Here is a 250,000-nt window from a genome sequence, read left to right on the forward strand (position 1 = left end):
GATTAAGCACCCCCTCCTTCTCATCTTGGCCTGCCTGCAGCCCGGGTGCCCCTGGAGAAATGCAAGGTCCCTAACCCCAAAACATGAGTTTACTATAGATTTACAAACTCACCCATGTTTTATTATTTTTTAATAGAAATTTTTTTCTAAGTGAATCAGTTATACATGCATATGGTAAAATTTTTTTGTTTTAAATTGAAAGAGAATAAACGGTATATTGTAAAGACTCCTCATCCCTGATCCTGCTTCTCTTCCTAGAGGCTGCCACTTGGGTGTTCAAGATTCCAGACCTCCACCATAAATAGTAGCATTGGTCTTGTCTTTTTCCTTAATTATGAATCTTGGAGATCTACAGAGAGAACCACCTCATACTTTTTTAAAGGCTATGTGGTTCACTACATGTTTGTGAGGTATTCATTTAACCAGTCCTCTCTTGATGGACTTTTGGATTGTCTCCAATCTTTTATTAATACAGACGCTTCAGTGAACACTTTGTTCATCATCTTTGTACACATGCAAGTAAATTCCTAAAGGCAGGATTGCTGAGTCAAAGGGTATGTGCATTTTTAAACTCTTAGTAGCCTCTGCTGTCTTTATTCCTCTAAAACGCTGCACAGCATTTTTTTTATATGGAAGTACCATGGTTCAATTAATCAGTCCCTCCCTCACTCTCTATAACCCTTTTCCTTGCTTTCTTTTTAAATGTACACTTCCTTTTAGGAAATAATTAACAATAACATTTCATGACTTCTGATACACTTGAATACAGTTCAGTAGAGTTTCTGTGTGTGTGGCGGGGGCATGGCTATTTCAGCCTCTTTCGGGTTTTGGGTGGATGTTGAAGTCCTTATGATTAGGCTTTTTCCTCTTTTGCTTCTCAACTTTTGAGACTTTAAGGAAAAGCACTAAGCATAATGCCTGGTACATACTGGACATTCAGTATTTGTGAGCTTTTGTAAATTATGAACAAGGTTGCAGTGAATTACCTATGCATGTACATCTTGATGTACACATGTACTAAATTTCTTGAGGCAGAATTGCTGTTGAAAGGCGTGTGCATTTAAATGTGGTAATTACTGCCAAATTCACCTCCAAAGAGGTGGTACCAATTTCCACATCGGTTTGCCCACACACTTGCCAACACTGCCTTAGGAAAGTCTTAGGAGGTAGAATGATGCTTGGAGACTGCTTCAAACCCTCACCTGGCAGACAGGGAAGCTGAAGGTCAGGAAGGGGGATGCCCAAGGTCACATGAGCTGTGGCATGACTCCGTCCCCATTTCTGACGTTTCTGGTCCTCTCAGGGAACGGGGCTGGAAGGTGGGGTGGGCAGTGTCCAGGGCAGAACGTGTGAGAACACTGGGTGGGGTCCTTGAGGTGAGGAAGATGAGAAGATGGGGTGAAGGGGAAGTGGGGTGCATACAGACCTGCTGCTCGTCCACACCTCTGCCTGGGAGAATGCATGCAGTGTGTTTTATTCCATGAAGAAACTTCTGACTCTTCACTACTTCTCCCTGCCCTCCCCAATCCTTCCCCTTGGAAACGGCCTCAGATTCTGAAAGGTGATTTCCTTACTTCTGAGCCTGCCTGCGTGGGAGGAAGCTGAGGACGTGAGGGTACTGATTGAAAGAGCAGGTTGAGACCCGGGAGCTGTGTGCAAAAAGAATGGCAAATTATATAAGGGAAAGTGGAAGGGGTGGTGGAGGCAGCCATTCATCAGTGCTTTTTAACCCTTTCCTGCTGAAAGAGCAGGCAGCCCTGGATGTTGGGATACGGCTGCAGCAAGAGACATTTTCATAAATGGTTTGTGCTGAAAGCTTTGAAGGAAAGAAGGCACTGTTCCCTCCTCGCCCTTTATAGACAGGCTTTGTGCTCTGGGTAAAACTGTCGGAAAAGGTAGAACAGCTCCTAATCTAGGAGATGATTCCTGTGGGAAATCAGGCTGCTTTTCAAGCGTAATTTGAAAAGCCGTTGCCTCCAAACTTCAGTGGTGGCGGGCTGGGCGGGGGTGGGGAAGCAGAGAGAGAATGCCATTTATAAAGCAATCAACGCTTTGACAGAGTCCACCATTACTCAGAATTATTTTCGGAAATCTGGCCTCTGTTCCTCACTCTGGAGGAAAGGCAATATGGGCACTTTGCCTCCAATCAAGCCCAATGCCGAGGACGACATGGGTAAGTGACACAAAGGGACAGCGGGGCCCTGCATTGTTCATCATGAGCCGGGGCTGCGGAAAATCACTCCTAGGGCTCCTCAACGCCCTGGAACGAGCCGAGCCAGAGGAAGCCTCATCAGATGGTGCATTCATCTCACCTCTTTCTTTTAAACTTTAAAGTACATATTTATGTGCCTCAAGTTGGCCATGAACCACAGCATGTCAAACAGTTTGGGGTTGATGGAAGAGGTACATTTTCTCGTCCTGGGACTTTCAGAAACACAATTTCATCGCCAGTCTCTCTTTCTTCCAATCTCTCCTGTATGCTGCCACTAGATGAATATTCTTAAAACACTGCTTTCAGTACATTCCTCACCTGTTCAAGAACCTTCTCAGGACACTTCTTGGTGCCTTAGGCTGAGATCCCCAGACTGGCATTTAAGGCTCTCCATAAATGTGGCCTCTGCTTCCACAACCTCCTGACACCCTCCGAGGCTGCCGGGCCACAAATTTGGGGTGGTGAAGGCCTATCATGCCCATTTCCCTCTTTGCAACCAAATGCAGTGCTTCCTTTTGGGGAAAACCCCAACTTTCTCTCCATGTGGTTTAGGAGAGCTGACCTTACCCCCTGCCTCTGTGAAAATGCTGTAGATCAGGGGTAGGCAAACCAAGGTCTGTGGGCAAAATCGACCCTGGTCTATTTTTGTAAGGCCATCCGGCTAGGAATGATTTTTCCATTTTTAAAAGCTGGTAAAAAAAAAAATTCAAAGAAAATGCCACAAAGACCCCATGGCCTGCAAAGCCTAAACTATTTACTATCTGCCCCTTTACAGAAAAAGTGTCATGACCCTACTGTAGGTGCACAATGACTGGTTTAGGGTGGGGCAAAGGACCAGCTGGGCGGGTAAGAGACAATCCTGGGACTTTGACTGGAAGGCTAAGAAGGAGGTACAGATTCCTCTAGGTTTGCTAAACTGGAAGAATGTCAGCCTGGAACTACTGTGGCCATCTTTGACATTTCATAGAGATAAGCTGCTGGAAGATGAAACCAACAATGGGGAAAGCCTAATTAAAAGGTGGAAACAGGCCATGGGATCTGGAGGTGGCTGGGCCTTTTGGTTATAGGAGCCAATACATTCCCTTTTGCTTAAGCTGGGTCTCCTGACCCTTACAACTGAAGGAGTTATGATGAACACAGATACTGGCAGGTCTTCTGGTATGCCTTTGGGCATGGGATTTTCCCTGTCTGGAATGCCTGTTATCCTCTCTGCCTGCCCAAAGTCAATTGTCCTACCAAGATCTCACTTCCTCCTAGAAGCCTTCCTTCTTTGATTCCCTCTCTACTGCGGTCCCTTGGGTGGTTTATTCTGAGATCTAAGCAACTACTTCCTCTGCTATACCTGTCTGGAGGAGTTTGCATCCTTAACAGAGGGGAGGGAATGCACCCGGCCAGATGCTCTATAAATACTACAGCATTTATTCCTCCTAACCTAAGAGGCAGAGACAGCAACTCCACCTTAGAGATGGGAAAATGAAGCTCAAAAGCAAAGTGACTTGCCCAGGGTCACATGGTTGTAAAGAAGTAAAGTCAGAAATCAACCTCAGCTGTGATGAACTACAAATCACCCATGTTCTCTCCACAATATGGTGCGAGGACCACGCCTGACCCTGACCCTTCTCCAGCCACTTCCAGATACAGCTCTACACTTTCCTGAATCCTCTAGGAGCCTTTCACTGCCTGCAGATCAAAACTCAAACATCTCAACCCAAATCTAAGGCCTTTCAGTGTGTGCTCATTAATCCTACCTACCCATAACTCCAGCCAAATTATACTGGAAATGCTGGTGCTCCTGAATGAAGAAACCTTCATTGTACCAGCAAGTTTTAACAGAAGGAAGTGATCACTTTGTGAAGCCTATGTTAACAAGCATTAGATTGAATCAGCTGGACACATTCAAAATTAAAGTTGCCTGAATATAATAACTGGAAAGGCACTCTAATTTGCTTTAAAAAAAAAAAAAGTCAAGTGCAACAATCTGCCTGCAGGAATCCGAAAGCAATACAGGATGTTTTAACCCTTTGAGGAAGAGGCTGGCTTTCTGGAATACTATGGTGAATCCTTCCATATGGAGTCTCTCCTGAGCACTTTGCCAGAGTCCATGTTTTATGACAGGATGGGATGTGTATGTACCTCCCCCTGCCTCTCCGCACCTGACACTCTGGGCTGGCAGGTACTTTAATTTCAGTGAGAGCTACGTAATGCTTGACAAGTCACCCCACTTCTCTGACCTATTTTCTCATTTGCCAGGACATAGATTAATTAGCCTATCACTTTGTGTCCCCAGTGGTATTAGGAACAATGCTGCAGAACCTTTTACAATCCCTCTGAATAGAAGGCTTTCTGCCCCCCTTTCCCAAATAAGCTTAGACTCATCCCAGAACTTTAAAACTGGAAGAGAGTAAGTGATTATTTCTTCCAAGAGCTAACTGTAGCTAGAAGTCTGTGAGTCAGCCACTCAGGCCCAGCAGGAGAGGAAGAGACGGTGCCTGACTGCAGTCTTTCAGGGATGCAGTGCCCTCCTGCGGAGGAGCAGGAGCATGTTTCTGGGGAGTGGGGCCTCTGATTCTATCAGATTCCTAGATAAACCCAAGAACCCCAAAAGAGGAAGAGCTCTCCCTCTGGCCCAATTCATCTCCACTTTACAGGCTGGAGCAGACTGCGGTCCCAAGGGAGAAGGGCCCCCCTGAGGACTGACCGGCAGAGCCAGACAAGGCAGGCCTGATGCCACCCAGACCTGAGCTGCATACCCCACTGCCTCTGCAGAACAGATCATAAAAGGTGTTGGGTGAGGCCTCTCTGGTACTGGTTGTGGACCCTCGCTCCAACACATTCCCATGCCAACAACCTTCTGGGATTTTTCAGGCTTGGGGATTATCTATGTCATTGGAAGAGGTATCTAGATGGTGCTTCACCATGCACATGGGGAGGAAGCAATCGCCAACTCTGGATCCCACAGCTTGTGTGTGTGTGTGTGTGCGTGCGTGCATGGGGAGGTGGTAGTGACTGTATCTAAATTTACATAATATCAAGTAGAAAAATATCAAGTTATTTATCCTGCCTTTTCTATACAAATTGTACCTCCAGGTTACCACATGGTTGATGAAGGGAAGATTCCCTTTTCAGAAGTACTCTAGCTGGGATGGTGGAATCTGCAGTCCCTAATGAATGAACAGATCCATGTGACTATGATCAATGACTGTAACATTACAAGAACAGGTCAGACATGATATATGTCATGATGGAAGTAAATAATACCACCTATAGAAGAGAACTGTCAAAAATCAGAAACAAAATAAAACAAACAAACAAACAAAAAAAACCAAACCTAATCAAGACGTCTGCTCTGCCTCCCAGTTTACAACAAATGCAGGAGCCCATGAGATGACCCCACAGGGATGCAATCAGCAAATCCAGACTGTGGGGCATGCTGTAGGATAAATGGCCTCATTTCTTTAACAAAAGACTTGCAAGGTAAAAAAAGAAGAGAAAGAGGGGGAAACTATAAATTAAAAGAGATTTATTACGGGGCATCCCAACAATAGCAATGTATCAGTGTAAGTCTCTTATTTGGATCCTGATTCGAACACACTAGGGAAATTTAAACACAACGAATATCTGACAATATTAAAAGATCACTTAATTTCTTTAGGTTGTGATATGGATATTGTGGTGTACATTTAAAATAAAAGAAAGTTTGGATATGATATTTGGGATTTGGTTCAAAAGAATCCAGGGAGTGGGTGGGGGGTAGGGGTATAAGTGGGCAGGGGTACAGACGGGGCAAGACTGGCTCTGTGATGACAACTGGTGAAGCTGGGTCATGGGTACATGGGGCTTCATTATACTAGTATCCATAACAAAACATTTTAAAAATTAATCTCTCACTTAGAAAGTATACCACACAGAATCACCCAATTTAAATAAACTCCAAAGTGAGCTCTTTATCATTCTTTTCATCTAAGAAGTGCCTTTATTTCATTTTCTTCGAAAGAACTGGCTAGGTACAAATTGGCTCCACCCCATGATTTGGGGAGAGGGAGGTGTACGTTGGGGAGATTGATCTGAGTGTTTGGGATGGCGAGGCAGGTTTCTGTTGGTTCTTAGAGCCTGATACTTAAACATGGTCCTCAGGAACTCAGAGGACATGGATGCCATGCAGCACAGGGTCTGCCCCGAATGTCCTTAAGCTCTTCGGTGTGTGAGTGTGCACGCCTGGTGTGGGACGGTGGGGGCCTGTCAGGCAGCTGCATGGTGTGCTGGGGCCATGGAGATGGTAAGCTAAGGAGTTAAACCCTTAGAGCTGCCAGACAATGTCATTTGAAAACACAAGGTATGACATATAAATAACAATCAGCTACTTTTCCTTCAATCCAATTTCAAGCAGTTGTGTGATCGATCAATTTATAAATTGATTGCTGTCTAAGCCACCTTCACGGTCTTCTCTGCTGCTGCTGCCACCCCCTTGGGCAGGGGTTGGGGTGAATGCAAGCCCCAAGGGGCCAGCAGGGGAGGAGGGAGGCGCGGGTCACTGCAGCTCCTGGAGCAGGCGTAGCACGTTGGCCGTGTAGGGGTTCTGCTGCCCGGCCGCCCCCCTCAGCCGCACAGGGTGGAGGCAGGGGTGGGGAGGCGTGAGCTGCTCAGGGCAGTAGAGATCGTTCAGGAAGAACCAGGTGGAGTCCGGGTCCACCTTCATCAAGTGGAGGAAAACGCTATGGAGAGAGGGAAGGGAATGAGCAGAGGGCCCGAGGGCAGGGACGGGAGGGAGCAGTGCAGGTGTTTTATCCAAGAAGCTATTTACTGAGTTATTTGAGCAGAAACTGATGATAATATCAAATCACTTCAGACAGCAGAACAAACCCACTAAAGTTCACAAGACAGGGGCATTAGGATGGTTCCAAAGCCTAAAAGAAATAGAGGTAAGCAGTTTCATATCCATTGACAGAGAGAAAGAAAGCAATTAGTCTTAGAACAATATTAACAACAAACAAACTCTTGGCAAAGAAACAGGCTGAGTTCTGGGGTGTAAAGGAGGACTTTCCAAAAAGAAATAAAATGACAGGGCTCACACTTCCTTACAGGCACCACTTGGCTCACAGGCCCAGTAGGGTGGGGGCACAGGAAAGAGGGTGGGGCTGGATCAACCCCAGAGTGAAGCCCCTCAACTTCTAGCTCACTGCTAAACTCTGCAATTTCAACCCTTTCCGGCCACCGTGAGCCATGGACTCTTGGAAATCTGGACACATGTTCGTGGTTCTCTTGGCAAGGAGCCCACTTACCCACAGGGATCAGGTCCAACAGAACTTGCTGCCCTTTGCAGGCTGACAAAAGACTCCTTTATTCTCCTGGGGCAGTACTGATGTCCTCCACATGATGCTGGCAGAGCTAAAGGGCCCGGGCCTCTGTACCCCAAGTCCCATCAAAGGTGTAGTGCTTTATCTTGGACTGAACTTTGGGGTCACTACCTTTGCCTCTTACCTACTCAAATCCAATTTCTGAATGATCAGTCATGTGCCCATGTATTGGACAGTCTAAGTGTAAACTGTACACAGCTGGCCAGCAGGCCCACCACAACGTTCAGAGTTCAGCTTCTCAATTCCAGGAAGGGGGAGACACCCTGCCCCAGCCAGAAGTCCCCCTGTCATCCATCCTTCCCACCTCAGCTCATGCATCACCTCCTCAGGTAAGGCTGGCCTTCCTGGACATTTTTCTAGGTAGGCTGCTCCTCATTTTTCTTTCAGGCACTGTCTCTATTGACTGGCCCCCTTCCCCAGAATACTGGCCCCTTCCCCAGAATACAAGCTCCCTGTTCACTGCTGTATCCTGGGCACCCTGGTGTGTGCAGGACACAGGGTAAGTAATTGATAAATACCTGTTGATCAAAAAGGCTCCCATTTTTAACAAGACCTTGTAAGTGACTTATCATATTACCCGCTAATGACTTAAGATGACATCCCTTTCTGGAATATTCACATTATATAAATGCATCGAAAGAGGTCAACTGTTCACCACCAAGGGAGGAATAAGGAACATTACAAACAGGGCTGATGTTATCACAGGTGTCACTAGCTGTGGGAAATTATTCAACTTTGCTGGGTCTCAGGCTCATTTCTAAAATTTGGGGTGTATCCCTCAGTCAGGGTTTGACTGAGATTTAAATAAGAAAACCCAGATCAAGGCCCACATAGTGTCTAGCACATGTGATTCTTATCTACCAATTAACAGTGGACAGTGTACCTATCTCATGGATTGAATTTTATTCTTGACAGCTATCCCCAGCAATCTCTCTATACTGCTGGGCATTAAGTAGGAACTTAAATGCTTCCTAAATGAAACTGAATTTTGGCTTTTAATTTTGTTAATTTGAAAACCTATGCCCTCAGGGGTCTTGTGTCTTAGCTCTGGTGAAGCCAATTTGTTTTCTTCCTTGTGTTTAATAAACACACGTTAAGGCGACAAAGGAAACAGGTGGGGACACTGTGACAATCTTTCTGGATGTTTCGTGCCTAAACAATTTAAGGTTTCTTTGCTTAGGATAATCTTCTGTTTATAACCTCAGCAGTGGTTTCTGGAGAAGTGATTAGAATATTCTAATTCATCGTTTCCACTTCACTGCAGAAAGGAGATGGGGCCTGCGTGGGAGACAATTTTTGTTTAAAAACAAAAATATCTTTGATAATTAGAGTGGCAAGGGAAATTATGAAAAAAAAAAAGCATCAAAAATGGGAAGCAGATTTCTATTTACACATGATACAGCTGACAGTTTTCCCTGGTGCCAAAGACTGTTAGAATGCAAATAGTTTCACTTGATTTTTTCCCCCCATCGAGTACTGGAACAATTTTTCAAGCTATAGCAAGGCAGACTTCCAGCTTCAAGGAATATTTTTATCTGGGTAACACCCAGCAAAGTGGTGTCACGGCCCAGTTCAGTCAGCTTGCCTCTGATTTACACGGCATGAAAACATGGCATGAAAACACGGCACTGTTCGTTTTCTGAGCCCTTTTTAACATGCTAAATGCGGATGTTGTACTCGTTGGCAGGAAAGGAAAGAAGCTACTTTCTTTGCCCAGTGAGATCTCTAAATAAAATGCTAACAGGGAACAAAGGAAAAGTCAGTGCGAAGTTCAACTTCTTTTATTAAGCAGGAGCCTGACTCTTAGAAGAATTACTTTGAGTGACATTCTGAACTCTTAAAGGCGTGGACTCCCCAGAATGGCAGGAAGCAGGGCAAGTGCCTTCTCCTGTCTGAGGTTTAGAGCAAATTATTTTGCCTCCATGAACCTGTTTCCTCTTGCTCCAGAGGAAGATGATCACTCCTGCCCCACCCTTCTCAGGTTTATTTGAGACTCTAAGGAGACAAGGGACAGGAAAAACACTTTGAAGTGGATAATGAAAACACTGTTCCTTCCAGAAAGAGTGTGTGCATGTTTAAGGAATAATTATCACCGCCAACCCCAGCAGCACTGCCACACCATGGAAAACTCCCAAACACTCTGAAAAGGGCAAAACATACATTTGTCTTTTGTCTTACTCATAATTTCCTCCATATTGACCTGAAGCAGGGGGTGGGCTTCCCAACTCTCAGCCAATGGGGTTCTGATTTTATCCATTATTTTCAGGAATAAATGAATGTAATATATATATATATTTTTTGCCGTCTGCATGCCTGAGGCAGGGAGCAAATGCCATGCCATGCAACCAGATGGCTGGCAGTCATAGCCACGTTCTGCTTGGTGAGAGCTCTGAAACCCGCTAACTCCAAATGCCGACAAATTCTGAACTGAGCCTTCATACACTTGAAGCACCTGGGAGCTGAGCCTGAGACCCAGGAGGTGTTGTCTTCTCAGACAGCAGGCTTTTCTCCAAATTCCAGGACCACTTGGTCCTGGGGCCAACCATGAGATAGGAAGAAGGACCCTGAGAGGGTGAAGAGACAAAAGCTGAAAGCTGAAGTCCTTGAAAGTCCATTTTACATAATCGAAAGCCAGAAGACAAAGAGAGGACCTCCGCTTTGAAGTGATTGGGGTAACTGCCTGGAAAATGTTCCCAATACATCCCGAGACACGACAGAGATGGCTGTTGAACATGCCAAATGGCCTGCTCTATCTTTTTCTCAAACCCAAAGAGAAACAATTTTTAAAAAATATATGTACACCATTTAACTCCTGAACAAAAATGTCTTTCTTCTTCCCCAGGCCCAAATCAGTGGCTCCAGGGAGCACAGTTATCAAGAGATTATCCAGTCCCCAGAGTATCGGGAGGCACTCAGCTGTGCCTCCGAGTGGCCTGAGGCGAGTGATTATCTCTCAATAACCTCTAGGGCCGTGTAGCTTAAATGATAACTTGACTTTAAAAAATTTAGAACTCAAGGCAGTTTCTAAGCAACCTCTGTTTCCATGGCAAAGAAGCCTGGTGTTTATACTGATTTTTCACTTAAAATGCAGTTTTATTGAATTTCACTTCATGCAGGCGGCCATTTCCCTGCACTTCAGCCCTATCTGCAATTGATGGGTATCAGTAAGTACCTAATATACCCCAGACGCCAAACCAACAGAAGCGGCTCATTCCTTTGCAATCAATATTGGGGTGCTCTGAGTGACCAATCTGGGTGGGAGGTGGCTTGGGTCCTACCTCCTTGTGGTTTACCAAACATTTACTAACCCCTGTTCCAGCCCAGGCACTGAGGAAGGTGCGCTGGGATGCAAAGATGGATGGACGTGGGTTCTGGCCTTGGGCTTCCTGTCTACTGGGGAGAACAGTCCATCGTGGTGAGTGCCATGCTAGAAGTCCCGTGCAGGTGGAGCCGCGGAAGCCTTCCTGAGGTTACATGGCAAGTTGTGTCTCTGCTGGAGGGTGGTGGATCGGATCAACTCTAAGGTCCCTTCCAGTTCCAACAGTCCACAGCAGTCTTCAAGTGTGGATAACGGATCATAAACAACCCTTGCCAGCACCCCAAAATGTGGCAAAACCAAAAAGAGACCTCTGCTATAAAGGCAAATATACAGAGTATGTCCTCATCATCTCTGTGTAGACAGCATCCACTCAAAGGGAGCTCCAGAAAACTGCCAGCCAATCAAGGCCCAGCAAAGCTAAACAAACTGTAACTGAAATTCAGGGCTTCCAGCTCTCTTGGGTGACAGGCTATTCTTTCTCTGTCAATTACTTGCTTGAGGGATCCGCTGCTTCTTGTCTCTTTCCGGATTTATAAAATGCTCTCATGAGCTGTCTGAGTAAATGCCAGCAGTAAAGAACTTGTGGCTTTGTGATCTATTTATTTATTTTGGGATTCTAAGGAAGTTATTTGGGGCTGTCTCCTTAAGAAGATGATACAAGTTACCTCTATATGGGCATGATTAAATGCAACTGGAAAATAAACTCACTTGTTGGAAAGCAGGCATGTACACAAAGTGATTTTAAGCTTCCCTGTTGTTCCCTCTTTGGCATTCATTTCTTCTCTGGCCATCTCTTCTCCTGTTACTCTGTACATGCCAATGTTACAAATGAGGCTGTGTGCCTCCTTTTAAACAAATGGATGCTCAGGGTGTCAACGTGTCCTAGCCAGCAAGCAGTGGGGCTATGTTTCTATATGCGGTAATTTACTCTAATGGGTCTCGGTTCATTGGTTAACCAGTATTTCAATCCTGTCCTTTCTTGCTATTAAGTTTAGTGACCTTCCCATGCATGGAGGTCGTTTTTTTTTTGTTTCTAAATGTTGGAAATGGAGGATTATGACTTGAAGCAACAATTTACTCTCCAAATAAATACTACCAATTACCTTTGCAGCTATACACACTCGTTAGGTTTAACTGTATTTACCTGTTCAAAACCATTCATCTTTCGATCTAACTCCAACCTGCCTACTCACACACAGACCAGTATTAAAAATACTGAAATGCAATGAGGACAGGATTTAAAACCATAAGCACCAGTAGATGCATACGATGCTAATCATGCCCCTGAAGTACCACAAGACAAAGTATCATAAATGCAGTGGGATGACTCCATTGCTTTGTGCATATTTAAAAAGATATGGCACAGAGAGGCCCAATCTGTTACAGACAATTCAAAAATAAACCAGAACCTAGAGGAATTTAAATCCCACTGGGGTGGAATTCAAAAGCAGTCCCTTCCATCTGGCCAGCTCTCCCGCCTCCAGACTCCCCACCCTCACAGGTCTAGATACCTGAATGATGCTGCCAGGCGGATTTCCAAGGGGCCACTCTGTGCAGGAGCCCACAAGCAGCAGACTCGGGCCTATGCCCTAGCTAGCTGTACGCTCAGGCCACCTGCAATGTTTCCTGACCCTCTCAGGAATGTATGTAGCCATGGAAATAAAGACATCATACCAGCCCATCCATTTTGTCCCCTTCCCCGACTATTCTCCTGTAACCTGTGTTTTGGCTATAAGCTACCAGCCTCCACCAATGGGTGCTGGAAGAAACAGATCTAGGAAACATACTTCTTATATTTAATGCAAGGATTTGGGGGATATTAGTCATAAAACTACCCAGTGTCCTTCTTAGGTGACCTGCGAATAAATTAGGGCTCAGTACCAAGAAAAATCATGCCTCCTCTAAAAAGGTTTCTTTCCTTTTTTAAAAAAACAAACAAACAAACAAACAAACAAAACACTTATGAATACTGAAAGTTGTATAACAGAATGCATTCCTCTCTTTGCTCTGCTAGGAAGCCCAGAGCCACAGGTAAGGCTCACCTCAGGCAAGGGTGAAGAGTTCTAAGTCTGCATTTTATATATCAATCTTAACAATGGCTTCATCTAGATTGTGCTATTATTATTTCCTTTTCTTTAATTTCTTCACTTATTTTTTTTTTACCTTGTCACATACACTTTATAAAATGCCCTAAGTCTTTTGGTTTTTTTGGGGGGTGGGGGGGTGGGGATAAAGAGGAAGTTTAAATAATAACTACTATTTACTGAATTTTTACTCAGTGCAGGTATTCTGTGCTAAAGAATTAATACATATGAATTTACTGAATCCTTGCAATTATTTATTAGGTGGGTAATAAGATGAGGTATTACCAGATGAGGTAGCTGAGACTTAGTGGGGTTAATTAAGGCTCCCCTGCTATTGAGCAGCAATAGGAGGCCAGGTCTAACATACTCATCTTTGAAATCTTTTAACTCTCAACCAATATTTGGTTCATAACAGACACCCAATAAAAACATCCGTAATAACACAAGAGAGGCTGTTTCCCTGGTTACTTTACTTGGACAGACCACAGTCCCTGTAAAGTGATGAAATTGCTGCCCTGGGGTACGCTGGGGCTTTTGATCACTGCAGCCCACTTGGGGGTGGGTGGTCCAGCTCCCTGACTCGATCTGCCATCAAGAGCATCCTGGTTCTCAACCCAATGCCTGCACATATATGCACCAACATATCTCACACTTTGCTTTTCCACTGGGTGATAAAACGGTTGACCCTGGCAGATTATCAATCATATGACAAGAATGAGGAGAGAAAAAGGACTGGTAGCTCTGATTCAAGTAGCAAAGAGGTCCCTGCCTTCAGATCTGAAACCCAGCAGCTTACTTAGCTTGTAATCTGCATAGCAGATGTCTCTTATCTTTGACACCATGAAATCATGCCTATATGTGCACAGTGAACAGCTTCAGATCTGAGTGTATTTTTAGAACAATGGGCCTTGAAAAGAAAAGCAGCAATGCCTGTCAAAGCATGGATAATAGGAAAGCTAACTACTTGGGCCTGGATTTGTCAATTATTAATCAAATGTCAAAAGGAAAAAAAATATTAGGAGTGACCTCATTTCCATGCCAGGTGCAATCCAAGGGGGAAACAGCTTTGTAGCCCAAACGCAAACAAACTGCCCACACCATTTAAGGGATGAGCCACTAATTTCAAGCTCAGCTGAACTAACAGATCACCTCTGTGGCTCCTGATCCATTCAAATATAATAGGCCCATGTGTGGGTAAAAGAGAGGAGTTAGGGGCTCTGACAGGGATGAAATGAATGAGCCTGTGCCAGTCCGTGTTCATTCAGTGTTTGAAGGCACCGGCTTGTTCTTTGATGGGGCTAGGATCCTACTGCTAGAGAGAGAGCAGGGAAGTCAGTCAGTAAATGAACCTTCAAGCCTGGTCCCGAGTTCTCATGATAAAGGGAAAAGGGGGGAGGTGGCACAATTAATGTGGAAAAGAACCTTCTGAGGTGAACATCCTTGCTCAGATTTCAGTAGAGAAGATGAAGCAGGCTTATAACAGGAAATACTGAACTAAAATGAAGTGTGTAATGTGTGTATGTGTGTAATGTATATCATATACAAAATACACCATATATTTGGTAAATATATATATATATATATATCCCACATAGGTGTGTACACATATGTAAATATGCCTCTAGGATATAAGCAAATGAGGGCAGAGACCTCCTCTGTCATATTTCCCTTCTATTTTCAGAGTCTAGAACAGTGCCTGGTACATAGAAAGTGCTCAACTGATCTTAGGATGAATGAACATCGAGTGGACACCCTAATGCAATCCATCTGCACAATGGCCCTGTAAGGAAGGTATCATCAGTTGACAACTTCCTCAGTTGACAGAGGAAGAAAATGAGGTGAGAGGAAATGAAGTTCATTTGCTCAAGGTCACAGACCTAGTAAGATTTGAATCCAGGTTTGTTCAACTCCAAGATGGGTGCCTTTTACCCTCATACCCAATGGCTAAACAGGAGAAGCTGGGAGGACAGACATCAGGGATTACAGCAATGATAGCATCTAGTACCTGCACAACCAGAAGGCACACCAGCTGGTCACTACCTGCTAGTACCCTGCATTTCCACCCAGGCTCTGGGGTTGGCAGGTGGGGCCAGGAAAGAGGGTGGAGACCAAGCAGCCTAAAAGCATTGCTCCTCTATCATGAGATCTGTTGGGCATGGACTTCATCTTTTTAAAATAGGAATTGTTCAGTCTTGTTTTCTTTTAGTCCCAGAGTGGAAAGGCTCACTGGATAATCTGAGACTTCACTGCAAAAGATGGGGAGCCTCAGAGGCTGCTAGAAGATCAACCCAAGGAGTGTGGCTTTAACTGAGTTGAGTTTAATCAGGCTGAGTGCATGTACCAGCTTGAAAGAAAAAGAAAACTGGGAAATGTGCTCTCATCTCTAATCTTTTCATGTCTGGAGGAAGAATCTCCATGGCCAGAAAGGCAAAGAACGGTGGAGGCCCACTGCATGCTGGGAGGTGTCCCGGAGACTTCCAAGGCCACCTGGGATTTAAGTCAGTTAAGGTCTGCCTCTGCAATCAGCTGGGATGGAGGACTTGGCTGATCTGACCACTGATTTTGTAACCCAGTGCTTACCCTCAGGGGTACTGCCTTATTTCCAGCTCACGGTATGCTGACCATACCCCAAATATGATTTTCTGATTTGTTATCCATTGAAGTTATTTGACTAGATGTACTGTGGGGGAGCTGATATTTTTCTTGCATAGCCAGTTAACAGTGACACCTGGTGGTAACATACAGCAAGGTTATACCCTGCCCCCACCCCCACCCCTCCCCCCAAGTTGCAAGATTTATGCCCCCTCCTTACAAGGCACATTAGCTAGATAAAAGCATTGAACTGGAACGGCATCTCCATTCTTAGCATTTATAGCCTCGGTTATATCAACCGCCCCCTGATCAATTTCCATTTCTAGAGTTTACAGCTTGGATGTAAAGAGCCTGCCACAAAGGCTATATTTAATGTGACAAATTAAAAAAGCAAACACAGGCTTGGCCATTCTTTGGAGCCAGGAAACGCAAACAGGAAGGACAAACCCAACTCTAAAGGATGCAAGGCATGGAATCTTCAAGGAGCTGCCGAATTTGCTCCATTCCAACAGGATGAAGGCTGCCTTCAGAAGCCCAAACCCACCTGCCAGACAGGCCCTGAGAGGGCTCCGCTGGCCTCAGCCCACCCGGCCTCCTGGGTGTTCTCACCAAACCTCCCTCAGACGGAGGGGTCACTTCCCAAACAAGCTGGTCATCTGCCCAGTGATGGGCAGTCACTGCCTCTGAAGGATTGAGTTCACCTCCAGTCAGCTCTGGCTTTTACTTGGTTCTAACAAATACTGAGCTGAGCCTTGATTTTTGTAACCCCCTGGTTACAGGGCTCCCTGTTGGGCCCTTGTCTGGCCTAGAGAGACGGCTTGGACATTTTCAGAAGCAGACATTTTTAAGAAGTTAGAAGACTGGCTTTACTTCTGGAATGGAAGTGGGGTGTGAAGGAAAGAGAAGGATTAAAGAGCAGCAACTGGATGGATGGTGGGGCCATTTGTTGAGAGGGGGCCTCCATCTCATTCAGGGGACCTCATCCATCAGCACTTGTAGGTATGACTATTTCAAAGCTAATCTCCCACCATCTCCCTCTCTTTACACGGTAATGAGATTCATGATGAGACCAGGTTTCCCACTGTCTCAGATTTCTTCTCCCATTTAGAGAGCTTATTAATTTCTGAATCAAGAAGCCAAATCAACTCCTGATCAAGCACAACACTGATTTTTTTTCCTGACTTCAAAATAAGTTTGCAAATGATGTGTATGTGAAGCAATCAACCTTGCCCTCCACCACCTCCCACCGCCACCCTGCCGTCCCCCAGCCCTTCAGAATGGAGGTCATCTGATTCAGCCCCGAATGGAATGTGGTGACACAAACAAAGCCGCAGCAGTCAAGGGTCTGGCTGCATTTTCCTCCTCAGAGGGGCACCTTGAATACCAGCTCAAGAATAGGAGAGGCTCAATTCCAGGTTTAACTGCTTTTCAAAAAGAGAATTAGAAATGAAAGATAATGCATTGTGACTATTACCGAATATTACCATGTTTGATGGGTCTACACTTGAAGGGTGGGTGTGGGGTGGGGACAGAAAAATAGAATGGGACGAGGAGTGTGAAAATCAGAGCTTTGCAACACTTGGTTGTAACAGACACCCGAAAGAATTCACTTCAAGATAAATGTAGTAAGTTCCTGGGTTGCTCTTTAACTTGTAGTACAACTATCTTCAGGGGCCCCACCCAGGGGAGGGCAAGTTTCACCATAAGGAATAAGAATGCCCAGGGACAAGAAGCTCCTTGGGATGCTGCAGAAACCATGACTAATTCTGGGCTTAGGGGATGTGACAGGGGGTGGTGGTGGGGGATGGGACAAAAAGAAAAAAGCAAATGGAAAATCAAAAGCAAAAATTGCAAAGGACAATAAGTTAAAAAAGATATTCCCATCACAATGAGGTTTATAAAGGAGTGAGTCGGTTTTCCTCCTTTCAGTCAGAGCAGGCTTTCATCCCTTAGGTCATAGCTGACTATGCAAGGATGCCTATGGACGGTCTCTAGAAGCCTAAGAAGGGGGAGGAACGGAATGTGGAGCTGCAGGGCCCAGAGCAGGGTGCAGTGCTTCTGCGCCAGTCCAGGAGATGACCAGCTCAAAGGAAAGCTGGTATCAGGGGGCCAGAGTGCATTCTGGGTCCCAAGTCTGGGGAATGCAGCTGGGCACAGAGTTTCAGCTTATTAGAAAGACCCCTGAGGACTTAAGGAACTGGACACAGCTTCTTCCATTAGAGGGTGCATTTATTCTCTAATAAGTATGGTCAAAATTCTTAGAAATTAGAATCATGTAAATTCAGCACCAGAAAAGGCCTTTGAAACCATTAGTTAAGTGGTTTTTAACATTCTTTGGGTCACAGACTCCTATTAGAATTGGATGAATGTTGTGGCCCCTCTGTCTAGAAAAAATACATGTATGCATCTACTTGCACACATGTCCCATTGTGCATACAATTTGTGAGGGTTCACAGCTCTTGTGGCCCAAATAAGAATGCCTAGGGAATCAGGTATGCCAGACAAGTAACCCAATGCTTTTGCTTTGCACATGAGGGAGCTGAGTTCTAGAAAGGTGGCAGGGTCACCTGGTCACCAGATGAGCAGGGCCTAGAACTGGATTGCCCTCCGAGGAGGAAAGAGCTTTGTCTCCTCCAGTACACGGTCTCTCTGCTTTTTGCCCCTTTGGAATTGTTGCTGACATCACAGCAGAGGAAAAGGTTACTTGCAAAGAGAAATGAGTCTAGTAAAAATACCATCTCTAGAGTTGGCACAGTTAAAGAAATCATCTTAACCTGGCAGGAAGAGAGAGAAAGAGAAAAGAGAGTGGAGATGCTTCAACTCTGCTTGCCATTAGCAAATCATCTATAATTTAGAACAAACGCAAAGAGATGAGGGTGATCAAGCAGACTTACCTCCTGGCAGCCTCTTGTAATTTCACGGGCTGTTTGGCACTGAGGTAAATCAAGCAGGCATCAGCCACTTTATTCAGGTCACCCTCACCTGCAGAGAGGAAAAACAAAACAAGCAGTGCCCTCAGACTGCATTTGGGACAAGCTGTAACCAACTGCTCTCTGGTGAAACTGGAACAGCCAGGCAAGATGCCCTGGGCTCTTTACCCGTTTCTAAGTCAAAAAGCACATCAAGATAAATGGATAGATGAGGACAAAATAAGACTGAAGGATGTGCATGTGAAGGGAGATGAGCCGAGTGCTACAGCAGGGGTGAGACAAAGTGCAGACTTGTGTGTGTTCACTGGTACCTACCTAGGTCCAAGCTCTCACAGAGGGGGCCCAGGCCCTGCAAGACGGCCAGCTGCAACTTGAAGGCCAGCGTGTGGGAGTAAATGGGTCCAGCCTTGGCACTGATGGGAGCCTGGGTAACTAAGGAGCCAGCCAGCTTTGGCAGGATATCTTTGCAGAACCGGCTTCTCAGAAAATCACCACACTTGCCTCCCAGAGTACGCAAAACCTGTGGAAACAGACCCCAGCTTGGTGACTGAATAAGAGAGCTAAAGAATGTTTGGTAATTCAATTTCATCTAGGGCTCTGCTTGAAAAAAATAGAATTACTGCTGTTAATTCCTTGCCCATGGTTTGTGATTCTGACAGTTATGAATTTGGAGGTCTCCGCTCCCAAGGCATGGCTGCTTCTATCCATAAATACAGATTACACGGAGAATAACTCAAAGGAATCTTGGGTTGGATAAATAATATGATTAATACCTTTATTTTCCTCCCCCTTTTTGTTAAAAAAAAAAGAGAGGAGAGCTTAAAGCAGCTCACATAGATCATCTCTTGAATCTTCCTAATATCCCTTGAGAAAAGAACTGTGCTTTTAACTCTAGCTAGGCAAACAGACACAAACACTGCTCAAGTTCGGGCATCAGGAGGTCAGTGACTGGGCCGAGGTCTCTTGGCTGAGTCAGGGCAGGGTTCCCAGCGGCTGGAGCCAGCTCTGCCTTCTTTCTGTTCAGCTGCACAATTTCTTATGTATATCAGCCTCATCCCATCTTTCATAGCAGGCAGTTTTCTTTGCGTGTCTCTTGTTTTAAACTTTCTCTAGCAGAACATATTGAAATGCTTTGCCCTACTGCACAGGACTGAGTATACAGGATAATAGGAATTTCTTTAAAAATTGGTAAGCAAAGCATAACCAGCACACAGAGTGTTTGCTGACTTTGCAGAGGATGAGGTGCTTATTTCAGGCCCCTCAGCTGGACGGCACAAGGTGGCACAGACCTCTGCTTTCATCAGTATGTCTGGGAGTGGAAAAAACAGCCTCAGTTTACAGCACACAGACCTTTATATTTTTTCATTTTCTACCCTTGCTGTCATTTCAGATAACTTATTAATTTGCATAAAGGAAAACAGCCATCCCCTCCCTCTATATATACATAAGCACAGATATACGCGTATACGTATCATTTTGCATATTTTGCTTGGGGAAAATAGTAACAATTTTATTCAAGCTTTAAAAACATAAGCTTGTATTTTGATCCACCATACGTTGAAGAAACTTACAGAAAACCAAAATATTTTTGCTAACTGTATTGGTCACATTCCTGGCTTCATTTTATGTCCTTACACATCTTTTCCCTTTTTCCCCTACTCTGATTTATGTTAACTTGCCATGGTAAATGTATCTCTGTAGGTGGCCTTAAGTGCTTTTAAGAACAAGGAAGGATATAAACAAATGAACTAAGATATTTGTGCTAATACAAGCCAAACTAAGTCAGGGATATTAAAACCTTACATATATACACAAGGCTTTTAACTTTTCAAAGCATTTCACCAAATGGCCTCATTTTATCCATGGGAAAGGTAGGATAGGTGTTCCTAAGCCCGACCTGAAAAGGGGCTGCCATGGGCTTTGCCCAAAGTCACCTGGCTGAGCAAAGCACACCCACTGCTAGAACACAGGCCCCTTCACCTTAACTCTTGTGCGGTACAAAGATGGACATGGCAGTGAACTCACAGATCTGGGTTCTATCTCTTACTAGCTGTGTGACCTTGAGAAAATTCCTTAGCTTCTTTCCATTTGTTTTTCACTCTACCAAACATGGAGATGATAATTTCTACTTTGCCAGGTTGTTATACACTGTGCTGAGCACACTGCTTGGCACATAGTAGGTGCTCAATATTGGTGTCCTTTTTCTTCTGCTGGTTTTTACTCTGCCTTAAATTCAAAAGGAAACTAACTTATTTTCTTCTTTGTGCTTTCCTTATTTTTTCTACTCTCTATAAGGCATATGACATTACAATCAGATGAAAAGAGAACCAGCCCCCAAAGATATTGGAGAGTCCCGTGCTTACTACCCCCACCCTCAGGAGTGACAGGGGAGAGTGGCGGTACAGTACCTTGAAGGCTCTGAGCACTGCCAGGGGGTCATCATTTGTGAGTCTATGGACAAGCGAGGGCCAGGCCCGATGAGCCAAGGGAAGGAGCTGGTTCTTATGGGACTGCAGAACAACCACACACAAATCCAGCACATCTAAGACCTGAAAGAAAAGAGGACATGATTTTAACAGATGGTAAAGGGCTGGAAACCAGACACTTGTGGTCATGTTATCATTTTAAAAGAATAAAAGTTTAGAAACTCATTAATTAAATTAAGTATTTACTGAGGCCTGCTTACAATCCAAGCTCTGCTAGGTACTGGGGACACACACAGGAACAAAATACACAAGTTCCCTGGCCTTCGAGGGGTTTATAATCAACTAGGGGTAGAATTTAATTAGGTGTCAATTAAATAAAGTGACAATGTCAACTGTGACAAGTCCTAGGAGGGAAAGTAAAGGGTAAAATGTAAAGAAACTAAGGGGAGGGATCTCAACGATGTAGACTGCGGGGAGGGCTTCCCTGAGGAAGCAAGACGTACAGGATGAGTAGAAGCTAGTCACATGAAGAGTGAAAAAGTGTTCCAACTGGAAACAGTAATGAGGAAGAACAAGAGGTGGGCCAGAGCTTGCAGCACAACAGAAGTTAAAGCAGGGCAGTGTGGAGCAATGCAGGGGAGGGGTAGATGGGGCTGGAGTGAGCGGCTGGGGCTGGACCACGAAGGTATCACATTAAGGAATTTTTCACTTCATACTAAGAGCAGTGGAGAGCCACTGAAGTGTTTCAAACAGGCAAATGACAATAAGATTCATGTTTTAAAAAGGTCATTCTGGCTACTGAGTTGAAAGGGGAGTGGAAGGGGGCAGGAGAAGTGAGGGGGTTCTTTAGGAGACCACAGCACACCACATGAGGGAGGAACGTGACACCGGCACGTGATGTGGCAGAGAGAGAGAAAAGCCAAAGGACTCAAGACCTATTCTGGAGATGAAATGGCCTGATTACTGAAGGAATGGATATGGGGAAGGGGAAGAGAAGTACCAAGAATAGCTGTGTGGGTTCAGTTGTAGCAGCTGAATAGATGTCAGGGCCACTTAATGAGATGGGGAGCAATGGAGGAGGAGCAAATCTAGAGGCTGAGTGACAGCGAGTTCTGTTACTTCTAAATGGAGAGGTCAAGTAGGCAGCTGAGATATAGGTCAATCTTAGAAGAAAGGTTTAGGATAGACTAGATGAAAACTGGACTTTTTACCTTCCCTGACTTTATGTTTTCTAATCTCTCATATCTCAAAGCTCACTGAAGACAGACAGCCCGCGTCAGTGTCCTAGGCAGTGGTCACCACGACGACAGTGCAGGTTTCCCTCCCACATAGACGGGCTAGCCTTTTCCAAGCAGGTCAGGGTGCATGTTTGAGTCAGAAAGACTGACTGAAGCCTTCCAGCTTTAATCAGTAAACCCTTACTGGATGCTTGCAATGTGCTGGTCCACGCCAAGAATGGAACAGAAAGAACAAAAGGGGCCTTGCCTTTGAGGGGTGAGCAGCTAGGCAGGGATTAAGAGAGAGCTGAGTAGTACAGAGGGGAACAGACTATTATTGAATGGTGGTCTAGTGAAATGGCTTTGGTGTCAAATAGCTTTGAATTTGAGTTCTGCCACTAATAAGAGCAAGTTACCATAATTCATTAATTCAAATATGCACAATTTCCCCCTGTGCCTGGAATGTTCTTCTCCCTACCTTTGCCTATTTGCAAGGCTGCCTCCTCCTCAATCTTTAAGTATCAGCTTAAATGTTCCTACCTCAGAGAGGCCTTCTCTGATGACACAGTCCAAATCACAGTACAAGCTCTATATCTTATTCAACAGGGTTGAGTACAGAGTAGGTCCCCAATATATGTTTGCTACCTGGGTGAATTACTATTTACTGTCACTGAACCTGTTTACTGCCCTCCCAGCACTAACTTGTATGTGTGTTTGCGTATTGTCTCTTTCCCCACAGGAGGCAGGAAGCTCTGTGAAGACAGAGATCACATCTGCTTGACTCCCTTTTATACAGCCTTGGCCTGATCAGTAGTAGTCCTAATTAAACATTTACTGAATGAGTGAATGAGTGCCTGTGCCATACCCCATGCTAACTATTTTATATTTATAATCAACAACTTTGTGAGGTAGGCACCATTATCTCCATTTTACAGATGAAGAAGCTGAGGATCAAAAAGTTGAATTAAATACTCAAGGTCAAACAGCTACTAAGAGGCAGAGCAGGATTTGAACTGAGTTATATTGGTCTGACTCCCAAGTCGATGCTCTTAATAATTACAATATGTATATAGCTGCTACACAACCTCCATAAAGAGGAAGACACTTGAGCATGACCTTGGAAGATATCAGGAGTTTGCTAAACATATGAACCAGAGACCTATAATAAAGCTGGGGCATATAACAGGCACTCAAAATAGGCTGAAAGAAATAATGAATGAATGCTAAGAGTATCTCTGGGAAGACAAAACAAAAATTCCATAAGAGACAGACTGAGATTTGAGACCATCTATGCATCAGGGTTTCCTAGCCCACTGCCCCTGAGCAAGGCAATGTATTTGCCTGGGGAATAGTGCTTGACTAAGGCTGGTGTGGTCCTCAGTCCTGCCTGGGGGTAGAGAGGAGTGGGCCTGGGCCAGGCTGTGTTGTTTCCCTGTGGGTATAAGATCTCCCAGGCAATTCTGACCCCCTCCTGTTATTGGAGTCACTACTGTATTTTTAAGTCCTGGCGGACAGGGGTGCTATTGGGAAACTGCCAGGAAATGAAGGTGTATGATTAAGAAAAGTGTTGATGTTTCTCCTAGGATGAAAATGGAAACAAACAGAGATAAGAGCAAGTGTTGGGCTTCGAAGAATGACCTCTTTAAAGTACTAAAGACTGCATCCTACATTAAGTCAGCTCAGAAAATGATATCGTTTCTAGAGAATATGACTTTCTTTCCCCTGGAGATTCAATGAATCCCCAACATTTTGTGCTTTTAAAACTCAGCGGATTCAGTCCCTTTTGGTTTCTGAGCAGACACAGACAGATATGACTGTCATCCCACAGATCAATTCCTCTTGATGCCTCCTCTTGGCCACAACACAAGGACCAGGAGATAAGGGAAGCTACTTCCTCATCCGTGTAGTCATGCTGACCAGAACAAATCCTTAGTCCTGCTGCTCTGGATTGCGGAGGAGGGTTACACACTGACCTTCAAACGGATTTTCAGATTTTTATCTGACAACAAGTGGATGCAGCGCTCCATCACATCCTTGGCTATTTGGATCTGCACTGGCAGTGGAGGCTCCACATCAGGATGGGTGTCGTTTTCGTCCACTTCAGGAGGAAGTGACTGCTCTTCTGAAAAAGAACAGAACTGGGGACAGTTTTATGAGAGAGAGATGACCCAATCCAGCTTAATCTCCCAACCTCAGACTCAAGATCAGGACCTGTAACTAGGAACAGATCCTAAGGAAAACATCTGCAATTTGGGTCAACTTGTATGAGTCAAAATGTTCACCACAGCCTTCAATGTTGGAGCTAAAAGCCCTCCATCTCCACTCAAGGGGGAATGTTTATGTAAACCAGGGACCATCCATACAATGGCAAGTTAAGAACTCCCTAAAATTTGTGTTTACCAAGAGTTTTAATGACAAGGTAAGATGCTTTGATCAGACAACATTGTGTTAAAAGAGAGAAGCAGGATACACATTGCATACACAGCCTGAGCACTATTGTGCACATCTCTACATGGAAAGAAGTACAATAAAATATTAACGGGTGACAGGGTCATGAACTAATAGGTGGTTTTCACTTTTCTCTATATCTTTCGTCTTTTCTACATTTCCATTAATAAATATTTAGAATAAAAGCATTAAGAGACCAGGGTTCTAATTTGGCTTGAGGCTGGGGAGTTACTTGTCTTCCCCACCAGCCTGTAAAATCTTTGGATGGCCAGGATTAAGTCTTACTTATCCTGCATGATAAAAAACAATAGGAAGCATGGTGCAACGCACAGGGCATGGGGTTTGGTCATAGGAAGCTGGTTCAGATCTTGCCTCCACAACCTACCAGCAACTTCTTCATCCTACATTCCCTCATTTGAACAATGGGGTTAAAGCATGTATACCTCATATGCTTGCTGAGAAGGTTAAATGAGATGCAGGGCACCAGCTATTATCATTCTTTCACTGCCTAGAGCACTGCATTGCATGAGATAGGTGAAAATTTGTAAATTAAAACAGCAAAAACACCTGAGCGTTGCATGAAACCTAGGCTAAGATACCACCTCTGAAACATTTTCTTCTCTTCACTTAGTCTGTCTCCCCCTCCCAATGGCCCCATTGCTAGGTGTGCTTATTTCCATTGGGCTGAGCACTGCTCTTTTAACTCTTTCCCATTTATGTTTCCTCTGCTGGAAAACAAAAACTTACAGTAGAAGCCACACCTGTCTCTAACAGATGCTGCAAAAATAAATGAAAATGCTTTTGTGAATGCTTGGATTTCTTGGAGAAAGGGGCCTCAGATATACAAGATGCTTTTATTTGTGGGTAAAACAAAAAACTCATATCAAACAAACATCAAGCCAAACATTCTTTATAACGCTAAGTGTGTGGTATGTACTTGACAATAATTTTAAGAATAATAGGGCTGTGCTCTTCTTCCCAGAGGATTTGTTGTTTGAAATTCACCTATTGCAGAATGTTATTTGAGGGAGGTGGAGTTTTCTGTTACTGGAAGAAAGGTTTGATTCATTCAGTCTGCTCCTAGTGAGCATCAACTAGAACCAAAAGCTCCTAATCATGAAAGAATGGATTCACTGCCAATGCTCGGATTTCAAAGATGAAGGGCAAATTCCGACTACGGGGGATCAAGCCACCTCTTCTTCTTCAGGGTTTTGGGCGAGGGTTGTAGTTCACAAGAAGAAGGATTGGGTTGGCTCAAGAAACAAACCTGAGAAGAAAAAGCCTGATAGATTTCTGATCAGAAAACTGTCCTTGGGGAGAGCAATGACTTAATCCTGTATAAAGCATTATTTGGGTCCTGTGATGCTTCCCTGTTGTTTAGGAGGAATTTGTTGCCGTTAGTTGCATCAAGCTATTATTTCCTGTTATCCTGGAAGTATTAGCTTCAGTTCACCCAAGATTGCCAAAAAAGAAAAAGGAAAAAAGAAATTTGCTCTATTCCAATTTAACAAACTAATTTGGGACTCAGTTCCATTTAGGACAGTCCTGAGACCACCAAGCTCATTATGACTTGGCATTTTATGTTTGCAGAGGAGATTCTAATAATTTATTAATCCTTCTGTGATCCGAAGCTCCAGATTGAGCTTGTGAATAAAACAACAGGCCAGAGCTTTAACTAGCCTGAACTCCCTTCTCCTTTATCATATAAATTGGTAAGAAAAACATTGAAATCTCCTCCTCCCACTAATAAATAAATGGACAAAGCATATGAATACACAATGGGCCTAAGAAAAAATTATTAGGAAAGAAGCATTTAGAAAGACATTCAACCTTGCCAGTAATCAAAGAAATGCAAAGTAAAGTAACAAGAACCTATTAACTGGTAATAGCCAGTGTTGGTGAGGTTGTGGTGAAACCAGTATTAATCCAGCATTGCTGGTGGGAAGGTATAAATTGATAAAACCTCTCTGGAAGCCAATTTGGCAAACATTAAGTAACAATCATATTTTTGACCCAGAAATCCAACTTTTGGGAATTCATAAAGAGATACGGAAAAAGGAGGAAAAGGACTTGTGTACAGACTCATCCACTGCAGCATTGTTTATTAGCAAGAAAAGCTAGAAGCAAACTAAACTTCCCAGAGGAGAAGCAATTAAAATATTACTTGTGAAAACTTTATAGCAAAATGGAGAGTTGCTTATGCTATAACTAAATGCAAAAAGAGTATACTACATTTAAAAGAAGGCTGCAACCACACAAAATAAGTTTGTAACAAAAAGAATGGAAAGGTACACAAAAATAAGGATTGCTATGCTAGCAAGGTGAGATTATGAGTGACTTTTCTTGTTTCCAAACTTTTTGTAATGTTGTTTCATTGTTTTTATAATAATCTATTTGAAAAAAAAAACTAACCCAAAATAAATGTTACCTTCTTCATTATCAAAATCCATGACATTTCCATCTGCCACATTCTTTTCTTTGAGATAGTTCAGCAAGAACTGTTCAATGTCTTCAGCTGTGGTGGAATTCTGAAGTTCTTTCTCAAGAGTTGTTGGTCTTTGGGTCAGAAGACTTCCCTCCTTCCCTAAAGTCTGTTCTTGGAGTTGCCCGAGATTGCTTGTGTCTGGGAACCACTGGGCTATAAATAAAGGGTTATAAAGCTTATATAATGACCAACTATTTCATTAACAATAGGCATTAATACTTTAAAAGCAGAATAAGCTTTTGCCATGGCCTGTGGGGCCCCTGCATGATCCTGTCCATACTTGCCTCTCCCATCTCATCTTCTACCACTCCCAGTTGCCCATTCACTGACCATCTTCCAGTTCTTCCAATGTGCCAGAAAACATGTACAAGCAACACAATTCTGAGTCCAGGATGCACTACTCATTAGCAGAAGACAGGTTCTACAGAGCTTGAGAATGGACAGAGTCTGGCATGTGTATTTCTAACATAAAATGTTATCCTGCCATTAGAACTTGTGCATGTAGTGTTTCCTCTGTCTGGAACACTCCCCACCCCAACCCCTGCCATTCCTGGTTAATTCCAACTCAATTTTCATGTCTCAGTACAAATATAATGTGCCCAGTAAAGCCATTCCTTGACTCCCCAATATAATTTAGGTCCCCCATATATTCTTTTAGTTGCACTGTATTCTTTTCCCTTGCATCAACTCATCACCACGTGTCACTCATTTTTGTGTATCCTGTTTAGTGTCTGAATCTCCCATGAGATTCTGTGCACCATGAGCTAGCAGCCTTTGATTGCCAATAGAAATCCAGTATGTCCAGCATAGTCAATGCTCAAAATTTATGCTGAGTGAACAAATACACTAGAAGCAAGAACATGTACAAGTGACAAAATTCAGACTACAGGACACACTAGAGAACAGGCTCTGCAGAGCCTTGAGAATGGACATAGTCTTGCATATGTATCTGACAAAAAATGTTTCAAAAGACTGGCCATTTTCTCTCCAATGCCTTCCTTCTTCAGTGATGCTCCAAAAGTTCTGATTCTGTGTTCACCGAATAATTCTTAAATGTTACTGGGTCCAGTGGTTTTCCAACTGTACAATGAGGAGCCTTAGGGCTCTGCAGAAAAGTCTCAGGGGTCACAAAAGGGGAGGGCATCAAGGAGACCACAGGCTAAAGGGATGAGTTCCAAGGTCTCTATCCCTTCTTCAAACAAAGCAGCTCTAATTTCAACTGTTTTGTATATTGGGGTTTCCCCTGAGGCGTCACTTGAAAAAAAAAGGCTCTACTACTTAAAAGAATGAAACAACAAAAATCCCATAACCTGAAAATCGCTGTTCTGGTCCAGCACCTTCATTTTGCAGACAGCTGGGAAAAAGTGTCTGATAATCTTTAGCACCTGCTAATCTGCTTTTCATCAAGGAGATCTGCACAAAGGCAGATGAGAGATGCCAGAGCTAGGTCACTGGGAGTGGCAGCAAGCAAATGCCTGAGATGAGAACCTTCAATCCAGTATCTGGAGTTTCCTAACTGTAGGGATCAATTACTTACATTTCTTTGATACCCCATCCCCAGAAGTAAATCAGGCCCTTAGTGTACTCCAAAGGATTGCACTCCCAAACAGAGCCAGCATGCCACAATTACACTGCTAAGAGCAGACACACTGCAAGGCTTATTTCTACATTCAAGGCTAGTGCCAGATATTAAAAAGTCTTTGCTCACAAACAGCTTTTAAACATATGAAAAGAAGCTCAACCTCACTTTTAATGGAAATTAAAATTATAACAAGGTGCTATTTTTTTCCTATTGGATTAGCAAAGATCAAAAAGCTTGGCAATCTTGTGTGGGTGAGGGTGTGGCCAAATTGGACTCTGTTACATTGCTGACGTGTTTAAATTGGCACAACCTGTTTGGAGAGCAATTTGATACTCTCTATCAAAAACTGAACCGTAATACCCTTTAAACCAGCATTTTTACTTTTAGGAATTACGCCACTGATCTACTTAAGACGAGTTCAAGATGACCTACAAAGATAATCATTGCAGCCTTTTTTTGTGGTGGTGGAAGATTGGAAACAACTGAATGTCCACTGAGAAATGACTGGTTACATAAATTATTGTATAGCCACACAGTGGGATAAATATACAGCCATAAAAAAGGACACAACAATCCTGTGTCCAGATATGGAGCAATCTCCAAATTCCAATGTGAGTTCACAGACGATATTATTTTCAAAGCTACCCTGTATTCTTCTTGTTATCAATAATCAGCCAATCAGTAGTTGGTGCTAAGTGTTAATTTAACCGATGGCTCTTACCCTGAGGTACCTGATGTTTTTCAGTCAATGCATAGTGAACCACTGGGCTAGCGTTAACTCAGTTTCCTAAAACATCTATTGGGCTCTTTTATGACCTTTCGGAAGTTCTACGAGACCACATGTCTACTCCCATCTTAAAAGAGTGGTCATCAGTTAAACAATTCGATGATGAACAGAAGTACTAGAATAAAGTATGAATTTGATTCCGGCTTGATCATGTCAACTCTGCCTTGGTTCTGTTCATTATTCACAATGCCAAGTGTACTCTGGGTCATTTCAGAAAAGTTCTATTTTTCTTTCTTCCAACTCACTTAAAAAAAAAAAACATGACTAAAGACATCAGCAATCTGAGGCAACTCAATTTTCAAGGCCTAAATTAAGATTTCTCCCAAGAGAGTATATTTAATTGGACTTTTCTTAAGATATTTTTAAAATCTCAAATTTAAATATAGAACAGTCCCCCAAAACAGTAAAGGCAGAATATGGGGTCTATTTGGACCATGGAAGTCAGTCATAGTCTAAGATGTATATGCAGTCTGCTGTTCTTAGGAGTATGTCCTGTTCACTGCTGACTCCCAAGCAACCAGCCCAGTACCCAGGCCTCCCAGTGCTTGCAAAATGAAATCTAAACTCCTTCCCTCGATCTATAAGGCCCTGCAGGATTTGTCCTTGCCCATCTTTTATCTCTCATGTGCCATTCTTTCTACACTGGCCTCCTTTCCGTTTTCCAAAGACCCTAAGCCTTTCTTCCCTCCAGGTCTTGCACCTGCCGTTCCCTTTGCTTGAATGTTCTTAAAAGCCAAAAAAGAATGGGACAGCCCCATGCGTACTGACGGGTCCTTCTCATCTTTTAGGTCTCAGTTTGCGTCACTTCCTCAGAGAGGCCCTCCCTGACTACTTATCTTAAAGTAGCCTGTCCCTGTTACTCTTCCATCAACTGTCTATGTCCTTCAGTGCTTATCAGGATCTGAAATGAACTAGTTTCATGATTTTTTACTAGTTTATCATCTCTTTCCCAGGAAAGATTTGTGACAGTTCATCCATAGTGTTCACTGCTGTATCCTCATTAGTTAGCACAGTGCACTGCATGTGAATGTTCATGAATGAATGAATGAATTCTGGAAATGGCATCAGCTATGGGGGTACAGGAAATCCCAGTCATCTAGGGCATTATTTTTTTATTTAAAGCTTGACTTTTCAGTTGAGGATTTCTTTTTCTTCTAGCCCAAAATTTCGCCATTTCAATGGGAGCTAACACTTCTAATAGATACCCAACAGGATCAAAGACAGGAGGAGAAAATCAAGCCAACTCACACAATTAAAAGGTTAAAGGAAGTTTTCAGAACCGCTCTGTCCAGTATGGTAGCCACTAGCCACAAGTGCTTATTTAAATTAAATAAAATTAAAATCCACTTCCTCAGTCACATGTGCTGCATGACCACATTGGAAAGCACAGATATAGAACACTTCTATCGCTGCAGAAACTTCCATTGGACAGTACTATTCTAGGCTATCCATGGACTGAATAATCTATGTTATTCCTGTTCTTCATTAGCACAGATATCGCTAACTCGAAGTACTGCCAGAAGCAGTTTGGTATATTGAAAAGAACTTTGCTGTGAGACCAATTTGTCAAAATCCTGACTTTACCCCTCATTAATTGTGTGACCATGGGTATGAAGGCTCTCACTGAGTCTTACTTTTTCTTATCAGTAAAATAAGAATAAGGTTTATATTTAGTCTGCAGGGTTTTTATCCTTGGCACAGAGCAGGAGCTCAATAAATGGTAGAGATTATTAAAAGTATAAAGAAAAATAGACAAACAATAGTAGCCTCCATAACATGTAGGACTGGGATAGACAACTATTCAAATAATGTCCTCCAGAACATAATCATGAACAATGAAAAACATAAGTTTAGGCAACCTAGGATATTAGTCTTGTCCCCAAATCAGCATTAAAGAGGGCTCCTGATGTACCTAATGCTGCCAGCAGGGCGTGCAGAACACTGACAAAGGAAGCAGCTCTCTTATCATAAAATTGGTCCAGGGTGGCCAGGACATCCTGAACCACATCTGCCACCAAAGGAAGCAGGCTAGCATCTGAGTTCCGCAGCATGACTTCTAAGACTTTTGGGGTGTGAGGATGCAAAGCCAGATGACGCAGATTTAAAGAGATCCCATTCACCAAATAGTCTGAATTTTGATTGATCAGGTGCTGCAGGGAGTCGTAGCCACAAGCATGGCAAATGTCCATCATGGTGCTGGTAGCTGTCTGACGGATGAGCAGGGTTTGGTCTCCTGCCTTCTCCAGCACAGGATAGAGGGCTGACATCAAGAGCAAACAAAAGTCTTTTCCTAGTGCATATGCAAAGTGGCCAATCCCTTCCAACTGGATGCATATTTGCCAGATGTTGCTGTTCATGGAGCAAACAGTGGGACTTGGCTTTGAGAAGGCTGGAAAAGATGTAACTTGGCAGGTGTGTGCACCAGACGTGATGGCCTGGAGGCCTGACTGCTTCATCGTCAGCTCCCCTCCCATTTCCTCAGCCTCCACACAGGTAACCAAATACCAGTTTTCTTGGTTCGTGTATTCTTCAAGTATAGATGTCACGATCTCTCTCAGTTCCTCTGGGCTTGTTTTAATATGTTTTTCATGAATATCCTCCACCTCTAGCCCAGCAGCCCCTACAATTAGTTCATTAAGGATCATGGCAGCTTGTTTTCGATAAACCACAGATTCACGGTACAGTTCCATAAAGTGATCCACAAGCAAATAGAGGTTCCCATAAAAACCAAGAAGCTGACAAATCTGCCTTAAGAGCAGAAAGACCCTCTCGTCAGTGAAGAAGCGGAAATATCTCCTTTGGATCTGATTCCACGGCTGTGTGGCCAAGGTCTTTGGAGAAGCACTCAGATCATCAGAGTTCCAACACCGCTCTTCAACAATTTTGATATCAGCCATGTCTAATTCTAGAACTTGGATGAGTGCTTTGGAAATGCGCTGGAGGTGGGCCACGGAGTTGAGGACAAAGTTTACTTTGGGACCCAAGAGTTTCAGATAACCAAGTAACAAGGAAAGAGTAGAGAGTTTGCCCTGATCATCTTGGGAGTTCATTAGGCGGGGAAGAGATGTGGCAAGGGAATGCAGGTTTTCTGACAAGATATCAGCAAAGGCTCCGTTGCCCACCACTACTCTCTGTTGTGCAAAATGTCTCAGAACTTTACTGCATTGGGCTTGGACTTCAGGGCTCTCATCGTTTATTAGACCCACCAAAGCCTTCAGAAGGGGACCCGCAGATTCAACCAGTGACTGATTGCACTTCAAAAGCAGGACTTCCACAAGTTCTACCAGTTCCAACCTCACCTTCCAGTGTGGGTGAACGGAAACACACTCAATTATCTTTTTAATAAGGATAGTCAGCTTGCCACCAGTATTTTTTACCCAATCTGCTTCTCTGTGAACCATCAGTTCTGCTACTCTGTGCTCAACTGCAGGCTTTGTTTGGACCTTTGAAATTCTTTTGAGCTGTTCATCAGCCAGAATGAAGCCCACTGTCTTGTAAAAGATCCTTAGGGAAGATACCACAACGTTGTGACCTTGTTTAAAGTCTCCTGTGATAACCCTGGTAAGTGCAGTTGAGATTCCAGGTAAAAAAGAAGCAAATAAATCCCCCAGCTGCTTTTGCTCATGCTCATCCAAGGACCTTGGATGGTCTTGACAATCACACTGCAAGAGTAGAATCTGCAAACATTTTAAGGCAGCGATTTTAATTTGCTTTGATTTCTCCTGTTCTGCTAGGCCTAACAGTAAAGATACAGCAAATCCTAAACGAGGCAGGATGGAGGGCTCATAAAACGTCAGAATGATGTCCCCATAAGCCGAGTGCATTAACGTACTGAGTCCTTGGATCACAGCCAATTTCAACTCCTCTGACACAGCTGCGAGTTTTTGGGAATTGGGTGAATACAGACAAGCAGAGAGTTCCGAAAAGAGTTCCTGGAGAAGTTCCCGTTCCTTCACACATGTTGAGGAGAGGACGAATGTGAGGCACTCCACCACACTCTGGATCAAGCGTTCTCTTTTGGGGCCTGGGGTCTTCAGGGTGAATCGCAGAGGGAAGAGGATGTACTGCTGAAGTTCCTGAAGGGCAGCGTCACTCACGGCTCGTAACTGTGCCTGCAGATACTCCACATTCTCCACGGTCTGCGTCTTCGTGAGCTGAACACAGACTGGACGCAAAACACCAAAGGCCTCTTCAGGAGTATCAAAAACTGCCATTGTGCACGAGCCTTCCTCTCACCAAGGAAACATCCTGCAGGCTGAAGGAAGGAAACTTTTCAGTAAAGAAGGTCAAACTTGAAGCAAATACAAAGTGAACCTGCTGACAGTCACTGTGCAAGGTACCAAGGTGAGCAATGGAACTGAAAAGTCTAGTGGGAAAGACAGGGGTAGAGTTACAATACAGTCTGTTAAGGGTTAGTTAGGATAGGCCTGTGCTTACAGTCTAGGTGAGTGTGGAAGAGCTACTAAGTAATAACCCTGAGAAAGCCAGGATGGGTTTCAAAGGGAGAAGATACTTCAGCTGAGACTTGAGGAAGGAATGAAGAATCTGGGCTATTTGAAGGAGTTTGGATTTTCACATGTGGAAGTGATTGGGAGCCACTGAAGTTTTTTCCTTTTTTTAAATTGAGGTATAACTCATATAGAATAAAATGTATTAGTTTTAATGTTCAGCTCAGTGAATTTTTAATGTATGTATAGACCCAAGTAACCACTACTCAAATCAAGATACAGAATATTTTCAGGATTTTAGAAGGCTCCCACATGTCCTCTCACAATCAATTTCTATTTCTCCTGCCCACTGGTAACCACTATTCTGACTTTTATCAGTTCAGATTAGTTTTGCCTTTCTTGCCATTACAGGGTTTTAAGCAGGGGTTGCTATGATTAGCTTTATGCATTGTAAAGATCTCCTGGCAGCCAGTAATATGGGAGGTTAGATTAGAGCTGGGTGAGACTGAGAGCAAAGAAAAATGAAAGGAGTGCCGAGAGAAATGGAAAAACCAGGAGCGCACACTGTCATAGAAATCATGGGAGAAGAGTTTCAAGCAGAATGGAAAGATAGACGGCAGGCAGGCAGGTAGTGAAAGGAGATAGGTTTATAGGTAAGCAAAGGAGCTGGGCAACTTAACACCTGAGAATCTCTTTTTTTCCTCTGTGAGGAGAAAAGCAAAGTCATGGGCCAACACTGAACCAGAAGGCGAGTAAACACGGGCTTCAGAAGAGTAATAGAAGTCTCAAATAGTCCCTTTGGGGAAGCAGAGCACTCTGGGAAGACATAAAAGTGTGGCCCAAGGGTACTGAGGAATGAGCTGATGCTGGAGATCATAAATGTGTACAACTGTAAATGTTGGCATTGCAAGGAGACTTAGAGATCACCTAATCTGGTGGTGGTTTTCTCCTTTCTCCTTTCTCCTTTTTTTTTTTTTTTTTTTTGGCTCTACCTGTTGGGATTTCTGAAAAGACAGATGACAAGAAAGTGTCCCTAATGCTTCCCTCTGCCCCCAATCCAGTGAGCTCTCCTGAACCAGGTGACTGCAGGGCTAGCAGACAAGTGGTACCTGGTGGGTGTGACAAGACCTGCTCAACCTAGAGAAACAGCTGGTGCCAGACTTTTCCCTGGGTCAGGAAAGGCTCCAGGGCAACAATTGGGACTCTGATACTCTGGAGAGAGTTTGGCCCATTGACCTCCATGGACCCCTTGAAGAAGACGATTGCTGGTCTGCCTGAGGGTTTTTGGGCAGAAGCCAGAGAAGAGATGAAGTGCAAGTCTTCTCTAGCCCAGGTTAGGAAAACACTAGGTATGGTTGTTGAATACTGACTTCCAGGAGCTCCGGCCCAGACACTGATGACCCAGAGGCTACAGCCAGCCCTGCCTGAGACTGGGTAGCTGGATCAAAGAGTAGAAAAGGAAAATAACTGCTTAATGGGACCTGGCAGCTAGGGGTAGGAAAAGCAAACAGAGCACTCCTTGAGTTGGTAAATCTTAGGTTAACAGAAGCCTTAAAGGAGACAGACAAGAATTCAAATAACAATAAAAAAACCAATTATGGAAATTAAGTTACAACACAGAGGCTATTTCTTAGAACTAAAAACATGATTTTCAACACCAAATAAGCTCAATTGATAAAACAAACAAAAAAAGAGATGGTTAATTGCTGAGACCCAATTAGTGGCCTGGGAGATCAAGTAAAGCTATCTTAAAACTCTGAGCAGGATCATAAAGAAATGGGAATTCTGAGACTTGGAGGACAGATCTAGGAGAACCAACATGTAAGTAACTGGGAATTCTGGAACGAGCCAAAGGAACAGATGGAGAAGCTAAAACAAATAATAGTAAAACATTTCCCCTAGCTGCAGAAAGATTTATCTGGGGACTGAAAAGATTTAAGGATACATACCTAGTCACAGTCTAGCAAAATTCCTGAACTCTATGATAATGAGAAAAATCGTACACACTTTCAGGAACAAACAACAAATAATTTATAAAAGGAAAAGAAACTGGCACTGGACTTCTCATTTGCAACAATGGATGCTAGGAGAACAGTGGAATAGCATCTACTGATTGCAACTAAAGGACTGTGGTCTCCAAATCCTATTCACAGCTAAGATACTCACGTCAGGGTGAAAGAACAACAGGCAAAGATTCAGGGAAGGTATCACCCATATACCCTACCAGAGGAAGAGACCTGAGAAAGAACTCTGTTCAAACAATAAACAAATCAAGAACAGAGACCTAAGCAGGGAAAGATGGATTAAAAAGAAAACACTGGTGAGTAATGTTTTTCTTTTAGCTGTGGAAAACTTTCTTCAAAAAAAAATTTAAGTGGAAACCCAATATATAAAACAGCTAAAGTCAGAGCACCTCTGTTTAAAGCTAGGGTGTGGTCATGCTGCATCTCTCTTACCCACCTTATGAGTTTCAAGAAGATAATTTGGGGGCCCCCAGGGTGGTGAGCTCTCAAAGTATGTTCTTGGATTATACAGTAAAACTTGTAATAGAGCTAATGAAGTGGGCACACAGTGTATGTCCAAAACTAAATTCACTGGCTCTTCCTACTGAATGTTCTTTGTTATTTATGGCATCGCTGTCCACCCAGTCCTCATACAAACCAGAAAACTTGGAATCTGATTTCTTTCACCTCTCTCTTCAGCCCATCATTCCCTGTTTCATCAATTCTGCCCCTTCAACATCTTTCAAATCTGTTGATCATCATCATCTCTTGAATGCTAGGCTGACTGTAACAGTTTCCTCCCTGTACCCTCGGCTTCAAAGCGTGCCCTTCTTGAATCCACATTTGATACTGACACTTAAGTAATCTTTCAAAAACAAAAATATAGTCAGTCCTTTCCATGCTTAAAATCCATCAATTGCTGTCCATAGCCTGCCTAAAGGGTAAACACCTTTTTTTGCCTTGCCATTTAAGACTTTTCACCATCAGCCCCCTGCCTATTTCTTCAGCATCTCTCACTGCTCCATTCTTTGAACTCTAAACTGCAACCATATAAAATTACAGTTTTCGAATTACAATGCAATTTTCCAAACAGGTGCTGCTATTTCACATTCACCTCATTTGTCCTACCACTTTTCACATCTCTATTACAGTATTTAGCTCACTGTATTATTTGTGTATATGTTTGTCTTACCTACTTTAGACCAGGAGCTTCTTTGAGGGCAGGGACAATTCTATACCCAGATCATGGAAGAACATCTGGCACATGGCAAGCACTCAAAACCATTTGTACAAATTCTCTTTCAAGTAGGATGTAGTAGGTGGGGCAGGCCAATAATCCTGCTGACAAATAGAAAAAGCCAAATGAATCACAAAACTCATTTCTTAAAGCATCAAATAGTTGTGGAAGTAACAAGGACGAGATGGACTACTATTCTAGAGAGGGGAGAATATTTAGAGATGAGCCAACAACCAATAGCTATTCTGCTGGGGTTTTTGGTTTTCTTTTTTGCCCTTGGTACATTTTCTGCTCCTGGACACGAGCTCAGGGTTAGGGTGTTGCCCAGGCTAAGGGCTGCCACTGGGGAATGAGAAACCACAATGCTTTTAGTGGTCATGTGGGGCTGGCGAGACAAACCGCAGTCTTGGGCGACCTGAAAATACATGGCTCTGGAAAAAGGGTGCTGCTGGAGTGCAAAGAGATCAGCAGGGATTTTGGAGTTCTTCAAAGATGAGGTAATAAAACTGGAGATTTGAGGTGCCTTAAACACTTGACTGGTCTCCTATTAAAGATATTTACCAAAGTTTGAAGCTATGTGAAGTGGTAGCTCAGAGCTAGAATGAAAACCTCTGAAGGGCAGAACTGAATCTCTCACAGTCTCTCAAGGTTAAGAAGACAAACATGTTAGGCTCTCAACTGAATGTCCTGGAGGACCACACCCTAACAAGGGTGAACCAGAGTAAGACTGAGCCTTACCAGGACTACAACTCAGCTCAATCCCTGACTGAATTGAACTGTTCAGCTCCCGCTCCATCTACCTGATAGAGGAAAGGCAGGACACTCTTTGGTGGAAGAAAATATTATATGGAACAACTATGATTCTTTTATTTAATGTCTGGTAAATAACAAAATGTTTTCTAGACATAGGAAGAAACAAAACCCATATAACTGACAATCAAGAGGAAAAACAGACAACAGAAGCAGACCCACAGATGACCCACATATAGGAATTAGCAGACAATGACTATAAAATAGCCAAGATTAATACAGTCAGGAAATGGAAGACAAGATGGATGAAGTACATGAAAGGATGAAGAATTTCATCACAGGAGTAAACCACAGTGTATACACAATAACCAAATGGAATTCAAGAGCTGAAAATTTCAGCATCTATAATGAAGAACTCAATGGAAGGTATTAATAGCAAATTGGACTTAACAGAAGACAAGATTAGTGAACTGGAAGATAGGGCAATACAAGACACTCAAACTCAAGCAAGCAAAGAAAATAGGACGGTAAACACAGACAAGAGCATAAGAGATGTGGAATATACTGAAACGTCTAACGTGAATAAATAAGTCCTAGAAGGTCAGGAGAGAGAGAAAATAGGGCAGAAGCAATAGTCAGACAATGACTGAGAATTATCCAAAAGAAATAAAAGACGTCAACACATAGATTCAAGAAATCAACAAACCCCAAGCATGACAAATACAGGCATACCTCATTTTATCCATTTTGCTTTACTGCCCTTTGCAAATATAGCATTTTTTACAAATTGAAGATTGTAGCAACCCTGCATCTAGCAAGTCTATTGGGGACAGTTTTCCAACAGCATCTGTTCATTTTGTGTCTCTAGGTCTCATTTTAATGAAGGTATATACACTTTTTTAGAAATAAGAATATTGCACATTTAAAAGACAATAGTATAGTGTAAACATAACTTTCATGTGTGCCGGGAAACAAAAAAAACTCACGATTTGCTTTATTGCAAGATTTGCTTTATTGTGGTGGTCTGGAACTGAACCCACAGTATCTCTGAGGTATGCCTCTACAAAGAAAAGCACACATAGACACATCATAGCATAACTGCTGAAAACCACAATAAAAGAGAAAAATCTTAAAAACAGGAGAGCAATAAGACTGGCAGCTCACTTCTCAACAGAAATGACGAAATCCAGAAAACACCAGAATGATATCTTTTAAGTGCTAAAAGAAAGTAACTACCAACCTTGAGTTTTATATGCAACAAAAATATATTTTAAAAATGAAGGCAAAATAAAGATGTTTTGAAACAAACAAAAACAGAGAATTTGTTGCTATCAGGCCTACACTAAAAAAAAAACTAAAGGGAAAAAACAAACCCAGACAAAAGCATAGAAATGTAGGAAAGAATGAAATACACTGGAATAGATCAATATAAAAAATATTAACTATACAAAACAATAATTGTTATGCCCTTTGTAGTCGAACTACATATAAAACGAAAATGTAAGACCACAATAATGCACAAAAGGCAAGGATGGAGGTAAAAGGAATTAAGATGCTACAGTATCAAAAGGTGGTAGAATAATTTGTATTATATTGTAACATGTCAAGATGCCTGTTGAGGGGTGTTTTGGGTCACAAGAATTGTTTAAAAATGGAGAGTGGCAATGACTGTACAACTAAGTGAAAATAATGTGAGATGCTGATTGTTTATCTTGGACAGAACACATGCTATGTGAAATTAGGAACCCCCTACTTAATAAGTCAAGCCCTCAATCTTGAGTCTTGCTCTTGTGAAACTTAACAGCTGTAAAGGGGAGGCTAAGCCCACCTATAATTATGCCTAAGAATAACCTCCAGAGTGGAGGGGCAAGATGGCGGCATAGAGAAGAGTGGAAGCTAAGTAGCCCCCCTGGAACAACTACAAAAAACCAGAAACAACTAGTAAATAATCCAGAATAACTGCAGGGCGACAAACGAGGCCATCCACTCATCATACACCAACCTGAATTGGGAGGAATGCCCGAGAACACAGCATAAAATCTGTAAGTAAAACCTGCGGAACCAAGTCGTGGGACCCCCTCCCCCATAGCCCGAGCTGCAAAGCCTCGTGGTGCCAGAGAGAAGCTCTCTCCCAGCAAGCAAATATAGCTCAGCTGAGCTCCAACTGGGGTTTTAAGTAGCGAGTGTGAACTGCTCACTACAGGTATGCATCCCCAAAAAACAGACAGAGGCTTTGGGTGACGACAGACCTGGGAGAGCCAGAGGGTCGCCTTGGACTGGGTCTGAAGGGGACTATCTGTTTCTTTTTTGGCTCAGTGGAGAAAGCCCCAGTCATTTTCCGTTTTCAGGGCTGTGAAGTGGAGAAGGGTGGAGACAGCACAAGCAGAGAGAGAGACCATTGAAATGCTAATGACCTCCACCTGGGAGCTCTGTCTTCTCTAGGAGGAAAGGGGTGGGGCCCTTTCCATTCAGAACCAGACCCCAGAGCCTGGGGGAACACGGCCATACCGCCTCACACCAGTCAAGAATTATAGGCTAACAGGCGTCACCTGCTGGGCAGAAAAGCACAGTGACCCGAGGCATCAAAGGGTGGAGCAATTTTCTAAGACACATCCACAGGGAAACCAGATACTGAATATTTCTTCCCTTTGGGACCTGAGCCTGTTCTGGTCTGCGAAAACCTGATTTGGATAACCAAGGAAACCATGCCTAGACAACAGAAAATTACAACCTACACTAAGAAAAACAAAGTTATGGCCCAGTCAAAGGAACAAACGTACCCTTCAACTGAGATACAGGAATTTAAACAACTAATGCTAAATCAAATCAAAAAGTTTAGAGAAGATATTGCAAAAGAGATAGAGGCTGTAAAGGAAGCACTGGGCATGTATATGGCAGAAATCAAAAGTTCAAAAAAACAACTAGTAGAATCTATGGAAATGAAAGGCACAACACAAGAGATGAAAGACACAATGGAAACATACAACAGCAGATCTCAAGAGGCAGAAGAAGACACTCAGGAACTGGAGAACAAAACACCTGAAAGCCTACATGCAAAGGAGCAGATGGAGAAAAGAATGAAAAAATATGAGCAACGTCTCCGGGAACTCAAAGATGAAACAAAGTACAATAATGTACATATCATTGGTGTCCCAGAAGGAGAAGAGAAGGGAAAGGGGGCAGAAGCAATAATAGAGGAAATAATTAATGAAAATTTCCCATCTCTTATGAAAGACATAAAATTACAGATCCAAGAAGCGCAGTGTACTCCAAACAGAAGAGATATGAATAGGCCTACGCCAAGACACTTAATAATCAGATTATCAAATGTCAAAGACAAAGAGAGAATCCTGAAAGCAGCAAGAGAAAAGCGATCCATTACATAGAAAGGAAGCTTAAAAGACTATGTGCGGATCTCTCAACAGAAACCATGGAGGCAAGAAGGAAGTGGTGTGATATATTCAAGATACTGAAAGAGAAAAACCACCAACCAAGAATCCTGTATCCAGCAAAGCTGTCCTTCGAATATGAGGGAGAGCTCAAAATATTTTCTGACAAACAGACAATGAGAGACTTTGTGAACAAGACACCTGCCCTACAGGAAATACTAAAGGGAGCACTACAGGGTGATAGAAGACAGGAGTGCGTGGTTTGGAACACAATTTGGGGAGATGGTAGCACAACAATGTAAGTCCACTGAACAAAGGTAACTATGAATACGGTTGAGAGAGGAAGGTGGGGAGCATGTGAGACACCACAAGAAAGGAGGAAAGATAAAGACTGGGACTGTGTAACTTGGTGAAATCTGGAGTATTCAACAATTGTGATAAAATGTACAAATATGTTCTTTTACGAGGGAGAACAAGCAAATGTCTATCTTGCAAGGTGTTAAAAATGGGGAGGCACTGGGGGAGGGATGCAATCAGCATAAACTAGAGACTGTAACTAATAGAATCATTGTATTATGCTTCCTTTAATGTAACAAAGGTGATATACCAAGGTGAATGCAGATAAGAGGGGGGGATAGGGGAGGCATGTTAGACACTTGACATTGGTGGTATTGTCTGATTCTTTATTCTACTTTGATTTAAGGTTATTTTTCCTTTTGCTGCTTCCTAGCTGTGTTTTTTTTTTCCCTCTTTCTTTTGCCTCTCTACCTTCTTTGACTCTCCCTCCTGCCTTGTGGAAGAAATGTAGATGCTCTTATATAGATAATGGTGAAGGTGGTGAACACATAAATGTATGACCATGCAGAAAACCATCGATTATTTACCTGGGATGGAATGTATGGTGAGTGAACAAAACCATATTAAAAAAAATGGGTTGATGACAAAACCTCGAGGGCAATATACTGAGTGAAATAAGCCAGACACATTAGGACAATTATTGCAGGATCTCACTGATAGGAACTAATTATAATATGTAAACTCATAGACATGAAATATAAGGTACCAAGATATAGGACGAGGCTTAAGAATGGGGAGTGGTTGCTTAGTATGAGCAGAATGTTCAATTAGGATGAACTTAAATGTTTGGAGATGAACAGGGGTGTTGGTAGCAAGATGTGAGAATAACTAACAGCGCCGAATGGTGTGTGAATGAGGTGGAAAGGGGAAGCTCAGAGTCATATATGTTACCAGAAGGAAAGCTGGAGGTCAAAAGATGGGAATGTATAAAACTGAATCCTATGGCAGGCAATGTCCATGATCAACTGTACAAATACTAGAAATCACTTCCATGAACCAGAACAAATGTATGACAATACAATTAGAAGTTAATAATAGAGGGGCATATAGGGAAGAACTATATACCTATTACAAACTATATACTACAGTTAGTAGTATTTCAACATTTTTTCATAAACAGTAACAAATGTACTATATCAATACTACGAGTCAACAATTGAGGGGGGTTGGTTAGGGATAGGGGAGGATTAGAGTTTCCTTTTCTTTTCTTTTTTTTTTTTTTTTTTTCATCTTTCACTTTATTTCTTGTCTGGAGTAATGAAAAGTTTCTAAAAATTGAACAAAAATTAAGTGTGATGGATGCACAGCTGTATGTACCCAGGGGCAAGTGATTGTACACTTTGGATCTTTGGATAATTGTATGGTATCTGAACAATCTCAATAAAAATGACAAAAAAAAAAAAAAAAAAAAAAAGAATAACCTCCAGAGAACCTCTTTTGTTGCTTAGATGTGGCCTTTCTCTCTCTAAGCCCAACTCTACAAATAAATTCATCACCCTCCACCCTGATGTGGGACACAGATCCCAAGAATGAGCCTGACCCTGGCATCAAGGGATTGAGAATGCCTTTTTGACCAAAACGGGGAAAAGAAAGGCAACAAAATAAGGTTTCAGTGGCTAAGAGATTTCAAATAGAGTTGAAAGGCTGTCCTGGAGGTTACTCTTATGCAAGTTTCAGCTGGATATCCCAAATGGCCACAATATGACAAGCCCAAATCAACAGTAGTCCCCAAAACCCTAAAGAATATCCCGGTCCCTATCTGAGACTCCATAAAAGTTTCACTCACAAGTTTATTTTTCAGAAACTGAAATCCTCCAGAGTGTTCCTATGCCAGATAAGTCCCAAAACTCAGAGGCAACAGCATCTTCAAGAACAACAATCAGATGCGTCCCCTTTTCCCCATAATTTCGACACCCGTTTTCAACATGAACAAGCCTAGACACCCCTGAAGATTGGGAAAGTGATTAAATGAGAGGAAGGGGTAGCAACAGACAAGATAGAATTTAACAAAGGATTACAAACACTGAATCTTTTTATAATTCTTTTTCGCTTAGTTGCTAGGGTATTAGAATAGCCAGAAGGAAAGAACTGAAATGGTGGAATTGTAACCCATAACATTCTTTGAAATTTTTTCTATAGCTACTTGTTAAATTGTACTATGAAAGTTATCACCTTTCTATATATATATATATATATATATATATGTTATATTTCACAATAAGGAAATAAACTATGGTACTGTAACCCGTAACATTCTTTGAAATTTGCTAACTACTTGCTAATTGCACTTTGAAAGTTATCACTTTTATGTATATATGTTATATTCCACAATAAAGAAAATGGAAAAAAAAAAAAAAAGAATGCCTGTTGAAAATCTATAGGGAAAGCTCTAAAAGAATTATAAAAGAATATATACCTAACTAGTTAGTAAACCAGTACAAATGGGATAAATATTCTTGATTAACCCAAAAGATGGTAAAACAGGAGAAAAAATAAGCAAAGCAATCAGGTCAAAAAGAAAACAAATAATAAGCTGGCAGACAGAAGTGTTACTATAACTGTGAAGCCCCACTATAACTACTGACATTTGGACTGGGTAATTATATGTTGTGGGAGCCGTCCTATGCATTGTAGTATATTTTGCAGCATCCCTACCCTCTACCTGCTAGACACCAGTAGCACTCCCCCAGCTGTGACAATCAAAAATGTCTCCAAATATTGCCAAATGTCCCGTAGGGGTGGGGGGAGGGGACAAAACTTCCCTTGAATGAGAACCACTGGTATAGATTCAACATAATCCCAATCAGAATCCCAGCAGGACTTTTGTGGAAATCAACAAACTGATTCTAAAATTTATATGGGAATGCAAAGGATCTAAACAGCCAAAACAATTTTGAAGAAAAATGAAATTGGAGAACTTAAACTATTGGACATCAAGATTTACTGTGCAACAATTAAAGATAGTATAAATTGACATAAAGACAAACAAATTAACAGAACAGAATGTAGTCCACACATAGAACAGAGAATCCAGAAACAGACCCACACATCTGATAAAGGTGACACTGCAATGAAATAAAGGTAAGGATGGTCTTTTCAATTAAAGGTGCTAAGTCACTTGGTTATTCATATGAAAAAAAAATACATATCTTGATTCCATCTCACACCAAAAATCAATTCCAGATGAGCTGCAGATTTAAATGTGAAATGTAAAACAATAAAGCTTTCCAGAAACCACTCAATACACACCCACAGTAGGTGGATAAATAAATTGTGGGAAAATCCCTCAGTGGAAGAATTTACAGATGAAGATTTACCACAATCAAAGATATTCAAAAGAATGGGCTACAGGCTCAAAAACATATTAACCAGCTTTCTGTAAGGAAGACAGTATAACACATTGCTACTTTGACATGACTATAAAAAGCAATCATATAGCTTTATGGGATGGCCATGAAATCACATTTGTGTGACAACACGTCAATTACAGAAGGAATTGTTTATAGAGATTTAGAGCCTTAAAAGTCCTAGATTCTACTCCTATAAAATGCAACTCTGATTACTTAAAGTAGCACTGCAAAGGTTGATGTTTATACAACTGACAGCAACAGGGGAATTCTGAACCAGAAAGTGATACTGGGATGAAGCATTCAGAACAAGCTGCTAGCCTGGGTGAGTAGAGAAAACCACTCTGAGTTCAACTGTGGCAGATAGTGACCGAATAAACATGAGTAAACATAAGCATGAGTAAACAGTTCTTGACTGCTGATGGCCATCTAAACCTTTCCTGGTTCAGTGTACTCCCACTGTGGACTGGAGAGGTGGGGGAAGAGATCTGAAATTGGAGAGCATGAGTGAGCTCAGCCACCCTGGCAATACCTCTCCCCACCCCCAATCTCACTCTGCTCCTCACAGGGATGAGCTATTTAAGATCCCTGGTCCATGACTCATAGATAGTAAAGACAAACGGGACAATCTATACATGATAAGGTGTGTTACACTTTATAAACACTTAAAGCATAAGATGGTAGATCACAAGGTACTTAGTGTATCACACAATAAAGAAGTGAGAAAGGGAAAAAGGTGCATAAAGAATCTGAAAAAGAATGAACACCAACAGGGAAGCACTCATGGAAGGAGAAGGATGTGTGTTGGGGAGAGGGAACTACACATTTGGGGCTGAGTGGGAAGGCTACTCAAGGTAAAGACTGGTCATAAGCAAAGGCCAGAAGGAAGAAAAGTCATAGCACCTGTTACAGGCAGAGACAAGACAGATGACATCACGGCAAGTGAGCTAGCTGTTCTGACCAGGCCTTACACAGGGGTGATATTCTGATGAGACCACTTGCTCGGAGCCTTTGCACTTGTTGTTCTCCCACATATGCTCATGGCTAGTTCCACCACCTCTTTCAGGCCTTTGCTCAAACATGAATTCTCAGTGAAGCCTTCTCTGATCACTCCTATTTAAAACGGTAACCCATCCTCACTCCTCCCCACCCTGGCACTCCCTATTACTTTTCCCTGACTTTTTTTTTTTCTTTAATGATTAATTTTTTATTCAAAAAACAAACTCCAGAGGACAGAGGGAGAGGCCTGCTCCTGTGGAGGCAATAACAAGCCAGACCAAGACCCATTAAGCCAACGAAGGCCTGAAAGTCTCCAGATAGGGGAATGGGAAATGTGGGTAAGTTAGGGGAATGGAGGGGAGGGAAATGGATGCTATTGGCTGGCTCAAGGTACAGGAAAAGAAGTAAAAAGAAGAAAACAATGGAGGAGAAAAAGAAGTATTAAACTTCTTACAAACCTCTCAGCAGGTCAAGGGGAAAAGGGCAGTAAGAAGCCTCCGGATTTCTTTCAAGGGACACCTACTGTGCTAATTGGTCCAGAGGGCAAAATGGATGCAAGTGCCAGACACCAGGACCACCAGGCTGATGGGGTTCCCAGCCTCAGGACAGCAGACCTTCCAACAAGACCCCGGGAAGCATACTGGAGAGGTTGCAACTGTGGGGGCTCAAAGATTGGCAGCAGGGCCTGCTCTGGGGAGATACTTAAAGGGCAAGTGACCTCTGATTGTGCCCAAGTAAGAGAAAAGGAGAGAGAAGCAAGACATGTCATGGGCTTAAGAACTTTCCTAGGGGCTCATGTTTATTGGATTTGGCCCACAATCTTGCTCATGGGCAAGCAAGCAGCGCTGTCCTGTGGGTAGGAAAACTAGCATCCTACTCCTCTCTCAGCAGTCTGGGTCAATTCACCATCCCAAACTCCTCCCACCCCCACCAGTAGTCCAAAGAAGGTAAAATGGCCTGGGGACCCAGTGTGCTGCTCTCTCAACAGTCTGCTGAGTCTCAGAGTTGGAGGGTGGGGAGGATGTCAAGTTCTGCCTGTTTAGTTCCACAAGCAAAAAACAGGCAGGTAGTGGGGAGCAAAGATGCTGGCAGCCCTGCATCTTGCTACGTCTTTATAGCCGTGTCTCTGGATTTGTAGGCCACTCCTTGACTCTTTAGCTCTCGTACAATTCCTTGGGGCAGGCAACCCGTGACTGACACAGCATACACACCTGGCTTAAAGTTACTGACTCACTGCCACTTGGAGACTCAGCTGTCCTCTGGACTCATCATTACAATGATTCCATCAAAGGAAGAGCTGGTGCAGTCATATACCATCTCTGGGTTACCCTTCCTCTGTAGGTATGCATCACAATTGTCACAGCCATCATATTCAAACTGATCTATGGTCTTGACCAGCGAACACAGCAAACAAGCCCGCAGATGCCGCAGGTCCTTTGGCACCGTCTCCAAGGCCATCTTCTCTGAGAGGAAGAACAACAGAGAGAGTCCCACCTTTCCCTAACTTTTAAATTTTCCTCCATAACACTTAGTACCATCCATCAAACAGATAACTACCTATTTATTCATTTACTGTCTCCCTCAGTCAGACTACAAGCTATATGAAGGCAGGGATTTTTTAGTGGTTATATTGCTTTTGGCACAAAGCAGTATTCAATAAATACTCCATAATTCAATGATTCAGCCCAAGGTTTGATTCTCTCATTGACAAGCTTTCATATTAACTATGTTTGAACTGGATTCTGGATAAAAACTGTTACACACTTCTTCCCTTGGGATGGGTTATTCCTACAGAAAGTTGACTCACCTATTATGGGAGGATCTTGCTAGATTCAATCTCATGGAACAATCATAATTCTAGATTTTGGCTACACTCCCGCCCTCTTTTAGGTTATATTTCCACAACAGGGAGAGAAAAAGCCTGAGAACAGGAATCTGACAATCTGGGCTCTAGTCCTGGCTGGCTGTGGGACTTCCATGAAGTTTAGTTTCTTCAACATAAAATAAACTTGTCCTAAACTTCTGACTCTGAATAATCAACAGAAGGATAGGAAGACTGGATTTAGTTTTCAGAGAAAGGTGTTTAGACATAAGAATTGCCAGTACAAGTTCTAGAATAGAAGGAAGAGAATTAGTATTTGTTAGAAAAACCAACCATATGCCAGGCAATGTGCTAGGTATTTTATGTACATAAATTCCTCTTCTGCAGCCAAGTGCCCCAAGGCTCAAAGAGGTTAAATGACACCCAAGGTCACAGAGCAAGCAGGTGTCAGACATGGATGGGATTCATCTCAAGCCTGTCTGACTTCAAATGTTGTATGTACTCTTTCCACTAAATTAGAGGTTCCCAATATGACTATTTATCAAAATCAAGGAAGAACAATTTAAATAAAGATCCCCCCCTCCCCCGGCCAAGAGATCTACTGAATTAGAGTCCATATTTGTGGGGAGGTATGCTTGAGAATCTATGATTTTATCAGTTCCCAAGGTCAATCTTATGACCAGCCAGGTTTGGGAATCCTGTACTATATACACTCCACCTATATGCTCCTTTTCAAAAAACAGGAGTCATGTGATAAAAAAGGTACTTGTTCAATAATCCACCTGGCAGTAGTGTTCAGAGTGAGCTGGAGGACTACTGTCTTGGGTTAAATTATCAGTTTATTTGTCTCTTTCTCCAACCAAATTGGTATTTTTTACTGCTGCAGCTTTACTTGTCGTTTCCCAGCATCTGGAACAGTGTCAGCTAAATAGTTCCCACTCACTAAAAGTCTGTTTAATAAACAAGTAAAAGAAGCCGGATAAACATTAAACCTTCAGCATACCCTGAAGTTTGTTGCTTCTTACTCATCCTTCCTTCTCCTACGAAATGTTTCCGTTGCATATACTATGAGCCACACACCTGCTAAACTCTTGAAGAAGAGGAGAGATAAAAAGTTAACCAGAGGATCTAGCCCTAAAATGGGGAGGGCATTGAAATAAAGTAAGTACACATAATAGAATGTGGATGGGGGAAATCAAGGAGGCCTTCCATAATCTTTCCAATCTCGTGAGAATTAAGTTACTTGAGACTCACTTTGTACTTTGTTTATAGTTCTCCTCTATAGATCTTGTGTCTTGTATTATCTGTCCCCTTTACTAGACCAGAAATTTTTTTGGAGGAAGTATATTCTAGAACAGTGATTCTTAACCAAGGGTGCATATTAGAATACATGGCTAAGGCCCCCCAAAACAATATCCTGGCATTGGAAATTGGGATAAGCTCTCCAGGTGATTTAGCTATTTATGCATTTAAAAATAAGTAAAAAGCCCCCATGCTGATAAAGATGGCAGAGTGAGATGATTCCGGGCTCTGTCTCCCACAGGAGCTTTGAAAAACAAACAAGAACTGGCAGAAAAATCTTTCAGGGCCCCGGAAAACAAGTAAAGGACTGCAGTACCTGGCTGAATGCCAAATAAGAAAAACATCTCTTCAAGATGGTAGGATCTCTTGGCACCCTGGCCAGCACCACCCCTACCCCTTACCAGCTTGGCATGGAGCTAGCCCACACTCCCAATACGGATCCCTGGTCCCAGTTCCAGAAGTAGCAGAGTAACCCATGTACACACACTGGAAGCCTGTATGTCTGGCCCAATCTGTCCTGTGGCAGCCTGAAGGATCTGCCAGCTCAGAACTTGCCCTGCATGTAGAAGGCAGCTCAGAAAACTTGCCTAAGGAAGCTGTGGGAGAGCAGTCAAGTCATGCTGCCTGGGGCAAGAGATTGCTGGCTGTAGGACATACAGTGCAGTGCCTGGGACCCAGAGAAACGGGGGCTTCAGAATTGTGTAAATGGGGGAATTCCTAGGGCCATACACGCATTCCAAAGACAAGATGCATGAGCAGAAAGGATGAGGGAGGCCCCTACACTTTGGTCTGAAGCTATTCTCATACAACCCATTGTATGGATAAGCCATGAAGGAGATCACTTGCACAGATCAATCTGCAAAGACTGGGAAAGATGTTTTTTTGTTTTTTGTTTTTTTTTTTCCTTCTTTTTCTTTCTTTCTTTTTTTTTTTTTTTGATAGCTCTTAGCATTCAAGGAAAACTCAGTCTTAGCACTAACTGGATACAATCATAAGGAACAGATGCCACACAGAGTCTACATTTCAGCAATAACACATTAAATTATCAAAATGTTCAGATTTTAACAAAAGATTACAAAACTTACAAAGAAACAAGAAGCAATGGCCCAGGCAAAGGAGAAGATTAAAGCCTCAGAAACCATCAATGAGGAGGACTAGACCTGGGATATACCAGACAAGAGACTTTCAAAAAATGGTTCCAAATATGCTCAAAGAGCTAAAGGAAAATATGGACAAGGGAAATCAGGAAAACGATAGATGAACATAAGTAGAATGTCAACAGAGAGATGAAACTATGAAAAGGAATCAAATAGAGCTGAAGACCAAAGTAACAGAAATTAAAAATTCTCTAGAGGGGTTCAATAGCAGATTAGAGCTGGCAGAAAAAAAAATCAGTGAATTTGAAGATTAGATAACTGAAATCATTCAGTCTAGGGATCAGAAAGAATGAAGACAATTGAACAGAGCCTAGGAGACCTGTGTGACATCATCAGGCATACCAATAATACACACTGAGGGAGTCCCAGAAGGAGAAACAAGAGAGAAAAGGGCAGAGAAAACATTCAAATAAATAATGGCTGAAAACTTCCCAAATTGAATGAGAATCATGGATATGCACATCCCAGATGCTCAGTGAACTCCAAAGAGCAAAAACCCAAATAGACCCACCCTGCAGCATATTATAATCAGACTGTCAAAGGCCAATGATAAAGAGAGAATTCTGAAAGCCACAACAGAGAAGCAACATGTCATGTACAAAGGAGCCTCAATGGGATCAAATGCCCATTTTTTTATCAGACTCCATGGATGCAAGTACACAGTGGAATGATATATTTAAAGTACTGAAAGCCAAAAATTGCCACCCCAAAATTCTATATCCAGCAAAACTGTCTTTCAAAAATGAGGGAGATTTTAAGACATTCCCAGATAAACAAAATTGGAGGGAATTCTTCACAGCTAGACCAGCCTTACAAGAGATGCTAAACAGAGTTTTGCACATTGAAAGGAAAGGATAATAGACCATAGATTGAAGCTGCACAAAGAAATAAAGAAATCTCCAGTGAGGGTAACAATATGGGTAAATATAAATGCCAATACTATTTTATTTCTGGTTTGTAACTCCACTTTTTACTTCCTTCAGGATCTAAAAAGTAATGCGTAAAAGGTAATTATAAATCAGTGGTTTGGGACTCATAATTTATAAACATGTAATTTATAACAAGAACTACATAAAGGTTCAGGGAAGGAGAAGTTTAGGAACATAGTTTGGGTATACTAGTGAAGTTAAGGTGCTATCACAGCAAATGAGATTGTTATAGATTGAGGATGTTAAATTTAAGCCCCATGGTAACTACAAAGAAAATACCAGAGAATTTGCATGCTCACAGAAACAGTAAGTACAGGTTGCCAGGAGCAGGGGATGGGGAAATGGAGAGTTACTGCATAATGGGTATAGGGTTTCTGTTTGGAGAGATGAGAAAATTTTAGTAATGGAAGGTGGTGGGGGTATTGCAGTACTGTGAATTTGATTAATCCTATTGAATGGTATGCTTGGGAGTACTTGAGATGTTCTATTAATTAAAAAAGAAGAAAGGAAGAAAGAGCAATGAAAAAGACAATGGCAATTAAATACAATACATGATTTGGATGGGATCTAGCAAGGGAAGAGAGAGAAAATGCTCAAAGGGACATTATTGGGACATATAAAAAATCGGAATATAGTTATATGCTTTCTATATATGTTAAATTGCTTGAACTTGATAACTGTATTTAAGGTGATTATTTAAGTGAATATACTTGTTCTTAGGAAATGTACATGGTGGTATTAAGTGTTCAAGGAGCCTGATGTATATAACCTACATTCAAGTGTTCAGAAAAATGGACTGATAGACAAACAGGTAAATAAACAGAAAGAATGATATGGCAAATGTGACCATCCCCTGTTCCTCCCTTTAAGTATAACCAAAAACCCTGAACATTACATATAAAACAAACAATAAGAAGACTCTACAAGGTGGAGAGAAGAATGTAGGCAGTAGGGATCCAAAGACCTGAGGTACAATGTGGTAGCAAGTTTGCTAAGTTTTCTTTGTCTCACATATCCCAGATTCCAAACTGAAGAAGCTTGCAACCCAGATTAAAAAGCCCCAACAAAAGCTTACTCTCTCTAGCATCAGGGAAAAGACGGCCTAGTTAGACAAAAACTTTTGGACAGTAAGAGCTCTACTCAAGCCAAATATCACAGAAAAAAACTGTGGCCCCATTCCAAACTGCACCAGCAAAGGTTGAGTGGAGAGCCTAGATTTCCACCCTCCCAAAGCTGTAATGAGGTGCTCCAACACCCCTGCCAGGGTGGTGCCAGAGAAGGCCAAGTAGAGAGCAGGGACTTTCACTCCCACCAGGAGGCAAGCCCCAGTTTCCACCACCACAGTGTTAGTGGAGACCACCTGGTCAGCCAGAACTTCTGCCTCTGTCCAGCAGTAACAAGGAACACCCTCCACTGAGTGTCAACAGAGGCCAAGTGGGCAACCTGGACTTGTATCTCCACCTGGTAGTAATGAGGTGTCACCCTCTCCTTCCCCTGCAGCAAGAGTGTCAGAGAAAGCCAGCTAAAACAGAAAACTTAAATAAGATCCAGAATCTCAGAACATAATACAAAAATGTCCAAGTTGCAATCAAAAACTACTTATCACACCAAGAATCAGGAAGATCTTAAACACAATGAAAAAGACAACCAATAGACATCAACACTGAGATCACAGATATGTCAGAATTATTAAAGCAGCTGTGATAAAAAATGTTTCAGAGCAGAACATGCTTGAAACAAATGAAAATATAGAAAAGCTCGGCAAAGAAACAAAGGATATAGGGGAGAACCAAAAGAAATTTTAGATCTGAAAAATATAGTAACTGAACTTAAAAGCTCAGGGGTGGGCTCAACAGCACAACGGAGGATATAATCTGAGCAGGAAGAAAGATTACTAAAAATTGCCCATTCTGAACAACAGAGAGAAAATACACTGGGAAAAAAAAAAAAGATCTTCAAGGATCCGTGGGACTATAACAGAAGCTCTAACAGTTCCGGAAGAAGAGGAGAAAGAGAGCTGTGCCACCAAAAAAATACTCATATTGGCTGAAAATTTCCCAAAATTGGCAAGAGATATAAACCTTTAGATTCAAGAAGCTGAATGAACCCCAAAGAAATGTACACCAAGACACATCATAACTAAATTTCTGAAAACTAAAGGCAAAGAAAAAATCTTGAAAGGAGCCAGAGAAAAATGACTCCTTACTGTTAAGTGGGAAAACAAATAGAATCACAATGGATTTCGCATAAGAAACCATAAAGGGCAGAAGGAAGTGGCAAAATACTTTTCAAAGGTGCTTAAAGCAAAAATAGAACTGTCAACCTAGACTCCTATATTCAGCAAAAATATCCATTAGGAATGAAAGAGAAATCAAGATATTACCAGATGAAGAAAACTAAGAGAACTTGTTGCCAACAGACCCACATTAAAGGAGTGACTAAAGGAAATTCTCTAAATAGAAAGGAAACAATAGAAGAAGGAATCTTGGAACATCTGGAAGGAAGAAAGAACATGGTAAGTAAAAATATGTGTAAATACAATAGGCTTTTCTCATCCTCTTGAGTTTTCTAAATTGTGTTTGACAGTCGAAGCAAAAGCTGTAACACTGTCTGATGTCATTCTAAATGGATGTAGGGAAAATATTTAAGACAATTACAAATGGCGGAGGGTAAAGGGACATAGGGAGAGGTTAAGTTTTTCATACTTCACTTAAACTGGTTAAGAGTAATTATTTACATATAATGTAATACTCAGAACAACAACTAAAAAAAGCTATACAAAAAGCTATACTGGAAAAACATTATAGATTGTCAAAATGAAATCCTGAAAAATGTTCAAGTAACCCACAGGAAGTCAGGAAAAAGAAAACAGAAAAATGAAAAGAGAGAACAAACAGAACGTAAAAAATAAAATGGCAAACTTAAGTCCTAACATATTAATAATTACATTAAACATAGTCTACACACACCAACTAAAAGACAGATTGGCAGGGTAGATGACCCAACAATACACTATCTATAAGAAACTCACTTCAAACATAATAATATAGGAAGGTTGAAAGTAAAAGGATGGAAAAAGATATATTATGCAAACATTACTTGAAGGAAAGCAGGAGTGGCTACAGTAATATCAGATAAAGTAGACTTTAGAGCAAAGAAAATTACCAAAGACAGAGAGGGACATTATACAATGATAAAAGGGTCAATCCACCAAAATCACATAATCTTAAATGTGTAGGCATCAAACAACAAAGCTGCAATATACGTGAGGCAGAAATTAATAGAACTGAAAGGAGAAATAGACAAATCCACAATTATAGTTGGACACTTCAAGACCTGTTTCCCAACAATTAATAGAACTAACCAGAAAATCAGCAAGGGCATAGAAGAACTCAACACAATACCACCACAAACCAACCATATCTAACTGACATTTATAGAACACTCCACTCTGCAACAGCAGAATACACATTCCTTTTAAGTTCCCATGGAACATATACCAAGATAGACATCCTGGGCCATAAAACAAACCACACATTTAAAAGAACTGAAATGATACAGAGTAAGTTCCCTGGCCATAATGGAATCACAGTACAATTCAATAACTGAAAGATAACAGGAAAATCTCCAAACACCTGGAAACTAAACAGCACACTTCTAAAGAATCCATGTCAAAGAGAAAGTCTCAAGTGAAATTAAAAAAAAAAAAAAAAAAAAAAACAATGAACAGAATGAAAATGAAAATACAACATTGACATTTATGGGGACACAGTTAAAGCACGGCTGAGGGGGAAATTTATAGTACTAAATGCATACATTAGAAAAGAGGGAGAGTCCCAAATCAATAATCCAAACTCTACCTTAAGAACCTAGAAAAAGAACAGCAAAATCAACTCAAAGCAAGCAGAAAGAAGGAAATAAAGATATGAGCAGAAATCGATGAATTGAAAACAGAAAGCATTAAAGAAAATCAATGAAACAAAGCAAGTTCTTTGAAAGAATAGTGACAAACTTCTAACAAGAAAGACAAAGAAAAAAGAGAGAAGATACCAATTACCAAGATCAGAAATGAAACAGAACTTGTAGCTATCAAAAGGATAGTAAAGGAATACTACAAATAACTCTATACACATAAATTTGATAACTTAAGACGAAATGGGTGAACTCCTTGAACACCACAAACTATCACAGCCCACACAATATGAAACAGATCATGTGAACAGCCCTATAACTATTAAGGAAACTGAATTCGTAATCTAAAAACTTCAAAAATAGAAATCTCCAGGCTCAGATGCTTTCACTGAAGAATTCTACCAGACATTTAAAGAATTAAAACCAATTCTACACAAACCCTTTCAGAAAATAGAAGAGGGGGAAACTTCCCAATTCATTTTACAAAGCTACTACTACCCTGATACCAAAACCAGACATAGACAACATGAAAATAAAAAAAATTACTGATGAATAGCCCTCATGAATATAGTCGCAAAAATCCTAAACAAAATATTAGGAAATGTAATTCCATATTATATATATAAAGAATTACACAACATGACAAAGTGGGGTTTATTCCAGGGATGCAAGACTGGCTCAAATTTTGAAAATTGATCAATGCAATGAATATGAATAGACTAACGAAGAAAAATCACATGATCACATCAGCCTCATCTTTCAGATCTCTAAATGTTGAAGTACAGGAGGATTCAGTCACTGGGCCTCTACTTTTTTTTTTTTTTTTTTTTTCATTTTTATTGAGATTGTTCAGATACCATACAATTATCCAAAGATCCAAAGTATACAATCACTTGCCCCTGGGTACCCTCACACAGCTGTGCATCCATCACCACACTTAATTTTTGTTCAATTTTTAGAAACTTTTCATTACTCCAGACAAGAAATAAAGCGAAAGATGAAAAAAGAAAAAAAGAAAAGGAAACTCTAAACCTCCCCATCCCTAACCAACCCCCCTCAATTGTTGACTCCTAGTATTGATACAGTACGTTTGTTACTGTTTATGAAAAAATGTTGAAATACTACTAACTGTAGTACATAGTTTGTAATAGGTATATAGTTCTTCCCTATATGCCCCTCTATTATTAACTTCTAATTGTATTGTCATACCTTTGTTCTGGTTCATGAAGTGATTTCTAGTATTTGTACAGTTGATCATGGACATTGCCCACCATAGGATTCAGTTTTATACATTTCCATCTTTTGACCTCCAACTTTCCTTCTGGTGACATATATGACTCTGAGCTTTCCCTTTCCACCTCAATCACACACCATTCGGCGCTGTTAGTTATTCTCACATCTTGCTACCAACACCCCTGTTCATTTCCAAACATTTAAGTTCATCCTAATTGAACATTCTGCTCATACTAAGCAAGAGCATCTACATTTCTTCCACAAGGCAGGAGGGAGAGTCAAAGAAGGTAGAGAGGCAAAAGAAAGAGGAAACAAACAAAAAAAAATGACAGCTAGGAAGCAGCAAAAGGAAAAATAACCTTAAATCAAAGTAGAATAAAGAATCAGACAATACCACCAATGTCAAGTGTCTAACATGCCTCCCCTATTCCCCCCTCTTATCTGCATTCACCTTGATATATCACCTTTGTTACATTAAAGGAAGCATAATACAATGATTCTATTAGTTACAGTCTCTAGAGTTTATGCTGATTGCATCCCTCCCCCAATGCCTCCCCATTTTTAACACCTTGCAAGGTTGACATTTGCTTGTTCTCCCTCGTAAAAGAACATATTTGTACATTTTATCACAACTGTTGAATACTCTAGATTTCACCAAGTTACACAGTCCCAGTCTTTATCTTTCCTCCTTTCTTGTGGTGTCTCACATGCTCCCCATCTTTCTCTCCCAACCGTATTCATAGTTACCTTTGTTCAGTGTACTTACATTGTTGTGCTACCATCTCCCCAAATTGTGTTCCAAACCACGCACTCCTGTCTTCTATCACCCTGTAGTGCTCCCTTTAGTATTTCCTGTAGGGCAGGTGTCTTGTTCACAAAATCTCTCATTGTCTGTTTGTCAGAAAATATTTTGAGCTCTCCCTCATATTCGAAGGACAGCTTTGCTGGATACAGGATTCTTGGTTGGTGGTTTTTCTCTTTCAGTATCTTAAATACATCACACCACTTCCTTCTTGCCTCCATGGTTTCTGCTGAGAGATCCGCACATAGTCTTATGAAGCTTCCTTTGTATGTAATGGATTGCTTTTCTCTTGCTGCTTTCAGGATTCTCTCTTTGTCTTTGACATTTGATAATCTGATTATTAAGTGTCTTGGCGTAGGCCTATTCATATCTCTTCTGTTTGGAGTACGCTGTGCTTCTTGGATCTGTAATTTTATGTCTTTCATAAGAGATGGGAAATTTTCATTGATTATTTCCTCTATTATTGCTTCTGCCCTCTTTCCCTTCTCTTCTCCTTCTGGGACACCAATGATACGTACATTATTGTACTTTGTTTCATCCTTGAGTTCCCGGAGACGTTGCTCATATTTTTTCATTCTTTTCTCCATCTGCTCCTTTGCATGTAGGCTTTCAGGTGTTTTGTTCTCCAGTTCCTGGGTGTTTTCTTCTGCCTCTTGAGATCTGCTGTTGTATGTTTCCACTGTGTCTTTCATCTCTTGTGTTGTGCCTTTCATTTCCATAGATTCTACTAGTTGTTTTTTTGAACTTTTGATTTCTGCCGTATACATGTCCAGTGCTTCCTTTACAGCCTCTATCTCTTTTGCGATATCTTCTCTAAACTTTTTGATTTGATTTAGCATTAGTTGTTTAAATTCCTGTATCTCAGTTGAAGTGTACGTTTGTTCCTTTGACTGGGCCATAACTTTGTTTTTCTTAGTGTAGGTTGTAATTTTCTGTTGTCTAGGCATGGTTTCCTTGGTTACCCAAATCAGGTTTTTGCAGACCAGAACAGGCTCAGGTCCCAAAGGGAAGAAATATTCAGTATCTGGTTTCCCTGAGGGTGTGTCTTAGAAAATTGCTCCACCCTTTGATGCCTCGGGTCACTGTGCTTTTCTGCCCAGCAGGTGACGCCTGTTAGCCTATAATTCTTGACTGGTGTGAGGCGGTATGGCTGTGTTCCCCCAGGCTCTGGGGTCTGGTTCTGAATGGAAAGGGCCCCACCCTTTCCTCCTAGAGCAGACAGACCCCCCCAGGTGGAGGTCATTAGCATTTCAATGGTCTCTCTCTCTCTGCTTGTGCTGTCTCCGCCCTTCCCCGAGTCACAGCCCTGGAAACTGAAAATGACTGGGGCTTCCTCCACTGAGCCAAAAAAGAAACAGATAGTCCCCTTCAGACCCAGTCAAGGCGACCCTCCGGCTCTCCCAGGTCAGTCGTCACCCAAAGCCTCTGTCTGTTTTTTGGGGCTGCGTACCTGTAGTGAGCAGTTCACGCTCGCTACTTAAAACCCCAGCTGGAGCTCAGCTGAGCCGTATTCGCTTGCTGGGAGAGAGCTTCTCTCTGGCACCATGCGGCTCCGCAGCTTGGGCTATGGGGGAGGGGGTCTCCCGACCTGATTCCGCAGGTTTTACTTACAGATTTTATGCTGTGTTCTCGGGCATTCCTCCCAATTCAGGTTGGTGTATGATGAGTGGATGGTCTCATTTGTCCCCCCGCAGTTATTCTGGATTATTTACTAGTTGTTTCTGGTTTTTTGTAGTTGTTCCAGGGGGACTACTTAGCTTCCACTCCTGTCTATGCCGCCATCTTGCCCGAGTCCCCTCTATAATATGGGGGGCCTCTACTTTTTTTACACGTAATGCCCCTTACGATTTACATCTAAATCGATTTATACCTGGAGCCCAGATCTCTCCCTTGAATGCCAGACCCATAGATCCAACTGCCTATCAGACATCTCTACTTGGATAGGTATTTTCAATTGAACATGTAAAATCCAAACTCCTGCTCTTTCTCCCCAAACTTGCTCTTTCCCAGTGTGGTAAATGGAAACTCCATTCTTAGGGCTGCTTAGGCTAAAACCCTCTGGGCAATGGATTTTCTCTTTTGCGCCCCATATCCAAACTGTCAGTAAATCCTGTTACCTCTTCCTCTAAAATTATTCCCAGAATGGGATAACTTCTCACCACTTCAGAGGCACCACCCTGGTGTGAGTCATTCTTTCAACTGTGTTATTACAACAGCCACCTAACTGGTCTCCCTGCTTCTACCCCTGCACTCCTACTATTTTCTACTTAGCAGGCACAATGATCCTCTTTTGCTCAAAACTATCCAATGGACTTGAATTTCATTCAGAGCAACAGCCAAAGTACTTACTACGGCCTTCAAGTCTCCATGTGATCTGACTCCTTGCTACTTTTTTTGAGTTCATTTCCAGCCACACTTCTGGTTCAAATCACTCCAGCCTTATTGTCTTCCTTGTTGTTCCTCAAAAATGCCCAAATGGTCTAACCTCAGGACCACTGCACTTGTTTTTCCCTCTGCCTGGAACAATATTCCATGATATAGCACATGGCTTGTTCTCTCACTTTTTTCAGGGCTCTGATCAAAAGTTACCTTGTCAATGAGGCCTTCTCTGACTATCATAAATAAAATAGAATCCTATCTGCTCACACATATACAGTCCTCATCCCCCTTATCATCCTTGATTTTTATCCAAGGTACTTATCACTGACACATTTTATACTTATATGTTTATCTACCTTCCCCACTAGAATGTAAGCTTCCAAGAATATGGATTTTTGTCTATTTGTCTAGAAAAGTACTTCACACATAAGTGCTCAACAGTTGTTTGCTGAATGAATGAATAAACCACTGGCTTAGTGGTGAAGAATTCGGGATCAGACATCAGATAGCCTTGATTTGACTCCTGGTTCTACAATTTCCCAGCTGTGAGATCTTAGATTACCTAACCATGCTTAGTTTTCTCATCTAACAAATAGTGATAATTATTACTCCATAGAATTGTTGAAAGGATTAAATAAAAGAATGTATGTAATGTGCTTAATATACAATCACTTGATATAAAGTGCTCAATATGACAGTGTTATTTAATGTAGACAGACCAGAGCTGGACTCAAAAACCCTAGGTTATGACTATGACTTGTTACTAATTGTGTGATTTTAGGCTACTCATCCTTTCTGTATTAATCCACTCAATCAGTTAGGAATCAGGGACTGGGGGCAAAGAGATGGGAAAGATGCACTCCCTGTCCTCAAGTCTTAGCAGTATCTTGGTCAGGTCACTTAACTTCTCTGAGCCTCAGTTTCCACATTTGTTAAATGGTAATTACATAATACTGAACTTGCAGCATTGTTGTGAGGATTAAATGAGTTACTGTGTGAAAACAAGTTCTGGCACATAGGAAGTGCTTACTAATTTTTAGCCATAATTATGAAGATTCTAGTCTGGTGGAAGAGTAAAGGCATCTGAGCAAATTATGTGATGCCTAGGGTCTGCCCACAACTGGGAGGTTCAACGATGACCAGCAAAATTTTAAAATTCTGTTATGTCTGTGATAACGTAACTCCCTACGCCGTCCCCCCATCAGTTAGAAAGACAAAATTTCTTTGCTGCTTTGATAACTGTTTTTTAAAACTTAAAAATTAAAAATTAAAAAAATAATTGGGCAAGACCTCAGACTCTCAAATAGTGTTTCTTAAAGGAGGTTCATGGCTGCGGCACGGTAAAAGAAGTCCCTCCTACCGCCCCCCCCCCAATATAAAAGGTTAACGTGATTTAAGTTTGAGAAACATTTAACTGGATGACCTCCCATAGGGCAAGGGCAAAATGGAATTGTCTGAATGAAGCAACCAATTAAGAGCACAAAGGTGTGGTTCTGGTTATGCTGCCACCGACTAAACGTCAGAACTGGACATTAAAAGTGGGTCCGGAGGCTGAATAGGAGCTCACCAGGTGAGAAAGAGGTCGTCACCTTTGGGAGAGGACTGCAAGAGCCAAGGCGCGGACATGTGAAAGCGCACGTGGGTGGTTTGGAGGAAACAAAAAGCAGCTTTTTGTGGAAGGCCAGAGGGCAGAACATGTATGGAGTTAAAGTGCGACCTGGGGCCGGCCAGGTAAGGGAAGAAGCCCTCCCCCATATCCAGGCCATGATCCCTCAGTCTCGATGTCACCTCACGATGCCCTCTCGGGCTCCCATCTGCTACGATCCCTCTTGGTCCCGCCACTACTCTCTTACCTCGTCTTGCAGTCTTTCCCCTCACTCTCCCGCCTCCTCCGCCCCAGCGGAAGTGAGGCAAAAACGAGAGCGCCGTACCGCACTAGAAAAGTTCCGTGGGCGCGGGAAAAAGGGTTCCTTTTAGACTCACTGCGCCGGCGTGCCGGTGCGAGCGGTCAAAGCGCCTTCCGGCAGCCGCGGAGCTGAGCGCCTTCACTCTATCTGTCGCCATTGGAGTACCTCAAGCGAGGTCCACAGAGGCCGCCGTCCCCGGTGGGGCATTATTCCACAGCTCCGGACACCTCTGGGTACTTAGTTATTACGGCTCTTGCCCTTTGACCTCGCTTTCGCGGCAGGGTGAGAGGTCGGTGGCCATCTTGTGGCGGCGGCGCGGGCGGCTGTTACTGCGGAGACCTGTCCCCTCCCTCTTCACTACTGTGGCCGTCTGTCAGTCAGTAAAAGAGTCCGGTGGTTTCTCAGGTGAGGCTCTGGCCTCGTGCAGTCGCACTTTCCGCCGTTCTCGGCGGCCCAGGCCGCTCTCTGCAGGGCCTCATCGCCGCCACCATGTCCTCCTTCTCCGAGTCGGCTCTGGAGAAGAAGCTCTCTGAGCTGAGCAACTCTCAGCAGAGCGTCCAGACCCTGTCCCTGTGGCTCATCCATCACCGCAAGCACGCGGGGCCCATCGTCTCCGTGTGGCACCGCGAGCTCCGCAAAGGTAAATAACCCTTCCCCGCCCCCTTGTGCGTATCCCCGGGTTGTCTTCTCCGAGGCCCCTCTAACTTCTTAATTGAGCCTTGCTTTCCAGGCCCGGGCTTTTCTGTTTGCGATTCTGAGGTGTTATCTTCATTTTTTTTTTGGAGAAAGAAACTGAGGCCCAGGAACGTTTAAGGCACTTGTCTGAGGCCCCACGGACCAGGGCCCAGTTTCTTAGACTCCCAGTTCATCAAGCCGTTTTTCCCGTAGGCTCCTCTTCACACTTGTGACTGTTACTGTCTCGGCAGCATTCAACGCCCGTTGGAGGGTATTGGCCCGAGCCTGTTAACGTACCAGGCGCTGTGCTGGATATTTGGAGTAAGATCGGGTCCTGGCTCAACCTCTTACAACTTAGTGATGCTGGGCCGGTTTATTCATCGTTGCCTCTGTTTTCTCATCTGTAAAACAGGGACAAGAATAGCTACCACTTACATGCAAAGCTTTTACTCAAGGCCAGCCGTAACGCTATGTATATCCTGGCACTTAGTCCTTAGGACAGCCCTTTGAAGTGGGTGCAGTAACCCCACTTAATAGAGAGGCTGAGGGGCCACATCATCTAGACCTTATCTCTCAGGCCTCTCTTTCATGCAGTTGCTATTGATTCCAGGCCCTGACAGATGCTTTGAGCTCAGCCTGTTATGTGCCAGGCACTGGGTACTTGATAGCATGTTGGCTCCAGAGGCCAACTACCTCAACTGCCACTTACTAACATTGGCAACTTAACCTCTTTGTCCCACAGTTTCCTTATTTATAAAATGGAGGTGATGATAACTGGTGTTTACTGTCCCTTTATTATGTTCCAGTAACATAATAGCTCTACATACATTGTTGTTGTTTGTTTGTGTTTGTTTTTTTAATTCTGAGAGCCCTGTGAAGTAGGAACTTTGTAGATAAGGGAAAAACTGAGGCTCAGCCAACTCATTGTTATGATGAAGAGTAAGCAAGATAATCCAAATGAAGATCCAGTATGGTGTCAGGCATAATGTAGACATTGAGAAATCATGGTGAGATGGAACTATTGACTATTCAATGTGAGGCATGGTTTTTGCCTTCAAGTTGCTTGCAGTCTTGTGGGAAAAGTTGGGAATCTACACAGCTATCTGATGTGAGTGCTGGTACAGCAGGTCGAGGAGATGATATGGGAAACCTCTGAGTTGTTCTGGACAGTGTATGTGTGGTAGGCCCTTTGTAGTATAGGAAGGAGCTTTACATGGATTCTCTACTATCTGCGAGGTAAGGGATGTCACCTTTACAGATAGGAAACTCAATCTTGGAGTGGCTAAGTGGTATTTTCAAGGCCTTAGAACTGGTGAGACGCAGACTATGTCAGGCTGGCAGACTCCAAAATACAGGATTTTTTCATGAGACCCAGTTCTGGCCCTCTGGGCATATATCATGTGTTGTACTGAGATAGGCATCTCCTCAGCCTTCTGGGCAGTTGGGTAAAGCCTGGAACTGCCAGAGCCTCCTTCACATACCCCAGTGTGTGTTTAAATACAGCTGTATTGTTATTAGATATGGTGAGATGTGGGGGGAAAAATCACCTCTCTGTAGGATCCTGTTGGTAGGATCTCAGAGATGGGTCAAAGCCCATCTCAAATATCACTTCTCTGAAATCTTCCTGATTCCTCACCTTGCCCTATCTGAGTTATTGAAAATAACATTCTAGAGTGCATTTGTTTATGAATCTATTGTATTCCTAATCTCATATGATAGAGACTTGTGTTTGCTGTAAGTAGGCTGATATTATTATCCCCATTTTATAGAAGAGAGACATCTTGTTCAGAGGTATAGAGATAGGGCATGAGGCCAAGACTGTCTGATGATTAAACTTGTGCTCTTTCAAATACCTTATGTCTTAATGCCCTTAATGAGTGAAGGTGGTCATCTGACTCCAACCAAACCCGTAGTGCTTTCATTTGTTAGAATTAATTGGTGCCTCCCACCCCCTCAAAGCAATTTAGCATTTATTTCATTCTTACTAGTTAGGTCTTTTTCTCTAGATTGTATTTTGAGGGAGGAACTGTACCTTTTTGTTTCTCTGTAACCACCATAGCATTTAACATGATGTCTGTTATACAGTTAATAAATAGTTTAGGAGTTAAAACTGTGGTCTCTGACACCATTTTCATGGTGAGTAAAGAAAGGATCTAATCAGCACTGCTCAATAGAACTTTCTGTGATCATAGAAATGGTCTGTATCTGTGCTGTCCAATGAGGTAGGTAGCCACTAGCCACATGTTGCTTTTGAGCACTTGAAATGTGCCATTGAGGAATTGAATTTTCAAATAAATACAATTAAAAGTTCAGTTCCCAATTTGAGGTAGCCCCAATTCAAGTATTGTTTAATAGCCACTTGTGGCCAGTGACGTTCACGTTGGGCAGCACTGAACTAGAGGACGTTCCTTTCAAGCATCAAGATGCATTTTTCTAGGCTCCTTTCATGAATTGAAAGATCCCCAAACTAACATAGAACAGGATTTTGTGCCCTAACATTCAATTTGACTAGCCTTTTTAGGTTCTAGCCTACCCTGATTCTTCAAGAAATGAATATTTGTATCTGCAGTCATTTTCCCTGGATAAGATATTCACAGACTGTCTCAGAATTGTTTTCGAAATATTTATCAGACTTACAAAAACTACTTTTTCCTGCTGAAATACTTTTTTTTTTTTTTCTTCCTGATTCCCGATGTATTATTTCCATTTTCTAGGAATAATTCTTAATTTATCTCTTTGGATTCTGTTCTTTATGGAGTAGGTTGGTATAAAATGCTCTTAGATGAGCATTTTTTAATGGTACTTCTACATTTTGTCCTGAATGCATGTAAATAGGCCTTTTATCTAAAGTTACTTTAAAACTTTTCTAGACTTTAGAACTTAGCAAACAGATGAAAATTTTTGTTCAGCCAATTGTTTAAACTTTTCTTAAAAACTAGTCAAACAATTTGTAATTGTCATAAGTTGGAGTGTCAAGAGACCTATTTTGTCATATTGAAAAGACATCTTTTCAGTATGAATTGTCACCCAGGGCTAGAGTGGAGGGGGATGTGTGTTGTTTGTGTTACGAATGTATGTGTTCAGGTGCTCTAGGGCTTTGTCATATCACCTTTACACAAGTGGTGTTTATGTTGACTGTTCAGGATGCTGGATGTGGAGGGATGAAGTTTTATCCTAAAGAAATCCCCATGGTTAAGTTTGAGGATGATGAAAATTAATTGGCATCATAGGTGGTAAAAAGTTGGGCTCTCTAGCCTCTTAGTTATCATATTTGTAATATGAAAAATGTATTCTCAAATGTTCAAATTGTTTTTTACACTATGGCTTCTTGATTTTTTAAGCATAAAGTATATGGAATTTGTAAATTTTCACTTAATTCAGATTTGCTTTGTTGAAGTTTTGTTTACTGTTGAATTCACTAACTTTCATGGCATTGTAGATTGGGTATTTTGACTTACTGCAACTTGCCAGAACAAGGTTTGCTTTGGGGAGAAAAAAGCCTTTTGCCATAATCATAACTTTGCAGCAACAGTGGGATATTGTAGTTATTGGCAGGTTTGTTCTGCTTTTGAATAATAATTAGAAAAGTTCATGATAACTGCAGGTCTCCAATACTCTCATCAGTTGGCCATCTAGATTATTATCAGAAGGTTAGTACCATTGAGGGTATCCATGCTTAATTTTATGGGTACTTTAATACTTTAGTTAAGCTATTAATGTGCTTTAAAAATCTTGTTTTTAACTTGGTTTATTCTTATGTAGCTACATTTTAAAATGTCAGATCTTATGCCTGCTGTGTCAGAACTTATAATGCTGGGTGCATTTCAAAAGAAACAAAAAAGTGATTTCTGAGAAAAATGGAACAAGGACTAGTAATTTAGGTGTGTAAAGGTTGACATAGAGCTTGCTTGAGTTTTCTTAGTATTTTGGCATTGGAGAAAACTGAGTGTTTGAAAGTACCTAATTGTATTCTTATTTATTTCTTTTAAAAGAAAACCAAGACCAAAAATGTTAGTGATGTAACTTTATGGTTGAGAAGTTATGTGCATAGAAGCCAGGAAATTCAGTAATGTTCTCCCAAGCAACTGTAACTCAGACATATTGCATGAGGTTTTTATGGTTTAATACATGATGCCATATAGAGTAATAGGAAATACCACATCTAGTATGTATAACAGAGAAGAATTATGGTTTTTGTGAAAGCCATAATTTTGACTATTTGGACTTCAAATGTGTGTACATTTTCAATAATATTGTAGTATTAATGTATATTTGTATTTGAGATAAACATCCATTGGTACTTCTAGAGATTCCTCTGGATTATAGAGTTGATATTCTTGACTGATTGTGATTATTAGAGTGTTCAAAGAGAAACTCTCGGTTTAGGAGCATAATTTATGTAAGAATAAATTATATAAATTATAATTTCTACAAGAATCTATTCTGAAATTGAAACCTAATAGTCTTAAATTCTGTCATATTTGTTAACAGTGAGTTGGAAATGTTCATCTTTGTAATAGAATAAATGAAAGCCTTGGTTTTTAACATGTCTTCTTGAGAATGTTGAATGCTTTTTGTCCTTTAGGAATTTTCTTTGGGTCATCTTCATTTTTAACATCAGTTAATTACCCTGGTTGAAATGACACAGACATGAAGATGGCCCATTCTTTTTTTTTTCCTTTTCAAAATTATAGTCCCAAACCTGTTTTGTCAGAGACTTAACATGAGTTCCTTAAGGAACTATAGCAGCGTTGATCCGCAGGTAGATAATGCTTGTCTTTATGTTCTTTAGGAATAGCCTAGGGCAAAAAAATTTTGGAAATGAGAATTTCCTTGGTATAAGTTTAACCACTTTCTTCTCTCTGTTTTTTTTTTTCCAGCCAAATCAAATAGAAAGCTTACTTTTCTATACTTAGCGAATGATGTCATACAAAACAGTAAAAGGAAAGGACCTGAATTCACTAGAGAATTTGAATCTGTCCTTGTGGATGCTTTTTCTCATGTTGCCAGGTATGTTGTCTTTTTTTTTTTTAATGTGTAACCTTTTCCTTCTTTTTTTTCTTTCCTTTTCTGAGATAAACTTTATAAATTTAAAACTTCATACTTTTCAGAGAGTGTTGTAAAGGCCAAATTATGGTTTGCCAGACCCTTAAGAATTATCTCAGACATGTGTACATTTTGATGCATTCAAGAGATTCAGTGTAGTACTTTAAGCACATCTTTTCCCCCGGTGTATTGATTTATGAAATAGCTTTCTTAAATATGGTATTTTCCTGAGTTGTCTCATTAGCTTTTATGATCAAAAAACAAGATAGTACTAGGGAATCTTTTGATAACAAAACTTCAATGGGAAGAAATAAGTTGCTTATGCCTTCATTTTTACTTATTTCCTTCTGAATGCCTAGATGGCTACTTCACTAAATACAGTAATCATTACTTTAACTGCAAAGATAGTAATTATTAGTGTGAAAAGTATTTGCTCTGACTGTATTATATTAAGTCTCTGCTACCATTTTGTTTTGTGGCAGACGACTGAGCCATAGTGCACATGTATAACTGATAGCATGGAACAAAATTTTATTAAAAGTTTTATAAATCATTGTCATTTGTTTAACCAACAAGCTGCTTTCTATAGACACAAGTTATGTGCCCAGGAGGAGTAAAGAAACACTGGCTATTTTTCAGTAGAACATTACTAAGTAAACATAAAAGTAAGCATCTCTGCAGAAGGAAATTAGGACAGGTGTGGAAAGGACACTAGTGGGTTAAACAAATTTTTCTAAGATCTAAATTGTAAGTGAAAGGCCTTACATATGAAAGCAAATCTAGCATTCTATGACAGAATTGAAAGGTTTAAATGAATAATATAAAAAATCCATAAGGAAGAAATGAAATCTTAACTTTCTAGAGATGAGGAAAAAATGTTTTAATTGGTAAGCTACATACATAGCTGGCTCTTTATTTTGATGAACATGGACATTGATGAAACAGAATGTGTTACTGACATGAAAATATACTGAATCCTCCCAACAGGGAATAAGCATAGAACAGACTAGAGTAGCCATCTGAAATTGGAGATGGGTATTTTCTTGTTTTGATGAGATTCAACTCACAGTTTCTTAGACATTGAATATAACTCTACCTCGAACACTGTCTAAATAACCTTGGCTGCATTACTTAATGGTTTGAGCTCAAGTTTCCTGATTGGTTTAAAGGGGATGACACTACCTATCTCATTAGAGTTGTGAGGCTAAAGTAAGAATACTTTTGAAAGTATAATGCCTGATCCACAGTCTTTGCTCATTCATTGGAATATACTAAATTATAAGTTTCAGGTAGATAAGAAACTTTCCTTTCTGCATTCTTAGCAAAATGTATGGCACAGAGTTGCTGGATTTCATTGCTCTAGGGGCTGTAACATATATGTAGACTATGTGAACGATGTCCTGAGAGTTGGGCAACATTGTGGTCTACCTTAGCATAGAGGGGTTCTCAGTGGCCAGTAAACATAGCACTTTGATCAGTAAGCTTTAGCTGCTCCCAAATCAGAAAAGGGTAAGTAGAAAGGGGTGGGAAAAGGGAGATGGGTAATACTGGGATTAAAAGTTCTTTTTCTTCTTGGTGTCATCTTAAAATCTATACAGGAGGCACTGTATACTCTTTGACAAATTCTGTGGTATGTCGGGAAAATAAACCTGGTCCTCCTCAATAAAAAATAGCCCTAAGTCCTTTCTGTTTGCATTCTTCTAGTTCTTTTAACTTCCTGTTTGGGTGTTGTGTTCAGGTTACCCATTTTCCAAGCTCCCTCCTCTCACCCACTATTAGAACTGCAAGTCTAACTTTGCTCCAGTGGCAGATGTACCTCATCAATATCATCATGATAACTCCCATTTTTTCCTTCTTTTCTCCCTCCAAAAAGATTCTCATGTTAAAGAAAGCTTGCATGCTAATAGGGTAGATTTGATTTGATTTATCATTTAATTAACCAGACGATGAAGTTATCGCTTATGCAAGTGCCTTCTTTTCTTTTCAGTTTGGAGATAGTTGTGCATTTTACTTCTCATTCAGCAGGTATTCAGGTATCTTCTGTGTGCCAAGTACTGATCCAGACACTAGGGGAATAGCAGTGAATGAGACAGGCTAGGGCAGATAAGTGAATTAAGATACTTTCAGAAAGTGATAATATGGACATAATAAAGTAGAATGTTGTTTTATAGTTAATGGGGTGGGGGATCTTTTCTAGGTCATATGGTCAAGAAAGGCCTTTTAGGAAAATAACATTTGAGGTAATCATGTGAAGTAGGAACAGGTATTAAGAACCAAAGGCAGAAATGATCTTGGCAAATAAAGAAACAGAATGAAAGCTATTGTGGTTAGAACAGAACATAGTGAGCAAAGGAAAAGTACATCAGGTGAGATCAGAAAGGTAGGCAGGTACCAAACTACCTTGTAAGCCTTGGGAGGAGGGAGTCGGATTTTATTCTGATGGGATATGAGTGAAGGGTTTTATGCATGGGGATGATACATTCCAACATATGTTTTTACAAAGATCCCTCTTGCTTGGTGTGGAGATAGATTGTAAAGGCCAAGGGATGTGGCAGGGAGATGAGTTTGGAGGATTTTGCTATAGTACAGGCTAGAGATGACATTGGGTAGGACCCAGAAGCAGTGAGAAGATAATAATCAGCTTTCATTTATTGAATGCTTACTTTGTGGGTGAGTTTGGGGTATGTAAAACCTATAGGGCTTGTGGGAGTGAGGGGGATGGGCTAGTGGTAAGGGCAAAAAGAAATCAAAGATGATTGCTAGCTTTTTGATGTGAGTATTACGTGGCAACAGTGCCATTTACTATGATAAATACTGGGGAAAAGATTTGGTAGAGGAAACCAAGAGTTTCTTGGCCATGTTAAGTTTGAGATGGCAGATAGGCAGATGGATAGATGGATAAAATAATCTGGCGCTCAGTAGAAAATTAATTTTTAGAGGCATAAATTTGGGAATAATCACCATATACACAAGATTTATTTATTATTGCATTGGGGGTCTCCATGATTACTCCCAGGTTCAGAGACTTTCCAGGAGGACTCATAGGACTCTGCATATAGTCATATTCATCTATGATTTATTGCAGCAGAAGACACAGCAAAGTCAGGAGAAGGAAAGAGGTGCATGGGGTGAAGTCCAGAGGAAACCAGGCCTCTCCAGTGGGAGAGTTCCTTCTCATTGGAATCACATAAGACATGCCTTGTTCTTCCAGCATCTAATTGTGATAACACATGTGAAGTGTTGTCTACCAGGGAACACATTAGAGACTCAGTATCCAGGGTTTTTATTGGGGTTGGTCATTAGGGTACCCTCTGCCTAGCATGTAACAAAATTTCAGACTCCCAGAAAGAAAGCAGGTATTCAGCATACACCATATTGTTAGTGTAAACTGTTGGGGCACAGTAAACCACACCTAGGGAATTAATAGGAACACTCCCAAAATCCAAGTTCTCAGAATCTGGCCTAGAGCCAACTTGTGTGCAGGCTTGTCTAAGGATAGCAGTCTCACGCTTGTTTTGTTAACTCTTTTAAGCATGATTGCAAAGAAACATTTCTGCTCCAACTTTACATAAGGTGCTGTTGGAATACCATTGGGGATACTAAAAAAGATTTCCTGCCCTGAGTAGGCCTACCATAGGCCTACTGTGTGGGGGATAATACAGAAACATCTAAATTACAGTGTATGTACTATAGAACTGCACAGGAGGAAGAGACCCCTATGCTGGCTTGGCAAAGCTTCAGGTGTCCAGCCAATACTTGAGTGGCAACTGTATGTGTATATATTTAAACAGTAAACAATTTTCACTCTTTTAAGGTCAATTTTGCCATCTGTGTTAGAAAAGTGAGCAGTAATTGAATTTATAATTAATCAGAATTAAAATACATACTGTGAAGTTGTATTCAGCATATTAAACTATGTAATTATTAATCTCCCTCCAGTGTATTCGTAGACTGGTGACAAAGTTTTTTGGTCTTCTTTCACTTAAACATTTCTCACTTTATATTGGAGTTAGTGGCAACATGAAAAGGGAGTTACTTCTGTTATAAAACTACATTCTTGCTTTAGTTTTATCTGATTGTAGGTGCTTCCGTGACTTCCAGTTTACTGGACTTGACTTATTTCAAAACCTCATCAGTAAAATGATGTCTTGAAATATTTTGTCTGTAACTTTGGGACTTATCTGTCAAAATCTTGATTTACCAGAGTGCCCAAGGAAATAATCTATCCTGGCTAATCCCATTCCCTAATTAAAATCCTGTTTCCTTTTTTGGCTTTAGCCTTTAGTGGGGAAAGCTTTTCAAAATGATTTGTGGTTTGTGCATCAGTTTCCACTATATAATGTCTACTCAAAATCTGTCTTAATCTTAATTGAACTTCAAATATCCCCAGGAATGGTGGGTGTGAGTAGGTTTTGCCTTTTTTTTTTTCTTTTTTTCTTAAACTAAATGCCTGATAGGAATTTGTTTTCATGATCATTTCTCTTTCTTTTAAGTGAACAGAGAATCTACAGAGGGCAGATTTTACATTGAAGGTACCACTTAGTTAAGTTCTGATTAGTTGTGGTTTGTTAATACTAGTTATAATGACTTTGTCTTTCTAAACCTTAGATTTGATCACATCAGGGAATTCCTGTTGCCTGCAGGGTAAAGGCCACATGCTTAATATGGCATTTGGGGCCCTCTAAAATTTGATTCCACTCTATCCCTCCAGATTCTTCTGCTTTTTCGTTATGTTCCCCATGTATGTCATTTGACTGAATTACAAACAGCTTCCCCTTCTTTACCTTTGTTCAATTTGGGGGGTGTGGGCATTCAAAGGAGAGGAAGTAGCATGAAGAAAGGCATGTGGATAAGAGGGTGGAATTTCTGAGTAGAAAACTACATATGGCTTAGTGTTACTAGAATGTGACACCTGGTAGAGTGTGCAAAGGAGATGAGCTCTGAGGGGCTGCCAGGTTGAACGCCAGAAGTCAGGACCCAGGCCTTATTGTTTGTATTCCGAGCACAGTAATCCATAAACTTTCACTGCATGAGGGGGTAAGGCTAAGTAGGTGTTTGACATGAATGACGTTGATGTAGTGAGGTGATCATTGAAAGTTAAATAACTGTATGACTTACTGAAACCTATCTAAAAAAATTTTTTTTTAATATTGCAATTTGACACATTTATGGTGCTTGTTCTAGGGCATATAGCAGTAGGAGGAAAAAACAAATCTCTGTCTTGCGGAAATTGCATTCAAATGGAAGGAGAGTGTAAACAATACGTAAACTGAATAATGTAGTTAGGTTGATGTAGGGACATATTAAGTGCCTAGGGTTTTTAATTCATCTGTAAGGTGCCACCTGAGTAAATAGCTGAAGGAGGAGAGGAAATGAGCCTTGCTACCTTCTGGGGAAATAAGTTTCCAGGCAAAGCAAAGGAAGGGTAAGGGCAAGACCCTGAGGCAGGAGGGCCAGTGTAGCTGTTGTGAATAGAGAGAGGGAGGGAAAGAGTGGGTAGGTGATAAGGCTAAAGAATTAATGGGCTGGCTTGAGAAAGGCCTTATAGGCCTTTCTAAAGAAGTTGACTTTTATTCTGAGGGAGAATGAGAAGAACCCATTGGGAGTTTTGAGCAGAGGAGTGAAGTGATCTGACTTAACACAGAAACCAGAATCTTGAGAATAGATTTAGGAGGACATGGGTGGAAGCAGGGAAACCAGTAATGAGGCTGTTGAAGTAATCCAGGCAAGAAATGATGGTGGCTTGGACCAGGTTGTTAACAGAGAAAGATGTGAGAAGTAATTTGTTTCTGGATATATTTTGAAGGTGGAATAAAAATGCTTTATCACAAATATTAAATAATTTGAGCCCATATTTAAGTTTAATAAGCTGTCAGTAGAAATGTTAACCCTTTTTACCCTAATCCTCACCTCTGACTGGGAAAAAAAAAAGTTTAACCAAAAAAGCATTGATTTGTATATACCCTGATATAGTCCTTGACCCCAATTCAGTTAAATTTGCCACTAATAACTCATAAGTAATACAATCGGAAAAGGCTAGGCTGAAACCTCTCCTACCTTGCGGTGTTAACATAAGCTTTAGAACTGTACTATCAGGGTTGTGAGTGAATAAGTCTCATCTCAGTTGACTTGGGTATGGTTTCTTCTTGAAGTTCCTGTTAAAGATATTTGACTTGGATACTGAGATGTAGAGGTGTCCCTTCTTGTTTAATGTTACCAATATAAGATTTTTAACACAGAATTTTAAATTACCGTCCAAACAGCCTCAGAAAGTAGAATACTTTACAATAACACAGTTTGTTTTCCTTTCAGATAGTCTTCCCCCACTCTTCCATTTTCTGTCTGACACTTTTGACAGGCAACTGGTTCACACCAAGTACCAGTTAGAAGTCATCTGATTGAAAAATACTCTGTTTCAAGAGTGTCAAGGGCAAAACAAAAAATCTGCTTCTTTCACATATAAATTACAAAGGACTCCATTATTCTTACTGTGTTCTAAAATTATCTATTAGACTACTTTTGTGTACTGTGTAATATAGACATAGCCCAGAATTAAAATAATTATGAAGTAGTTGATTTAGAGTTGAGATCAATCTTGGCACATATGTGTATGATTGTATTTATACATGTAGAGGTGTTGGTGTGTTAGCATTGACGAGTTGCAGTGAATTTATTCTCCATTTTAAACATCTGTGTTGTTTTTTAATCATTTTTCCTATTCTGTAAAGTTTTGGCCCACTTTATTTTTCAGCAGAATGCCTGGTACTAGATTTCACTTAATACCTTCTTAAAAAAGAAAGCTATCATAATTGATATGGTCAATTTTTTAATTCAGTTTTATTGAGATATATTCACATACCATACAGTCATCCAAAGTGTACAATCAGTTGTTCACAGTACCATCATATAGTTGTGCATTCATCACCCTAGTCTATTTTTTGAACATTTTCCTTGTACCAGAAAAAGTGAAAATAAGAATAAAAAATAGATGTAAAAAAGAACACCCAAGTCACAACCACCCCCCACCCTATTTTTCATTCGGTTTTTTGTCCTTATCTTTCCACTCATCCACCCATACACTGGATAAAGGAAGTGTGATCCACAAGGCTTTCACAATCACACTGTCACCCCTTGTAAGCTATATTGCTATACAATCGTCTTCAAGAGTCAAAGCTTCTGGGTTGGAGTTTGATAGTTTCAGGTATTTACTTCTAGCTATTCCAACACATTAAAACCTAAAAAGAGTTCTCTATATAGTGCATAAGAATGCCCACTAGAGTGACCTCTCAACTCCATTTGGAATCTCTCAGCCATTGAAACTTTGTTTCATTTCATTTCACATCCTCCTTTGGCCAAGAAGATGTTCTCAATCCCGTGATGTTGGATCCAGACTCAGATATGATCAATTTTTGATAATTGTCTGTAAAACTCAGCTGTTTTGCCCTATTTATCCTATCTCTCAAAAGGGAAAAAAGACACATTACTTCAGTACTATAATCCCTCTCTTCCCCACTCATGACAGGAAGCATGTAATGTCTGGTCAAGTTGGGTATCCAGATATCACAATATGTGCTTTACTCTTCCTTCTGTTTTTTTAAATATGTAAATCATTTAGTCAGTTGTTGATTTTTTTTTTTTTTTTTTTTTTTTGAGTACATCTGTCCTAATCAAAACAAAAAATATCTTAAGCTTATATATATCTTTTCATCTTTTCTGGGCAGAGAGGCAGATGAAGGCTGTAAAAAACCTTTAGAAAGATTGCTGAACATCTGGCAAGAAAGAAGTGTGTATGGCGGCGAGTTCATACAGCAGCTGAAGCTGTCTATGGAGGACTCCAAGAGCCCTCCCCCCAAAGGTAGAAACATCACCACATGTTTACAGCTCTTGGTCTTTGCCTACTTTCGAATCAAATATGAAAAGCTACAGTGGGGGTTGCTGTGAACCACCAGCGATTATATGATTCTTCAGAGAGAGATGATCATGAATGATGGTGAGATTTTATGTAGTGCTCGCAGTGTGCAAGCCTGATTATAGTACTCATAGTATCCATCATCTCACACCTAATTTTCACTCTGATTCTCTTTGGTTCTTTTCTGCCTTTCAGAGACATTTCTTGCACAAGGGAAGGGAACTACAAAGTTGTTTCCAGTTGTGGTGAACTAGGAAAAGTGTCCTGGACTAAGATTTTGTCCTTGCCCTGCCATTAACTACTAGAGGATCTTGGATAAGTCCCTTAACCCTTCTAGAACTTGGTTTTATTAAATATTGATGTGGTTTTTGGAACATACTTCCGTGGTTGTCAGCTTGTTTAAAATTGATTTTGGTCTTTACTGAACCCGGGACATGCCTGGAAGGTATATACATGTTAGTGTGTCAATTTTTTGAAGTCCTTTGTGAGAGCTTATGTTAATATTTTTCTTCAGAGTGATATAAGATCAAATGCTATTGGTTTATTTTGCTTCTGGTTAGTTGTGCTTTAACTCTAGTTGCATGACATGTTTCTAAGTTATAGACCTAATCTAATTGCACACATGCCATTGCCTGGAGGATCAAGTCCAAGCACTAACATGGTATTTAGAACCCTTTATAATCTGAGCTAGTCTCCTTTTCCAGATTCTTCTGGCATTCCCTCACATATACCATATTCTTTGGCCACATTGAATCACCAGGTTTCCCCTCTGGATGCTGTGTTGGCACCCCTTCTTTCCTTTTCATTCATTGTTACCTCTGCCTGAAATGTCTTGCTTTTTTACTGTGTGGTGAACTCATTTTTCAAGAATGCTACTCTCATTTGACATCTTGCCAACTTGTCTCTGGGCACATGTAGCCATATCTTGTTCCTCTGGTACTTTGTACATGCCTCTACTATAGAATGTAACCATGATAAGCAAATGTGAAAGGATCATTCATTCAGCACCCCTTTATTGTGTACTTGTCATGATCTCTTCCAGATCTAAGATTATAAGCATTTTAAGGTGGGATAGCTTTCCTGTGAAACTGAAGATTTGAGACTTTCTAAGGGTGACATAAGTGCTTTTAGACTGCGGGTCATTGTTATTTTAGTTACAGTTGATGGAAAACAATTTTGGGGTCAATCTGTTGGTAACATCTGAAAAAGCAAAATGTTTTCTATTTTGGATTCTGATAATGTTTATGTTGTGTCCTTTGGACCTATTCTGTATAGCATTGGGGAATTATCTAGCATTCTTTTCTCTATTCCTGTTTAGAGTTCATTGGTAAACAGTTCTGATTTTTTTTTTTTCCCCACACCTTTGGGCAAGTAGGAGAACTCTGTAGAGGATGCTTGAAGCTAAATGTTAAATTTCAGTTTAACAAACATTTGCTAGACATGTGCTTTGAGTAAACAGCTATGCTAGATGCTGTGAGAGAGAGAGAAAGAAGTGGGAAATATTCCTGCACTCAGGGAACAGTCAGACAAATTGAAGAATTTGTGGCAGTGGTAGATTTGAAAATAGCTCAGTTGGGTTTCTGATTTTTTTGAGTCTAGGCATTAACAATGACTTAGGCTGTATTCCTCTGTGTGAAGGATAATGCTGATCTAAAGGTAATTTCTCTTTCTTTATTCTGTAAAGATGAAAACAGTATCAAAATACTCCAATGTGAGTATTAGTCCCAGGTAACTCACTGTATCTTCTCTCTGTCTTCTTTGGACCTGAGTTATCAGAATATTTTACCATAATCCTTTGAAGATGTTGAGTTCTCCTGAAGTTTACCTCTTAATTTGAATAGTCCTTTTATATTCCCACTTTAATTTCTGAGTAATTGTATGTCTGCAAACACCTTCAGAGTTTACCTCTGCAGTAAAAATTTTCCTGTGGAACTTTGACAGTTCTAACGTTGGAAAATGAATGAGCATAGGAATTCTGTTTTAGAACTGGAGATTTCTTTTTTTTTTTTTTTTTTTTAAATTCAGTTTTATTGAAATACATTCACACACCATACAATCATCCATGGTATACAATCCACTGTCCACAGTATAACATAGTTATGTGTTCATCACCACAATCTATCTCTGAACATTTTCCTTACATCAGAAAGAACCAGAACAAGAATAAAAAATAAAAGTGAAAAAAGAACACCCAAATCATCCCCCCATCCCACCCCATTTGTCCTTTAGTTTCTATCCCCATTCCTCCACTCATCCATACACTAGATAAAGGGGGTGTGATCCATAAGGTCTTCACAATCACACTGTCACCCCTTGTAATCTACATTATTATATAATTGTCTTCAGGAGTCCAGACTGCTGGGTTGGAGTTTGGTAGTTTCAGGTATTTACTTCTAGCTATTCCAATACATTAAAGCCTAAGAGGTGTTATCTATATAGTGCATAAGAATGTCCACCGGAGTGACCTCTCGACTCCATTTGAAATCTCTCAGCCACTGAAACTATTTTGTCTCATTTTGCATCCCCCTTTTGGTCAAGAAGATACTCTCAGTCCCACGGTGCCGGGTCCACATTCATCCCCGGGAGTCATACTCTGCGTTGCCAGGGAGATTTACACCCCTAGGAGTCGGGTCCCACATAGGGGGGAGGGCAGCGAGTTCACCTGTCGAGATGGCTCAGTTAGAGAGAGAGAGGGCCACATCTGAGCAACAAAGAGGTACTCAGGGGGAGACTCTTAGGCACCATTACATACAAGTTTAGACTCTCCTTTGTGGTAATGAGCTTCATAAGGGCAAGTCCCATGCTCGAGGGCTCAGCACATCAAACCGCCAGTCCCAATGTTTGTGACAACATCAACACCAGTCCAGGTGAGGATGTCCAACACATCTGCACCTTCCCCCAGATCCTCGGGGCTGGGGAGGGGGAGGCTGTCAATATATTTTTTATTATCTGCCCAGATTACTCTAGGATGTGTCACTATTTCACTCCAGCCTATACTAACCTACCGTATCTCACTTCCTATTCAAAGTTCCATGCAATTGTGGTGTTTGAACAAATCGGCTGTAGAGTTGTACTGTTTAGAAAATTTAGATCCTGTACCAAATAGATATCTATTCCCTTGGTCTCATATGAAAGTTGAAGTTTTAAAACACAATCAGTTTCAACCTTTATCCTTTGGCCTGGCTTGCCCTGGTCAAATGACCTGCTTCATTCATATCACTAATTGAAGTCTGGGCTCTTTTTCAGCTTTTTTTTTTTTTTTTTTTTTTTGACAGTGGCTGTATGCACTAATACTGACATTCATATCTGCCGAGCTCTAGCTCTGAGTTTCAGGTGTCTCAGAGATATGCATTGTTAGAACTGGAGATTTCTTGAGTTTGTATGTCCAGGTGTGAGATCCAGGTGCTCTAAAGTGGTGTCTCTGTTCTTGGGAATACTCAAGCTTGTTGCATGGCTGAATGGAACTTTATTATTTGCTTGAGTCACACATGAATCGTGTAGTATGATGTAGTAGTAGAAGGATTTAGAAAGACAAGGGTACAAAGGAACTAGCACTTATTGAACATCTGTTATGTACTGTTGTCTCTGCTGGCTGCTTTCCATTCATTTTAATTCATTAGATCCTTACAACTACTCTATGAATTTGATATTTTTTTTCATATTTCAGATGAGGATATTAAGATTCAAAAGAATATAGTAATTTTGTTCAAGGAGATATAGCTGATAAGTGGAAAATTCACACTTGGGTCTGTCTGCTTTTTCCTGGAAGCACGTAGTTTCAGTAGACTTGAATTATAGTATGAATTCATAAGCAGGTCATCCAGCTCCCCTGAACCTCAGTATAGTTTGGTTATTCAGACTATGGATCTGGAATCAGACTTTGAGAGTGTGAATCTCAGCTTTGCCACTTCAGAGCTGTGTGACTTTGAGCATAGCATTTGACCTCTCTGAGCCTCAAGTTCCTCACTATATATAATATGGCTATTAATAGTAATATTGGTAAGGTTGTTGTGAGGGTTGCTTGAGATAACGCAGGTAGATGTTAACAGGGCTGTGAGATGACTTTTATTTGCCCCTCCCTGTTCTAATATTCAGTATTCTGAGTTTCTGAATATGAGCCAGTAGCAAAAGTAGGAGGACACTTTTAGTATTTTCATTTCCCCGGTGCTCCAGTTTGCTAATGCTGATGTTATGCAAAATACAGAAATGGATTGGCTTTTATAAAGGGGTTTTATTTGGTTACAAATTTATAGTCTACAGCCCATGAAAATGTTCAAACTAAGGCATCAATAATAGGATATCTTTACTGAAGAATGGCCAGTGGTGTCTGAAATACCTCTGTCAGCTGGGAAGGCACATAGGTGGTGCCTGCTAGTTCCTGGTCGTGTTTCAGCTCCTCTCTCAGCTCCTGTGCACCCTTAACTTAGCACCTCTTAACATCCTTCTGTCTGCAACTCCAGGCATCTCTGAGCATCTCTGGCAGCTCCCAAGTGTCTCTCCAAAAGTCTCAGTTGCTCTTGGAGCATTTTGTCCTCTCTTAGCTTCTACGGAGCACACTCTGGGCTAGCATCTCAAAGCTTAAGCAAGCGACTGAGTCTCTCTTAGCCCTTTTAAATACTCCAATGAATTAATCAAGACGTGCCCTGAATGGGCGGGGTCAAGTCTCCATGGAAACATTCAGTCAAGAGGTCACACCCTAATCAGAAAGATTAATAAGTCTGCCCCCACAAGATTGCATTAAAGAATATGGCTTTTGAGGGGACATAATGTATCCAAACCGGCATACTCAGATTTCATGCAAGCCTGGGGAGCATGGTCTGTAGGATCAACTTCCCTGAGTTCAAGTCTGGACTTAAGCTACTCAGTTCAGATGATACAGGGAAAGTGCTTTTAGGACTGGGCCTCAAGTGTTAACCCTTTATTTGTTGCAAGTCTTCTTCTATTAACAAGTAAAATTTAATGTCCTTTTCAAAAAATTTCCATTATTTTGCAGGGAGGGAACAAAAAGTGTGATGGTCTTGTTGTAAACAATATTTACTAATTCTTTTCTCATAAAAGTAATATAAAATCATTTTTTATCCCAGAAAATTTCTAGTGGATCCTTTAGCAGATCCAGCTTTTATGGGTAGTTGACTGCATTTTGTAATGTAATTTGTGAGCCCTTAGGCTAGCTTTTTGCCTTAAAATTAATTTCACAGACTGTCATGGTATCTAAAATTCTACCGTAATCAAGTCCTCAAAAGTCATATCATAAACCCGTAGGTAACCGGGTTTGCTTGAAAGTTAGCCAAGTACAAAGCCCCCTGGAGACACATGGACAGATTGGAGATGAGAGACTAGGTGTGCAATATATGAAGACAGGGATACTGGCCCTGGTAGTATTTGCCCTGCCAGTATACAAGTGGTTGAATGGGTGAAAAAGAGAGCTTTAAATACTGTGTTGACATGCCAAATCTGTAGTGGAAGTATGCCTTCTCTTAAATAGACACAGGAATTGGGACTGATAGATTTCGTAGGTTATTTTTAATGGCTGGCTGACTAGATTGAGAATTTTGGGCATCATAACTATTAACCTTGTACGGATGAGTTACGATAGAGTTACCAGAACACTTTTCCTGGTTTGTGTAAGGGGAAGCAGTGACAGTCATTTCTGGCACGCCAATAGTGCTTTCCAAGCTCCATGCCTCCTCTGCCTTTGAGAGGTTTGTTTCAAATTCCTGTGTGTTGGCACTTTCCTAGGTACTATAGCGATATGAAGGAATCAGGCATTTAATGTTTCTATCAGAGAGGAAAGTCATATGTCTGCCAACAGCCATACAAAGTAAAGGCTGCATGCTGTGGGAATTTAGAAGGACATGTGAAGACTGAGAGGAGGAAGGAAGGAGTGCTAACAATGACATTGCCATACAGGTAGTATGGCTTTGAACTTGGGAGGAAAGTGTAGCCATTTGAGGTTTTTGACTAGAGATGTGACAGAGTCAGAACTCAGCTCTGGGATGATTAATTTAATAACAGAGTGTAGCTTTTAAGTTGGAAAAGGAGCATCTAGAGGCACGGAGACCAGTTGGGACAGTAGTCTGGACAATGCATGATAAAAGACAAAAATGCTGTTAGGAGCTATGGGAAGGAGCAGAGAAGGGGTTGTGTATGAGATCCTTCAGAGGTGTGGAATCTGTTGGAAGCAAGGACTTTGGAAGGGATTCTGGTGGTCTCCATGTTTCTGTACTTGGAAGATTGGGCCAGTGGAAGTGCTCATAACTGAAATAGGTAGCTCAGGGAAGGAGGAGCCCTATGGGGTAAATGATGAGTAATTGGTTTCCCGAAATCTTAGGTTTACAGCACCAATAGGTGCTCCAAGTGGAGATAGGAGAGAACTGGAAAAGGAGAATGTTAATAGCACTTTCTATTATTATATCCTTTTCATCAGGATGGCAAAAGACAGAAATGACCCTAAAACTACTTTTCATCAGTTTGATTCTAGGCTTGTCATACTGTGAGTGAGTGGCAGCATGAAGTGGTAAAAACAGCTCCTGATTAGTAGGCAGAAGACACTGGCTGTAGGACCCAGGGTAAAGAGCTCTGTTACTTTGGACAAATTACAACTTGTGGGCTTCAACAATTCTCATATGAAAAATGAGATGGGGAAAGCAAAGACATGGGTTGATCTAAGGCCATCCAGTGCCTAAATTCAGTGATTCTAAGTGTTCTGAGGTATTAAGTGATGTGTGGTTTTTTGTTTATTTGTTTTTTATTCAATTTTATTGAGATATAATCACATACCACACAATCATCCAAAGTGTACAGTTGTTCACAATGCCATTATATAGTTGTGCATTCATCACCACAATTATTTTTTGAACATTTTCATTACCACACACAAAAAATGAGAATAAGAATAAAAATTAAAGTAAATGCAACACCCAAAACATCCCATTCCCCCATCCATCCCTAACATGCATTTACTTTTTGTCCCCATTTTTCTATTCATCTCTCCATACACTGGATAAGGGGAGTGGGAGCCACAAAATTTTACAATCACACAGTCACACGGTGTGAGCTTCATAGTTATACAGTCATCTCAGAGAGTCAGGGATACTGGATTGCAGTTCAACAGTTTCAGGTATTTCCTTCCAGCAATTTTAATACACTAAAAACTCAAAAGGGCTATCTATATAATGCCTAAGAATAACCTCCAGAATGTCCTCTCAACTCCATTTGAAGTCTCTCAGCCACTGAAACTATTTTGTTTCTTTTCTCTTACCCCTTTTGGTCAAGGAGACTTTCTCAATTCCTTGATGCCAGGTCCAGGTTCATCCCTGGGAGTCATGTCCCTCATTGCCAGGGAAATTTATACCCCTGGGAGTCATGTCCCACTTAGTGGGGAGGGCAATGAGTTTACCTGCAGAGTTGACTTAGAGAGAAAGAGGACACATCTGAGCAACAGAAGAAGTTCTTTGGGGGTGACTCAGGCACAGTTATAAGTAGGCTTAACCTCTCCTTTGCAGTAACAAGTTTCGTAAGGGCATGCCCCAAGACTGAGGGTTCGGCCTTCTAAATTGGTAGTCCCCAATGCTTGTGAGAATATCAGTAATTCCCCAGGTAGGGAAGTTTAATGTTTCTGATATGTGTTTTTTATATATAATAATTCTTGTATGAGGCTTTGAAAATGGAAGAATTTCAAGTTTTGATTTTTTCCCACTTTCTTTAGTGCTTTAGTGCTTTTTTTAATGCAATTTTATCCAAAATTTACAATCTGTTGTTCACAGTGTCATCATATAGTTGCGCATTCATCACCACAATCAATTTATTTGTTTTTTTTAATAAGTTCAGTTTTTGAGATATATTCACATATCATACAGTCATCTGTGGTGTACAAGCAACTGTTTACATTACCATCGTATAGTTGTGCATTCATCACCCCAGTCTATTTTTTGAACATTTTCCTTAAACTGGAAAAAAGTAAAAATAAGAATGAAAAATAAAAGTAAAAAAGGACACCCAAATCCCCCCTTGCCCTATTTTTCATTTAGTTTATGTCCCCATTTTTCTACTCATCCATCCATACACTAGACAAAGGGAGTGTGATCTACAAGGCTTTCACAATCACACTGTCACCTGTTGTAAGCTACATTGTTATACAGTTGTCTTCAAGAGTCAAGGCTACTGGGTTGCAGTTTGATAGTTTCAGGTATTTACTTCAAGCTATTCTAACACGTTAAAACCTAAAAAGGGTTAGCTATGTAGTGCGTAAGAGTACTCGCCAGAGTGACCTCTCAGCTCTGTTTGGAATCTCTCAGCCACTGAAATTTTATTTTGTTTCATTTTGCACCCACCTTTTGGTCAAGAAGATGTTCTCAATCCCACGGTATGGGGTCCAGATTCATCCTCGGGAGTCATATCCTGTGTTGCCAGGAGATTTACACCCCTGAGAGTTAGGGCCCAAGTAGCGGGGGAGGGCAGTGAGTTCACCTGCTGAGTTGGCTTAGCTAGAGAGAGAGGGCCACATCTGAACAACAAAGAGGTACTCTGGGAGACTCTTACGCACAATTATAAGCAGGTTTAGCCTCCCCTTTGCAGTAAAGAGCTTCATAAGGGCAAGCCCCAAGATAGAGTGCTTAGCATACCAAACTGCCAGTCCTCAGTGTTTATAAGAACATCAGCAATAATCCAGGTGAGGAAGCCCAACACTTCTGCATTTTCCCCCAGCTCCTTGGTGGTCCTGCATATGTATTTTTACTCTCTGCCTGAATTACTTTGGAATATGTCACTATTTCACACTAACCTATACAAACCTACCAGGTCTCACTTACTATTCAAAGTTCTATGTAATTATGGTGTTTTAACAAACTGTATGAGTTAAATTGTTTAGGAAATACAGGTCCTGCACCAAATAAATATCTTTTCCCTTGGTCTCACATGGAAGTTGAAGTTTTAAAACACAGTCAGTATCATCTTTGGCCCCGATTTGCCCTAGTCCTAACTAGATCTGCTTCATTCATATCTCTGGTTGAAGTCTGGACTCTTTTTCAGCATTTTTAGCAGTTGCTGTAGCGCTCTAGCTCTGAGTTTCAGGTGTCACACAGACCCAAAGTTCCAGGGATCAATCAGGTTGTACACGAAGGGATCAGCATCTCAGAATATGGAGATAGCCATTACAATTCAGGAATAGATTTGGCTGCTGTAAGAGCTTACAATCTAGGGACCATTGCAATAAGCATTTCCCTGATGAGCTGTGCTCTAAGATTCAATTCTGAGTTTACACATTGTAGTTAGTCCATGTTGGTGAGGCATTATAGTGTTTGCCTTGGTTTCTGGTGTAGTTCACTCAAAATGCTGTCTATAGGAGCCATTTGCTCCATTGCGTGTCTCATAGCTTCACTTTTCGCAGTTGCTCGATATTTCCGTTGTATGTACACACCACAGTTCACCATTCTGTTCCTATCAATGTACCCTTAGGCCACCTCCACCCATTACAAATCATGCATACTGCCTCCATAAACACCAGTGTGCAAGTGTCCATTCATGTCCCTGCTCTCAGATCCTCCAAGTATATGCCCCATAATGAGGTTTCAGACCTTGTGGCACCCACATACTTAGCTTCTTGACCACAATAAATTTTTTGAACATTTTCATTACTTCAAGAAATACAAATGAAAATAAGAATGAAAATAACAATATGAAAGAACAGCCAAAACATGTCCTGCTCTTCCATTCCCCCCTCCCCCATTATTCATTTACTTTTTTGTTGCCCTTTTTTCTACTCATCTGTCCATACACTAGATAAAGGGAGTGGGAGCCACAATGTTTTCATTATCACGCAGTCACACCATGTAAGCTGTATAGTTATACAGTCATCTCAAAGAGTCAAGGATACTGGATTGCAGTTCAACGGTTTCAGGTATTTCCTTCCAGTTATTCTAATACACTAATAACTAAAAAGGGACGTCTATAAAATGCAGAAGAATAACCTCCAGAATGTCCTCTCAATTCCATTTGAAATCTTTCAGCCACTGAAATTTTATTTTGTTTCATCTCCCTTCCGCCTTTTGGTCCAGAAGGCTTTCTCAGTCCCACAATGCCAGATCCAGGCTCATCCCTAGGAGTCATGTCCCAAATTGCCAGGGAGATTTACTGCCCTTGGAGTGATGTCCCATATGGAGGGGAGGGCAGTGAGTTTACCTGCAGTATTGGCTTAGAGAGAGAGGCCACATCTCAGTAATGAAAGAGGTTTTCTGGGGGTGACTCTTAGGCACAATTATAAGTAGACTTAACCTCATATTTGCAGTAACAAGCTTCATAAGGGCAAGCCCCAAGATTGAGGGCACGGCCTACTGCAATGGTAGTCACCAGTGCTTGCAAGATTATCAGGATTTCCCAGGTGGGGAAGTTTAATATTTCCATTTTTTCTCTCAAGGGGGCTTTGCAAATACGTTTTTGTTCTCTGCCAAAATTATTCTGGAATATATCAGGGCTTCATGCTAACCTGTACAAACCAACCAGATCTCACCCCCTATTCAAGGTTCCATGTAATTATGGTGTTTGAGTAAACTGACCATGTAAGTTAAATTATATAGTGTGCTTCAGAAAATATAGATTTTCCACCAAATGTACATCTCTTCCTTTGGTCTCACATAGAAGTTGAAGTTTTAAAACACAGTCAATATCATCCTTTTCCCTTTAGTCTGGTTTACCTTAGTCCTAACCATGTCCATTTTGTTCATATCTTCTAATTAAAATCTGATCTATTTTTCAACTTTTTTTAACACTTGCTATAAGGGATGAAACTGAAATTTGTAGCTGCCGAACTCTGGCTCTGAGTCTCAGGTGTCATACAGATACCCGAAGTTTCAGGGACTGACCAGGTTATGCACAAAAAGCTAAATTAAGCTATCTCAGAATTTAGAAATAGCCATTACAACTCAGGTATAAATGTAACTGCTGTAAGAGCTTACAATCTAGGAGCTCTACCATAATGCTTCCCCTGGTAACCTGTGCTCTCAGGTTCAGTTCTCACAGTTTGTACATTATAGTTAGTCCATATTAGTGAGGTATTATAATGTTTATCTTTTTCAATTCTGGCTTATTTCCCTCCATAAGGTCCATTCACCTAGTTGCATTACTCATGTTCCAGTTTGCTAATGCTGCCAGAATGCAAAATACCAGAAATGGATTGGCTTTTATAAAGGGGGTTTATTTGGTTACACAGTTACAGTCTTAAGGCCATAAAGTGTCCAAGGTAAGGCATCAAGAATCAGGTACCTTCACTGAAGGATGGCCAATGGCATCCAGAAAACCTCTGTTACCTGGGTGGCTGGCATCAGCTCTGGAGTTCTGGTTTCAAAATGGCTTTCTCCCACAACATTCCTCTCTAGGCATGTGCTTCCTCCTTGCTTGCATTCTCCAAAATGTCTCTGTAAGCTGCAGCTCCTCCAGAATGTCACTTTCAGTTGCTCTAGCAGTGAGCTCCTTCTGTCTGAGCTTTTATATGGTGCCAGTGAACTAATCAAGGCCCATGCCGAATGGGCGGGGCCATACCTCCTTGGAAATTATCTAAACCTTTCACTCACAGTTGATTGAATCACATCTCCATGGAAACAATCAAAGAATTCAAATCTAATCAACACTAATATATCTGCCCACACAAAATTGCACCAAAGATAATGGCGTTTTGGGGGACATAATACATCCAAACCAGCACACCTCACAACTTCATTTCTTCTTGCTGCTGCTCAGTATTCCATTGAATGTAAATACCACGGGTCACTATTCCGTTTATCAGCTGATGTATGTTTACGTCACTTCCATCTGTTGTGAATCATGAAAACTGCCACCATAAACACCAGTGTGCAGTCTACTGATGTCCCTGCTCTCAGTTCTTCCAAGTATATACCCAGTAACAGGGTTGCAAGACCATATGGCAACCCCATAGTTAGCTTCCTGTGGAACCACCACACTGCCTTCCAGATTGGCTGCAACATTCTACTTCTCTACAGACAGTGAATAGGTACATCCCTCTATCCCTCTTTCAACATTTTCTCCAGCTCTTGTATCCCTCTTTTTTTTTTTTTTTAATTTATTGAGATAGTTCACAAACCATACAATTATCCAGAGATCCAAAGTATACAATCATTTGCCTATGGCACCATCATACAGCCATGTAGCTATCATCACAATTAATTTTTTTTTCAATTTTTAGAACATTTTCATTACTGCAGAAAAGAAATAAAGTAAAAAAATATAAACTCAAATCCTCCCATACCCCTAACCACCAGCCCCCTCCATTATTGATTCATAGTTTTGGTATAGTACATTTGTTACTGTTGAAAGAATGATAAAATACTACCAACTGTAGTATATAGTTTGCAATAGGTATATATTTTTTCCTATATGCCCATCTATTATTAACTTCTACTTGTAGTGTCATGCATTTGTTCTAGTTCATGAGAGAGATTTCTAATACTTGTAGTTAATCAGGGACATTGTCCACCACAAGATTCACTGTTTTATACATTCCCATCTTTTGACCTCCAACTTTCCTTCTGGTGACATGTGTGACTCTGAGCTTACCCTTTCCAACACCTTCACACACCATTCAGCACTGTTAGTTATTCCCACAACATGCTACCATCACCTCTGTCCGTTTCCAAACTTTTAAGTTCACCCTAGTTGAACATTCTGCTCATAATAAGCAACCACTCTCCATTCTTTAGTCTCATTCTATATCCTGGTAACTTATATTTCATGTCTATGAGTTTACATATTATAATTAGCTCATATCAGTGAGACCCTGCAATATTTGTCCTCATGTGTCTGTCTTATTTCACTCAATATAGTGCCCTCAAGCTTTCTTCATCAACCCATTTTTTTAAGATGGTTTTGTTCACACACCATACATTCCTTCCTAAGTAAACAATCATTGGTTCCCTGTATAGTCACGTATTTATGTATTCGGCACCATTGCCACTATCTGTATAAGGACATCTCCATTTCTTCCACGAAGAAGGAGGACGAGTCAAAGAAGGTAGAGCGACAACAGGAAAAGGGAAAAGAGAGAAAAAAAAATCCGTGACAACTAGAAAGCAACAGAAGGAAAGATAGCATTAAACTAAAGTAGAATAAAGAGTCAGACAACATCACTAGTGCCAGGAGTCCCATACCCTTCTCCTATGCCCCACCCCCCCATATGCATTTAGCTTTGGTATATTGCCTTTGTTAAATTAAAAGAAGCATAATACAATAGTTCTGTTAATTATGGTCTCTAGTTTGCATTGATTGTATTGCCCCCCCAATCCCACCCTATTTTTAACACCTTGCAATGTTGACATTCATTTGTTCTACCTCATATAAAAACATATATGTAGCTTTTATTACAATTGTTGAGCACCCTAGGTTTCACTGAGTTATACAATCCCAGTCTTTATCTTTAGTCTTTTGTTTTGGTGTCCCACATGGTCCTAACCTTCCTCTTTCAACTATGCTCACAGTCATCTTTGTTCAGTGTACTTACATTGCTGTGCTACTATCTCCCCAAATTGTTTTTCAAACCTGTCACTCCTGTCTTTTCCTTTTTGTCTGCAGTGCTTCCTTTAGTGTTTCCTGTAGAGCAGGTATCTTGGTCACAACCTCTGTCATTGTCTGTTTGTCAGAGAATATTTTAAGCTCTCCCTCATACTTGAAGGGCAGTTTTGCTAGATATAGGATTCTTGGTTGGTGGTTTTTCTCTTTCAGTATCTTAAATCTATCACCCCACTTCCTTCTTGCCTCCAAGGTTGCTATTGAGAAATCCACACATAGTCTTATCAAGCTTCCTTTGTATGTGATAGATCGCTGTTCTCTTGCTGCTTTCAGGGTTCTCTCTTTTTGATGTTTGATAATCTGATTATTAAGTGTCTTTGTGTAGACCTATTCAGATCTATTCTATTTGGGTATGCAGTGCTTCTTGGATCCGTAATTTTATGTCTTTCATAAGAGGTGGGAAATTTTCATTGATTATTTCCCCTATTATTGCTTCTGCCCCTTTTCCCTCCTCTTCTCCTTCTGGGACACCAGTGACACATAATTCCTGCATTTTGTTTTGTCTTTAAGTTCCCGGAGGCATTGCTCATATTTTTCCATTGTTTTCTCTATCTGTTCTTTTGTGTGTAGGCTTTCAGGTGCCTTGTTCTCCAGTTACTGAGTGTTTTCTTCTGCCTCTTGAGATCTGCTGTTGTATGTTTCCATTGTGTCTTTCATCTCGTGTTGTGCCTTTCATTTCCATAGATTCTGCCAGTTGTTTTTTTTGAACTTTCGATTTCTACCCTATGTACGCCCAGTGTTTTCATTATACGCGTCATCTCTTTTGCCATGTATTTCCTAAACTTTTTGAATTGATTTAGTACTATTTGTTTCAATTCCTGTATCTTAGTTGAAGTTTAAGTTTGTTCCTTTGATTGGGCCATAACTTCATTTTTCTTAGTGTAGGTTGTAGCTTTCTGTTGTCTAGGCATCTGGTTTCCTTGGTTACCCCAATCAGGTCTTCCCAGACCAGAATGGGCTCATGTCTTGGAAGGAGAGAATAGTATCCTATTTTCCTGAGGGTGCCTTAGAAGATTGGTACACCCTGTGAGGCCTCAAGTCACTGTGCTTTTCCTCCCAGCAGGTGGTGCTTGTCAGCCTGTAGCTCCAGACTGGTATAAGGAGGTGTGGCTCTTGGCTGTTTTCCCCCAGGCTCTGGGGTCTGGTTCTGAATGGAAGGCAAGTAGTAGAGCTGGGCCCCACCTTTTTCTTCTTAGGGAAGATAACCCCCCTTGGGAGAGGTCATTAGCATTTCGATAGACTCTCTGCCTGTGCTATCTCCACCCTTGTCTGGGTCAGAGCACTTGGAACTGGAAATGGCTGAGGCTTTCTCCACTGAGCCGAAAAAGGGACAGAAAGCCCCCTTCAGGGCCAGTACGCGGCCACCCTCCAGCTCTCCGAGGTCAGTCATCACCAAAAGCCTCTGTCTGCTTGTTGGGGATTCATAGCTTGTATTGAGCAGCCCACGCTTGTTAATTAAAACCCCATTGGTGCTCAGCTGAGCTATATTTGCTTGCTGGGAGAGTGCTGCTCTCTAGCACTGCGAGGCTTTGCAGTTCAGGCCATGAGGGGAGGGGGCTCCTGGCTTGGATCTGCAGTTTTTAGTTACAGATTTTATGCTGCAATCTCGGGCATTCCTCCCAATTCTAGTTGGTGTATGATGAGTGGACAGTCACTTTTGTTCCCCCGCAGTTATTCCAGATTATTTACTAGTTGTTCCTGGTTGTTTATTAGCTGTTGTAGGGGGACAAACTAGCTTCCACTCCTCCATGTGCCGCCATCTTCTTCTGTCTCCTCTGTTTGTTTTTTAAACAGTTTTATTCATACACCATACAGTCCATTTTAAGTAAACAATAAATGATTCCTGTTATAGTCTCATAATTATTCATTCACCTCCACAACCTATATGAGGATATTTTTGTTTCTTCCACAAAAAAAAGAGGAAATGGAGAAAAAAAATGAAGAATAAAAATATAAAAGATAGAAGAAAAATAAAGTAAAATACAACAAAAAGATCAGACAATATCACCACCATCAAGAATCTAATATCATTCCCTTATAACCTTCTCTTATAGACATTTAGCTTTGGTATATTGCCTTTGTTACAATTAATGGAAGCATCTTACAATGTAACCATTAACTATAGACTCTAGTTTGCATTGAGTGTATTTTTTTTCTCTTGTACCATCCAATTTTCAATACCTTGCAATGTCGTCATTCATTTATTCTCCCTCTTTTAAAAACATTCTTATATTTGTACATTTAATCACCATCATTGACCTCTCTTAAGTTTCAGTAAGTTATACCATCCCAGTCTTTATCTTCTATCTTTCCTTGTGTCATACATGCCCGTAGCCTACCTCTTTCAACCATATTCACACTCATCTTTGTTCAGGGTACTTATAATATTGTGCTAACATCACACAGTACTGTGCTATTTCTGGATCTATGGAGTCAATCCTATTTACCATTATGTACCCCCTTCAGCATCAAATGCCCAAATTCTAAGTTCTTTCAATCTCTTGATAATCTGTGTTCTCAACTTTAATTCTCAAATTTCACTCATCAATATTAGGTAATATTAGTGAGTCCATACAGTACCCATCCTTTTGTTTCTGGCTAATTTCACTCAATGTAATGTCTACTGTCTACCATTTTGACTTTTGGAATTTGTATGTCACATCTTGTTTTATTTTCCCTCTCTCTCTTTTTGCTCTCACTGATAGTCTTAATTTTACTCTCTTCTCTAAACCTCTCTCCTATCTTTCCCTATCTGCTTGTAGTGCTCCCTTTTCTATTTCTTGTAGAGCAGGTCTCTTGTTCACAAACTCTCTCAGTGTCTGTTTGTCTGAAAATATTTTAAACTGCCTTATTTTCGAAGGACAGTTTTGCCAGATATAGAATTCTTGGTTGGCAGTTTTTCTCTTTCAGTATCTCAAACATATCATGCCACTGCCTTCTCACCTCCATGATTTCTACTGAGAAATCTGCATAGTTTTATCGAGCTTCCTTTGTATGTGATGGATTGCTTTTCTCTTGCTGCTTTCAGAATTCTCTCTTTGTGTTTGACATTTGATAATCTGATTATTAAGTGTCTTGGAGTATGTCTAACAGGTCTATTCTGTTTTGGGTACACTGTACTTCTTGGATATGCAATTTTATGTCTTTCGTAAGAGATGGGAAATGTTCAGTGATTATTTCATCCATTATTGTTTCTGCCCCTTTTCCCTTCCCTTCTCCTCCTGGGACACCCATGACACATATATTCATGAGCTTCTTGTTATCATTCAATTCCATGAGACCTTGCTGATATTTTTCCATTCTTTTCCCTATCTGTTCTTTGAGTAGGATTTCAGATGTACTGTCTTATAATTCATGAATCCTTTCTTCTGCCTCTTCAAATCTGCTGTTGTATGTCTCCATTTTGTTTTTCATTTCTTCTATTGCGCCTTTCATTGCCTTAAGTTCTGCCAATTGTTTTTTCAAACTTTCAAGTTCTTCCTTATGTTCACCAAATGTGTTCTTTATATCCTTCATCTCTTTTGCCATATCTTTCCTCAACTCATTGATTTGCTTTTTGAATTGATATAGCATGTTTGAAGATCTTTAATTAGTTGTTTCAACTCCTGTGTCTCATTTGAAGTGTAAGTTTGTTCCTTTTACTGGGCCATAGCTTTGTTTTTTTTCTAGTGTGAATCATAATTCTTGTTGTCTATGCATCTGGTTTCCTTGATTACCCCAGTCAGATTTTCCCAGACCAGATGGGCCCAGGTCTCAGGATAGGGCTGTATTCGCTATCATGTTTCCCTGAGGACGAGACTTAGAAAGTTGTCAGACTTTCCTGTGAGGCCTGTAGACACTGTGCTTTTCCTATCCTGCCCAGCAGGTGACGCTTGTCAGCCCACAGTTCCCCAAAGGCATAAAGAGGTGCATTGCTTTTAATTCTCAGTATATCTTGTCCCTGCCAGGGGCTGAGAGTGTCAGAAGCCAAGCTTAAGCTGTTTGTTTTTGTTTGTTTGTTTTCACCCAGGCCCTAGGGTCTGAGTTCTTTGAGGGAGGGCAGCCACTTGAACTGGGCTCTGCCTCCCCCTTTTCTTAGGGAAGATAAGCCCTTTAGGGATTTATCTCCTACATTTGACTTCTTCCTTTGTCTCTCCAACTCCACCCTTGCCTGGGTCAGAGCTGACAATTGAAAATGCCTGAGGCTTTTTCTCTAATGAGATACTTGGAATAAGAGGAAAAAGAAAGAATAAAGAAAGACCCCCTTTTCAGAGCCAGTTGCCCACCACCAACCCCCCCCCAGTTACCAGTCAAGAACCAGAGTTGGTGTCTGGTTTTGTGGGCCCCTTGTCTTGACACACAGCTCTTTTTCAGTATTCTGAGCTCAGTCAACTCCAGAAGCCTCTTTTTATTTATTTGTGTATTTTTTTTTCCCATTACCCCTGCCACTCTGCAGGTAGAAGCCTCCGGTTCCTTTCCTGCTTGCTCTCAGTTTATGTTCTCCTAGCTTGTATTCCTTAGTCCATATTCATTAACTAAAACTGCAGTTGGAGCTTGGTTGAGCTACCTTCCCTTCCTCCTAGTAGATTGCTTTTTTCCCCCACAGGTAAGTGTTTCAGCCCACCTGCCACTCACATGCCGGTGGGGGAGGGGCGCCAGCTCCACACTTCGGGGAGCTTAGAGTTCTTATGCTGAGATCTCAGCCATTCTATCCATTCCAGACTTGTGTATGATGCGTGTTTGGTCACAGATGTCCCCCAACAGTTGTTCTGGACTATTTACTAGTTGTTCCTAGCTATATGCTAGTTATTTCAGAGAACTAACTAAATTCCACACCTCCCTGTACCACCATCTTGCCCTGCCTCTCTTTAGTGTTTTTAGTGGTTATTTATTGAGCACTCTAAGTGCTTGGAAGTGAACAAAACAATATAAAACTTTTTGCCGCTCTTGTGGTGATTACATTCTAGTGGCTACTCCTCACATGCGAGCACTTTAATGCTGCAGTGGCTACTGTCTGTATTGGTCACACCACACACGACACAGCAGCAACTCTGGGCAAAGGGCCTTTAAGATATTTCACATGTAAATTATAGCCTAATAGATTTTCCATATTAAAAAATATAGTTGTCCTTGCTTTGCATAATAGTGCAGGGATAAAAATGACCATGCAAGCTGAAACTGTGCTAAATGATCTTAATCAATAGGACAATTACAAATGTTCTGTTACTTTAAAAATATTTCTGTCAAAACATTTAAAACTGTCTTACTGCTTGTTATAAAATACATATTGCTATTTTGTACTAATAGTAAAATAGTAAAACTAGTAGTTACTTAGTTTGCTGTAAATGGTAAAAACTAATAATTATTTAGTATGTTGTAATTTAAAGCTAGAAATTTTGAGAATTAAAGTGTTTTTATTTCTTTGTAGCAAAGTTATCAAGAGTAATTTGAGCAAAGCTTGCTTTGTTTTCATTATATACTTTATGATATGGAGCATGCATCTTTTCTATGCCTTGGTGAAATGTCATGCTCCACTCTAAGGTTGTATGAGCTTCCAATATTTCATCCTTTTTGCTTTCAGTGTCATGAAAAATCTCTGAGAGTTCTTTTAATGTGAAGTTTTTTGCCAGCGTCCCTTCTTCTGGGACCTTGTCATCCTTTTCATCAGCACTACTTTCTTCTTTTATGATTAGAAGTTGGGCTTCAGTAAGTTCCTCTGGCTGCGTATCTGGTGTCAGCATTCCCACAGCTAGCTATTTCTTCTGTAATGCCATTTAAATTTGACTCAAATTTCACTTCCAGCATTTTAATTTTACTTTTTTTGTTGTTGGATTTTTTTTTTTTTTTTTTTTTTTTTTGCACTTTCATCTTTGTTGGCTAATTCCCACTTTCATTTACTCATTTTTTGTAAAATGTAACGTGGGTTTTATGCTAGAAGACAAGGGGGCAACACAAAAACTTTGCTGTCTGTGTGTAAACTGAATAACAGATGTGCAGTGACTAAGCACTGAGACAGAGACTATGAAAGACTTAATATGTTGGTCACCGATCATGATGTATCATCTTTTATTTATGGAGTAATTTCTGGACTGAGGGGTTAGCAAAATTTGTACTTGACAGTTATTCAGTTGTTATGCCATAGTAACTGAAATTTGAAAATTAAGCCATTGTTACAGAAATCTATGCATATCACATTCATGCAAAGAGAGGACTGTTTGTATTGATGTTGATGTTTCTTTCTTTGAATAGAACAGGCAAAGTATTAAGAAAAAATAAAACCCATATTATTTACTTGGCTTTCATGTCAAACATATTTTGGTCAGTTACTGTGTAAGGTAGAGAATGGGCTATCAGCTTTGTTCCAGAAGAAAATGTTTAAGTGAAAAGTATATGTTATTCTATTTATTTATAACTCATAATAATAAATCTGGGACAGGTGCATGTTGTCCCCCTTTTTTCACAGATGAGGAGGTGATTGTGTGGTGCTAAGTGATTTTAATGTAGTGGAAAGAGCACAGGTTTGGAGTCATATCGTTAGATGAGTTTTTACACCTACCTGGGCCTTCATTTTCTTACCCATAAAAATGCAGATAATTCATTTTTGAATTGTTGGAAGGATGAAATGTAAAGAATCTGTTGCACATGTAGGTATATAATAGTTTCTTTATTTTCCAAGTCAAATTTATCATTTAGATTATTTCTCACAGTTGTCTGGCATTTGTTTTGTATTGTCCAATTTGATGTAAAAGGAATGATTTTGGAATTAACACATCTAATATATCAATTTAAAAACGCTCAGTACAGATAATAAAAAATGTAATCTGTCAGCCCCAATAGTAATTGATTTAAAAATAGCAGCTTAAGTCATTTCTTCCATAGTATTGATTTTAATTTTAAGGTAAAATTAGGTTTGTTTTTATAAAGGAATAGTTGAAAAGATATTTGTGTTTTGAATTCTTGACACAATTATTTTAAGGGTTTCTCCCATTTATTTTCAAAATGATCCTTGGGAAGCATACATTTTATATGTGGTATGTTTTCTGTGAACCCTCACACACATTGAGTTGCTCTGTTATATTGTCTAATGGATTCTTACCATTTTACTTTTCCAGTTAACTTTTTATTTTAAAAGGTAATGAATTTTAAAATTAAATGTGATGGTTTTAGTAGGAAGATTTACTTTTAGATGCTTGTTTCCAGAGAGTCAATCTGAGATGACAGACTAAGCAAGGCCTGTTTGCCTATTTTCGGTAGTGTAGGGAGCTACAGCCAATTTTAAATAACTGGTGTAAAAGTTAATTTTAAGCCATATTTGAAAATGTACACCCTTTCTACCCTATTTTTCACATGGGCTATTGTGTATAACATTTTATTCTGTTCAGAATATGTGGCTCAAGTCTGTTACTTTTTTCTTTCCTCTAGTAACTGAAGAGAAAAAATCTCTGAAGCGAACTTTTCAGCAGATACAAGAGGAGGAGGATGACGACTACCCTGGAAGCTACTCCCCGCAGGATCCTTCCGCGGGACCCCTATTGGTATGTCCTGACCACTTCCCAGAATATATAGAGCAGGGTGGCCTGGTGAAGTGACTCTGACTGAAGATGAAGGCCACAAGGTGGTGCCAGTGACCAATAGCATGGAATCACCAAAGGCAGCAATCAGGGCACCACATACCAGATCCAACCAGTAAAGCTTGTTGATCCAAACAGCAGGCTTGGCTTTGTCTCTACATGCCGTGTCTCTGGGATGGATTTGTGTGTTTTAAAATACCTAGACTTTTTTTATCCACTCCTAGAAATTAAAACTATTTTAAAAAATGGATTTTGTGAAAGAGGTAGATGTTACAAAGACATTCAAAAGGTCCTTTGCCATGGCCTCCAATAACATGGCTGTTTTCTAAGTAAACAGCTCTGGTTTCTAAGGACAGTCTATGTGGCAATAGCAAATTTGCTATACTATAACTTATTTTAACTATAAAAACAGGGAACTACCATTATTGATTCTTATTAACATTGTATTTATAATGTTTGGCCCTTCATATAAGTTAGCTCTTGAAGTTGGTTCAATTCATTCATTCGTTCATTGACTCATTTACAGTCAAAGAAAAGGAGGCTCAAGGTGGCAGATTCAAGTAACTTGCCCGATATCTTAATTTGAATCTAGGTCTGCCTGACCTTTGAGTCCCTGTTCTTTTCACTGGGTCACACTGTTTACTCTCATTTTGCCCCAAACAGCTTTTGTTTATTAACACATCGGTAAATTTAAGCCTTATGTAAATAGGAAGCATGTCTGGTTTGTGTTATGTCAAAATGTTGAATTAGGCTAGACTTAAAATGACAGCAACATTAGACCCCATATATCTTTGCATTTAAGAACTACAAAGAGAACAGCATGAATTATCTTTCAGGATAACCTAACTACCATTTACAGAGTCAGCTACTCCTAGGTCATTACGGACTGGCTAAGCTGCCAAGAGTCTGTGTTTTCTGACAGTTTAATGAACTCCTTTTTGATATGGACAAAGTATGCATTCTTGGTTTGCTGTTCTTGGTTTTATTCTCTTTGTTCGTAATTAATGAGTTTGACACATTTAATTTTGGGAGTGGCTGCCCAAATTGAAAATGTCATCTTTGTGGCATTCATTATGTAAAGTAAACCCAAGAAAGAATTGAAGTGGCTGGTGTACATTTCACTTAATCAGTCAAACACAGTTGTTAAAACATTTACTCTGTATACCTTTTTATATTCTGTACTGGAGACCATCTATACTGGAATTCATGCACCATTTGAAACAAATAGTATTATTTGTGCTAAGCAATCTGAATCAGACTCTGTTTTCTTAGTTGCCAAAAACGTGCTCTTTTAGAATTTTTTTTGAAAGAATTATAGAGAATTTCATTTATTTCTTGCCTGGACTTAGAAAAATTAATTTTGTATATTCTCTTAGAATCCATATCATTGCCTGTTAGTATAAGCTCTTGGACTAAGAAAAGTTTTTTCAAATGTCAGGAATGACAGTTTTTAGAATTTGCTTCTACTACATTTAACTCTGGCTAATTTTCTTTAAAGCCTCTTATCTGTTAATGGATCTTATTGTTTGTGTTTTCATTATACAGACTGAGGAACTAATTAAAGCTTTGCAGGATCTGGAAAATGCTGCATCAGGGGATGCTACTGTTCGACAGAAAATTGCTTCATTGCCCCAGGAAGTGCAAGATGTTTCTCTATTGGAAAAAATAACAGGTGAGAAGATAGAGTTTGGGTGAAAGGCAAGGAAAGAAGGAAATATCTCTAGAGCATCAAACCCTAGGACGTGCTTGTGTCTGCTGGTGTAGACTTCCCTTGTGGTGTTGGGTACTCTGCCTTCTTGGAATTCTTCCAAATATAACTCACTTGCTGAATAGTAAAGCTGCTGGTATAGTTAAAGCTTGAATAGTGATTCTAGGAATTACTGTAGAAATACTGGTGTGCCACAACGTGTGGCATGCTATATAAGGTCTATGGAAACAGGCAAATTTGAGGAGGAGGGGCATTAAACTCTTAACCCTCTTAATAAAGAAAAAAATTATGATTCAGTGCTGTGTGATTTATACACTGTGTGCTAACAAACCCCATAGATTAGGATGCCTTCAATGCCAAGAACTTCAGGAATGTATTGTTAGTCATGTCATTTTGCCCTAATGGTGATCACTCCCAGTTAAACAGGGAGGAGCGGTTGACTTTTTCTCGCTTTATGCATGGGAAATCGAAAAGAAGGCATGGAAATACGAACCAGTATTTATAGAGTAGTCTTTGTGCCAGGTACTTTTACTCCTCATGATAATCTTTTGAAATTGCTGATTTTATATCTCCATGTAGTATTGGAAAAAATTGAGGCTGTGGGAGGTTAGATGTCTTGCCCAAGATCACACGAATAGTGGATCTTAGGATTCCAACCTAGGCTGTTCTTTACATTATAAAAGACCAGACCTTTAATTCCGTTCTTTTCTAGTGTTCACCTTCAGTCCCTTAACTTGGCTACTTCTCTGACTTTTTCCATATCCATCTAAAGGAAATCATGGCCACTTACGAATTCATTGCTTCATTCAAGAAATATTTGAGGCCCACTGTGTAGCAGATGCTCTCGGTGTCCCACCTGTAAACCTGGCCCATCCTAGTTGTGAGAAAACTAAAAACAGGGATAGAAAACTAAAGCAGGGATACAGGGATGAAGAATGATTGGGGAAGTGCTATTTTAAAGGTGATCAAGGAAGGCCTTTTGGGTGAAATGATGTTTGAATAGAGTATAAAAAAAAAAAAATGAGGAATCAAGCTGTGAGGCTGAGGAAACAGTGTGACCCAGGTAGAAGGAACAGTATGGTAAAGGCCTTAAGACAGAAGTGTGCTTAGTTGGAGGAACAATACGGAGGCCTTCTAATGATACACAAAGCATCTCAGTTCACTTCCTCTACTTCCCCAGCTCCAATAATTCAGCCCTGCTGGAATCTACAATCCATTGATCCATCTACCTTTTCTTAGCCTTCACTCTCCTTACATCCTCATTTTCTTTTCTTTTTTTTTTTTCACTAGAGAAGTTATGGGTTTATAGAACAATCATGCATAAAATACAGGATTCCCATATATCGCCCTGTTACTAACACTTCGTGGTGGTGTGGGGCATTTGTTACAATTGATGAAAGCACATTTTTATAATTGTACTATTAACCGTAGTCCATGGTTAAATTAGGGTTCACTGTGTAGTGTAGTTCCATGGATTTTTGTTGTTGTTGTTCTGTTACCATATACACAATCCATAACGTTTCCCCTTTTAACCACACCTAAATATATATTTTAGTGCTGTTAATTATATTTACAATGTTGTGCTACCATCACCACAATCCATTACCAAAATATTGCCATCATTCCAAACATGAACTCTGTATATTTTAATCCTTACCTTCCTATTCCCTATTGGCTTGCAACCCCACCTACTGTCTCTGTCCCCTGGTAACCTGTATTCTAGATTCTGACTCTTATGAGTTTGCTTATTCTAATTATTTCATATTGGTAATGTAATACAATATTTGTTCTTTTGTGCCTGGCTTATTTCACTCAACTTGATGTCTTCAGGTTTCATCTATGATACATGAGACAGTGTGGATGAACCTCATTTTCTTCTTTACTCAGCTTAGAGTCTGTGATTTATCTTTATAATCACTCCTTCACATACATCTTCAACCCCCTTTCTTCTTTTTCCCCTTATGTGTAGTCTCCCGGCAAAATTTCCAAACTAGTTAATTCGACTTTTCATCTTTTCCTTTCCTAAACCTGTACAGCTCAATGTGACTTGGAAAAAAAATTCCTATGCCTAGGCCATTTACTGACTTTCCCTCCTATTTTTATGGATGAACATGCTGTTTTCTAAAGCAGCTCCTCAACTTGTGTGTTAGACCTGATCCTTCTAACATACTTGGTGACACTGCTCCAACAGTCCCCCTTTTCTCTTGCATCTTCAGTTTGTTTGTTTTTTCCTCTGCTGGATCATTCTCAACAGCATAAAAACATGTATTTTTCCTCATCTTTCTTGACCCTTTATCTTCTGCTAGTTACTGCCTCATTTCTCCATTCCTTATAGCAAAGCCCCCTGAATGGCTTGCCTGTGCTCATCTGTCTCTACTTATTCTCCCATTCTCTCTTGATTCCACTCTACTGAAATTGCTCTTGTCAAAGTTGCTGATAACTTTCATGTTGTTAAATCCAGTAGTGGATCCTCTGCCTTCATCTTAACAACATCAGTAACATTTGGCCCATTTGATCATTTCTTCTTCTTGAAATTAGTTTCTTCACTTGATGGCGTAGTCAGAATAATGCCACCCTCCCACCCAAAGATTTCCTTGCCATAATCCCCAGAACCCATGAATATGTTACCTTACCTGAGAAGAGACTTTCCAGGTGTGATTAAATTCAGGGTCTTGAAATAGGGAGATTATCCTGGCTTATCTGTTTGGGCCTGATATAATCACATATAAGAGGGAGATGGGAGGGCCAGTCAGAGAAGTTGTTACTCTAGAAGCAGGGGTCTGTAGTCAGAGATTTGAAGATACTATGATGAAGGAAGGGGCCATGAGCCAAGGAATGTGGGTAGCCTCTAGAAGCTGGAAAAGGCAAGGAGATAGATTCTCCCCTAGACCTCTAGAAGTTATACAGGCCTGCAGTCACCTTGATTTTAGTCCAGTGAAACTGATTTCTGACTTCTGACATCAAGAATTGTAACATAAATTTATATTGACTTAAGCCACTAAGTTGGTGATAATTTGTTAGAGCAACAATAGGAAACTAGGACCCCACATTTTCCTGGAATTCTTCCTCCCTCCCTTCCTCTCTCCCTCCCCCCCCCCCCGCCTCTCCCCTCTTGTACGTGCACACCTTTTTCAGTCTCCTTTACTGGATTCTTCACCTCCCCTTGACTTCTTAATGTTGAGTACTTAGCCTTCTCTAACGAGTTTCACTGAAAAGTTGGTCTCTTCCAGTCTCAGGTCTATAAATAACAATTTTATAGATGTTTCTCTAATTTACATCTCTAGCTTTGACCTCCCCCTTGAACTTCAGATCCAAATATTCAACCTCCTAATCAGTATTACTAGTTGAATGTCTCACTAGTCATTTCAGACTTACCCTGCCCCAAACCAAACTTCCCTTCAAAACCTATTTCTTTTATGGTCTTCCCCATTGTAGTAAATGACCCCATCATCAGGACAAAAACCAGCATCTGACACTCCGTCACCACCTCTACTGCCACCACCTGGTACAGGTTACCACCTTCTTCACTTGGATTATTTTTTTTTTTTTTTTTTTTTTTTTATCATCATTTTATTGAGATATATTCACATACCACGCAGTCATACAAAACAAATTGTACTTTCGATTGTTTACAGTACCATTACATAGTTGTACATTCATCACCTAAATCAATCCCTGACACCTTCATTAGCACACACACAAAAATAACAAGAATAATAATTAGAGTGAAAAAGAGCAATTGAAGTAAAAAAGAACACTGGGTACCTTTGTCTGTTTGTTTCCTTCCCCTACTTTTCTACACATCCATCCATAAACTAGACAAAGTGGTGTTTGGTCCTTATGGCTTTCCCAATCCCATTGTCACCCCTCATAAGCTACATTTTTATACAACTGTCTTCGAGATTCATGGGTTCTGGGTTGTAGTTTGATAGTTTCAGGTATCCACCACCAGCTACCCCAATTCTTTAGAACCTAAAAAGTGTTGTCTAAAGTGTGCATAAGAGTGCCCACCAGAGTGACCTCTCGGCTCCTTTTGGAATCTCTCTGCCACTGAAGCTTATTTCATTTCCTTTCACATCCCCCTTTTGGTCAAGAAGATGTTCTCCGTCCCACGGTGCCAGGTCTACATTCCTCCCTGGGAGTCATATTCCACGTTGCCGGGGAGATTCACTTCCCTGGGTGTCTGATCCCACGTAGGGGGGAGGGCAGTGATTTCACCTTTCAAGTTGGCTTAGCCAGAGAGAGAGGGCCACATCTGAGCAACAAAGAGGCATTCAGGAGGAGACTCTTAGGCACAAATATAGGGAGGCCTAGCCTCTCCTTTGCAGCAACCGTCTTCCCAAGGGTAAAACTTATGGTAGAGGGCTCAACCCACCAAACCACCAGTCCCCCATGTCTGTGGTCATGTTAGCAACCATGGAGGTGGGGTAGGCGAACACCCCTGCATTCTCCACAGGCTCCTCAAGGGGGCACTACATCTTTTTTTTTTTTTTAACTTTCCCTTCTTTTTTCAAATCACCTGTATGAAAAAAAAAGTTAAAAAGAAAACAAACATACAATAAAAGAGCCTTTCAAAGAGACCATAGCAAGGGAGTAAGAAAAAGACAACTAACCTAAGATAACTGCTTAACTTCCAACATGTTCCTACTTTACCCCAAGAAAGTTACATAATATAGCAACATTTCAGTGAACTTGTTCCTACTACAACCATCAGAAATTAACAGACCATAGTCATTTCTGGGCATCCCCAGAACGTTAAATAGCCTATCTGTTCTTCCTGGATTATTGTTCCCCCTTCCTTAATTGCTCTCTACTGCTAGTTCCCCTACATTCTACATTATAAACCATTTGTTTTACATTTTTCAAAGTTCACATTAGTGGTAGCATATAATATTTCTCTTTTTGTGCCTGGCTTATTTCGCTCAGCATTATGTCTTCAAGGTTCATCCATGTTGTCATATGTTTCACCAGATCGTTCCTTCTTACTGCCGCGTAGTATTCCATCGTGTGTATATACCACATTTTATTTATCCACTCATCTGTTGAAGGACATTTGGGTTGTTTCCATCTCTTGGCAATTGTGAATAATGCTGCTATGAACATTGGCGTGCAGATATCTGTTCGTGTCACTGCTTTCCGATCTTCCGGGTATATACCGAGGAGTGCAATCGCTGGATCGAATGGTAGCTCTATATCTAGTTTTCTAAGGAACTGCCAGACTGACTTCCAGAGTGGCTGAACCATTATACAGTCCCACCAACAATGAATAAGAGTTCCAATTTCTCCACATCCCCTCCAGCATTTGTAGTTTCCTGTTTGTTTAATGGCAGCCATTCTAACCGGTGTTAGATGGTATCTCATTGTGGTCTTAATTTGCATCTCTCTAATAGCTAGTGAAGCTGAACATTTTTTCATGTGTTTCTTGGTCATTTGTATTTCCTCTTCAGAGAACTGTCTTTTCATATCTTTTGCCCATTTTATAATTGGGCTGTCTGTACTATTGTCATTGAGTTGTAGGATTTCTTTGTATATGCAAGATATCAGTCTTTTGTCAGATACATGGTTTCCAAAAATTTTTTCCCATTGAGTTGGCTGCCTCTTTACCTTTTTGAGAAATTCCTTTGAGGTGCAGAAACTTCTAAGCTTGAGGAGTTCCCATTTATCTATTTTCTCTTTTGTTGCTTGTGCTTTGGGTGTAAAGTCTAGGAAGTGGCCTCCTAATACAAGGTCTTGAAGATGTTTTCCTACATTATCTTCTAGGAGTTTTATGGTACTTTCTTTTATATTGAGATCTTTGGTCCATTTTGAGTTAATTTTTGTGTAGGGGGTGAGGTAGGGGTCCTCTTTCATTCTTTTGGATATGGATATCCAACTCTCCCAGCCCCATTTGTTGAAAAGACCATTATGGCTCAGTTCGGTGACTTTGGGGGCCTTATCAAAGATCAGTCGGCCATAGATCTGAGGGTCTATCTCTGAATTCTCAATTCGATTCCATTGATCTATATGTCTATCTTTGTGCCAGTACCATGCTGTCTTGGCAACTGTGGCTTTATAATAAGCTTCAAAGTCAGGGAGTGTAAGTCCTCCCACTTCGTTTTTCTTTTTTAGAGTGTCTTTAGCAATTCGAGGCATCTTCCCTTTCCAAATAAATTTGATAACTAGCTTTTCCAAGTCTGCAAAGTAGGTTGTTGGAATTTTGATTGGGATTGCATTGAATCTGTAGATGAGTTTGGGTAGAATTGACATCTTAATGACATTTAGCCTTCCTATCCATGAACATGGAATATTTTTCCATCTTTAAGGTCCCCTTCTATTTCTTTTAGTAGAGTTATGTAGTTTTCTTTGTATAGGTCTTTTACATCTTTGGTTAAGTTGATTCCTAGGTACTTGATTTTTTTAGTTGCTATTGAAAATGGTATCTTTTTCTTGAGTGTCTCTTCAGTTTGTTCATTTCTAGCATATAGAAACATTACTGACTTATGTGCATTAATCTTGTATCCCGCTACTTTGCTAAATTTGTTTATTAGCTCTAGTAGGTGTATCGTCGATTTCTCAGGGTTTTCTAGATATAAGATCATATCATCTGCAAACAATGACAGTTTTACTTCTTCTTTTCCAATTTGGATGCCTTTTATTTCTTTGTCTTGCCGGATTGCCCTGGCTAGCACTTCCAGCACAATGTTGAATAACAGTGGTGACAGCGGGCATCCTTGTCTTGTTCCTGATCTTAGAGGGAAGGCTTTCAGTCTCTCACCATTGAGTACTATGCTGGCTGTGGGTTTTTCATATATGCTCTTTATCATGTTGAGGAAGTTTCCTTCAATTCCTACCTTTTGAAGTGTTTTTATCAAAAAGGGATGTTGGATTTTGTCAAATGCTTTTTCAGCATCTATTGAGATGATCAATTGATTTTTCCCTTTCGAGTTTTTAATGTGTTGTAATACATTGATTGTTTTTCTGATGTTGAACCATCCTTGCATGCCTGGAATGAACCCCACTTGGTCATGGTGTATGATTTTTTTAATGTGTCTTTGGATTCGATTTGCAAGTATTTTGTTGAGGATTTTTGCATCTATATTCATTAGGGAGATTGGCCGGTAGTTTTCCTTTTTTGTAGCATCTTTGCCTGGTTTTGGTATTAGATTGATGTTAGCTTCATAAAATGAGTTAGGTAGTGTTCCATTTTCTTCAGTGGTTTGAAGGAGTTTGAGTAAGATTGGTGTCAGTTCTTTCTGGAAAGTTTGGTAGAATTCCCCTGTGAAGCCATCTGGCCCTGGGCATTTATTTGTGGGAAGATTTTTGATGACTGATTGGATCTCTTTGCTTGTGATGGGTTGGTTGAGGTCTTCTATTTCTTCTCTGGTCAGTCTAGGTTGTTCATATGTTTCCAGGAAATTGTCCATTTCTTCTACATTATCCAGTTTGTTGCCATACAGTTGTTCATAATATCCTCTTATAATTTTTTTAATTTCTTCAGGATCTGCAGTTATGTCACCTTTTTCATTCATTATTTGTTTATATGGGTCTTCTCTCTTTTTGATTTTGTCAGTCTAGCTAGGGGCTTGTCAATCTTGTTGATCTTCTCAAAGAACCAACTTTTGGTGATATTTATCCTTTCTATTGTTTTTTTGTTCTCTATGTCATTTATTTCTGCTTTAATCCTTGTTATTTCTTTTCTTGTACTTGGTTTAGGATTGGTTTGCTGTTCATTTTCTAGCTTCTTCAGTTGATCCATTAGTTCTTTGATTTTGGCTCTTTCTTCCTTTTTAATATATGCGTTTAGTGCTATAAATTTCCCCCTTAGCACTGCTTTTGCTGCATCCCATAGGTTTTGGTATGTTGTGTTCTCATTTTCATTCGTCTCTATATATTTAGCAATTTCTCTTGCTATTTCTTCTTTAACCCACTGATTGTTTAGGAGTGTGTTGTTTAACCTCCAGGTATTTGTGAATTTTCTAAGTCTCTGATGGTTATTGACTTCTAATTGTATTCCATTGTGGTCAGAGAATGTGCTTTGAATAATTTCAATCTTTTTAAATTTATTGAGGCTTGTTTTATGTCCCAGCATATGATCTATTCTGGAGAAAGTTCCGTGAGCACTAGAAAAGTATGTGTATCCTGGTGATTTGGGATGTAATGTCCTGTATATGTCTGTTAAATCTAATTCATTTATCAGATTGTTTAGGTTTTCAATTTCCTTATTGGTCTTCTGTCTGGTTGATCTATCTATAGGAGAGAGTGATGTGTTGAAGTCTCCCACAATTATTGTGGAAACATCAATTGCTTCCTTTAGTTTTGCCAATGTTTCTCTCATGTATTTTGTGGCACCTTGATTGGGTGCATAGACATTTACGATTGTTATTTCTTCTAGCTGAATTGCCCCTTTTATTAGTATGTAGTGGCCTTCTTTGTCTCTCAAAACATCCCTGCATTTGAAGTCTATTTTATCTGAGATTAATATTGCTACACCTGCTTTCTTTTGGCTGTAGCTTGCATGAAATATTTTTTTCCATCCTTTCACTTTCAATTTCTTTGTGTCCCTGTGTCTAAGATGAGTCTCTTGTATGCAACATATTGATGGTTCATTTTTTTTGATCCATTCTGCGAATCTATATCTTTTAATTGGGGAGTTTAATCCATTTACATTCAACGTTAAAACCGTGAAGGCATTTCTTGAATCGGCCATCTTATCCTTTGGATTATGTTTGCCATATTTTTCCCTCTCTCTATTAATATCCTTTATTGTACCCATACCGAATCTCTTTAGTACTGAACCTTTCTCCAAGTCTCTCTGTCCTGTCTTTGTTTCTCTGTCTGTAGGGCTCCCTTTAGTATCTCCAGTAGGGCAGGTCTCTTATTAGCAAATTCTCTCAGCATTTCTTTGTCTGTGAAAAATTTAAGCTCTCCCTCAAATTTGAAGGAGAGCTTTGCTGGATAAAGTATTCTTGGCTGGAAATTCCTCTCTCTCAGAATTTTAAATATATCGTGCCATTGCCTTCTCGCCTCCATGGTGGCTGCTGAGTAGTCACTACTTAGTCTTATGCTGTTTCCTTTGTATGTGGTGAATTGCTTTTCTCTTGCTGCTTTCAGAACTTGCTCCTTCTCTTCTATGTTTGACAGTGTGATCAGTATATGTCTCGGAGTGGGTTTTTTTGGATTTATTCTATTTGGAGTTCGCTGAGCATTTATGATTTGTGTATTTATGTTGTTTAGAAGATTTGGGAAGTTTTCCCCAACAATTTCTTTGAATACTCTTCCTAGACCTTTACCCTTTTCTTCCCCTTCTGGGACACCAATGAGTCTTATATTCGGACGTTTCATATCATCTATCATATCCCTGAGGTCCATTTCGAGTTTTTCAATTTTTTTCCCCATTCTTTCTTTTATGCTTTCATTTTCCATTCTGTCATCTTCCAGGTCACTGATTCGTTGTTCAACTTCCTCTAGTCTTGTACTATGAGTGTCCAGAATCTTTTTAATTTGGTCAACAGTTTCTTTAATTTCCATAAGATCATCCATTTTTTTATTTAGTCTTGCAATGTCTTCTTTATGCTCTTCTAGGGTCTTCTTGATTTCCTTCATATCCCGTACTAGGGTCTCATTGTTCATCTTTAGTTCTTTGAGTAGCTGTTCTAGGTGTGTCTCTTCTGGTCTTTTGATTTGGGTGCTTGGGCTTGGGTTATCCATATCGTCTGGTTTTTTCATATGCTTTATAATTTTCTGTTGTTTTTGGCCTCGTGGCATTTGCTGTCCTTGATAGGGGTCTTTTAGGGTTTGTAGACCAGTTGAAGTCCTTATCTCTAATTTATCAGATCTACAGCTTCGTGGAGTACACTTTCTCTAACTAACCAGCAGGTGGCGTCCACGAGCCACCTGTTCTCCACAAGCCAGTTCTCCCCTGCTTAGCCTTTTTGGTGAGTGGGGGAGTGAGTCTTGTGGGGCCCAATTGGTGTCCCAAGCTTGCGTGTGTAGTTGGTGTTGCCTGCCCTGTATGTGGGGCGTGTTTCTGGGCAGTCGGGGAGGGGGGGGTGGCCCTAACAATCAAATCTCCCTGATGATCCTAGAGTTTTAAAGCTACTGCAATAGTCTAATCCTTCAGTTCAGTCCTGCCACAGTTTGTCTCTGCCACTGACCCACAGGTCTTTGGTATTGGCGTATGGCTCCTGAGACTTGCAAGTGGGCCCCTCTTCCAGGCTGTGCACTCCGGGTCCTCTGTTGAGGTATGACTGTGCTATGTCACAGGTGAGTGCCGTCCCCCCAGGGCAGTTCTGGGCTGCTGGGCTGTGTTGGGAGGCTCCCAGTCTGCTCAAATGATGGCTGAATGGGGCTCTGTTAATTCACACTGCTCCCTCTTCCCAGCTCTGGGACATTCAGCTGAGGTTGCAGGGAAGGCTAATGTCCACGCCCAGTTTTGTGGTGTGTGCCTGTTATTTGAAGCACTTCCGTCACACTGGGTTGTCTGGGGCAGCTCTGGGCTATGGGGCTGGCGATGGGCAGGAGTGTTTCCTGTCCACCAGGATGATGGCTGTGAGCGGACACCCCCCTTTTCTTGGGAAGTTGTGTTGTTTAGTGAATTTTCTCAGCCACTGGATTATTGCCTTTTGTCTCAGAGCTCTCTTAGTTCTGCTCTTGACTTGACGTGCCCAAATTTCAATTCTTTGAAGCTTTCTGTATTGAGCTTCTTAGAGTAATTGTTTTAGAAAAAGCAAAAAGGATTTAAAAAAAAAAAAAAAAAAAAAAAAAAAAAAACCGGCCCTCCTCAGAGATCTAATGGGTTATTGAAATGCTAATAGACAAAGCAACCAGGGCCATTAAGGAAAGGTGCCCTGGGCAGAGAGATCAGCCTTGCTTCGGGATTTGCATATGCGCCTCAAGGCCTGATCTCCGCCCTTCCCCTTTCTGTGTTCACCAGAACTCCAAAAATCCTCTGCTTTTACTTTGGAGCTTCTCGTGTTGTTTTCCTTCTATGCCCGTCTCCTCTCTGCTGGGCTGGCTGCTCTCAGAGTCTCTGGTGTCTGGCCTCAGTCTATCTATGGTTGGAGTTTGAATCAGTAGAATGAGTTTCCGATGAGAGCAGCCACTGCAATTCTCCCTTCTCCTTCCTGGAGCTGACAGCCCCTCCTCCCCCGGGACTGAGCCTGGCAGGGAGGGGCGCGGGTCCCCTGGCCGCAAAAACTTACAGATTTCGCTGATCTCAGCAGTTCCACGTTTTCATGAGTGTTGTATGAAGTATGCCCAAAGACAGATTGCTCTGTGGTGTCCAGTCCACGCAGTTCCTGGCTTTTTACCTACTTTCCTGGAGGAGTAACTAAAACATACAGCTCACCAGTCTGCCATCTTGCCCCGCCCTCCTTCACTTGGATTATTGCTGGAGCTTCCTACCTGGTCTCCCTGCGTCTTCCTTGTCCCCCATCCCCACCCTTCAATCTCTTCTCAATGTAGTGACCAGAGAGATTCTGTTAAAATGGAAGTTGGAGCTTGTCTCCCTCTGCTCAGAGCACCCCAATGGCTTCCCTTATCACCCAGAGTAAAAGCCAGAGACTTCAGTGCCCTTGATCGTCTGGCTCCCATTACCTCATACCTTTCTACTGCTTTTCCCCTTGCTCACTGCTCCAACATAGGGGCTTCTTCCCAGGCATTCTCCCTCTTAGGACCTTTTACTTGCTGTTTCCTCTACTTAGAATGCTCTTCCCCAAATAGTCACTAGGCTTGTTCTCTCCCTTCCTTAAAGTCTTTATTGATTTATCTCCTTCTCAATGAGGCCTACTGACTACCTCATTTACATTTACCTTTCTGCTCTCCACCCCCCATTTCTTCTCCTCTGTCTTCTTTTTCTCTACAGTTCCTATCTTCTGCTGGTAAATAAGTAAAATATAGTATATTATTTCTCTTCTTACTTGAGAATGTACACTTCTTGAGGGCAGAGACTTTTTGTCTGTTTTGCCTGCTTTCTCTGAAAGCTTAGAATGGAGTCATTCACAACACAGGAACTCAAATATTTTTTAAGTTAATTGAATGGTTTTGAGCAGAGATTTGGTGGGTATAAAAGCTTGATGTGGATGGGTTTAAGGGACAATAGTAGGAGAAGGGGTGGATGTTGGTCTTGAGGAGCTTTGGGGAGATGGGACAATAGCTGGAGAGTGATGTGTGATTGATAGAAGATATAACAGCATGTTTTTATGCTGATGGTAGCACTTCAAGAGGGAGAGAGAGAAATTGATAATGCATGGGGAAAGAAAGAAGACAATGGCAGAAGCTGAATTTTTGAGTAAGAAGGAATGGGGTACCCACACACAAGTAGAAGGCTTGCCGTTAGAGGCACACAGCCACTCACTTGATGTTATAGGGCAGAATGTGAGTACAGTACAGCCACAGATAAGTTTCCTGAAGCTATCATCTTGCTTCTGTAGCATCTTTTCTTCACTTCCTAAAACTATTACAAGTTATTTTTCAGAATTGTAATCATTTATGAAAATGAATTGTCTCCCTTATACAAGTTCTTGGTGGTTTCCTTGCCAATTTTTGCCATAGGAAAAATTAACCTTTTTTTTTTTTTTTTTTAAATCATATAGTCAAGCCAATGACAAAGCTGAAACCAACCTAACCACCCCAACAGCTTGTTCATAGAATATACCACCAATCTAGGAAATTAGTTTTACCCTCTTCTTTACCTATGGTTGAGATTGTCTCTTTCCTTTGTGTCCTGTTTTTCTCATTTGTGTTATAGAACCAGACTGGAGACATTGGAATGGGATTTATTCTTTTCACTCCTTCCCTTTCACCAAAAGCTTCCGTTTCCCTGTGCCTGAGGACATTAGAAGTGCCTGGTCTTTGGCATCAGACCCACTTTGGAATTCCTCAGTAGTTCATCTCCCAGTGTTGCATTAAGGCATTTAAAAGCCAGGAATACTGTTTACCAATCAGGGAAATCTTAAATTCCAAAAGCCTGTGTGAATGCTGTGTCATCTCCAGTAGCCTATATTCATAGGGACCAACATAATCTGTATGAGTGGCAAGTCATACATATGAGACTCACTTTTTAGTTTGTCTCATAGAACCACTGGAATCTCTGTCACTCTTTGTTTCAAAGCACCTGCCTGCTATTTTGATTTTCAAAGGACTTTTTAAAAATGAGGTATACATATTTAAAGTTATAATCTCACCATTACCCACATAATTAATTACATCAGTTCTTTATAAATACAAATTCTGTTTTTTTTTCCCTTTGAAAGATCATCTCATTTCACAAAATTGAACCTTTGCTCACCACTACTTTCCAAGAATATCCTTTCTTATATTTTGAAACTTCACAGTTTTTTTTCTTCCAAATCATGTGTTGCAGCCCATTAATTGGTCCTGAAATCAGTCTGATAGGTAATGACCTGTATTTTTTTTTTAAATGGAATAGAATTGAGGATAGATTTCTTTGTACATAGTAAGGATAAGTATTGTTTCACGAAACATTTGTGATTTTTTTATTTTTATATTTGTTTGTATGAAGTGTAGTCCTTACTGTAGGTCATTTTCAGAAGCATTTGAAAGCCTCCGTTCTTTATCAGACCTTATATTTTGCTGGATGTAAGCAGAGAGCTCATTATATGCAAGTTCAAGGCTTATAGAGGTCCATTTTAGAGACCTGATTCTGATACTACCTCCTTAGCTGTCTGCATGTTATCAAACTTGTTATGTAGCTTTCTTTCATCTTAGGTTACACATTCAAGAATTGAGTGCTTGCTTTTTTACTTCAAAGGAATTTGCAAAGAATACTTAATGAAATAATTTAAATGAAAGCACTTTTGTAATTCTCTGAGGCAAAGAAAAATTATTTCAAGAATGAACTTAAATATCTCCACTTATTTTGTTCGTAGAGCTTTCACAGGAATAGGCATTTAGAAATCCTTTGCAGATTCCCCTCCCTGTACAATTGCATCATGTCAGGTAATTCAAAAATGTCCTGCCTTGTTGATAGAAGTGCCTTTGGATTTCTCATTCAGCCAGTTTATTGTTTGTCCACAGGTTCTGGCTTTTTCTTGGACTCTGTACATTGAGAGAGAACCTGTTAACTTCCCCCAGAAACATTTGCAGTCTATACCTATGTGATTTGTATATTGTCTCTATTTTTGGTCACATTTGTACTTAGACAAAGAGGCAGCTGAACGTCTTTCAAAAACAGTGGATGAAGCATGTCTGTTACTAGCAGAATATAACGGGCGCTTGGCGGCAGAACTGGAAGATCGACGCCAGCTGGCTCGGATGTTGGTGGAGTACACCCAGAACCAGAAAGATGTTTTGTCAGAAAAGGAGAAAAAACTAGAAGTGAGTACTTTGCAAGGCAACCCAGACTTCCCTAGTTTCCCTTCCTGTAGCCCATATTAAGAAGTTTTTTAATGCCTTAATTGATACATTTTTGTCTTAAAATTTCATGAAATGGGAACATCTATCAGATACTGTAATTATTTGAACCTAGATGAAAATTGAAATCATGTTTTATATGTCCAGGAAAGAACAGATCAAATGGTGTGAAACAAACAGTGAACTCTTAATCACAGAATTAAAGATCTTAATATTGCTCTAGTTTGAACTCATGTTTTTTAAAAATTGTAAATTGAGGTTAAAAAAAAGAACAGAGGAGGTCATCAAAACCAAAGAATGTTGATTGGGTGGCATTTGGGAAGTGCCTAATTTTTTTTTTCCTTTGGGTCATATTGAGGTTCATTTCTGACTTACATCCATGCTAAGGCCAATAAGTAGTCTGCCCCTAAGCTCTGTCTATAGTCAGTTTTTAAATTTCACTCTAATGTTTATGGAGCCCAGTTCTCAAACTGTTGAGAAGTTACTCACTTCTGCCCTGAGTGAGGACGTTAGTTGAGTGTTTTGGGGGAGGAGGTTCAGAAAATCATTCCTTATCATGGGTCTTGTTTGGCTTCTTAATTAAGTATGCATTGGTTTAATCTCAGTGTTTAGTCCCTTGAGATAACAGAGCCCACAGTTTAGGCATTTGGGAAATTTTGTTTGCCCCAAGCTGCTAGGCTTCTTTTTCAGTAATATCTTCCTTTCTTTTTTAAAAAGAGGCATGAAAATGAATCACAACCAGTGGTTTGTGAGAGAAGGACAGTTTTGAGTTGGGAAGTCAGTCATATTATGTTTTAAAAAATACCTCTCAAATCCCATTCGGAGTAGGTAAGGGGCATGTGGGGAACAGTGTCATGGATTCCCCCTGATTCCAAGAAACAAATGCATAAACAGGCACAGAGAGAGGGAAAGTTGAGCATCTAGCCTTGTGGCTGAGATTATTGTATTTGCCTTTCAACATAGTCATCTGATTTCAGGGGGGGAATGAGCAATAGGCCTTTTTACCATATACTTACCTGTAGTGATTATGGGAACTGCAATGGGCAGTGGTTGTGGGAACTTCATATTCCTAGCCAGTTTGAATGTGGGAAATAGAAAATGGCTATAAAAAGGTATGGCTTAGATTTAGAAATCAGCACTGACCAGAAATCCTAAAGGAATTTTCACAGGCAGTACCAGACGGTCATTTATCTGAAATGTTCATCTTTCACTGAGGAAGCATTTTCAGCACTATGCCCCTGGGACTAATAAGAGACTGTAATTAATGATTCTGGTTGTAAGTCACCATGCCATCTGTTGAACTGCCCCTTGGCGACACATGAAGGGCTTTCTCTGATCTGTCAGACATTGATTATCATGAGCATCTGTTGTTGAGTGGAACATGGCAAGCTACCATAGAGGACAGAGTCTTTGAGAAGGAGATTGGGTTGGTAGAGTTGGTTAACTCTGTTCTGTTTCCCTTCTCCACAGTTGCACTCTCCTCTGTGCATTTCTTGGAGAATCACTGTGGTGATTCTGGGTGCCACAAGAGGTCATTGAGGCAGAGAAATGGATCAGAGATTTGAGTCTGTTCTATAGCTTTCCAGTTCGCATTTCTGTACTCATCTGGGCATGCCTAAAAAGCAGAAGAGAAAGGTCCCACCACCGAAAAGTGCAGATTCCAATTTTAAGTTCCTTTATCTCAAATGATGTCCCAGCCACTTGAGCAAACCCATTCATTATAAAAACGAAGGTAAATTTGGTGAATTTTAAAAAGCAAATGATTAGATACAAGATACTATGTGTTCAAAGGTAGCTTTAGTTCTTTCTTTATATCCACACTGAAAAAATGTGAAGTCCAGAATCGAAGATTTTTCTCTCACATCCCATGATAACTGGTCTTAATCCATTCTATCCTTATTGAGGTGGTAAAACTTGCCAAGTACGTGCCACTTAAAAGATGCGTTAATACTATGAACTCCAAAAGCATAAAGAGATTCTTTTTCCATTCCTGCCGAGACAAATCCTTTCTCCCATAGAGATTTTTTTTTTTTCCCTCTCTGCTTAAAAGGTCAGAGAATTGGACTGAAAAAAGAATGTTTCCTTTTGGATTATATTATTTTTGCCAGTACACAAGATATACCCACCTTTTTAAAGTTCTTTTCATTGTCTTCAATGTATGAATACGTTGAATTCTTAGAGCACTTCGAAAATGTATTTATTTGTTTGGGAATGTGTTTTCTTCCCAAAGTTCTAGTAATATTTTAATTTGTTAATGCTTAGTTTTTCTTTTTGCTTTTAAGTTTATATCTTCATTTATGTAGCAAGCATACATTTTTATTTCTTTCAGTTGAGAATTTTATGTTAGATTTCACAGTGGCTCCTAAACTTTGGGATAGAAAGTGTGATGATCCCTGGGCTGTAGGAGGGAGAGTTATGGATCACAGAAAGAGATTGTGTTTCTGTCCTTAAGGAAGTCATATTTTGGCATAAACAATATATAGGTGAATATGAAACCAAATGGAGTGATTGCACATAATGTAGATTAAGGAGACAATTGGCAATTTGGATTGTGGTTTAAAGCAAGACCACATTTCCTGGCAGTCAGTAAAGCCTTTCTGTAAAAGAGCATAGCAATTGAAGAAAAGTATGTTTATAATGGGGATCAGCCCAAATGGAGCAGACAGGTATGTGAAGAAAGACAAAGAAAGGCTGTGGGAGGAAGGTGCCAAAGACCATGAGCAGGGACTTAGGCTCAGAACTCTTAAGGAGTTGCTTATTCATCATGAAAGTCAACAGAACCTCTGCCAGTTAGGCAGTATACAAAGATGGGTAAGATGTGCTCTCTTCCCTCAAAGATCTTAATACTCTAGGGGATGGGGATGGGGTAGAGAACACCTGCAAACATGGAGTTAAAATAGAATGGAAGAAATGTTATAAGTAAAGAGAATATCCTCAGTCATTGTGTCAGAATTGAAATAGACCAAGAAAGAATTAAAATCCTAAAAATAACATCTTAACGATCAGATGTTTATTAAAAATAGAATTATCAAATGCATAGCTGTTTCTGAACACCATAATGCTTGCTCACAATGCCAGGAACATATTTGTTCCTCAAAAAATATTTGTTCTGGGAGTGAAATTCATCACTTACATAATAACCTTACCTATAAAGAGATTGTTTTTTGGGGGTTGCATTAAAAATGGTTTAACAAATCTAATACAATTTTTGGTTTTAAGGGATTTGTTAGTACAGAAAGGTGACAAAGGATTTCTGATAGAAACTTCTGGGGGTTTTCTTCTTTGTGCTAGTTTTCGTTTTTCCTTAAAGTAGAATCATGATTCATTTTAAGATGATCTTTTTTTAACTATACACTTTTGCTTCTGAGCATCATGGTTGACATCGGCCTATCACTTTTTCCTTATACTCCAGGCAAGGTTAGAAAGAGAGTTGCTGAAAATCTGTTTGATGCTTTTGTCACAAACATGAGAAAACCTAGAAATGGGAAAGAAAGCAAGCATAAAGACACAGAAAAAGCAGCCCATAGGTGAGGTTCAGGAATGTGGAGGATATAGAAGATGATTTAAAAAGGTAAAGGCCAAAGAAACCAGAAAAGTCTCTTTTGATAGAGACGGCAGTTCCAAGTGAATGCTAGTAGCTCACAAGCCTTAATCTTAGTGGTGGGATAGGAGGGGGGCACAGAGTTCCTGTCTCATCAGCAGGAATAAAACACGTTGTGAGTATGCTCTGTAAGAATGATCATATCATGCGGAAGTGTGTGTATATGAGAGAGAGAAATATCCACTTACACATACAGTGAAGAAAAAAAAAAAGGATTAGATAACCACAATTTTACCACTTTAACATATCATTATTTTTGTTCAGATCATGGTGTGTGACTGTCAGTGATCTAGAACTGAATGTAGACAGTCCTCTGTGGGGTGCATTTGCCACGTAGTGCACACACACAGGTTATATGCTACAAAGTGAAGAGCTCTGGGGAAGTATGTTCCTAGCTGCATTTTTTTTTTTAATGAGGTAATATTCACATAAAAATAAAATTAACCATTTTAAAGTGTACATTTAAGTGTACAATAATAATATCATCTTAACTTGACCAGATGTTTATTAAAAATAGAATTATCAAATACATAGCAGTTTATGAACACCATAATGCTTGCTCACAGTGCCAGGAACATATTTGTTCCTCAAAAAATATTTGTTCTGGGAGTGAAATTCATCGCTTACAAAATAACCTTATCTATAAAGAGATTGTTTTTGGGGGATTGCATTAAAAGTGGTTTAACAAATCTGATTTAATTTTTGGTTTTAAGGGATATGTTAGTACAGAATTGTACAATCACCACCTATATGAAGTTCCAAAATGTTTTCATCACCTCAAGAGAAAACCTTATACCCACTAAGCAGTCACTCCACAAAAAGGATCTCCTTTTGTTTTCCATTTCTGCAAAAAAGGCTGTTGGCATTTTAATAGATTGCGTTGATTCTTCTGACTTTGAGGAGTATTGCCGTCTTAACAATATTAAGTCTTCCAATCTATGAACACAAATGTCTCTCCATTTATTTGACGACTTTGATTTCTGCTGCAGATTTTTTTTTTATTGTTAAATTCAGTTTTATTGAAATACATTCACACACCATGCAATCATCCATGGTATACAATCAGCTGTCCACAGTATGATAACATAGTTATGTGTTCATCACCACACTCTATCTCTGAACATTTTCCTTACACCAGAAAGAACCAGAACAAGAATAAAAAATAAAAGTGAAAAAAGAACACCCAAATCATCCCCCCCATCCCACCCCATTTGTCCTTTAGTTTTTATCCCCATTTTTCTACTCATCCATATACTAGATAAAGGGGGTGTGATCTACAAGGTCTTACAATCACACTGTCACCCCTTGTAATCTACATTATTATATAATTGTGTTCAGGAGTCCAGGCTGCTGGGTTGGAGTTTGGTGGTTTCAGGTATTTACTTCTAGCTATTCCAATACATTAAAACCTAAGAGGTGTTATCTATATAGTGTGTAAGAATGTCCACCAGAGTGACCTCTCGACTCCATTTGAAATCTCTCAGTCACTGAAACTATTTCGTCTCATTTTGCATCCCCCTTTTGGTCAAGAAGATACTCTCAGTCCCATGATGCCGGGTCCACATTCATTCCCGGGAGTCATATTCTGCATTGCCAGGGAGATTCACACCTCTGGGAGTCGGGTCCCACGTAGCAGGGAGGGCATCTGCTGCAGATTTTTAAAAAACATCATAGGTGCCATTTACTGATGCATTTGCTATTACTAAGACCCTGTTTAGGTGCCACGGGTATTAGGGACCACAGATTGAGAGCCAAAGTGTCACCTTTCAGTAGTCAGTTTAACCCCAACCTCTAGAAAGTGTGCGCATGCACACATGCATACAACAGAGTCTCCAGGGCACTGTCATAATAGCTGGCCTTTTTCTGCAATGTAAAGTGACACGTTGTCTAGGTAAAGTCATTAACAGGATTATTGAGCTGGAGGGAATCTTAGAGATAGTGTGGTTGGCCTCTGACTTGATGAAGAAACTCAGACTTTGAGAAGAGAGTTAGCTACAGACCAGGAATAGAACCCAAGGCAGGTATCTTGTAATTTTCCATCAGGTTTGTGTTTTTTTGTTTTTGTTTTTGTTGTTAAATCTGATTCCGTGAGGTCAACAGCAGGAAGACATCTCAACAGATGAACCAAAGTTGAGTCATGTAAACAATCCCCAAGAATCTTGTTTTAGGGAAATGACATCTCATTTAAGGTGGTTAAAATGGCTTCATGAAAGCATTCCAGAGTGACCTCAGAGAAAGCCTTTCTAGGTTTGAGAGAACCCATGATGCTTTTGTTCTGAATGGAAAGGGAGAAACTGGTTCTTTGAACTTGGGGCTGCTGCAGTTTCTCCTCAGCTTGGTACCGCCTCCTTGGCTATAACAGATACTTAGGATTAGAGCCTTTTACTTCAGACAGTACAGCTGGAAAGACAGAAATGTTCCAGAATCCAGCATCGCCTTGTGACTTTTCATATTTCTGTTTGCAGTTTGATTATAACAACTTGAGAAATACTTTGGCTACAGCTGAGGAAGCACTAAACCAAACTGATGGCCCTCTGTTGTTTTTGGCAGCATCCCCCACCTACCTCCCTGCAGGGTGCAGATGTTTGGAAGTTTTTCATTTCAATAATGAAGCAGGCAGTAGGTGGTGATAGAGAGCTCCTTTTTGTCAATTTTGGATTAAATGACCCCCATCCCCATGATGATCAAAGCCTGTATCTCTTTATCCCTAGCAGTAAGGGCAGCGGGAGCAGGTGGTTTCATTCTCATTTTAGATGAGAAAACAAATCTCAGGGTTTAACATGAGTAAGTCAGGGTCACAGAGGAAGTCAGTGAGGACCAGAACCCGGGTCTCCTGACTTCTGGGTTTGTGAGCCATCCGCTGTTTTCTCTTGGGAGCTGAGATCCTTCCGAAAGCTGCCTCCTCACATTTCTGCCTAGCCTGGCCCCATCTACCCACCCAGTCCTCTACTCCCATGGGCATCTCACAATCACTAAGGACTTGGTTTGCCAACCCATGAAACTTTACATTGGAAAGGTGACATGATTTTGCAGGTCTTCCCGCAAGAATTCCATACTTTGAGCCATAGCATTGTTTTCATATATATAGACCAACTTTTGGTGCTTCCTCCTGCTTTCTGAAGCAGCTCCACTGAGTTTCAGGCAGTGTGTTTGGCACTAATTTTTCGTATTTATAAAGTGCATACACGTTAAGTCAAAACAGTATCTGGGCCCCTTGTACTGCTTGAAGAACATTCATTCTTATTCAAATAATACTTCGTTCTATCTCTTTTCTCTTTCTTTTTTTCTTCTAATTGTAAAAGTAATACATCATAGGAAACTTAGCAAATAGGTATAAAGAAAAAATTTTAATCTCACTACCCAGAGTTAACAACTTTCAATTTTGGCATATTTCCTTTATTTTCTCCTCATTTAAAATAGTTGATCATAATATATGGTTTTCTGTCATGCCTTTTTTTGCTTCACACATTTTCCTATATTAACAAAAACTTTATAAATATTTTAAATGGCTGCTTTAATACCTATGGTTGGATATTCTTTCTCTCTTTCTTTCTTTTAATAACTTTGGGCTAACTTTCAGTGTTTGGATTAGTTCCTTCCTACTGATTTCTAGTAATGGCTTGTGTGTGTCTATGCAGATGTCTGCTTGCCTTTAAGTACACTGAAGGTCATGTATTTCAGGGTCTTTGCCAACAGTATGCATTCCTGCCTGAGGAGTTATTGCTCTTTTCTTTTTCAGAACACCTTAAGATGCAGTCACAAGCAGCCTAGGACTTCATTGAGCTTTTATTAAAAATTCTCCACAAGTTAAGGATTAATCTTTGTTTTATGGAGGAGTAATCATCAGATAGCTTAATTAGACAAATGGGGCGCTCTTCAGGGTTTAAAATTATCTTCATTACATTTGAAACAGCTGTGGGAAAATAGTTACTAACATTATAACATTGACTTGCATGAGCATAACTTTGGGAACAGGTTTCAGATTACAGAAATGTGAGCTTTAGTGGCTTAGTGTCTATCTGACCCAGTAGGTACATGTTTATTTTAAGCAAAGATCTATTTTGGTCATTATGAATGCTCCTAGTGGTCCTGGAATGAATGGTCTTCTCCTATTTCAAGTTAGGATTTTGAAAAAAGGAAACTTACCTTGTGGCATACTTTGCAATCTCTGAAGTTAATCTCTGGCTTTTTTTCCTTTATAAAATCTAGAACTTGAACTGATATCGAAAGAGCCCTTTTCCATGATAAGGGCAAAGTCTCCGTGGTTGATTCATGGTTGTAGGCATTTGATAGTTACAATAAGGTAAAAATGAAACCTTTGCAAACAAAGTCCATGAACCCTCAAAAGTATGGGGTGAATTATGTGAAGAGGAGATGGTACCAGCCAGTGGTTGTCATGATTTTGCAAGCTTCCTTATTTGTTCTCTTCCTTATTCAGGTCCTCTGTCTTTAAACATGTCTAGGAAGAAGTATGTGCAATTCTTTTTGCTTAATATGTTTAAATCTGAGAATTTAAAGCAGAGAACTATTGCAAGTTTCAGCAAAAGTATTTAAAATTTATTCTTGGGGTTTGGAGAGTGATGTGAGTAGGCACATCTCACTTTTTCTTCAAGATGTCTGCTTTTCTGAGTCCATTTATTTTGCCCACATAATATTTTGTAGGGCACAGACTTACTTAAATAGGAGTTACTCCCATAAAATACCATCTACCTCAGTAATGATGCAGTGATTTCGATCTGCAATGCCTATTCCTTGCTGTTTCTGGCTTTCTCCATAGAGACCAGTGGTCTTCATGAAGCCTTCTAGCTTGCATGTAGTTTTTCATGTATAAAATAACAATTCCACACTCACCTGGTGTAGCAGGTTTCAACACCATGTCTAACTTGAAGTTTGTTAGTTTCTGCTTTTCCTTGTCACAGAGGGCCTTAGGGCCAATCTCTTTTCCTAACTGGGAAAGAAGTTTCCAGTAGACTGGCTGAAGGTGTCCTTCTCACCATGTAGTGTGGTTTGCCTCTCCAATATTAAAACAAAATGCACATTAGCACTCCCCTAGCACCACTAGCACTATCGCTTTTTAGCTACTGCCATATCCCATTTTCCCTTGCTGCCTCTGCTTCTTTGCCCATTGCAGATTGGCATGTGTGTCTACCATTTCTACTGAAGTGGCTGCTTTCAGAATCCCTCCCAGTGGTCTAATCTTAAAAGCCAAAAGATACTTTTCGAGCAGTCTCTTTGTCTGCCTTTCTCTTTTGGCCTTCTACAGAATCTAATGCTGATTATTACCCTTATATGTTGTCCTTCACTGGTTTCTGTGTATCACCCTCTGCTGGTTCGAGTCCTACTTTTTTGATCTTCCATAAGCTTTTCTCCATCTCTGTCCTATAAATGTTGGTATTACTTTAGCCTTTTTCTCATTCCAGACCTTTTCCTTGAGTGTCTTAAACTTACTTCAGCTACAACCTGTATGCTGATGACTTAGATCAGATCTTTAGCCCAGACCCTTCCTTATATTTCAGACCCATATATCTTAATTCCACAGATATCTCAAATGTAGTATGGCCAAAACAGACCAACCATCCTCCTTCTAACCTGAGCTTTCCTTCTCTTGCCTTATATTGGAGAATGACATTGTCATTCATCCAAATGAGGCGCTAGACCTCATCCAGTATTTCTCACCTATTTTTCTCACCTCCCAAATCTGTCAATTTTGCCTCCTATTGTCAGTCTCTTCTTTTGTTCTTCTGCTGTACCTCTGTCAGATTACCTTGCAGTCTCCCATCTTCCACATTTAAGTTGTCACCAAGCCATCACGATTTTGTTTCCTTAGTTTTTCTTGACTCTCTCTCCATCTTTGTCTCTATTTGTACCATCTTAATCCAAACTATCATCATCTCTCACCTGGACACCTGCAGTAGCCTCATTGCTGATCCATCTGCATTTGCTCTTAAGCCCTGTAATCCATTTTTCACTTGGCAGCCCATGTGATAGTTTCAGTGTGCAGCTCTGAGCATGTCATTCCCCTGCTTAAACATTTAAATGGTTTCCCGTAGGTCTTAGAATGTGGCCCCAAATCCTTGCATGCACTTCCATTGTGCTTTGTTCGTACTGGCCTTTTGTCTCTGGCTTTGCATATGCCATTTCCTTTGCCTGGAACAAGCCTGCCCTTTACTTCCCACTTTCCACTGGTTACCCTTAGTTAATTCCTATTCATCATTTATAACTCGAGTGAAACAGTATTTCCTCAGGGAAGTTTTTCTTAAGACATCCCGCCATCCCCTTATAGAGCCAACTCCTCAGACCTTCCCTCCATATATACTGTGATGGCTATCTGTGTCTCCCGTATCTGACCTTTTATCATATCTACCTATCTTTTTCCTTCAGAACAACAAATAGCTTGTCATTCTTTTTGCAGATTATTTGACTCCCTCCTCTCCCACACGACTAGACCATAAAATCCTCTTTGTGTTGTGACTTGCACCCCCACCCCTAGCCCGATGCTTGCCACAGAGCATCCTGATCTCTGGGTGGTAGATATGATTGCAGCTCGGTTGATTTCTAGACTAGTTCAGAGAATATCTTTGTTGGAGGCTCATTCCAGTTTGAGAATGTCCCTACAAGATCTAGGCTTTACTCCTAAACCATTCCTGACTCAGGTGGCCTTAGACAAATTCCTTCCTCTCTCTGGGCCTGTGGATTGGTGGAATTGGACTGTGCACAGATTCCAAAATTTGCACATTTGTGTGCAAATTCCAAAATTTTGCACTTAGTTACAAAATTCTGTGGATTTTTATTTTTCCATCTTGGAGGTAAGCCTTTGAAAGAAAAAGGGATGCCCCTGGTCAAGGGCCCTTTCATTTTCCCAACTTCTACTAAAGTAATTTATGGGAGGAAGGATTCTGTAGCCCATTAATAATTCTCTTTTTCTTCAATTCTGTATGTGTTTTCTTAACATACAAATCAGAAAGATTAAGGATTGCTCATAAATTATAGAACACGGATGGACTGATTGTTCTTTTATCGCCTCTCAGATCTGTTTATTCACGTTCAGCAGTTTAGCAAGTGCCTGGTCTCTTTGAAGTCTCATAACCACCCCGTTGTATAGGTATTATTTCCATTCCCATCTTATATAAGGGCACTAAGTCCGGACTGATTGTTCTTTTATCGCCTCTCAGATCTGTTTATTCACGTTCAGCAGTTTAGCAAGTGCCTGGTCTCTTTGAAGTCTCATAACCACCCCGTTGTGTAGGTATTATTTCCATTCCCATCTTATATAAGGGCACTAAGTCCGGTAAGGTGAAGCCACATATGTCATACTGTAAGCAAGTGGTAGAATAGGATTTGAATCGAAATTTTCCTGACTGGATTCCTTTCTATTCTTATACAGCCACCTCTATCCAGTGGGAAAGATGTGATATCCTGTCTTTTGGAATACATGTTTCCCTTCTTTTGGTGGGGAAGGTGGGGAGCCAAGAAATAGATAAGAGTCATATGAGATTTGCTGCTGCTCCTGGAATTGGAATCTTATTACATGTGGAGAGAGCTATATCCAAATGCAGTACAGTAACCTACAGGCTACCTTGCCCTAGGCAGACCTTCTAGCACTTAAAACTATAAATAAACATTGTGCTTAAATTATTTTGTTTGAAAACTGTCCTTTTCCTTCCTACCTTTTGCTTCTCAGCTGCCCTCCCAGAATTCTTGGCCTTACCAGTATTTGGTCTATAAAGGAGGGACTGCTGAAAAGTCTGCATCTTTGATGTTTGTCTGCATAACATTAGTTACCCGGCTTTCCATTAAAATAGTCCTTAAGGAAGCCAGCTTGTGGGGTCTTTGTTACTTGCACAAAGCTTACATTTTTGACACTTTTAACTTCTGGGGAAAAAAAAGAACTAATTATATATACTTCAGTATTTTGATTTTACTGGGTTTTACGAACAAGTGGATAAATGTAAATGTTTTTAAAAGACTCAGGCACATTTTTAATAAATATTTTTAAAACACTTTCTGAACATCTGCTAAATTGTATATGTTTAGCTTTTAAAATTACAGAAAGGTTTGAAAAATTGCCCAGACCTAAAATTGATTTTAATTTTGTTAGTTTCATTTTTACTAGTTTAATTACATGTACACTTTTCCCCCATTTTTTAAAATTAGAGTAGTTTAAGTTTTACAGAAAAATCATGCAAAAGTAGAGTCCCCACATAACACCCTCTACCCACACACTGTTTTCTCTTATTAACATTTTGCATTAATATGGTACCTTTGTTATAATTGATGATACACTATTATTATAATTATACTATTGCATATAGTCTGTAGTTTACATTGTGATTCACTCTTTGAGTTTTAGACACTAACTTTTTATTCTTCTTCCCTTACTTCTGAAAATCTGTCAGCTTGGGATCTCTGTTGTGTTTCCTTATCAAGCCTCTTGTGTAGAGGGTCCTCTGGGGAGACAAAATGAAAACATTTTGTGATACAGTTTCAAACTGAGGAAGTCCATTCCCAGTTGACTCCTCTGATGGCCAGTTGGATTGCTCTGAGAACATTCTCCTGATTGTAGCCATTTTGTCCTTTTTCCTTTTGGGAAATACTTTGTGTGTACCTTTTTTGTTGATTTTGGTAATGGAGCTGAGAGGCCCCGAGACACAAATTAGAGACACAATTTCTTCTTTTCCTTGTATCTTCCCCAGTTTCTTACTCAGCAGCTCCAGCCCTGCTGTGACACCCCAGAATGTATCATTTTGAAATGTCGCAGCTGCCACTAAGTCATATGGGAGCATGGAGCTGGCTGGGAGACAGGTACAGGTCAGTGATGGTTTTTTGTTCCCCTGTGGATTTTTGAAGAAAAATTAAAAGCAACATTCTTATTTTCAGCCCAAAGATTTATATATTGTGTTTTCCTTTAAAAAATGAGTGAATGAATGAATGAAATTGTGGTTTAAAGTAGAGGTTATGATTTCTTAAGTAGAGGTCCCATGTGCCTCTGTGGAGAGAGATAAGCCACATGGCAGGACAGGGAGGGCTGGGTAGATGTAGCTGGATTAAATAATACTGGGGCTGGGAGTCAGCTTTCCCTTCCTACATGAGTCTCTCAACCTTCATGCAAGGAAATAATTTTTTGACTTAAGTTCAACGTGGTGGGTCACCTTTAGAACAAGGCCTTTCATAAACTGCTTTGTGTATAATAACCCTTTATGACTCTTAATGGGCGTAGCTGAGCATTGGGTGATTTTTATATACCATATGTCCTATAGCACAACAGGGCAAAATAAAGAAAAACATGAGTCTTGATAATTGGAAAACTTGTCTCATCAAAATTAAGCCCCTGCCTGTGGTGTTTTGTCTAATATAATTTTTCTTATGTAAATAATTCCTAGCAGGAAAGAAAATAGATTTGACAATGTTTGCATTGTTGTTTTGCGTGGTATTTTTTACATGAGTTGCTAGAGGAAACACTTATAATTTTATTTGTTTTGAAAATGAAATTCCTGTAGAAAGGTCATTGCAATGTCAGCCTCTGTCATTTCTAACCCTCTTATCCCAGAGCTCCATCTGAAGCATGCCAGGTCTGGTTTACTGCTTTAACCAAAAAAGGCAAAGAATGCATAAGCCCTGCTTCCTTCAGCGAATCTTCTTGGTGCCTGGTGGTGGTCTGTGTTCACACAGTGTCAGCTGGATCCAGGAAGCCGAGGGATGCTAGACACATTTTCTAGCAAGTTAGGGGAGTCTGTGAGGCAAGATTCCAAAGCTTTGCCAGGAACATAAATCCTAGGTATTATCTCAGAACTACACATTGGGCCTTACTCTCCACATTTTAAACATTTCTTGGCAGTCAAATAAACCCAGGTAGTTTATCACAGGTGCCTGCCACCCACTCTACTTCCCCTCCTCAGAGAGTCCTGAAACAGGAACAGCAGCAAATCTCATATGACTCTTAACCTATTTCTTGGCTCCCCACATTCCCTCTGAGGTAAGACAGGGTTTGCTACATAGGTGCTGGCAGCCAAATGGAGGCTTCAGCCGACCCCTCACCTCTACCACCACCCCAGCATAAATTATGTACAAGCAGGAAAGGAAAAGCACAAGGACCAATTGGGTTTGCCGTGTCTTTCCTTCCTTGTAATGAGAAGTGGAATAATGAGGCAAGTATGTGAAAACTGGGGTACAGGGAAGAGCTATGCAAAGTAGAAGGAGAAGACTGATAAGCAGGAGTGCTGTGATGTGTTGTTCTGTGGATCAGTTGTGAGGTCTTGCTCTTGAATTCCTTTACCAGGCAGGGTAGCATGAGTGTTAGATTAAAGGCTTGGTCTGTATTACACACACGTATAAGGCGTTTTAAACATGGAACATGCGACCACCTTGCCGTATCATTTCTCCTCCTAAGTGGTACTTGGTGTACTAAAGAGATTGTGGGGTGTAGCACACTTCAGTGAGTAAAGAATTTGAATGGGTCTCAGCAAATTGTAGTTGGTTTTAGTGGTATCGTGAAAAGAGGTCAGGATTTCTTCAAAGAGCAGGAGTTGCTGAGGGCACAGTTTGGAACCTTGTAGCAGCAGAATTTGTGGGTTGCACTTTTGCCCAATAGCAGGCTGGTTGGTTAAGACAAAAGATTCTTGGTTTTTCCTGAGGTATATCTCCCTTACCTGTCCAGAACCAAAGAGAATAACCTGGAAAGGCCAGCTAGTAAAGTTATGTCATGACCTGAGTATAAGCGGGGATGGTTAGAAGGCAAGTGAAGGCTGGAGTTGTATTTGGCAGATAATTTTGTTTGGATTTACCCTTAATTTTTTGTTAGTCCTTAGCAACATTTACAGATGACTTTATTTGGAAACCTGAACATTAAAAATGGGGGTGGGGATGTCACAGAATCAGTTACCACTGAGTGTATTTAGGGGATTATAAAATCATTATAGTTTCAGTTTGACCTAATAAGAGCCTGCAGTGAATTCTAGCCTGCTCCTCTCTCCTCAGGGTACTTAAATGAAGTTTTGTCCCAATTTAGTAGGTGCGTGTTTTACCAGTTTTAAAGGCCAACTCTACCTGTATTTGGATATTCAAAGTATAACGCCAGTCACCTTTACTGACAGGTTTAAACCTTTTGGCCCATAGGGCTTTTGTTGTTACTGTTCTTTTCACCAATCTAGATTTTTTTAATGCTTTTCAATAAGAATCCCATTCTCACCGTTTTCTCTTCCTAGGTTCACATACTTAAAAAAAATATCCTATGAAAAGTATAACTCAGTGGCATAAGGAACTGTAGGCAAAATCCATCAGGTTTCAGACTGGCCCAAGGAGAGGGTTTGACTGTGGAACATATTTCCTTCTATTAAAATGAAGTTTCTTGGGTTATATCTAGAATATAGTATCAGTCTAAGCATGATAGGACACCCCCCACTGTGCCAAACAGGAACCAGTGGGATTTTATTTTAAGGTTGCTTCAGAGAGTATTATTTGAACTTAAGGTGGTATCTAAACAGATCAAATCAAGTGTCTTCTCTTTCAGCCAAAATGGATTTGCTAAGTTAGTCTGAAAATCACTCAAAAGTGAGGAACCTTGGATTCTGACCTCGGTTCAGCTCACTGGAGACTCTGGTTTTCATATTACTCTTAAGGAACTACTTCCACTGAGGAGCTTTGTAGCTGCCAAGAGTAGATGGCTTCAAATTGAGGTAGCTTTGATTTGTCAGCTCTGGTCACAGGATTCAGGTGGGAGGCAGGGGGTAAATATGCAGTAACTAGTTTATTTTTTTCATACTTAGTGTTCAGGAGACATTTATTGAATGAATTCATGTCCATTAATAAAGTATTGGTCTTCATGCTTTATGTTATTTGTCTCAAAGTGTGTACAACCAAAGTAGAAAAACTTTTTAGGGGAAAGGGACAGGTAACTTTGGCTTCAGATCCTTAGATTTGAAAACCAATAGAATGAAATGTGACTGTTGACCAGAGTCTAGGTTTTAGGAAGATTATTTAATGTGGTTTACTGATACATGTCAGGTTTTAAATGTTGTTAATTCATTGGGCAAATGTGCTGGGTATCCACTGTTAACTGACTACTCAAAGCAGAGGACCTGGTCCCTGCCTCCTGGAGCTTATTAGTCTAATGAGGGAAGTTATTAATAATTGATGTAAAATATTGTTTCATTTCATGTGGTAAGTCTACAAAGGAAAGAAGTAGGGTGCTAGGAAAGCTTATTTCTGCCCCTGTCTTCTGGACAAGAGTTCATTTGATGATCTGTTCAAGCAGCTCTCATTTTAGTTGGAAAGCTGATTGCAGGCAGTAATGTGGAGGAGGGGTTAAGGAGAGCCTCAGTGGCTACATACCCTAGGTCCTGCTCCCATTCCTCACTTGAACTTTTGTCTTTACAACTTGAATGTAGGATTGTTCATTTAGCCTGTTTACCACTCGTCACTCTTTCTAGAGTGCTCAAGCTTTTGTTCTCAAACCCTTTGCCTCTTCAAGTGTGCATAAGGTTTTTAGCATGAAGGCATGTAAAACTTAGTGATGTAGTCCAATTTTCTTATTTTCAAGTAAGGAAAAGAGAGAACACACCCACAATCATACAGCGAATTAGAGGCAGAGACAGAGCCAGATCTAAATCCTTGTCTTTGATTCTTGGTTTGGTAATTTCTGTTAATGATCCTGCTGGAGAGACTTTAATCAGTAAGGGCCCAGCCTCAGGGACCTCCTTGCAGAAACCCCTATGGGGATTAAGGCAGCTAGAGAATAAAAAACAAGACCCAAGGGGGCCTAAGCCACAGATGCTACAGGTTTTCCAAGAGTCTACCTTTTGCCTGGGAGGTGAGGAAAGAAAAGAATATACCTGCTTCTTATCACCAGGGGATTCATGTGGTAGAGGAACATAGATGACAAATTTGTATGAAGAGAGATCATAAAAAGCAGACTGTTAAGGGTTAAGATACACACTCATTGCATAGGAAGGCCCCAGAGCAAGGGCAGATGGAGAACAATCTCCTAGGTGAGGAGGAAAGATTTTCCTAGAGAGGTAGAGTTCAGCAGGTATATACAGGACTAGAGTCAGGGCTTTGCTAGGACCAGTAGAGCAGAGGTACCTCCAGGCTTGAGGGAAATACTGAACAAACGCCCATGCAGGAAATGGCCTCTGCCGAGGGGGTTGTGGAGATGTGAGAAACACATTTGGGCAAGGGCTGATTTTAGAAGACATTGAGCTCTGAGTAGTCATGGAGAGAATACAGTACATTCTTTCCTTTCTCAAAGGAATTACTTGATGAAAGCTGTGCTCTCAGTGGGTAAGTGTGATGACATGTTTGGGGAGGATTAGGGGTATGGAGACTATTAGAAGACTTGATCAATGAGGAGAGGAGGTCCCAGACACAGGTAGTGGCAGAGGGGTATTTTGAGCTTCTGCATTGTTTGTTCAAGTGTTTGCTAAGCTCAGTTGAGGCTTGTTTTTATTTAATAATGGGTTAATTCTACTACAAATACAAATCTCTAAAAATGATAAATGTGGGTCAATCTCTTAAGTTTTAAAACAGAAAGTATAACTTTATACTGATTTTTGGGGTCCATATCTACATGGAGCTGCAAATGATTGTAAAGATTTAGTGTCAGTATTTTATTTTATAAGGCATTTTGAAACAGATGAAAACCAATGAAAAGAGAATGCGCATACTAAATGTCACTGCTTTTTACTTCCAACTCTGAAGTGCTAAGTTGAATACCTTTAATTCACTCTTGCCAGTATTGTACTTTGCTTTCTTGTTTTTATATAATGTTTTGCCTTTTGAGAGTTTGAAAACTCTAGCATTATAGTATAGCTCATCTACAAAGGGGAGGGACAGTCTGGTGGGAAGGAGAGAACAAAAGGGTAAAAAGTAGCTACATTGACTTCTTAAGCATATCTGTTCAGCACACACAGATTTAATTGCATTATCTTCTCTTTGTCTCCTTAGGAATATAAACAGAAGCTTGCTCGGGTAACTCAAGTCCGCAAGGAACTGAAGTCCCATATTCAGAGCTTGCCAGACCTCTCTCTGCTGCCCAATGTCACAGGGGGCTTGGCCCCCCTGCCTTCTGCTGGTGACCTGTTCTCAACTGACTAGGACAGATGTCATGTGGCCCCAGATTCCCATCTGTACCAGCAGGAGGAAGAGGGTTCGAGTCATGGTTGGAAACAACCTTCTAGCCCCTGCTTCTGTCCCTCCTTCCACCTGGCCCCCTGCCTTCAAGAAGAAACCACAGACTCTGATTCTCTTCTCCAGCTTCTCATGTTGAGCACAATTCAGAACAGTGAGGAGTGGAATCCAGTTTAGATTCTTATTTGGAAAGAATATAAGCTCTTTCTCCCACTTCATGTTTTCAGGCCCCTGTTGGTTTTCCATTCTTAAGAGCTCTCTCTTCACACCTAAGAAGTTACAAAAATCATGTGCACTTAGAAGCTTTCAACAGAACATTTGTTCTTCATGACAGCGTTTACTCATGAAAGGAGCTTTTCCTTTCTGAGCTGGGCTTAGTTCAAGTTAGCTACAGAATTCCACTGAGGGACTCACTCTGGATCCGTTGGCTTTCCTGGGTACCACCATCCTCTAAAGGTTGGAGGCACAACTGTTGAGCAGCTTTGCCATAAAGAGTTTGCCAAATCTTTGGTCCTCCCTTACCATTACTTCTACTAGTGATGTACAAGGTTAGGAACATTTATTTTGTAAGCAGACTATAGAATTTAGCAATAAGATCCAAAGTTGATCTGGGCATATGAAGTCACAGTTCAGAGACAATAACAGGGATTACAAACATGAGTTAAAAAACAAATTATTTGCTTCAAGCTCCTACATACAACCTTCCCAGGCTGCACTTATTAAGGGTCCTACCCACTGTGTCATAGAGCACATTCCTAAATACATGATCCTTTGATCCCTATCAATTGAGAAGGCAGTTATTGGAAACTGTACTGATGGGCCCCAAAAGGTAAAGGCTTCACACACAGGTATGCCAAGGGTCTGGGCTCTGCATGGGTGTTGCTTTGACCCTTTTGTTGGGTGGGGGTGGGGTGGGAGGGCACACACTAACGTTGAGTCCATTGTGTGGGCATATGTCCACAGTATGGTGACTAAACTTGAAGCATCTCCCCTGCAGGTGTGACACACTGTGCATGTCCGTCTGTCATTTCATGCCACTGCACATGTCCTTTTGCCTATATGATGATGAGTACTTTGCTTCAGACATTATTGAGTAGCTCATATCAGGCAGGGGAAGGAGGAAAGTAGGGGATTTTAATTTTGGGTTTTAATTCCATTATCATGCCAGCTGACATTATGACAATATAATGTAGTTAGAAAGGATTTTTATCTTGCTTTTAGTAAAGGGTAGGCCTGCCAACTGTAAATCATTCTAATTTGGCAGGCTTATTTTTGACATTGGAAAGGGCAGAAAACAATTTGCCCCAATAGTGTAATAGGAATTATAGCCCAGAGGCTGAAATCCAAAAGCTATTAAAAGGAGTTCAGTGGGGGGGGCTTTAGAATCTCCATAATTTTGAATTGCTGTTTTCAGGATTACCAAAAAGCCATTTACATGTAATTTTACATGTTAAATATAGTCTGTGTTTTTAAAAACTACAACAGGATTCCCTTCAAGAAGCTCTCCTGCCTGCCATGAAGTGAGAACAATGGAAACTCATAGCAGGTGTTCAGTTCAATTCTGTGTAGAACCTGGTAGCGTTTAAGCTGTTTTTCAGATTTGAATACTGACTGTGTGTTGTTTGCTTATTGACACTGCCTGTTCTGTCACTGTTAAACTGATGAGTCTAAAGGTTTTCTCCAGAGGCCATAGGGCAGTAGGTGGTTTACTAAAATTGCAAGGTAAATTCTAATCTTTGCTGGTCTGCACATATTTCCCCATACCCATATGGTGTGCTGATTTAGTCCTGCAAATGAGCTTGTTTTTGAACAGACTCATCTTGGACATTCTCTGTGCTTTCACCAAGGAAGCAAAATTTTACCAGCCTCAAACCAAGCAACAGGATATGTAGATATTTGTTCTGATCAACTAGATAAAATGTTAAAACATAATGGATTTAGCCCACTGCTATGTTTTATCTGAGTCTTTGACCAGCAATTGGTGCATAATTATTACAGCAGAGAAAGAAATGAAACTGTAGCAATTATGTAAATGATTGTGTTGGCCTCTTAGCACCTGTTACTAGTGGACTTCCTGTGAGGAAGTTAGTCTTTTTTTTTTTTTTTTTTAATGAAATGACTTTGTTTTTAAAATCTTAGTTCTTTTCCCCTATACTCCCAAAGTGTGCTTTACTTCATTTGTTTAATTTAAATGATCTTTTTTCCTTGTATGTATGAGATGATTTGGGGACGGGGGAGGGAGGGTGGTTTTTGTTTTTGTGTTTTTTCGCCTTTACTTAGGGCATCCTTAGGCCTCAAAGGACCTTTCTTTTAGGTTATATTCTTCAGAAAGTCTTTAATCTTCCTTTGTTGTTTTTTTCCCTTGTTAAAGAATATTTTTAAAGCTTAAATTTGTATATTAATTTAGGACTTTATTTAGAAGTATAGGCTGTCATTGGAGGCAGCAGTATATTCTGAAATGTCTCATAGATATATATTTTTGAATAAAGATGGTGTTGTTGAACAACATTGTGAGGTGTTTCTTTTCCCTACCCCATTATGGAAAACCCCAAGGATTTCTTTGTAAGCTGTGGGTGATTAGTAATCACGAAAAGATTGTGCTGTCTGTACAGATACTTGTCCCTTAAGAATTTTTTTGACTGTTAGTGGCTCATAAATACTCAGTACTTACCTAGTATTTTCTGGCTCTTTCCAGGGGCTTAATTAGCTTTAATTAGCCAGTCCACGTGGTGCCCAGGAGAGATACCGCCATAGGTTTATCCCCCTTTGTACAGAAGTGGGAACTGAAAGAGACAGTTAAATGATTCTTTCCCCAGTACTGCACAACCAGTCTATGACAGATTAAAATTTGGAAGTTCTTTGATTTCAGTGCTTTTGTTCACCTCACTAGGCCTGAGAGCTTTTGGTTTTGACAAAACAGTGAAAGCCATTCTGAACCATTTAAAAAAAGAAAAAAGGCAAGATAATTTCAAACCCAAGTGATATGTCTTTTAAAAACATTTTAATGGGTCTCCTTTTCCTTTCTTTTCAGTTTTAAATTCAATGAAGGCATATTAATGAAATATTATTGGTTATGACTCAATAATAGAAAAACATAGGTTTGAAATAGGTCCTTTTGAAGCAATTGGTAAAGTGTTGGAAGGATCATTTTAACCTTTCCACTGGGTGAGGGCAGCATTTGTCATTAGGGGTGGGGTTACCCATTTATCTCATGATGCAAATACTGCAGTAGCTGTGGTCCATCAAGACTAAATGCAACTCCATAAACTGAAGGCTAGAATTAAGAAAGTTGAGACTAAGTTTGGTTTTAAAATATAAAGGTCAAATGTAAATATGTGGATCTTGGAAGACAAGATGATCTCTCTGTCCCCAGGTTTCAAGACCTAGTTAATTTCTTTACTCCCACCAATAAATAGCATGCTCATAATTCCTCTGATTTAATTAGCACTTCAGGCTACAAAATGTGATTCTGAGGTTCTCAGAGCTGAAGATAGAGCTACCCAAGAGTTTATGAATTTGTCAAAAATGCCAAAGTTTTGTGATTAGAGCATTAATTCTCTGTGTGACCTTCTTGGGCAAGGTACTTCCCTCTTTGGGCCTCAGTTTTCTCTTCTACAAAATGTAGTATTGCATTAAATTACTTCTAGGCTCCCTGCTAGTCCTAAAAGCCTATGATTCTTATGTTTCATAAGAGGAATCCAGGGCTAAAGTCTTCGAGAGCACTAGGTTTTGTAGCCTAGATTTCCAATAATATTTGGTGGATAAATGAATAACATTACCACTATGTTATACCCTTATAAAAGAAAAAAAGATCATATATAAAACTCTGGAGATAATAGTCTTTGTAAGGGTCAGAACACAAGACAGTGCCAAGATTAGGAAGATTAGGGTAACAGTCTGCTTTTGTTTTATTTGGGATCTTTTAAGAAAAAACTATTTTCTAGCCTGGTTTTGCTCTCTTACTTTCTCTTAAAATATTTGTCTAAACTCATTTTTCTTTGCCACCATTGTGGGATTTTCCATTAAAAATAATTCTTCAATTCTGAGACAGTGTCAACTAGGAATCTATTATTCTCCCCTACAGTAGATTGGGATTCATACAGCTTTATGTAGTGTTGAAAGCCCAATTTTTTAGATTCTGAAATACTTTGCATTAAAAATACAATTGTGGAGGCGGGGCAAGATGGCGGACTGGTGAGCTGTATGTTTTAGTTACTTCTCCAGGAGAGTAGGTAGAAAGCCAGGAACTGCGTGGACTGGACACCACAGAGCAATCTGACTTTGGGCATACTTCATACAACACTCATGAAAACGTGGAACTGCTGAGATCAGCGAAATCTGTAAGTTTTTGCGGCCAGGGGCCCCGCGCCCCTCCCTGCCAGGCTCAGTCCCGTGGGAGGAGGGGCTGTCAGCTCCAGGAAGGAGAAGGGAGAACTGCAGTGGCAGAACCTTATCGGAAACTCATTCTACTGATCCAAACTCCAACCATAGATAGACTGAGACCAGACACCAGAGAATCTGAGAGCAGCCAGCCCAGCAGAGAGGAGACAGGCATAGAAAAAAAACAACACGAAAAACTCCAAGATAAAAGCGGAGGATTTTTGGAGTTCTGGTGAACATAGAAAGGGGAAGGGCAGAGCTCAGGCCCTGAGGCGCATATGCAAATCCCGAAGAAAAGCTGATCTCTCTGCCCTGTGGACCTTTCCTTAATGGCCCTGGTTGCTTTGTCTCTTAGCATTTCAATAATCCATTAGATCTCTGAGGAGGGCCCTTTTTTTTTTTTTTTTTTTAAATCCTTTTTTCTTTTTCTAAAACAATTACTCTAAGAAGCCCAATACAGAAAGCTTCAAAGACTTGCAATTTGGGCAGGTCAAGTCAAGAGCAGAACTAAGAGAGCTCTGAGACAAAAGGCAATAATCCAGTGGCTGAGAAAATTCACTAAACACCACAACTTCCCAAGAAAAGGGGGGTGTCCGCTCACAGCCATCATCCTGGTGGACAGGAAACACTCCTGCCCATCGCCAGCCCCATAGCCCAGAGCTGCCCCAGACAACCCAGTGTGACGGAAGTGCTTCAAATAACAGGCACACACCACAAAACTGGGTGTGGACATTAGCCTTCCCTGCAACCTCAGCTGATTGTCCCAGAGTTGGGAAGGTGGAGCAGTGTGAATTAACAAAGCCCCATTCAGCCATTGTTTCAGCAGACTGGGAGCCTCCCTACACAGCCCAGCAGCCCAGAACTGCCCTGGGGGGACGGCACTCACCTGTGACATAGCACAGTCATCCCTCAACAGAGGACCCGGGGTGCACGGCCTGGAAGAGGGGCCCACTTGCAAGTCTCAGGAGCCATACGCCAATACCAAGGACTTGTGGGTCAGTGGCAGAGACAAACTGTGGCAGGACTGAACTGAAGGATTAGACTATTGCAGCAGCTTTAAAACTCTAGGATCACCAGGGAGATTTGATTGTTAGGGCCACCCCCCCTCCCTGACTGCCCAGAAACGCCCCATATACAGGGCAGGCAACACCAACTACACACGCAAGCTTGGGACACCAATTGGACCCCACAAGACTCACTCCCCCACTCACCAAAAAGGCTAAGCAGGGGAGAACTGGCTTGTGGAGAACAGGTGGCTCGTGGACGCCACCTGCTGGTTAGTTAGAGAAAGTGTACTCCACGAAGCTGTAGATCTGATAAATTAGAGATAAGGACTTCAGTTGGTCTACAAATCCTAAAAGAACCCTATGAAGTTCAGCAAATGCCACGAGGCCAAAAACAACAGAAAATTATAAAGCATATGAAGAAACCAGACGATATGGATAACCCAAGCCCAAGCACCCAAATCAAAAGATCAGAAGAAACACAGCACCTAGAGCAGCTACTCAAAGAACTAAAGATGAACAATGAGACCATAGTACGGGATACAAAGGAAATCAAGAAGACCCTAGAAGAGCATAAAGAAGACATTGCAAGACTAAATAAAAAAATGGATGATCTTCTGGAAATTAAAGAAACTGCTGACCAAATTAAAAAGATTCTGGACACTCATAGTACAAGACTAGAGGAAGTTGAACAATGAATCAGTGACCTGGAAGATGACAGAATGGAAAATGAAAGCATAAAAGAAAGAATGGGGAAAAAAATTGAAAAAATCGAAATGGACCTCAGGGATATGATAGATAATATGAAACGTCCGAATATAAGACTCATTGGTGTCCCAGAAGGGGAAGAAAAGGGCAAAGGTCTAGGAAGAGTATTCAAAGAAATTGTTGGGGAAAACTTCCCAAATCTTCTAAACAACATAAATACACAAATCATAAATGCTCAGCAAACCCCAAATAGAATAAATCCAAATAAACCCACTCCGAGACATATACTGATCACACTGTCAAACACAGAAGAGAAGGAGCAAGTTCTGAAAGCAGCAAGAGAAAAGCAATTCACCACATACAAAGGAAACAGCATAAGACTAAGTAGTGACTACTCAGCAGCCACCATGGAGGCGAGAAGGCAGTGGCACGATATATTTAAAATTCTGAGTGAGAAAAATTTCCAGCCAAGAATACTTTATCCAGCAAACCTCTCCTTCAAATTTGAGGGAGAGCTTAAATTTTTCACAGACAAACAAATGCTGAGAGAATTTGCTAACAAGAGACCTGCCCTACTGGAGATACTAAAGGGAGCCCTACAGACAGAGAAACAAAGAAAGGACAGAGAGACTTGGAGAAAGGTTCAGTACTAAAGAGATTCGGTATGGGTACAATAAAGGATATTAATAGAGAAAGGGGAAAAATATGACAAACATAAACCAAAAGATAAGATGGCTGATTCAAGAAATGCCGTCATGGTTATAACGTTGAATGTAAATGGATTAAACTCCCCAATTAAAAGATATAGATTCCCAGAATGGATCAAAAAAAATGAACCATCAATATGTTGCATACAAGAAACTCATCTTAGACACAGGGACACAAAGAAACTGAAAGTGAAAGGATGAAAAAAAATATTTCATGCAAGCTACAGCCAAAAGAAAGCAGGTGTAGCAATATTAATCTCAGATAAAATAGACTTCAAATGCAGGGATATTTTGAGAGACAAAGAAGGCCACTACATACTAATAAAAGGGGCAATTCAGCAAGAAGAAATAACAATCGTAAATGTCTATGCACCCAATCAAGGTGCCACAAAATACATGAGAGAAACACTGCAAAACTAAAGGAAGCAATTGATGTTTCCACAATAATTGTGGGAGACTTCAACACATCACTCTCTCCTATAGATAGATCAACCAGACAGAAGACCAATAAGGAAATTGAAAACCTAAACAATCTAATAAATGAATTAGATTTAACAGACATATACAGGACATTACATCCCAAATCACCAGGATACACATACTTTTCTAGTGCTCACGGAACTTTCTCCAGAATAGATCATATGCTGGGACATAAAACAAGCCTCAATAAATTTAAAAAGATTGAAATTATTCAAAGCACATTCTCTGACCACAATGGAGTACAATTAGAAGTCAATAACCATCAGAGACTTAGAAAATTCACAAATAACTGGAGGTTAAACAACACACTCCTAAACAATCAGTGGGTTAAAGAAGAAATAGCAAGAGAAATTGCTAAATATATAGAGATGAATGAAAATGAGAACACAACATACCAAAACCTATGGGATGCAGCAAAAGCAGTGCTAAGGGGGAAATTTATAGCACTAAACGCATATATTAAAAGGGAAGAAAGAGCCAAAATCAAAGAACTAATGGATCAACTGAAGAAGCTAGAAAATGAACAGCAAACCAATCCTGAACCAAGTAGAAGAAAAGAAATAACAAGGATTAAAGCAGAAATAAATGACATAGAGAACAAAAAAACAATAGAGAGGATAAATATCACCAAAAGTTGGTTCTTTGAGAAGATCAACAAGATTGACAAGCCCCTAGCTAGACTGACAAAATCAAAAAGAGAGAAGACCCATATAAACAAAATAATGAATGAAAAAGGTGACATAACTGCAGATCCTGAAGAAATAAAAAAAAATTATAAGAGGATATTATGAACAACTGTATGGCAACAAACTGGATAATGTAGAAGAAATGGACAATTTCCTGGAAACATATGAACAACCTAGACTGACCAGAGAAGAAATAGAAGACCTCAACCAACCCATCACAAGCAAAGAGATCCAATCAGTCATCAAAAATCTTCCCACAAATAAATGCCCAGGGCCAGATGGCTTCACAGGGGAATTCTACCAAACTTCCCAGAAAGAACTGACACCAATCTTACTCAAACTCTTTCAAAACATTGAAGAAAATGGAACACTACCTAACTCATTTTATGAAGCTAACATCAATCTAATACCAAAACCAGGCAAAGATGCTACAAAAAAGGAAAACTACCGGCCAATCTCCCTAATGAATATAGATGCAAAAATCCTCAACAAAATACTTGCAAATCGAATCCAAAGACACATTAAAAAAATCATACACCATGACCAAGTGGGGTTCATTCCAGGCATGCAAGGATGGTTCAACATAAGAAAATCAATCAATGTATTACAACACATTAACAAGTCAAAAGGGAAAAATCAATTGATCATCTCAATAGATGCCGAAAAAGCATTTGACAAAATCCAACATCCGTTTTTGATAAAAACACTTCAAAAGGTAGGAATTGAAGGAAACTTCCTCAATATGATAAAGAGCATATATGAAAAAACCCACAGCCAGCATAGTACTCAATGGTGAGAGACTGAAAGCTTTCCCTCTAAGATCAGGAACAAGACAAGGATGCCCGCTGTCACCACTGTTATTCAACATTATGCTGGAATTGCTAGCCAGGGCAATCCGGCAAGACAAAGAAATAAAAGGCATCCAAATTGGAAAAGAAGAAGTAAAACTGTCATTGTTTGCAGATGATATGATCTTATATCTAGAAAACCCTGAGAAATCGACAATACAGCTACTAGAGCTAATAAACAAATTTAGCAAAGTAGTGGGATACAAGATTAATGCACATAAGTCAGTAATGTTTCTATATGCTAGAAATGAACAAACTGAAGAGACACTCAAGAAAAAGATACCATTTTCACTAGCAACTAAAAAAATCAAGTACCTAGGAATAAACTTAACCAAAGATGTAAAAGACCTATACAAAGAAAACTACATAACTCTACTAAAAGAAATAGAAGGGGACCTTAAAAGATGGAAAAATATTCCATGTTCATGGATAGGAAGGCTAAATGTCATTAAGATGTCAATTCTACCCTAACTCATCTACAGATTCAATGCAATCCCAATCAAAATTCCAACAACCTGCTTTGCAGACTTGGAAAAGCTAGTTATCAAATTTATTTGGAAAGGGAAGATGCCTCGAATTGCTAAAGACACTCTAAAAAAGAAAAACGATGTGGGAGGACTTATACTCCCTGACTTTGAAGCTTATTATAAAGCCACAGTTGCCAAAACAGCATGGTACTGGCACAAAGATAGACATATAGATCAATGGAATCGAATTGAGAATTCAGAGATAGACCCTCAGATCTATGGCCGACTGATCTTTGATAAGGCCCCCAAAGTCACTGAACTGAGTCATAATGGTCTTTTCAACAAATGGGGCTGGGAGAGTTGGATATCCATATCCAAAAGAATGAAAGAGGACCCCTACCTCACCCCCTACACAAAAATTAACTCAAAATGGACCAAAGATCTCAATATAAAAGAAAGTACCATAAAACTCCTAGAAGATAATGTAGGAAAACATCTTCAAGACCTTGTATTAGGCGGCCACTTCCTAGACTTTACACCCAAAGCACAAGCAACAAAAGAGAAAATAGATAAATGGGAACTCCTCAAGCTTAGAAGTTTCTGTACCTCAAAGGAATTTCTCAAAAAGGTAAAGAGGCAGCCAACTCAATGGGAAAAAATTTTTGGAAACCATGTATCTGACAAAAGACTGATATCTTGCATATATAAAGAAATCCTACAACTCAATGACAATAGTACAGTCGGCCCAATTATAAAATGGGCAAAAGATATGAAAAGACAGTTCTCTGAAGAGGAAATACAAATGGCCAAGAAACACATGAAAAAATGTTCAGCTTCACTAGCTATTAGAGAGATGCAAATTAAGACTACAATGAGATACCATCTAACACCGGTTAGAATGGCTGCCATTAAACAAACAGGAAACTGCAAATGTTGGAGGGGATGTGGAGAAATTGGAACTCTTATTCATTGTTGGTGGGACTGTATAATGGTTCAGCCACTCTGGAAGTCAGTCTGGCAGTTCCTTAGAAAACTAGATATAGAGTTACCATTCGATCCAGCGATTGCACTTCTCGGTATATACCCGGAAGATCGGAAAGCAGTGACACGAACAGATATCTGCACGCCAATGTTCATAGCAGCATTATTCACAATTGCCAAGAGATGGAAACAACCCAAATGTCCTTCAACAGATGAGTGGATAAATAAAATGTGGTATATACACACGATGGAATACTACGCGGCAGTAAGTAGGAACGATCTCGTGAAACATATGACAACATGGATGAACCTTGAAGACATAATGCTGAGCGAAATAAGCCAGGCACAAAAAGAGAAATATTATATGCTACCACTAATGTGAACTTTGAAAAATTTAAAACAAATGGCTTATAATGTAGAATGTAGGGGAACTAGCAATAGAGAGCAATTAAGGAAGGGGGAACAATAATCCAAGAAGAACAGATAAGCTATTTAACGTTCTGGGGATTCCCAGGAATGATTATGGTCTGTTAATTTCTGATGGATATAGTAGGAGCAAGTTCACAGAAATGTTGCTATATTAGGTAACTTTCTTGGGGTAAAGTAGGAACATGTTGGGAGTTAAGCAGTTATCTTAGGTTAGTTGTCTTTTTCTTACTCCCTTGTTATGGTCTCTTTGAAATGTTCTTTTATTGTATGTTTGTTTTCTTTTTAACTTTTTTTTCGTACAGTTGATTTAAAAAAGAAGGTAAAGTTAAAAAAAAAAAAAAAGGAAAACAAGGAAAAAAAAAGATGTAGTGCCCCCTTGAGGAGCCTGTGGAGAATGCAGGGGTATTCGCCTACCCCACGTCCACGGTTGCTAACATGACCACAGACATAGGGGACTGGTGGTTTGGTGGGTTGAGCCCTCTACCATAGGTTTTACCCTTGGGAAGACGGTTGCTGCAAAGGAGAGGCTAGGCCTCCCTATGGTTGTGCCTAAGAGCCTCCTCCCGAATGCCTCTTTGTTGCTCAGATGTGGCCCTCTCTCTCTGGCTAAGCCAACTTGAAAGGTGAAATCACTGCCCTCCCCCCCTACGTGGGATCAGACACCCAGGGGAGTGAATCTCCCTGGCAACGTGGAATGTGACTCCCGGGGAGGAATGTAGACCCGGCATCGTGGGACGGAGAACATCTTCTTGACCAAAAGGGGGATGGGAAAGGAAATGAAATAAGCTTCAGTGGCAGAGAGATTCCAAAAGGAGCCGAGAGGTCACTCTGGTGGGCACTCTTACGCACACTTTAGACAACCCTTTTTAGGTTCTAAAGAATTGGGGTAGCTGGTGGTGGACACCTGAAACTATCAAACTACAACCCAGAACCCATGAATCTCGAAGACAGTTGTATAAAAATGTAGCTTATGAGGGGTGACAATGGGATTGGGAAAGCCATAAGGACCACACTCCACTTTGTCTAGTTTATGGATGGATGAGTAGAAAAACAGGGGAAGGAAACAAACAGACAAAGGTATGCAGTGTTCTTTTTTACTTCAACTGCTCTTTTTCACTCTAATTATTATTCTTGTTATTTTTGTGTGTGTGCTAATGAAGGTGTCAGGGATTGATTTAGGTGATGAATGTACAACTATGTAATGGTACTGTAAACAATCGAAAGTACGATTTGTTTTGTATGACTGCATGGTATGTGAATATATCTCAATAAAATGAGGATAAGAAAACAAAACAAAACAAAAAAAATTCAATTGTGCTGTTTTGAAAAACATTAAAATTAGCAGTATGAATTAGAGTTTATCTAACTTTTTTACGAATGAGAGGCAGCTGTAGCAAGCAATAACCCACATCTATTCTTTTACAGTGATGACCTTGGGCAAGTCACTCATCGCTGCTTCTTAAAGGAAATGAGTGAGGTGGACTAAGTAACCTCTAATGTCCTTTCTACATCTCAAGTTTTATGATTAGGCTTACAATATAACTTTAATTATTGAGAATCTTATTAATAAACTCAGTACCTGCATAATGCACTCCATAGTTTTTATTTTGTTTTGCCTTTTTAAGGTAAGCATACCTGGAATCTTGTTTTTTTGTTTGTTTGTTTGTTTTCCCCCTGGAGCAGTTACAGGTTTACAGAAAAATCATGGAGAAAGTACAGAGTTCCCATATACTTCTCTCTCACACAGTTTTCCCTGTTAACATTTTGCATTAGTGTGGTACATTTGTTACAACTGATGAACCCATATTATTATATCATTGATAGAAGTCTATGGTTTATATTGGGATTCATTCTTCATGTTCTCCAGTTCTATAGGTTTTCAAAAATTTTGTTGTGGTAACACAGCATGGAAATTTCCATTTTAATCATAATTCCTTGAAATGATACTTCAAAGTATACAATTCACTGGTGTTAATTACATTCACAATGTTGTGCTACCTCAACACTATCCATTACCAAAACTTTTTTATCACCCTAGACAGAAACTCTGTACCAATTGAGCATTAATTCCTCTACTGTTTAAGCATTAATTAAACATTAATTACTGTTTAATTAAGCATTAAACAATTAAGTAGTGGGATTAATTAAGCATTAATTCCACTACTGTTAACCTGTATTCTAATTTCTGCTTCTATGAATTTGTATATCTTAATTATTTCATATCAGTGAGATCATACAATATTTGTCCTTTTGTCCTTATTTCACTCAACATGAGTCTTCAAGTTTCATCCATGTCACATGTATGAGAGTTTCATTCATTTTTATGGCTGAATGATGTTCTGTTGTATGTATCTACCACATTTTGTTTATCCATTTCTCTATTGATGAGCAGTTGGGTTACTTCCACCTTTTGGCTATCGTAGATTGTGCTACTATGAACATCAGTGTACAGATTATCTGAGCACCTGCTTTCAGTTCTTTCAGGTATATAGAAAAGAAGAAGTGGGATTGTTGGGTCATATGGTAATTCTATACTTCACATTCTGAGGAACTGCCAGACTTTTCCACAGCAGCTACATCATTTTACATCCTTACCAACAATGCATGAGGGTTTCTATTTCTCCACATCCTTGACAATACTTGTTGTTTTCAGATTTTTTAATAATAGCTGTTAAGTGGATGTGAAGTGGTATCTTGTGGTTTTGGTTTTCATGGGTTTATTGGCCATTTGATTTCTTTGGAGAATTTCTATTCAAATCTTTGGCCTGGTTTTTAATTGGGTGTTTGTCTTTTCATTGTTGAGCTGTAGGAGTTCTTTATATATTCTGGATATTAAACCCGTATCAGATAATGTGGTGTTCTAGTTTGCTAATGCTGCCGGAATGCAAAACACCAGAGATGGATTGGCTTTTATAAAAGGGGTTTATTTGGTTACACAGTTACAGTTTAAGGCCATAAAGTGTCCAAGGTAACATATCAGCAATCGGGTATCTTCATTGGAGGACGGCCAATGGTGTCCGGAAAACCCCTGTTAGCTGGGAAGGCATGTGGCTGACGTCTGCTCCAAAGTTCTGGTTTCAAAATGACTTTTCTCCCAGGACGTTCCTCTCTAGGCTGCAGTTCCTCAAAAATATCACTCTTAGTTGCACTTGGGATATTTGTTCTCTCTCAGTTTCTCCGGAGCAAGAATCTGCTCTCAACAGCCGTCTTCAAACTGTCTCTCATCTGCAGCTCCTGTGCTTTCTTCAAAGTGTCCCTCTTAGCTGTAGCAACTTGCTGCTTCTGTCTGATGTTATATACTACTCCAGTAGTTTAATTCAGACCTACCTTGAATGGGCGAGCCAACACCTCCATGGAAGTTATCCAATCAGAGTCATCACCCACGGTTGGCTGGGGGCACATCTCCATGGAAACACTCAAAGAATTACAATCTAATTAACACTGATAGGTCTGCCCACACAAGATTACATCAAAGATAATGGCATTTGGGGGGACATAACACATTCAAACTGGCACATATGGTTTCCAAATATTTTCTTCCATTCTGTAGGTTGTCTTTTCATTTTCTTGATAATGTCCTTTGATGCACAAAAGTTTTTAATTTTGTTGGAAGTTCAACTTACGTTATTTTTTCTGTTGTTTGTGAAACTCCATAGATTTTTGCATGTCCCTTCTTAGTAATGAAGTGGATATTTCAAAGTAGTTACAAACATGTCTATTAATGTGAAATGAGATATTTGTAAAAAGGGCCTACTGTCATGTCTGGGGAAAAGGAGTGCAATAGTAGTTGTTACATTAAATAATGAATGTAGATATTTAATTGTACACATAACAAGAGGTTAAAATCAATGTATCTTGGCAGGCACCAATAGTTACCACACACCTATACCATATGCAGGATTTACAAAGAAGTTGATCCAAAAACTAACCCTCTTAAATCCCCTCATTCACATTGAGGATATAAAAGGGTCAGGAGTTAGAGTTGAAGGAGGAGGATTAAATTTATTTCTCTGAAGAAAGCCATTGGTGTGTTTTGAGGCCCCCAAAGGAGAGCAGAGGATGCCACTTGCCCCTTACCTCAAGGCCAGGGGAGAAGGCCTCAGTGGATTACCTACTGTATGTGTCCCCTGTACGTTGGTGATCTGGTGGACTAGGATTTTTCTCTGCCTGGAAAAACCTAAAAGATGAGATGCCAGTGGCTGGCTAGGTGCTTTGATGATGCAGCAGGGAGAGGTGGCTGAGTTGAGTGTGGATCCTACTTCTAATTGTCAGGGCAAGGGAAGCATGCATGTCTCCTGAGCATGGGATGTAAGTTGCATGCAAGAGAACTGGCATGCGGTCATCTCAGAGCCTGATAAAGAGGTCAAGGGGTCTCCTTCAGGAGGCAAACTTGAGATTCAAAGTGCTGAGGAAGGATCAGGAAGCAAAGAAGCAAGAGTGAGACATCCCTAGTGATGGATGAGGATGGAGCACCTTGGAGAAGGGAGGGGATGAACTACTCCAAAGAGTGTCCAAGGAGTCTACACAAGAAAGAAGCAGTAAAGCTCTTGCCAAGCCACTAAAGTATTTTCTCTTGCTTCACCTGTCTCACTCCCACTGCTCTATTCCTGGAGGGATCAAGAACCTTAATAAACAAGGGAGGACTCTCCCAGAGAAGTCTCAACTTGATAAATCATTTTGATTGTAATATGAGATTGGGCATTTAAATTAAGTCTTAAATTAAGACTGATTTGCACCTTAAATGTTAATTATGGAGTTTTAAAAATTATTATTAAATAAGATTGACTAGATAAGTTGTGTTTGGGGGGACTACCTGAGTTTTCATCTAGAGCTAGGGGAAGCCTAGCCCCACAAAGTGGATTAAAAGGACAGTAAGAGGCAGAAATAAAGTTGCTTTGTGAATGCAGTCCCACAAACCTGCTTGTTTATTGTAATGTTACACACATAAGGCTTTTAGTTCTTAGTTCACAGTTCTATTTTTGTTAATTAAAAAAAGTTCATTTCCAAAACCTCAATTTGCTACTTAGTGAATTCATTAATTATCCCTTACTTAAACACTTTACAAAGCAAATTTAATTGTTAATTTAAGAAATGGCTATTCTTTCATCAGTTGAGGTCAACTTTGAAGTTCTTTCCCAGGTCAACCTTTTATTAAAATGTTGACAGAGCCTGGCTCCCTGGTAGTAGAATTTTAAAACTTGAGCATTCTCATTAACTAACTCCAAACACAATTTTCCTTCTTAAAGCTCTCTACCAACCTTTAATGTGGGCACCCTCTATTAGTTAAACCAAAAATATAATATAAAACAATAATGTAAAAAACTAGGGTAGAGACTTTCACTTCCACCTATGAAGGATTAATGGGTAATTGCACTTCCACCATAAACTACTAGAAAAGCAGACACAATATATAAAACAATTATTTTCAGCTGTTGGACAACAGAAAGCACAAGCTGAGAATCCCTGAGAGAAGAAAAACAAACAGAACCTTATGATTGTCCCACCTTATTCCTAGGAGTTTCCAGTCTGAATCAAACAGGTCTGTGGTATCACTGAGTTGAAAAGACAGAAATAAGAGTTCAGGAGGGCTGAGGTGGCTAGAATTTGCAGAAAGAAATAACAAGAGAGGAAGGTAGTTGTGCAGATTCAGAACTCAGGAGATTTGCAGAGAGTGCCCTTTACCCTCTGTCAGTACGTGTGTGGGATGAAAGCCCCTGAGGCCAGAGAAAGAACAAACAAAGCAATAGGCCAAATAATTTTGAGTGCACACAGGTTGGGAATAGTTGAGGTTTCCATTAACCAGAGTGGGGAGAACTTAAAATACTCGAGCATTGGGTAGAATCCTCAAAAGGGTCATATTTTGGTAGTGGGACCAAATTAGCCCTGGAATGAAGACTGCTACCAAGCTGCTATAAAAAATCTTAATAGCAAGCCTCAAAAGACCAAACTGATGTGCAACTAACTTATCTGCATGGCAGAACAAAGTCCAATATTGATTTAGAAAATACAACAAAACCCAGTACACAATGTAAAATTTACTATTTTTGGCATCTGATAAAAAAAATTACCAGGCATGCAAAGGTGTAGGAAAATATGACCCAGAGCCAGAAGAAAAATAAATCAATAGATCCAGAATAACAGAGATTCTAGAATTAGCAAAGACCTTAAAACAGCTTTTATCAATATAAATACTCGAGGATTTTTTTTTAAACGTGATTTTAATAACAGACATTGAGATATCTGGGGGGAGAAAAGGCCAAATAGAACTTTTAGAGATGCAAATTACAATATCTGAAATGAAAGTACTGTGAATGGGATTAAAAGCAGGGTGGACACTGCAAAAGAAAAGAAATTACTAAAAATGAAGCACAGAGAAAAAAGACTGGAAAAGGAATTAACAGGAACCTGTAGGACAACACCAAGGAGCTAACACATATGTAATTGGGGTCCCAGAGGAGAGCAAAGAGGGAAAGAACAAAAACATTTGAAAAAATAATGGCCATTTCCCAAATTTGCTGAAAACTCTAAAGCCATAGATCCAAGAAGTGGAGTAAGCCCCAAGAAGAATAAACATTTTAAATACCCACACACCAAGACATATCATAGTTAAATTGCTGAACCAGTGATAATGAGTAAAAATCATATACAGAGGAACAAAGATAAGAATGGCAGACTTCTCATCAGAAACAGTACAAACCAGAAAAGAATGGCATAACATCTTTAAAAATGCTGAAAGATAAAGAATAAAACAAAGCACTGTCAACCTGAATTCTATACTTAGTGAAAGACTTTTTCAGAGCAGGAAAAGTATTTGCCAAAACAGACCTGAACAATAAGAAATGTTAAAGGAAGCTTTTCAGTCAGAAGAAAATGATAACTAGATGGGGAATCTGGTTCTACGCAAGGGAATGAAGAGCAGTGAAAATAACTACATAGGTGAGTATATAATTTTTAATTCTGTGAATCTCTTTAAAGGATAATTGACTATTTCAACAACAAAAAAATGACAATATATTTGGGATTTATAACATACGTGAAAGTAAGATGTATGACAATAGCATGAAGACCAGAGAAAGGAGAAATGGAAGTAACCCATTGTTAAGGTTCTTATTGTATTCGTGAATTGCTATAACATTGCTTCAAGGCAGACTTTGTTAAGTTAAAGAAGTATATTAAAAACCCTAAAGCAACCACTAAAATAAAATAGGTAATAAGGCAACAAAAGAGATACAATGAGATCATAAAAATTATTTAATTAATTAATCCAAAGGTAGGCCAAAAAAAAAAAAAAAAAGATGGGGGAGCAAAGAACAGATGGGACAGATAAAAAGCAAACAGCTAGGTGATAGACTAAAACCTGATCATATCAATAATCACATTAACTGCAAATGGTATAAACATCTCAATTAAAAGGCAGAGGTCAAATTGGATTAAAAAAATCAAGAAAGGCCCAAATATATGCTACATACAAGAAATACACTTGAACTATAAAGACACAAATAGTTTAAAAGTCAAAAGGTGGAGAGGTAGAGTAGGAAGCTCTAAGAATCTGTCCCTCCACTGAAACAATGATTGAACTGACAGGAACTGTCTGAAACAACTGTTTTGAAGCATTGGAATCTAGTGGAACTCTGTGTATCATCCAAGGAAGAGCTGGAGGAAAGAAGCTGGTAACTTATAAATACTGGTGAATTTCACCCTCTCCAGCAGCTACCATCTCCCATCCCCCAGCCACATGGTAGGCAGCAGTGGGGACTGCAGTCCAGGCTCCTGGTGCAGCTTGCTGGCACCAGAGTGGGTTATAAGGATCTAGTCCTCCAAACTCTGGAGGTATGCAGTCTGATCACTGATCACTGCTTCAAATCTCTGGCAAACTGGCTTTGAAGGTAGCCTCTGTTCCAACCCTTACCAGATAAAAGCAGTAGAGGAGTCTTAAAAGAGGGAGTTACCTTTTTTTTTTTTCCTTTTTTCTCTTTCTGGTCCCTGTTTGGGAGCAAAAATAGTTTGGAAAAGTTACCAGCTGATGTCTCCAGCTCTCAACAACAACAACAAAAACTAGCAATCCTCAGAATGTCCAGTTCTCGAAAAAAATTACAAAAGACACAAAGAAACAGGATAGTATGGCCCAACGGTGGGCGGGGAGGGGGGGGGATTTGCCAGGAACGATCCCTGAGTGAGCGCATACATTGGAACCATTTGATAAAGGCTTTAAATCAATGAACTAAAGGAATCCATATACAAAGAACTAAAGGAAATTAGGAAAACATTGTCTAAACATAATAAAGAGGTGGAAATTATAAAAAGGAATCAGACAAATTTTAGAGCTGAAAAGTACAGTAATTGAAATGAAAAACTTATTAGGCGGATTCACCAGCAGATTTAAATAGGCAAAAGAAAGGATGAGTGAACTTGAAAAGACCGTTGAAACCTGGTGTGAAGAGCAGAAAGAAAAACTAATGAAAAATGAACAGAGCCTGAAGGACCTGTGCAAGCATACCAACAAGTGCGTCATTGGAGTCCCAGAAGGGCAAGAGGGGGTGAAAAAGGCAAAAAAGCTGTGTGAAAAAAGAATGGCCTAAAACTTCCCAAATCTGGTGAAATACATGCATGTACACATGCAGGAAGCTCAATGAGCTCCAAGCAGGGTAGACTACGATAGCTACATGAAGATGCATTATAGCAAAATCATCTTAATACAAAGACAGAATTTTCAAAGCTACGAGAGAGAAGTGACTTTTCACATACGGTAAGAATAATAGCAGATTTCTCATCAGAAACCATGGAGACCAGAAAAACAATGTGATGGTATATTTGAAGTCCTTAAAGGGGAGAAACAAAACAAAAGCAACAAAAATCTCTACCCAATTTTCCTTACCCAGCAAAATTATCTTTCAAAAATGAAGGAGAAATTAAGGCATTTACAGATAAAAGGTGAAAAGGTTCATTATCTGAAGACATGCCTTACAAAAATGCTAAAGGGTATCTGTCAGGTTGAAATAAAAGGACATTAGGCAGTAACTCAAACCCATAAGAGAAATAAAGAACATTGGTAAAGGTAACTACACAGGTAAATATACAATCCAGTATTATTGTACTTTTGATTTGTAATTTCTGTTTGCCCCCATGTGACTTAACTGGCAAGGTGTAAAATAGCATTTTTTTTTCTTTGAGAATTCTGTTGGTTACCTTATTTCATATAAAAGTTACATTGAAAGAAGAGCTGGAAAGTCATGTATACTTAGTTTGCACACACTTGCCAAGTCTCACAGAATTCAACCACTTCGATAATTTTTTTATTGATAAACAGGATATACATATTAAACATCTCACATTGAAGCCCAACACATGTCCAATCCAAACAATGGATGTACAAATAAATATGCAAAACAACCTCTGGAGGTGTTGTCTCCTGGGTCACGCACAATATGTGTGTGCTCCTCTGGCCATGACGCAGTTGATGCTCTCCTAGCTCACGCAGTTCTGCAGTCACTGATTCCATTTCAAAATGTCACATGGTTTTGTTCACATGGCTACCAACTATATCAAGTAGGTCCCATTGAGATTTTGCATCAACAGTGGTATAAGCCCTGATGAATTTAGGGTACAGATTAAGTTTTTTAAAAAGTTCACAGATAAACAAGAAGGCATAATAACTGAGTGAGAAACACCAACTTTTTCTGGGTGTAGGAGGTAAAATGAAGACCTTTAGAATCTGTTATAGATTGTTTCTTGATACATCTGGCAAAAAAAATGTACAAACCAGGCAGGTTTAAGGCAAATCCCGAAAGAGGGGAGCCATTTGCTTTCTGGCATAATTTTAAGCTCTGCACCAAGATTCGTTCCTATTTTGTCATGGGGGTGGGGGTGGGGGTAGAGAAACAAACTAATGAAATCCAAAAATCAAGCAAGCTGTTATCTTTCAGAATATTCATCTCTTCTCCAGTGTTTTCATAACCTGCTTCCTACTGTCAACTGTCACCAAGGTGTGAAGTGTATCCCCCCCCCCCCCCCGCTACAGGGCTTCCTGCCCACTGTTCCTGCACCATCTCAGTGACCCCAAAAGGCAACCGCCTGGTTTCTTCTTGTGTGTCCCTGCTGGGTGTGCTGCAGTGAAGTGTGAGGGCCACAGTGAGCTTCCATCTGCTCTTACATACTCGGCTGGAACAACAACAAAAAAATCAGTGCCAAGGTCCTTGTGCCCCCAAGATTTAAAAATAAAATTAAAACAGGAGGGCAACAGAAGACCATGTGGGAGTCTGTTCTTTGGATCAAGACACTCTCCAGGCTGCAATACATTCATGTCAACCCCACTGGAGGGGGATGCTGTAGTGGCTCTTCCCTCATCCCTGAAATGTCGGTTTCTAAAAAACAGCTTGTTTGCTGTGCATAGCCATTAAATGCTCTATTGTGTGAACAGCACTGCCAGTTTAAAAACACACATGCACGCACACACATGCACACACACGAGTCTTGCTGAAAGGGTCAAGGGACACCTCTGTGGTGACACTGGGGAGTGTTCCTGGAACTCACTTTGCTGTTCAGTGCCCAGAACTTTGGCAACTTCAGTACAAAATATGTGTAAGAGCCAATCAAGACCAAAATGTATTTCTAAGTAAACTCTGCTTGTGTGATCGAGGAGGAGCACTAAGGAATCACAGGTAAACAGGAACTCCCTGAAACACTAGTCTGAGAATTCTTGTTCACAACATTGATTTATTTTTTGTCTTCATGATTGAAAAATGCAGCTCAGTACACAGAATTTTATAACCCATGTAATATCCCAAACAACTTCTTACAAAATGCAAAGTATTCTTAACAAAAACCCTAACTGTGCAGGAAGATAATGACATTTGGCTTCTTTGTGTGGCCACATACCGTTCATTAGTTGTCCAGGTGAAAACTGATTAGAGCATCATCCAGTTATTAGTTTGGAAAATCTGCCATCTGTGACTATAAATATATAAAACTCTGATTGCTGCAAGCAGTTGGTTTGAGTAGGTTCAGTTTGCCCTATTGGTCACAGATGAGCCATTGATACCCTTTCAGACCCCAAATAAAGTCTGTCAGCAAGTTCCAGAATGATGAGAGGAACCTCAAACAGAACTCCAGGCCTCCTTTCCAGGTTCGTGCTTGCAGTCACCTAAATCAGAATCCTACAAAGGAGTTCATCCAGAGGAGGGAAGGGGACACCCCAAAGACAAGACAGACTCCATCCCTTCCCGCTGCAGCCTCCACCCCTACATTGGCTTCTCACTTTTCAGTCTCAATCTCCATTTCATCGTTGCATATTGAGTGGATTTGGGTGCCAAACATAACTGCAGTGAAACTGAAAAAAACGGAAGACCCTCGAGGCACAGGAAGAAAACAGGATTACAGTTATTGGTGGTGAAAAATCACTGCATTCTGTCCACTGCCCTCAGACACAGGAAATAAACTGAAATCTGCAGAGAATTGGAGCATGGACTAAAGACAGAGCTATGTACATAGTAAAGAGCACCAAAACCTCTGATTCTTTTCTCCCACACAATTGTTCACCCACGGGCAGTGGTGATCCATCTTCTAAACACATCTTCTGCAAATACCGCAGTGGTGAGTGCTCTCGGGCTTGATGCAGCAGCACTTTGGGCACTTGTAGATCATTTTGCCGGGTTTCAGCTTCAGACTCTCTGTGTATTCTTTTGTAGCATTCCCTTTGGGTACTGCCCCAGGTTCGGTGAGCATCACTCTTAGGTGAGAAGACAGGGCAAGGACTTCCAAGCAGTTAAAAATGGCTCCATTGACATAGAGTACCAAAAGTCTTTGGAAGGAAGCAACATGATGAACATTGCCACGAAGTCTGCATAGACGACCAGCAGCCACTTCATGATGGCACAGATCATGCCACAGCCATCTGGGATGAACCAGAGCCTGTCAGCCGCATCGGCCTCAGAGGAGTCATGGTTGTCACCGTCAGCCAGGAGTGGGTGGTATACGATGTCTCAGAGCCTGTGTCCTGATGACTGCATGATTCCCCAGACTTGCTGGGCAGAGGGATTCCACACCCACTGGTCAGGCCCCAGGGAAATGCACACATGCACAGGCTGCTGTACCCAGGCCAGCTATGATTTGCCCTGGGCCATTTTATAAAGATAATCTCACAAGTTCTTTCTTTTTTCTTTTTTTTTTTTATTGTGAACTTTAACATATGTACGTAACAATGATAACTTTCAAAGTATGATTTCACAAGTAGTTAAGAGACCAAATTTCAAAGAATGTCATGGCTCACAATTCCACAACTTCAGCCATTTCTGTTATTGTAAAATATAACATACATACAGAAAGGTGTCGACTCTCGATGTACAGCTCAACAAGCAGTTATATGGGTAATATCAAAAAATGTTATGGATTATAATTCCACAGTCTTAGGACCTTCCCTATTATGCAATACAATGTATACACAGAAAGGTGAAGACAATGAGCAGCTATACGGCAAATCCCAAAAGATGCTACAGGCTACAGTTCCACCATGTCATTTACCTCCTCCCAGCCCTTCCAACATGCCAGCATCATATATATATATATATATAAAACTATATAAAGTTTCAGCATTCATAGACCTTTGTTGAACCTTATCTTGTTTGTTGCTACCCCTTCCTATCACTTAATCTCTTTTTTCATCTTCAGGGGTATCTAGGCAGTGAGCACCCTAACTTTTTCATATTGAAAGGTGGTGTCGACAGTATGGGGAAAGGGGCTGCATCTGATAGTTGATCTTAAAGAGGCTGTTGCCTCTGGGTTTTAGGACTTGTCTGGCATAGGGACACTCTGGTGGATTTAAGTTTCTGAAAGATAAAACTTTGAGAGTGAATCTTTTATAGAATCTCAGGTAGGGACCTGGGCATTTGTGGCTACTTTTGGTAAGGGCATGGAATATTCTGGCCATTTTGGATGTCCAGCTGGATCTTGCATAAAAGAAACCTCCAGGATAGCCTCTCAACTCTATTTGGGATCTCTCAGCCACTGTGACCTCAGCTTGTTACCTTTCTTTTTTCCCCCCTTCTGGTCAAGTAGGCATTTTCAATCCCTCTCTGCCAGGGCCAGGCTCGTTCCTGGGAGTTATGTCCCATGTCACCAGGAAGAGTCATTCCCTGGGGAGTCATGTCCCTTGTGGGGAGTGGGGGTCAGGGAGGTTAATGAATTTATTTGCCAAGTTGGGCTTAGAGAGAGAGAAAGGCCACATCTGAGCAACAAAAGAGGTTCCTTGGAGTGCCTCTTAGGCATAATGATAGGAGGCCTCAGCCTCCCACTTACATCCCTAAGTTTCACAACAGCAAGCCTCAAGTCAAGGGCTTGATTTATTAAGTAGTGGGTTTCTAACGTCACATAACATATATTCTATTCCAAGATAACAGTCAGTTTCTTATATTAGCTTCACTTAGTTTTACAATCCTCATCACTCTCAACTTTCAACAATTATCATAACATAATACATCCCAGAGCTCTTATCAGCTGCTAATTGTTCATCCCCAGTATTGGTATAAAGTTGGCAAGATATTCCTATTAAATATAGTCTTTAATATCTAATGGGTAGTTTTTCCATACCATTCTTTTCAAAATCATAATTTGAGGTATTTTTACTATTTAATTGAAGAGTATTTACTATTTGACAAAATGATGGGGGGAAATCACTGTCATCTTTTTATGTTTCAGAATGTTTTCTTGGGGAATAACAATGAATGAATAGTAGGAATTAAGAAAATCCCAATACGATAAGTGTAGCGAGGAGAGGTTCTGTTCAAATGGTTCCCAAATTATGCACACAGCTCCATGCCCTTTTCCCACCTGGACCTGAGCCTCCCTCTGAGATGCAAACCAAGCAGCCATGCCAGTCCCTTCAGATGTCACCTTCTCCTGGCAGGTTTGGGCTCGAGGGCATTTGTCTCACTTTTAGGATCAGATCCAGCCAACCAACTGTGGCTTCTGTGTTGCTGCCAGACTCATAATTGCAACTCCGTTCCCTGCCTTGTGGTCTGCTTTTTTTTTTTTAATTCAATTTTATTGAGATATATTCACATACCATGCAGTCATACAAAGCGTACATTCAGTTGTTCGCAGTACCATTATATAGCTGTGCGTTCATCACCAAAATTAATTTTTGAACATTTTCATTACCACACACACAAAAACAATAAGAATAAAAGTTAAAGTGAAAAAGAACAATTAAAGTAAAAAAGAACACTGAGTGCCTTTTATTTTTTATTTTTATTTTTTTTGCCCCCATTTTTCTACTCATTCATCCATACACTGGACAAAGGGGAGTGTGGTCCATATGGTTTTCCCAATCACATTGTCACCCTTCATAAGGATTCTGGGTTGTACACAAGTTATTTCTAAACATTACTTGAACATTTTGCACCCTTTCTTCAGGATCTTAAGGTGCATGCTGTCCTGTGTGAGAGGACTGAGGCCCAGGTGGGGTTGCCGGAGTGACTGAAGCGACCAAGGCAGGGATGCATCATGTTGCTGCACTCGTGGCTGAACCGGGGTGGGTCCTGTGGCTTGGCTCGATCTCACTGGGAAGGTTTGAGGGAGCAGAGGCCAAGCAGATGCCGGAACCCACATCTAAAATAACATTTTAAATCCATGTTAATGGACATACAATGAATGAAAATGTAATCTGATCCAATAACAATATAAAAGGGAGGGATGGAGATACATAGGAGTAGAGAGTTTGCATACTACTGAAACTAGGTCAGTACTAGTCAAACTTGGTTGTTATTAGTTTAAGATGTTTATTGAAATCACAAAGGTAACCACTAAGAAAATAACTAAAAATTATAGAGAAAAGAAGGGAATCAAAATGATACACTACAAAAAAGCAACCAAATACACATACACACAAAATAAGGCAGCAATGGATTAATTGAAGAAAATATACAAGACATACAGATAACAAATAGCTAAATGTCAGAAGTAAATCCTTCCTTCTCGATTATTACCTTAAGTGTCAACGAATTAAACTCCCCCTGTTAAAAGGCAGAAATGGGCAGATTAGATGAGAAAGCATGATTGATCTATATGCTATCTACAAGAGACTTATTTTACTTACAAAGATGCAAAGAGGTTGAAAGTAAAAGGGTGGAAAAGATATTCTATGTAAACTAATCAAAAGATAACTGGAATTGCTATATTATTGTCAGACAAAATACTGTAAGTCAAGAAGAATACAAGAGAGGAGGGGCAAGATGGCAGCATAGAGAGGTGTGGAATTTAGTTAGTCCCCTGGAGCAACTAATAAACAACCAGGAACAACTAGTAAATAATCTGGAACAACTGCTTGGGGCCAACTGTGACAGTCCACATATCGTACACCAACCTGGATTGGGGGAAATGACTGAGATCACAGCATAAAATGTGTAAGTAAAAACTGTGGACTCATGCTGGGAGCCCCCTCCCACCATAGTGGGCTGAGCTGCAGGACCTCACTGTGGGAAAAAGCAGCATTCTTGGAGCAAGCAAATACAGCTCTGCACAGCTCCAACTGGGGTTTTTAATTAACAAATGTGGACTGCTGAATACAAGCTACAAACATAGATAAACCTGGAGAGGAGGTGGGACTGATGGGGAAAAAAAATAATTAAAAAAAAATACTGAGGCTTTTAGGGACTGACTTTAAAGAGCCAGAAAACACCTGTATCCTAGGAAAGGGAGCCCAGAAGACCAGGTGCTCTGTCTGACCAAAGGGTGAAACTGGGGGGCTGTGGACTGACTCTGAAAAGGGGCTTTCTTTCCCATTTTCTTTCTTTCAAACTGATGGCTCAGTGGAGAGAGCCCCAGTCATTTTCAGTTCGCAGCACTCTGACCCAGACAGGTTGAAATAACAGAGTCAGAGAGACAAAGAAGCTATTCAAATGCAGAAGATAGCTCCCTAGGGGGTGTGTCTTCCCTAAGAGGAAAAAGGAGGGGCCCAGCTCTAGGGCTGGCTGGCCCTTCAGAACTCAGACCCCAGGGCCTGGGGGAAAACAGTCAAAACAGAAACAAACCAAGCTAAGAATTAAAGGAACCATATCTCCTTACACCAGTGGGGAGCGACAGGCTGATAGGTGCTACCTGCTGGGCAGTTTAGGAAAAGCACAGCAGCTAGAGGCCTCACAGGAAAGTCTATCAATCTTCCAAGACACACCCTCAGGGAAACCTGATACTGAATATAGCCCTCTTCTGGGACTTGAGCCCGTTCTGGTCTGGGAAAATCTGATTTGGGTAAACAAGGAAACCAGATGCCTAGATGACAGAAAAATACAAATCACACTAGGAAAAATGAAGATATGACCCAGTCAAAGGAACAAACTTACACTTCAACTGAGATACAGGAATTGAAACAACTAATGCTAAAGCAATTCAATGAGTTTAGGAAAGATATGGCAAAGGAGATGAAGGATGTAAAGAAAACACTGGGCGAACATAAGGGAGAACTTGAAACTTTAAAAAAACAACTGGCGGAACTTATGAAAATGAAAGGAACAATACAAGAGATGAAAAACACAATGGAGATATACAATAGCAGATTTCAAGAGGCAGAAGAAAACATTCAGGAACTGGAGAACAAGACACCTGAAATCCTACACAAAAAAAGAACAGATAAGGAGAAGAATGGGAAAATATGAGCAACATCTCAAGGAATTGAATGACAACATGAAGAGCATGAATGTATATGTCATGGGTGTCCCAGAAGGAGAAGAGAAGGGAAAAGGGGCAGAAGCAATAATGGAGGATATAACCACTGAAAATTTCCCATTTCTCATGAAAGACATAAAATTACAGATCCAAGAGGCACAAACAGAATAGATCTGAATAGACCTATGCCAAGACACTTAATCAGATTATCAGATGTCAATGACAGAATCCTGAAAACAGCAAGAGAAAAGCAATCCATCACATACAAAGGAAGCTTGATAAGACTATGTGCGGATTTCTCAGTAGAAACCATGGAGGCAAGAAGGCAGAGGTATGATATATTCAAGATACTGAAAGAGAAAAACTACCAACCAAGAATTTTATATCTGGCAAAACAGTCCTTCAGCTATGCGGGAGAGTTTAAAATATTCTCTGACAAACAGACAATGAGAGTTTGTGAACAAGATACCTACTCTACAGGAAATACTAAAAGGACCACTATAGACAGATAGGAAAAGACAGGAGTGAGAGGTTTGGAATACAATTTTGGGTGATGGTAGCACAATAATGTAAGTACACTGAACAAAGATGACTGCGAGTATGGTTGAAAGAGGAAGATTAGGGGCATGTGGGACACCAGAAAGAAAGAGTAAAGATAAAGACTGGGACTGTATAACTTAGTGAAACCTAGAGTGCTCAATAATTGTGATAAAATGTACAAATACGTTTTTACATGAGAGAGAACAAACGAATGTCAACCTTGCAAGGTGTTAAAAATGGGGTGGTATTGGGTAAAAAATACAATCAATACAAACTAGAGTCTATAGTTTTAAAAAAATAAAAGTCACATTTAACTGTAAAAAAGTGAGGGAGAGTTTAAAATATTTTCAGGCAAACAGACACAGAGAATTTGTGAACAATATATCTGCTCTACAAGAAATACTAAAGGGAGCACTATAGGCAGATAGGAAAAGCAAGGAGAGAGAGGTGTGGAGAAGAATGTAGAAAAAAGACTATCAGTAAGGGTAAAAGGAGAGAGAGAGGAAAAGAAAAATAAAATAAAATATGACATATAAAATCCAAAAGAAAACAGTAGACAGTAGACATTATATTGAGTGAAATTAGCCAGAAACAAAAGGACAAAACTATATGGTTTCACTAAATTGAACTAACATTGATGAGCGAACTTTGAGAGTTAAAGTTGAGAACACAGGTTATCAGGAGATAGAAAGTGGTTAGAGATCAGGCATTTGATGCTGAAGGAGTACAGAAGGTTCAACAGGATTGATTGTATAGATCCAGAAATGGATAGCACAATACTGAGTGATGGTAGCACAATAGTGTAAGTACTCTGTACAAAGATGAGTGTGAGTATGATTGAAAGAGGAAGGCTAGGGGCATGTATGACACCTGCAGGAAAGAAAGAAGATAAAGACAGATTGTATAACTTCACAAAACCTAGAGTGGTCAACGAAAGTGATTAAATGTAAAAAATAAGAATATTTTTACATGAGGGAGAATAAATGAATGTCAACATTGCCTGGTATTAAAAATTGGATGGTATAGGGGAAAAATACAATCAATGCAAACTAGAGTCTATAGTTAACAGTAACATTGTAAGATGTTTCCATTAACTGTAACAAAGGCAATATACCAAAGCTAAATGTCTATAAGAGGGGTATATAAGGGAGTGGTATGGGATTCTTGCTGTTTTTACTGTTGTCTGGGCTTTTCATTGTATTTATTTTATTTTACTTTTTTTTTTATTCTTCATTTATTTTTCTCTTCTTCCTCTTTATTTGCAGAAGAAATGTAAATATCCTCACATAGACTGTGGTGGTGAATGCATAACTATATAATTATACCAGGAATCATTGATTGTTTACTTAGGATGGATTTATGGGGTGTGAATAAAACTGTTTAAAAAAAATAAACAGAGGGATACAAATGCTGGAGAAACTGTGGGGAGAGTTTTGTACCTATTCCCTTTTGGCAGGGAAGTAGAATGGTGCAGCCCATCTGGAGGGCACTGTGGTGGTTCCACAGGAAGCTAAGAATGGGGTTGCCATATGGTCTTGCAACCCTGTTATTGGGCATATACTTGGGAAGAACTGAGAGCAGGAACACACAAAAGACATTTGCACACTGGTGTTTGTGGCAGCAGTATTCACGATTTGCAATGGATGGAGGGGGCCTAAGGGTACATCAATTGATAAACTGAATGGTGAACTGTGGTGTATACATACAATGGAATATTGAGCAGTGGCAAGAAAGAATGTAGCTGAGGTTTGCAACTAGTGTGAATGGAACTTGAGGACAGAATATTGAGTGAAATAAGCCAGAATTGAAAAGACAAACATCATAATGCTTCACTAATATGGAGAAGCTAAAATGTGCAAACTCTGAGAATTGAATCGGAGAACACAGGTTATCAGGGGAAGGCTTATTGTAAAGTTACCTACATTGTAAGCTCTTGTAGCAGTCATCCACTCATAGTTGTAATGGTTATTTTTAAATTCTGAGATGATGAGCTGTTTGTGTATAACCTAGTCAGTCCCTGGAACTTTGGATATCTGTCTGACACCTGAGGCTCAGAGCCAGAGTTTGGCAACTACAAATGTCAGCATTACCTCATACAGCAACTACTTAAAAAGATGAAAAAGAGATCAGACTTCAATTAGAGATATGCATGAAATGGACTTGGTTGGGGCTAAGATAAATCAGACTAAAGGGTAAAAGATGATATTGACTGTGTTTTAAAACTTCAACTTCTATGTGAGACCAAAGGAAGAGATGTTTATTTGGTGCAAAATATATATATTTTTGTAGCACACTATTTGATTTAAATTATATGGTCAGTTTATTGAAACACCATGATTACATGGAACCTTGAAAGGTGGTGAGATCTGGTTGGTTTGTACAGGTTAGCATGTAGCCCAATACATCCCAGTGTAATTTGGGCAGAGATAAAAAGTATTTGCAAAGCCCCTGTTCCAGTTTGCTAATGCTGCCATTATGCAAAACACCAGAAATGGATTGGCTTTTATAAAGGGGGTTTATCTGATTACAAAGTTTTAGTCCCAAGGCTATGAAAGTGTCCTAATTAAGGTATAAGACGAGTATACTTTCACTGAAGGAAGCCAGTGGCATCCAGAAAACCTCTGTTAGCTGGGAAGGCATGTGGCTGCCATTTGCTGATCCCAGGTTGTGTTCCAGCTCCTCTCTCAGCTCCTGTGTGTTCTTCACAATGTTGCTCTTGGGGTGTTTTGTCCTCTCTTAGCTTTCCCAAAGCATCAGCAAAAGTCTGCTTTGAACAGCCATCTCCAAAATGTCTCTCTTGGCTGCTCTCCAAAATGTCACTCTCAGCTGCTCTGAGCTCCTTCTGTCTGTGAGCTCTTTTATAGGATCCAGTGATTAATGAAGACCCACCCTGAATGGGTGGGGTAACACCTCCATGGAAATTATCTAATCAAAGTTCTCACCCATGGTTGATTGAGTCACATCTTCATGGAAACAATCAATAGGTTCCAACCTAATCAACACTAAAAGGTCTGCCACCACAAGATTGCATTATAGAATATGGCTTTTGGCAGGACATAATAAACTACCACAGCCTCCTTGAGGGGCTTGGGGAAAATGTGGTAATATTAAACTTCCCCACCTGAGGAATTCTTGACATCTTGCAAGCAATGGGACTACCAATTTAGAAGGCCAAGCCCTTGATCTTGGGGCTTGCCCTTATGAAGCTTGTTACTGCAAAAGAGAGGCTAAGTCTATTTATAGTTGTGCCTAAGAGTCACCCCCAGAGAACCTCTTTTGTTGCTCAAATGTGGCCTCTCTCTCTAAGCCAACTCTGCAGGTAAACTTACTGCCCTCCCCCCCTACATGGGACATGACTCCCAGGGTTAATCTCCCTGGCAATGTGGGACACGACCTCCAAGGATGAGCCTGGACCAGGCATCGTGGGATTGAGAAAGACTTCTTGACCAAAAGGGGGAAGAGAAATGAAACAAAGTGGCTGAGAGATTTCAAATAGAGTTGAGAGGTCATTCTGGAGGTTATTCTTATGTGTTATATAGTTATTCCTTTTAATTTTTAGTGTATTAGAGTAGCTAAAAGGAAATAACCTGAAACTGTTGAGCTACAACCCAGTATCCTTGATTCTTGAAGACGATTGTATAACTATATAGCTTACATGGTGTGACTGTATGATTGTGAAAGCATTGTAGCTCATACTCCCTTTATCCAGTGTACGGCCAGATGAGTAGAAAAATGGGGACAAAAAGTAATTAATAATGGGGGGGGATGAGATATTTTGGGTGTTCTTTTTTCACATGTATTTTTATTCTTATTTTAATTTTTTTTGAAGAAATGAAAATGTTCAAAAATTGATTGTGGTGATGAATGCACAACTATATGATGGTACTGTGAACAATTGATTGTACACTGTGGATGACTGTATGGTATGTGAATATATCTCAGTAAAGTTGCATTAAAAAAAAAAAAAAAAAGAATGGAAAACTAGTGAAAAGACCTGAATTTGAGAGCCGATCAGTATTAACCAAGTCTGAATTTCAGATATGTCCACTGACCTCACTGCACCCCTACATCTTTATCTCTCACAAGAAGATTGTGTTTTTCCCGTCTCCAAGTGTTGGTGAGTTCAGATAAGATCAGAGATGTCAGGGTACTTTGAAAACTGTAAGGTTGGAACAAGTACAAAAATTGTTTTATGGCAAGAGGATTCAGGCTAAGATTGCTGAGAAGTAGAGCTAAAATCTTTTAGCTACTGTTTTAATTTAATGAGCAACTAAGAGTTGCCTATTGTGGGCAAACAGATACTGCTAATCTGCCTGAAAAGTTATTTTAAGTAGCTTGAAGTAGAGAGCCTGGCTTGTTAAAGGCAATGTACCTTTCCCATAGGTTAGCGCACAGATCAGTAAAGTGCCCTGAGCCTGTTTCTGTAGAAAAGTTTTATTGGAACACAGCCCTGCCCCTTCATTAACGTATCATCTATGGCTGATTTTGCAGAGTTGAGTAGTTGCCACAGGGACTGCAAGGCCCACAAAACCTAAAGTATTTACTCTCTGGCCCTTTACAAGAAAGAGTTTGCCCATCTCTTAATTAATGTAATATGAACTTCAGCCTATCAGAGACCATGATGAGTTCTTTATTATTGAACTATGAATTAATGAGTTCTCTCTTTATTTCCTAACACGTGTACTTTGAAAATATCAGATGCTTAGGCTAGTGGAAAGAGTTGGATGATGACCCCCAAAAAGATGGGTCCATGTCCCAGAACTGTGAAAATGACATTATTTGGAAAAAGGTCATTGCATCTGTAATTAAGTTAAGGATCTCAAGATAAGATCATCCTGGATTATCTGGGGGGGGGGGGGGGAGAAGGCCCTAAATCCAATGGCAAGTGGCCTTATACAAGAGACACAGTGGACAGGGAGGAAGAGACTAGAGTTACACCCCCCACAAGCCAGGGTGAGCCACGAGCCCCCAGAAGCTGGGCGAGTCATGGAAGGATTTTCCCCTAGAGCATGTTGAGAATATGACCATGCCATCAACTTAATTTCAGACTTCTGGCCTCTAGAACTGCGAGAGAATAAATTTCTGCTGTTTTAAGCCGCCAAGAGTGTGGTAATTTGTTATGGCAGCCCTAGGAAAGCAATGCCGTTGGGTGGTTCTCTTCTCTCCCTGGCCTAGGGGCCCACGGTATAATTGTAGCCTGTCAGATGCCACGCATGTGGGCACAGCTCCAGGTGAGAATGCATTTCGCTTCCCTGGATAGCATCTCTGTGACGTTGCTACCCTGGAGGATTTGTTTCCACTTCATTTGAATCAGATTAGTCCACCCAGCCTGCTCTAGGCTAGAGCAAAGAACACTGAATTTGGAACCCAGATGAAGTCCCAGCTCCATCACTGCAGAACCATGTGACTTTGTACAAGTCACTTCACAACTCTGCTTGGAGCCAACATACCAGGAAGACTTAAATATTTCCAGATCTCTCTGGAGGCCTTCATTCCCATGTTTAACATAAACGACTGCAGAGACAGGCAGCTCTGTGACAGTTACAAGCGTCAGCTGCAGACCCAGTGTCTGGGTTCCAGTCCCAGCCTCCACACTTAGCTGGGAGTTTGGCCAAGTCATTTTACTCCCCTGTGCCTTGGTTTCACCCGTACAAAGCGGAAGATAGCAATAGAATCCATCTCATAGGGTGATAAGGATTTAATGAATTGATGTTAAAGTAAGCTGAGCTATGGGAGTATTTATTAAATAAATAAAAGCTGTTTGGTGATATGGAACAATCTGTGTACAAACAGTGAGGAATGTGATCCTGAGATGTGACCTAGCTGGGCTCCAGCCTTTCTTCCCTTGAGGTCCTGGAACAAGAACTGTGTCCTCAAAGTCCACAACTATTGTGAGAAGATGCTGATGAGGGATACTGGGCCAAAGAGCAGGAGGATGGCCAGGCCTCCAAACCAAATCCTGCAAGGAATGGGGGGATGATCTGTAACAGGTTAGCCTGCAAATGAGAAAAGAGCAAGTTTGGGGTATTCAGTTGCTGTAGGTAAAGATAGGGGATAAAAAGAAAAATGGTTCTTCCCTTGAGGATCAAACTGCAGCAGAAGATGGGAGTTTCCATGGGGAAAACTTCTGACACATTATCCAGAAGACTTATTGTCCCCTCAGAGGTTGGCTGACCTGTCTGGTCTGAGGTGCTGTAAGGAACATCTCAATTAAGGGAGAGAATTGGACTCAATGAAACATACAAGGCCTCTCCCAGATCCAGGTGTCCCAGACTCAATATTCCTGTTGGCTTTGAGATTCTACTACTGATAAGTTTTGTAGGAGAGGAGGCATTACTACTTAAAAGTTTCAAAGTTTGATGCTTGCCAAAGGACTATAAAGATTGCCTGCCCAGACTCCCTGGGCCACCTCCTGATAAAGTGCTCAATAGTCTGACATTCCTATTATCCTGCCCCCCCCACCCCCATGGATCGTAAAACATGGGTGGTGGGGACAGCGCCTGGCAAGCTCAGGAGTCAGCCGAGCCTCGTCTGTCATGGAGAGACAATTTGTCCAAGAGCCATCTTAGCTCAAGAATCCAAAGATGGATCTCTAAACCCTCTTATAGTATCTGCTGTGGCTGCCTTTGAAACTTCAGACGGGCCATCCAGATTAGCCCCCTAGTTTGCTGAGAAAGTTGTGGCATCTGGATTTCATTTCGATCACCAGGAAGTCTGTGACGTCATTTCCAATGGTTGCTTTCTTATCTGTCTCAGTCAAAGCAAGCACAGGGAGTTCTGATTATGAGGCAAAGTTTATTAGGCTCTGGGATTACATTCTAGCAAGACTCATTATATATGAATTTATATAAGCCATGGTACAAATCACAGCAACCCCGTCCACCACCATCAACTGACCAGCATGAGAACAGACTAGTAGTGAGCTTCCTGTCCCTGGAGGCATCAAATAGAGCCTCTGTGACCACTTATCTGGGGGAATACATTACAGAGGGGATTCTCACATGCACTAGAACAGGGGCTGCAAACTCAAAGGCCTACAAGGGCTGGAGAGGCAGTGAAAATAAAGGAATTGGGCCAGCTGTGGACAGGAGAGCGTATGACAGGAGACTGACAGCTAACTCATTTCAACCAACTGTCCGCTTGCCGGAAGGCAGGACCAGCATTGCCAGATATTGATTTTTCTGAGAGAAGCTAGAAACCTGGATTTGGATGTAAAGACTCTCCATTTTTAATATTGGCAAATACTTGGCATCTTTTTGGAATACCAGTTTGCTGCCTTGGCAGTAGAGTTACTGTCCTTCGAGGACCTGTGACAGGAATCTGTGTAGCTGACCACAATCTGAGTAGAAATCCCCTGTTCTGAAAAGAATCAGTTCGCCTAGTTCAGGGCCAGGAAGCACCTTCAAGTTAATCCAGTCCAGCTACTCGCAGCCTGGTACAAGGACAGGAGCACTGGACTGAGTGGGGAGGTCTGAGTTCTGATCTCAGCCATGTGTGATCTTGGGAAAGTCACTGTGCCTCTCTGGTGTCAGTTTCGCTTTCTGTAAAATGAAGGAGGAAGGAATTGGTCTAGGACATCTCAGGTCCCTGTCAGCTCAAACGGTCCAGGACACCACTTAGGAGAAGCCCAAAAAGGAGAGTTTTCAAAAGTAGGGGCAATTCTAGATATTGGGAGAAATGGCTGTTTTCAGGACTGGTTACGCGTCTTTAGGTAGTTCCAAATCTAAGAATTTACCAGAAGGGAGGCTTTGCCAGCAGCTTCCAGAGTCTTTATGCCAAATTCTTAGGGCTAATGAAGGCAATCTTAGCGTTCATCAAGTGCCAGTGGCGGTTTAGGTGGTGACTGAAAACAGATGTGGCTGTGACAGATGGAAAATCACAGGCAAAGGGTGAGGGGTTACACCAGAAGCCTGGCTTCTCTTCTCCGTTCTCGCTGACTCTGCAACCTGAAGAAGACCTTCCTTATCTCTGGGCCTCAGTTTCCTCTTCTGGAAATGAGGAGGGTGGCTGACTGGGTCTAGGTCCCCTTTGAGGCCTGGAGTTCTGTGATAAGGGATTTATGTTTTTCCAAGTTGTAATTTTATCATCTGCACAAGGACTTTAATTTTTTTTAATTCAACAGATGTTTCCTAATCACCCACTGGTGAAAGGCACCCGGATACAGTCTAGCAAAACTAGACCCGATCCCTGCCCTCATGGCACCCACAGTCTTGGGGGAGACAGACAGGGACCAAACAATTGCACAATGTACCATGTACCTAGAAAAATGCTATGAGCAAGAGGTTGACTTTCAACAGGAGTCTCAAACCTAGTCAGAATGGACAGAGAAGGCTTCTCTGAGAAGGTGGCTCTTGGGCTGAGAGCTGAAGGATGAGTAGGGGTTGACTAGGAGAAGAGGACAAGGAAAGCATTCCCAGAAAAGGGACAGTGTGTTCAAAGCCGGGGTCAGCAGGGTGCAACGCATGTTTGAGGCCCTGAAAGGAGACCAGCACTGTTGACACGCAGAGAGGGTATGGGGGACCTGGTGGAGGAGGTGAGGCTGGGAGAACCAGTGGAGGTGAGGCTGGCAATGTTGCACATGAGCTAGTCCCAGAAACTTGGAGTCCATGGGGGGAGGGCTTGGCTCTTCATGCTGAGAATAAGAGACAACCTCTGAAGGATTTTACTCAAGGAAAGACAGGATCGGATGTGTGTTTTGAAAAGACTCCTCTCTTTACTGTTTGGAAGAGATGGGTGGGGTGGGAGTGGATGGGGTGGGGTGGGGAGGAATGAGCCGAGCAGAGCAGGTGCAGGAGGACCAGTGAGGGGCTGGTGAGGCCATCTGGAGAAGCATAATGGTGGCCTGGCTGGGTGATGGTCTAGAAGGAGCAAGTGGTCAGACTTGAGAGCCACGTGGGATTTTACATCAACAGGGCTTGGTGATAGGTGGAGTGGCCGGCTGTGGGCGGGGTGTTAACGCCAGCTCCTAGCTTTCTGACAGGTGCACCTGAAGGTGAGTCCGCCCTAGAACGCTGTGTGCTTATGGCCCCTGAGTGCCAGCAGTGGCCCCCTGCAGCAGGCAGCCTTGGAATGGACCCCAGTGAGCCCCACTTCCTGGTTTTCATGATGGTGTAATTCCCTTTCCTTGAGTGTGGGCCGGACTTACTGACTTGATCTAACAAATAAAGTATATTAGAAGTGGTGTGTCAAAAGGTTAGGTTGTAAAAGAACCGTGGCTTCTGGCTTGGCTTTCTCTTGCTCAATCTTAGATTGCTCACTCTGGGGGAGGCCAGCTGCTGTTGTGAGGTGCCTGTGGACAGGTCATGAGTGGAGCTTGGCGTCACATCCTCTCCCAGCCGAGGCAGGCGGTGAATGCAGCTACACTGCAGCCACGTGAAAAGACTTGAGTCAGAATCACCCAGCTGAGCCACTTTCAGATTCTTGAGCCACAGAAATTGAGAGCTAACAATTATTTGTAGTTTCTGGCTGCTAAGTTTTGGGAAATCTGTTATCCAGCAATAGATACTCAATGCAGCCCTCAGAAGCAGCGCTCTCAGCTTCTCTGGGGCTGGCTAGGGGAGGGTTAACCCCCGCGCTCAGGCCTGTGGGCAGCAGGTTAATGCCTCCAGCTTGAGGGACAGTTCATCGCAGAGTCGTCTAGCAGCTCAGTCAACGTTTGGGTCTGCTGCCAGCTGGGTCTCAGCCCACCTGTGGTGCCTGTCAGTGCAGGGGCCCTTGGGCGGGGGCCTCCCGGGAACTGACAGATTTATTAGCACCCTCACTTCCCTGCATCTGCCCGTAAAGCGGCCAGCAGCAAAGAAAGCGGACGACGCTGACCTGGTCATGTCCCCAGCGGGGGTCAGGCTCTTCCTGGGTTTGGCTTCTTCCAGAGCTCATGGCCCCAGGTTGCTGTGTTGCAAGTCCAGAGGGAAGTTCTGAGGGGCTACCCCAGTCCTAGAGGGGCTACCCCAAATCCTAGAGACTTCTCATTACCACAGCACCTCCTGGGTATGAAGCCCTTATATTCACCTTCTCTTTTAATCCTCATGATTATGTTACAAAAGTAAGAACACCTGCTGCCCCATTTTCCGGTTAGGAAAACTGAGGTCATGTCTCCTGGAAGAGGCAGGGCTGTGACTCCAAAGTTTGCCTGCTTTTCCACTTTGCCACCTTAGTCCCTCCATGGTGAGGATTATAGACTTTGTGTTTTAGTGGTATGTGGAGCGCTGTTTTGGGGGATAAGGTGAACATTGAGGCAGGCAGAGCTCTGGGCCCCTATCCCTGTTCCAGTGGAGCAGCTCCACTGTTTTGTGTTGTGCCATTAAGGGACCATGTAAAATTTCACTTGTCAAGGTTGACAGAGTGATAAAAACCAAACCACACTAGGTTGCATGGTATTTCAGAATGCATGATCTGAGCTGAGATTATGTCCCAAGTTCCCATTTAGGCAGGGTAAGCCACTTACACTTCTGGAGACTCACTTTCCAAAACATTTGCAACATGAAGGTAATAATAGTCCCCACCTCCTGGGGATATACAGGGGACCCAGGGATGTCAAACGTGGAAAGCCCTCAGCATATCCTAGGCCCACAGCAAGAGCTTAACAGATGTGGTTGTTTTCAAGGAAGTTTTTGCCTTTACAAAGGGAGTTTATGGTGTTGAAAAAACATTATTCCAGGTAATAGGGAGCGTTTGAAGGCTTTTAGCAGAGGAGTGACCTGCTCCGTGTTTCTGCTTGTGGAGAGGAACCCCAGCCCAACCCCAGTCTGCCACCCACCACACTCCCAGCTCACTCCCACCCACCACACTCCCAGCTCACTCCCACCCACCACACTCCCACCGCTTGGCTGAGCTCTCCTCCCCAGAACGTGAGCCAGGAAGATAAGGCTGGGTGCTGGGGCGGGGGACGGGGAGGAGCAAGAACGGTTGTGGGTTTTCTCTGAAAGCAGAGCCTGGAGGAGGGGAGTGGACGGCGATAAGATTAGGGAGAGTTACAAACATTTCCTGGAGTTATAAATCCTGGTTTCTTTACCCCTGTTCCCAGAGGATTAAGTTACTTTTGAGAGGAGCCGCCCATGGCCGACACTGAGAAGAGCTGAGGTCCGGCCTGGGGAGGCACCAAGCTCTCAGTCTGGCTGGAATCTTTCTCCAGCCCCCTGGAGGCGGCCCAACCTGTCCCTGCTGGGGCCTGTCCCACAACGTTCATCTCTGAATGTCCAGAAGAGCTTCTTGTCCCCAAGTGCACATCTTCCCAGGCAGCTTCGTCAATAATTCAGTAAGTCTTTCAGCCCCTACAAGGAGCCAGGCATCTTTTGAGGAGGGAATAAGACAGGGAGCCCAGAGTCTACTGAGGGAAGACAGATCTTGTATGATTATACCATTGTATAACATTATATGATTATAAGTGCTATGACACCAGTTGAAAGAGGGTGATGTCACATAGGGTGGACAGGAGGGCCTCTCAGACATTTAAGTGTGGGCATGAATGGCAAGAAGGAACTAGCTGTGGCAGATTGTATTTTCCAACAATGGCTGCACCGATGTCTTCCTTGGGGCAATGAGACTTGCCATGCCCCCATCAAAGGATAGAGTCTAATTACCACCCCGTGATTCTGGGTGGGACTTGTGATGGCCTTGACCAATGGAACCTGAAAAGCCCTTTATTGATTATATGTGCTGCCAGTAACTTCTCCCATTCTGTAGCATTTTTATACTCTTTATAAGATCTTTTAATCAAGAAGTTCGTATTTTTAAAGAAATCAAATGTATTGAACTTTTCCTTTATAGTTACTGCTTTCTGCGTCTTAAGAAATCTTTGCCTATCCTTAGTTGATGAAGATATTCTCCAATGTCATCTTCTAAAAGCATTCACATTTTGATCAATTCTACTTGGAATTGATCTGGGATTGATGTGCCGGTAAGGTTACGATTTCATATTTTTCCATATGAATACCCAATTGCCTCACACTATGTATTTAAGATCTCCTTTTCTCACTGACTTGCAATGCTGCCTTTGTCATAAATCTCGTGTTCATAAACATATGTTTGTTACTGACTTTTCTATTAAGTCTTGACGTCAAGTAGAATAAGTCTTCTCACCTCATTGATCTTCAAGAACAACTGTTAGTCATTTGCATTTCTTTATACATTTTTAAATCACCTTGTCAAATTCCACAAAATCTCCTTGGGGATTGAGATTTCATGAAGCTCATTTATATTTCCTATAAAATAATTTGGGAAGAATTGACAACTTTACAATATTATATCTAACAACCCATTAACTTGCTTTATCTCCTTTTTAATTTAGGTTTTCTTTTATGTTTCTCAATAAAGTGCTATAATTTTCCCTATAGAGGTCTTGCATGTCTTTTATTATGTTTATTTGGAGCATTTGATTTTTTTCATGTAACTCTAAATGGTATCTTTAATTTTTTAGTTTTCTTATTTGTTGTTATATGGAAATGTAATTTTTATGCATTTATTTTGTATCCAATAAATATGCTAAATTTTCTTGTTAATTCTAATAATTTATCTCTAGATTATTTTGAGTTTTTTCTATACATAATTATATCACCTTGGGAAGATAACAGCTTTGTTTCTTCTCCAAATCTTATATCTTTTGTTTCTTTTTTTTTTTTTTGTTTTTACCTTACTGCACTGGCTAAGTCCTTCAGTAAAATGTTGATTAAGATTGATATAGTAGGCATCCTTGTCTCTGATCTCAAAATAAAAAGCTTTCACTATTTCACCATTAATTATATTTTCTCAGATGTAATCTTCATCAGATTAAAGAAGTTCCCCTCTATTCCTAATTTCCTAGATTATTAAATTTTTAGCTTTAAAATCAGTAATAAACATTGAATTTTTATCAGGTGTTTTTCTGCCTCTATTGAGATGATCATGTAGTGTTTGTCCTTTAATCAGTTTATATGCTAAATTACATCAATTGATTTTCTAAATCAACCTTGTATTCCTGGGATAAACTTTACTTTCTTATGGTATCTTTTTATATATTGATGGATTTTTTGGCTAATATTTTATTAAGGATTTTTTATTTATATTTGTGAGTAAGATTCCTCCTGTAATTTTCCTCCCTTGCAGTACCCTTATCCTGTTTTGATATGAAGGTTATTTTAGCCTCATAAAATGAGTTGGGGATGATTCACTCTTTTTTATCTTCTGGGAGAGATTGTTTCAAAGACTGGAATTGTTCCTTCTTTGAATGTGTGCCAATGTCGATATATTATGTCCCCAGAGAAGCCATGTTCTTTAATGCAATGTTTTGGGGGCAGACTTATTAGTCTTGATTAGGTTGGAACTTTTTGATTGTTTCCATGAAGATATAACTCACCCAACTGTGGGTGAGACCTTTGATTAAATTATTTCCATGGAGATGTGGACCCTACCCATTCAGGTGGGTCTTGATTAGTTCACTGGAGTACATAAGAGAGTCGAGAGCCAACACAGATGCTGATGCTTGGAAATGTGGACAGAAGGACATTTGGAGATGCTAAGCTAAGAGATGAAGTCCAGAGTTTGCCCCAGAGAAGCTAAGAGAGGACCTCCAGATGTTTATAGAAAAACGCCCTGGGAGAAAGAAGCAAAGATCCACAGGAGCTGAGAGAGAGAGGAGCGAAGACAGAAGCCCAGAGACATTTTGGAGAAAGCCATTTTGAAACACAACCCAGGAGCAAAGGACCAGTAGACGCCAGCCATGTGCCTTCCCAGCTGAGAAAGGTGTTCTGGACGCCATTGGCCTTTCTTCAGTGAGGGTATCCTCTCATTGATGCCTTAGTATGGACGCTTTTATGGCTTTAGAACTGTAAATTTATAACCTAATAAATCCCCTTTATAAAAGCCAATCTGTTTCTGCTATTTTGCATAATGGCAGCTGTGGCAAACCAGAACAGAATGTTAGATAGAACTTGCCAGTGAAGTCATCTGGGGTTGAAGTTTTCTATATGGAATGTGTTTTATCAATTGATTCAATATAATTGTTAGAGGATGATCCAGGTTTTCTATTTTTGTCTTGAGTCAATACCTTTCTAGGATTTTCTCCATTTCATTTAAATTTTCAAATTTATTGATGCAAAGCCATTCAAAATATCCTCTTTTTTCTTTACTGTCTACAGCATCTGTATGATATCCCATTTTTTATTCCTGATATTGGCTATTTGTGCCATTCCTCTGTTTCTCAAGATCACTTTCACTCAGGGGCTTATCAATTTGACTGGTCTTTTCAGGTCAGAATTGACTTTGTTACATTATCTCTGGTTTAAATTTTCTTTTCCTGTTTTATTAATTTCTGTTCTCATCTTTATTTTTTACTTTGTTCTACTTTTATTGAATTTGTTTTGATGTTCTTTTTCCACTTTCTTGGGGTGGATTTTATTTTATCGATTTTCAATTTATTTTCTTCTCTGACATATTCATTTAAGACTATAAATTTGCCTCTAAATATTATTTTATCTACAACTACAAATTTTGATATGACTTTTCTTTATATCATTTGATTCAAAATATTATCTAACTCACTTTATCAGCTCTTCTTTGACCCATGGGTTATTAAGAAGTGTGTTTCTTAATTTCCAAGCTGTGCCAGTTTGGATGTATTGTGTCCCCCAAAATGCCATGTTCTTTGATGCAGTCTTGTGAGGGCAGACCTGTTAGGGTTGATTAGGTTGGAATCCTTTGATTGAGTGTTCCATGGAGATGTGACTCAATCAACTGTGGACCAGACCTTTGATTTGGATAATTTCCATGGAGGTGTTACCCCACCCATTCAGGGTGGGTCTTAACTGAAACACTGGAGTCCTATAAAAGTATTCACAGACAGAAGGAGGTGCTGCAGCCAAGAGATACACTTCGAAGAACACACAGGAGCTGAGTGGAGCCGGAATATAACCTGGGATTAGCAGATGCCAGCCGTGTACCTTCCCAGCTAAGAGGTTTTCCGGATGCTATTGGTCTTCGTTCAGTGAAGGTATCCTTGAGTTGATGCCTTCATTTGGACATTTTCATGGCCTTCAGACTGTAACTTTGTAACCAAATAAACCCCCTTTATAAAAGCCAATCCATTTCTGGTGTTTTGCAAAATGGCAGCATTAGCAAACTGGAACAGATTTTGGTACCAGAGAAGTGGGGGTTCTGGTGCTGCTGAGTTTGCAAATACCAAACATGTTGGAACAGCTTTCTGAATGGATAAGGGGAAGATTCTGGAAGAATTGTGAGGAGCTTGACAGAAAAGGCCTAGACTGCTTTGAAGAGACTGTTAGTAGAAATATGGACTCTAAAGATACTTCTGATGAGAACTTAAACAGAAATGATGAATGTGTCATTGCCAACTGGAAGAAAGGCGATCCTTGTTTTAAAGTGGCAGAGAATTTGGCAAAATTGTGTCCTGGTGTCAGATGGAAGGCAGAATTTGAAAGCGACGAGCTGGGATACTTAGCTGAGGAGATCTCCAGACTACATATGGAGGATATAGCCTGGCTTCTCCTTGCAGCTTATAGTAAAATGTGAGAGGAGAGAGATAAACTTAGAACTAAACTCTTGGGTTCAAAGAAACCAGAAACTGATGGTTTGGAAATTTCCGGGCTTCCAAAAAGTGAGACCCCAGAAGCTACAGCCCCACATGAGTATATAACCAAACATGGAACCCGACCGCCATTTCAGTACAAACCAGGATTGGAGACGCAGTTATCCAGAAAGGATTTGTGGAACGACCTATTTTCTGATGGTTTTGACCCCTGTAAACTGCATGCCAAGCCTACAGAATTTTTGCGCGGTCCGTATAGACGGAGCCACTGCCGGTCTGGACTGGCGGGGACATTGAAGGAACAAATTGAAGGAAAAATTTCTTCAAAGACAGAATGACAGAAATTGAGGTCTGGAGTCAAGAGGTGTCAGGCAGGGAGAGAGGAGCGCCCCTTGCATGTGGAAAGGGGAGTTTGTCCCGGAGGCAGAGGGCCGGCCTTCTGCCTCAATGCCCAGGAAGAGTGCTGCCACCCAGACCCCAGAGAGGGTGGAGCACATTCCCAGGGAATTGGGGAGAGCCTGGCTGCCACCCCACTGTTCGGAGAGGGGAAAGCCTTTGCCCCAGAGAGGCAGAGTCCAGTGGCACCCCAATATTTGAGGAGGGTGGGACCGAGAAAAAGATGGTCTCCCCAATACGTGGATATGTTGGCACACTCACCCCAGTGTTTGGAGAGTAAAGGGCTGCTACATAAGCCTTTGGAAAGTGTGGGACTGCCGCTCTCTCAAGCCCCAAGGATGCAAATTCTGTGAATGACTCTCAGAATTTGGAATCTAATGGAGTGTGCCCTGTGCATTTTAGGAACTGTTTTGGTCCTGTGTACCCTGTTTTCCTTTCAGTTTCTCCTTATGGTAATGGAAATGTTTATCCTATGACTGTCCCTTCTTTATATATTGACAGCAGATAACTTGTCCTAAGTTTCACAGGTCCACAGCCAGAGGGGAATTTTGCTTTAGGACAAGAACACACATGCGACTGATTTTGAGGGGATCTTGTTCTTACCTATTGTCACTGAAATTATTTAAGTTTTTTGTGATATTGTGATGGGATGAATGTATTTTTTATATGGAAAGATCATGTCATTTTGGGGTCCAGGGGGTAGAATGTGCCAGTTTGGATGTATTGTGTCCCCCAAAATACCATGTTCTTTGCTGCAATCTTGTGGGGGCAGATGTATTATTTTTTGCTGTTGAATAATATTCCCTTGTATAAAAACACCACATTTTATTTATCCATTTGTCAGTTAATGGATATTTAAGTTGTTTCCACCTTTTTACTATTAGGAATAAGGCTGTTATGAACATTCAAGTACTCGTTTTTGTGTGAACATATGTCTTCATTTGTCTTGGAAAGGCTGGGTCACATAACTCTATGCTTAGCATCTTGAGGACTGTCAATCTGGTTTCCAAAGTGGCTGCACCATTTTTCATCCTCATCAGCAGTGTATGAGGGCTCTGATTTCTCCACATCTCTGCCAACACTTGTTATTATTGGTCTTTTTGATCGCAGCCATCTGGTGGGTGTGAAGTGTTATCTCTTTGTGGGTTTGATTTGCATTTCCCAGTGCTAATGATATTGAGCATCTTTTCATGTGCTTATTAGCCATTCACATATCTTCTCTGGTGAAAAGTCTGTTCAAATCCTTTGCCTATTTTTAAATTGGGTTATTTATAGTGAGTTATAAGAGTTTTTAAAAATTCTGTATTCAAATACTTTATATATATGATTTTTAAATATTTTCCCCTAGTCTGTGGGTTGTCTTTTCACTTTGACACACAAAAGTTTTTAATTTTGATGAAGTCCAACTTATTGATCTCCTCTTTGATCACTTGTGCTTTTGGAGTTATAGCTTACGTTTTAGTTTTTAACCTGGGCACTGGTCCCATGGATGTGTTCAGCTTGTGAAAACTCACCAGGCGGTATGATCATTGCACTTTTCTGCACATGTGTGTGATACTTCAATAAGCGCTTTTTCACAAAGGGCCGATGAAAGCTGCAGCTTCCTTCGTGGGTCATTGTGAGGACTGAAGGAGAGAGTGCACATGCAGCGCTTAGCACAGGGTCACAGTGCTACTGCGTGGCAGTCGTTATTGTTGAGATTCTTAAAATCCAGTTCCGTCCCTTTTTGGCTGGGCTATCTTGTCACTTGACCTCTTCAAGCCTCAGTTTTCTCTTCTTTAAAATGGGTTAGCACCACCCATTTCACCAGGGCCACCAGGGGCCTCAATGAGACATTGTCAAGGAGACATCCACAAAGGCTTGAGTCAGTCAAGAAAACAGGAAAGAGGAAAAAGAAAAACCAGAGTCATGCTGCAAGAGATTGAGGATAGCGTGGCCCTGCGGTGTTTCCGTGAGCAGGAGTGCAAGGCCTGGGAAGGAATAAGAGGGGGCTGGCAGAGAAAGTTGGTTCCAGGGGAAGCAGGGCCTGGAGTCATGGTGCCCCACTGGGCCATAGGCTGGCTGGGCAGGGGGCAACTGGAGCTCGAGACCAGATCCCCCTCCACTCCCTGCCCACCCTCACTGGTTACCCCTATTCTATTCTAGCTTCCAGGGGCTGGTGAAGGTTTTGAAGGGCCTGAAGCTTTACATTGAGGGATTTTCAATTCAAGTATAGCATGCCTGCAGGGAAGGCACAAATCATAAGTCTACAGCTTGATGAATTTTCCAAAAGTGAACATGCCCGTGTAAACCAGCACTCAACTCAGAAGACCTCTGGTGCCCCTTACTAGTTGTTACCCACCCCCACCCCCCAAAGTTAACCTTGCCTGGTTTGGGACTTCATGTGAACAAAATCATTCAGTATGTGCTCTGTGGTCTGTGGCTTCTTGCGCTTAACATGCTTGTGAGATTCAGCTAAATAGTTGCATGTAGCTGTAGTTTGTTCTTACTTATTCCTATAGTACTCCATTGAATGAATATACCACAGTTTATTTATCTACTCTACTCGTTTGGGTTCTTTCCAGTTTGGGGATATTGTGGAAAAAGCTGCTATGAGCATTTTGTACATATCATCGGGGGGCATATGGATGCATTTCTGTTGGGGATACATCAGGAGGGAAACTGCGGGATTGTAGACATAGGTCAGTGTTCAGCTTTAGAAGATTCTGCAAGCAGTTTTCCAAAGTGGTCGTGCCAGTCCACACACACACACACACACACACACATGCACACAGCCATTTATGAAAGTCCTGGTTTTTCCACATCTTCAAGCTTGGTACTTTTTTTGGCTTTTTCATTTTAGCCATTCTGGTGAGTGTGCTAAGTTATCACATTGTGGTTTGAGTTTGCATTTTCAGGGACCCTATTAAAGAAAAGAAATCTAAAATAAAATTATGAATATAAAATTGGGCACAAAAGTAAATATTTATTAAGAATATGAAAAGAAATCACAACAGATTGCTGAAGACTTTTCAAGCTTCAGTTTCCTTTCTTCTGAGAGCTTTTGAAGCTGTTTCCCAGAAATGCTTCCATTGAAATGCTTCCTAATTGCAACCTGGCTCCCCTCCCTGCCTAGAACCCTTGACGGCTCCCTGAGATTCCCAGTGTGTAGAGTCCCATGAAGTGAGGGTCCCAGAAGCTTAAGCTCCATCAGCTTCATGGGAAATTGCCTCTGCTTGGCCCTCACCTGCTCCTGGCTCCTGCCCACCTCTCCAACCCCAGCTCACAAATTCTTCTGTCCTGGGCCGTTCCTCCTCTTTGGGGTCTCTGTTTCAACTGACCTCCTTGTCTAAGGAGAACCATCTCTCTTTGTAAGTCCATGTCACGTGACAGATGATAACGGAGCAGGAGATTAGGAGCAAATTATTGCAGACCCAACCTTCCTGGAGGACATCCTGGCTCTACCGCTTTCCAGCTGTGTGACCTTGGACTCGTGGAATGTCTCCATGCCTCAGTTTCCTTATCTGTAGAGTGGGGATGGTAATGCTCGCTCCTACCTCAGAGGGATGTTATGAGGATTCAGTAAGTTAATGCCTGGAGTGCACTTGAAAGGGGCTTGGCCCTTGGCTCTTCTGATTGTTACGATGGCCCCGTTCTTCTGAGCCTTCGTTTTCTCCTTCCTGGCACATCTCACTTCACACTGGCGATCTGCTTGGACCCTCTAGGACAGGCCTGCCGTTGTGACTGTTATATCCAGTGGCTGGCACACAGCAGGGGATCAAAACATGTTGTTGAATCTCCTCTCTGTATCTCTGTTACATCCATGTCTCTCCAAGCCACGGCCCACACACTAGTCCAGGCCAGCCCACCTCCCACCTGGAGACAGCAGCTGATTCCCCCATGCCTCCCTGTTCTCCCCACAGCAGGCCCTGGATAATAAATGAGCCCTGGCCACCCATGCTGATCTCTCTTTTCTCTGACTTCTGGCCAGAGTTCCCTTTAGCTTCCATGTCCACGGCAGTTTATAACACTTGTCCCCTTCCGTGATCTCATCCCCGGGTTGGGTTACAGGGCAGCAATTGGGAGCTCTGATGTGACAGAGGAGGACAGAGGCCTGGAGAGAGTGAGTGGCTTCTTCACACAGCGAGAGAGCAGTGAGAGCTGGGGCACGGGCCCAGGACTCCCAGGGTGAGGCAGCCTCAGCCTCTGTCCCGGGGCAAAGGGCCTCTCTCATCCCTTCCAGTGAGCACCATGGTGGGCACTTGGGCTGTTCCTTGGCTCTGGGGTCAGGGGCATGCCTGACCTACCCGTGTCTCAGTTTCCCCATCTGTAAATGGGGTTAACTTACCAAGTGAAGGCAGATCCCTGTCTTGATGGGCCAGTTTCTCTGACTGACAGCTCCAGGATGACTCTGGAAGGAGATGTGGAGTTGGAGACATGCATTTGGGAACTGAGTAAGGGTATGGAAGGAAACTGGAATTTCCTGGTTTCCTTCTTGATATGGAGGAGCAATGTTTGGAGAAGCCTCTCTTCTGTCATTTCTAAAAGACTTGATGAAATGTGGCCAGATTTTGGTGAGCCAAAGACAACTGCATAGATCTCAATGTGCGACTAGGGGTTTACTTTTCCTCAGCTGACCCCTTGGCTGCACAGGGTGGGAAAGTTACAGATGGGACCGGGGACAACTGTTGTGAAAAGTGTGACCACATGCCTGACTCAGAGTCCCTCCACGTCAACTCTCTTCTCCCCATTTTACAGCAGGGGCAAATAAGGCCCAGAGAAGGTAAGAGATTTACCCAAGGTCACCCAGCATATCCGGGCTGATCTTGCAAATCAGAATCAAGTCTGAGAACCCCTAACAAGCCCAACCTTCTTTTTCTTCCCTGTTTATTGTTCTTTTTTTTTTTTTTTTAACAGCTTTGTTGAGATATAATTCACATGCTATACAATATACAATTTAGTCTTTTAAAGTGTACAATTCAGTGGCTTTTAGTTATTCACAGAGTTGTGCATCCATCACTACAACCAATTTTAGAACATTTTTATTACCCCAAAAAGAAACTTCATACCCCTTAGCCATCACTCCCCATCCTCCCACCCCCTTCTCCCTGCCAGGCAACCACTAATCTTCTGTCTCTATGGATTTACCTATTCTGGACTTGTGATGTTAATGGAATCATACAGAATGTGGTTCTTCATGACTACCTTCTTTCACGTCACATAATGTTTTCAAGGTTCATACATGTGGTAGCATGTATCAGTACTTTATTCTTTTATGGCTGAATAATATTCCAGTGTATAGATAGACCACTTTTTGTTTATGTATTCATGCCGAGGGCTGGCCTAACCCTCAGCAACGGGCAGGGTCCTGATAGGGGGGCTGGAGTTGGTGAAAAAACGAGACAGACACCTTGTCGTGTCCGGGTACGAAGAGGAAATCTCCGACCAAGCAGAGCCTCAGAGCTTTTTTTTTTATAATTTTCTGTAACATACGCACTAGCATTTAGGCAAGCAATACTAGAATAGTTTGGCTAAATTTCAGACATTATTTATTCTTACACAGTGATCAATGGGTTTGCAGGGACAGACTCCTTGAAGCGCAGCAAGGCACAGTGTTCCGGCCCAGGCATAGCAGTTCCTATTATTTAGTACCAAGCAACCTATAACTATTTTTTGTGTTCATGTTTTAGAGTCTGCTAATCATTACCTTTTTGTTTCTTCTAGCTAACTCTTTCAAAGCTTGGGAAGGGGGATTTTGAGCAGAAAGGGTGACCTGTTGTTTTCTAAGAAAGGAGCAGGCATTTTCACTACGCTGACGCTAATGCAGGGTAGGCTGCTGGCTCATTAATGTAGCTAGGTGTGGGAGCATTCCACCACCACAGAGCCCAAAAGACGTCAAATGAGAAAAAGAGGCAGTGTGAATATAAGAAACAGCAGCAAGAAACAAATTCCTTTTAGGCAGGAGTCATAGGTGCCACTCGATGCTCCGCCTGGCGGAACGGTCACCACGACATGTACTGAAGGCCCAAGGACCGTGCCACTAGGCCGACTGCCGGGTGCTGAGTTGGCTGCCCACACATTCATTCATCAGTTGATGGACATTTATGTTGTTTCCACTTTTTGGCTATTATGTATAACGCTGCTGTGAACATTTGCGTACAAATTTTTCTGTGGATGCATGTTTTCATTTCTCTTGTGAATTGCTGGGTCAGATGGAAACTCTATGTTTATGAGCCCAGTCTGCTGTCTCTGACTTTCTCAGACCTTGGGGTCACTGACGGGGAGATGCTGCTACTTCTAGTGTCCAGGGTCTGGGGAACAAGTTCTCCCATCCACCTACCAGGCCCTTCCATGGGGTGCCTTGGGAGAGCCAAGTGGATTCTAACCCCTGCTCTGCCATCAACTCACTGGGTGACCTTGAGGAGTCGTTTTACATCTATAATTCTCCATCTGGGATTGGGGGTGATAGATGAGGATTAGTTGAGATCATAAACATGTGGCTTTACACTCGTTCACTCAACATAGTCATTGATGACCAACAGCAAGCATGCCATGTGCTGTCCACAGCAAACGAAACAGACAAAATCCCTGCCCTTGCAGTCTGGTATTTGCATAGGAAGCATCTCATTTGAGCCCCACAGTACCCCCAGAGGTACACCCTCCTGGTATCCCCATCTTCCAGAGGGTGAAATGGAGGGAACCAGAACCCAGCAGATCTCACAGCTGGTCCTGGAGCTAAGTTCCCGCGGCACCCAGCTCAGAGCCTGCTCTCAACCCCCTCTGCTCCTGCGGAGGATCCCACCCAGCACCTGGTACAGAACAATGCCCAGTCAATGCTGAGTCCCTTCCCTCCAGACCCCTTTGGACTCTAGTTTAGAACCTTCAAGTAAAGCATTTTCTTAACTTTTTATCAAAGTGTGTCATACTTACAAAAAGTGCATCATCATATGTATATCACTTGATAAATTCTCACAAACTGTACATACTTGTTTACCAGCATCCAGATGAAGAAAAGCAAAAGAGCCTTAAGCCCCCAAAGCCCCTCCCGGCTCCCTTCCAGTCTCTCCCCCACCGGGGGAAACATACTCCCGACTGCTAGTACCGCAGATTAGCTCTGCCTGTGCATGAACTTTCTGTGAACAGAAATACGTGGTATGTAGTCTTTTGTGTCTGCTGCATCTACTCGACATTAGCTCTGTGAGAGTCGTCTGCGCTGGGGTGTGCCGTGACAGGGCTTTTGTTCTCCAGCCTGTATAGTGGCCCATTGTGGGAATAAACCATCAGTTTTTCATCCCTTCATCTTCTGATGGTCCCTTTGGGCTTGGCCTCTTGAAAGAGAACACAGCTTCATTGCCCCCCAGTGTGTCCCTGTGCATCTGCCCAGGCCTTCCCTGTGGGAGAGTGTGTGTGACCCAGGCCCGGCTGCTGAACGTGCTGCTGGGAGCCCTGACTTGGCCCTTAACCCAAGGCCCCTCCTGCTTGGGCTCCACCAACAGTTCTGCTATTCTGGGCTTGGCTTGAGGCTAAGGGGTGAGCTGGCGGGCATCCTACATAAACAAGAGCAGCTGGAGAAGAGAGGGGATTTTAGGGGTGGGAGGATGCACCTGATCAGACTCCCACCCCCCGAGGGCTTGTGTGAAGACCCCTGCTCTGTGAGCCCTGGAGTAGGGTGGTGGATGGGCAGAGGCACAGGCCAGAAATTGGGGCCTGCTCTGGGCTGGGGCAGGCCAGCCTGCCTGGGTTCAGTCCCAGTTCTGCAACTTACCAGCTGTGCGACTTTTGGGTACAGTGCTTTACCTGTCTGTGCCTCAGTTTCCTCATCTATAAAATGGGAGAACAACATGACAGGATTGCTTAAGGAACAAATAACTCAGTGCATGTAAAGGTTCTTGACATATAGTAAATATTGACTATTACTATTATTACAAGTACCTCATGTATAATCATTTTATTGAACCTGCACATCAGCCATGGAAGTAGACACTGTATCATGTTATCTCCATTCAACAGATAAGGAATTAGAGGCACAGAGTGGTTGAGAACTTGCCTGGAGCCACACAACAATCTGTGGCAGAGCCAAGTTTTGACCTGGGCCTATCTAACTCCAGATCCCAGGGCCCTGACACCAGAGCTATGAACTGAGCTTGAATGGGGGCCCAGGACAGTGACCAACCTGGAGCAGTGCCTGGCACTATACTGCAGGGGCCCAGCCTACAGTCCTCGTCCTCATGTCTGGTTTGGAGAGCAAGACCTCAGGATCATTGTCTCGTCTATAAAATGGGCCTAGGTGACAAGAAGGGTCAGCATCCTTTCTCCTTCCTGGGGTTCCTGGCCAATGGGCCCCCACGAGTGGGGCAGACTTGAGGTCTGGGCAGCAGAGGCTCTTGTGTCTGCCAAGCCCTGACACCTGGGCAGGGGCAGCCCAGCCTCCACTTTTTTGGGGGGTGGCAGTTGGGTCTGGAAGCCAGAGAGGGCAGTCTGAGCCTGGCTCAGTGTTCCCCTTGCTGCGGATGTGTCCTGATCCTACCCTGGGGGTGCTCTGGAACCTGGGGCAGGCACACAAAGAGCTCTTTCTAACCCAGGCTGCTGAGTGCTGTAAAGAAGACTCAGTGATATGTTGAGGGGAACCAGAGATTGAAGTGCCTGGCTGCAGTCCAGGAAGGCTTCTCAGAGAGGCCTCCTTGGAGCAGGGGTTTGAAGATTGGGAAAGAGTTCCCTAAGCAGAGATTTTGGTAAAGGTGTTCTAGATGTTCAGCTGCTCAGCAACATCCCCACCCTTGCATCGCCACCTGTTTTTAGGAGGCTGAAAGCCTGGACGTGACATTTCCCAGAGCTCCTGCCAGCTCATTTCAGTTAGGGTCTGCCAGTGGGAGGCAGAGAAGGCAGGGCGATGGGAGCTGCCAGCCCCCTCTGGCTCTGGCCATGGAGACCCCTGCAGACTTTGTAGTTTCCAGCAGCTTCTTTGGTTCCAGCGACTGCAGTGGCAGCCCCTCCCGCAGCGAGGCGCTGAGTACTGACTTGTCCTTCTCCACCTGAAATAGCTGAGTGGTTTGTTTTCCAGCTTGCCACTAATTGATACAATGCTCAAGGCTCCAAAGGCCAAAACTGGTGTATAGTGTTCATAGAACAGAAGGATTCAGCACCCAGCTAATGTGATGTGTTATTTTATTTTTATGTGCATGTCATGAGTTTCAACATGAGTTCTTTGAGGGCAGAGACTCTCTTATTGTCTGTTCATTCAACAAATATTATTAGTGCCACATCAATGGAGAATGAGATAAATGTTCAAGGCCTGGGGCTCAAGGAAATGCCCAATACTGAGCACATGGAATATGGCTAGTGCAAACTGAATTATGCTCTGAATGTAAACAATATACCGGATTTAAAAGGCTTAGTCTGAAAATAAGAGTGTAAAATATCTCATTAATAATTTTTATATTGATTACACATTGAAATGATAATATTTTGAATACGTTAGTTTAAAAAACTAGTAAAACTAATGTCATCTGTTTCCCTTTGCTTTTTTTAAATGTGGCCACTAGAAAATTTTAACTTACATATGAGGCTTGCATTTGTGGCTTGCATTATATTTCTATTGAACAGCTGGTCTGGTGGGACCTGGGCTGGAACACATTGATTTACCACTTCAGCATTTATTAGCACCTATATGAGATGCTTTCTGGTAGGATGGGAAGGAGTCAGATATGCCAACCTGGAACTAAAATTCACTGTGATAAATGCTCAGGTTGATCCATGTACTAGGGTCTCTGGGGCCCTGAGATCAGGGAAGGCTGCAGAGAAGAAGTGACTTTGATGTTAAGCATTGTAGGATGAGTAGGAATTTCCAAGACAGATAAGGGAGAGGAAGGGCACTCCATGCTCAGGGAACTGCACATGCAAAGTCTAAGAGGTAGACTACTGCACAGGGTGTTTGGGGGATACAGGAAGTTTTCAGTGTGGCCCAAATATGGTTTGTTTGTGGAAGGGGCCTGTGATGGCTAAGTCCCTGTGTCAGCTTGGCCAGACAATGGTGTCTAGTTGTTTGGTCAAGCAAGCACTGGCCTCATTGTTACCGTGAGGATATTTTGTGGACTTAAATCATCAGTGAGTTGATTGCATCTATGACTGATTATATCTACAATCAACCAAGGAGATTGCCTTCATTTACGAGAGAAATCTCATCCAATCAGTTGAAGGCCTTAAAAGGAGAAGTGATGATTCAGAAGTCAGAAGGGAGAATTTCCATCTCTCCTTCAGCCAGCCACCTTCTCCTGGGGAATTCTTTGAGGACCTTCATCGGAGTTCCTAGCTTGTAGCCTACCCTATGGAATTTGCTTCACATATTCCCACAATTACATGAGACAATTCTTGTAAAAATCTCATAATATTTACAGCTATTTCCTGTTGGTCCTGTTTCCCTAGAGAACCCTGACTAATACAGGGCTGGAGATGGAGACGGACCATTAGGGCCTTGAACGCGAGGGTAAATTTAAACTTGGGGTAGGGCTGGGGCTCAGGAAAGGCTCCTAGGCAGGAAGTGGCTGATCCAGATATAAGGAGCTCACCCACTCACCCTCCTCAAAAGTGCCTGGAGAACTAGACCAGACCATGTATTTGAATGTGAAAAATAAACTCTCTTTATTTCAGTGCTCCCTCCTTGTGGTTCAAAAGCACAGCTACTAACTGCTTGGTACCCAAAAGCTTTTATAAAGCCATAAAGAAATAAAGCTATCTTTATATAGAACATATACACGTTGGCTCATTTGTGATTCTTCCCTATGCAAAGCAGAAAGTTCTAAGTGCATTAGCGTGACTTTCCCCCCAAGTCCCTCTCAGGAATTTTGGGGGCCCTGGAGGCTGTGAATTCTCCCTCCCCTTCCAGCCTGAGGGAGGCTCAGTCAACTGGGGATAAAAGCAGAGATGACAACTCATGGGCTCCCCAGGCTTACCCAAGAGGGAGCAGCTAAGGCACTGACCTTGTTGGTTAGTGACCAGCAGAGGCAGCTAAGGCTCTGGGTGTGAAGTCTAGGCACTGTGGTGGGAAGGCTCATGGGTAGGAGGGGCATCCAGGGCTCTTCTCCCCCAGAACTGGGGTCTGAAGGAAAGTGTCTTCATAAGTTGGGAACCAGGACAGGGCTGGGGGCAGAATGGTGGTCATGGTCATGGTTTGCTCTCAGAAGCATCCTGGGCCTGTTATCTAAGGCTCTGCGGAGCTGGGGAGCGGGCTGGTAGTTATTCACAAGGCTGGGTAATGTGGAAGGTATCAGAAGTATGGAGCTAAGAGGGTCTTGAAAATGAGCTGGTTCATTCACTCCTCTGACCAATGAGGAAATGGAGGCCCTGAGATGGGAAGGCACTAGCTCAGACTCATACGGCCAGACTTGAGGCTGGAACCCAGGACGCTGACCTCCAGCCCCTCCAACCACCTCTCTACCCTTGTTCTGACTGGGGCCTTTTTGATCAGGTCCCAAACAGCCTCTCTGTCCTCAAGTCAGGGCTGGAGTCATGAACTGAGCACTAGATTCAGAGTCAGAAGGCCTGCCTCCAGCTTACCAGCCTGTCGAATAACCAGGAGCTCTGCTGGTGGAGAGTAGACTGCCTCACCTCTCCCAGCCTCAGTTTCTGTCGAGAAAGCAGCTCCTACTCTGCAGTTTCCCACAGCAATTAAATGAGCCTGTGGCTGGGTGAGCACCAGCAAGCTAGGAGGGGCCTGGCCCCGAGTAAGCCCTCCACAATGGTGAGGTGGGTGGGGACTGTGGGACCAAGGCTGCTGGGATGGGGAGGGGAGCTTGGACCTGACCTATTCCTGGACCCCTCCCCATTCCATCTGGCTCTTCCTGGGCATGGTCAGGGTGGGCGGGTACAGGACCCACTCAGAGTTGAGTTGATCCAGCCAATGGGCACTCTATCCTTTTTTTTGCCACCTCCAGGGGGGCTGTGGATTAGATCAAACAAGATGGTGGGTGGTCAATGACTTTCCAAACGGCCTCTGGGCTGGACAGATGTGAGATTTTGCCCCCCTCCTCCTGCTCCATACCCCCAGCCAGCCCAGGTGGGGGCTCTCACTGGGGCTGCAAAGAACATTCCTCATGGCTAAGGATGGATGGGAAACCAGGCTCAGGGGAACAAGATGGGCCAGAAGCACATTCCCTTCCAAAGGGTCCCCACAGGCAGCCCACCTCTACCCTGGGGTATGGAGCTCAAAACGGGGCATAATTTGCTCATTAGCTTGGGATCAAGGTTGGGGTCCAGTTGGGGAGCTCTCAGCAGGCTGCGGTGGGGCTGGGCACGGGAGCCCCTTAGGGGGGGCCAATGATGACGTTCCGGTAGCCCTTGACTGCCTTCAGCTTGTCGCACCCGAAGTTCACCACCAGCTTGTGGCGGCCCACATGGAGCGGCAGCAGGTCCACCCTCACCTTGACCTCCTCCCCTGCCTCCACGGGGTCCGGGCTGTAGCGAGAGATGAAGAGGGTGAGGAGGGGGGGTCCTAGGCCTGGCCTCCCCATGACGGGCCCAGGCTTGGATGATGTGACAATACCAAGAGCTCAGCACGGAGGCTCTGTGAATGCAGAGCCATAGGAAAAAATAAACGGGTGGTGATGAACGCCCAGCCATGGGATGAGCCATCGATCTGTGCTTTGGATGGTCTGTATGGTGTGTGAATATAACAATAAAATTGCATTAAAAATAATAATGCTATATAGCATGGTGAAAAAATTAATTAATTAAATAAATAAATAAATACATGGGCCCCGTTGACCACCCTCTGTGGGGCCTGGACAATCTGCCCTCCCTAGATGGGCCCTCCGCTGTGGGGCTGCTCTGCGTGCACGCAAGTGGATGGTGCTGTTTGGGGGTAACCACAGGTCTGCTCAGGCGGCCACATTTGGAAAATGCATGGAGCTGTAGAGACACGATTTGTACTCTCTACTGTATGTAAGTTATACGGCAATAAAAGTAAAAAATTCCAAAGTGTGTATGCTCCTGTGTTGGCATTCAAACCCCTACCTATGAGGACACACCCACACGTGCACGCGGGTGCACCTGCACGCGGGCTGACATTCGGCGTGCAGAGACCTGTGCTTATGCAGGGACCCCATGGGTCCAGAGGAGGGAGCTTAATAATTGAAGATTTGGGTTTGTGAAGACCCGTGCCTGGAATGCAGGTGATGAGTAGGGATGTGAGTGTGGGAACTGTGCATCATGGGTGTCTGAGAGCAGACTCGGGATACAGTATGCAGGTATCTGATGAAGAGGAGGAGGAGGTCATGGGTCAGGGGAAGGTGTCTGGGGGCAGCCCCTCCCCCCGTTAGCCTCGCCCTCCTCCACCAGCCCCCGAAGCCGGAGGGACAAGAGCTTACATCTCCACAGTCTTCTGCTCCTCAGTCAGGCCAGCCCCCTCCACGGTGAAGGCACAGCCTGACAGGGGCACGGTGAGTGGGTTCCGCAAGGACACCTCAGCCACCAGCTTGCGGTTCTGCTTGGGCTCTCCCAGGATCTGGAAGACAGAGCAGGGCAGATACCAGGGACAGCAGCGACGGGGAAGAACCAGAGGCCCTCAAGGGAGCCAGGGCCCAGCCCGGCCAGCTCTGGATTTGCTGCAGTTTGGCCTAATATTTACTGAACAGAGCCCTGCTCTGCCACTAGCACTCTCAGCCAGTGCAGATGATGGTAATACGTGCCCCAGGTTCCCTCATGGAGCTGCAGTGAGACTCCACACGACCCAGGGGATGTACAAGGCACCTTCCTTGTTCTAGAGTCTGGAGTGGAAAGATCATGGGCTTTGAAGCCAGGCTGACCTCTTCCCCTTCCTTGCTGTGTGACCCTGGGGGAGTGACTACCCTCTCTGAGCTTTGGTTATTTTCCATGGGAGAGAAATGCCTGACCACAGGGTTCTCATGAAGATTAACTGAGCTAATGTGTACAAGCTACAAGCAGTGCTTCTTGGCACACAGTAGGTACTCAATCAGTGCTCACTGCCTTCCCTTCTGCTGTTTACCATTCATTTGCAACTGCTGCATTCAGGGTTCTGGGCATGCAATGATGGTGGTGGCAATGATAGCTTTCATTAAGCCCTAATAACGGTGCCTAGTATGGTTCTAAGTGCTTCCTGTGGACACACATTTAATCCTTATAACATCCCTAGGTGCTGGGATTAACCCCATCTTACAGATGAATAAACTGAGGCACAGAAAGGCAAAGTAAGGTGTCCAGGGCCACCCAAGCAGAAATCCAGGCAGTCTGACTCCAGAGCCTATGCCTTAAACCCTCCTGCCCCCATCTGCACCTCATTAGGGCCACCATGGCCTGGAGATCCAACTTTAGGAGTTTAGCATTTTAAGGTCCATGCTTTTACTGACCTGGGATCCTAGGATTCATTTCTAGAGATTCCCAGTCCCCAGTTCTTCCAGCTTCATGATGCTTTACTTTGATGAGGGTTTGGGGAGCCCTGAGGCTCCAATGGTTTGAGGATGCCTGGAGGCAGGTGTGTATGTGTGGTGTGCTGCCTGGGACCCTGTTCCTGCCCCACACCCTGCCCAGCCATCCCTTACCCGGATCTTGATTTCCGGATTCTCCAGATAGATGTCCCTCTCGGCCAGCAGGTAGTTGTTGGCGGCCGGCTCGATGAGGAGGCCCCGCACCTTGATGAGGTTGGACTCCGTCAGGCAGTCACAGTATTTGTCATAGAGGATGCGAAGAGGAATGCTCTTCTCTGCAGGGAGGGGAGTGGAGAGGGCACTAGTCACGGCCACACCCCTGCCTCTCCCCACCAAAGTCCACCAGGCACAGAGAGGGGAAGGAATGTGCTGAGGTCACAGGGTGGTGACTGCCTGGACAGGTCCCAGACCTTCCCCCACCTGCCCTGGCTGGAGGGGGTCGGAGGAGGAGGAGGCGAGAAGGGGAGTGCTCAAGATCCCGTGGGCCTGGGTTCTAATCCTGTCTCCGGCCCTTGCCAAGTCCATCCACCTCTCAGGCCTCTGTTTCCGTGCCTGTATAGTCAGGGCACTTCCAGGACTAAGGGGAGGCACACACTTGGCGCTCGGTGTGCGCCAGCTGCTGCTGTACCATGGCAAGAATCAGAGCTGGCACTGGTTGCTGTGCCAGGCCCTGTGCTTTCCACAACGTTCCCCCGCTTCACCTCCATGACCACCCTAAGAGGACTGTACTGTCATTATTCCCCAGTTGACAGATGAGGCTTGGGAAGAGGAAACAACATGGCCCTAGTCAGCAGCTGGTATAATCCAGATCTAGAGTCGAATGGCATAATCCACACTCGTGGACTTGAGCATGTCCCCCCTGAGCCGGTGGGATGGGGCCCATTTTACAGATGAAGGAACACCTCTGCCAGTAATGGTCAGGAGACCCTGCTTGGCTGGATGAGCCTGGGCAGATGCCTTGCCCTCTCTGTTCTCTCTTTGATCCCCAGGACATCTGGTGCTTGTTGGGCAGAGCTAAGACCCAAGGTCATTTCAGAGTAGAGCAGTGGTGAGGGGATGAGAAAGCAGCTGCAGGACCCACCGCTCCCTCCGCAGAGAAATGAAGCAAGGGTTTTAACCTCATTTTTCTGACAAGAACACTAAGGCCCAATGTACAGGGTCTGCTCATAGAAGGCAGGAAGAAGCAGTAAAAAGAGCACTGGACTGAGTCCACAGGCTGGAGCCCAGGTCCTGCTTGTCCACTCACTCGCAGAGAACCTTGGGCCAGTCCCTTCCAGTCCGTGGGCCTCCCCTGTCAAATGGGAGCACTGGAGGGATGGTCTTGGGGCTCCCTGGTGCTCAGCAACCTCTCATCGTCTCCCCTTCCCCCAAGGCAGGAGTCAGCATGGTGAGGGAAGTGCCTCATTTCCGCTCCTTGCCTGGACCGGGGTGTCCCAAACTCCAGCCGCTCATGATTTTTCGCATACCTGTTTATATCATTAATTGCTTATTGTTTTTCTTTAAATCGACTCACTTTATGTTTTAGCTATTTTTGCTTAGGAAAACTTTTCATTGTTATTTGCAGCAAACCAGTCTCATTTACCATAACTGGAAGATAACAAGTAAAATTAAATACAAGCAAAGTCATGTTATGCAATTCTTCATAGACACTATTGCCTGCCAAGGGCCCTGAGCTTGACTTACTGTAAAATGGGATTAGCGAGGGTTAAGGATGTTTAAGACCAATTGGCTGAGACTCCTCCAGGTCATCTGAGGACTGAAAAACTGAGAAGAGGGTCCTGCCCACTGGGTAAAGGCAAGATGGGGGCCTCGGCTGTGCTCACCGGTGTTCACCATCCCACTCCTTGGAAAATATGGTACTAGCTGAGCCAGCCCGTTAGCCTTTCATTCCCAGAGCAGACCTGCTGCAACCTCTGATAAGATGACCAGAGGGGAGAAGAAAACCAAATGTTCTGCCAAAAGGGACCAAAAAGATTGATAATCAGTGGGTCAAGATCTGATGGAACAGCGTGGAAACTCTGACCCACTCCACAGGAATTAAAGAAAATATTGTTCTCCAGAACTTTGAGGATATGGCCCAATTGTTGATTTTTCCAGGAGGCCGAGGTCAGGGCAGGGCTGGGCCTTTGAGAGCTGCTGTCCAAGGCCAGGGACTGTGGCCTTGGCCTTGGCCTTGTGCCAGGTGTCAGGAGAAGGAAATGCATGCAGTCAGTCTCAAACATTCCTTGGACAATTTGCCATGTTCTAGAAGATGCCCTGGGGGTGGTCACCCAGGCCATGGGGGCTGCATTCCCAGTGATCCACCTGCAGAGGTGTGTGAGAAGAGAGAGAATGAACGTGGGGGCCGAGGGAAGGGAGAGAAACAACTGAGCCAAGAGGAAGAGGTGGGGGCAACTGGATCCGGTTCAGCTGCCCTGGCTTCCTTTCTCCTATGGAAATCCCCCAGATGGTGTCATCAAAGAATAGCAAGCAGCTCAGCCAAGGCGCGGGGTCTTACTGGGTGAAAGGATCTATCTCAAGTTGAGCTTGGAATTGGAAGCCCCAACAAGGTATCTCAGATGATCCCCACTTTCCAGCCGGTGGGCAGCACCTTGGTCTTTGCCCTCCCACCCTCTCCCCGCAGGCTGTGCCCTGGTGGGCGTCTGCAGCAGGAGACACCCGCTCTGTGTGAACTCCCCACCCCCCAGGATGATGACAACAGCAGACGGGCTTGGCTGAAGCCGGCAGAACAATGCTTCAGGCACCCTGAGTGTATCCAGGAGGCCTGGGAGGAAGTTACCCCAGCCTTGCCTCTGGCCCAGACCCGGCATTCACCCCGTGCCACACATGCCAGGAGAGAGGCTTCCTCCGCTCAGGGCAATTCTGAGCATGAGAAAGAGCTGATAAGCGTGTGTTCAGACAAATGGGCTGGAAGGGCCTGGGAAAACGCATCAGCCATTGCACAGATAGGGGACCTGAGGCCCAGAATGGAGAAGAGAAATACCCAGGAGCCCATGCCAGCTGGGGGAGCTGCAGGATCTAGAGCGAGGGCACCTGCCCACCCATCATCTGTAGGGATGGGCTCTGCTTCTGACTCTGGGTCCTGGATGCAAAGGCCAGAGCTGGGTCCTTTCTACGCCACAAAAGTTGGCAGAGGCTCGGGGCCCCTCAGCCCTACTGCTGACACCACTGTCTGGCACAGTCGGCACTCAGGAAAGGCCCACGGGGCTTCCGGCCTCCCTCGCATCTTTGTGCATCTGCTCTGAGAGGAGCCACAGGCCCCACGGCACCCCAGCTTTCTCCGAGTCCCCGCTGGGCACCACACCCTGTCCAGAGCCCTTTACACACATCCTCTCCTTCAGTCCTCACAGCAATCAGGAGGGCATGGCTACTGTCCCATTTCATAGATGAGAATTCCTTGAGTCCCCAGCGCATGCTCACCTTGCCCAAGGACACAGTGGAGGCAAGAGTCAAAGCCAGGTCTGGCTGCAGAACATGTGCTTGCAACAGTGCAAGTGTTGGGGCCCATCTCTGGTACCCCGAGGCTCTATCTTTTGAGGGCTTGGCCCCGCTAGGGGCTCTGCCTGGGCCCCGATGGTGGCTCTGCACTGGGGTGCAGCACCGGGAGTGGCCACAGTGGGCCCATGATCGAAAAACCAGAGGTGGCAACTGTCAACACCAATGACGGGCTTTCTTAGTAACCTGAAGGCTGGGCCCCCTGAAACTGACCCTGGGGCCATGGGTCAAGGCGCAGGTGAAAAAGGAGTGGAAATATTACTGGTTGGACAGGCATGGCACCTTAAACACAGAGTGCACCTGCCCTGGGCTTCTCCCTTCTTCTGGGTATAACCGTACTGGCTCCATGCATTGAGCACCTGCTGTGTGCACAAACTCATACCCTCCTGCCAATCCCGTGCTGTGGGCTCATGATCCCCACGTGCCTGACGGGGAACTGAGGCTCAGGGAGGCAGCCATTTCCCAGGTCCCACAGCGAGCAGGACCCTCCTCTGCAAGGCCCCAGGGCCAATGTTGCCCCTCAGACGTTGGCCAGTGTCTTACTTTCCAGATCTCTGGTCCTTTCCCAGCTCTAAGTACCCTCTGCCCTCCTCACGCCCGCAGGACTCCAAACAGAAGAAAACTGGATGTGGGAGACCTGGGTTCAAATCCTCGCTCTATGCTGCCTCATTATGTGGCCACGACCCCTCTCAGACCCTCAGGTTTATTTTTAGGAAAATAACCAGGTGCAGTGACCAAGCCAGGCAGTGAAAGGGACCAAGGAGACCCCATTTACACTCACAGCTGCAGCCCTCCCTTCTCAGCTGAGATTCCTAGAGAGAACTAAGCTCTAAAGCCCCGACACATATAGAATGGTACTATGTACCATCCTTGGGAGATTTGATAAAATAGTCACTCAAATCATTTTCTGTAGGTCTTAATTCTCTCGTAGAACTCTGGTTGAGAAAAGTTGCCCCAGACACCACCAGACACATGAGGAAAGACATCCTAGAGCAGCCAGTACCTGGCTGGCCTGCCGGCCGACCACAAACACAAGAGTGGGCCCCACTGGGACCAGCCAATTTGACCCAAATCAGCAGAACTGTCCAGCAATTAAAAAAAAATGCAAGCAATAATAAATGCTTATGGTTTTAAGGCACTGAGTTTAGGGTGGTTTGTTATGCAGCCGTAGCTGACTGATACACAGAGCTAGGCAGGTGAAGAAAGGAGATGCCAGGAAAGATGTAGACAGTTGAAAAAGGTGAGGCAAGGCTCCAGTTGTTTGAGAGGATTTGAGAACTGGAGTGAGTCTAGACCTTTCCGAGACCAGAGGAAGCATCTTTTCCTTTTGTTTTATCCTTTCCAGCTAAAGCACCCTGTCAGTCCTGAAAAGTCAGTGAGGTCAGATGATCAGGCTAACTCTCAGCTCTGCCTCTCACTTTGTCTGTGCCTTTGGGAAATTCTTTCCCTCTCTGGCCTTGGTTGCCCCTCCTGAACAGCTGAGCTCTTATTACCACTATACCTCACCACCACCAGGCCTTGTGGGCCATATGAAGATAAGATGAAACAAAATAGTATAGCTGCTAAGAGCACAGGTTCAAATCTCAGTTCCATCTCTTCCTACCTGCGGGGCCTTGGGAAAGTTACTTGCCCTCTCTGTGCCTCGGTCTCCTCATCCAGAAAATGGGGGTGATAATGGAATCAACCTCCCACTTCTGTTCTAAGATTTAAATGAGTCAGTATTTGTAAAGCGTTTAGAACAGGGCCTGACCCAGAGTAAGTGCTATTTAGGTGTCTGTGTGCTAAACTATACATATGAGCACTCAGAGCTCTGCTGAACGTGTCATCCGTTGGTGGTCAATGCATGCTCCAGGGACACAGAGCCTTACCAGAGAAGGGCTCCAGGGCAAGATTGAGCAGGTCCTTGGTGCCGCACTCGGGCCCCAGGATCCCGTTGTAGCTGACCGTGCGGGCACAGAGCAGGAGGCGGCAGGCACGGTCCTCGGAGGTGTTGTTGTTGATGTGGGCAAAGACGTCAAAGTCACTGCCCATGTTCGTGCCATCGCCCACGCGAATCCGCATGGCCACCCCCATCTCCTCCTTCTGGACCAGCTTGTTCAGGTGGTTGGCCCTTGTGAGGGCTTCCTTCTCCTCTGGGGACCCTGGGGAGACAGGGAAGAGAGTTGGAATGGGGGCCAGAAAGGGGCTGGAACAGGGCAAGCTGACATCTCAGCATCCTGGCGTCTCAGAGCAGCCCTGAAGGAGCCTCTTCCCTACATTTCTGTGCCAGGAGGAGGAAAGAGCATTTTATTCACTTTCTGCAAGTGAACACCTATACATCCCTCAAAACCCAGTCCAAGTGATCCATCCCTCTTCCAGGAAGACTTCTCTGACCACTGCTCCCCCAAGGATGAATGAGTCACACCTCTTCTGGTTTTCCACAGCTGCCTAATGCCTACAGTGGTTTTTCATCTCACCAGGTGGTTTTCTGTTTATGTGCTTAACCCCCTTGAGGGCTAAGACTGCGTTTTCCTTATCTTTGTATCATACCCAAGGCCTAACAACAGTGCATGGTGTATCATAGGCACAGATACACCTTTTCAATAAATGAATCAATGGGAATGTTTTCACTTCCAAGTGTTTGCACTGGAATTTCTTCTACCTGAAATCCTTTCCCTTCCTTTCTCCACCTGTCAAGCTCTCCAGCGAGAATGACGTCCCTCCTTTATCTTCCTTTTACGTCTCTCCTATGCTTTTAAAAGTTTTTCTCTGGTACAGATGGGGACATATCTATCCCTTTTATCAAACCAGCAGCTCCAGACCTTTCAGAGACTTTAGCTTTTGTTCTATCCCTTCCAGCTAGAGCACAGCCACTTAACTGTCAGCCCTGGACAGTCAGTGGGGGTCAGAGGAGGGAGGTAACTGCTTTCTTAGTCACCTCTGTTAGCCCCACTGTGCTTGGCACACACAGTAGATATTTAGAAAATATCTATTGCATTGAATTGGCTGTTGTATATGCTCCAGTCCAACCTCTAAAATAAACCAAGTCCTTTTTTGCCCTACTGATTTACCATTAACAGCAGAAAGAGGTCTCATCTTTATGTCTGACTATGGCACATTATCTTAAAGTTAATTTCTTTTGACCCATTTCTCTTTGATTCAACCCTCCCCCATTTACCTGCAAGCCTCAGGTCTATGTAAATAATGCAAAGATAAACAATGTAAAGTTCCAGAAACTCTTCCCTCTTGCCTTTTGTAACTTCAAGCCTCTCAGGTACAAATATGTTGCCCAAAACAGAACAAAACAAAAAAGCATGGAATTGCCTACCCACAGCTGTAGGTCCTGCCATTCATAAGTACTGTGCTAAACAACATAATGAATGACATTGTTAATTTTTCTGTTAAGATGCGTGCCCTCTCAAGTAATAGTTATTCCCTTCAATTTTATTAAAAGTCGAACCAACCAAAAAAGTCAGACTTAAAAACTGAACTAAACCCTTGTAGAAAACAGAGTGCCTTTCCACTTAATAATCCTCTACCACAATCTTCCAATGTGTTTGATAAGTTTTGTACTTGCTTCTAAGGAATCTCTTAAAATATAGCGTTACCCACAGGTCATTGTTGTGTGCAGGATGCCAAATAACACACACACACACACACACACACACACACACACACACACGCCCGCTGGGCTAGTAAAGTAGATGCTTGTCTGCAAGGCAGTGTTAGAGTGGGGACCGACCCTCTGGGTACTTGTAGGTGTGAGTGATGTCTTCCCGCTCGTCTCGGCCCACACGCTTGGTGCTGATCTTCAGCCCCACAACCAGGGACTTGTTGACAGACTGGTGCACGGACCCATCGTCCTGACGGATCCAGTCGACCACGTCGGCATTGACCTCGGCAAAGACAAAGGGGGCGTCGTACTTGGTGCTCAGGTCGCCCTCCCTGATGGCACGGACGGGAACTGGGCCGCAGCAGTACGTCCCTGGATGGGCACAGGAGACGGGGGAGATGGGCCTGGGCTAAGTGGAGGACGGCACCCGCCAGGACCCTCCACAGTTCAACTACAAATAAAAATCTCAAGAACATGCCGCCCTTTGACGCGGTGACTCCATTTCTAGGAGGTCAGTAGAGGATAAGGATTAAGGACAGGGACTCTTGAGCCCAACCTTTAGAGTTCAAATCCCAGCTCAGCTTCTTATTAGCTGTGTGGCCTTGGGCAAGTTTACTTAAACTTCTCTAAGCCTCAGTTTCACGTGGGGGATAATATTTGTACCTATCGAATGAAGATTTGTGAGTTACATATGTAAAATTTTTAGTATATACTAAGTGCTATACAAGTGTTTGATAATTAAAAATACAAATTTACCCCAAGGCATCCTAAGGCAATTATGGAACCAAGCAGTAAGTGGTACATTAGGAGGGGATCTATCTGTTTTTTTTTATTGCTCACATGGGAAGTGGTGCCTGGCACGTGGTCAGCCCCAGGGAGTGGGTTGACCAGATGAACGTGAGTGCTGGATGTTTAGCTCAGTGTGGTCTCTGACTACCCCAAACCAGCCAAAAATAAATGTTGAAGAGAGAGGCTGAGTGGCTAGGGAACACAGGAACTTTAACCTAAAATTCAAATCACAGAAATCTATCTGACAGAGAGATGCTATGATAATATTGAGAAGCGACAGAGCAAGATAAAGTCCCCACACCGCAGCAGTTCCTCACCCAGGGTCCTCGGACCCCCCGAGGTGCTGCAAATGGAATTCAGGGGTCCACGAACCTGGATGGGAAAAACTGCTTTTGTTTTCATTCTATTTTGATAGTAATTCCTTTGATTACGAACGAAGGCAACAAACCACAGTTGTCGGAACCTATGATTTGTCGCCCATAGGAACCACAGATGTTTTCATATCATCTTGTAGTCATCACAGATAACTAGAAATATCATTTACATTCATCTCTGCCACTAAATTATGGAACTTATTTACCCTACCACTAGATCTTATTATATAAAGAAGCATATGAAGCATATATATTATATCATAAATTTATCTTTTTAAACTTCTGATAACTATATCTTAATGGTCATTGGTTTTCTTTGTAACCCTATGTTTTATACTCTTTGCATTTAAAAATATTATTCTGAGATGGGGGCCCTCACACTTCACCACATTTTGTCAAAGATGTCCTTGGCTTTCTTTCTCTTTTACATGCACATACACAGCTATAATAATACATACACATATGTACAATCATACAGATATCTAATTAGAAATTACTGGAAGATATGTGTGAATGTTATCAGTGCTTATTTTGGGGACAGAAGACAAAGATGCTATTTGACTTTTTCTTTGTACATCATATTTTCCAAGCTTTCCATGACGCATGTGAGTAACTTCTCAAATGATAAAAGAAGTGTATTATGAAAATATAAGTGCGATCCCTCCACCCTCCTGTGGATGAGTCAGTGGTCTTTGGAGTCAGCCAGACCTAGGTGAGAACCACAGCTCTGGAGCCAAAGGACTCCGGGTGACTCGTTTTAACTTTCTGGGCTTCAGTGTCCTCATGTGGCAGTGGGGGCCTGCCCACCCACCTTCACTCTTCTCCTGGGGCGTGGGGTCAAGGGCCTGCCACCCCTCGTACCCCGGCTGCAGGTCGGGCCTGGTCATCCATGACTCCACCCAGCAGTGGAAGTTCCTGTTGGGGGAACCAAGCAGAACCTTGGCCAAAACTCAAACGGGGGCTTTTCACCGTCACCTCCCGCAGGCAGACTGCCAGCCCAGCCCTCCTCCTCGGCCCCTGCCCTGGCTGGCCCACAGACACACACTCTCCTTGTCCTGCGCTGAACCCAGCATCGCCCCCAGAACTCCTGCTCTGCTCTGCCTCCAGGGGCCCCTCTCCAGGTGCTCACTCCTAGACTGGGGTGTCATTCGCAACTCCTCTCCCCAACCCCTGCCCGTTTCAGTGGCTCCTTGGGTCTTGCTGACTTGATCTCCTAATTTCTTGGCTCCCTGTCCCTTGTTTTCCAGCCCACAGGCCCTGCCCTGCTTCAGACCTCATCACCCCCCACCTGGTGCAGGCCCCAGCCCCCTGCCCCCAACCTCTCTCCCGTAGACCTCCTGGTCTGCAGCCTTCAGCAAATCCCTCTCCCACTCTGAAGCTTCTAGGGACAACCTGTTGCCTCTGGAGTCAAGTTCAGACTTCCAAACCTGGCATTCCAGGTTCCCAACACCTTCCAACCTAATTCCCTGGTGCTCCTTTTTGTATCCTGTGGTGACTCTCCCTCTTTTAGGCCTTCGCTCATGCTGTTCCCCCTACGTGGAAGGCCTTCTCCTGTCCAAGCGCTGCTCAACCTTTAAGGCTCAGTTCAAATGTGACCTCCTCCAAGAAGCCTTCCCTGGTTTTTTCTCCATAGGACCTTCTCCACTGGGCCCTGCCCCTATCTTCACCACCACCACCCCACCTCCCAACTCCTTACCAGATCATCTCGCTCTTGTCACCCTGGATCTCCCCGAACTCGTTGCGGAAGTACTCGATGAGCAGGTTGCTGTTCTGGTCGTGGGCCGAGTTGTAGTTGGTCACTACGCGGGTGGGGATGCCAAGGCAGCGCAGCACTGGATAGATGAGAGGGGGGAGCAGTGCACAGACAGACGGGTTAGGGGGTGAGCTGAGGCCTTGGAGACATCTGCCCAGGCATCTCCTCTGGGCCTCCACATGCCCATCTGTACCCCAGGGAGTGCTGTGCCCATTGTCCGGGTGAGGGTGTTCGCCATCCCCTCTCACCCTGAGGATGGCATCCACTTCACTGGTGGCCCCAAGTCCACTCTGTCTCCCTCACATCACAGCTGCCAGAGGGAGGCTCTAAAATGCAAACCTAACTCCAACACTCCCCTGCTGAACCTTCAAGGGCTCCCCATGGGCTTCTGGATTAAGGCCAGACCCGGCTGTGACCCTGGGCCCTTCAGGTTCCGACCTCTCACTACCCCCTGGCACACTTTGTTCCAGCCACACTGGCCTCCTGGCCCCTCCTCGGCTCTCTACACTCCCACCAGCCACAGGGCATTTGCATATGCTGGTCCCCTGCCTGGAAGGCACCCCACCAGGTCCAGATGCCCACTGTTTGCACTCATCAGCATTGCCACTGCATGCAAGGGACTCTTGAGCTCACCCTGAGGGCACTGAGGGATCTGCCCTGTTCTATGTCCCCAGGGCCCAGCCTAGGCTTGGCAGAACATTTTGTCAAGTGGGTGAAAGAGTGGGTGAAGGAGAGGGTGAAGGAGGGAGGGAGGCAAGTAGGGAGAGAAGAAAGGCATGAATGAATGATGCAGGGAACAGAGGGATAGAGAGCTTCCATCAAAGCCCTGCATTGCAGCTTCCAGGCCCTGTGCCTGGGGCGAGTTGCTGCACCTCGAGGCCTTGTTTCTTCCCGGACAAGAAGGGCTCTGCCTTCAGGCCAAAGCCCAGTTTACAGAGGGGTGCGAAGGCTCAGAAGTGGCAGATGTTGGGACTGCAGGTGAATAAAAGACCGGGGTGGGGGCGGGTAGCAGCTGGCATCTGCAGGCCCGTCTCAGCTCTGTAAGGAAAGGAGCGTGGCGGCGGGGGAGGAGGAAAACCCTGGGAATGACTCTCACCCAAGGGAAGCTGTTGCTGGGTGCTCCAGGCAGGTGGGGTCATGGGTGTTGTGACTCCCTCATTTTTTCTAACGTGCTTTCTATGTATGCTGTAAAAGTAACAGATTCTCAGGATAAGATAAAGGAAGTCAATATCTCAAAAAAGAAGTGAAACAAAAGTCCCACAGGAAATGCATCCTGTGGGACTTTTGTTTCACTTTCAGTTTTGATTGAGGTTGAGCCCCCAGAAGGGGGGAGGGCAGGCCTGTGACCTTTGCCCCGGGCCCACCATCGGCCAGGGCAAGAGCTGCCCGGAAGGCCCTGGATTCTGGCCGGGAGCCGTGCGGAGCAGGGAGGAGTGACTGTGACCCTCCAGCCCCACCTCTTGCCTGGCTCCTGTACCCTGTGGCCTCAGAGAATGGACCAGGGGCAATGCAACCACTCCCATCCCAGGGAGGGCGGCCAGGAGGCCTTGTCCCCGCAGTCTAAGGCCAGGGGCTGCCCCAGAGTCATGCACACCTGATTCCAAGATTGGCTGTGCCACCCACCAGCCGTGTGACCCTGGGCCAGGCGCTTCCCCTCCGGAGCCTCCGGTTCCTCCTCTGTAAGAGGAGCTAATAATAGCAGCTTGACGGGATGTTGGGATGATTTGGGGAGAGGCGGTGGATGTGAGCAATCTCCATCTGCCCCTCTCTGGGAAGCCAATGCCCAGCCCAGAACTCAGGAAGTCTGTGGATCAGTAAAGTGTGTCAACAGTCAGGGCCAACAGCTGCCCACTCCGCGTCGGCCGGCACGTGGACACTGAGGAAATGCCCAGGAACCCAAATGAGAACAATGAAATCCCCGCTTTCCCTGGAAACCCCTAACCCAAACCTACTCTGAGTCAGAGCCTGTGCTAAGATTTCATCACCTCACCACAGGTCCTAACAGTTCCCCATGAAGTGGGTCACCACTGTCTCCATTTTACAGGCGACGAAACTGAAGTTTGGAGACATCAATTCATTTCCACTTAGGGGTTAGAGGCAGAGCTGGGATTCCAACCCAGGCAGTTGGCTCCAGCGTCCATAGGCTGATCCACCATTTGGCTTCCAACAGGATCAGTTGGTCCCTTATTTACCAAGATTTCTCTGGCTGTGCTACACACTGGGTCTGGGGAGGCCACAGGGAGCCTGACCCAGCCCCAGCCTCGTGGAGAGGACAGTTAAGGCAAGATCTGCTGCTAAACCTTCAGGTGGCCACAGCCCAGGCGTAAAAGGCTTCTGCCCATGAGTCTGGAGACCCAGGCCATGGGCTGTGGGGTTCTCCAAGAAGCTATGTCTCAGGCATCTCATAAGGAGTAGGGGCTTTCCCCAAGAAAAGGGGAATTCAGAGGTCACAGGGGAGCAGGCAGTCACAGGCAGAGGCAGGGCCAGGGAGAATAGCAACAGCCCAGCTGGGAACTGGGCCAGGCTGCCCCCACCCAGCCTACTGCTATAGGGGACAGAGCTATGGGCCCCAGAGACCCCTCCTGAGCACTGGGTCAGAGTCAGAAAAGCTGGGGACCCTAGATCAACCTCTTACATTTCCTGAGCCCATTGATAATAATAATAATAATGATAAGTAGCATTATATAAGTATTTGCTGCTATGCACCTGACATCACTCTAAGCACGTCACACATGTTAGCTCATTTAATCCCCACAACCATCCCAGGATAAAGATGCTATTATTATTGACCATTTTACAGATTTTATAGAACTGAGGCTCAGAGGAGTTAAGTGCTTTGCCCAAGGACACACAGCTGGCAAGAAGCAGAGCTGGCATTTTAACACAGGTCTTGACTCTAGAGTCCAGGCTGTTAACTAGAAGGTCCTACCTCATTCTCATAAACACCATCAACTGCAGATAATTCAAAATATTTTCTGGGCTCAAGTTTGCAAGATGTATTTTTTTAAGAGTTTTTTTCTTATTTGTTTTAAATTGCTTGATCCTTCCCCCTTTACATTTTAGAAAGTGCTTTCTCTTTCTTGACACTGATGATATTACTGTTATTGTTGAGTTATTAATAGCTAACATTTACAAAGAGCTACTCTGGGCCAAGTTCTATGCTGAGTACCTTCATGTTATGGCCGCCCCAAGAGGTAGGTCCTATTGTTGTCCCCATTTTACAGATGAGGAAACTGAGGTTCAGAGAGAAGTCATTTGCTGAAGGTCACAGAGCAAGTGAGGAGGAGAATGGGTATTTTAAACTCAGGTCTGCCTGGCCCCAGAGCCCACATTCTGAACCCTGAGCCCACGCTGCCTCCTGAGTGGCGTCCCTGGTCTGAACCACCACCTGAGCCACCTGAGGGGTAGTTGTCAGGAAAAGGACCAAAGAGGGGCAGCCACCAGCTCCAGGCCACACAGCGCATTGGTGCCATTAGTGGCAGAGGCAGGATCGGTAATGGGGTCTCCTGCTTCCCACTCCAGTGCTCTCTGTGCCCCGCAGGTTCCAGGCCCTCCCAGCACCCCAGCACGTAGCTCACCTGTGCAGGCCACAGCAGCAAAGACCCAGCACTGGCCGTACTTGACGTGCTGGCAGCCATGGGTCTTCCAGCGCCGCAGGATGTCCACGCTGCCAATCCAGAACATGGGGCTGATACCGTCCCCATAGTTGTTGTCCCAGCGACCCAGCAGTACTCCCTGGTCATCATTGCAGTTGACCTATAACCAGTGGGTCATCATGAGAGACCGAGCCTGGGGAGAAGGGAACAGCTTCACCAGGGTATGCACAAGTTTGGCATGTGGTGAAGGCAGGGAAAGGAGTTCCAGGATAAGGGATCAGCAGGTACAAAGGGACCAAGGTGTGACAGATTGTGGCATGTTGGAGACGGCAGGGAGCTGGAACTCAGGGTGCAGGAAAGGGAAGAGGGAGCAAAGGAGGTTGAGAGAGGTCAACACCTGAGATGCTGGAGATGGGAATTTGTCCCATGAGCACTGGGGAGCCATGGGAGAGTATAAAGGGAGGGAGTGACACAGTGCGATCTGAAATTATAAAGATCTGCTCCAGGGCCTGTCTTTACTGTATCACCCTTAAAACCCTCCCAAACTCCCTCTACCTCTAGAATAAAACCTATCCTTCTGACCACGGCCCACAAGGGCCTGAGTGACTTTGCCCCTGCCAATTTCCACAGCTCGGTCCCTCCACTCTAGCCACACTGGCCTCCCTTCTGTTCTTCAAGCCTGCCAAAGTCGTCCCCTCCTCGGGGCCTTTGCACAAGCTTCTCCCTCTGCCTGGAATGCTCTTCTCCTTCTAGTTACCATCTCAGCTCAAGGATCATCCCCTTTGGGAGGTCCTCCCTGAGCCAACAGTAGGTCAGGCCTTGTGGTCTGGTGCTCTCACACATCGGGGTTCCTGAAGTGTCATAATTTACAACTGTGCGCTCATTCACGTGATATCTTGGCTATTGTCTGTCTCCCTCCATTCACCAGAATGTCAGCTCTGTGAAGTCAGAGACTGTGCCAGTTTGAATGTATTCCGTCCCCCCAAAAGCCATTATCTTTGATGTAATCTTGTGTGGGCAGACCCATCAGTGTTAATCGGATTGTAATTCTTTGAGTGTTTCCATGGAGATGTGCCCCAGCCAACCGTGGGTGATGACTCTGATTGGATAATTTCCATGGAGGTGTTGGCCTGCCCATTCAGGGTGGGTCTGAATTAAACTACTGGAGCACTACATAAGATCAGACAGAAGGAGCAAGCTGCTACAGCCAAGAGGGACACTCTGAAGAATGCACTGGGACAGAGAGAGAAGCTTCGGTTACAGAGACATTTTGAAGACGGCCTTTGAAAGCAGACTTTTGCTCTGGAGAAGCTAAGAGAGGATAAATGCCCCAAGAGCAATTAAGAGTGACATTTTGAGGCGCTGAAGCCTAGAGAGGAATGTCCTGGGAGAAAGCCATTTTGAAACCAAAACGTGGAGCAGACGCCAGCTACGTGCCTTCCCAGCTAACAGAGGTTTTCCAGACGTGATTGGCCATTCTCCAGTGAAGGCACCCTACTGTTGATGCGTTACCTTGGACACTTTATGGCCTTAAGACTTTAACTGTGTAACCAAATAACCCCCCCTTTTATAAAAGCCAATCCGTTTCTGGTATTTTGCATTCCGGCAGCATTAGCAAACTAAAACAGAGACCAAACACATCTCATTCCTGGCTGTATTGCCAGTGCCTGGGATATCGGTGGCTCTTGAGAAACGTTTGCTGAATGAATGAATGAATGAATGATTGCTTTGGAGGGCCACCTGGCATCACTCTCATTTGTATGAATCTCTTCTTTCCAAACACCAGCTCTCCTCGCTGAGACCTGCCCATCTCCTCCCACCGTGCCCTGCAGAGCCTGCCTCTGCCATCACTGGGGCCCATCACAGGCCCGGGCCCTGGGGTGGGCCCTGCTCTCACTCACCATGCCACTCACCACCCGGCCCACGTAGATGGGGCTGCTGCGGCGGGAACAGTCACGGTTGGCGTCCTTCAGGAACTTGGGGTTAACATCCAGGAGCATCAGGCAGATGTCCAGGATCCCATCTTCAAACTGTGCCAGAGGGAAGAGGAGAATGAGGGAGACGAGAAGTCACCTCCTCCAGGAAGCCTGCCTCACAGCCCCAGCAGCTGCAGGTCCTCTCGGCTCTGTCTCACACCCTAGAGAGGCCCAGGGTGGGTCAGCTGTGTCTCTATGGTGCCAGCATCACCCAAGAAGGAGTGGAGTGGGGTGATGACTGAGCAGGCTGTGAGGGGGTCAGAGGAATGTGCCTGGATCCAGGGCATGGGGTGGGGAGAACCTGGGAATTCGGGGCATAGCCCACAGAGCGGGGGAGCCACATCCCTGGGGCTTCCTTTCCCCTCAGAGTCACCCCAGGCCCTGCCACTGGCCCCGTTCCCTCTCTGCTCAGCCAAGGCTGACCTGCAGAGCTGCTAAGAGCCTCCTGCCCACCCCCCACCCCACACTGCTCTACTTGGAACCAAGGTGGATTATACAGATATAAATTCAATCCCATCACTCCTCCATTCACAACTCACTGGGACTCCCCACGGAACCCCCAGTAAACCCTAGATTCCTCCCAGGGGCCTGTAAGGCCCTGTGGGATTGGCAACTCCCTCCTCTGTTTCCCCCTCACTCTTTCTGCCCCAGGTTCACTGCCTCTCTGCTGCAGGCAGAAATGGGGCCTTTGCATCTTCTGTTCCTCTGCTTGGAATGCTCTTCCTACCACTCTCAGTATGGCTCACACCTTCTTATCATTGGGGCTGCAACTCGAATATCATCTTTTATCAAAACTGGGACCCCCCTCCCTGTCACCTTATCAACATCTGACATGTTCAGGGGCTTGTCCATCCATCTGTCCCCAGTCCTCCTCTCTGAGGTACTGCCCTGAACCAGGCCTCCTCACAGGCCTCTCCCCATACGTGCTGTGTGACTTCAGGCCATGCTTGGGCCCTCTCTGAGCCTCCAGCCATTTCACAGCCCTCACATCCTGACAGCATGGGGTAGGCAACTCTGTGACCTACTCAAGACTTTGGCTGCCCCAGACACCGGGTCTGGCACAGAGCAGGGCTGAGACAGCTGGGAGTGGCAGCAGAGGGCCCTACCTGTCCAAAGTTCCAGGGCACACTCTTGATGAACTTGGCCGAGCCCTGGTAGATGAAGCCCTGCTGGGTGAGGACGTATTCCAGTCGCTCCTCATCCGAGTCCAGGTACACAGCGTCCGCTGCGGGCAGGAAGGAAGGGGACTCAGCTCGGGGTCTGGCGAGGCTCAGCGCCCCACGGGCATCACAGCCAGGTGCCAGCTCCCCTGGCCAGGACGGTGGCTCAGAAGCCCTCCTAGTTTCTCATCAGAAAAACTAATCATTAATTAGTAATTCTATGTCAATGAGACAAGGTGTTATCAGTTAGTAACGGTTACTAACTGCCATTTATCCAACACCGGGCACATGCCAGGACCTGTGTGTGGCACTCACGAACTCATTAAATCACACGAGAGCCTATGAGGAAGGGAGCCTTGTAAACCCCATTTTACAGATGGGAAAACCAAGGCTCAGAACTTTTTTACTGATGGGAAAACTGAAGCCAAAACAAGAGACAGAGGAGCACAGGAAACTCCGGGCTCTGATCCACCTTGCTGTGTGACCCTAACAGGTCACTTCTCTTCCCACCTGACTGTGGACCAAGAGCAAAATGTGATTGCAGATCAGAAAGGTGCTTTGGAAGCTGAAGCACTGGGCCAGCATGAGGAAGGAACATCGTAACTCAAGGTGCAGAGAATTCAGTGCCAGATGGGAAGGCCAAGGAAGGGGGAGGTGGGATCCTGTCCAGCTTGGGAAGTCTGGGAGAGCTCTCTGGAGGAGGTGGCATCTGAACATTGCCTTGAGAGTGACTCAGGTTTGAACAACTGGAGCCTGGTGGAATGGCATTCCAGGCAGAGAATGAGAGAGAGCAGTTCCCTGCAGCTGGAGGGAGGGGAGAAGAGGGGGCTGAGGAAGTTGGGGCTGGACAGCAGTGGTCCAAAGGTCAGGCTGGCCTTTACTACCCCCACTTCACAGATGAAGAAACTGAGGCTGGGAAGAGGGACCTAAGGCTGCATGTCCTTTGGTGGGACCTGGGCATTTTTGCCTCTGTGGGCCCCTTCCTCCATTAAAAAAGATATTAAAAATTATATTTTATGACTACATTGGTACAAATATTAATATACTAATGTTACATAGTAAAATGTATTCTTGGACTTCAAAGTTAACTTTTTTCTTTTGATTTTAAAAGAAATTAAAACATTTCATGGGCCCCTAAACGTATCGTGGGCCCAAGGCACGGTGCCCACTGTGCCTGATGGAGAAGTCAGCCCTGGGAAAACCCACAGAGTTCCTGGCCGAGCTGGGTGGGCCTGGAATGCAGCTGCTCAGACCCCTCTGGACCCCATGGCTCTGTGGGGCCCCCCAGCAGCGACCAGCACTCCCACTTTTATCAAAGTGAGGAGAGCAAATGTGGAAATGGCCCCGCCTGCTCGGTGTTTTGCAAATATAGCCTTTTGTGTGTCCTACTCTTTGGCCCCTGGGATTGAGCAATAAAAACCAACCTTAAAATAAATGAACTCTATGACTGTAAATCAGCCGGGCAGTGTGGGAGAAAACAAAAAAGAAAGAAAAAGCCTGCGGTGTTTCACCATCCCCATCCCTGGCCCAGGACACCAGGCCGTGGCGTCCCAGCTCACATCTCCTGCTGGCAAAGCCCCACACATAACTGGCCTTGAACATGCAGCTCTGGGAGCTCAGGCACAGCACGGTCCCTTCACAGCTGACCCCTGCCCTCTCCCACCCATCGGAGACATTTCCTCCCCCTGCAACCTCCCACACCCGTGCCCAGCTTCCTGCCTCTGGTTTCATGGGCTCCTCAAGCTCCCACCCTCGGGACGTGGGGCACTCTCAACACTGGGCTGCTTGGCAGACGCCCACCTCAACACTCTGGGTGGGCAGGAGCAGAGCTCCGGGATGCACTACCCATTCCCTGAACCCCCCAAAGCCCCGCAGGGCTGGCAAGGGTGCGGCCTGGCAATTCCCGCTGCCCCACAGTGGCAAAGCTCTGCAGGATTGACCAACATTTCCAACCAGCATCCGGGGATCTGGCAAGGCTGCTCCAGGGCCGAGCAACCATTCCCTGTGGCCACAGGGCACACGAGCAAGGGTGCCGGTGGCCGTGCCCTCGCCCTCTCCGGCAGGGGCCACTGGAATGGCCTCCGGCCCAGCGGTGGGGCCGGGTGAGCGAGTAGTCCACAGAGCAAGGTCGGGCATTGCGGGTTCTTCCAAAGAACAAGGTGGATGACAGATCATAGACATATGGCCAAGGGTCAAAAACAAGCTGCAGGTTGATGTATGCGGTATACCGGATCCCTCTTAGGTTCAAGAGAGAGAATGAGATAGAGAGAGTGTGTGCATCAAATACAGATTTCTCCAGGCTCTCACCCAGGAATCTAAGGCGAGGAGCCCCAACGACAGCTAACAGTGGTGAACTCACTTGCAGTGCTTGAATCTTTTATAAAGGAAGATGTTCTCATGTCTTATTGATATAATTAGAAATAAATGTCAAAATATGTAAAAAAAAAAAAAAAAAGGGCAGGGTGTCTAATGCTGGTGAGGTCAGAATTTCCACCTTGGGCCCAGGTTTTGGGGAGAGGGACCCCATTTCTAGGCTGAGGCTTGCCCATGAGGCCTTTCTATGCCTTGCTCTGTCAGAGGAGGAAGGAAACAGAGGCTATCTGTTTCTAATAACTGCCTTATTAGTCAGATGGGGAAACTGAGGCCAGGGAGGGCATGGCAACCCCTGCCACTTCCTTGCTGCTCATCAGCCTCAGTGCTTCCAAGCTCTCCCCTGTCTCTTTCTCCAGCATTGTCTAATTACTTAATGAAGGTGCTTCCAAAAGCCACTTAACCTCTCCCAGCCTCTATTTCCCACCTGCAAAATGGGGACTCTGACATCTCCCCCTTGGGATTGTTGAGAAAAGTCATTGAGGTAGTGGACAAAGAGGTACTTAGGTAGCCAAACTGCTCCTGCCCCCTTTCCTGGCCACCCTCACCCCTCTGCCTCCCTGGGATCCCCTCCTCCTCCCAAACCAGTCTGGTGAGATTTGAATCAAAGCCCCACGAGACAGAACTGGGCCATGGTGTCACGGCTGTGGGCATCAGTGGGACGCCCCATTCCTGGAGTGGGGTTTCTGAACCCAAGACACCACATGCCTCAGTTCACACTGCTACGGAGACGTATGGGCTTCCAAATCAGAAGGAACTAGGGTGACACCCGTGGTAGCTGTGTGGCTGTGGGCTCATCATGTGGGCCCCTCTTCATATGTCAGTTGGGGATAACAAGACTGTCACACCCATGGTTTCTATGTTGCAGGGGCATGGACCCAGCAGAGTGGGTTTCACTCAATCCACTCTGATGCCTCTTCTGCCCTGTTGGCTCCACCCTTGGTGGCCCCCAGGGATGGGCCTGGCCCTGCCCACCTGCCCATCCCACCTGTGGCTGGTGTGCGGCTCACCTGGACACCAAGTGTTGAAAAGCAGGATGAAGTGGCCCAGCACGAAGCTGGAGCCCTGGTAGCCAGTGGAGGCCTCCAGGCTGAGACGGTACAGGCCGATGGGGGCATGGGCCGGGGCGCTGAACTGCAGCGAGAGGACGTTGTCCTGCTGGCCCGCCACCACGGCTGTCCAGGTGCCCTCCTCCTCGGCTTCGGACAGTGGGAAACGGGCCTTGGTCCCAGCCTCCTCGCTGGGTGCTGGGCCTGCAGATGGAGGAAGCAGTGGTGGTGAGCCCGGGTGGGCAGGGAGGGAGGGAGGCAGGGCTGGTAAGGGCAGGGCACATGCCTGGGGTCCTCCTGTACCGAAATCCTTTCTCTTTCAGAGAAAGAAGCCAAGCCTCTAAGTAGAACGGGACCTGGTCCTCCGATGCCCAGACCAAGGGTCTGTCTGAGAAGTCCCCGCTGTCAGCCAGCAAATGGTGCCGGTCAATACAGCCTTTCAGCGTCTGCCCAGCGCTCCTCCAACTGCTGGCATGTGTATTCCCACAGGCAGCCCCGAGGAGCTGGTCAAAACTACCCCTCACCTCCCTACAGGCTTTTACACTTTATGATGTGCCTTGACACTTCCTGCTCCTCCTGAAACCCCTTGTACAGGTGAGAAAACCAAGCTCCAAAGAGAAGGGGCTCCCAGTGGCTTGCATCTGAACGAAGCATCTGAAGCCAGGTCTTCAGGTTCTAGGCACATCCTCCGCAGCTCTTCTCGTTCCCAAAGTAGATACTCCCCAGAGGGAGGCTCAAAGGTTCAGTGATGTGTAGGGTCCGCCTCAAATGCAGCTGCCTTTGCAGGTGGGGCAGAGGGCCCGGCCCACAGCAGACAGGTCTGAGTCACAGGGAGGGTGAGGAGGGGCTGGTCACCCTTCCTGGACATGGGCGACAGAGAGGAGAAACAGAGAAGCTTCTCTGCCTGGTTGGCCGGTGGCCCAGGAGGTTTTATTTTTATTCCTCCACCTCCCTCCCTGCAGCTCTGTCTGTCCACTGCTGACAACATCAGGGCCTGCTCACCGAGGGGCTCCCTCCCAGAGCTCACCCCCTCCTCCCCACCCACCAGCCTACCCCAGAGCCAGGGCCAAATATAGCCATGAACTAACAGGCACGGCACAAGCCTTCAGGGCACCAGCTGAGTGCCAGGAATTGGCAGGAAGCCTCTAAACACTCTGTGACTTCCAGAGTCCACATCTGGGGGAGAAGCTGGGCAGCCCCGGGGCCGAGAGCCAGCTCAGGTCTGGCCACTGGTCCGCTCCTGAGCACTCTGTGACCTGGGCCACGTCACCAGGCCTCTCTAGTCTGCAATTTTCTCATCAAAGGAGAAAAGGGACGTAGACCACATGCCCAAGAAGGTCTGATTCCAGATCTGAAACTGGCTCTGCACAGAATAGCTGGGTGACCTTGGACACGTTATTTAGTGGCCCCGTGCCTCAGTTTCCTCATCTGTAAAATGGGCCAATCCTCATAAAGTTGCTGTGGGGATTAAAGAAGCTGAGGCCTGTAAAGAGCCTGGAACATAGAAAGTGCTCAGAAATTACTGCTTATCGTTGTCACCGCTGTCCTAGAGCTATTCAGTGGGAGTCCAGAGAAGGCATTTAGAATAGCTCATAGTATTTGTGCAGTAAATGTGAGCTCCCCTCAGTGTCATCAAAAGGGACCATTAAAAATCAGAATTCTCAGGCCAACCACAGGTTGTGAGGAGGGGAGCAGGGTGTAGAGATTGCCTAGTTTGATTGCCTGTCTTTACAGACATGGAACCTGAGGCCAAGAGGGGTAAAGTTGGGGTGACCATATGTCCTGGCTGGCTCAGGACAGTGGGGTCATGCCCATGGCCCTGACACAATCATTCTCAGAAATGTCTTTGTTTGGACAAGCAATTATCTGGTCACCATAGTAACGGGCCCAGGCCAGGTCCATAGCCACTATTGCTGTTGACATACCATCCCTGGGGAACAGGTCAGGAAACATACTTCCTTTTCTCCCTGTCCTGGGGCAGCCATGTGCACACACGCACGTATCCACACCCCTTTCCTTCCAAGAGACCTTGGAGGACAGGCTGTTTGCACGGTCCCACTGCCACTTACGTAAGCAGGCCTTGCAAATTCCTTGGCTGAGCTCGGCACTGTACTCTCTGTGGGTCAGGGGTGCTGCAGGGACCATTCTGAGCTGAAATGAAGCTCATCTGGACCTGGCCACTGTCCCTGACCTTGGCCGTGGGGACTGGGGTGGGGGGTGAGGGAAACCTTCCAGAGTCAAGTCTTCTATTAGTCTTATAAGGGTTCTTTTCACTCCTTCAGGCTGACCTCACTCCCTCCCCACACACCCAATCCTGGTCCTCCCTGGAGGGAAGAAGAGCTTCATTCCGGAACAGGGACAGTATCTGTCTAGTGTGGACTGCACCCTGTAACAGAGCCTATCAGGCCTCGACCATTCAGGGTGAAAACATACAGCAGCTGGATATGTGTGGGGCCAAACCACAAACTCCGTCCACTGAGTGACCTCGGCCAGCTCTCTCCCTCTCTGGGCCTCAGTTTCCCTGAAGACGTAGAATAACCTGGTCACAAGCTAGAAGGTTCCTTCACAGGAGCAGGGCCCCAGGCATGCCCAGATTTGGGGTCAGGCCCAGGTCCCAAGCCAGGCCTTGAGAGCGAGTGCCCAGCTTCTGGGAATTGTCCCTCTGGCTTCCCACTTCCCGGGAGGGTCTTGGTTGCTTAGACAGGAAGCAAACGTGTACCCAGAGATATAGGGGCACCTGTGGCCTCCCACAGAGGGGTCCTGGCAAGTCTCTGGTCTTTCCAGCCTCAGTTTCCCTCTCTGTAATATGGAATATGGATGGTTAAGGGCTGGGGGTGGAGGTTACCAGGGCAAGTTGGCTATGGTTTGAGATAAGTCAGTGGAGACTGGAGAACAGAGATCAGCTGTTGGGGTAAGAAGGTCAGTTGCCCTCCACCCAACCTTAAACTTGGGGACCTAATGGCCTAATGCCAGGCTGCCCAGACAAATGGAAACGGAGGAGAAAGAAGAAAGAGGATGCCTTGAGAGAGAAAGGAGGAAAAAGAAAGGAAATCACAGGCTGCCCAAGGTGGTGGCTCCTCTGCCATCCCATTTCACAGAGCCACCAACTGAGGCCTGGCAGGCACTAGTGATGGATAGGTAAATGTGACTGCTGTGGGGTCAGAGTTTGAATCATACTCTGTCCCTCACTTGCTGTGTGACCTGGGGCAAGTGACTTGGCCTCTCTGAACCTCAGTTTTCCCATCTGCAAAATGGGGCTGCATATGCTTCCAAGCTGGGAGGATTCCAGATGATCGCGCATACAGTAAGTGCTCCATACATGTTGGCTGCCGTGATTTTCACCATCCCAAGCCTGACTCTTCTCAGGGCACCACACCCAGCCCTTACCCATCATGTACTCCAGCTCCCATTTTACAGAGAGGGAAATTGAGGCAAGAAAGACCAGAGACTTGCCAGGGCCCCCCAGTTCTATAAGAAAGGGCCCCAAGGATGCCGGGTTGGGGGTGTCCCTGTCTAGTGGGTGTGTTCCCGCCAGGAGGGGAGGGGCAGGGAGGAAAGGGATGGAGGGGATATCCGTAGTCAGCCTGCAAGCACTGTGATAAGCTTTATCAAACGGCCTCCCAGGTCAATAGAAGCTCAGCCAGAGGGGTGCAGCTCCTGCTGGCTGCTCTCTCTGCCTTGAGAGACCTCAGAAAGAGCCAGCCCTTTCCACCCTTGGGCCCGAGTCCCAGCCAGGTGGCCCCTCACTGACCTCGAGGGAGTGGTTCCCTCCAGATGCCAGATGACCCAATTTGGCATTTGAAGCCACTTTCCTGGAAATGGCCAACAAAGAAGATTAGACACTAGATATTTGGGGACAAGGTGGCTCAGGCCTCAACATCCCTTTGCTCATCCCTGTCACCCCTGAAGTGACACCTGCAGCAGCTGCTAATGCCTATGGGGCCCCACCCTGTATGCCGGGACCTTATCTCTTAACAACCCTCCAGTGTGAGTGCTTGTCAGACGGTGAAGCCCAAGATCAGAGAGACTAAGTGACTTGCCTAAGGTCACACAGCGGGTAGGTAGCCCAGCCTGCACTGGAAACCAGGTCTGACTGTCCAGCCCCTGAGCCCAGATCAGACATGGCAAAGGAACTGCAGAATACAAAGCCACCTACTCTGACAGTGGGAGCCTGGTTGGGTTGTATGGATTGCGGAAAGCCACTGCTGATAAGAGTTCGGAAAGTTGTTTTGATGTGGGGAGGAACAAGCAGGATCTTCATCTGCCTGTACAGCAGGAAGCTGACCCCTACGCCTGGTGATAACAGGTTTTCAGGAACTCAGGCGTCCAGGGGCAGTCCTGTTTACAAGACTGGGCTGTCTGGGGTGACTTCTCTCCTATCTCGGGGCCTCAGTTCCCTCATCTGTAAAAAGGGGCTACAGATACCCTGAGGTCTGCTGGGCAAAGGAGGCAAAAGGGCGTGAAGTCACCTGTCGAGGTAGCTATCAGGAGACATGAAACCACAGACCAGAGAGGGGGCCAGGTCAGGGTGGAGAGGCACGGAGTGGGGCTGGAGGCGCTCACCTGTCGCGATGTTGAAGGTGAGGCTGTCCACGCTGGCCTCGTAGCCGCGGCCCTCAAAATGCAGCGTCAGCTGGAAGGGCTGGCCCCGCCGCACCACCAGCCTCTCCCGGCACAGTTCGGCTGTGTGGTGGTCGCGGCCGTTGGCCTCCAGTTCCAGGTCACACCTCTCCAGCACCAGCTCTAGGGAGGCAGGGGAGGGCGTGAGCCGCGGCATCACTTGCCTGCTGCGAGCCCCCTGGACGCGGGGACCTCGGGGCCCCCCAGCCCTGGTGCTCCACGGACACGGCTCTGGGTGAGGGCAGCCTTCTCCCCACTCCCCACGCAGCACATCCCCACCCCCTCCCGGGGGCGGGCAGGGACCAAGTCTCCCAAACTCCTTATTTTTTAGCTTTTTATTTTGAAATACTTCCAAACTTACAGGACAGTTGCAAAAATAATACAAAGCTCCTACAGAGAACTCCAATGTAACTCCCACCCAGATACCACCAAATTTTAACATTTTGCGACATCTGTCTTTTCATCCTATCTATCCATCTATCGGTCCATCTGTCTGTCCATCCATTTTATTCATTAATTCTATTAATGTATTTTCTAAACATTTGAGCGTAGGTGGTATACATCATGCTCCTTGAACACTTAATAACTTACTACTTCCATGTACTTTGGCAAAGAACAACAATATTCACTGATGTAACCACCTTAAGTGCAGTTGTCAAGTTCAAGAATTTAACACTGAAATAAAGCTTACAGTCTACATTCTAATTTTTTCATATGTACCAATAATGTCCCTTTGGGCACTTTCTCCTCCATTAGTAGATCCAGTCCAGGACCACGACTGCATTTAATTGCCATTATCATTTTAGTCTCTCTCTCTTTTTTTAATTGTGGAAATACATACAATGTGAACTTTCCCACGTCAACCACTCCCAGGCACACCATTCAGTGGGATTAACCGCATTCACAGTGTCATGCTGCCCTCACCACCATCCGATCCCAGAACTTCCCCAACATCCCAAACGGAAACCCTCCACCCACTGTGCATCAGCTCCCCATTTCCCCCACCCCCCACTGCCCCTGGTAATCTGAACTTTACTTTCTGTCTCTATGAATTTGCATATTCTAGCTCTTTCATTGAAACGGAATTACACAATATCTGTCCCTTTGTGTCTGGCTTATTTCACTCAACATTAAGGCTGAGTAATATTCCATTGTGTATGTCTAGACCACGTTTTTCTTTACCCATTCTTCTGCTGGTAGACGTTTGGGTGGCTTCCACCTTTTGCCTATTGTAAATAATGTTGTTATGTACATAGGTGCACAAATATCTGTCTGCGTCCCTGCTTTCCCTTCTTTTGGTGTATACCTAGGAGTGGGATTGCTGGGCCATATGTGTGTAACTTTCTGTGGACTCCCAAACACTCACAACTGCAAGGTTGTGCTCACTGTGGTGTGTTGTGTGACCTCAGGCAACTTGATATTTCTGGGCCTCAGTTGCCTCATCTGTCCCCAGGGGGGAAACAGTGGGATCTACCCCAGGGTTGTTGTCAGCATGACTAAATTAATGATCAGCAGGAGCTTATTGTTATGGGAGGGTTCTCTTGGTTCAAATAGGGGCAGTATGTGGCAAAGGTTCGTTACCCAGGCTTTTCCTCTAGATCTAACTTTCGATTTACAGGAAATACAGAGGACCAAGGAACATAGTCCACACACCACAAGGACACGATCAACAAAATCCATATCCAGGGATGCTATAGGCAAAGGACCTGGTTTCTTCAAGAAATGAATTGCAAGCAAAAAATGAAAAAATGTTGAAGGGAAAACTTAAAGATTACAAGAAACTTGAGAGACATTTCAACCCATTGTGATGCAAGGTCCTTACTTGGATCTTGATTTTTAAAAAAAACTACTTAAAAATATTTATGACATGTATGAGACAATTGGAAATTTGAACACTGAAGGAAAAATGGGGTATTAAATTTTTGCTCATTTGTTTATGTCTGTAAAACAGAGCCTTTATACTTTAGAGACACATACCGAAATAGTTACAACGAAACGATACGATGCCTGGGATTTGCTTCAAAATAATATGGGGGGCCCTGATGGGGTGTGCATGGGGCAGGAGTGGTCCTTGGTTGGTAGTAGTTGGGGCTGGGTGATGAGACTATAGGGATTTAATATATGATTCTCTCTACTTTTATGTATGTTCAATCTTCTCCATGTTAAAAGGTCTACAAAATGACAGGGCAAGTGGACAAGTGTCTCTGCTCTGTGCTTCCTTCTCTGAAGTCTCAAACGGCTGCTGTGAGATCTAGGAGAGGCTGTTCAGGACACCTTCCTCCAGGGTCTGGCCCACAGTGGGGGCTTGATATGTGAAAGCTTGTCTGCTTATAGCTTCAGGGGGAGCTGAGGACCAGAGCAGGGGCAGGGGAGAGTTGGGTGGGAAACTGAGGGCTGCCCAAACCTCTTAACTCTTGGCAAGGTCAGGATTGGGAAGACCTTGGAGTTGGGAGAGTGGGCAAGGCAGATTCTCAGAGTTGTGCGCCTGTAGGAGAGCATCTGGTCCAACTGAGGCCTAATGGAAGGACTTGCCCAATGTTACCCAACAAGTTGGTGCTTCCACTGGGTCTAGGGCCTCCCTCCGCGGAATTACCCCAAAAGCAAGGTGCAAGCAATGTTTCTGGCACACTGCAAATGAGAAGAGCTTTTGCATGGATAATCTCAACTTGAACCTCACAGTAACTCCACTTATATAGGTTTTATCACTATCCCCATTTTAGGGAGGGTAAAACTATGTGGACCCAGGTCCTGGAGCAAGTGGCTGCTTTGGGATTTGAATCCAGGGCTGTGGGATGCTGGAGCCTGTACTGGTAACCATCTCCCTCATAGCACAGGGCTTCCTCTTCATCCCCCCTGCAGGTCCCCCACCTGCCCCTCTTGTTCTGTGCTGTTCTGTAGCCTCCAGCAAGTCCAAAGCATAGGAGAAGCTGAACCCCTGCAATCACAGCAGGAGAGATCTCAGCTGGCCACAAAGAACTTCCTGCTGGCCTGCTGGGGTGAGGAAATGTGTTTGGAAACTTCAACCCCAGAGAACTTAAACAGGAAAGAGATCACTGTTACTGTCCTGGGAAACCTTGGAGAAATGGTCAATCCCTGGGCTGGGGCAGATGAACATTTCCTTAGACTATTGTCTGAGGATTTCCAGAAATAATGCCCACCTCCAAAGGTGCAGAAACACTGGGATATAAAATCATAGCATTTCTGCCCTGAGAAAGGACTTGACGTCTTCTGGGCCAGTGTGACCCCTGACTGGAGTGGCCACTGCAACAGTGGGGTAAGGGGTTTATCATAACCGGATTCTCCAGAGTCCCCCAGTCCCCCTGCGCCCTGCTCTTGGTGATGGGGGTAGGAAACTGCATTGGGGACAAGCGGCCACCTAAGTGACACATCATGGCCATCCCTGAGCTGGGTTTTGACCCCTCCCAACACTCTGGGGAGCCGGTCCCAGAGAGGGTTGGGGGCGGTGGGGAACTGAGTTTACACAGCCGGCCAGGTGGGTCTATAATTCCACCCACCCATCTCTGCGCCCTCCTGCCCTGTGTCCCTCTCCAAATTCCCTCTCCCAACTTTCCTTTCCAAGGAACTGCAGTGGGTGCACAGGCCATCCCCAAGTGGACACTGGGTCCAGCAGTGTTAGTGCAGGGACATCCTCCATTACACAAATCCCTCCCCTGGGGATACAGGACAGCGCCGCCCGTGTGTGTGTGGGTGGGGTGGTGGGGAGAGTCAGGCAGGATTCCTTGGACCCCTTCTCCATTCATCTCACCCCTCACAGACGAACCATGGCTGGAATTATTGTTCCCATTTTACAGGAGGGAAAACAAGCTTAGCAAGTATCCAGGGACTAGGGTTACAGAACTTGAAGGCAGGAAGGGGCATGTCCTTTCTGGCCCCCAGAGCCAAGGTATCCAGCTTGCATACCACCAGGGACAGCATGCTCACCCCCTTCCGGCGGGACCAAAGCCAAGGAGTCTGAGGCCAGGCCAGTGTCCCCTCCACAGCTCCACGCCACCAGGCACCCAGCAGGGACTCAGACCCCACTAACTGACCAAGGGCAGGTGACAGTGGTCCGCCAGGACAGCACGTTACAGGTTACAACACGTGGTCACATTCCATAGCCTCATCTGATTCAGGGAGACAAGGCTTAACCACTAGTCCTGGGGAGGGGAAAACTGAGGTCCCAAGTAGCAGCAGAACTGGGACCCAGGCACCTCCCGCCCAGCCCAGCCTGCCTGCTGCGCTCCAAACGGGGTCGGGATTGACTCCCAGATGGGTCCTGAGACAGGGACCCCATTCCGCCGACGGAACCACTGGTCCTGTACTCACCCTCGGCCATGGTCGGGCAGCGGCGGCGGCTCCTTGGGCTGGCGGCGGGATCCTCCAAGCGCCGACCACCGGCGGCGGGCACTCGCGGACCCCGAGCGCGGCGGGAACTTATAGCCCGCTTTGGGGCGGGGGCGGGACGGCGCGGGTGGGCGGGGGCCGGGCGAGCCACCCATTGCCCCCTCCGCGGCTCACGCTCCCCGCGGGCTGGGCGCACCCAGGGGGCAGGAGCCCGACGGAGGGAGCGGCGGCCGGGCAGGGGCGCCCCCTGGGGGAGGGCATGGAGGCGCGGGCTGGACACACCACTAGACCAGGACACGCAGACACACCTGGACACACAGAGAGACCCGACGCACAGTGAGACGTTGGGTCGTGGAGACGCCTAGACACAAAAAGACACACAACACAGTCAGACAGAAACACAGACACGGAGACACAGATCAACCGGGACATACAGTCATACCTGGACACAAAGATTGGACCCACTGTCAGATCTGGGACCACAAAGACACACACACACACACACACACACACATCCACTGAGATACAGACACACAAGGAGCAGACACAGACAGAATCAAAAACATACAGATGTGGACACACAGGGACACAGATATGCTCCCACAGCAGATAAGCCTGGACACACAGACACACCTGGACACACAGATATAAGGACAAGGACACAAAATCCACTGAGAATCACAAAGACATGTCAGTACATAGACACAGCTAGACATACAGAGGCACATATCCTTGGACACACAAATAAGCGAGTGTCCAGATGCAACTGAGCTCATAGACACACACAAACAGACCTCACAGACACCAACAGACCCTCAGATGTGGACCCCAGATCAGGCTGGGGCACCCACAGACACACAAATATGCAAATACTCAGAGATGGACACACATGCCGACACACCCGTTAAGTCAGATACAGCCATACTCCTTCCCTGTAGCTAAAACCCAGATAATCCACCCATCCCACACACTCACCCATCTGTCCATCCAGCCATCTGTCCACCCACCCATCTGTCCATCCACCCCTCCAGCCATCTACTGACCCTCTTTGAGGATGCACTGCTTGTCCAGAGGAAGTAAAGCCAATTGCCCATGGGTGCAGCCTCTGAGCCCTCAAACCTGCCCCCTTCAAGGGTCCCCATCTCCCATCCAGGTCCCTCTGACCCCCTGATCCCCTACGCTGCCCACACCCACACTGAGAGCCCGAGCAGGGAGGGTGCCTGGAGAGACAGAGGCCTGTGGGCCTCCCCTGGCCCTTTATCTGGAACAAGTTCCCGCATCGATTGATGCATTTGGGCTACAAAACTGCAGTTTCCATGCGTGCGTCACAAATAACAAAGGGAATAAACCATGTTGCTTCAGTGGGTGTTTGTTCCTGGGTCAAGTGGGCCCTGCCTGAGGCCTTAGCGAACAGACTCATGAACACACATCCTGGGCCCCCATTGAATGAGTTAAGCAGTCCCATGGTGTTCTGGTTTGCTAATGCTGCCTTTTTGCAAAACACCAAAAATGGGTCAGCTTTTATAAAGGGGGTTTATTTGGTTACAAAGTTACAGTCTTAAGGCCATAAAGTGTCCAAGGTAATGCATTAACAATTGGGTACCTTCACTGGAGGATGGCCAATGGCATTCGGAAAACCTCTGTCAGCTGGGAAGTCACGTGGTTGGCGTCTGCTCCGGAGTTCTGGTTTCAAAATGGCTTTCTCCCAGGACATTCCTCTCTAGGCTGCAGCTTCTCAGGGCAAACTCTGGGCTAGTACCTCCAAAGCGTCAGCAAAACTCTGCTTTCAATGGCGGTCTTCAAAATGTCTGTAAGTTGCAGCTCCTCTCTCAGCTTCTGTGCATTCTTCAAAGTATCTCTCTTGGCTGTAGCAAGCTCGCTCCTTCTGTCTGAGCTTATATTGTGCTCTAGTAAAATAATCAAGGCCCAAGCTGAATGGGTGGGGCCACACATCCCTGGAAATTATCCAATCAGAGTTATCACCTACAGTTGGGTGGGTCACATCTCTATGGAAACACTCAATCAAAGACCTACAATCTAATGAAAACTAAATACATCTGCCCCCACATCAAAGAACATGGCGTTTGGGGGGACATCATACATCCAAACCAGCACACAGGGGGTGGGCACCACTCTTGCCCCATTTTACAGATGCTGTTGCAGAGCTCAAGGGAAGGAGCAGTGTGAGCGGACATTGGTCAAGAGGTCAGGGTGTGTGTTCTTTCTCTCTGCTCCTGTCCAGCAGGGTGGCCATAGGCAGGTAATTCAGCTTTTTGGGCCTCAGTTTCCCCTTCTGCAAAATGAGAGCAAATCTCTCCCTTGCAGATCCAGAGTAAGACTCAACTGAGGGAGTGAGGTCCAGAACCTGGTACGTGGTGAGTGCTCAGTGGCTGGGGCTCCTGAGCCTGGCAGCAGTAAAAAGCCCACGTATCCCAGAGCCCGGCCCCAGGGACACAGAAGGCATAATGGCAGTCTGGCTTCATGGAAAGGAGGCCACAGGCTGTGAAGTTCTGTCCCAAAGGAAAGGATGGATGTTGCTTTGTCTGTCCTTTTCAGTTTGGAAATGGCATGTCCTTCTCCACCTGGCACTGAATTTCCTTTATGTCCCCCAACCTGGGAGCTCCCTGGAGAACAAGAAGCCACTCGTGTCCTTTTACTCTTTTTCACCATGGTGCCTGGCACAGTGCCTGGCTCACTGCTAGCCCCCAGAATGGTTGATATGAAGGGTCATCAGTAATACTATTAACAGCGTCCCCACTGTTGTTGTCATTCTCTCCTTTCCCTCTCCTGGACTCAAGTCATCTCACATAGTGAGTATGTCAGACAGCCTTGGGTTTACATCCCTGCTTCCTTGCTGTATTGCCTTGGGCAAGTCACTTAACCTCTCTGTGCCTTGGTTTCCTCATTTGTAAATGGGGATGATAACTGTCCCCACTGCACAGGGTGTGGCCAGAACTAAGTGAGATAATGCATGGAGAGGATTTAAAACAGTGGCCAGCATACAGTCAGTGCTCAATGAATGCTGTCTGTGAGAATACCCTTCAGGTTATTCTTGGTACCTGGCATGGGGCTTGGTCTCAGGCTTGGCCCCGACCCAGTCAGCTGCTGCTTCTTTCCTCTCCCTCATTCCACAGAACCACGACCACCTTAGTGATGCAGTGCCTGGAGCAAGCCTAGGATGGGGCCGGCTGGGGTTAAGGCTGGTTTCTGAGGAGGTGACAGGCAGAGGTCAGGGCCTGGGCTGGGCCTGGTCCTGGATTCCAGTCCCTATGACCAAGGGCTCTTGCCTCACTTTGGGCTCCATTTTCTCATTTGTCCAAAGGGTCTGAGAAACCCTGCCTTGTCCCCTCACTGGACAAGTAAGGATTCAAAACCCTGTTTTATGGAGGAGGGGGAGAAACTGAACCCTAGAAAGGGTGATTGGGGAATCAAGGTCCCCAGACAGTGCAGGCAGGGATCCTTTGTCATCCCATGCAAGGGAATTGTTATGCAGTGGTTAGAGCAGGGGCTGTGAGGTCCTTCTTGGCTGTGTGACCCCGGGCAACTTACTTGGCATCTTTGAGCCCCAGCTTCCTCTTCTATAAACTGGGTATAATGATACAATGATATATATCTCTAATTCCTTATGGGGAATTAGAGATACCTGAGCAGTGCCTGATACAAAGTAAGTGCTCATTAAATGTTGCCTAAAACTTCTTGATGTTGTTGATGATGGTGATGATGATGAAGTCATCAAGAGTCAGGACAATCTTCCCCTAAAAAGGGAAGTTCCTATGTGTAGGTGAAGTAGGTGGCAGACAATGTAGAATATTTGTGGGGCTTATCCTTGCCTCCCGGATAAATCTCACATCCAGGGTCACTGATGCCTGGAATTCCATTAGAGGGAGTGAGCCCTTTACTTCCATAGGATTTCTAGACCTTGAGATGGAGACCAAAGTGAATTTTTAGAAATTCCTGAATAATCCAGTACCAGCCAAATGTCCCATTTAAATCTCCCAATATGGCTTTCGTGGTTTGTTAAATGGGGCTCAGAGAGGTGAAGTGACTTGCCCAGGATCACACAGTCAGGAAACAGGGGTGGGGAGGGGCAGAGCCTGGGGCTGACTCAAAAGCCTGTGCTGGCTCTTCTGTGGTTCAGACGTCAGTCCTGCTTCCCCCAGCCCCTGGGCTTCAGGGCTGGGTCACGTCCAGTCTTACCCTCGGGAAGCCAGGCCTCTGAGGGCTGCAGGGCTTGTTTCTGACCCTTGGTGTCTGGTGCACAATTGATGCTCAATAGATGTTTGTGACGTGAGAGTCAAGAAGAGATGAGTTAGAGAGAGTTGAAGGAAGAACAGAAAGAAGGAAAGGAGGGGGAAAGGAAGAAATGGATTAAAGTTCAGAGAAGTTGAGGAAACTGCCTGAGGTCACACAGCACAATCAGACTCCCAGGCACTCGCTCAGCTCAGCCATTCCCCAGAGACAAGGTCCCCCTGGACTGCTGAGTTGGGAGTTGGGGCAGGGGAGTGCAGGGACAGGGATGGGTGGGACTGTTCTGGGATATTTGGAGGCCTCGTTTTTCTACTGACCAACAGGTGACTAATGGAGGATGAGCAGCGTCTGGCAAGCCGAGGGAGGGATGGGGCAAGGTAAGGATGTCAGGACAGAGGACTTAAGGAAAATATCAAGAGGCAGGCATGACCTTTCAGGCCCTTTGAGTGGGAATGTGGTTGGGCGGCCTGCCTGGGGCAGGATCAGGGTGTGTGAGCCTCGGGAGGACAGAGAACAGGTTTGGGGAGGGCCTACCCAAAGTGCCCATTTTGCAGAAGGAGAAACTGATCATCTTGTGCCCATGGGCAGCCACTGCCTCTGGCCCCGGCCCCATGCCCCGTCCTCAGCTCTGCACCCCACAAGGTGTCACCCACCAAATCCATCCATCCTCCCTCCCCACAGTCCCTGCACTGGGCATGGGGGTTGACTGGCTACGTACCAGCCCCAACTGTGCCTTTTAAACTCTGTGAACCATGGACACTTTCATTTACCTCCCCAATGCCTCAGTTTCCATTTCTGTAAAGTGGGGATCATATCCTAGATGTCACACGGCTGGGGTGAAGATGAGAGGAGCTGTGTGGCCAGAAGCAGCCTTCTGAGATGCAGTGTGAGCTCAGCCCTTCCCTGCTGAAGCCCCCTTGGGGGAAAGTTTGAGCTCTTCTACTTGGCATTCAAAGCCCTTCATGTCTGGCCCAACTTACCCTCCAATCACAGCTCCCACAGTCACCCTCCAGCCTCACTAGACCCTCTACTTGCCCCCTGTTGCATCCTGCAATTATCCACCTCCAGGGTTTTGCTCAAGCTGTGCCCTCTACCTGGGATGCTTTCTTCTCTTTACTTGTCAAAGTTTTATCCAGGCTTTAAGCCCCATCCAAAGGCCCCTTCCTCCCAGAGCCCACTCAGAGAAGGACTTCCCTCTTGTCCCCTCCACCCACTAGCCTTGTCCCCAGCACTCATGGGACACAGTCACAGTCTGCTTGTATAAGCACCAGTGTATGTGTGCATCTCTGTTCCCTCATTTATTGAGTGGTTGCTCCATAAATGTTTGTTGAATATGTGATCTACATGTGTATGGGGATGGGGCAGAGGGAAGGAGGAAGAGAGAGAGAGAGAGAGAGAGAGAGAGAGACAGAGAGACAGAGAGACAGAGAGAGAGAGGGACCTCTGGGGGAGTTAGCTAGGAAGCTTTGGTTGGCTGGGTTTGTGGTTTGTGGTGCTGGATGTCCCTGGCAGGATCAGGAGCCAGTGCATGGTGCTGGGGTCTCTTGTTTCCATCAGAGATGTGAAGTCTAGGCCCAGTTTAGCCTCCCAATTTAGTCTACAATCCTAGGATAGCCACTGGGAGATGAAGCAGGATCAGATCTGAGCCTGGGGATGTCTGGGTAGCAGAGTAGAAAGATCCAATATTAAGCACCAGAGAGAGCAAACAACTTTCTCCAGATCATGCAGCAAGACAGGCAGAGTCACAGCAGGGCCTCCAAGCACTGCAGAAAAGTAAGCACTGGCCTTGTGCCATACCCTCCCCTCGTCATCCCCCCGTTCTGGTATTTTTTAAAAGCTGCTTTTAAGTTGCATCTGGGTATTGAAACACGGAGCGGGGTGGAAGGTGAGGCTCAGATGGTGGAACCAGTGGTGAGGTGGTGTGACAGGGGCTAAGATGGGGTCAGATGGCTGTAGTCCCAAATCCGGCCCCCCTTTTACTGGCAGTGTGGCTTCCAGCCTCAGATCCTCTTCTGTAAAATGAGACGCAAACCCCACAGCCCGCTGGGTTCAGAGGAGATCAGAAGAGGAAGTAAAAGCCCCACCCGAGGGGATTAGGTTGATTCAATTGTTGTAGTCACCACTAAGTGGTTCCAGTTCTTAATTCTCCAGATGTCCCAGGGAATGGGGAGTTTTAGGATCTGGGGAGAGCAAAGTTCTCGCCATCTCAGGCATCAAGATTGGCTTTATTCAGAGGAAACCTCCCTCCAGACCCATACTCACTACCGAGTATCACTTACTTGCCATATGATCCTAATAAAGATGGTCACCCGATATAGCAGCCCCCCAAACTAGAGGCGAACACATGGGGGTCAAGGAGGAGAAACACAGGAAGGCAGAGGTGCCAAGAGTGTGTCAAAAAACCGCACAAGCAGGCCCAGGAGCTCTAACATTGGCAAGGTCTGGGGCCGTTTGGGGTCGGGGTAAGTGGTCCCGCTCACTCCCCCAGGCCTCACAGCGTCACGACCGGGACCCAGAGGCGCCCCATTAGTAAAGGGCTTTGTGACCTGCCTGTTGGGCCCGTGAGATGCTTTTTGCTCCCTGTCTGCTGCTCCAGCAGCTGCCAGGATCCATTACGTGGACACAGGCTGGGGTGTTCGTCAGAGCTGGGATTTGAACTGCTCGCTTTCCTGTGGATCTTGGGTGAGTACGAACAATTTTCCAAGTCTCATTTTCCTCATCTATGAACTGAGGACAATAATATCAGTGTCCACCTTTTTTTGAGGATTAATTTGCCTGGTAGAATCAGGCATGTTAAAAGGTCATTGATTATTCATCAGCAAAAAGGAGTGAAGTACTGATTCATGCGACAGCATGACTGAACCTCAAAAACATTATGCTGGGTGACATTATGCTAAGTGGAAGAAGCCAGTCCCAAAGGACCACATACTGCATGAGTCCATTTGTATGAAACGCCCAGATTAGGCAAATCCATAGAGAAAATAGATTTGTGGTTTCCGGGTGTTGAGGGGAGAAGGGGATGAATAGTAACTGTCAATGGGTATGGGATTTCTTTTTGGGGTGAAAAAATGTTCTAAAATTAGATTGTGGTGATGGTTGCACAACTGTGTAAATATACTAAAAACTGTTGAATTGCACACTTTAAATGGATGAATTTCATGGTGTGTGAATTGTATCTCAAAAACATGGTTTAACAAAACAATTGTTGATTTGAAAAAAAAAAAAGCTGGGAGTAAAGCGCAAATGCTTTTCCAAATATTGTTCCATTCTCAAAACAAAAACCCAAGAGAAATGTTTGCACATGAGTCCAAGGAGGTGTGCGCTGTTTGTTGTGGAAAAAACGGGCCACAAACTAAATGCTCAACATAGAGGTATGGAGAAATAAACCAGGCTCTGGGGACTACACAGCAGGTAAAAAGGAAAAAGGAAGTACTCTGTGTATGGACACAGAAAAAATTCCAACTCCAATTTTTGTAGCAAGAAAGCAAATTGCAGAACATTGTGTGTGTATGATTCCACAGGATTGTTCACTTTCGATGCAAGCAGATAAGTAGATAACATCTAAAATATATACTTATAAATATATAGAAGATGGTTTGGAAAAATCCACTCCAAATTCCTTACTGTGGTGGGGAGATGTATTGGGGGCCATAATTGGAAGGCAGGGTAGTGGTGATTAAAGGTGACTTCAGTCTTCTCTGAAAGGTGATGACATTTTTTAAGGGAGGAAATGTCTTTATGTATCACTTAGATAAATAAAGATTAAAGTTTAAAGAGAAAGGCATAACTTATTTTACATTTAGAATGGAGATATTACAAGAACAGAAATACTCCAAAATAAAGAAATCTGGCAAAATAGGTAGAAAAACTATAGACAGAGAAAATAAATGTGCCAGAAAAAAATCCAGTCAACTCATAAAAAACTTTTGTAAATATTGGCATCATCCTATAAAACAAAACCCACAATCACGACACAAGAATAAAGTAGAGATTCATGATGGTAATACCCACATCTGAAATTCAGAATTTCTAGCACTCTACACTGGGTTTCTGTTTATCTCCCAATCCCCTTTATGTCTTAAAATGCTTCTGGAGCACAGCCCCCAAAGTCCAAGAGAGTGCTTGAAAAATCTCTTTCTTTGTGTAAACTGAGATTCAGAGAGGCGAAGTGACTTGCACAAGGTCACACAGCTTGGGCGGAGACCATGCTTGTAACAAATGCTGCTAGAATTTTGTGCAAGGGGAGTTCAGCCTTGGGTGGGTGGCTACCCAAGCTCCCATGGCCATTTGGGGCTGTCGGAGACATGGGGATGAGCAACCTGGGATTCTGCAGCCTTCTCCTGGGTCTCCCTCCCCTAAGGCTGAGTCGTCTGTTGGGTCTGGCTGGCACACCCAGTTCAGTCAATAAGAGCCAAACACACTTTCTTTCATGGAAATAAATGATCCTCCAGGGCAGTGGCTGAGCTTGTCCTACTAAATTGACCATTTGTTTGATTGAACTTGTTTCTCCTGCCAGTTCAATGAGCCACTCGCATGGCTGGCTGCCTGGACCAAAGGCTTGCAGGTCTGAAGCAAATTCAGATTGACCCAGTTTGTCTGAAACCCAACCATCACATCTGAGGGGAGCTGCAGTCACCATGACCCATCGTCACAGGGGATGGGCAGTTCGGCCCCATTCCTGAAAGGCTAGGGCACATGTCTCCTGGAGACCCCTTCAAAGAGAGAGCTGGTCCTCTGTTTTGCCTCTGGGTAATTTTCCTATAGGCTAGATGGAACTGTCCATCAAGTGGCCCTGCCCAACCCTGGTTAAGGGTGGGCCTGGGACCTCCACTCAGTCAATCAGACTCTCCCCTGGGACTTTCCATCTTACAACTCTTATATAAGTTCTAAATAATGGTTAAAGCTGTCTGGTTCACCCCTAGAACAACTTCAGTTCTTGTTTCTGAAGCCAGGCTTTTTAGCTTTGCCTTTGAGTTTTGTTTTTTTTTTTTAAGTCAGATTTACATAGGATAAAACTCCCCCATTTTAGGTTTGCAGTTCAATGAGTTGACAAACATATACAGTTGTGTAACTACACTATGATCATGATATAGAACACTTCCATCACCCCCCAGAATTCCCTAGTGCCCTTTTGCAGGCGTTTCCTTCCCCAAGCCCTCAGCCCTGGCTCCTCTGATCTGGTTTCTGTTCATATAGTTTTGCATTTTCCAGAATGTCATATAAATAGAATCATACAGGTCTTTTGAGCCTGGCTTCCCACACTTAGCATAATGCATTTGAGATTCAGCCATGTTGCAGCAGTATTAGGAGTTCATTCCTTCTTAAGGCTGAGTAATATTCCACTGTCTGAATATGCCACAATTTATTGATACAGTCACCAGCTGAAGGACATTTGGGTTGTTCTGGGCAATTATAAACAGCGTTGCTATGAACTCCATGTAAAGGTCTTTGTGTGGACTTATGTTTTCATTTCTCTTGGGTAAATCCTAGTGAGCCACCTCCACATCCTTCCTCTTGATCTTTTTGTGTTACGCTGGCCAGAGTTTGGACGTGGTGCACGCAATCAGAGAGCTGAACAGATACACCTGCTCTTCCCCTAGTTCATGCTCCCAAAACTCTATGGGCCTTTAGAGATTACCGTTCTCATTTAACCAAGGAAACCAAGGCTCAGAGCGCCTAAATAACCTGCCCCAAAGCACATGGCAGGAACTTGGATCCAAATCAGTGTCTTTCCATAGCTTCCTTTCTAAATTCCTAGGAACCCTGGTGGAAGGCAAGATGGGCGGCTTCACAGTGAGGGGCCCACCAAATGCTAACTGAATGCTTACGGGCCTCATTTTTCCTTTTGTGAAATGACAAGGTTTGACTAAATAATGCATTTCCAATACCCTTTGGGGCTCAAAAGTCAGTGTTTCCAGTGGAGCCATCAAGGCCCTCTCCTTTGATAAAGAATTCCTGGGAAATGGAGCCAGGGATGGGGGGTGGGGGCACAGCCCTCACCCCACACCAGCCCCCACAGGAAGCCTCCTGAGCCTGCACCCAGGGCTGCTTGAGCCCTAGAAAACCAATTTGCACTCCCTGCCTCTCAGGCCTAAAAGAAAAATACACCTATCCCATTGGATTAGCATCACTCCTGAGGCTGAGAATCTTCAAAAGGGTGCAATCCCCTCTCTTTGCCGACATTTTTAGAATGTTCAGATTTCTAAACAAATCTGACAGATTGGGTTTTTAGTTTTTTTAAAAAGCTTTTTGAAATAAAAAGAATCACTTTGTGCATGCTCTGAGGGCTCAAATTAGATTAACCCTGTCCTTTCCTAAGCGTCAGTGGGGCTGTTGACACGTGCTGGGGGATGGAGAGGCTGGAGGAGGGAGGCGCTGATGTCTGGGCTCCGACCAGAAGTCCTGCACGGGACTGTGCTCGGCGCTCAAGGCATGGGAACGTGGGAGCGGGCTTCCCAGCAGCCGGAGCAGAGCGGATGGAGGGCTTCAGGGTCCAACAGCCCCCTAGCTGTGCAACTTTTTGCAAGTATCTTCATGGCTCTGCGCCTCAGTTTGCCATCCAAATAATGGGGTATTGAGAGTACCCACCTCATAGGGTTGTTAAGAATAACTGAGTTATTGCACAGTCTGGGTTGACACGGGAAAGCTGCACAAACGTTGGCTGATTTTATTATTCTTATTATTATTTCCAAGGGCTTCGAGGACCCCATTCTGTTTGCACCTTCAGGTCAGCCCTGGGGTGGGTGTGCCGTGCTCTGAGCACAGAAGGATTATGCACACTATTGCTTTTTGTTTGCTTTGTTCGTTGCCCACCAAGGACACTACGTTGCCAGCCTCGCAGGTAGTTCATCCTCTTTCTAGATGTGACGAGTAAGGTTTAGAGAGAGCAAGGAACTCACCCACAGCCACTGGGTGGAAGTTCTGGGGCTGGGATGGGCCATGGGGTTGTCAGGGTGGGTTCATACTTGGTCTGGTCCTTTCCGGTTGGTTCCAGGGCCCCCGTGTTCGGACTCATCCTGCCAGCAGCTGCCCCTGCCGAACACTCCCAGCTCTCTCCACTCCGCATCCTCCATGCCTGCCCCTTCTCGGCTGCTGTCAGGTAGCCCTGGGGAAAGTGTGTCTTTCTAGACCAGCCCCTCCGGCAGCTCACTGCGACTGCCTTGCTGGAGCTCAGATGGGCCATTCACTGGGGCACCCCAAGGAGGCAGAGGCTAGCAGGACCATCAGGCCTTCTTCTCTGAGCTCTTGGCCTTCATCTGTCCTCCCCCTCAGCCCACAGGAAGCAGCAGACCCCCACCTCACCTACCTCCAATGGCTCTGTGTTAAAGGCCCACAATGCCCCCCTTTTACAGATGGGGAGACTGAGGCACTTACCCAGGACCAGGCTCCAAATCTGATGCTTTTTGCAAAATTCCTTCCCCCTGTCAAGGAGGCCAATTGTTCATTGGGGTGGGAGTAAGAAAGTGGGGAGCACTGGGAGTGTCCAGGTGTGAAAGGATGCAGGCCCGGGGGAGGGAGAGGGTGGGAACTGCTCACCCCTCCAGGCCTGGCCTGTGCTGTTCCTTATGCTGGTTTATCCTTCAAAGCTCAACCTCAGGGTCATCTGTGCCGGTGACAACTGCCTTGGCAACCACTGTTGCCATCACTCACTATACACTTACTGTGGGGGAGGCCTGTGCTTTACAGCTGTCATCTCCTCCAGCTCCCACCTAACCCCAGGAGACAGTCAGCCAGCCTCATGGCTGTGGATGCTGTGTGTCTGCTGATGGTATTCCTGGATTTCAGACCTGCATCCTTCTCTTTCCTGATCCTCCCCCCATCTGCTCCTCCCCTAGTCCCCTATCTCAGTGGATGGCAAGGCATCATTCCATTTGGTCCCAAACCTTGGCATTGTCCTTGATTCCTCTCTCTCTCTCTCTCTCTCTCTCTCTCTCAGATCCCACCCTCTCTCCTTCGGGAGCATTGGGTTCCCCATCTGGCTAACAAGAATGACAAATGAAGTAGTGGCTGGTGCTGTCAAGCATTCTGGGGTCTCCTCCGATCCTCACAAACACCCTAAGGGGGAAGAGGGCTAACCTTTTCCACATGCCCTATCCATTGGCAGTAAGTGTGAGGCAGAAGTTGGTTCTTGGTGAGATGGGGAAACTGAAGCCAAGAATCTATCTCATTAGCCCAGGTGTGGTTCTGGATGGCACAATGACAGTTGGGACTCTCACTTTCACCATTCTGGTCCCTGCACTCCTCCTAATGTGACCTAAGACCCCAACAGCTGCGTAAGTGAAAGTGGTACAAACCGTGCATTGAGGAACTCCTCACCAAATCAAGGGGCAGCCTGGAGAGGGATGGGTCTCCCCCTCTGTCCCCAGAGAGCCTCTGCCTGTCTGAGCACAGCTGGTGCAGTGATGTTGGGCCTGGCTCACTGGCTTGGCAGGATGAAGCAAAAATGGCCCCAGGTCCTGCTGGGTGCACGGGAGGGGCAGGACTGAGTCATCCATCCAACTTTCACCCTAAAGGTCCTTGGGCATGACCTAACCTTGCACAGCCTCAGCCAGGCACCCAAGACTGGCACTTGGGAAAGGTCACGCACCTTTAGTGGGAGAAGCACTTCTGTACTAGAGTTCAGGATTGTCTTAGAAGCTCAACTCTACCCTCAGGCTCCTTGAGAAAGACCCAGGAGTCCCCCAGAAGCAAGCAGGGGTGCACTCACAGTCACCAAACCTGCATTGGTGCCTCCTCTGGGCCCAGCCCTAAGATAGGCCCTGTGGGAGGCAGAGAAATGAAGCAGGCATGTTCTTTCTGTGACTTTAACAGAAATCTCTGTGTTTTTTTCCTAACTGATATTAATGCATATTCACTATTCAAAATTTAGAAAATACAGAGGAGCCGAAAGAAGAAAGTAAAAATCATTCCATATATCACCAGAGAGGACAACGGTTAGCATTTTGTTGTATTTCATTCAGTATTATGTCATATTTGAGTGTGTATGTATATATATATGTATAACTTATGCAGATATATATAATTTCTAAAAATGAAATCACACAGTCATCCAATAAATGTTTATTGAGTACCCAGTGTCCAGGCATGACCAAAGCAGATGTGCTTCCTGCCTTCACAAAAGATGCCTGTAAGTACTTTCTTGTCACCTGCCTTTTGTTGACACATCTTTAGCATCTTTTAAAGTCACAGTATGTATTTCTACAAGATTTTTTGTGATTGCCTAGAATTTTTCATTGAATAGATGAACTCTAATGTATCAACCCCCTTTTGTTGCACATTTTGGTTGCTTTCCCATTTTTTTTCACTGTTGCAAATAGTGTTCGCCCCTATAGCCATGGACTCATATGGTGACTGGTTCATTCAACATCCATTTCAACCTTTTTGTGCCTTCCTGTACTGAACGGTGAAGATTGCATTTCCCATATTCCCTTGCAGCTCCGAGAACAAGTCGGTCATTCCTATTAAATGCACCGGTGTGAGATTTTGAGGGCAAAAAAGTGGAGGTCATCTTGCTGCATTTCCTATCTCTATAGCATTGCCTATTCTGGACATTTCATATAAATGGAATTATGCAATAGATGGTTTCTTGAAATGGCAATTTCTTATGGCTCCACATTTCTCCACATCCACTCCAACACTTGTTATTCTGATTATAGCCATGCTAGTGGGATTGAAGTTGTAATATGTCCTTGTGGTTTTTGCATTTTCCTATTGACTAAGGATGTTGAACATCTTTTCATGTTCTTGTTGGTTATTTGTATATCTTCTTTAGAAAGATGTCTGTTCAGATCCTTTGCCCTTTTTTAAATTGGGTTATTTATCTTTATTATTGAGTTTGAAGAGTTCTTTGCATATTCTGGATACAAGTCCCTTATCAGATGTATGATTTCCAAATCCTATGAGTTATCTTTTCACTTTCTTAATTGTGTTCATTAAAGCATAAATATTTTAAATTTTGATGAAATCCAGTTTATTTATTTTTTCTTTTGTCATCTGTGCTTTTGGTGTTGTAGCTATAAAGACCATTGCCTAACCCAAGGTCACAAAGATGTAGCCCTATGTTTTCTTCTAAGAGTTTCATAGTTTTAGCTCTTATGTTTATGGCTGTTATCCTCTCTGAGCTAATTTTTGTGTATGGTGTGAGGAAGGGTTCAACTTCATTCCTTTGCATGTGGATATTCGATTGTTCCAGCACCATTTGTTGAAAAAACTATTTTTCCCCACTGAATTGTCTTGGCACCTTTGTCAAAAATTAATTGACTGTAAATGTGAGGGTTTATTCCTAGTACCATACTGTCTTGATTACTACAGCTTTGTAGAAAGTTTTAAATTTGAGAAGTGTCAGTATTCGTATTTTATTCTTCTTTTTCAAGATTGTTTTGGCTATTCTGTATCCCTTACATTTCCATATGAATTCTAGAGTCAGCTTGTTGATTTCTGCAAAAAAAGTCTAGCTGGGATTTGTTAGGGGTTGTATTGAATTATCTATGTATTGATTTGGGGAGTATTGCCATCTTATCTTCTGATCCATGAACATGGACCGTCTCTCTACTTATTCGGATCTTCTTTCATTTTCAAATGATTTTTCCTTTCATTTTTTGGGTGATACATTGCTAGTATATAGAGTTACAGTTGATTTTTGTATATTGATCTTTTATCCTGCATCTTTGCTGAACTTGTTTATTGGTTCTAAGTGTCTCTTTTTAGTGGATCCCTTAGGATTTTCTATATACAGTATCATGTCATCTGTAAACAGGGAAAACCTTTACTTCTTTCTTTCTAATCTGGACTCCTTTAATTTTTTTTTTTTCTGGTTAGTGGCTCCAGTACAATGTCAAATAGAAGTGGCAAGAGAGGACATCATTGTCTTGTTCCCGATCTTACGGGGAAAGCATCCGGTCTTGCACCAGTAAGTATGAAGTGAGCTGTGGGTTTTCTGTGGATGCCCTTTTTCAGGTTGGGGATTCACTCATCTTTGAAGACACTGGTTTGTTGTGTGAATTGTGAATATTTTCAAGCCCCCTTTAATATGCCAGTCATTCTCCTTCAGTCACATTCCAGGGTAAACTGGGTCACTGTGGAGGTGTAGCATCCGTCAACAACCAAAGCACTCCAAGCAAGTGCTGATCAAATGAGGTCTGATCAGCAGAGAGATTGAGAGAGAGAGGGTGAGAAAGAGAGAGAGAGAGAGAGAGAAAGAATGAGTGAGAGAGAGACAGAGCATCACCTCCCTTGATCTAATTAGAATCCTCCTTTTCATTCACACAACCTGAGGTAACTATAGGAATGATGTGGATTCCTTTATGTGTTTCAACTAAATTAGTGGTTCTCAACCCTGTCAGCTCAAAGCTCTCCCTCCCTTTTAAAAACTTTTAGTGGGAGGCATAGCAAAATTCAGAAAAGTGCACATAAAGTGTACCTCTTGATAAATTTTCACAAAGTGAACAAAAGTGACCAAACAGGGCTTCGCCATCACCCCAAAAGGCCCCATTGTGCTTCCACCCACTCACTAACTGCCCAGAGGAACCACTCTTGTGACTTCTAATAGCATCAATGAGTCATGCTGGTTTTAGAACTTGACATAAATAGAATCACTCAGTGATACCTTTTTGGGCTGGCTTCTTTCACTCAACTGTCAAGTTCATATGAGATTCATCTTTATCGTTATGTGTAGTTGTAAATAGCTCATTCTTCTTGCTGTGGTGGATTTGATTGTGTGGCTACACTTAGTTTATGTATCCTTTCAGCTGTTGATGGGTATTTGCATTGTTTCCAGTTTGGACAATTACAAATGGTGCCACTGAGAACGTTCCTGTTCATGTCTTTTGGTGAACATGTTTACATGTTCTAGTAGGATATAAACCTTAAAGTGTAGTTGTCAAGGCCCCTAATTTATATCAAATATATTTATGCTCCCTTACATTTTAATTTTTTGATGAAATTCATGGATGATAATTTACTAACACACATTTATCTCCATACAATGCCCGCTCTGTAATATAAAGAGGTGTAAAAGGGAAGTAATTTATAATAAAATAATGTGTATTTCAATATGTTTATGGCATAATGAAGAAGGCTACCCTTAATTAATAAGTTTGGATTCCATAGATGTAAGCAGATCAGACTCCATTACGCATGAGAAGTTCAGAAAAGTGAAAGGGCAGGAGGGGTGGGTGGAAACAAAAATAAAAACTGCTCTTAGGGCGAGACATGACTGGACTTATTTGTATATGATAAGAGAAAGCAAAAAAAACTTTAATTGAAGTAAAGAGAACATGCCAAGACACAGTGCAGTTTATCAAGTAGAGAGAATGTTCTAGTTTGCTAATGCTATTGGGACGCAAAACACCAGAAATGGATTGGCTTCTTTAAAAGGGGGTTTATTTGGTTACAAAGTTACAGTCTTAAGGCCATAAAGTGTCCATCAACAAAGGGTACTTTCCCTGGAGGATGGCCAATGGTGTCCGGAAAACCTCTGTTAGCTGGGAAGGCGCGTGGCTGGCGTCTGCTCCAAAGTTCTGGTTCCAAAATGGCTTTCTCCCAGGACATTCCTCTCTAGGCTGCAGTTCCTCAAAAATGTCACTCTTAGTTGCTCTTGGGTGTTTGTCCTCTCTTAGCTTCTCCAAAGCAAGAGTCTGCTTTCAACGGCCATCTTCAAACTGCCTCTCATCTGCAGCTACTCTCTCCGCTTCTGTGCATTTTTCAAAGTATCCCTCTTTGCTGTAGCAAGTTTGCTCTTTCTGTCTGAGTTTATATAGTGCTCTAGTAAACTAATCAAGGCCCACGCTGAATGGGCAGGGCCACACCTCCATGGAAATCATCCAATCAGAGTTATCACCCACAGTTGGGTGGGGCCCATCTCCATGAAAACACAAAGAATTACAATCTGATCAACACTGATACGTCTGCCCACACAAGACTGCATCAAAGATAATGGCATTTTGGGGGACATAATACATTCAAACCAGCACATTCCACCCCCTAGACCCCAAAATGACATGCGGCATTTTCAGAAGTAAAATGGGCCTCAGAGTAAAGTTTTAAATAATGCTCATTTTATGACACAGGGTAATGATGAAGTATCACAGCAAAATGCATCTTCCTTGAAACCCCACTGCTCTAGAGAGGGGTGCATTCAGCCTGCAGAACTCAGACAATCCTTTGTCACTACATCCCCCCAAAGGTGAAAAGGACCAACGGATGAATAAGAGGAAGCTTTACGTCCAACATTATGGAGAAGTCATGTGGTGCCCCTATGGGGACCATTTCCAGGTAAGATTGGAAAATGACAGGTCACCTAAAAGTAAATTATTTCAACATGTAATTTCCAAAGCATAGATTCAAAACAACCATCACTAAAGAAATTCAATGCAATTTCTTGTGTCTTTGCTAATTTACTGACCCTGGGCCTAAAAGGAATCACACATTGTGCTGGTTTGGATATATTATGTCCCCCCAAAAGCCATGTTCTTTAATGCAATCTTGTGAGGACAGACTTATTAGTCTTTTGATTTGGGTGGAATATTTTGTTTGAGTGTTTCCATGGAGATGTGCTTCACCTAATTGTGGGTCATACTTTTGATTAGATTTATTTCCATGGAGATGTGGCCCCACCCATTCAGGGTGGGTCTTGATTAGTCTACTGCAGTATTGAAGAGAGAAGCTGTGAGCTGACGCAGACCCAGATGCTTTCTGACACTTAGAGATGCCTGGAGATGCAGACGGAAGGACACTTGCAGATGCTGAGCAAAGACAGATACCCAGAGACATTTTGGAGGGCGCCATTTTGAAACACAGCCCAGGAGCAAAGGACCAGCAGACACCAGCCACGTTGCCTTCCCAGCTGACAGAATGTGTTCCAGACACCATCGGCTGGTCTTCAGTGAAGGTATCATCTTGTTGATGCCTTAATTTGGACACTTCTATGGCCCTTAGGATTGTAAATTTGTAACTGAATAAACCTCCTTTATAAAAGCCAATCCATTTCTAGTACTTTGCATAAGAGCAGCATTAGCAGACCAGAACACACATCTTCCTCCACTAAATATTTGCAGTGCGTTTCACTGTTTTTGCAGTAGCTGCATTTATGCCCTGAAAGTCTTTTTCTCCAAATATGTAGTTGGAGATGGTCTAATCCATTGGCTAGATGGACTGTGTAGAATGAGAAAATTAAACAATAATTGAGTCACTGTCCTTATCCCATTTATGTTTCCCTATTGATAACTTTTCCTAAGTTACTCAGTTTTTCACATAATTTATCATAAAAAGTTTCAGTATTGCCGTGTACTAAAGTGTGACCTGCTTGTATTTGCCATGGGTTTTCATCTGGTGGACATTTGAAAATCATGAAGGATGTGAGTCATTTTCTGTTGGGTGGGACGGTTCTCTGCATTGTGGGATGCCCAGCATCCCTGGTCCCTGCCTCTTAAGTGTCAACAAAGCACACATACACACCTGCCAATTTTTGTGACAGCCAAAAATGACTCCATAAATTTGTAAAATGCTCCCTGAGAGGTGGTAGCCCCCACTTCTACCACATGAGAACTCCGACTTAAATCTGCTTCCTTGCAACCCTGTCCTCCTTATCCCAAACTCACTTACTGGCTTTTAGGTCCAAGTACAAGGGTTGACATTCACTCTTATTATATTTCTTCTTCTTATATTCAGCCCATCTGTCCTATGCGTAAAGGTCTTTGGGCATTCTTCTTCTGATATCCAATGTCTTATTGCCCCTCCAGCCACAGTGAAATAGGCCATCGTTCACCTTAAAGTGATCAGTGGGCTTATTGACTAGGACAGGGCTTGGGACAGAGCCCTGTGACACTCCACTCTAGGACTTTCTCAAGACCAATGGTGAGCGGATATTTGGCATCTTCTGGTTTCTGGTAACTTGTCTATGTCATAGAAGACAGCTACATTTCATCAACTTGTCCTTAGAATGCTTGAACATCAGAACTCCATAGGATGTAAGATGGGAAGCATGCAACTCAGAAGAGAGAGGTGACTTGCTCAGGGTCACTTGGTGAATCAGAGACAGAGCCAGGGCACAGCAGGCTACCCTAGCAATGACCCATTCTGGGGCTCGCGGGATTTAAATTCCTCTGATGGCTGCTCAGCAGCCCAGAGTGGACCATGTGCTGCTTGATCTGGCCTAAAAAGGGGTGGAATCCAAGGGCCTGCCGCAGCCAAACGCACAGTATCTACAAGCTTATTTCATCATCTTGCTTGGCTTCGGAGACTGGGCAGGGAGCCAGTGTTCTGTGGGGAGGGCGGGGTGAACCGGCCATATCTGATCAGTGGGGCAGAGTGGTGGACAGAGTGCCTGGAGGGGTGATCCGTGTTCCAGACCCAGGAACATAATCTCTAGCCCTGGGCCTCGTTTCCCTCTCTGTAAAGTGGAAGCCATCCCTCCTCTCTTGCTTATCTCTCAGAAGTATCATAAGGAGCCTAACAAGAAGGACCAGATGGCAAAGGGTTTATAGAACATTCCAAAGGCATCGTCTTTTACTCTGTTTGATGGGAGCCATCAAAGAGCTTTGAGCAGAGGAGAGCTGCGTCTGGCTAGGTTTTAACAGGATGGCTGGGATGCTGTGTGGGGAATAAACCATATGGGGAAGAGGGGGAGCTTGAAGCCGATTGACCAGCGAGGAGGCCATTGCAATAATCCAGAATAATCCAGGCGGGAGATGATGGCAGCTTGGACCAGGTGACAGTGGAGAGGTGGTGAGAAGGGATCAGATTCTGGATAAATCTCTAAGGTAGAGCCACATGATTTGCTAGCAGATTGAGTACAGTGTGAGAGAGAGAGGTCTCCAAGACTGTTCCAAGGGTTTTGACCTGAGCCAGGAGGGAATTGTCATTGTCTGGGGTGGAAAAAGCTGTGGGAGGAGCTGGCTTGGAGCCCGGGAGCAGAAGTTAAGTTTGGGACGTTATGTTTGAACTGCCTCAAACATCCAAGTGGCAATGTCAAATACATCATCATTAAATAAATGAGCCCTGCTGCATCTTGCCAAAAAGCATGACATCAACAGCCTGTACTTAACTTTCTTACAATTACTTGGTCAGAATTTAATGTCTGCATTCAAAGTGTCTGCCTCTTGACCACTGCTTTCTTTTGCTTCCCTTCTCTCCTTGGCTCCTTAACATACTTTCCTCATCTCCCATCTCCCTCTCCTTGGGCCCAACCAGATGACCTCTACTTTCTTTCTGAGTTGTTCTGGGTATACCTGGAAATCCCAAAGAGAGTTTGGAATGCTTAAGTCAGCCCATATTTAAAATCTGATCATCTGAACATGCCCACTCTGTTGGGTAAAAATCCACCCAGCTGATTTTGTGGATGTGGTAATAGACAGAGAGTATTTCATTTAGGTAGGTCATTATGTATGTGCAAGGGCTCTGGACCCCATCCCCATAACTGCAAGGCGGGGAATTACTAGTGAGTCACTTAGTCTCAAGCCTGTTTCCTCATCTGTAGAATGGACGTAAGGTCCTTGCCTGGGCCCAGGAAGAGATAATAAGAGTGCGGTTCAGAGCCACGTCTTCTTGCCACTGGCGCAGAGCCTATTGGGCTCCTGAGCTGGTCTTGTGGGGTCCACACCCAAACGTTCACGGTGCTGGAAGCAACCCCTGTAGGCCAGATAAAGAGGCCCAGAAAGGGACAGTGGCTTTCTCACATCACACAGCAATGCAGCTCTGTCCTGGGGCTGGGCCCTGGGTTTCTCTGACCCCAGTCCGGTGCGTTGCCCTCACTCCTGCTCCGTCCCCCGCTTACCAGCCCACTCCCTGTTCCACCTTGCCTGAGAGCCTTCCTCCCTTCTTCTTTCTCCCTGGACCCTCTCCCTGTCTGTCCTGTTGCCATCTGTCATTTGTCCACTCAAACCTTCATGAACTACAACTTCAGAGAAGGATCTAGACTTCTGGTTTCCCACAGGCCCACATACCTAAGTGCAACTCTTACAGTGTGTTTACTGCATGCCAAGTGCTGTCATAAGCAAGCTCTTATCCAATTCTCTCCACAACCCCAAGAGGCAGAAGTTATTAGTCCTGTTTTACAAATGAGTAAATTGAGTCCCAGAGAGGTTAAAAGGCAGAGCTGGTATTCAAAAACCAGTCATCTTAACCATCGTCTTAACCACCATGTTGTCCAGAAATCCTGCCTGGGCAACTGCTATGGTCACTGCTACAGGCAGCCCCCTTGGCTCCAACCACTGCCTGCCCCTTGACCAGGAGAGCCAGGCTTCTGGGGTGGACTGCAGCCTGGGCAGTGGCCTCCAAGAGGTAGGGAAGGCCAGAGTGGGGTCAGGTTGGCATGGGGACAGGAGATTGAGGCCAGGCCAGGGTCGCTCCCAGAACCCCTCACCCTCAGCTGAGGCCTGGCTGTGCCAGGGGCTGAACCAACCCCTAGGGAACACAGAGGAGCCACCCCCAGGGAAGGCCAGGCCCTGAGAAACAAGCTTCCTCCTTCTGCCAACTCAGCCTGTCCAGCCCTGCTGGGGCCTCACTGGCAAAGCCACCCTCCCCATGGCTGAAGGCTGGACTCTTCAGGACATCCAGCCCCAAGAGCGAGTGGCCCTCAGCTCTGTGCTGAGCTCCAGCCCTCTCTCTTGGAAAGGATGGAACACACACACACACACACACACACACACACACGCACGCACACACACACAAAGAACCCTGTTCTCTTCCTGCACACACATTCCAGACCTTTCTTTACCCTGGGGGCAGGGGACCAAGAGAGGAGTCCAGAATGCCTGCAAAGACTTCTAAGCTGTCCATTGAATAATTGGGGAAACCGAGGCAACAAGCAGGAAAGTGACTTACCAAAGGTCAGTTAGTTAAGTTGTGGGTCTGGGACTCAAACTCAGATCTGTCTGACTCTAGAATCAGAAGAGGCTGGGGGGGTTCAAGTGTGTGATAGGGACCCTAACCCCCACCCCAAAGGAGAGTGTCAGCAGCTCCTCCAGCCCCTGCCAGATGCTCACTGTGATGTCAGAGCTCAGCCCTTCCTGGTAATGAGAGGGTCAGGACAGGGCCACTTACGAAACCATTTCCTTAGAAAAGGAAAGGACAAAACCAAAACCAAAAACCACTCAAACCCACAGTGAGCAATCAGACCCCTCCACCACTTAACATCTGAGCTACAAACTTAGATGGCAAATCTGGGGGTGGCTTGGCTCCATTCATTCATTTATTCACCAAGCACTTGTTTGACCACCTACTACGTTCCAGGCCCTGTGCTGGACATTAGGGATTTAACTCTGAGCAAACCAGTTGCGATTCTCCAGGAGACAGACAAGAGGCAACTCCAGCTCCATGATGGGGCAAGAACAGGAGATGTGGGTCTCAGAGAAGGCACCAAACCCAGACTGGTAATCTCAGAGCTGTGTTTCAAAGAATGTGTAAGAGTAAGCCAGGCAGGTGAGTGTGAACAACAGGTGCAAACACCTAGAGGAGCAAAAGAGTACAACTTCTTTAAGAAACTGCAAGGAGGCCAGTCTTGAAGTGAGGCTGGGGAAAGATGAAACATGAGCCAACCATGCCACCCCCCTCAAACCCCAATGCTCATTTTCTGAGTACCCCAAGACCTGCTCTGACCCAGACAAGGGTCGGGAGGAGGACATGAGGGTGCTGGGGACTTAGCCAAGGATGCTCGGGGGAGCTGATGACCAGGCAGCTTCTTTGGAACATGCTGAAACAGATCTCTGAGCTACTGGCATGTCCACAGCTCAGGGCCGGGAGCAGCTGTTTCTCTGAACTTGCATTTCCCATCTCAGGATTCAACAGGTGGTAGAATCCAGGATGTTTAGAGTTAAGAGAATGAAGATGATGATAATGAACATGAATTCCTCACAGAGCACCCACCGGGCCAGGCCTGGATCAGTCATCTCCCAAATAGGTTTGTAATTCTTGCCCCCATTTTGCAGAGGAGGCCAGGAAGGCCCATGAGTTGGTCAGGAGAAGAGTTGGGAGCAGATCCAGGTGTGTCTGACTCTGGCTTAGCCAGGTGGGAAAGGGGTCCCGAGTGGGAGGGGACTGTCTTAGGTGGGGGCCCTGAGTCAGGATCGCCAGAAGTGGAGTGGAGAAGTGAGATGGGGAAGGGAAGGAGGCCAAGCAAGGGTGTGCCAGGAAGCTCTGTCCTCCCACAGAGGAGACGTGCAGAGGCTGGAGTATTTACAGCCCACACCCGGACTCACTGGTGAGGGGCCAGTCCCTCCCAGAGATGGGGGGGGAGGCATACATTTCCGGGCACTGCCAGCTCTCCCTGGGCTCAGGTAAGGGGGGTTCTGGCAGGCGAGGCAGCCCCTCGACACGGAGGCACAGGTGCAGGCTGCTGGGAATGAACGCCCTTTGGGTGTGCAGGAAATGATAAAGTGACCCGAGGGGATGGGTGGAGCACAGCCTGGGAGCATCCTTGCCGGACACCGCTCCCATTCCCCTGGCCAGTCCCTGTCCCCGGGGTCCCCTCAAAGTCATCCATCACCTGCAAAATGCTTTTTGCCCAGTTCCACCTCCACACTTCAAACTTGCTGTGCCGTGCACATTCATTCCACACGCAAACACACACACACACACACACACACACACACACATGCACGCGCACAAACCAAGGCCCTGTGATGTGTCCATCTTGTGTTCCGGGAACAGGGCGGCAAAAGGAACAGCTCTGCATGGTCCCTGCCCCTGTGGAGACTGGATCCCAGCTCGGACCATCACCGTGAAGGGACGTGGGCTCTGAAAGGAAAGCGCACGGCTGTCTGAGAACAGAGGAACTTGAGCCAAATGGAGGGCATCAGGGAGGGCTTCCCTGAGGAAGGGACGCTGGGGCTGAGAGCTGGAGGGGAAGAGGAACAACACCGGCCATGGGAACTGTGGCCAGTGCTACCCTGCCAGGGGGCTCTTAGCCCCAGGAGCTCCTGGGGGAGGTGGCTCTTGTTCAGGTTGGTTCCTTTCTCTGAGCCTCAGTTTCTCCATCTGTACAATGGTGTGGAGGGGGCTTGGACTTCTAGCTCTGACCCTGGGCTCACAACATCCACTGAGAAGTGAGAAGAGCAGCCACCTCAGGGACCCCGATGACGTCTGCCCCTGTGAACCCCAGAGACTTCCTCCCGTGGCCCTCCGTGGTTAGACTGTGGGCTTATCAGCCAAGCCCCCAAGAGCCCCACGTATGATGCCTGGATTGCAAAACGGCTGCCCAGTTCCCCAGCAGCCTGCCAGCTCAGGCTCCCTCCGCCCAGAAAGAGAAATGTCTGCTTGGGAAATATCAGCCCCCAGGGGAAGCTGCCTTGGGGTCAGTCCTTCCTGGGCCCTTCCAGAAACAGCTCTGGTTCTGGAGAAAGCCTGGCTTCAGTGGTAGCAAACTGGGTTCCGGACTCGCAGCTAACAGGGCCTTGCTGTATGTCCCCAGGCAGCCCGTGACCTTAGAGTCATCACATATTATCCTTAGGGGCCCTTCAAATCTTCAGTGCCTGTTCATTAATTCACCATTATTTACTGCCTACCTACTATGTGCCACCACTGTTCTAGGTAGCAGGGGAGATAGCAGTAAACAAAACACAGGACAAAAAATCCCAAGTGAAAAAGCAAACCCCTGTCCTCGTGGAGCTTACGATTCTGCTCAGGGAGCCAGACGACGGACAAATAAACAATGCTGGGTAGTGACAAGTGCTTTGCAGAAAAATGCAGGACAGAAACTGCTACATAAGACAGAGAGGTCAAGGAAGTTCTCTCAAGAGGTGATGTTTGAGTAGAGACCTGAAGGACGTGAGAGAGGAAGCCATGTGGATATCTGGGGAAAGGGGGTGCCAAGTAGAGGGAACAGCCAGTGAGCGGGTCCTGAGGTGGGATGTGCTCCATGTGTGAGGAGTAGCTTTGGGGGCCAATGTGGCTGGAGCCGCGTGGTGGAGAGGGAGAGTGGGCCAGACATTGGGGTCACGTATGGAGGTGTGCATTTGCCAGTCTGTGTTTGGAAGTGTGTGTGTGTGCACATGAGAGAGACCTGGAGACTCAGAGTTTCCTTCTTCCTTTCTTTCACCAGCAACCCTCCACCCCCACCCCCAACCCCCAACACACACATTTGGGGACCATCAGGATTAAAAGGGGAACAAAACACAGATGATTAAATGATTTTAAATGTGCAAGTGAAATAACACCTCGGTGAGCACATTATGCAAATCTATGCAATTACCATCACCAGGGCCAAGGAACTCATTTCTCTGGGGGCTCCAGCTCTGATCCTGCCTCTCCTGAATGCCAGAGACTTCTCTGGGTGGGCCGAGCTCACTGCAGAGAGGGCCTGCTGGGTTTGGGGCTTGTGCGCAGAGGGGCTTTACCCTCATTCTTCCCGGATGCCACCCCCCCCCCCCCACCGCGGCCAGCCAGCACTTCTCTGAGGCAGGAATGCTTATTGCCCTATTTTGCAGAAGAGAAAAGTGAGACTTGGAGTGGGAAGGAGATTAGAACCCAGACCTCCAAATTTAGTGCTGAAGATTTTCCAATTGACCTTTGGGGAAATATGAGCTTCTTGAAGGAGCAGCAGCTTCTTTAGTTCTTTAAGGCAAAAGTTGGCAAATTTTGCTGTAAAGGTCCATGTGGTAAATATTTTAGGCTTTGTGGCCATTCTCAACCCTGACCTAGTAGCTAAAGCAGCCATAGGCAATTCGTAGATGCCTGGGCATGGTGGCATTACAACAGAACTACTTACAAAAACCCAGCAGAAGGCCAGGCGGAAGGCTGCCGCTTTCTCCAAAGTACCTGGTTTCATCAGGGCTTCTCCTGCGACTGGGTGGTCAGCCACTGAAGGATTTGGGACCCTCCCCCTGTCTTCTTTACCTGCACCTGGAGGGGGATGTTCCAGGTGAGGTGCAGGGCGGGGGAGGGCTCGGAACCCCAGGTGGGGCAGCCCCCAGCCCTAGGCATTCCAGGCACCGCATTGCTGCGTGGGGTAAAAGAACATTCATGATGCTCATGGATTCTGAGTCAGGAACTTGGACACAGTGCAGAGATGGTTTTTCCTGATCCCCGATGTCAGCTGGGACACCTGGAGGGTGACTCAGCGGCGGGGACTGGAATCACCCCAAGCACCTTCACTTGCAGGTCTGGGGAGGGAAGATGCCTATCGGCGGGACCTGGGCTGGGCGTCGGGGCACCCACACGCGCTCCTCCTTGGTCTCTTTGTGGACTGGACTGGGCTTCCTCCAAGCCTCTGGGGAAGTGCATTTTATGACCCGGCCTTGGAAGCCATGAAGTCACACGCTGACTGTTGGTCAGTGCGGTCGCAGCGCTCCCCTGGGGTCTTGGGGAGGGAGCACAGACCCCACCCCTCCACGGGAGCAGCTCCAGGCCACCTTGTAAGGAAAGTGAGCAGGGTGGGAGTTGTCCTTGTGGCCATCTTTGGGAAATACGATCTGACCCACACATAGGGCCCCAGAGGGGGTCTGGGCCCTGAATCTTGCTTTGCCGGTTCAAGGCAGCCCGGCCCAGGCCCGGCCACTGGGAGCCCAAACCCCTCAGACCCCTCCCTGCCCAGGACGGCCAAGCCTTTTCTAGTCAAATATGGGCTTAATCCTGGATCTCCTTCCAGAGCTAATCCAGGGAACATAATAGCAGTCAGAGTTGTTAAACCTTTTTCTTACAAACAATGAAGGAAACAAAAGCAAACAACCCCACCCACACAGCAGCCCTGGTGACCCAGACTTTGCAGGAGGGTTGGCCAAGCAGATGGGGAAATGTTTAGATAAAACCTGTTAGGAAATGCCTCCCCAAAGCCACCCCCACACCAGACAATGATTATTCCTTGCGGGCTGGAGGGTGGAGCTGGGGTCCTGGCCTGGGCCCACAGCACCGAGACCCTCAGAGAGCAGCCGGGCCCCTGGAGGTGCTGGAGCATGCCAGGGTCTTGTGGCTGCAAGCAGATTTCAGAGGGCAAGGAAACCCCAAAATCAGAGTTGCTGAGCTTTTGGGGGGAGACGTGAGAGCCAGACCAGCCTCTGCGCACCGCCCCCATCCCTAACCCCCAACCCCCCACTCCCATCCAGTTAGATTAACAACTGGTGCCTGATGCAGCTCATTCCGGACTTCCACCTCTTCCACCATCTGATCCCCTCTCCAGCAAGAGGAGGCAAGAGGAGGAGCCCGGGCTCACTGAGGAAAGGGGCTTGCCCGGGGTCTTACAGTAGCCCAGGGCTAAGCTGGTACTTGAACCCAGGGCCCTGCTTCCATCCACTGAGGTGGTCCAGCAGAGGCCTCTTGGGGTTCATAGTCCCTTGTAAATGGGTTTAGTTTTTCATCATCATCAGTGTTATTGTATCATCATATTTATTCTGGCCACTGGTGGCTCCCTGGATGTGCCCATGTCAGCTGGAGTTCTTGGGAGCTGTGGCAGCAGGTGGGCCCCACAGGTGTCCCACTGCAGAGCCATCCCATCCCAGCATCCTGCCAGTTAAAGCCAGGAAATTTCTTCCCAATTTAACAGATGGGCAAACTGAGGCCTAGAGAGGAAACCGGGCCACCCCCATCCACAGGAGGTGAGGGTGGGGAGCAGAAGCTGCAGCTGCACCCTGGCTGACATCCTGCCCACGGCTCCTTCCCCAGGGACAGTGGGATGCGTGGGAATGTGAAGGAGCAGCAGCTCCCTCCCTGCAGACTCCAGCTGATCAGAAGGTCCCATGACTCATCCCCATATCCCCACAGCAGCCTGAAGCGGCCCTGGTCTCAGCCTCCCCAGCGCCACACCTTCCCATCTTCCCCCGACCCCCAGTGCCCCACTGCTTTCGTTCTCTAGTGAATGCCCCAGATGGGTAGGGTGACTATATAATTTACTGTCGAAACTGGAACGCTTTAAGAGTGAAAAGGGAGCTATTAATAATTATGTGGGGACAGTAGGTGTGAATCCAGACAGTTTGAGGTGAGCGGGGATGTGTGGTCACCCTACCGACAGGGTCTTGTTCAACTCAAAGCATCAGAATTAACGACAAACGCTCAGGCTCCAATCATGTGCCAGGGCAGGAGAGTTCTGGGGCAGGTATATTTTGAGAACTCCTCAAGTAACGGGGCACCCCAAGGTGGATTCACATCTCTGTGTAGAGGTGCAGAGCACAGACTCTGAAATTAGACTGCCTGGTTCTCATCCTGGTTCTGTTTATTGGCTGTGTGAGCTCGGGCACACTACCTAACCTCTCTGACCCTCAGTTTCCTCATTCATTAAACTCACCTACCTCCACAAGACTGTTGTCAGAATAAAATGAGAAAATACAGGCAACTTATCCACAGCCATGCCTGGCACAGAATAACTGCTCAGCAAAGAGAAACTATTGTTACTATTTTCATTAGCTTTATTGTTCTTCATTAAATACGCCAGGTACTGAAGTGGGCAGGCCTCGAGGCCTCAGATACCATCGTGCCCTCGGGATGTACATAGTGCTGTGGAAACAAAGTCCAGGTCAAGCGAGTGAGGGCTGAGCATGGACGATAAACGAAGGCTGTGAGGTTCCGAGATGTAGGCGGGCCTTTCTGACTTGGGTAGCGGAATCAGGGTGATCTTCCTGGAAGTGGCAGCCTCTGGGCAGGTCCCAGGAAAGGCTGTTTGGGGGATCAAGTCCGGGAAGTCTGTTTCTAAAGAACTCATAATATCCCTTTTTCTTGCGTAAGTTCAAAAAAAAAGCAAGACCAGTGAAGTTCTGGGTTTTATCTTCACAACAACTTTGATCTTCTCTTTGAGATGCCAAATACCAAATCCATTACTTCAAAAAGTTCTTTTTGGGGGTCCCTGAGGTCATATTTCATTGGCCTATAGTTCATCCATGCTACAAGGAAGAAAAATCTCTGGAGTTTGCTCAAGCAAGAGAGGAGGATGGAAGAGGAGGCTGGGGCAGGCGGTGCAGTGGTGATGGTCGCACCTGTGGCAAGCTGGCAGCGTGGCTCAGGTGAGGCTTGGGACTGGACGGGGACCCAGAGCTGTTGCTGCCTCTGGGTCTCCAGGCCTGTCAGTCTCCCTCACTGAGGACTATTTTTATGTTTTGTGGGGAGCGGGGAGCATGACTCAAACCAGGTGCCCTCAGCCCTTGAGTTTATGCATGCCTAGTTCAGAAACTGCCTAGCATCTCTACTTCTCAAATTAAAGTCCCAGGAAAAAGAATCCCACTGGCTTGCGTGGGTCACACACCTGCCGCCTCATTCAGCAGCCTATAACCAAGGGGCAGGTGGCACAGTAAAACCAGAGAACTAATTGGGGTGGGTGGGGGTGGGTATTGCTACTGATGTGTATTATTTTGACATGTAGAAAAGGGAGAAGGCTATTCCCAGAGGAGGGCATAAGTTAGTGTTCTGATTTGCTAATGCTGCCCATTATGCACAATACCAGAAATGGATCGGCTTTTATAAAGGGGGTTTATTTGGTTACAAAGTTACAGTCTTAAGGCCATAAAGTGTCCAAGGTAAGTTATCAACTACTGGATACCTTCACTGGAGGTTGGCCAATGGCGTCCGGAAAACCTCTGTTAGCTGGGAAGGCACGAGGCTGGCAACTGCTCCAGAGTTCTGGTTTCAAAATGGCTTTATCCCAGGACATTCCTCTCTAGGCTGCAGCTTCTCTCCAAAATGTGACTCTTAGTTGCTCTTGGGGCGTTTGTCCTCTGTTAGCTTCTCTGGAGCAAGAGTCTGCTTTCAAAGGCCATCTCCAAAATACTTCTGTAAACTGCAGTTCCTCTCTCAGCTCCTATGCATTCTTCAAAGTGTCCCTCTTGGCTGTAGCAAGCTCGCTCCTTCTGTCTGAGCTTATACAGTGCTCCAATAAACTAATCAAGGCCCATGCTGAATGGGCGGGGCCACACCTCCATGGAAATTATCTAATCAGAGTTATCACCTACAGTTGGGTGGGTCACATCTCCATGAAAACACTCAAAGAATTACAATCTAATCAACACTAATACGTCTGCCCACATAAGGTTGCATCAAAGATAATGGTGTTTTGGGGGACATAATACATTCAAACCAGCACATTTAGTGTCAGTCCTAATGTGGCTGCTTGAAGGGCCATGTCCCTGCTCCTGAGCCCAGAGCCCTGTGCACTCCAGCTAGGAACAAGGAGAACGAAATCAAGAAATAACAGGCTTCACAGGAGTGGTAATGACATGTTAACTTGAAAATTGCAAGGAGAAGCGGCTGTGGAGGTGGATGCAAATTTCATGTAGATGAGATGCAAATGAACCTGCTCGCTCTTGCCTGGTGCATCTGGATGTGGCTCAGTGACAAATCCTAACAGGCACTGTGTGGCTGTGTGATTGATTATCAAGACCAGCTGGGATGACAACTGCACCCCCACCCCCCTCCTCCTGGGAGCTGTGGGAGGGGTGAGACTCCATTTCTAGGGTCTGATGGGGGACCCTGAGGCATGGACATATCTAGTCCAGGGATAGCAAATTTGGGGCACACCTGCTACTCCTAACCCTGCCGGCACCCACTGCAGACATCATTAATCAACTGTAGAATTTTTATTACCAAGCCAACCAGGTGCAGCCCATACGAATCAGTGAGTTGGCATTCATTCATTCACTGATTCTTTCACCTAACAAATTTTGTGGAGTTTCTTCCCTGTGCCAGGGACGCATTGAACAGGGCAAACTCAGTTCTTGTTCTCACGAAGCTCACAGTTTAGTATGGGATATGGGTATTAAAATATTGTAAAATGTCAATTGAGATCAGGGCTATGAGGAGAAAAACATGGTTTTCATAAAAGGGGTTTTTGACCCCTTCAGAGTGGCCAGGAAAGTTTGACCCTGTTGCTGACTTCTGAAGGATAAAGAGGGCTTAACTAGTTGAAAAGGTGGGGAAGAGCATTCCAGACCTTGAGACTAGAACAGCTTGTAGCAGACATTGTCAATGCTCCACTCAGATCCCATCTTATCACTTCCTGTTTCCTGGCTTCCCCCCTCTGGCTTCTGGGTGCTTTGTTTCTAAGGACCCACACCTGCAACTCCCTTGCAAGGCCTGCCCTCTGGCTCCTGGCTCCCGCTTGGTGCGTGGTGCAGCTTGCTTTTACAGAGCCAGAAGGGCCTGAAGGGCCTTGGCAGTGTCATCGACACTCCAGCGTTCCCCCAACACCACTGGGCAGGGGCTGGGGCTTGGTCTGAAATTGCCTCCTTGCTTGGCTTCCTTCCCTTCCATGTCCTGTTTCCCCATTCTTTACTGATTTCTCCCCATCACCTCCTCAAAGAATCACCTGCACCCGCATCCTCATCACCGGATCTGCTTCTGGGGAACTTGACCTCAGAAAGAGCTTGGTGGGCCTGAGGAATTGAACGGAAGGCCTTGTTGTTAGACCTCAGAAAATATGGAGGTTGGGGAGTAAGGTGAGGCCAAGGCAGTGGGAGGAAGGCTGACCACGAAGGGCCCTGGAGGTGACAGCAGGGGCTGGGGTTTTTCTCTGAAGAGCATGGGATGCCACTGGGCAGTGTTAAGCAGGGACTAACATTATCTTACATTTTGCAAAGGTTCCGTTACCTTCTGCTTGGAGGACAGATGATAGGGGCCCAGTGGCCTCAGGAAGACCGTGGAGGATACTGCTCGAATTGTCCAAAGGAGAGAGGATGAAGGCTGGGATGAGGGTGGGGAAGTGGAGGATTAGAGAGAGATCGTGGCGGGTAAGGGAGGCGTTTGGAGACAACTTGCAGGCCCCCAGCCTGGGTGTCTGGATGGACGGTCAGTGCCCAGAGAGGAAGGGCAGGTCAGGAGTTCCACATGAAGATGTCGCCAACCCCCTTCCCCCATTCCACAGAAGGGGAGAGTGAAGGTTCACCCAAACTTCCCTGTCATGCCCTAGGCCATGTGGGAAGAGACCCCAGGAGTCTAGCCCTCCAGCTGGAGCACTTAGTGTCCATGGGGCCCGCTGGCTGCATAGCTGCAGCCTCAGAGAGCTCTTTTCTGGATGGGAGAAGGTGGGGTTTCAGGCCGATAGGTTGGTCCTGGGCTGGAAGCCAATTTACAGCCCCCAGAGAACAGGACATCTCTGTTTCATCAAGGCAGACTGTGCCCTGAGCCGGCCAGCTGCTCCACCTGGGCTGGCATGGTGACGAGGGCACGGGGGTGACAAGAGGGAAGGGCATCTGCTGTCCTGGATTTGATACTGATCAGAACTAGGTCCAGATCTGAGGCTTCCACTTCTTAACCCCCTTCCTGGCTGGGTGACCTTGGGCAAGTCACCTTCCCTACTGGGCCTGGGTATTATCTGTAAAGTGGTGATGTTCTAGAGTATGACTTCTTTGTTCCTCAGTGTGGTAGTGAATATTGGCTGAGGAAAAGGATGGACAATAAAGTCCTCTGTAAACTGTAAAGTGCCTAGACTTCTCTTTGGGCTCAGTCCTGCCTCTGCCCCATGCTGCTGCCCAGCTGACTTTCTAGGCCTTGCTCCTTCCCAAAAGAGATGCTCCCCTGGAAAGGAAAAAGGCCTGGTATGGAGCTCAGGGATCCAGAGACCTTATTAT

The 250,000-nt window shown here is 43.6% G+C and overlaps 4 protein-coding genes, 1 long non-coding RNA gene and 1 pseudogene across 10 annotated transcripts; 1 reads left to right on the top strand and 5 right to left on the bottom strand.

The window, feature by feature from the left end:
- Positions 1-5,717: 5,717 nt before the first annotated feature.
- Positions 5,718-61,399, bottom strand: TTI1 (TELO2 interacting protein 1). Of its 5 annotated transcripts, none has more exons than XM_037811891.1 (9): positions 61,356-61,399; positions 37,080-37,225; positions 31,349-33,691; positions 27,011-27,220; positions 24,108-24,256; positions 20,900-21,040; positions 18,807-19,011; positions 18,456-18,543; positions 5,718-6,924 (listed from the first exon to the last, which is right to left on the bottom strand). In XM_037811891.1, exons 3-9 carry the CDS (start codon positions 33,648-33,650, stop codon positions 6,741-6,743), a joined length of 3,279 nt encoding a protein of 1,092 aa, XP_037667819.1. In that variant the 5' UTR covers positions 33,651-33,691; positions 37,080-37,225; positions 61,356-61,399; the 3' UTR covers positions 5,718-6,740. The 5 variants fall into 5 exon arrangements, with proteins under 5 accessions (XP_037667819.1, XP_037667818.1, XP_037667821.1 ...); XM_037811890.1 differs by having other exon boundaries at positions 37,080-37,228; positions 61,356-61,397; XM_037811893.1 differs by lacking the exon at positions 61,356-61,399 and adding an exon at positions 59,473-59,496.
- LOC119515750 (transcription elongation factor SPT4-A-like) lies at positions 47,000-47,424 on the bottom strand. The gene is given in 1 exon segment (XM_037811896.1): positions 47,000-47,424. A coding segment is annotated over 1 exon segment (354 nt). The 3' UTR covers positions 47,000-47,070.
- Positions 61,400-61,523: 124 nt separating the features above from the next.
- Positions 61,524-130,847, top strand: RPRD1B (regulation of nuclear pre-mRNA domain containing 1B). Of its 2 annotated transcripts, XM_037811792.1 has the most exons (8): positions 61,524-62,049; positions 66,965-67,094; positions 74,852-74,985; positions 96,016-96,128; positions 97,710-97,836; positions 112,013-112,188; positions 124,519-124,633; positions 129,764-129,893. In XM_037811792.1, the coding sequence occupies exons 1-7, from the start codon at positions 61,899-61,901 to the stop codon at positions 124,591-124,593; spliced, it is 906 nt and encodes a 301-aa protein (XP_037667720.1). In that variant the 5' UTR covers positions 61,524-61,898; the 3' UTR covers positions 124,594-124,633; positions 129,764-129,893. The 2 variants fall into 2 exon arrangements, with proteins under 2 accessions (XP_037667720.1, XP_037667719.1); XM_037811791.1 differs by lacking the exon at positions 124,519-124,633 and having other exon boundaries at positions 129,764-130,847.
- On the bottom strand, positions 129,262-146,290 carry LOC119515680. Its single transcript, XR_005213118.1, has 3 exons — positions 146,141-146,290; positions 132,618-132,729; positions 129,262-130,215 (listed from the first exon to the last, which is right to left on the bottom strand). It is a non-coding gene; the product is annotated as an uncharacterized LOC119515680 (long non-coding RNA).
- Positions 146,291-151,772: 5,482 nt separating this feature from the next.
- Positions 151,773-152,641, bottom strand: LOC119515872 (annotated as a pseudogene).
- A 31,693-nt stretch (positions 152,642-184,334) lies between these two features.
- TGM2 (transglutaminase 2) lies at positions 184,335-217,415 on the bottom strand. The gene is made up of 13 exons (XM_037811380.1): positions 217,260-217,415; positions 212,877-213,056; positions 208,275-208,517; positions 204,841-204,959; positions 203,660-203,788; positions 201,741-201,918; positions 198,106-198,241; positions 197,221-197,324; positions 195,376-195,618; positions 193,523-193,795; positions 188,274-188,434; positions 187,083-187,219; positions 184,335-186,171 (listed from the first exon to the last, which is right to left on the bottom strand). The coding sequence occupies exons 1-13, from the start codon at positions 217,267-217,269 to the stop codon at positions 186,021-186,023; spliced, it is 2,064 nt and encodes a 687-aa protein (XP_037667308.1). The 5' UTR covers positions 217,270-217,415; the 3' UTR covers positions 184,335-186,020.
- Between the last annotated feature and the right edge of the window lie 32,585 nt (positions 217,416-250,000).

This window comes from Choloepus didactylus, chromosome 19 (assembly GCF_015220235.1).
Source record: "Choloepus didactylus isolate mChoDid1 chromosome 19, mChoDid1.pri, whole genome shotgun sequence".
In the NCBI taxonomy this organism is placed as follows: Eukaryota; Metazoa; Chordata; class Mammalia; order Pilosa; family Megalonychidae; genus Choloepus; species Choloepus didactylus.

Bases quoted from the DNA above. Each gene is read 5' to 3' on its own strand.
- TTI1 (XM_037811891.1), bottom strand. From the start codon at position 33,650: ATGGCAGTTTTTGATACTCCTGAAGAGGCCTTTGGTGTTTTGCGTCCA. The intron at 19,012-20,899 runs GTACTGTACCGC...CTGTTTCCACAG, and splicing joins CAGTGCTCAGAGCCTTCAAG to GTTTTGCGTACTCTGGGAGG. The intron at 18,544-18,806 runs GTAGGTACCAGT...TCCTCTCTGCAG, and splicing joins CTGTGAGAGCTTGGACCTAG to GTGAGGGTGACCTGAATAAA.
- RPRD1B (XM_037811791.1), top strand. From the start codon at position 61,899: ATGTCCTCCTTCTCCGAGTCGGCTCTGGAGAAGAAGCTCTCTGAGCTG. The intron at 67,095-74,851 runs GTATGTTGTCTT...TTTTCTGGGCAG, and splicing joins GCTTTTTCTCATGTTGCCAG to AGAGGCAGATGAAGGCTGTA. The intron at 97,837-112,012 runs GTGAGAAGATAG...ATTTGTACTTAG, and splicing joins TCTATTGGAAAAAATAACAG to ACAAAGAGGCAGCTGAACGT.
- TGM2 (XM_037811380.1), bottom strand. The intron at 188,435-193,522 runs GTAAGGCTCTGT...CCCTCCCTGCAG, and splicing joins TGCCCTGGAGCCCTTCTCTG to AGAAGAGCATTCCTCTTCGC. The intron at 186,172-187,082 runs GTAAGCTCTTGT...CTCTCGCTACAG, and splicing joins GAGCAGAAGACTGTGGAGAT to CCCGGACCCCGTGGAGGCAG.